General features: G+C 52.8%; 8 protein-coding genes and 1 long non-coding RNA gene across 17 annotated transcripts; 6 read left to right on the top strand and 3 right to left on the bottom strand.

Annotated features, from left to right (window-relative positions):
* Positions 1-19,993: 19,993 nt before the first annotated feature.
* On the top strand, positions 19,994-63,812 carry PEMT (phosphatidylethanolamine N-methyltransferase). 4 transcript variants are annotated; one of them, XM_069870429.1, is made up of 8 exons: positions 19,994-20,063; positions 23,839-23,946; positions 44,489-44,604; positions 52,889-53,034; positions 57,341-57,452; positions 61,778-61,852; positions 62,644-62,704; positions 63,418-63,812. In XM_069870429.1, exons 2-7 carry the CDS (start codon positions 23,854-23,856, stop codon positions 62,696-62,698), a joined length of 597 nt encoding a protein of 198 aa, XP_069726530.1. In that variant the 5' UTR covers positions 19,994-20,063; positions 23,839-23,853; the 3' UTR covers positions 62,699-62,704; positions 63,418-63,812. The 4 variants fall into 4 exon arrangements, with proteins under 4 accessions (XP_069726530.1, XP_069726526.1, XP_069726528.1 ...); XM_069870425.1 differs by lacking the exon at positions 19,994-20,063 and adding an exon at positions 20,305-20,366; XM_069870427.1 differs by lacking the exon at positions 19,994-20,063 and adding an exon at positions 20,305-20,366 and having other exon boundaries at positions 63,415-63,812.
* Positions 63,813-74,826: 11,014 nt separating this feature from the next.
* RASD1 (ras related dexamethasone induced 1) lies at positions 74,827-76,800 on the top strand. The gene is made up of 2 exons (XM_069869770.1): positions 74,827-75,218; positions 75,471-76,800. Exons 1-2 carry the CDS (start codon positions 74,933-74,935, stop codon positions 76,019-76,021), a joined length of 837 nt encoding a protein of 278 aa, XP_069725871.1. The 5' UTR covers positions 74,827-74,932; the 3' UTR covers positions 76,022-76,800.
* Positions 76,801-77,711: 911 nt separating this feature from the next.
* MED9 (mediator complex subunit 9) lies at positions 77,712-82,929 on the bottom strand. The gene is made up of 2 exons (XM_069869771.1): positions 82,763-82,929; positions 77,712-79,430 (listed from the first exon to the last, which is right to left on the bottom strand). Exons 1-2 carry the CDS (start codon positions 82,909-82,911, stop codon positions 79,214-79,216), a joined length of 366 nt encoding a protein of 121 aa, XP_069725872.1. The 5' UTR covers positions 82,912-82,929; the 3' UTR covers positions 77,712-79,213.
* Positions 82,930-107,196: 24,267 nt separating this feature from the next.
* On the bottom strand, positions 107,197-113,147 carry NT5M (5',3'-nucleotidase, mitochondrial). The gene is made up of 5 exons (XM_069869861.1): positions 112,751-113,147; positions 110,970-111,070; positions 110,432-110,492; positions 109,924-110,038; positions 107,197-109,723 (listed from the first exon to the last, which is right to left on the bottom strand). Exons 1-5 carry the CDS (start codon positions 113,015-113,017, stop codon positions 109,566-109,568), a joined length of 702 nt encoding a protein of 233 aa, XP_069725962.1. The 5' UTR covers positions 113,018-113,147; the 3' UTR covers positions 107,197-109,565.
* On the top strand, positions 112,906-113,355 carry LOC138727446 (uncharacterized). The gene is made up of 3 exons (XR_011338559.1): positions 112,906-113,018; positions 113,120-113,221; positions 113,324-113,355. It is a non-coding gene; the product is annotated as an uncharacterized lncRNA (long non-coding RNA).
* A 3,088-nt stretch (positions 113,356-116,443) lies between these two features.
* On the top strand, positions 116,444-130,675 carry COPS3 (COP9 signalosome subunit 3). The gene is made up of 12 exons (XM_069869726.1): positions 116,444-116,565; positions 119,000-119,129; positions 120,824-120,936; positions 121,036-121,085; positions 121,921-122,013; positions 122,702-122,881; positions 123,651-123,791; positions 124,942-125,115; positions 125,997-126,083; positions 126,422-126,535; positions 127,115-127,195; positions 127,446-130,675. Exons 1-12 carry the CDS (start codon positions 116,511-116,513, stop codon positions 127,497-127,499), a joined length of 1,272 nt encoding a protein of 423 aa, XP_069725827.1. The 5' UTR covers positions 116,444-116,510; the 3' UTR covers positions 127,500-130,675.
* Positions 130,676-132,043: 1,368 nt separating this feature from the next.
* FLCN (folliculin) lies at positions 132,044-143,751 on the top strand. Its single transcript, XM_069869749.1, has 12 exons — positions 132,044-132,114; positions 132,717-132,994; positions 133,821-133,967; positions 134,616-134,837; positions 135,322-135,482; positions 136,755-136,846; positions 137,587-137,777; positions 138,953-139,066; positions 139,446-139,569; positions 139,932-140,063; positions 141,343-141,448; positions 142,200-143,751. The coding sequence occupies exons 2-12, from the start codon at positions 132,746-132,748 to the stop codon at positions 142,399-142,401; spliced, it is 1,740 nt and encodes a 579-aa protein (XP_069725850.1). The 5' UTR covers positions 132,044-132,114; positions 132,717-132,745; the 3' UTR covers positions 142,402-143,751.
* A 2,209-nt stretch (positions 143,752-145,960) lies between these two features.
* On the top strand, positions 145,961-149,235 carry PLD6 (phospholipase D family member 6). Its single transcript, XM_069870307.1, has 2 exons — positions 145,961-146,342; positions 147,441-149,235. The coding sequence occupies exons 1-2, from the start codon at positions 145,961-145,963 to the stop codon at positions 147,680-147,682; spliced, it is 624 nt and encodes a 207-aa protein (XP_069726408.1). The 3' UTR covers positions 147,683-149,235.
* Positions 149,236-152,139: 2,904 nt separating this feature from the next.
* On the bottom strand, positions 152,140-232,283 carry MPRIP (myosin phosphatase Rho interacting protein). 6 transcript variants are annotated; one of them, XM_069870304.1, is made up of 26 exons: positions 231,904-232,283; positions 220,474-220,551; positions 218,289-218,354; positions 196,986-197,137; positions 194,607-194,691; positions 189,974-190,184; positions 188,810-188,969; positions 188,453-188,722; positions 182,367-182,508; positions 181,703-181,819; positions 179,528-179,584; positions 178,088-178,156; positions 177,774-177,863; positions 177,225-177,334; positions 176,239-176,277; positions 172,349-172,934; positions 171,307-171,423; positions 164,256-168,110; positions 161,330-161,477; positions 160,651-160,768; positions 159,528-159,687; positions 159,291-159,410; positions 158,700-158,786; positions 157,875-158,037; positions 157,090-157,175; positions 152,140-153,291 (listed from the first exon to the last, which is right to left on the bottom strand). In XM_069870304.1, the coding sequence occupies exons 1-26, from the start codon at positions 232,021-232,023 to the stop codon at positions 153,220-153,222; spliced, it is 7,278 nt and encodes a 2,425-aa protein (XP_069726405.1). In that variant the 5' UTR covers positions 232,024-232,283; the 3' UTR covers positions 152,140-153,219. The 6 variants fall into 6 exon arrangements, with proteins under 6 accessions (XP_069726405.1, XP_069726406.1, XP_069726403.1 ...); XM_069870305.1 differs by having other exon boundaries at positions 188,453-188,689; XM_069870302.1 differs by lacking the exon at positions 176,239-176,277 and adding an exon at positions 155,939-156,004 and having other exon boundaries at positions 188,453-188,969; positions 231,904-232,281.
* Positions 232,284-232,618: the final 335 nt, after the last annotated feature.

Here is a 232,618-nt window from a genome sequence, read left to right as displayed (position 1 = left end):
AGAAGAGAAGAGAAGAGAAGAGAAGAGAAGAGAAGAGAAGAGAAGAGAAGGTGCTGCTCTCTTTCTTGGCCTCTGTGCTTTGCCCTTTCTTAGGAACCAGCCAGATTGTTTCCATTAGGAGAGGCTGATGATCCAAGTATTTGTCAATGGGCAGGGGAAGATTTGCTGATCATAACTGCTGTTCCCTAGAATAATGTTGAGTGAGGTGCTTGGCGTGCAACCATCCTTTTATGGTAAAATTAGGGATAAATGCTCAGTGGATTTGCATTTGAAGTTGATTGATATGTGGCATTAATTCACACGCAGATCATTTTGTATTTTGAGATTGCTGAGCAAGGAATAATTTTTATTTTGGGTCAAAGATAAGGGCATTGTGTTGAGATGAAATATGCAGGGGGGTTTGATCTGTGTCACAGGCGGTGCATTTCTCTTTGCTGGGTAAGGTGATGGCAGGTCTGCATCAGCCATTCCTGCCCTTGCTTTTAAGTGCTCTGGGTCTGTGCCCAATGCAAGGACTAGCCCCCTGATTCTTCTGAACACCAGGACATGGCTCCAGCCTTCTGAGCTTTGGAGTTTCGCATTATAAAACAAAAGGAAGCAACCTGTTTTATTTTGTTTACTTATTTGTGTGCAGGTAGGAGGCTGTGCCGCTGAGAAACATTAACTAAGATCTCTACAAGAAAGGTACAGGCAGAGCATGGCCAAGATGGCAAAGCCTTTCAAACCCGCCTCTGGCAACCTGGACTGAAGCTGTCAACAGCATCTTGGCCTTCCCAGCTGCTCTGCACAGGTCCCCCTGCTCTTGCACCAGCCCTCGGAGCACATCCCAGGTTGGGCGGCACGACCACTGTTGCACCGGGAGGTGCATGGGACCGTTGGCTCCCTTGCATCGCTTGACCTCTCTGGGTTGCCGCTTGCTGAATGCAATCAGGCTTTCAGGAAGCTGGAGCCTGGGATATGTCTATCTCAGCCAGGCATCTGTTCCCTTTGCATTAAGGACATGGACTCAAGCTCCTTTGGGAGATCCCTTTCGCATCCCTGAGCCACAAGGGCCAAGGAGCTGGGGGTTACTTTGCTAAATGCATCAGCGCAGGGCAGCTCTGCATGCGAGAGGTCATCCACCCCCCCACCCATCCACCCACCCACCCATCCATCCATCCATCCATCCATCCACCCACCCATCCATCCATCTCTTGAGCTCCCAGAAGAATGTGTGTCCAGGTGGATGGCTTCCAGCTGGAGCACGTGGGCTGTTTCGGCAGGGGCAGGCAGCAGGAGGCAAGGCCATTCATGGGGTAAAGTGAGCTCTAATGAGAAGGAACCACGCAGACATTAATTAGGCAGGCAGTTAGATCCTCAGGTGCAGATAACTCAGCAAAAAGCGCCTGCCCATTTGCATGCAGGAGGTGTCAAGCAATCATGTCCCAGGGATACAAAGTCAACCCCTTGGCATCTCCTCACCCCTTTGGTCGGGTCCCAGAGCAGGTGGAGCAGGGGCTGGTGGAGGGGGGGATGCGTGGCAACCCCCTCCTCCTTCTCCAAAGCAGACAGAGGGAGGAAAATAGGAAAGGGAAGGAGGAGGGAGCAGAGCCAAGGAGCAAAATAATCTGCGCTACAAAGCGCCCCAAGCAGTCACTTGTGCTTGAGGCCATCCCTGCTGTGTGGCCGAGTGGCTTTTTCCAGGCTTGGCAGGAGAAGCCTGGAGGGGTGGGAAGGGAGAAAGGAGAGAAGGAAGGAGGGACACAGCTCTGGCCGAGCAAACGTGCATTTGAGCCTCAATAGGGTTTCAGAGGCTGTGGCATGTTTCGGGGATGAAAGCTGCCCTGGGGCCCCTCCCAGCGAGCAGCAGTGCTGCGAGTCAGCTGCGGGCATCGCGTTTGTCTGGCTGGCGGCTTCCTTGTTACACTGAAAATGGTATTAAAACCGGTATTAAAAAAAAAAGAAAGAAAAAAAGGCAAAACCTACAACAACAAAAAAATATAACACCAGCCCCCCTCCACCTCCCATCTCCACCACCCAACAACAACCAAGAAAGGCAAGATCTTTCATAAGCCCGGAAGATGTCACCATAGAAACAGAAATCAGACCCACTCCAAGGATCCTGCCGCCTGGGAAGGCGATAAAATGTTTTCTATCGATTGCTGTTGGGAAAGTCACTGCTGATAAGCCATCCGAGGAGAAACGGAGCAGGGATGCGGGGACGTGGGAGCTCTTCAAATGAGCCTCCAGATGGTCCCTTGGCTGCCCCTGAGTGGTGGTCGGGGGCCGAGGGACCCCGGGCTCGCTGGGGGCAGCTGCTCTGCCAGTGTGTGTGTGCAGAGGGGAGGTGGGAGTGTTTCGTGCCTTCGGTGTGGCGACGTGTGCGTGCCCTGGCTGTTATAAGCATGAAGTGGAAAGCCTGCTGTCTGCTTTCCCGTTTGCTTTTTGCAGCAGAGCAGCTGTTCCTGGCAAAACCGTGCCGTGTCGAAGCAGCTGGTGGAAGCAGCCAAACTTTCCCTTGGCTCCTGGCATGGCAGCGACAGGGTTTGGCATCCCCTACCTCCCCTTTAGCAGTGCTAAACCCCTTGGTGCAGGAGGTGCCCGCAAGCATCATGCCCTCCCGGGACTCAGGTTTGTGCACAGGCGGCTGCTCTGCGGCTGGGAGCATCCCTGTGGCTGCAGTGTTGGCCAGGAGGTGTGGGATCTTCCTGGTGGCTCGTCCCAGGGTGCCGCACAGTGCCGGGCCCTGGCTCGCACGCCCTTTGAAGAGACGGAAAATCCTATTATCTGCTCATTCTTCTCACAGTGTGAAGCCTCAGAGCATTCAGCAGCAGCTGAGTGTGGTCTGCCGCCCGCAGCCCTGCGCTACCTCCGCTCCCACCCGTGTGGGAAGGTCTCCAGGTCACCATGGATGGACATCACATCATTGGCCCCTGCTCTGTGCTAGAGCTTGGGATACAACTCTCCCTGCAACACTGTTTGCAGCATCCAGCTGAGGGGTGGGCAGGGAAGCAGGGTAGGGGGGCTGTGGGCTGATCCCCCCGCTCCACGGGGACCTGAAGCTGCTGCTGCAGCCTGCAAAGCTTTATGGCATTAGGTCTGGGAAGGTGGTAACCCATCTTGCACACTCCATCCCCGCGGCATCTTTACTGCCAGTAATTGGCAGCAATAAAAGAGGCAGTTAATCCAGGCCAGCGTGGGACGCAAGCACATTGGTGTCTGCGGCGAAAGGCACCCTGGCAAGGAGAAGCTGGGGAAGAATACGCTCCTGGGCACAATTTTCAGCCCTGGAGAGCTGGTTGGATGCCACAGGGAGCATTTGCTCGGGATTTTGTTAATGATGCAGGCACAGCCTTCCCAGCCTGGCCTGTGCTAAAGCCGTAGCTTGTGCAAGCTGAGGCTGTTTGGCTTGAACTTAGACCAGCTGCTTTCCACTGGCTGGTGGATTTTTGTCTTGTTGCTGGGTGGCTCCGGTCGGGAAATGAACAAAGGAGCAGTTAGTGGGTGATTTCAGCTTGGGGGGGTCTTTTAGAGGGGGAAGGAAGGGTTAATCCGGGTCTTGTTACTCAGTTATTTTAGGGTGGTAGTGCTGGGACCTTGAGAGGATTTCTCTGCCCACTGGAAGATGGAATTTAATCAATATTGACAAGAGCCATTCACCAAAACAGGCTCATTTGCTAATGAAAGCCAGACCTGGTGACTCCCTAGGGAAGGATGGCTTTGGGAAAGAGGGGAAGGAGGCACTGGGAAAGCCAGGGCTCTCTCTCCCATGCTGCTGGTTCTTATGAAACCAGGATACATTTGGGGTTGATTTTCCAGCGTGGCAAGGCTTTGATTGCTTGCCTCGTAAGTGCAGGATGCTCAGGACCAGCCCTCGTGGCAGCGATGCAGTGGTCCCATCCCTGCCCAGGCACCTGGGTTTGTGTCACCGCCCCAGGTACTGATGTCCCGGGGTCAGGCAGAGGCTGGGATGCATGTGGTGACAGTAAAGCCAGCGCCACATGGTGTGGGGTACAGCAGGGCAGGATAGAAGTGCAGATAGAAGCACCCTCCAGCTCGGACCACAGCCAGTCCCTGCACAAGGAATTCTTCTCTGAGTAGAGATGTTTCCATCCAAGCCATGTAATCTGTTGAGCTTTCCAGCACCTGCTTAACTCAAACACCCACCGAGGAGGTGGGAGAAGAATGCTTTGATCAGAGTTTTGTCTTTTGCCCTCTGTCCTTGCAGTTAAAAGTAGAAAATAACCAAGATGCCTATGAGACCAGCTCCTTCCGACAACATAGCACATGGAGAAGAAGCCTAATTGCTGTGGTTGGGAGCTGGTATTTCCTCATTGCTGTCAGCTCTGTGCCCTGGTGCTGAGCTGAGCTGCCGCACAGCACTAGGGTCTGTCCAACCCCCTGTGGGCACAGCCAGGGGCTCGGGCATCGCAACTGGGGCTGCCCAACCACGACCTGCCTGGCAATTTCCCTGGGCACACGGACCATCACCAGGCTGAGCCTGGCAAGTGTGACCTTGCAGGCAATCCAGTGCCTCCCGGCATCCAAAATCACTCGTCTGGGTTTGTTGGGCTGTGTTGGGCTGTAAGCTTGACTCACAGATTTAGGGTCTAACAAAAAGTCCAACTGTTTGCCCCTGTGCATCGCCAGCTTCCTGGAAAGCCATGGAACATGGTGAGCCCTGGAAAGTTCCATTGCAGCATCAATGCAGCACAGCGACCCATCCCTGCCATAGGGAGGGTTCAGCTTAATTTGTTGGGCACTTTTTTTTCCTTCTTAAAGGCAGCATCACATCCCCCAGCCTTCTGGTGTGGCCGCAGGGCTGGTCCCAGAGCAGGGGGGCTGAGTGGGATGCAATTGGAAAGAAGGAAGATTTTGATCCCCCGCCAAGTCTGCGCAATCCCGTTCAAGTTCACACTGGCAGATAATGAGCTTTAATGAGCAGGCCACACTAATTGGTAAGTGATCCCAGAACCGTCTGTGGCAGAGGCGAGGGAAGAGCAGTGGCAGCTCCGGGTGAAGAGGGGGGGCTGGGGTTGTGCAGCCCACAGCGCTCTGGAGGGCAGGGGCTGCCAGAGCAAGGGATGAGGTTGCTTGGGGTGAGGTCTGGGGGTGCTCAGGGCGAGGGCTGGGGGTGCTCAGAGAGAGGTCTGGGGGTGCGCAGAGTGAGGGCTCTGCCTGCCTTGCACAGGGAGCTGCCTGGTGAGGGTCGCAAGCAGGACCATGAGCGGAGTTTTTAAGCAGAGGTTGCAAGATCTCTTCTTTGGTGCCCAGCTGGCTTTGCAAATATCACCAGAGTGAGATGTGAAGGCTTAAAGAGCCACAGGAATAGCGAAGCCTCCTGCATCCTGAGCAATTTAGGCAGCAAAAAATGGGGCGCAGGGAACTGGAAGCTTTTGCACCGTGAGGCGACGAGCAGCCAGAGGCCAGTTTGCACCCATAGCCTTTGAACCCAGAGGTGAGCCGGGGTGTCTAGCCCATAAGCTGCTGCCAAGTCAGTCCTAATCGGAGATCCCCTCAAATGGAGTGGAAAAATGCTATTAAGCTAATATAACATCGCTGGGGAAGGATGTTCTATCGCCGCGGACTCCAGGGAATTAGGCTGTAATGAGGGGAAGGGGCAGGAGAGGACAGCAGCCAGCGTGCTCAGGGCAGTGGGAGCACAAACCAGCTCAAGGCTACCCAGCCCTGCCTTGCTGTGCCCTGCCTCAGTTTCCCCATGTGGCCAAGGGACAGCGAGCTCTCCTCCAGTGGCCGGGAGACCCCGGGAGCTGATTGAAGGGCTTATTTGCCATCAACCCTAGGAAAACTGTATATGTGGCACCTTGTTTAAATAGAAACATGTCCAGGAGGGCAGCTGGAGCTGGGGATTACCCAGACTGTGGGATGTGGTGAGCAGGAGCCTGGCGCCCCCCATCTCTCCCCCCACCCCGAGAAGCAGAGGGGTTGGGGGTCCCCGACCGCGGGTGCTCTGCCAGGTCCCTGCAGCAGCCGTGCTGCCTTCCTGACACTAAGGGGCAGCCTCTGCCCGGCTTTGGGGCAGCCCCTGGCAGCAGGGCCGGGGCAGCAGCATCCCCTAGGGGAGCTACAGCATCCTCGGGGGTGGTAGCAGCATCCCTGGGGCAGCATCATCCTCAGGAGTGGCTGCAGGATCCCTGGGGTGAGCAGCAGCATCCTCGTGGGTAGCAGCAGCATCCCTGGGGCAGCAGCATCCTCAGGGGTGGCTGCAGCATCCTTGGGGTGAGCAGCAGCATCCTTGGGGATAGCAGCAGCATCCTCAGGGGTGGCTGCAGCATCCCTGGGTTCAGCAGTAACATCCCTGGGGTCAACAGCATCATCATCCCAGAGGCACCATCAGCACCACTCAGGGCAGCTGCAGCATCCCTGGGGTCAGCAGCAGCATCGCCAGGAGCCCAGGCCTCCCAGCCTGGTTGATATCTGCCTGGGTGCAGCCCACGCTGCGGGTCCTGCCAGGGATGTCCTCACCCACACAGCTCTGGGTGTCAAGCTGAGCCCTGCTCAGGGTTAGATCGGGTCAACACTGCCTGCTAGGAAGGAGATAAGGAGTCGGGTTGGCAGCTGCTGGTACCATCTGCTGAATTAGAACCACAATGCACTGAACAAATAGCATCTTGGGATAAAAATGTGCTGCTTAAGGCAGGGAGGTGTTTCTGCTGCAGGTATTGCTATGACCTGGCAAGCCAGTCTGGGGATTTGCAGTGCTCTAAAGAAGCACAGGGATATAAATGAGTGCTGGGAGTTGTATCTTGCCCGGGTGCACATCTGTGTGCCGGTGCCTATGGAAGCACGTTGAGTCTTGTGCTGTATAAAATGCTGACACTTCTGGGGAAAGCTGCTCTGGATTTTCTGCGGCAAAGAAGGGGAAAGGAAATAAAAATAAATCAAATTTCTGTCGTGGGGGGGTTGGTGGAAGCTACCAGTTCAGCCCAGAGTGAGAGAGGAAGGAGATGGGCAAGTGTGACACCCCCCACTCCCTCCCAGGCATTGCCCTTGGCGTGACACCAAGTTTTATCCTTGGGAATTGTGCCCAGCCTGCCAAGATATTCCTGTGCAGAGCAGGAACCCTCAGTCCCACATCCAGCTGCTGCTGTTCCCACAGCCTGTCCTGCACCATCGGGGCATGAAATGCTATGTGGGAGGTCAGGATCTCCCAGCCCCGTTCTACCCCTGCACATGCAGGTAAAACAATCCCGTGTAGACTTCATAAAATAGCTACAGCAAGCTGTGTTGTACAGGCACCTCAACTTCAGAGTCATCTAGAGGGGTAAATGCAACCTGCAGGGCTGCGAATGGTTTTTCCCCTGGGCTAGGGACAGGTACAGCTGATGATCACCTGCGGGCACGGTGACTTTTTGCAGTGCATGGGTCCCAGCCAGCCCAGCTCCCCAGAGCCAGCGCTGCTGCTTTGCAGCTGCAAATGCCAATAAAGCACAACGCAGCTCGCCAGCCGCCAGCTCACATGCACATAAGCCCCTCGATGCCGATGCTTTGCCACAGCTAAGCATTCATGCTGGGTTTAACGCAGCCCAGGCGGCTGGCACGCATTCCACACTGCATTTATCCCTTCCAATTTTGGAGCAACCAGCCGCTCCTAACCATTCGCCCTACTGCAAACTGGCCGGGGCTGAGCTCAGTGCCTGCTCTCCCCGTCCTGCACAACCCGTGCCGGGGAAAGCTGCACCTCCCGCAAGCTGTGTGCCCAACCCTGCTCAAATCCTGGAGAAACCTGGTCTCCAGCAGGCCTGGGAGGTGTCCAGGGGGACATCTCCCTGGTAGACTGGACATTATGAAGCATTTCTTTACCGAGAGGGTGGTCAAATCCTGGAATAGGCTTCCTAGAGAGAGGATTGATGCTCTGAGCCTGTCAGTATTGAAAAGGGTTTTGGGCAGTGCCCTTGACAACATGCTTTAACTTTGGGTCAGCCCTGAAGTCGTCAGGCAGTGGGACTAGGTGGTCATTTTAGGTCCCTTCCAACTGGAATATCCTCTCCTCTCCTCTCCTCTCCTCTCCTCTCCTCTCCTCTCCTCTCCTCTCCTCTCCTCTCCTCTCCTCTCCTCTCCTCTCCTCTCCTCTCCTCTCCTCTCCTCTCCTCTCCTCTCCTCTCCTCTCCTCTCCTCTCCTCTCCTCTCCTCTCCTCTCCTCTCCTCTCCTCTCCTCTCCTCTCCTCTCCTCTCCTCTCCTCTCCTCTCCTCTCCTCTCCTCTCCTCTCCTCTCCTCTCCTCTCCTCTCCTCTCCTCTCCTCTCCTCTCCTCTCCTCTCCTCTCCTCTCCTCTCCTCTCCTCTCCTCTCCTCTCCTCTCCTCTCCTCTCCTCTCCTCTCCTCTCCTCTCCTCTCCTCTCCTCTCCTCTCCTCTCCTCTCCTCTCCTCTCCTCTCCTCTCCTCTCCTCTCCTCTCCTCTCCTCTCCTCTCCTCCAAGCTTTGGCTGCTGAGTTATTTCCATCGCCACCTGATGATTTGTGACCGCCTGCCACTGCTTGGAGGACAGGGATGCTCAGATGAACCATCCAGCATCTCCTCCTGCTCCCTGGTGTAAATCAGCACAACACAGCTGATTTCTGTGGGGCTGATTTACACCAGCAGAAGGATGCTCCGAAGTATGGCTGTGAATTAGCGATCCCATTAGGACCCTGCCACTTCTGCAGGAGAGGCACAGCATGTTGGTTTGTCTTCTCCTCCTGGAGAGAAAGATGCAGCGATGAGCAGTGATGGTGCTGTGCCACTGCTCCCTCGCCAGCTCCAGCAGAATCAGTGCTCTGAGAGCACAGCTTCATCCCAGGAAGGTAAAACCTCCTCTGTGATTCATAGCAGACAGGAGAAGCCGGTCCCATCTGCTACCCCAGGCATTTACTCTCTTTTTTTGTGGTTTTTTTTTTACAGCATGAAAGCTAACTGTGAGAAACAACAGAGCTGCAGGGAAAGTGTCTTTCATGGGGATGATTCTTGGGGAGGTGAAAGCTGCAAGGCAGTGGGAGATGAATTTACCTCCATGGGAGCCCTGGAGAAGATGAGCATCATTTTGCAAATGGGAGTGTGAGACAGACAAGCCAAAAGGGTCACCCAGAGAAAAAGAAAACCTCCTCTCAGTGTTCTCTCGCCCTCTTCTCATGATCCTTCCTCTGGTTCCTTGTACACACTAAGGGCCTTTTTACCCTGCGTGATGCTCTGCAGCTGGTGCTTGTGCACACAAGCAGAGCACGGCCGCACAAATCACCCCTCGCCCAGGCTAACAAATGACTAAACAACTGCAAAGGCACTTTGCAGCATCATTTTTCAACAGATTTAGCAGCAGACTGGCTTTTACGGTGCAGCTCTCCCTTCAGTCGCTTTATCCAACCTCCATAATGTACCACCCCCTCAAGAAAAAAAGAGGAGTGCAGTTAAAAAACCAGGCCATTTCAGGGAAACAGCACCCACATACAAAATGGCTCCTTGAGGGCTCCTGCAGCCCTCCCTGCTCTGATTTTAAGGCCAAGCAATTAGCCCAGCGAGCTGGGAAAGCACTTACAGAAGTGCTCAGGTAGGAGGTTTGCTGCTAGGTTGAGGTGATGAGGTTCGGGGCAGGAGCCGAGCAGCCAGCGCTCAGCTCATCGTGGGGGTCAGGGGGAGGTTGGCAGGGCCCAGAAGTGGGGAAGGGTTGTTGAAGATGAGGAAGACCTCTCTGGAGGATCCAGCTGGGGGAGAGGAGCGTTGGCTGGATGCTGAGTGGCCTGGTTGAAGGAGCACCTCGAAAAGGTCTGGGCGCAGGGTGGCTTAGGCTGAAACAATTAACACCAGCCCAGCGAGCTGTTAAAATTCTGGCAGGCAGAAACCTGTCCCTTATCTGGCTCAGCCAGCTTTGTGCCGGTGCCTTGTCCATCTCAGCAGTGGCCTCAGCTTTGTGGGCTTCTCCATGTGCCTGCGTGATAGCCCGTGGTGCGGTTTTGTGGGTTACCCATTCTCCCTTTCCCCTCACCTCCGCTGATGGCAGAATCAGGCTGAGCCACCAGCTCCTCTCCCTGGTGTCCCCAAGCTCAACACTGTCATCGGCTGCATTTTGAGGGATGAGGGGAGAGCTGGCAGGGAGAGGAGCTGCGAGCGCTGGGGAGGACGTGGAGCAGCCCAGGGACATCCCCCTCTTCCCAGGGCAGGGTTTGACCCCCACCAGCCGTTATCTTCCCCTTTCTCCATCTTCTTTATCCTTCACTTCCTCCACCAGGAAAACAAAACCTTGGCAGCTCGTCTTCTACAGACCCTGGGCTGGGGCGATGCCGTGCCAGCAGCTGCAGCCTTGGAGAGCCGGGACGCGCCGTGCCTCCGAGGAGAGTCCTTGAAAAGTCAAGGGCAGGCTGGCACTGCGTCCTGCACACTCGGAGGAGGCTGGATTGACTTCTGACTGTAATAATGGTGTAATGCCATAGCTTTGCTGCGTGCCCTTGGTCGCATCCCTCGTTCCCAGCGGTGATGATGCTGTTGGAGACCGTGGGTGAAAATGCAAACATGATAGAAAGACGGAGCATGAGGCTGCCGACCACCCGCTGTGCTCGTGGCAAGGCTGGGAGCTGCAGACGTGTAACACTGCTTCTCCCTCACAGTCTCTAGCATTAGTTTAATAGCACGGGGAAATAACAGGATGAAAAATTCGCTTCCCTCCAAGCACTAAAAGCCAAGTTTCAAGGTTAATTGTCTGCCCTGTAGGAATAGCTTTTGCACGCTGTGAGGGGCTTAATTAGTGTCATTTTAGCCAAGCAGAGAGATCGTGCCCTGAACTGGTACCGCATGCCCCCAAGCCTATTTTCCTCTCGGCGCGTCGGGCAGAGAGGTGATAGATTGCAGGCAGCTTCCCTCCACCAGCACCCAGCGGGGCTGGATTTGGGGCCGATTATGAAACCCCGAGACACTCCTTGGCAGCTCCAGCGCTGCTGTGGCCTCATGCCCTATCCCCACACCCACTGCACCCATCCGTTGCACTCATGGGTCCTGTGCCTGGTGCTTTGCAAACCTGCTGGGGTTGTTCCACCACACCGTAAGCTGATGGAGCAGGGGGAAAGTACCCAAATGCGACCCCTCATGAGGAATATCCAACATGGGGGGATGAAGGGCAGTGTTTAAGATACCAGGGAGGAGGAGAGGCAACTTCTTTGAGCCTTGCTTTGGAAACCAGGGCTGGTGTGAGCAGCAGAGTCTCAATGGCACAGGGGCAGCTCTTCTGCAGGGGTGAACCAGGGTAGCTGCGTCCCATCTCTGCATCCTCGGAAGGTGGAGGGGGACTGAGTCCCTTCGTGCTCCCACTGAAAGTCCCTGCACCATGGCATGGGGCACTAGCAGCCCCCAAACACAGTTTCCCATCACCTAGCATCTGTCCTCACTGAGCTCCAGCTCACAGAGCCCTCAGGGACAGCCGTGACCTCCTGTGCAATCCAGGCCAGGAGGCTCCCTGGGCCGCCTGCCTGTCTGGGCTGGACCAGACTTTGGAGAGAAGCAGCTTGTTGGGATCTGAAGTTTTCCCTGGACTGAAGTATTCACAGAGGCCCCCACTAAACCCATCTGCTGGCAAAGCCTCCTTATTCCTGCTCCGTCTGCGCTTCCAGCTGCTCTGTCCTCTTCCCATCACTTTCATGCCCACGTCTCATGTCCTGCCGTGGGGCTGCAGCTGGTGGGTCTGGGTCCACCCCATTCTCCCAGCCCCACTCCAGCCTTTCCTCCTTCCCTCTCTGCCCTTTGAATTCAATTTTTGCCCCTGCAGTCGGTGGCCAAATGGGGTCCCAGGGGCTCCCCACCAGCAACAATAAAACGAGGCAGCAAGCATCCATCCCAAGGGCCAGGGCTGGCATGTGGAGCATGCCCGGGGAGCGACCTGCAGCCCAGCCGGCTGCCCTTTTTATAGGGATCTGCAAAATTACTCAATAATTGGCAAGCGAGCCATGCCGCAGGCAGGCACTCTGGCAAAGGGAACGTCTGGGTTTGGGTTATTCCAGGCAGTTTTTGGCTTCTCTGGATGTGGGAAGAAGGAGAGATGTGTGGAGGAGGGAGCAGGGAGAGCCTCTTGTCTTTAATAAGGGGATTAAATACCTTAAACCTTAAACAAGGTAAACAGCCTGCTTTGGTTTAACTGGGGAAAACCCAGACCTTTTGTTTCAGGCCCTGTTTTCTACAATGCAAAGACCAGTTTGTGCTCAGTGTTCTTCACCTCACTGAAAAAAAGTGAAGGAAGAACGATAAGAAGTTGAATCCAGACACTTCTTTTTGCAGAAGCAACCAGACTCGGCCCCCAGCAAAGGCCCCCAGCTCCCAGTCTGCTTGCAAGGAGGGTGATAGCAGCAAAGACTGGTTGCTCAATATGAGGGGTGTCCAAGGCAGGAGCCCCCCAGACCCTATGGGAAAGGGGTCAGTGGAGTGGCTGGTGTGCACACTTACCCTCCCTTCTTGCTGCTGTGATTCAGGGCTTTGGGCTCGTGGTAGTGAGGAGTAATGTATTTTTAATTCATTTAAGGGAATTAAGCTCATCTCTGCCTGACTACTCGCATCACCTCCACTTTCATTAATTTCAGAGCCGCTTCCCTGCTTTCCTTTGGCTCCGACAGGGCTTTGGCATCGCAAGGAGACCAACTGCCTGCAAAGTCAACAAATGCTGGTGGCTGGGGAGCAGCAGGAGACCCCGTTAGCCCCGTCCCTGTGGTGGGTGGCACGATGTTCCCACCACATCAGTCCTACAGGGACGTTCCACCTTGTGACCAGCCACCGATTCAGGGATCTTGCAGGGAGTCAGGAGCCGGCAGAGCTTGGTGATAGGCTGCAGCCAAGCAGGAGCAGCTCATCCTGGCAGAGGAAAGTGGTCAAGGGCTAGATGGAAGTGGAGCAGAAAGCCCCTGGGGTGCACTGGGGAGAAGGTGGGTAAAGGCTCTGCTAGGTTTCTACATATTCTGTGAGGAAAGGGCTCTTGCCCGTTGTGTGTTGCTGGGAGGGCACCGTGCTGGGAGCTGGGGAGCTTGCTGGCCATGGGGATTCTGACATCCTGGGGTCCCTAACCTTCCTCCCAGTGCCCCCAGTCTTCCTTCCAGGGTCCCTGACCTTCTTCCCCTCTTCGTTTTTAGATGCTTCTGCGATGCAGCTCGTAAACAGCCTCAAAAGCAGAAGGGGAAAAGGAGAAGATAAAAATAACGGCAGCAGGAGTGGGTTTGAAGTAAATAACAGGAAAACATCAAAGAGGAGTGGGAGTGATGCTCTGAAGAGGTATTTATAGCTGGCTCTGGGGTTCCTCAGGATGAACCTGCACTGCCCCCTGGAAGCCTCTTCCTGGGCCCCCATGAGAGTGTGTTTGTGTCCAAGCCCTGTGTCCAAGCAGCATTTAGAGATTACTCGGGGAAGGGCTGATGCCCCAAAGAGGCTCTGAGCCCATATCTCAACAGCCCTGAGCACTGGGGCTGGGTGCTTGCTGCAGGGCCATCACATGTGGCACAAAGCAGCCTCTCCTTTTGGTTTTGCCTGCCACAGAGTCCTCGATGAGGGTATTTTTTCTCTCCGCAGCCCTCCTGGGTGTCACATCTGAGAGCAAGGCTGATTGCCTGGAAAAGGCAGCTGCCAGCAGAGCGAGGGATGAGAGATGGTTATGGAGGTGATGCTGGGCACTGTGACTAACCTCCCTTCATCTTCCCTGCTGCCATGAGCATTAGGCAAGCGTCTGGATGGCTCAGCATCCGAAACCTGGCTGCAATGCCCCATAACCCTGGGCTGATGATGTGCAGGCAAGATTTTTGGAGGCTGGTTCAGCCCCTCTATAGCTTGCACCATACAGGCAAACATGCTGGAGGTGTGCAGGGTGGTTTGCAGGTGCAGAGAGGACTGGGTGGTGCAGGCAGCGTTAGGGAAAGCTGCCCAGCCTACTCAGATGGGCTCAGGGACCAGTGGGGGCTGTTTCCCTGTGCTGACATGGGATGTGCTTTTAGCTGGGGGATGTGGTAGCAGTGATCTTTTCATCTGCTTCTCGTTTTGGGAAGCCTCATCTTCTCTTAAAGCATCTATCACCATGAAAGGTACTTTGGAGGGATTTAAAGGGTTTGGGGGATTTAGGGCTTTGAGAGAGAGAGCAGACCAGCAATAAACCCTCCAGCCAACGGTGCAGAATCAGGACCTTCTGGAGAAGAGAAAGCTGAGGGGATTGCCACTCTCCTGGAGCCTCAAAATGCCCTCCCTCCTTGCAGCTCCCAGGCTGGATGAGAAATTGCCTTTCTGCTGGGCTGAGGTAGCAAGGGCTTCTGCACACCCTCACTGCTGCTCTCTAATCAGACACGGGGTTTGCAATTAAGCGACACAGAGTACCCTGGGGACAGAGCCTGCTGTTTGAGCTGAGCTCAGATGAGTTTGGGAGGGAGAGACCTGATTTCCCACTTAGCAGACAGGTCACGATCGGTGGATTCATTGATCCCAGAAAGTAAAGCCTCTGCTTCATTAGAGACACTCTGGTGATGAACGTGGCCTCGGGGAGCAGAGAAGCTGCTGTGAATCCTTCTCCAAATGTTGTCTTCACCAGGCTCAGAGCACAGATACCAGGAAGCTCCTCCAGCAGCGTGGCTGCCTTCAGAGAGAGCCTGTTCCTTCCTGCGGTACCCGTCGCGCGTGGCTCCATGGGGCACCAGAGCTCCCTGGAAACAGGCTGACATGGGGAGGATGCTCCTTAGTAGAAACACCTCTGTGTCCATCCTTTCCCTGTGTGGCTGTTTGCACCAATGTGAGATGGGGGGTGAAAACAATGCAAGCTGTGGCTTTTGCCAGGGCAGAGCACCGAAGCAAGACCCATAGGGCTGCTCCCCAGCTCTAAGCTGGGTGTTTCTGGGCTCAGATGGAGTGTTCCCAGAGCCCGAGGTGTTTGGAGGGTTGACCACCCAGCAGCATGGACAGAGCGAGGTCTTGGAGAGCTGGTTTGGGAGCAGACAGTGCAGACAAGAGGCAGCCCCAGGCGATCAGGGCACACTGATGCTCGGCAAGACCTTTGTGCAAAGTCCTGCCTGCTCTGCCCCTGAGCCAGGAACTTGTGTATGCAAAATGTTTTGACTGTAAAGGCAAAGGGGCTGCTTCCCCTTTGCCTGCAGGAAGGACAGATCCTGATCTGTCCTCTGCTGCGTTTCTGATCTGCCCTGCCTGGAGCAGCACTCCCCAGAGGAAGGTTTCCTCGCTGGCTCCTGCCAAGAGTTACTGGCAATAACTTCTCAGTGCCCTTCACTGCAGCTGCTCAAGACAGCAGATGGAGACGTGGGCTGTAGCTGTGCCAGACCGGTTGCTCTGCAGGCCTGGTTCTGGATGAGCCGTGCTTATGCATGTAGCTCCATCTACACCCATAGCTCCCATTCCCTCCTGTAAATCATGGAATCATGGAATGGTTTGGGCCAGAAGGGACTTTTAAGATCTCCCAGTTTCATGGGTACCTGGGCCCCATCTAAGCCCCATCCAGCCTGGCCTTGAACCCCTCCAGGGATGGGGCAACCACCACTTCACTGGGCAATCTGTGCCAGGGCCTCCCCACCCTCACAGGAAAACATTTCTTCCTAAGATCTCATCTCAATCTTCCCTTCTTTCAGTTTAAAATCATTCCCTCTTGTCCTATCCCTGCACTCCCCAATCAAGAGCCCCTCTCCAGCTTTCCTGGAGGAGCTGCTCTCGGGTTCCCCTCGAGTCTTCTCTTCTCCAAGCTGAACAATGCTGACTCTTTCAGCCTGTCCTCATATGAGAGGTACTCCAGCCCTCCGATCACCTCCGTGGCCTCCTCTGGACTCACTCCAACAGCTCCGTGTCCTTCCTGTGCTGAGGATTCCAGAACTGGACACAGGGCTCCAGGTTTGGTCTCACCAAGGCAGAGCAGAGGGGCAGGATCACCTCCCTCACCCTGCTGGTCCCACTGCTCTGGGTGCAGCCCAGGACACCGTTGGTTTCTGGGCTATAATTATAACTATTTGTTGAGACCTTAGTGTAGTTGCTTCATCAGGGGTGAGCATTGCCCAGGAGATGGAGCTGGGCCCTGTACCCTCCGCTCTGCTGCATCACGACTGCACAGAAGCCAGCACAGGAACAACACCCACAGGCAAAAAATAAAAAAAGCGACGGAAGGACTGTGAGCCCTCAACGTGGAGATTTTGGAGACTTTCCTGGTTCTCTGTGTGAAGGGAGCCACACAAGGCACGTGTTCTTTAAGGAGGTTTCTGCTCCAGGGAATCACGCTCTGCTGCTGGCTTGGGGCAGGGATGTGTCATCCTGCTCCTTCGGGTGTTAGGACTTCTTGTTGATAATTCTTTCTTCCAAGAAAGCATCTCCTGTGGGCAAACCTGCCTGGCAGGATGCCCTGACGCCGACACAGGCATCTTCATGTTTCAGCAGCAAGAAGCCTCCCACACCGTGGCACGTCCCCTTTGCAGGGGCTGTTGTTCAACAACTGCTCTAGGGGCAGATCTCCAGCTCCCAAGTATTTAGCTCTGGTTTCTGACTCACGATGATACATGGAGGACCTGGAAGCAAAGCATCTTCTTCCCAGCCCAGCTTTCAGTCCGGGAGCATCTCAGACTTTTGGAGAATTTAGGTATGTGGAGTTGATCTTGGCTTCTCTCTGCATCCCTGGGCATTTAAGGGAATGCAAGGAGCACTCGGGGCATGGAAAGAAGGAAAAAGCAGCTGCCTCTCTGGATTTACAGGGATCAGCAGCCGAGCGAGTCCCCAGCAGTAACTGGTTACCAGGGTGTAACTGGGAGCAGAGTCTGACTCACATACCATATGTTCCCAATCCACTGCATTCAATCAAGCCTAATAAAATTGATAGGGGAGCATTGAAAATCTCGTGATTAATTCTTTATGATCTGTAATAGGGGAGCTGTGTGCCAATTACTCAAGTAAATCATTCATCAGAATATAAATAGAGCTAACCTCCAGCACAAACACTAGAGGATTTCCACTAGGACTGCAGGTCTGGATTGCAGCATTGCACCTCTGGTGACAACGTGTTATCTGATGGAGGACAGAAGAGGATCTGCAGTTTCACTGCTTCTGCCCAAGGTTTCAGCTCTGTGCTCCAGCGTTCTTTGCTCCTCTCTAGGCTTGCAATGCCATCCCTTACTGTGTGTTCTGATGCTCTGTCCTTGATCTCCATGACCTGTCAGTCCAAGCCCTTGCAGGTTTGCAAGGGTTGGACCCCAAGGCTTTATTTCAGGGCAGGTTGGAACATCTGGACCATGACACAGCCCTCAGGGAAGGGGACGCAAAGGATTGGGAATACATCCCCAGCCCCACACTGCACCTATGGGGCCTCTATCCGCAAGGGATGTAGCTGGGGTGGGACCAGGGGGATTGGAAGCTCAGGCGTGAGCGATGAAGGTTGCTGGCAGAAAGCAGCTCTTCCTGATGACTACCAAGCCTTGCTGGAGACAGTCATAAAGTCCGGTTTGCTTGGCTGGAGTGATGGGTGAGAGGGGCCTTACAGGAGCTGCAGGCAAACAAGCGAGTTCAGGAGCTTGTCCTGCTTTGCAGAGAATGACAGCAAGAGTCACCTGAGAAAAGTGGAAGCTGTGGGTGCTTTTCTCTGGGTTTTTTTTTCATTTTCTCAGCAAGGAAACCAATCCTTTGGCCTGGAAGCCTTCTATTAGACTTATAAGGAGAGGGAACCATCTGTGCTGAAGTCGACCTGACTGATGTCCCATTTCTAAGGGAAACCCACCCGACAGCACTCCCTGCCCTGGATTTCCATGAGTCAGGAGTCCCGTGGGTCTCCTTGCATTTTTAATGCTCCAGAGTGACCTGCAGCTAGCTGAGCTGCAGCACCCTGCTAACTCACAGCCAGTGAGCAACCTTCACCGGCCCGATGCACGCGTGCATTGATGAGTCGCACGCAATGAACATGCCAAACGCATGGAAGCTGCTCCGTGCCACTGCAGCAGGTGCCAGCAGAAGCACTGGTGGCTCCACGATCCCTGTGTGCCATTAACAGCTGCCAACTGGTGAGCTCCCAGGCCTCCCTCCAACAGGGCAGCTCAAAAATGCCTCCTGCCCACATGGGAATTTGCAACTCCATATTCATTGGTGACCTCTCCGAGCCTTGGTGGGATTCAAAGGGTGCTGGGGGTAGTTCAAGCTGAGAAGGGACTTTGGAAAGGCGAGGGCAACGTCTTTTTCCTTGCTTGGGGCTTGGAAACACAGTGCTGGATAAAAGGCACACCATGGGGAGAAGGGGAGGGACAGGGACACAAAGGAAAATCCAGCCCTGCAGAAAGGCCTCTTTGTCTCCTTCACAGCTGCCAGGATGTTTCGGAGGTGGGATGGAGGCCGGCAAGGAGGGGCTCTGCCACTGCAATCATCCTCTGTCCCTCTTATGTAGAAAAACGTTCCCTGGACAGAGTGTTTGATGGTGGGAATGGTGTGAGAGCTCCAGCGTGATTCCCAGCCCCAAACACAGCCGAGCTGGTGGCAGCGCAGAGGGTCTGGCAGTGAATGCCTTTGCTGGGTGCCCCTCAATGCAGGGGGACAGACGTGCCCATGACAGCCCAGCTCTGCTGGCCTTGAGCAAGGAGCCAGCGAGACAGCTCACCCCTCTGCACCTCCTCACCATCCCTCCCTCCATCCATCCCTCAGCCAGACCCATTCCTGGCAGCACTGGGATGTCCTCCCCTTCCAGCAGGGAGGATGGTTTGGAGGACGTTTTTCCCTGCTAATTCCCTCCCAGGAGGGTGCGTTTCCTCCTCTCTGAACACAGCCCCGATCGGTTTCCCCTCTGCATCCCCTTCGCCCTCCCCGCTGCCCCAAGCACCCAGCTGGTGGGACTTGCAATATAAACATCCTCCCATCTGCTCCCGCACCCCAGCCGGGGAGATGACAGAGGCGATAATTACACACTCGGCACAGCAGAATTATCCCACGCAAGGGAGAAGAGGCCGGAAGCAGCTGGAAATCATCCATGAGGAACGCGGCTCCCACCCACGGTGCCTTCGTGCGTCCCTCACCCCAAACCAGCCCAGCGCCGCGGTTTGTGCCCAGGCGGGACGCAGGCACCCTAAGTGCAGGAGCTGATGCTGCAGGGAGGTGAAGATTGCATCACATCCCATCGCATCCCATCCCACCCCATGGCATCCCTGCAACACCTGCAGAAGGAACGCTTGTGGCTCATTCATGAGTTTTCCTTCGTACCAAACCCCTTTTTGAAGAAAATTTGGTCTGTGCAGAGACCCTCATAGGTCTGCAGGGATGAAACCACCCCATTTCCCATGCAGAGGCAGGACAAGACTGCAGCCCATGAGGTGCATCAACCCGAAACAGCCTGGAGAGGAGAGAAGAGCAATAATATCAGTAGGAATAATAACAGCAATAAACAAAAAATATTACAGCTACTGAAGGGAGTAGGCTGCAATGAATTGTCCTTAAAATACATCCAGCCTCAATGGCTTTACATTTTGCCCCGCAATGAGTAACACCAGGCGCACAGCAGTTAATTCCTACAGACATTCCAGCAGCAGAACAACAGCGGAGCCACTGCCCTGGCCCTGCTGGGAGGGCTGAGAGGGGCAGGGGATGGCAGAGCATGGCAGGGGACAGGCAGGGGATGGCAGGGGATGGCAGGGGACGGCAGGGGACAGGCAGGGGACAGGCAGGGGATGGCAGGGGATGGCAGGGGACAGGCAGGGGATGGCAGGGGACAGGCAGGGGACGGCAGGGGATGGCAGGGGATGGCAGGGGACAGGCAGGGGACAGGCAGGGGATGGCAGGGGATGGCAGGGGACAGCAGGGGACAGCAGGGGACTGGCAAGGGATGGCATGGGATGGCCAGGGAGGGGGAAGGAAAGGCAGGAGGTGGCACAGGGTGACAGGAGGCGGCAGGAGACGGGCAGGGGATGGCAAGGGCCAGCAGGGGATGCCCGAGGATGGCAGGGGGTGGGCACGGGACAGGCAGGAGATGGCAGGGGTGGCCAGGAGACCTCCCTCTCCCGGCCCCGCGGGGTCACAGCCCCATCCCGGAGCTGGGGGGGTGGGTGCGGCGGGGGGGCTGCTGGCCGGTCGCTGCCCCGGGTGGGGTCGAAGTCCGCGGCCGCACAGGCGATCGCAGCCGCGGCGGAGACAGGTCGGTGCTGCCGGGAGGACGGGCCCGGTGCCTGTGCCCGGTCGGTGCAGCCCCCCCCATCCCCGGTGTACAGTGGGTGCATCCCCCCCCAACCCCGGTGCACGGTCGGTGCATCCCCAACCCCCTCCGGTGCCCGGTCGGTGCATCATCCCCCCCTCCCCATCCCGGTGCCCGGTCGGTGCATTCCCCCCACCCCCTCCCGGTGCCGGGGCGGAGCCGGGCTGTCCCCGGGGCCGGTGGGATGGAGCACAGACCGGCCGTGCCCCGGGAATGCTGCGAGGGGCTGGGCGCGCTGGAGTACCGGCAGGTACCGGGGGGGCAGCGCCGGGAGGGACCCGCCCGGGACGCGCAGGGGCCCCGCAGAGCCAACCCGGGGCCGCGGCGCTAACCGGGGCCCCGGAGCTCGGATCCAGCTGCCCCTGCGGCTCCTCCCCGGGGACCCGTGCAGCTCTCAGCCCGCTGCCTGTGCAGCTCTTTTCCTAGGGCCCGTGCAGCTCCTTCTCGGGGCCTGTGCAGCTCTTTCCCAGCTACTCCTGCAGCTCTTTCCGGGGAGGGTGGAGGGCAGTGCAGCTCTTTCCCAGCTGCCCCCACAGCTCCTTCTAGAGGCCCGTGCAGCTCTTCTCCAGCTACCCCTGCAGCTCGTCTGCAGCTCCCCGTGCAGCTCTCTCCCAGGGACCCGGGCAGCCCCTTCCTGAGGGCCCGGGAGCTCTTATCCAGCTGCCCCCACAGCTCCTTCCAGGAGCCCCATGCAGCTCTTTCCCAGCTCCCCCTGCAGCTCTCGCCCAGGGCCTCGGGCAGCTCGCATCCCAGTGTGCGCACAACTCTTATCCGGGGGCCTGCACAGCTCCACCCGGGTGCCTCCGCAGCTCTGGCCTGGGTGCTTGCAGCTCTTATCCAGGTGCCCATGCAGCTCCCACCCTGGTACCTGCACAGCTCCCACCTGGGTGCCTGCACAGCTCTTATCCAGGTGCCCGTGCAGCTCCCACCCTGGTACCTGCACATCTCCCACCTGGGGTGCCCATGTGCCTCTTATCCAGGTGCCCGTGCAGCTCCCACCCTGGTACCTGCACATCTCCCACCTGGGTGCCCATGCGCCTCTTATCCAGGTGCCTGTGTAGCTCCCACCCTGGTACCGGCACAGCTCTTATCCAGGTGCCCGTGCAGCTCCCACCCTGGTACCTGCACATCTCCCACCTGGGTGCCCATGCGCCTCTTATCCAGGTGCCTGTGTAGCTCCCACCCTGGTACCGGCACAGCTCTTATCCAGGTGCCCGTGCAGCTCCCACCCTGGTACCTGCATATCTCCCACCTCGGGTGCCCATGCAGCTCTTATCCAGGTGCCCGTGCAGCTCCCACCCTGGTACCTGCACATCTCCCACCTGGGGTGCCCATGCGCCTCTTATCCAGGTGCCCATGCAGCTCCCGCCCTGGTACCTGCACATCTCCCACCTGGGTGCCCATGCGCCTCTTATCCAGGTGCCTGTGCAGCTCCCACCCTGGTACCTGCATGTCTCCCACCTGGGGTGCCCATGCAGCTCTTATCCAGGTGCCCGTGCAGCTCCCACCCTGGTACCTGCACATCTCCCACCTGGGTGCCCATGCGCCTCTTATCCAGGTGCCTGTGTAGCTCCCACCCTGGTACCTGCACATCTCCCACCTGGGTGCCTGCACAGCTCTCATCCAGGGGCCTGCACAGCTCCACCGGGGCGCCTGTGCAGCTCTCACCTGAGTGCTTGCAGCTCTTGTCCAGGGGCCCGTGGAGCTCCCGTGAGGGTGCCCACACAGCTCCCACCTGGCCGCCCAAACAGCTCCTGCACAGGTGCGGTTCCTGTCTGGGTATCCGTGCAGCTCCCACCCCAGTGCCCACACACAGCTTTTGCCCAGGTACCTGTGCAGCTCACACCTGTGCCCATGCTCCCACCCAGGTATCTGTACAGACCCCCACCTGGTGCTCCTGCAGTTCCCCCCGTAGGTGCCCATGCAGCTCCTGCGCCCCTGACTTTGGGGCTGTGGGCAAGTTGGCAGCATTTGCCACTGTTCTTTATCACCGTGAGGATGAGGAGGCAAAGTTGGATGTTCTGTGCCTGTTACGTGGCTGTCCCAGCGGCGCGCAGAGACAGCTCATCCTAATGGGCTCCCCTTTTATCCCTAAAAGCACACGCTGGGCACAGGCCAATCTGCCTCCCGCTGCCAGCGGCGCGTTTGCTTGTTGAGGAGAAGAAAAGAAGGTGAGTGCAACGTTAACGATGTTGCCAGCCTGGAGTTAGTAGGTCAAGGAGCTTTTGTTCAGCCCGTGCTGGCGGTGTGCTCGGTGCCGTACGAAATGAGAGGAAAGAAGCTGTCCTGGTCCCACGGGTTGGCAATTGAAGTGGGACCAGACAGTTCGGCCCCAGTGGCAGCGGCTGCCTGGCGCTTGGGTTATGGCTTGACAGCGCTCGGTTTGTAGGGATGAGGTCTGACCACAAAGGGCTCGGGGAACGAAGGGAGAGAGAAGCCAGGGAGGATGGGAATAGAGCCAGGATCAGGACCTGGAGGCTATTCCATCCGAGCACCGGGGCTCAGATGGAGGAGCCCGAGGAGCTGTGGTGGTTTGGAGGTAGCGTGGACCCCAATGAGATCCCCCCATCTCACCGGGGCGGTTCAGCCTTTGCTCCTGCACTTTGCACCGCGGGCTGTGCAGGAGGCACCCGAGCAGCTGGACGTGCCCTGGGATGGCACGGGAGCCGTTCCCAGAGCCTTTGGTCTCGGCTGCGAGAGGTGCCAGGTTTAGCCGCTCCTCTCCATCCCACTGCAGCTGTGGTTCCTTCGAAGAACCCGGGAGGAGCCGGTGAGAATTTCTCTCCCGAACGGACAGGCTGATGCCTTTTCAAGCCTTTCCTGTCCCCTGGCATCTGAAGGACTTGCAAACACAGCTGTGTTTGGGAAGCAGAAACCTTCCACGTCTCACTGTTGTCTTGATTTTGATTCAAGCGAGGGAAAGGCTCGGGCTGGGCTATTTTGTCTTTTGTTTGCAAAGTTTTGGGCCAAAAAAAAAAAAAAAGACACTGGCTGTTTTTCATCCAAATACCAGTGCAGGGAGAGGGGGCGGGAGGGAGAAACAGCAGGGCTTACAGCATGTAAAAATGCTGACAATGTCAAGGAGCCGTCCTGGGAAAAACATCTCTGTCTTAAAAGGAGAAAGGGGGAAAACCAGCAAGCTTTAAGGGCTTGTTGTTGTTCTTGTCACTAGGAAGTCTTTTGCAGCCTCTTACAATGCAAATTCATCCTCCCTAACCGTGGAGTGGGTTTGCATCCCTCTTGCTTTATGGAAGGCAAGTTTGAGGCTGACACAGTTCATTACTTGGAGCTTCTACGCACACCAGCATCTCTGGGACATCCTCCGTCCCTGGGGACACCGAAGCCCTGTGAAATGGTGCTCCCTTTCTTCTGGCGTTTAAATATGCCTGGGTTGGCAGCTGCCCCGTGGGGCTGGTGCTTGTCCCCGAAGCAGCAGGGTCCTCGTGGTGCTCGTGTCCTCAAACACGGGGCTCCCCGAGAGCCCGGTGCCTCTGGGGGGGAGGGGGAGATAGCTTGGAGGAGACCCATCCCTCCTCTTGGCTTTGCACCCTGATGTAGTGCTTCGCAAGCTCTAACAGTGCCTTGCTTGGGGCCATTAAAAGATTTGTCCACTCTCACAGGGCAGCTGGTGTGTTTGATTTGAGATGGAGTGATGGATTCCATCCTAGGAGCCCCTGCGGGAACCTGCACCCCCAGTAACTGGCTTTCCCCCCTCCAGGTGGATGTGACAGCCATGGTGCAGCTCTTCGGCTACGTAGATGTGACTGACTCTGGCTTCATTGCAGCCGTTCTCTCCATCGCCTTCAACCCGCTCTTCTGGAACGTGGTAAGAGCCACCTGCGCGCTGGCCACCCTCTTCTTTTTAGCCTCCCTTTTCCAGCTACAGGGGGATCTCCTTTAGGCTGCACTGGTGGAAAATCCTCTTCTGGGGAAGTCTGCTGGGCCAGGTGAAGCAAGCAGCACTCAGTTATAGGTCGCTGGAGGTGGGTGAGCAGGGACCCGTGCTGCAGAGAGAGCCCCTGAGGCTGAGGGTGGCTGTGACGGGTGTCACAGAGGAGATGAAGGCATGGGGTGCAGAAGGAACTAGGAGACAAGCTCAGGAGAGAGGACAGAGCATTCAAACCCATCCTTCAGCCATCTCCTCCCCCAGCAGCCAGGCACTGGTCACCAGTGGAACAGCATAAATGACATTAACCCGCGGTGGGGGGCTGCAGTGGACACACTACCTGCTGCTTTCCATTCAGATATTGAGGCAGCTGGTTATGTGGATGACAGAAAGCAAAACCAGTCAGCCAAAAGTTAACCTGAAGACGTGCTCCCTCTCTTGTGCTGCAAAGTCTGGCAAAGAGCTGCAGAGCTGGCAGCAAGTCCGCCCTAGGCAGGAGCAGGGATACCCGCGCAGGGGTGATGCTAGCTCGCTGCCTCTGTAGCACTTCAGGAGCCAGGAGTCTCTGCTGCCCTTTACCACTGCGGTTTGCTGTGAGAATCATTGCCAGCCCCATTTTGGAGCTTTGCAGAGCCAACGTGCCAAGTGGGGAGCCCGGGCTGGCTGCAGCACGAGGTGACTCCCACCCCGCAGCAACCTCGGCAGCGCAGCCGAGGTGCAGGGTGAAACCACCTCCCCAGGAGTGCGTATAGGAATGGGATGTCATCTCAGCCAAAATTCCCAAAACCGCCCGTCAAACCTCCCTGCGGGGTTTCTCACCCTGGGAAAGCCTCCTTAAAAAGGCCTTATTTTCCAGAGGGGGAGGACTCAGCTCCCTCTGAGCGTGGGGGCTCTTGAGCTTGTCTCACGCTGGGCTTTGGAAAAGTGAGGCTCTCCTGGCTGTGAGTCACTTTGGAAACCTCTGTCGGAGCTCTTTGTTGCAGCCTCCCTAATTTTTCATGCAACTCGTTATTAAAAAGTCTCACGGTGTCTGAAATGTGAACTAGAATATGCCACATTATTTCAACTGTGGAGTCATCATTTAGCATAAAGAATCAATGAACAAGAAGATTCAGGATGTGGTCTCTGGGGGGAGAGACTGGCTCCAGCGAGAAACTGCATAAAAGGGAGAGAAGAAAGTACTTTATTAGCATCTGCGGTGACGCCTGTGACTCGTGGGATGCCTGCAGCTTGGGAAATAGCGTTGCTTTTTGGATCTGGAGTTTGGCTGCTGTTAAAGGACAGAGAAAGCTGATGTAACGGCAGGAAGTTCATTGCTCTGCGCTGCTGCTGTCCCCTTCCAGTGTTTAAAGAGCATTTCTGTGTGCGGCAGGTGGCACTGCAAGCAAGAGGCGCAGGGCCTGCGCTGGGGAGTTGAAGGCATCTCTGCATGGGTTTGCAGTCAGCAGCCTTAGCTGGGGTGTTGGTGGAAGGCTCCAGGGAGCTGAGCGTGGCACTGGGTGTTTCTGTGGCTGCGACGGGCTGGGTGGCTCTCACGGTCCGTGTGTCTCCATCCATACCCTTGCTCTGCCCAGGCCCCTGAGCATCTCCTTAGCATTTTCCAGCTTTCAGTCGAGGGGTATGGCTCACACCAGGCATTGCTCAGCTTTTTCCAGGGAGGCTGTGTGACCTGCAGCCCTGAGCAAGCCCCTGCTGTCAGGTGCATTTGGGCCATACCTGAATTTTCCTTGACCTGCTTCCTTCACCTCCTCCCCATCTTTTTTTTTTTCTGTATAATCAGCATCCCTGCCTGCACCTAGCCAGCAGCTCCTCTTTCTTTCTATGCATCCCTGCACAGGCTCTCTTTGTCTTTTGCTATTTGAGTTCCTTCCCAGCAGCTGAGGTTGCTTCTGCATCTGAATTACTTTGGGCTTGCAAGAGCTTTAGTGCAAAGCTTGGATTTCTGTGCAGTGCCAAGCACTCTCTGCTCTTTGTGCTTACTAAGTAATGTGGGACCCTGGTCAAAACTCCTCCTGTGCATGAAATTCCTGATTTGGGTAGAAATGGGGTGGGGATGCATTGATTTAGTTCAGTGTCTTAATTCCCTGTTTCTGCTGAACTCCGGCCAGGTCTGCCTCTTGCAAAGTTTGGTGCCGGGTTGTCCTTGCTGTGTAGCGTCTCTGAATAAATATGTGGTGGGGAAACCCTCGCTCCGTGCGTGCTCGGCTGATCGAGAGGCGCATCTTGAGGCCTCGGGTGTCACAAGCTCTCAGCAGTCATGGGGTGTTCACCCTGCTAAGCACCAGGTGTGTTTCTTTGGGACAAAACCAGCCAGGTTTGGGTTTGAAGCACAAGCTCTGGAGGCAGTGGGAGAGTGTGGCTCCTGAAAAAACCCTGATGCTCATCCAGTCGATTTATCTGCTTCAGTTAAGAGAGCAATTTAGAGGACCAGAGCCTGAGTGAGGCAATTTGCACAACTCCAGCCGGGCTGTGCTGATGCTCCCTCCTGTTCTCCACAGGGAAGAAAAGCTCCCTGAAAAAAGCCTCAGTACTTCCAGTTCCTCCCCTCCTCCCTGCAGGGATGTGTCGGGGGGTACCATGACTGTCCCCCTTGGGGTTGCTTGCTGCATTTCCCCACTAGACCCAGGGCTCGCGCTCCTTTTCTGCTTCCCCTACTCCATGCCAATTAAAATCCCACCTGTTCCCCACGTGGCTCCCACGTTATATTATCTGTGGCACAGCTTGGATATGTTCCTGCACTGTTCTATGTTTTCCCTTTTCTTTTTTTCCCCTCTTTCCTCCCCATGCTGTCTCTGCTTTCCCACCTGCCGTGGCTGTTATGAAAGGAGCTACTGGGAGCCGTGGTCCCGCGTGGGGCAGGGTGCAGGCAGAGCCCCACAAAGCAGCAGCAAAACTGTTTTGGGGATGATAGCACTTAAAGCTCCTAAAGGATGTTCAGCACAGCTGGGAGACCTGAGCCAGTGTAGGGCTGTTGAAGACACCCAGCAAGGAGTAGGCACGTTGCTGGAGCTGTGCGGTAAAACGTTAATGAGGTCAGAGCGGTAGTAACTTCAATAAATCCCATCTGTGTTTGGAAAGCCGCAGGACGATGGGAGAAACTTCCCATCCCTTAGTAACTAAGGAAGGTATTAAATAACAGCTCCTTGGGGACAAACATTTTCAAGCCGGGAGAGGCAGATAACCTGCATGCGGCAGGCTTTAAAGAGCTCGCTGAGCCTTGGCGTACGGGGAGTTTCTAGAAAGCTGGAAGGTTTCTGACACTCTCTCAACTGCACACAAGCAAGTGGCATAGCTGTGAGCCAGGTATTCTGACGTCTGTCACCACGCAAGTGAGTTTCAAGTGGGGAGGGCATCCATCAGCAGTCCTTTTCTTGATTTGAGCCTCTTAAAAATTTACGGCTGGCGTCACAGACCGATTTAGAAATGGCACATCTTCAGCTGCCACCCGAGACCCTGCTCCTCCCATCGCCTCCTGTGACCCCCTCGAGACACCCGTGCGTCTCACGGGAGTGTGCAGGGCGAAACCTCCGGTGTCACGTGCCGGTTTAGCATAATTTAATGTGATTTTAAAGGAAACAGTCCAAAAATCAGACAAACCTGATTTTATTCTTCAAGGTTGCAGCCTTTCGTGTTTGGGGTAACAAGATCTCTGTTCTAGGCTTCTGTCGAGTGTTTAAACTGCGTGAGGTTTTGATTAAAGAAGGAGTTGCACAGGGACTTGAGCTGACAACGCCTGGCTCCTGATGGATGCGTATCTCTTGGTTCGTTTATTTTTAATTTCCCATGCTTTTCTCCTTTGGAGACTAGAGGAGTCTGCCAAGTGGATAAGAAGTGCTCGTGCTGTTGGGAAGGGGGAGTTTTTAGGCACTGACAGCCCGATTTTGCCTAGCTCTGACCACTTCTTCCTAAGCTCAGCGGAAGGAGCCTGGCCCAAAACCTCCCCACGCTGCTGGGAAGCAGCCTGGAGCTCAGGAGCTGTTGGGATTTGGACCTCAGTGAGCCACACTCTGAGAAACCTCCTGGGGGCAGGAGGAAAATGCCTGATGCTGGGGAATTTCAGCAGCTCTCACTGTCTGTTTTACAGAAGGGAAGGATTGAGCAGTGGCTTGATGGAGTGTGTTAGCATCTCGCTGGGGAAAGGAAATTGGAGGGTGTGAAATGGCTGTGAGAGGACTAGGGCTGGGGCAGCAGGCAGGGCTACACCCTGGGTAGCTGACGTTTACAGGATTAGGAGATGAACAAATCCAAGCAGGTGATTTACTAGTCTTTTCTAGCCTTAAAACTCTGCAAACACACAAGAGTTGGGATAGTTCAGCCTGGAGAAAAGAAAGTTCTGGGGAGACCTTAGAGAAGCTTTCCAGTACTGAAAGGGGAGATAGAAAAGCTGGGGAGGGGCTCTTGATCAGGGAGTGCAGGGAGAGGACGAGAGGGAACGGTTTTAAGCTGAAAGAGGGGAGATTGACATGAGATCTTAGGAAGAAATTATTTGCAGTGAGGGTGGGGAGGCCCTGGCCCAGGTTGCCCAGAGCAGTGGTGGCTGCCCCATCCCTGGAGGGGTTCAAGGCCAGGCTGGATGGACTTTGGAGCCCCTGATCCTGTGGGAGGGGGCTAGAACTGGATGGGCTTTGAGGTCCCTTCCAACCCAAACCATTCCCTGACTCTACGTTTCTCCCCCACAAACCTCTGCCTGCCTGCAGCTGTGGGTGAGAGCAGCAAAACAGCCCTCAACCATCATCTGGAAAGTGCTTTTAGATCCCATCATAGAAGCCACGGCACAGCGACGATAATTATCTGCTTATAACAGATGCTAGATCAATAGCGGGGCTTCAAGCTACGCTGCAAGGCAATTGACTGCAGAAAGCGTTTCTTTATTGGGGTAAAGCTGGGCATGCAGCGAGGCTCGGATTCGCTCTTACATCTCCGGCCTTAAAATGTCACCACAGCTCTGATGCCTTTCATCCTTTGTGCAGGGAGAGAACGCACATTATTCGTAATTGGACTCTCTACCAGGCAGCAATCGCCGTTTTCATTTCCTACAATGCCTGAGAAAGAGCGAGGATTTGCTTTTTTTCCTTTTTTCCCCCTTTCCTCCCCCAAACAACATTTATTGGCAATTTTATTCTGAGTGACTTGGTAACGCTTCCCACTCAGGCAGCGAGGGCTTTGCAGCGATGCTGTAACGTGTGCCGTGAGCGGACGGCATCGATCCTCCAGCCATCTCATAACAGAGTCCTGGCCGGGTGTGTAACACTGCTCCCATTTGCCTCCTAAATTTAGCTTTTCCAGCGTGTCGGCACTGCTGCGAGCCACATAACAGGCACCAAAATTGGGTCGCATCCTCGACACAATTAGGAGCGCTGTCACCTTGAGGAAGAGCCACATCCTTCATCCCTGCGCTGCTTCCCTGTAGCCTCCCAGCTAGGGGTGGTGGTGGCTTCATCTATAATAAATCCTCCTCAAGAAGCCGTGCAATATCCTTTTACGATGTCTTTGCAGGCTGAGCTGCCTGCAGCAAGGGAGATCGTGGAGCCCAGCCTGGCCGGGCAGCTGTGAGCTGGGATGTTTCATCCGTGTATGAAGCCAGAGAGGGTCTCAGCCCTCAGGGCTCCAATCATTCAGGACACCGTGCTGGTACCTGCCAAGACAGGGTGTGCTTGGGCAGCTGAGCTTTTTCCGTGGCCATTCCTAGCGTGAATCCGAGATGCAGCTGGTGTGCGACGTGCCTGCTCAGCGTTTCTCTAAACCGAGGTCGGAATCTGACTCTCACCTCGCGGTCCCCTATGGATCACGGCCAAGCTGACCCAAAAAGCAACCTACTTTTTTTAGTTTCTGCAGAATGCTTCTCTAGAAACCCAGGGTGTTTGTTGTATATACTGGACTTTTCTTGTTTAGTGTTTTAAAAATAAACCGTGGGCTGCTGGCAGCGCTGCTGGAAAAAGTCAGCACACACACAAAAGATGAGAGAATACATTTAAGCCAGGAGTCTTGTTTCCAGGTGCATCGGAGGATTATCTACAGACTCTAGAAGTTGGGAGAGACCCTTTCCTCTTTGTCCTGCTCCATCCCTGTCCTGTTATGCTGCTGTTAAACACTTCCTCCCACTGCTGAGTTCCTGTGCAGAGATGTGTGTTGGTGAAACAGTAAGTTCATGACCACCTGCATCCCATGAGACAGGGTGAAAATTGAAGCTGGAGGAAAAAAAAGAAGTAGTAGGATCTACCCAGATTGGGAGGCATGGAAGATGGCAGGAGCTCCTGGGTGGCCCTGGGGTTTGACAGTGTTTGTGCGCAGCCAGGGCTGGGAGCTGCTGGAGCTCCTTCTGGGGAAACCCATTGCCTCCCCTGGGACATTGGCTGTCCAGATGGGTTGCCTTCCTGCTGCAATTGTAGATGTGAGCTGGGTGTTTTCTAGCTATGTCGTGGCGCAGAGCATTTAATAGAAGCCTGCCCGTTTCCCAGAAGGATGGGATCTCCCAAAATAGGCTGCTTTTAGGAAGAAATGCAGAAACATGCAATCTGCTGGGTGCTCTTGGGAGGTTACTTCCAAATAACCCACTGCATGGCTTCTGTCACGAAGCAATTGCATCTCCTGCACGCCTGGAGACTCATGATGGGGAGGGGAGCCATGGTGTTTCGTGGTGGATCCAGCTTAAGGCAGGCTGGTGGCAGAGACTCCCCCAATCTCCCAGGGTCAGGAAGAGGAAAGCTGGTGGGAGCTCTTGATTTTCTCATGTGTCACTGAAATCACGAACCCGGGTGGTGTATTACCTAGTCGCCTGGATTTAACAATATCGTGCTGAGCTTATTCCCTTGCAAACCCTTTTTTGTTTCCTGCCTTTCCTCCTCCAGACCAGGGATGATGCAGCCGTGGGCTGGTTCCACAGGTCGGGACGTGCGAGCTGCCGCTTTGTCTGGCTGAAGGGTTTTCACTTGCTGTCTGTGTAGGCACAATCATTTTTGGTGTGATCCTTTTTGTGCTTTGGGGAAGAAAAAGCAGCTGTGAGCAGCTCACACCCCTGAAGTGGGTGAAATGGAGATGGGTTTTAGCTATTTCCTCTGCCTTCGGCTGTCGCGGGGAAGCCTGACCGTCAGGGCTCACAGAACACCTTTGTCACCTCCTTTGTGCAGTGGGAGGTTTGCTCATTATCTCTTTTGCGCTTTGCTTATAAAAGAAGCTGTAATTGTAGCAGCTCCTTGCCATAAATGCACAAAGACATTTTCAGGGAAGGAAAATGTACATGCAACTTTTATGATCCTTTACAGTACTCCTTCTGCCTACTTTATTCACCTCCTGCCCTTTCTCTAGCATCAGCTCTGTGCCCGCCTGCTGCTCAGCGTGACTGCCTCGGGCTCGGTATTTGCAATAGAAATAACCCTTTTAGAAAGAAAGAGTTGAGCCTCCTCCTTATCAATCTTATTGGGTGAAGAGAAGAGGGTCCCCCAAACCCCACCATGGAGTTGGAAGTTCCTGTTCCTGCCTTTTCCCTCAGAGGTGGGTTTTCTGCAGGGAGTCCAACTCAGATATTATTATATCCTGGGAAGGCTTTGGACTGGGAAAAAAAGCCTTGTCCATCTGTCTGTGACTGCAGTGTACAACAAGTAGATACCAAATCCGATCACCTTGGGGCATTTGTGGCTGTGCTTCTTAAAAGCTGACTGGCCTCAGACAAGATACAATATTTTTAGCTGCAAAGCATTCCTATTAAGTACTCATTCCTGTTTATTTTTACCAGGACATTGTTTTGATGACTGCCGAGTTACTCATTTTGATTCCCAAGGCTGGAGAGCAGCAATGAATTAGTTTCATTTCAAGACTTTGTCGTACAATCATTTTCCAGAGATTAATGTACTCGGAAGCCAAAGCGAACGCGTTGCCCAGCTGAGGAACATTGCTTTCCTGCCTGTACCCGTCAGGCTTCGTTCCCTGGTGTGGATGTGCGGCGATCCTTAGCTGGAAGGACTTGTTCAGCCTCCCCCATCCACCTCCATGCAGGGCTCCGGTACAAATGCATGGAGCAAAAGTCCCCTAAGAGGGTTTGAACATTGCGTGAAGGGCTCGTACGTGCATCTCAGCGCTGGGCTTTGAGGCTGCAAAAGGGGGAAGGGGCTCCCCTGGGGTGCAGGTCTAAGGATGCTCAATTGTTCGCTTGGCTTTTGGGTTACATTTCTTGCATTGAACAACTACCGTGGGGCACGTGGTTCCACCCACCAACACCCACAGGACCCCTGGTGATAACACCAGCAAGACCGAGGGGTTTGATCGTTGTGTTTAACCCTTCAGATTGTTGTTAGTTGTTGTGCCGCCCCATTTGAACATCTCATCCCCGAAGAGAGGAGAACAGAGCGCGCGGCTGCCCGTGTTACATAAAGATCAAATTGTCCCTCTCTGTTGTTGGCCACCGGGACGACAGCAGCATCGCAAACATGCGTGTCCTCGGTGCCGTGGGAAATGTTCCCAGGGGAGGCTTAACACTGAGCGTGGAACGTGATATGTCGGGCAGCGAGAGGACAGGAGGCCCTCCAGCCAAAATCCGCGCTCCTCCAAGCACGGCTGGTGCATCCAGTACCTCTTTCCAACGAACTCTCACTCCTCTGCGAAGGGGTATTAGATTTCTCTTGCATTTTGTGCTCTGCAAGGTGGATTTATTCTTTTCTGTCCCCGTCCCCCCTCCCGTCGCAGCCCCTGGGGGAGCAGTGAGTGAGTACATGCTGTCCAGAGGATGGGTGTGTTGGGAGTCCTTATTAGCAGACTTATTCCAGGGAATTAAACCCTAATTTCACAAAAGGGCAGCAAGAGAGCGGCTGTGGCTCTGGGAGAAGCTGAGCCAGCTTTGTGTGTTGTTTGTAAACGGCACAAAAAGTCCTGGTCCGAGACTGCTGGTCCTGGTCAGCAGGGTATTACGACCGAAAGAATAATTGTTGTGTTTCTTTTCTACTTAAAACAAAAATTACAAAGTAGAGTACAAGGAAACCGGCTACGTCTCCTCTACTGTTCTGTCACTTGTGTCTCCATTCGGTTTGTTTTCATTTTTAGGCAGGTCTTTAGAATGTTCCTAATCATCTTCCACTTCACCTTCTAGCAACCCCGCTGCAAAATGTGCCTCTGCGACACCCGTCATTGTTTCTCCCTGAATTAATTGTTGTGTGTAATTGCGACCTGCCGCAGGATGCTGTCTTGCTCTATTAAAAAGAGAGATGCTAATGAAGAACATTGGGTACCATATTATGGGAAAGCAAGGCTGGACTCGCTGGGATGTGTACTTGGCGTTCTGTTATTGCCAACTCAGGCAGGAATGGTGGTTCTGTCTCTCATCAGTCACTGGCTAATGATTGTAATTTTTACTTGCTGAGATACTCTGGGTATAATGGACTTCATTAACGGATACATGAGATGCTACCAGACCTGCAGTAGGGGAAGGGAGGAAGAAAACAGCTCCTGTGTGGAGGCAATTTTATTATTTATTTGTAGCAATAGGAGTGATCCAGAATTAGTGTCGGATTCGGCGGTGCGGCTAATGAGCTGGGCTGAGCTGGAATCTAAGTAAACCTATTAATGAGAGCAAATGGCAAATGTGATGCCCAGGTCTGAAAACCTCACACCAAACACGAGATCCCAGGCAGTGCTGGGATGGCATGACCGCTTTTGCTTCCTCCACATGGGGCATTGTGTTTGTGTGTCGATGTGTTTGTGTCTTGCTAAGCACCCCCAGACTTTCTCCATCCCCTTGTCTCCTGCCAGCTCCTTCTTACTCTTGTATGTTGTGTGAGCCAGAGCTTCTGATTTAATCTTTTAAGGCAACAGAGCCAAAGTATTTCCACTCCCATGGGCCACATCTGCTTGAAGAATTGCCTGACTTGAAATACTGCAGCATCCTGCCCCGGTTTTCAGTCGCAGCCAGTGGCACATCTCTGGGTCCAGGTGGCTGGGGACATGGTGACAGAGCTGGGTGCTCACACAGCCCCTACTACCTCAACTAAATACAGGTCATATGGTAGAGCAAAAAGGGACTTGAATTAGCTGACATCTCTGGTGTAGCTTTGTAAATTCTCTTTGCAGTGAATCAGGGGCTGCAAGAAGCGTCAGAGTCGTTAGGTGACCTCAATCTCTTTTTACGTGGAGCCAGCAAAGGCTTATCTCAGTTCAGTAAGAGGATATTTTTTACATAGGATGCACTTACTGAAGACTGTTAATTTTTATCCCAGCTAGAATAACTATTTTTTAATCAGGCTGACCTTATTTGCAACAGCGATAGCGATTGGAACTAGAGGTTTGCAGCAACCGTCGGGAAGCTTTGAAGAGCAGGAGAGATGCTTTGTGATGAAGATAGAAAACTCAGTCCCCGCATTTAAAACCAAACCCAAGGTGTTGAAGTCTGCAGCGAAGTCAGAGGGCCTTGACCTCGGAACTGTGAATCCGCTGGGATACAGGGCCTGATTTGGAACGAACGCAACGGGAGCGGAGGTGTGAAAATAGAAGGGAAGTCTTAAAAACAAGAGGCGTTTGTCTTGTAACGTGGCATTTGTACTGAGCGCTTGCTGACAGTGTGGTGCAGCAAAGAGCTTGTCTTTCTAAATTGATGCCAGTTCAAACATCATGAGTGCTATTGTTGGATCGCTTTGTTTGGAAATGGGTCTTTTGGGTAGACGGCCTGTTTCAGCGAAGTGGCTCTGCGGATTCCACTTCAGATACTTTCCGCAGCTTTGCTTTTTTTAGTGGTGTGTGAGTATGAGCAATAGGAAAAAAATAAAAGGCAAACACAGGATGTGAGATGGACAGAACATTCTCCACCACCCGAGAGACCGACGCACACCTTTGCCTCTGGCTGGTTTGGGAAGGTGCCTGCTATGGACTGCCCAAGTGAAGTCAGAGCCGTTTTGCTCATAGAAGATGCTCCAAGTTTCAGAAAATTGTATGAAAATCTGAGGTTTGTGGTTTTCGGGATGGGAACTGTGAGCAGCGGGGAGCTGAGTGCGGGCCAAGTCATCTGGGCATGAAAGATGAGGAAAAAAATCTGGCAAAATCCATCCCCATCCTGCACACAAGGTGCTCATCCAGTAGTACTCGCCTTCCCCCTGGGCTCCAGCAGAGCCCCAGATACTTGTGCAGAGGCAGTCTCTGCCTTTCCCTGCTCGTGGGGAATTATTTTATTAGATTTATTGGATTAGAGGAGCTGGGTGGGTCCCGGCTGCTCCTCATTCCACCATGCAGCCCATGTCCCTCCCAGTGCTTGGCCATCCCCACTGTGTTCCAGACTGGGACTGGAACGGTCCTTCCCCATCCCATGCTGTGCTCTGGAGAAATCATTATTTCAAAAATACTTTTTCCATGGGTTTTGTTGGCTGAGAGAGTAGGTTTGGGCCATGCAGACTGATTCCCTGCAGCTGGAGCACATCACCCTTCCCCTTCACTCTCGGGAAGCTGCTCGTAAGGGCTCCCTATACCTACTCTTAAAATTAATTAACACAGCTTGTTCTGGGTTGCTTGAAATCACCTGCCTTCAGCTTCCAGCTCTTTAGACATAAATCATGAGCTCCTTGCCTTGAGGAGAAACTGTTCAGATTTTGTGTTGGAAATTGCTGGCAGATACAGCTCATATTCCATGTCATTTTTGTTTTTATTGAAGAGAAGAGGATGTGGCTCATGGAACACCAACAGACCCAGGCTGCCTTGGCGTACGTTAAGCAGGGGCTTGTTTTTATTGCAACCAGCTAATGAGATGGTAGTTTGACAAATCACATAAACACTGTTAGAGAAATGAAATTTATTATCTACCTGTTTTATCAAGAGTGGATTCAAGGTAAAGACTAGTGTGGAGGTAATCTCAAGGGATGGCTTTGAGGTAAAGCGTACTTAGTCCTTACGAAACCCTTATCTGTTTACCTGCCGGCTTATTTTGTTTCCTCAACTCAAGGCTGTTAGCTGAGGTGACCTGTGCCATTTAAGTCCAATTACTTTCAGTGGGAATGGATGCGAGGGGTTGTTATTTTTTAGGCTCAACTAATACATGGTGGAGGCAGGTTGGGTTTTTTTAAGTCATCTTTCCAGCTCTAAAGAGTGGAGTCACTCTGCTCTTCTCCTTGTGTCAAAGTGCTCAGACTGGACCCCGTTGACCCCCTTGGCGGCAGCGTGCCGGCTGTGTCGGGAAAAAGTCGCTAGAAGAGGCACTCCAGCTTGCATTTCATCCTCTTGACTCGCTCGTTTGGGTGATGGGCATTGCAGGCAGCAAGGGTTTTTAACACCAGCTCGTCTCAATGCTGCAGCTCTACAAGCAGCCCCTTGGTTTTGGAGAGCAGCTCGCCCTGCTTTCCACTTGTAAATGGTTCTTTTCTTAAGCCCTTTGGATGTTCTCATTGGTTTTGCAGCCTTTTGTGCTTTCCAAGCCTCTGATTGCATTGCGAGAGCCTGCAATCGTGCGGTTTTACCCTCTGTGAAGTTCTCTGTCACCTGGCTCTACAGCCCGGTCGTTCCAGCTGGCTGTTCCACGCCGCGGGATCGCTGCACAGCCAGTCCACGCACCGCCTCGTCTCTCTGAAACCCCACTGCTGTTTGGTTTGGCTGGAATAAACAACAGCCCCCCCCGCCATCCAGAGCCCATAAGAGGCAATGGAAAAGTCTTCTTTGAGTCAAATCGACGCCTTCCTTTCCAAACTGAAAGCCCTCAGCAGACAGGGATGAGCTAAGCCGTCCTGTTCAGTTGCAGCTCGCTGACAGCTGTTATTGCCATCCTACCAGTCGGGTATGGGAATGGGGGAAAACTAACTGGTGTAGCCTCTTGGGGAGACCTTTCGTGGTTCTTGGAGCCTCTAGGTTCTGATAGGAGTCGCTGCCCTGCTCCAGCTCCACGAGCATGGACTTGTCACCCACTGGCCCCGGTGTCTGTTGCTCATCAGCAGTCATAGAATGCTTTGGGTTAGAAGGGATCTTAAAGCCTGTCCAGTTCCAGCCCTGCCATGGGCAGGGACACCTCCCACTAGATCAGGGGCTCCAAGCCCCATCCAGCCTGGCCTTGAACACCTCCAGGGATGGGGCAGCCACCACTTCTCCAGGCAACCTGTGCCAGGGCCTCCCCGCCCTCACAGAAAAAACATTTCTTCTTAAGATCTCATCTCAATCTCCTCTCTTTCAGCTGAAAACTGTTCTCCCTCATCCTACCCCTGCACTCCCCAGTCAAGAGCCCCTCCCCAGCTCTCCTGGAGTTCTTTTCAATACTAGAAGCCGCTCTATGGTCTCCCTGGAACCTTCTCTTCTCCAGGCTAAACAACCCCAACTCTCTCAGCCTGTCCTCATATGAGAGGTGCTCCAGCCCTCAGATCATCTTCACGGCTTCCTCTGGACTTGCTCCAAGAGATCCATGTCCTTCCTGTGCTGAGGACTCCAGAGCTGAACACAGGGCTCCAGGTGGGGTCTCACCAGAGCAGAGGGGCAGAATCCCCTCCCTCACCCTGCTGGTCCCACTGCTTTGGATGCAGCCCAGAATATGGTTGTTCCCTCTCTAGGTACATCTTTTCTTGGTGCGTTACCATAGAAAAGAGCTTAACAAGCAAAGTCTTTGGCCTGCATTGCCTTACGGCTCACATGAAACCATTAAGATGGTGCCTGTCTCTTCCAATATTGCTTCAGTGTTTTAATTGCATGAACTGGAAGCTGCTGCTCCAGTATTTAGTGGGAGAACTACGCAGGGCTTTAATAATCTGCTGAAAAGCTTTCGGGCTCCATTACCATCTCATGGCTCTTTGTAATTGAGCGCCTGCGAGTTGGGAAGCCTTCAGAGTAATAACTTGGTCACTCGATCTTGTAGTCCAGAGCCACGGTGGCTTCCCCCAGTGCAGGCAGGAAGCAATTAAACAACGTGGAGGCCATCAGGGTGCTGGCACAGGGACAGAAGGTGGTCTCACAGTCACCTCTGAGCACTGGCTTTGCCTGCCTCTGGAAAGTATCCAGCCAGGGACAGCTCAGCCTGCTCTCTCCAGGCAGATCTGCGATTCCTCCTTTCCATAGCTGCCTGGCAGCATCTGCTCCCAGCCAGCCCTGGAGCCAGCGTCCACCCCAGCTGCACCCTGCGGATGGGTCCTGTGCCACAGTCTGTGCCAGGAAGGATGGAGGGGAGCAGCAAGCGTCCCCAGGCAGTGAGGGGAGGAGGATGGAGGGGCTGCTGCAGGCAAGGCTGGGTGGGATGAGGGCTTGGGGAATCCTTGGGGATGGCTTGGATGGGCAGAGATGGGGGCGATGCTCCAACCTTGCCAAAGGGGCGGGACGCGATGGCACGTAGGGTTAAAGCTGAGCGATCAGCCAGCCCCGGTAGCTGAGAACTGGTGGCTCATAGCATACCAGAGATGAGGGATGCGCAAGGCACTTGGCTGGGAGAGGGAAGACATCGTTGTCTGCCTCATGTTGGGAGTCACAGCGGATACACGTGTACCGACTGGTGATGGGCACTACGACGGGTGTGAGGGAGTCCCAAGCCCTGCATGCCGCTGCCTGCCCACCGAGCCCTGGCCACAGGCTAAACCTTGTGGCTTTAGGGCACCTTCCCAGGGCCGTGTGCCCACCTGGGGCTCACGGGCAGCGCAGGGAGGGCAGTTGTGCTGACAGGCGCCTCGTATCGCCGCTGCTGTGCAGGGAACGTGACTGTGGGGAGGTGACAGCTAATTGCTGCAGCGAGTCAAGGACTGTTTAAGCAGCTAATTAATTCCTCCTAATCAGCCCTTGATCTGTTGAAAACTGCATGGCATTATCTCCTCTGCTGCAACACCTTGATAATTCCTGTCTGAATGGCCTTCACGGAGAACATATTTAAATAAACTCAATAGAGATTTCAGACAGATAGCAACTATAATTACCAGCTTGTACAAATTAAACCGTGGTTTGTTCTGTTCTTTTTCTCCTGCCTTCGCTGCCCAGAGCTCCTGCTAATCATGTTCTCGCTGCCAGTGGCACACCAGTCCCTGGGGCGTTTTCAGCACGTGCCTTCGGAAAGCCTGAGCCTGTGCCTGGTGCCGGGGTGAGCGCTCAGAGGGCTGGTGTTTGGGATGAGGCTGCACATGGACACACACACCAGCCTTGGCCGGTGCTGTTCCTGTGCCAGGGGGTCAGCGCTGTTCTGGGCAGCTGCAAGTACCACCCTGCACACCCCTGGTCCTCTCCAGGACCAGCCCTGCTCAGTTCTCTCTTCCATCTGTCCTGAGGTTTGCAGTGTCCTAGAAAAGCAAAGTTTTTCTCACCTAGAAGCAGCACGATCACTCAGACATTTCCCTTGAGCAGCCACAGGAGCCCAGGCTGGACTTTCAGCCTGGCCGCAATGTTCAACCAGCTCTTCCCGATAAGTTTGTGGGCAATCAACCATCTGCACTAAGCACTGCTGACTGCAAAGGGGCTCCTATGCGGTTCGTTAGGAGGGATAAGGTCAGGCCACGCTCATTTCCTTTGCAGTCACTTGGGACAGCCAGAAAGGCTGGTTCCTCTGGCATTCGGCAAAGGTCAGCCAGCCCCGCGCTCGCAGGCAGGCGGTGGATGTGCATTTGCACTGCAGCTGCTCTGCGTCAGCTCTGCTTCACCGCTGGCTCCTGGGAGCATCGCAATCAGAGTTTGGGTGCTCAGGTGTATCTTTTTCCTTCCTCTCTTTTCGATAAACATAGTAGCTGCAAGCAGGGTTGTTTTCCAGCGTCCAAGCAGTGACAGCGTGGAGAATGTCACTGGAGTGTTATTCCAGGGAATCAGAAAGAAAATGTTACAGTTTAATGAAGGATTCCGGGGAATCAGAAAGGGTGAGTGGATTTCTCATAACGGGAAAGGATCAGTGCCTTTGGTTCTTGTAGGTGAAATAAGGGTAACATCAGGTTTCCTGCCCTTTCATCAGGTTATGAGCTCGACAGGGCACCTCTCCTGCCATGAGAGATGCTCCCATGGAGCCACCTAAGTCCAGAGTTGGGCTTTCTCCTTCCCCAGTGCCCGCAGGAGGATGCACCCTTGCAGCTGGCCTAGGAGAGTCAGCTTGAAGGAGAAAGTTTAAGTATTTGCTCAGGTTGGTTTTGTCTTAAGGTCCTTTTGAGTTTGGGCTGGATTATCCATGCATCCGGGGCTCATCCTGTGGATGCTTATCCTCTTGGGACGAGGATGCAGACACACCTTGAGGAGCTGATCCCTCTTCCTATGGCCTTTTAGTGGAATTTCTGAGTTTTAAGTCTCTAGGTGAGTTGTTTCCTAGACCCCACACGATGGGGCAAAATCCTGTTCACTGTCATCTTTTCTCCAGCCCAAACTTTGTCATTGAGCATGATTATCGCAGCAGTTTGGCCAGGGCAAGAGCATCCCCAGAAGCGGGGAGAGCATTTCCTGAGTGGGTGATAAGTGTGAAGCGTCCTCGAACGTGGTCACAGCCCTGTCACCCGGCTCCCCAGACTGCTAGGAAGCAAGTGCTCACCTCAGCCCTCCAGTGCCTCAGTTTGCCTTGGGTTGAAGGGAGGAGCGGATGAAGTCGCTTGGTCTGTTCAGCCTGGAGAAGGCTGAGGGGAAACTTCATCGCAATTTACTGCCTCCTCACAAAGGAAGGAGAGGGAGCAGGCGCTGATCTCTTCTCCAATGACAGGACCCAAGGGAATGGCAGGAGAATGTACCAGGGGAGGGTTAGGTTGGACATTAAGAAGGTTCTTCCCTCAGAGGGTGGTGGAGCACGGGACCAGCTCCCCAGGGCAGCAGTCACCGTGCCAAGCCTGAAAGTATTCCAGCCGTATTTAAGCAACACTCGTAGCGACACGGTGTGAGTGTTTTGCTTCTCCTGTGCAGGGGCAGGAGTTGGACTCGATCCTTGTGGGTCCCTTCCAGCTCAGAACATTCTATGATTCCATGATCCCAGCCTCCCCGGCGTGCCACAAGGCTAAATTCACTGGTGCCACACGGTCTTTCGATACTGTGGTGATGAGGTGATGTGGGGACATAGACTGGCTGATTAGCATTGAGATTCAAAACGTCCCTTAGACCCGAGGCTTTGGGCTATCTGGTTTCGTTCCCCATCTCTGGAGCAAGCCAGATATAGAAATAGAGTCATGTAAAACTGAACAAAGTCTATATCTCAGAGCTGGGCTTGAGCAAATTAAAATGTATTGTGTTCAAAAGGCAGCTACTCTGGCAGACTAAAATAATCCATTTCCTTGAAACAAATACTAAATATTAATGAGAAGCGATGGTCTGCCCTGCACACAGAGCTGGAAAGAGCATTTCCCGTTGATCAGCCGCAGAGGCAGGTTGGTGAGATGAAACTGCTTTTCAGATGGATATTTGTGGCCCTTCTAGAGGTGGCTTGGGAAGGTTTTCCTGCCTGAAGAAAGAAAAGAAAACCCAGAGCATTTCCATTTTGCATCAGAGTGGCCGCTGGGGATGCGTGCTGGTGCGTTCGTTTTCGTTTACGCACTTGCCCGAGCAGTTGGCAAGATAGGTTGGTTCAGTTAGTTAGAAATCAGCCCCAAATTTCCATTTGAGAAAAGAGGCAATTCCCAGCGAACAGCAGCCAGCTCTGCCTGCCCCCAGTGAGCGTTGGAACGGCGTGCCAGAGGCAGAACGTGGGACCCAGGAGCACTCCCCAACTTTGCAGCCACATCCGCTCCTTGATTTATTTCAATAACAAGCATTGGGGGAAACATTAAAAAAATTACTTACAGCCCTCACCAAGTATCCTAAAGTGAAAGCAGAGGGCTGGGAGCTTTGGAAAAGGAACGTTGAATTTTTCTATTGCTTTGACCCTGGGGTAAGTCAGGAAACTTTGTGTAAACTCGATTTCCAAATTCAGAGGTTGGAATTATAATAAAAATGCTTCCTTTCCTCCCTCACCTGGACACACATTCATGGCACGGGGCTTTTTCCCCCTGATGCTGTGCTCACCTGTGAGTAGAACGGTGTTGTCCTCTGCTGGGAGGGCGTATTTCACACCAGGAATAGCCACAGCCCTTCCCAGGAGGCCACTGGTCTCAGCCCTGCCGCATCCCGCATGCCGCCGGGGAGGATGCCGATGGCATTTTGCACCCATCATGCAGTAAATAATAACACATCAACTCTTGATTTTATAAAAGCATTAAGCCAGCTGCGTAGCCATGAGACGAATGAGAGCTAATATTGGCCAGAAACGACTAAAATTAGAACCGAGCCAGAACTAATTAGCTGTTCAAGGAATGGAACCAGAACCGGAACAAATTAATTGTTACTGAAATATCGCCGCGGGGCCTGGAGGGTGCCACTGCTTCCAGCCCCACGCAGGCTCCCGCTCCGCTTTGCTTGTGATGACTCCCGCACGGGCTCGGAAAGGAGCCCAGGGTCCCATCTGAAGGCTGTGACAGCTAAATAAAAGTTGGTGTCTTGGCCCCAGCTGGGGAGTCAGCAGCGGTGCGATACAGTGTGAGCTGGGAGTGATCCCAGCACAGTTGAATCGGCTCTGAAGGGCTGAGAAATGCATCCCCTCGCCCCACCGCGCTCCATCGCTGCCCAGATGTGCCTTTCTAAAGGCGAAGGTAATTACGAGGCTGCCTCGATGGCTCCAAGCAGAGTGGGGGCTCTCCCCTCTGACCCCGGCAGCGCTGTCTTCTCTTTCAGCTTCAGCTCTGCCACCACATGAGGTGCTTTGCGAAGCTCTCAAAGCGAGCCAGGAGCTGCCATCCATGTAAATGCTGCCAGGATAATTTCCAGGGAATTAGGGACTCGGTACAGATCACTGGCACGTGGCTGCATTTTCCCATATGTGACTCAGTCACCTGTGTGGTCACTTCTTTTTACCTTCCAAAGGTGGTAAGCTCACCCTATATTTCTTTTTCCACTCTCTCAGCACTCCTAACCATAGCTCCCATTTTAGCAGCAGTGTGACGCATGGTGTTTTAAATTCAATTTAGAATACAAACTATTTATACCAGCCAGAAAAAGGCAGTGAAGCAGCTTTTTCTGTCATAAGTGGATTTGTAATTTCAGAGCAATCATTGCATAACTAATTGAATCAGCTCTCAGCATGTGAAATCAGTGCCCTGCTTATCAGAGGTTTGCATCGTTCTCCCCTCCTGAAGCCAGCAGGTCCCCCCTCTGCCAGCAGCACTTTGTGCTTCTGCATCAGCCTGGGAAGAAAGCGAGACCTGCAAAGCTGCCTTTCTCTGCTCAAATAGAGCCAATAAATTACCAAATACATTCAGAGCAGATGAATGGCTCTTGCAGGTGCCCCCAGAAGCTGCCCAGGCTCCGTGCGAGGGAGGGAAGTGCATTTGAAACTAATGAAGTGCCAGCCGTGTCTGAGAAGCAAATTGCTGCTGAGATGTTCTGCTGATTCCCACCTCCCGCTTCACTGCCCTGATGTCCTCTGCTTAGCTTGAATTTAGGGTCTGATCCAAAGCCCAGGCTTGGTGCCTGGAAATGGAGCCTAAAAGAGGTGATAAATACAGCGACAGCTTCCCGAGGGATACAGGGAAGGTAGAAAACAGAGTAGCTGAAAAGATTTTCATCAGCTTGGGAGTGAAGGTCCTGTATTTGGTGACTGGGGTGGATCCAGTCCCACAGGTTTTGGGAGCAGCTCCAGCCACCTGCGTGCTGCAGCTGCCCAGGGTGAGAGGGCACCTCGTCAGCTGCGAGGCGCCTGGGGAAGGGGCCCATCAGCATCTGTGGAACGTGGAGCTTAAATCTGCGGCCAGAGAAAAGCATCCTGTAAAGGATGCTAATGCATCCCCAGAGATGCTGCCTGCATATGTGTGGGTCTGGGGCTGTCACTGATGGGCTGCTTGGGTTGCGGGTGTGGGTGAGGAGTGCAGGGGAGCCCTTAATGGCTACAAGTGCTAATGAAGGCCAGCTGGTTCAGCCTGTACAAGTGGAAGCTGCTCTCCAGGCAGATCTGGCAGGTCTTGGCTAGGGATGAGCTTGTAAAGGCACTTGAGAACTTCTAGATGTGAACATAGGGAAGCACTTGAGACCTTTTCTGGATATACACAAGGAGAGGCTGGTCCTGCCAGGTAAGATCCCTAAAGCTGGATGTAGGACATGACAGAGCCCAGAAAATGAGAGCTAGGTGGTCCATTTCCTATTCAGGGATCTATTTTCCTAGTGGGTGAGCAATACTAGGCTCTTCGGCAGGAGGCTGTTGGCTTTGGTGGCCTGGGGACAGCCTTAACAATGCTCTCAGTGTTGCTGGAGATGTGTTGTCCCAGCTATATGTTCCCCAAAAATGATGTGTAGGGGATTTGGTTTCTTCCATGATCCTATGCCTCGGTGCCACAAGCTGGTCTGTTGTGCAGGGGCATGAGCAGTGCGAGCACTAGCAGGGGCTGGCCTGGGCAGGAGGAGCTTTTGTCCCCACGCTTGGTTTAAGCTGTGTCCCATCAGTGGGCTCTGCTTCCTTCTTGCACACAGCCACGCAGAGGGTCTGTCCCTTCCTGTGGGGCTGAGGCTGTGGGATTCGCGCTCCTGGCGCAGCGTGAGCCCAGGCATCTCCAACCACCCCCTTTGTTTTCTGTTGTCTCTTCAGGTAGCCAGATGGGAGCACAAAACACGAGCGCTAAGCCGAGTCTTTGGCTCTCCACGTGCTGCCTGCTACTCCCTGGGTGCTGTTATCCTGATGCTGAACTGTGTGCGGAGCCATTGGTAAGGAACCAACCCTACTGCTATGTATTGATGCAAAGAAATGCCCCTGCGGGGTCGGGGGATGAGGGATATTTGCTCTGCAGTGCTGGCTCCAGCCCAGCTTTTGTGTGGTTGGATACTTCCAGCCAGGAGCAGATTTATTCCAGGATTTGTAATACAGACAAGGGATATGGCAGTGTGGCCAAAACCATCAGTGTCAACAGTCGCTGGGCGTTGCAGGTTTCCTTGCTCCGCTCTCTGCGGTGGTTTCTCTGCCTTGCAAGCAGCCCAGGCGATGGGAGGGCTGTTTGCACACAACGGATCAGATGTAACAGCAGAGTTCTTTGATTTTGTTTATCATTTTTAAGAGAAAATTAAACCTGTTTTTAAGAAGCCCCAGTTTCCTGTATAGAAGAGCAGGATTATCTGTGCACTTAGCGAGCAGCCTCTTTAAACTCTTATCTGCGATCTCTTTAACTACCACCTGTGCCTGGTAATAGTGCTGTGTGACTGATGCACCATCCACCATGGGAATACGTCCTTTGACGTCCTGAGTGCAGCAGAGAGGTTTACTGCAGAAGATTTCCTCAATGCCAGCAATTTATCTGCGATCTGGTAGGCTTTATCTTCAACACTGTTAGGAGAGACAGACTCTCTTCCTAAATTCCCAGATTCGATTATACCAGGGTCAGAGATAATGGGTTCTTTAGTACTTTGGGTAACTTCCCAAGCGAAGAGATCTCAGGTTGGAATTTGCACATGTCTTTAAGAGCGTTGCCTTCCTGGAAGCAACACTGAGACCTGCCCTTGCCTTTCTGTGTTTGTCCCAGCTACTGATTATTGTGGAAAACATAACAAAGCTTGCAATGAATAGGGCTGTACCTGAATGCAGGCAATGCAGAGGGCATGTGTGTGTTCTGCTGATGTCTCAGTGACACGACAGGCTTGGATTTCACTGGGGAATGTCTCAGCAGCCTCTTGCGCAGATGACATAGTCGCTTCTTGTTTGAGAAGCAAAGCCTTGTGCTGCCTTTAATTAAAAACGCAGCTGATGGAGGGGCAGGCTTTGTTCCCAGTGGTCCTGCTGGCTGCTGGGTCAGTGAGGCTTGCCGGGTCCCAGCAAGGCGCTGATGGGGAACTGCTGGGAGAGCCAAAGGGACCTCATCCGTCCCAGCACTACATCACACTTTCCCCCTGCAGACCCCTCTGTGTCCTACTAGGGCTGGCACTGCTGGCTCTGTTCTGTGTGATGAGTTTGTGAGTGCTGTGGGGCTCACCAGAGGCAGCTCAGCCTGTGCAGCTCAGGAGCCGGGTCCTGAAGGAGACAACAAAGCTCAACCCATAGGGCTAAAAAAGCCCCACTTAGACCTTGTTTTTGGAGCAGGGTCCTTGGAAGAGAGAGCAGCTCCTGCTCAGTAGGACACAGATGAGACAGTAGCGAAGTGTGATTGCCTGCCCACCTGATGGGCCAAGGCCATTTCAAATGATTGCAGTATGCATTTTATTTCACCCAGGTGTTTCAACATGATTGGGTTATTCCCTTGCCTGTCCTTGGCACTGAGGTTGGCCTGAGTGATGGTTAGCAGGCTTTGGAGGCTGTTCAAGCAAGGCAAGTCCTTAATTGTGGGAGTGATGGGATGGTTTCAGGGAAGTCATCAGAGCAGCAGCTGCTGGAGATGCCCTGAAATACACCCCCAGTGCTGAAAGGGGCTACAGAAAAGCTGGGGAGGGGCTGTTGATCAGGGAGTGACTGAAAAGGGGAGATTTAATTTGAAAAAGGGGAGATTTAGATGAAGTAGTAGGAAGAAATTACTTACTCTGAGGGTGGGGAGACTCTGGCCCAGGTTGCCCAGAGCAGTGGTGGCTGCCCCATCCCTGGAGGTGTCCAAGACCAGGTTGAATGGGGCTTGGAGCCCCTGATCCAGTGGGAGGTGTCCCTGCCCATGGCAGGGAGGTGGAACTGCATGGGCTTTAAGGTTCCTTCCAACCCAAACCATTCTGTGATTCTGGTCTATGAGTTAAAAACAGCTCAGTGAGCCCTCCAGGTCTCTTGGGGCTTGTTGCTCAGGCCTGGAGAGGTTGTGCCATTTGGGAAGGACTCAGCCTGTCCTTCCGTGCATGAAGATTTCCCCTGACCCTGGGCTCCACTGGCCAGAGAGGGGCTCACGAGTTGCATGACAGCGGCACTGCCATCTCAGCGGCCGGTGATGCTGGGAGGGATGAGTCTCCCTGCTCTTGTTATTTTGCTTTTCCCTTTATTTTATATTCTGAGTCACTCGTATTCGAGCGCACTGATGAAAGCCTGTTTTCCGCTTCTCAGCCCCACAGAGGCAATCCAGCCTGCAAAGTGCAGACTGTGCCTCACACTTCAGCTGCGTGTGGCAGAGGTGGTTGTGCAGAACAAAACTGGCTGCTGATAGCGAGCAAAAAGGCGGCCTGGGGGGGGGTCCCTCCACCCCCAGTGCTGTAATCCAGCCTTTAAACATCCTCATTGTGTGCTTTAGGGGCTTTTTGTGTGGGTGGGGGCTGCCAGGGAGCGATTGAGGAGCCCACGGGATGTCTCTTTTTTTTTTTTGTTTTTAAGAACCTGCTTCCTTTTTGTAGCTGAATTTTTGAAAAGCTCCAAGCTGGGGGGGGAGGAAGGGAGGGCAGAGCAGACAGAGTTTGCAGATGGGTTGGCATCGCGGCTAAAAGCGCCCGGGAGCTGGGCTGGGAGGCTGCTTCCACTGCCCACTCCACGCTGGCGTCTCTGCCATGGTCCTATCTGCTGTTCGGTGTTGTGATGCTCTTGTGCAAGCTGTGCTCTGAAGGGATACCTGGGGTGTAAAAAGAGGAATGTTTTGTGCTCAATTAAGCAATTAGGTGGTTCTCAGCTCTGAGCTTCATTATCAGCCTTGCCTTGCTTCTGAGAAGCAATCCAGAATGACCTGTGACCAGGGAAGACCTGCTTAGTCAACTGCACAAGACAGGCGTCCTTAATTGCTTTGGTGCAATGATTATTTTCATTACTGCCATGCTCTTTCTGCAAGAAGCAGGGAACTTCCATCACTGAGGCTCTTATCTGTGAAAACAATTCCTGAACTTTTGAACTACCTGCCCTGCGTGAGCTCCCCCAGCAGTTTGACTGCTGTCTGTGTGACAAGGGACGTGACAACCTTCGTTGTCCTCCAGACTTGCATCCAGAGTTGCGCTTTCCTTCCTGCCTTACCACATTGTTGATATCGTACCCTGCGTCAGCTCTACAATCAGCTGCTGGTGCTGCCTCCGAGTCCTCCTGCACTCCCTTTTTCACACCCTGATAATCTCTCCCAGAGCAAGCACATGCAGGTGAGGCTTGTATGCAGAAAGTTGGGAACTTCCCACCATGTGGATCTTGAGGGGTTTGTCTGAGCTGTAAAGGCAACACCAATGTGCACATCCTGAGCTGGGGGAATTTGTAGATGCAAAGGTCTTGGGGTACCAAGGGCTGTGATGTGACTGGTTGGAGCGAGCCCTACAGATGAAGGGCAGCGCCTTTGGCAATGTGCTCGCTGGGTACCACCCTGCTGGTTGACATCAAGTTCTCCGTTAGTGCCACCCGCTGGGGATTGCTTCCTGCATGGACGGGCTTCTCGCTTGGAGCTGATGCTTCCAAGAAAATGAGTCCACCAGGTGGAATCTTGCACAGGGGAAGGATTGTCATTGCCTGGTAGAACCTCTCACCTTTATACTCAGAACTACTTAATTTTGTGAGTGGTACCACGAATGAGCATGGTGTGAACGGTATCGATCTGAGCACCACGTGGCCTTTGGTGGAGAAATGACCAAGTTCGATGATGGGAATCGGATGTGGCCTGAAGGAGTCGATGTCCCCTCCAAGCCCCATTGCCAGCAATCTCTGGCTGTCCAGGAAAAGCCCCAGGTGACCAACAGCACCTCCTGCTCACGGCTGCCAGGCAGCTGGTGGATAGAGTTGGGAAGCGAAGGTGTGAGGTGGGGGCAGAAGCTGCTGTAGCCTTCAACTAACCTAAATAACACACGCAGGGGTGCTGTCAGAAAAGCAAAGTCATTATTGGCAAAAGAAGCTGTGAAGATGATGACCGGGCTGACAATTGTCGGTAGTATCAGCAGGATGATTTTAGTGCTGTCGGGGGTATTTTTTTTCAAATCAACAAGATCTTTTGTTGCAGTGTGTGCAGCTGGGCACCACTGGATGGTTTTACCCCTGTTGCCTCCTTTTGCCAAAAGAAACAAAACCTCAGGCATGGGGGATAGATTGATGCCCCCGCACGGTGGATGCGGAACATCTGAAAACCTGGCTGCCTGCAGCACCGCTGCTTCCTTGCTGCCTGCCGCTCCCTGGCCCAGTTCTGCCCCAACTGCATTTGCCAGCCCCGGTTTCCAGGCTGATTTTGGGGATTAGGCAAAAGGAACACTGCTGGGCTGTTCCCAGCAGCGACCCAGTTTGCTGGAGGAGGTCTTTGCCCTCCTTTGCGGGAAAGGGATTGCAAAATACGTTCACTGTGAGCCACTAAGAGAGAGCCCCAGAGACCTCAAAAACTCAGCTTCTGTCTTTATACAGTGTTTCCAGGTTTGCTTCTTGCTGCGTGCAGCCTTTGGGGATGTATTTTGGGCTGCAGGTGTGATAAGTTTTCTGGTGTCATAATTGCCATTCTCTGGTTAAATAAGCCTGTTTGTGCAAACCTGGCTGCACGTCCTCTTTGTGTCCCACGGAAGGGACCTGCAGCCAATTTCCCTCATTCCTACTTTCATCCTGCAAACCCACCCACATGACATGTCTGGCCCCAGGCTTCAGTACCATTCTGAGTGTTTTTCCTGTTTGTGTGGTATATTTTGTGGCAAACTAAAAGAAGAGAGATGCAGATTAGATAAAAAGAAGAATTTTTTTCCAGTGAGGATGGTGAAACGCTGGCCCAGGTTGCCCAGAAAGGTGGTATGAGCCCCATCCCTGGAAATACTCAGGTTGGATGGAGCTCTGAGCAACCCGATTGAGTGGAGGACTGGATGGGTTTGACTGGATGGGTTTTAAAGGTTCCCTCCAACCCAAATCATTCTATGATTCCCACAGAACAGTGGCACGCGTGCAGGGTCAGGTGAGTGTCTGAGCAAATGCCTCTCTGATTTGGGAAGGCCAAGCAATGCCTGCTGCCTTGGCTTCCCCGTGCGAAGCAGCAGTCGTGCAGCCCACCCGCAGCCACCACGGCTGATCTTACTCTGCCAGGAACTGGCCAAATCTGCCAGTTTGGCCAGAACGGAGCTGATGGATTTGGGTTTTTTCCCCACTGAGATGGAGATGGAGTGCCTCCGGTGTCATGCTTCACGCCAACAAGCACGCAGAGATGTCAGGGGAAGCCCCATTTCCACTTGCCAAAGCTAGCGGTGCGTTCCAGGTCCCCCCTCGATGGCAGATGTCCTTACGATAACAGCTGGGTACGCGATTAAAGTAGGTTGGAGCCCACCCAGCCCCTCCCGTGTGCTGGTTAGAGGGATGCTCCTCACCATGGCAATCGCTCCGCTCGGCACACGAAGCATTTCCAGGTACTGGGACAAAGCGTAGCTGTAATTGATGTCCTCTTGGGTGCCGAGCCGAGCCGCTGCCTTGTCGTGCAGCCAGAAATAAATGCTCTAACAAACGTGACTCAGAGGCACGTGGTGCAAGGGACTGGTTTAGTGACAAATCGGCTGCGTGCCTAGCTCCTCTAGCAAGGGAGATGGCCAACACCTTGTCCTCCCCCTGCCAGCGAGGATGCTGTGAGTCTCCCCTGCCAGCAAGGAGCAGACGTGGATGCCAGAATAATTGACGACTCCGTGTTGCTTGTTGTGGCCCAGCATCATAAATGCTTAAAAGGTTTATTTACCAATTCTGAAAATTCCTGTGCGCATCATGTTTAATGCAAATAGAGAGTGTGTTTAGGAAGATATAAAACATTACTAGAGGGAAAGGCAGTCTATTATCTTGGTGCAAACACCTCTGTCTCTAGCCGTAAGCCAAACGGCAGGGGACTGAGCAAGACATGCCGATGAGAGTAACTAATGCAGGGCTATCCGACCGTGAAAGGGAAGGATGGAATCATCTGGAGCAGGGGAGACTGCTTTGCCAAAATAAACCACGTCACGTGCTGGTTGCAAAGCCTCCAAGGCTGATTCATAATCATCCAGTTCACACTCTTGAAGCCACCTTTGTTCTTCTGCTCCAAGGCCAAGTCGGGACACTAGCATAGGGTAGAGGAGCTTCAAGAATGTAAGGCAGCGTGAATCCATATCCTCCAGTGTGAGAAGCAGCCTCTGAATACTGTGCTCCAGCTGTACCTCTCTCTACTCTGCACTTTCTTTGCTGGGGGCTGGGATCCAGGTGGGCACCAGCTCCGTGCTGGTCTCCCAGACCTGCCTCCCCAGGGATCCTTAGCAGCTTTGATTGGTGGAAAATGCCTTCTTAGCACTGGTGTCCTGGCTGAATGCAGAGTCAAACCCTGAACACTGCGAAAAGGTGTTAGCATCTTTCTCTGTGGGAGTCAAGAGCTCCAGAGCATCCCTGGGGGTGTCATGCTGTGCTTCATGAGCACGACCAGGCCAGGATTCTTCAGACAGACGTGTGTATCCCTCAAGGGGGATCGCTTTCCACCCAAACCCAGTCAGCACTGGTAGCAGGGGTGTGGATTTGGGCTTCCTCATAGAGGACATTTGTGTCATTTCAAAATAAACAGCAGGGAGGTGATGCAAAGGGTTGTGCAGCTGCTGCTGCTTCACGCTGCAGCTGCGTTTGTGTGTTCCCATCAGCACTGATTTTGAGTTAAACGAATGTGAGCCTGATGAGCACAGGGAGATGTGCTGGGTGCTGGATGTATGAGTTACATCGCCAGGGGCCAAGCTTTCATTCCTCTGGCTGTGCTTGGCTCCCTGGAAAAAAGGAATTTCCCTGTGATTTCTAGCATGGGGAACAGAGTGTAAATCACCAAGATGCTGTGTTCTTGCTCACTCCCAAGGATGTCACATTTATTCTGTGTTTTGTTTCCCTGCTCCAGTCCAAAGCCAGGATTAAATAGCTTGCTCTGGGTCATAAAAACTCCCCAAGAGTAGAAAGCGTAGTAGGAATGAGCTCCAAGGAAAACAAAATATATCTCCGTGGCCCTAAAATCATCCTGGACTTTGCTTGGTGCATATACCTTGTCATCTGGTGTTCAAGCCTTCCAAAGGTGTTTCCAGCTGCTTGTCCATCAGCCAGCCAGGCAGGATTGTTTCTCTCAGCTTTCATTTAGGCAACAGAAAAAATCCAGGGGTTTGCAGGGATTGAGGAAACTGGACATCAGGGGGAAAAAAACCTATCCCAAGCTCTGCAGGTAGCGTCATGGAAGTGTTTTCCAGCTGAGGAGCCCAGGAGCAGCTCTTGTGGCTTGGCCCTGGCAGCAGCAGTGGCTGAAGGCGCGGGAGAGCTGTTTTTCCACTTGTATTTCAGCCTCCAGGGTGCTTGTTAAAAAAAGGCTCAAAGTTTCCTACCTCATGTGTCAGCAACATGTAGAGAAACACTGTGTACAGCTCTGTGGGTCTGTTATCTCCTCTCACTCTTATTAATGGATGTTTTTTTAATCACATTGTCTCCTTTGTAGGCATGTGTCAGAGCTATGTGAGATGCTGAGCCTTCCAAGCCCTGCTCCGAGCAAAGTTCGGGGGTTGAAGGGGGGTCACAACTATTCCACTCACAAACAAGTATTTGGAAGGTCAGGCCTGAAGTGTCTGAACAAGCCTGGAGCCGAGAAGCTGTGTTCTCACTTGAAAATACGCATCTCTAGTATTTTCCTTTCGCCGTTCCAATCCTCCCCCTGGCTGTCAGGCTTCTGCCGTGAATCACTGCTGGGCACGTGGCTAACACATGAACGCTGCAAAATATTTTGATGGAGAGGAACGGGGGTGGGAGCGTGAGGTAACCCAGCCAATTGTTCCCAGCCCTTCAAGTCCTGCACCGAGGCATCACAGCCTCCAGCATTTGGAAGGGCGTCTCCCAGGGCTCCCACTCATGATGAAGCCTGAGGTTTGGTGAGCAAGGCAAAGCTTTTTATATTGCAGTTCAGGGGGGGTCGGTGAGTGAGGGTTGCAAATAGAAATAGCTGCCCCAGGTCAAGCCCTGGCTGCTCACAAGGCTTCGGTTCCTTGCTTCTCCCATTGGGAGGTTGAGTACATCCAGGTGGAAGAAGCAACACAGTGAAGGATCCTCCTCAGCAGCATCCTCTCCCAAAGCTCCGTGTCTCCCGGGTGGATAATGTTGGTAATGAGTTATCACTATTAACAGCCCTTGTTGTCTCTCCGACAGCTTCACAGAAGCCATGAAGAGGCAGCCGAAGCTGGAGAGCTTGGACTGCCACTGGGCCTATTACTTGGGCTTGGCCATCTTGGCTGTAGGGACCTTGTTTGTCATCTCCAGCTTCTTAGCACTGGGATTCACCGGAACATTCCTAGGTAAGCACCAAAAATTCAACAGTTTAACCAGAAAGTGCATTTAGTCCTTGCAAGGTTCTTTGGCTAGGGCAGAGGGTGTAATCATCTCCTCGTCCTTGTCTTCAGGGCTGTTAGATCTGCTCTTGGCTTTATGATGCTAGAGCGTGGTGGATCTACCCATGCCAGTACCTCACGCAGAGAAGATCATGCGGTGATGTTACGTAACAAGTCCCATCACCTTCAGTGTCAAGCCTGAGATAACCTGACAGTCCAAACACCTTCCAGAAAAGGGACCCCCGGTGCAGACCGCACGAGCAGCTCGGTGCCGGCATGAGCGGGTGCGAGTGTCCGGCAGCCTTGCTCTGAGCCCCTGCCTGCTCGCCACGTGCGTCGAGGCAAGATCTCGTTTGCTTTCCCTCTGCAATAAACCCGGTGCTCGTTGACAGATTCTTTTATCTGCCGCTTTATGGCAGAAGGCATTTTCCACTGTGCCTGCTTTCACATTTAGAGAGTAATTCTATTAGCTTTGTTGACTTTAAAAACATGCCAGTATGCGTGGAATTCATAAAAATAAAATAGAGACAGGAACAATAAATATCTAAGGAAAGGGGCAGCTCCCGCTGGCTGAAACAATCACAGCCCCAGCTCTGACACTGCGTTTAGGCTGTGCTTTTGCAAGTGCTTTAGAAACCAAATTCAATTAACTCCTGCAGCGTCGCCAGGAAGGAGAGAGGGAGGTAATAAGCCTTTCTGGTTTCAAGTGGAGTTGCAAAGAAATGTGTTGAGTTGCCTGCTGCCAGAAATAGAGCTCAGCACTCCTGAGTGTGTGCCCTCACCTTCCATCGGTGCAGCCCCACTCCTGGCCCCGTGTTACACCCCTGGCCCCCAGCTACTGGGCACTGGCATCCTCCAAAATCACCTACTCCCCCCAAGAAGGATACTGTCCCTGTGGAGACACATCCAGGGAGGTTGGGCCGAGGAGTACGCGCTAGCGAGAACTGCTTGAATGCTCCTGAAGTTCAGCCAGGTCTGGGGTTGTTTACGTAAAGCCTGATTCATCCAACCAGGAGGATCCACTGGACATGAACTGCTGGGGAAAGCAAACAAGTGAGTCAGGCTCAGCGTAAGTGGTGAGCGTGGTCCTGTCCCTTTCTGCTCTGCATAGCTGGTGGTTCTTGTATCCCTGGGGGCTGAAAGGCAGCAGGCATTAGTGGCCCATGTCAGGCACTTCTGCTCCATCCTCTCCGCCCATGAAGGTTCTCCCTGTCGCCTGGTCGTCAGATTGAGTCTGCGTGGCTCTGAACCTTGTGTGATGCAGCAGGGAGCAAGGCCAGCTCCCTCTGCTAGCTGGGGCACAATGGGTGATGGGGCAGAGATGAGTCAGGGTGGGAAAATGCCAAGAACATGTGGTGGTGCAGCTGGACTGGCTCAGTACCCGTGTTCTACAGAGACATGGTCCAGCTGGAGCCCTACGGAGCATCCATCCTTGGGACCAGTAGCTGCTTCTCAGCACACAAGCCCCTACAAATCCAAGTCAACAAACTCTTAATGGAGATGTTGTTCTATGTGGTTCCTTATCCAGTCATGGGGAACACAAGGGATCTGCAGGCAGGTCTACGAGGATCTCACGTGGGATGTTCCATTGCTGGGGACTCACTTGGAACTGGTACTTCCAATGTCCTCCTGCATGCAGGGGTTTAGTGACATTCTGGTGCTGAGGGACAAGCAGGGTCCCCAGCAGTGACAGCGCTTCTGACTGCAGGTAGGAAAGGGCTGCACTGCTTTGTCGAGAAGGGGACATCCAGCTGCTTCTCACAGTCAGTATCTAAGCTCAAGGGAAGTCTTGAGAGAGCCTCTTGATGACAGAACACCTCAAAAACTGACTGGAACATTTGACCCTTCCCTTTTTGGGTTTTCATGTAGCAGGCAGGGCAAAGAGACTACGTGAAGGCTGCCTATTAGATTCCTCTTTAACAGCACATTTGAGCTTTGGAGCCGCTGCAGAGCACTTTGTCTTTTAAGTGTGGGCTAAACAGCATAGCAGGAGCTGTGTGAGTCACCCTTCTGCAGCGAGTCTTTCTGTGCCACCCCCCCTCCTGTACAGCACCGACCTCCGCAATGGCTGGATGGGGCTCCTTGCCCCAGGGCCTCCTCCTGGTGCCCTCTCTCTGCTCCATGCCCTCGCGGGGATTCGGGTGTCTGTTCAGCACCATCCATCTCACCATTTGTCCTGTTTCCCCATGAACAGAGTAACCAGGGCTTTGCTTCCCAGAGGCTGCGGGCACCAAGAGGCAGCTCTGCTTGCCTGAGTCCATCTGTCTCACACCCCATTGTGGTTCCTCCTAGTGCTGACCAAGATTTCAAGTAAATCTGGCTTGACTGAAGTCTGTTACCGGGCTGTGGTGAAGCTGGTGGCTCTCCAGAGAGGAGCAGAGGTGGTGCTTCAGCCCAGGTTGGGCTCCAGGGACCGTGGGAGACCTTGCGGGGTGCATCAAATGGCTTTTTGCTGCCACGAGCCACAGTGTCTGCCCTGTGCAGTGAGATGGTTGCACTGACCTCCAGCAAAAAGCAACCCAAACTAGGTGCCAAAGGCTCCCAGCCTGATGAGGAGCTGATTCCTGATTTGAGGGCTTTACGGAGGCACAGGAGATGCCCAGGCTGGTGTGATGGCATGGTTCTTTCCCTTAGCACCTGCCTGGATAGAAAAAAAATTTCAGGTCCTCTCTGGTGGTCATCTTCTTTTAACTGTGTGGGTCTAGAGGCAGGATGTACATTGCAAAAGCTTTTGTCCTGGGGGAGCTGCCTGCTCCCCCCGCTGCTGTTTGCTCCAGCTTGTAAGGAACCTACCTGGAGGGTCCCGGAGCCTTGCTGGTGCTGGGCAAAAATAAAGCCCTACCAGCCCCACAGACCCAGGGCTTTGTGTGAACCTTCCCGGTGCCAGCACCAATTGGGGAGCGAGATGTTCAGCCCAAAGGCGAGGGCGTGCAGGGTATAATGAAGCATTTTGACACATAAGAAAGCACAGAAATGGGCTATAGCAGGGGGTGATGTGTTCTTTCTACCAGAACGATCCCGGAGATGCATTGCCAAGTAACTGCGAGAACATATATTATGAATACCAGGCAATTATCTCACTTAGTGGCCTGTAGTTAAAGCCCAAAAGCATTGTCTAATTGGGCAGGTGCTGTTTATCCCTAGAAATAAATGTTTTTGCACTATGTGAGGTCAAAGAAATTACATTACGATCCAGGTAATAATAATAACCTTGAATAGTTTGCACTCTCGTAATGCTTTTTATCTGGAATTCCAAGCTCTTTCTCACCATACATTAATCCTCACCACCCTCAGCGCTATAAGAAAGACTGATATTATGATCGGTGCACAATAGCATTGAGAGGGATGGAGGAGACTTGCCCAAGGTCAGGGAACAGGCTGGCAGCAAAGCTGGAAACATGACCCAGGGCTGTGGCAGCTCCCTGAGCTGATGGACTGGCACTGCTCCTTGTTGACTGATGCTGTGTCTTGTACAGAGGACACGGTGCAAAATCCCTGCTGGGCATTGTGGTCTGGTTTATAAGACCAGCAGAAACCAGAGCTCGGCATCCTGGCCGCTTCTCCCCCTTGAAATGCCACTTGCAAGCTGCACAGCATCTCCTTGCTTGTCATTTCTCTTCGAGGCTCCTTTCAGGAGGGTGGAAAGATTACTCCATGGTAGATTGGAAGCTGGTTGGATGCCGACAGTTCTGAAAGCTTTCCTTGTTACAGATGACAATCACCTATTATCATCATCATCGTGTCAATAATTGAGTGTTTTGTAGGCAGAGGTGCTATTTTCTGAAATTCTGAGAAATCCTCTGAACCACGAGATAAGGGTGAGAGTGAATGAGGGCATTTGGTGGTGGCAGTCATGATTATAACATCTCAAAACACCATTACAGGGCACTGGGCTTATTTCCCCATTAAATGGATGTGATCCTATGCACTTGCTTCTTTGTCAAGTGGCATCAGATGAGCAGTTTTCAAATGAGAAAGCCAGAATCAGCCAGTTGGGACCTCGAGAACTGCTTCCCAATGAGGGCCGTGGCTGCCGTAGCCTCGCTGCAATGCACAAACCTTCCTTATGGGCAAAGAGCCATTCGCAGAAAAGCTGATAGACACGGAGTAAACAGCCAAGCCTATTTCAGCCTGGAAGTCAGCAGTGAAACCCCTCATTCCCCTTCAGTCTGCATCCCTGGCAGGATCGCCTCGTGGCACAGGGAAGGTATCAGTGTGCCAAGGCCCCCCAACTACATGGAGCCTAACCAGAAACCCTCTGTTTGCTCCGTAGGTGATTATTTTGGCATCCTGATGGAGGCAAAAGTGACCAGTTTCCCCTTCAGCATCCTGGATAATCCCATGTACTGGGGCAGCACGGCCGTCTACCTGGGCTGGTCCCTCATGTGAGTACACGTCCTTGCAAACGGTGCCGGTTGTAGGGTCTGCGCTCAGCAGGGCGTAAGGTGTTGGGCTGCATCAAGGGTCAAAGAAACTCTTGGTGATGGCAGGCAGCAAAAAAAAAAAAAAAAAAATCCAGCAGGGAAAGTGCAACATGCCCTGACTTCTCACTTCCTGACTATTTTCGTGCGTGTAAAATCTTTTGCTGTCATAAAAGACTTGCAAGTATTAATTGTAGAAAAATAAAGAAGTGCTGAGGAGAGGAAGCATCAGCAAATGCTCTGCAGCTGAATAAGGTCCTTGGCAGGCTCTGCGTGTGGAAAAAACAACAGTCAAGGCCGGATTCACGCCGGGTGTCGCTCGGCAGGGGGAGGGCACCGATACCAGGGATCAGTGTGACCCTGTAATTACTTCTGAATAAAGCAAAACAAGCCAACGAACCCTTTCCCCCACTGCACGGTGATAACACTTCCGAAACACTCCTCATGTGATACAACACAGCTTAATAGCCCGCTTAGGAGGAAATGAATAGGCTGTAATTTAGCAGTAAATGAGCAATATACTCTATTCTGTGTAACAAGTTTTTATGTGGGTTTCATTTAATATCACATTTTATTGATTATCCCAGGAGAAAAAAAACCCGGCTGTGTTACACAGGGAGCCTGTAGAGCATTGCACACCTTCATCACTAGGCATTTTGTACCATGTTCCTGAGTGTGACCACCTCTCTTCTACTTCAGTGGAAAGAATAAAGTGCTTTCCTCCTTTCTGCTCACTTTTTCAGCCACGTGAGCAGCGCTTTCTGGCCCCTGGTAATATGTAAAGCTGATGGTTTCTCTCCTGTCTCCACTGAGCCTTGCTACTCTTCGTTCTGCACTTGAAATCCCTTTCCCGGTGCTGTCAGGGCTGGTTGCACAAGGCTATTTGCCTTCCTGGGAGACCAATGGCAGTGCCAGGCAGGAGAGACGATCCTGGGGGCAGCAGCGGCGCGAAGGCAGCTTGGAGGTTGCTGGCGAGAACGGGGCAGAGCTGGGGATGAGCCCCCCGGTACCAGACCTCAGCCGGAGACAACCAGCAGCACCCCCACCACAGCACAGCAGGAAGAATTTTACCAGGGGGAATTATAAGGAGATTTTTATTTGTTGAAGATCAGCATCACACTGTTTCCTAGAACCTTCACAGAACCAGCTGAACCCTCCTGAGCTGTTTCTGTCACAGAAAGCCCTTCTTCACCCCTGTGAGAGAGAGACCTCGCACCGGGTGCAGGTTGCGTGGTCTTCCAGGGTAATCCTGGGCAACAGCAGCTTGAAGCAGACAAGACAACAGTGGGATTGCCTTCTTTTTCTCGTTAAAAGGCTGCCACCATAAAGGGCAGTGAGGCATGACAAATAATTGCTCTTAACAAATTGCTGGAGCTGTACAAAGTGGCACCAGGACAGCGCCTGCTTGCCCTGGGGAAGCTCTGCACAACCCTTCACGTGGTGGTTTTGACTGTTTGTCTTCTCTGAGATCTTGGCTTGGAGTGCTGAGGTTTTGGGGGGTCCCAGGGCTTTCAGAAGATGTTAGGCTTCTGCCCTTGGAAGCCAGAGCTAACATCCTGGCTCCTAGGCAGTAGGAGGGATGCTGGAAGAATCTGTCTGCTTTCTGGCTTTGGACAGGCCTAAAACGTAGAGCATATTTTTCCTCCCTCGGTGATGTGTCATGCTCCATATCATGGCTTCAGAGCCCAAAGGACTGATTCATTTTATTTTGTAAGGGCACACACACCACATAACGTAAGCGAGCCTGGCAGCACACCAGGCAGCCTGTCTTCTGACTCCAGTCCAACCTTAAAAGCATCGCATGGGGCGAGAGCCGCTGTTTCCTCCCTCACAGGCTATTGCAGCTATTCCTGGCTCAACTAATGGTGGCTCTGCAGCCAAAATAAGCGTGTCCACCAAAGATGATGGAGAAGGCATAGGGTCATTAAGGTTGGAAAAGACCTCTAAGCTTATCCAGTCCAACCGTCAGCCAAACATATACAGTTTTTTAACACGTCGAGGAATGGAGACTCTACCACTTCTCTGGATGGCCTCTTCCAATGCTTCACCACTCTTAGAGTAAAGTAATTTTCCATAATATCCAGTCTAAACCTACCCTGGTGCAACTTGAGGCCGTTTCCTCTCATTCTACCACTTGTTACTTGGGAGAAAAGACCAGCACCCACCTCACTACAGCCTCTTTTCAGGGAGGTGCAGAGAGCAGTGTAGTCTCCCCTCAGCCTCCTCTTCCCCAGCTCCATTCTCCTTCTCTGGACACGCTCCAGACCCTCAATGTCTGTCTTGTACGGAGGAGCCCAAAACTGGCGTCTCCACCAGCTGCCATGAAATCAAGAGCCCCAGGAGGAAAGGACAAAGTGGCTTCCCCGTGTCTAACATCCCAGACCAGCGAGGCCAGTGGGGAAGGATGCGAGCCCACACCATTGCTCTTGCAGACAACAACCCACAGCCATGGGGAGCTGCAGCAAGAGTTGGGGATGGACAGATTTCCTACCCAAAAAAATCCTACGAAGACCACAAAATCTTCCTTTCTGACTCATAATGAACCCTGCTACTACTCAAGCCATTGCCCAATAAGTAGGTCAAGCTTGTAAGATGCAACAACTCAAACACTTCTCATCACCCGCGTCGAGCAGCTTCGTTCTTCCCGAAAGACAAATGGAGCGTTAGCTGTTTGGGGACAGCTTTGTGTATTTCTGGTAGGGAAGTGTTCTAACTTGTGGCAACAGGCTGGGTAAATCAGAGCTGGAGCTGCAGCCAAATGATGCAATTAGAGGTCTTGCTGTCAACAAACAATCATGCAAATTTGTTCTCTCTGATAGGAATCAAGGAGGAGACATGACTAAGCAATGTAATAGCAGGGGGTTGGGAGAGGAAGAAGTTGCCTGATTGCCTCCTAATGAGGGAAAAACTTATTGCAAAATGGAAACAGTGAAAAGGTGAAGACTTATGTGCATCTTTCCAGGAACTGGTGTGGCCAGGCAGTACCTGACGGCAAGTCGGTACAAGGTTTAGGTAGTTGTGTCCTTCCTCTGGAGGCACGTTTTCCCAACAAGACTTGCACAAGGCTTGTGTGATGTTTATCCTCACCAAGGACCAGCTAAGTACTATTTTTGCTGACAGCCAGCTCTTGCCCCCCTCAGAGCTGAGTTGTGACCAGCAATTAAAGGCAATCAGCAGTGTCCTAATTAAAAGCAATACAGCCCTTTGCTGGAGGCACGGGATGCAGAAGGGGTGTTTAGGGGCCTTGGTGCCTGCAGTGAGCCAGATGCAACCGCGCTGGGGAGATGGGGCCGGGACCTCATGGGTGCTGGTGTGGCCGCTCTGACCTGGGGGAATTTACACACCACAGGGGGAGTCTCAGCACCTGGTTTGAGGACTGTAACCCACCAGGTGAAATCCTGGCACCTTAGCAAAGCCCCTTCTGCCTTTTCCAGCGTCTCCCTTTGAGGCCAAGCATTGAAGAAGTGTCCTCATGTGGGTGGTGCAGGTTTGCAAGCTATGTTGACATCTCTCTTTATAATAGGAGGTGATGGGGATTGTTTAGTCCCCATTCTTTGGCCTCAGTGCTAAAAGGAACAGCTGTCCATGTTGCATCTGCAGCTCTTGAGCACCTCTGCCCATAACAGATCAGCATCATCGGTCCCCTGCGCTGTGCCTGATGACCCCTTGCTGACGGACAGCATTCAGCTGAGCCTCATGGAGATGAAAGATCCTGTTCTAAAACATCCTGAAACGGGTTTATGTGTGAACTGACACCCCCCCCACCACCACCTCTGGCACAGCACCCGCCCTTCATGGGGCAGTCATGGACCGTTCCTCCCCTCTCCATCCCCAGCCCTGGTTCAGCCAATGTATAGGGAACCATACGCTGCTCCGTCTGCCGGGTGTCTCCTGCGCCCTGGGTGGCCCATCTCTCTGTGCACATCAGGCATTTCCCTTATAGCGCTGGCTCGCAGCCACAGCCGTACGTAAGCAGCTCCTTAGCTATTAAACAGCCTTATAATCTCAGGATTTAGCATCAAAGCAGAAGCTCTCTTAGCAGAGGCGTGCGGGGATAAGACTTAAAAGAAGTCTCCGAAGTAGGCTGAGGAAGAGTCTTTGCCAAGTAACATCTGTCTAAGACAGTTAACATTAAATTAAAAGAAAAAACAACCAAAAGCCTTTTGTTCGCTTCTGGTTAATGAGAAAGAGAGCGCTCTCCTGGAGCCCAGCATCTCATTTCACTTTCTAAGCCAGGTCTTGCATAAGCCCATGTACTTACCTGATCCTTTCCTTCTCTTTCAAAACAGGCATGCAAGCCCAGCTGGCCTTTTCCTGACAGCTGTAGTGGCAATTTCCTACACAATCGCAATGCTGTATGAGGGGTGAGTGGCTCTGCAAAACCAGAGAGCTTCTAATTGTTTCCACCAGCTTTAACTCCCGAGGTTTCGGGGAACTGCAGAATTAGTTTTTTCCAATGAATTCAGCAGGGAAGAAGGAAAGCAGAGGATTGTTTTTCAGTTGTTTCGGGTAATGGGCAGATTCCTCTCTGAAACTATTTGCTGAGTTCTAGGAACGTTTGTGCATTTATTTATTTTTATCAATTTGAGATCTTTCTTTCTGTCGGGTACCTGACCCTGTCTGTACAAGAGCAATAAGGAAGGCAGGGAGAGGATTTATTGTGTCATGTGAAGAGACCCTGCAAAAAGCGCTTTCATTTTGTAGTTCCTTGGATGGGCTTCTCTGATATTTAGGGCCACAATAGCCTGGAAGACCAGAACAGAGCAGCCCAGAATTGTTCCCAGAAGCAGCAGTTGTACTTGAGCAGCGAAAGGTCGTTTGTGATTGCAAGGGAGGAGGAGATGCAAAGAGAGCCGAGGTCAGCCTGCATGCAAGGAGAGTCCGAGCATGTGCTGAGCCCTGTGCTCATTGCGCTCTGCACAGGGATAATCCTGGGTAAGAGCATCTTGGAGCTGCTCCACCATCCAGTGAAACCGAGCTGAGAATTGCCACGGCACGGGAACAGTCAGGCTGTGCCAGCCTGTGAAGGGCAGAGTTTCTAGGCCCAAAGGAGAGCTCACAGTAGCCTCGATTTTAATTCTTTCCCCCTTCTTTTGCCTCTCTTTTGTGTCTTTGCCCTCTCTCTCTCCCCAAACTCTCATCCTCCCAATCACAGGCCTTTCACAGAGGAAATATATCGGCAGAGACAGAAGGGAGTGAAGAACAAGTAGCAACAGGTACGTTCAGGGATTGGTGTTTCAGCAAGAGGGACTCCTTTTCCAGGCTCCCCCACCTACAAGCTTGCTAGATGAGGATGGGAGCACCACCTCCCCTCCCAGCATGTCCTTGCCCAGCCCTGCCTTCCCCAGCTCCCCCAGAGCCCTTCCTGTACTTGTCAAGAGATCTGAGCTTCAAACCTCCACAAAATCTAGGTGGGAAGGCTTTGGACAGCAGAGGTTGTCCGCACCCATCCAGCAACCCCCAGAGCGATTTGATCATATGCTTGAGAGTCAGTGTGGGGAAGAACTGCTGGGGACCTTCAAGGCTTCTGGCTTAGTCTAAATCAGCCAGAAAAAAAGCAGCTATTGGCCATGGCAGGTGCTCCAGTGAGCAGCAGGGATGGTGCAAGAGGGCAGGAAAATGAGGCATCCCTGCTCCAGGCTGCTTCGTGCGTGAGTCGGGAGCATTCGGTACACGGGCTTGCACTGGTTCACCCCAGAAACTCATCCTGCGCTTGCTTTTAGGGGGCCAAAGGCTTCTACGGAAGCTTAAATTCCTGCCCAGGCCCCTCTCCCTGGGGTTAAATTCCACCCTGGAGCATCTTCCCACTGGCTGGGTGAGCGTGTGGCTCTGCTGGGGTTTTGGCAGCCTGGTAGCCCCTGCCCCAAAGATGCTGTCGCAGCCGTGAGGTCCCTAACAGACTCTTGTGTCTCTGCCTTTTGCGAAGCAGTGTCTCGGATACCTCGTCACAGAGTGCCTCTCTGGTCCCCACACTGTCTGATTTGCCCATTTTCCTACTGAGATGGATCCTACTAATTAGCCCAGCGACCCTTAATGAGCCAACTGAGCACCCTGTGTTATTTGAAGCAATCAGAGGAACAGCCCAAGCGTGGCCCCACCTCCTCGCTGCAGCCCACGGGAGCTGGAAGTCCTTGTCCCTTGTGTCTCTGTCTCCATTGCTGGGTCACTGCAGCTCCTGCCATGAAGGAGATGCTCTTCTAGGAGCCACACAGCTTGGGACCTCCTGATCTCTTCTCCTGCACTGATTATTGGAGATTTGCAAGGGAAAAAGCAGTTCAGCGCCAGCCCCAGACTGGAGGACAAGCAGAGTAATGAGGGAGACGTGGAGAGCCTTTTGTCAGCGCCCTCTGAGCCACTAATCCTGAAAATCATCTGAAGATTCTGCCAAAGAGCCACAAGAAGCAAACAGAAGCTTGTGCAAAGCAATGAGGAGGGCTCCGGAGCCCCTGAGGCGTTCAAACACGGCTGGGGAAGGAAGAGGGGAAAGCACTGGAAACTCAACAACAACAAAACCTGCCACAAACCCAATAACACCCCCCTCTTTTCTGGGAGAGGGACACCTCCCCATCCAGAGCTGTAGTTCCCTGCCTGCGCAGAGCCCTGTAGCATCTCTGCTGTATTTGCTCTAAGAAAAGTGACCGAAAAAACACGTAGATGTGAATGTACAACCTAAACCGTGGGGGATGGAGGGCTGGCGGGCATCCCACGGGGAAGCCAAACTGGGAGAAGACCAAGGGGAAGAGTCAATTCCCATCCATACCCTACTGATACCCCATCCCTGGCCGTGTCGGTGCCCCAGCCCCCTCCAGACCCACCCAGCCCCAGAGGCCACATGAGGGTCCTTCTTGCCTTCCCCACCACCCAGTGCCTTCCAGCTATTTTTCACTGCCTTGCAGAGATGGTGGGTGGCATGAAGGAAAAGGCTGCTTCTGCCTTCCACGTTGTGCAGCCGATGGGTATGGATCCCACTTCCACCGCTGCCACCAGCCTCGGAGAGTCCCTGAGAACCCTGAATGGGAAGGGACCCGGGGCGATGCTCCAGACCCAGGCTCAGTGTTTACAGATTCCCAGAATGGTTTGAGAAATAAGCTGTAAATAACCAAAACCAAGCTGTGTGAAGCCTGGGGAAAGGAGCTGCACTTCTGGCTCCCGCACAGGCACCAGGATGTGGTGCCACATCTCATCATCACATCCTCCCTTTTCTCAGTGTTGCCTCCACAAACTGTTGCTTCCAGTTGCTTTTGCATGTTGTAATTCACCCTTTGGACATTGAGCGGCAGGAATTAAATGTGTTGGTTTCTTTTCGATCCAGCCTCTGTTTCCTTCAGCCAGGCTCACGGGTGCTGTGCTTGTGTTTCACCACTTCAGAGCCATTAAACAAGGATTTTTATTTTATTGCTGGCTCAACAACCTTCCCCTTAAAGAGTTGGGCATAGTATTTTATTTTTAGATAAGTTTCCACATCCCCTTCATGGTTAATGTTTATAGATGGAGGCTAAAACAGCCCAGTACCCATAGCAACCAGCAAGGAGAGGATACATTGCATTATTCAGACAGTTTATGTCAGAGTTGCCAGTCCTGGCTCAAAGTCTCTGATGTCAATAAATTCAGATTTGTTGATAGGTGAAATCAGTACTTACCGAAGAGACGCGTGCTTGTTCGGGAAGAATTATTCTTAATGAGAACACAGCCAGAGCTGTATTTGTGCTGTCTTGTTCCTATTCTGGGGACCGTGTACGCCTTTCCTGTCCCTGAACACGAGGCCAGAGGGACAGTTGTACCATTCCCATCCCCAGCCAGGCTCAGCAACCCCTGATAGGTGTCTGTCACCATAAACACCAGTGACCGCTACTTTCTCTCCTGGTCTCTCAGCATCCTGAAAGCACAGAGGTTTGGTGCTGCGCTGAGACCAGCTTTGTGGACTTCTACTCCCTTCATCTGCCATTTTAAACCCAACCTTCCTACTTTCCTGCTTCTCTGTGTCGTCTTTGCATTGCACAAGGGTTTTTTCTGGAGCTCTGCCAGATGTAGCCCTGGTTTTAGTAGCTTTCCCTGCAGCAGCCAGCGCGGATTAATGTGTCGCTGCCTTCACAGAACCGGTTCTGGCTGCTGTAAAGCTGGCGTTTGATGTTTCAGAGGCATCTGCTTTGTTCCCTGAAGTAAACCTGAGGAGCTGGTGATGGAAGGTGATGCTCAAAGCTCATCTCGGAGAGTCCAAGCTTCCTTTCTGCCTTGGGTGGGGGGTTTGGCCCTGGCTGGGGACAGTTCCTGGCTGTGCCATGCAGTTCACTGGTGCTGCTGCGAGGACAAGAGACCATTATTTATATTGTTTTATGGTGTTTAACAGGAAGGGATTAAGAAAAAAAAAATTTGATTCTTCTCAAGTTACCTAATAGTTCTAAGAATTTGAGATTACAGAGGGTGGGGATGTAACCTTCAGGCTGAGCGCAAAGCATTAGTAGTGTCAGAGCTATTTTCATTCCCATTTCCAGTGTTCGGCTGCAGCTGGGCCGTATCCTGCATTGATGCAGGGATGGACCTCGTGGCCTCCAGGTCAGGATGAGGGATTCCTGCTGCTTCCAAAGCAGTGACCTGCACCGTCGCAGCCCCAGGACTGGCTGGTTGCAGCCCTGGCACCATACTGGTAGGGAGGGATGCGTCCCTCTGGCTCTCAGGAAGGTGTTGAGCACCAAGTGGAGACCCTGGAGATGCGGCCACGGGTCTGTTTTCATAACTTTGCATCTTCAAAATCCAGTGTGGGGCTTGCTGGGCTCATCTGAGCTTGGCATGGGGGTTGTTTGTGGCCTTGGGAAACACCACGCTTGAGGCTGTGGGCAGATGCCACAGAAAACGCCTCCCTTGATGTTTGGGACATTTCTGCAGAGCAAACACTGGGAAGGGAGAAATTAGTTAAATCACAACTCCTGCTTGGCAGGGAAGGTCAGGTCACCGAGTCCATCGCACCACGCTGCCCGGGGTCACTCTGTCCGGCCGTGGAGCTCTCAGCAGCAACTCTGCCCACCCTCGTGCTCCACCCAGGTTTTCTCTGCGTGGCTGCTTGCGTGGCTCCCTGGGACATGTCTCCCCTCCCTGAAACTGCATGTGGGGTTTCTTTAGGGGTAGGGGAACCACCTGTACAAACCCAAATGGCCCAAGCGATGGGCACGTGATGTGGGGCCAGCTCCATGCTGGTGGGATGCTTCATCCAGCGACACTTTGGGAGATGGAGGCCACATCCTCAGGTCCATTCTCCGAGGGCAACCTGAGGTTGGGGACATCTGGAACTGGGAACACATCCCCAGAGTCCCTGCCCTCCATTGTGACCACCTGTAACCCCGTGCCCATGTTTGGTTTTGCCCAGAAAAGCTGCACTGCCAGCCCTTAGGTGGTAACACACACGATCAGCCAGGAATGGAGAATAAACACATGGTGCAATCAAGGCAGCTCGTGGCACGTTGGTGGAACGATGGAGAAGTCACGATTCCCGCTGGGCTCCTGCCAGGGCTGACTTGCTGAGTCTGTGCTTTTGGGAGGAGGGAGGGAACCAGGGGGCTCAGGGCTCTGGTGGTGGCACCCTTCTTGATGCCAGCACTGGACCTCAGCACGGCCAGTCGGTGGGCAGGGCAGGTGGGCTTTGCAAAAGCAAAGATGAGCTTGGAGCGCAGGCAACGCAGCTTCTTTCAGAGGCAGTTTGGGCACCGATTGCTTTATCGGGCACCCTTAATCCAGAGAAGACAGACAGGGATGTGGTGGGACTCATCTTTACAGGACAATAAAGCAGTCTTCTCTGTCTGCTGGGATAAAGCAGTATGGGCTTTACATGGTCGCAAAGAAATTCAATGGGAAAAATACTGTTTCCAGGTGGGAAAGCACCAGTGTTGGAGCCCAAACCAGTGCGGGGGCAGGACCAGGATGCCTCTTGCTTCAGCAGATCCGCGTGAACACCGCTGGCAGGCTCCTGCCTTGGGGTTTGTGGATGCAGGCAGCCCCCATCTCCTGAGTGCCCCGGGGATGCTTCAAAGTGACCCCCAGTGCCAGGCGAGCGGCGGCGCCCCAAGCCTGTCATTCCCCCTGCCCTTTCCAACATCCCTGCCAGAGACAGCACGGAAACACCAACCCACCCCAGCCCACCTCTGCCCTCCGCGCCAGGGGCCGTTACGCACGGAGCTCCTGCCATGCACCAGAGGACAAGTTACGAGGCTGTTTGCTTTAGTTTGCACACTGAAAAGCCACACCAGGACAGCCTGGTGAGCTGGCCACGCTGCACCACATCCTCCTTGGATCTTATTTCCAAAAAAAGAATCATAGGAATGTGCTGCTTTTTCCATGTTGCGTTTTCTTCGGAGGGGAACTGTTTACCGAGCGCTGCTCCTTTCCGAATCGGGGTCGCGGGAGGGAGGCAGAGCTGCCAGAACCTCCCAGGAAGAAGCAGTTGGGGCTGGACTCAGCCTGCAGTTCTGCTTTGCTGCTGCACCAGGGCTGAGCATCTGCGGGAGCCTTGAGGGTCCTCGATTTGGGCACCGAGCGGGGCTCAGCCCTCGCCCAGCTCAACCCCAACACCTCACAGAATCACAGAATCACAGAATAACCAGGTTGGAAGAGACCCACCGGATCATCGAGTCCAACCATTCCTATCAAACACTAAACCATGTCCCTCAGCACCTCGTCCACCCGTGCCTTAAACACCTCCAGGGAAGGCGACTCAACCACCTCCCTGGGCAGCCTGTTCCAGTGCCCAATGACCCTTTCTGTAAAGAATTTTTTCCTAACGTCTAGCCTAAACCTCCCCTGGCGGAGCTTGAGGCCATTCCCTCTTGTCCTGTCCCCTGTCACTTGGGAGAAGAGCCCAGCACTCTCCTCTCCACAACCTCCTTTCAGGTAGTTGTAGAGAGCAATGAGGTCTCCCCTCAGCCTCCTCTTCTCCAGGCTAAACACCCCCAGCTCCCTCAGCCGCTCCTCATAAGGCCTGTTCTCCAGCCCTCTCACCAGCTTTGTTGCTCTTCTCTGGACTCTCTCCAGAGCCTCAACATCCTTCTTGTGGTGAGGGGCCCAGAACTGAACACAGGATTCGAGGAGCAGTCTCACCAGTGCCAAGTACAGAGGGAGGATAACCTCCCTGGACCTGCTGGTCACACCTCCACCCGCAGCCTCAAACCCTGTGCTGGCTTCAGCCCCCTCCAGACCCCACAGCAGCGAGGGCAGATGCAGGACCCAGACACAAAACATGCTCCGAGCCCTCAGCACCAACTGCGCATCCCTCTGCCAGCTCCACCCTGTCACTGCCCAGCCAGCTCCCTGCCTCCTCCTGGGCTTTTCTTTTTGTCCTCTAACCCCTGCAGCTGTCACTATTTCCATGGGAACCCTCCTGAAATCTCCAGCAAGGCTTCTGTCGGGGTCACCGAGCCTCCCTCTCCTCCTTGCCCCATATTCCAAGCCTTGTCACCGCCCGTCTCTGGTTACAGGTGACATTTCTCTCTAATCCCAAGGACATTGCCGCTCTTTGGAAGGGAGCAGAAGGTGCCGGAGTTTGAGATCATGTCCAGGACATGCAAACACCTTTGTCCATGCCAGATGCTGGCAGGATGCTGCAGCCTCCAGGCAAACTGCGGGAGAAAGAATGTTGAGAGATGGGATGAAAACTGGGAGCAGGGGACTCCTAGGGGGCTCTTGCCTTGAGGAACAAGGAGCACCCTAGTTCACCTTGAGGAATGGGGGCGTTCAGCCCTATCCCTGGGTTTTCAGCAATTTTATTGCAGCAAATGCACACCAAAGATGGGAAAAGGGGAGAGGGTGCAGGAGGTCTGGAGACCCTGGCACGCCACGAGCCGGCTCCAGGAGCTGCATCGCACCAGGCACAAGGATGGCATCTCCAATGGAGTTCTCACCACCCCTTGCCTGGATGACTCAAGAAACTGGGGATTTGAAACATGTCTCAGGCTTTCAAATTCTCTGTTAATCAAATCCCAAATGCTAAAAGGAATCAGGAGACGCCAAAGGGATTGCAAAAGGAGTAGGGTGTGGGGGAAGGAAGCAAATAAACCCACTCCCCTGGTCCCCAGCAACAGAGCAGCCCACTTCTGCATCATATCTCATCTGGGAAAAATTATATGTTGTGAATTACGTGCTTCTTTTGAAAAACCTTAAAGGAGATGTAATAAAATGAGACAAGCTAATAATATAGGGATTGAATAGCAACTCTGGATGCTGCATCTTAATTTAATCAGATGCTTTTCCCCAGGGGGACGAGGAAAAGCTATAGCTAAAGCCTCCCTTCCCTACCCAGCTGCTCACCCCTTCCTCTTGCCCCTCGCTCCTTCTCCTGTCCCAGAGGAGCAACCAGGGCAGGATTTGGGGTCCCACAAGACCCCACAGTTCACCAGCAGCTGCTGGGAAACTCGTAGCCCGTGCTGGTTATTTGGAGCGGGCTAACAAGCAGCACACCGGGGGGCTGAACACCAACCAGGGAGAGGGTCTCTATCTGAAGATTCAGGTCCTTGTCCTGGGAGAGAAAAGCAGGAACTGAGGAGCCAGGAAAGCCAGGCTGGGAAGTGGGTCTGGCTCTCTGTGTGTCTGGAGCCAGGGGATACCGTGTGCTGCTGCACAGAGGACAAACCTTTGTAGGGTGTAAAGCATCTTAACAGCAAAGATGATCTCATGTCAGATGTGCTCCTCTCTGGCCTAGGAGAGGCCGTCGGGTCAGCATGTGAGAAAGGCTGTTCCAGTCTTGCCTTTTTCACCTCTCGGACACGTAGGACCCAGCTGTGAACGAGGCCAGCTCGACCCTGGGATAACGATATTTCCCGGCTCTTCAACATGCTCAAAATCAAAGTCATGTTCTGATGTAATTGTTCTTTTCTGTGTATCCTGCACTCGCCTGTCCCTGTCCAAGGCACCACGATGCGTGATGCCTCCTGGTACATTTTGCTTCCTACATTTTTGCCGAGGCTGTCGCTGCTGCGATCTTTATTTTGCTGCTTGCACAGTTCGTCCAAGCCAGACCCTGGGGATCTGCATGTTCTGTCGCTGGGATGTTTGTGTGACTTTCGTGGAATTTCCTCTCCTCAGCCACTTGCTTGTGGCTGCTGGATGGGTTTTGTTCCTTGGAAGGGGGCTGGTAAACCTGGGAGGGTGCAAGGAGGGAGGGGAACAGTGAGAAACTTGGGAATGATCTGTACTGACGATGTTCAATTCCATTAAAGGTGTCTGCAGTCGCTGGGTTTCGTGCACAGCAGCCTGCCTGAGGATCTTGCTGTACAAAGCAGCTGCGTGAAAGAGTCTGTATCCACCAAAAGTGGGTGACGAGCGGAACACCCAGCAAGTGGCAGGGTCAAGCTCGCGCAGGCAGTGCAGCAGCCGTGGGGGAATACGCTGTTTTATGTGCTCCTGCTTAAGGCTCAGGCTCTTTGCAGTCAGATCAGAAACAGGTGGCGATTTCTAAGAGAGTCGTAACAGCAGGAAGGCTTTGCCTTGCACTGAGGTGGATTCTTTATCATCCACCGCTGGCAGCTGGCTCCCAGCAAACATGCTCTGCTTCAACTGGTAAACGAGTTTCTCGGTGATCTCGGGGGGGACTCAGCCGAACGCTTTGTAACGCTGCTCTGCTTCGGTTCCCAGGAGCTCCCACAGCCACCAGCTCTCCAGCACCCACCCAGGGGCCCTGCCCATGCTCCTGGGGTCCTTGTCCTTGCATCTGGGGTCCCTGTCCTTGTTCCCAAGGGGTCCCTGGCAGAGTGGCTCCTGTCGCATCCTGCACCCTTGATCCGAGTCCACACGAGCCCAGCAGCACGGTCTCAGGGTCTGCTCTGCCTTTGCTGTTTCCAGCAAGCCTTTTGGAGGGTGCAAATGGATTTTCTGCTGCTGAAGCCTGTTAAACCAGGAGTGGGTTTCGAGCAAGTTATTTTTACCCATTCCTGGAACTATTAATAGTTTTACAGTTAACAACAAGCGCCAATCGAGATGTTCGATTCGTCTGTCCCCCAGAGGTCAGCGCTTCCTATTCCCCCTGTTGTATTCCATTAACTGCTTCAATTAAATGATCTTTTTGTTATTTTGGGGTGAAACATTTGTGCTTTGTAATGGGCTATTAAACCTCTTCACTGTCTTGTACACGGATCAATAAACAAGGGGAACTGTCCCACTTTCTCTCCCTAAAGCATCCTTGTGCCTCTGCTGCTGGGCAGGAGGTTTCCCTGCGGGCAGGGATGGGGCTGCAAGGGGCTGTAGAAACCCCCACTCCCTTCCACTCCAGAGACAACAGCAATTTCTCCGTAAACCTTTGAACGGGGTTTAAATTAATGTCCAAGTGTGAGACCACACTCAGAGGAGATGAAAAGCTCAGCAGCATCCGTTTCTCAAGCGGTGCTGATGAAAGGCACTGTGCTTCACAAACCTGTGTGTTCTGGCTGTCCCTGAGGTCCCTCTTGGTGTTGTAGGTGAGGCTTCTGTTATCCTGACCCTTATTTAAACATCACCTTTTGCCAAGTTGGTTTATTTTTTTCCTAATAGATGCTCACAGGTGGTTTTAATTCAGACTTTCTCCTCAGCCTGATCTGAAAGAGGAGCTTGGCTTTCCCTGGGCTTTCTCACTCCCTTACTGATAGCACAGAGATCCCTCAGCGCAGCATCACGCTTGTTTCCCGGAGGACTATTGTCCAGGTGTTGCTGGCTCAGGGAGGTGCTGGTTCAGCCCAGCTCCTCTGTAAGTGTGACGCAGCCTGGGCTGGCCCTCGCTTCCAGCTCCAGTGAGATCCCACAACTCAGCCCCCAACAAGATAGAATCGTACAATCATTAAGGTTGAAAAAGACCTCTAAAATCATCCAGTCTAGCTGTCAGCCCAACACCACCATGCCTACTAAACCACGCCCTGAAGTGTCGTGTCTGCACATTTTTTGAACCTCTCCAGGGGTGGTGACTCCACCACTGCCCTGGGCAGCCTCTGCCAGGGCTTCACCACTCTCAGTAAAGAAATTTTTCCTAATATCTAATCTAAACCTCCTCTGGTGCAACTTTACGCCATTTCTTCTCGTCCTATCACTTGTTACTTGGGAGAAGAGATCAGCACCCACCTTGCTACAACCTCCTTTCAGGCAGTTCTAGAGAGCGATGAGGTCTCCCCTCAGCTTCCTCTTCTCCAGGCTGAACAGCCCCGATGCCCTCAGCTGCTCCTCGTGAGACTTGTGCTCCAGGTCAAGCAGCACAGCTCCAGTTGCACACCCTGCCTGCCCTGGGAGCAGCCTTGCTGCGAGCATCCCTGCTAGCATCCTGCATCCCCTGAGCATCCTGCATCCCCCCAAGCATCCTGCATCCCTTGAGCATCTTGCATCTCTGTAAGCATCCTGCACCCCTGCTAGTATCCTGCATCCCTGCTAGCACCCCATGTTTCTGTGAGCATCCTGCATCCCTCAAGCATCTTGCATCCCTGCGAGTATCCTGCACCCCTGCTAGCATCCTATGTCCCTTCGAGCATTCTTCTAGAATCCTGATAGGAACCTGCATCCCCCCCCTAGAACCCTGCATCTCTCTGAGCATCCTACATGCCTGTGAGCATCCTGTATCCCCGCGAGCATCTGGCATCCCTGCTACTATCCTGTGTCCCTTCGAACATCCTTCTAGCAACTTGCATCCCTGCTAGGACCCTGTGTCTCTGCGAGCATCCTGCATCTCTGCTAGCACCCTGCATCCCTGCTAGCACCCTGCATCCCTTCGAGCATCCTACTAGCACCCTCCATCCCTTCGAGCATTCTACTAGCACCCTGCATCCCTGCTAGCACCCTGAGTCTCTGTGAGCAACCTGCATCCCCCTCCCCGAGCATCCTGCAACCCCCTCGAGCATTCTGCATCCCTGTGAGCATCCTGCATCCCTGCTAGCAAACTAAGTCTCTGTGAGCATCCTGCATCCCCCCTGAGCATCCTGCAATCCCCTCAAGCATCCTGCATCCCTGTGAGCATCCTGCATCCCTGCTAGCAAACTAAGTCTCTGTGAGCATCCTGCATCCCTGCTAGCAAACTCTCTGTGAGCATCCTGCATCCCTGTGAGCATCCTGCACCTCTGCTAGCATCCTGCATCCCTGTGAGCATTCTGCACCCCTGCTAGCAAACTAAGTCTCTGTGAGCATCCTGCATCCCCCCTGAGCATCCTGCATCCCTGTGAGCATCCCGCATCCCCGTGAGCATCCTGCCTCCCTCCTCCTCCTCCTCCCCATGGGCTGCGGGGTCCTGCGACTCCTGGCCCCGCTCGCCCCCCGCCGGCCGTGCCCTCTCCCGCCCCCTAGCGGCGCCGCCGCGGCTCCGCGCTCCGAGCCGGCTCCGGGGCTGCGGGTTGGAAGCCCCCGTTGAGGGGCCGCGCGGAGCCCCATCCCCGGTGCGGTGCCCGGTGGGACAGACCCTTCCCTCCGCTCCTGCGGGCGGGAGCGCGCTCCGATCGGGATCTCGTCCCGGGGGTGTCGCTGCGCTCCGGCTCCTGCACCGAGAGAGAGCGTAAACCGGGGGAAAAGCACAGGGACCACCCGGTGCGGGGCGAGCGGAGCCCCCGGAGCCCCAGCCGGGCTGCGAACGGGACCGCTCAGCGAACGGGACCGGGAGCCCGGACTGCGCTGCGAACGGGGCTGGGCTGCGCAGCACCGGGAGCCCCAAACGGGACGGGTTTGTGCATCCCCCAGAGTCCCAAACAGGCTGCAAAGGGGACCCGTTTGCGCAGCCCCGGGAGCCCCGAACGGGGCGAGTTCGTGCAGCACCGGGAGCCCCAAGCAGGCTGCGAACGGGACCGGTTTGCGCACCCCCGGGAGCCCCAAACGGGACGGGTTTGCGCATCCCCGGGAGCCCCAACAGGACGAGTTTGCGCATCCCCAAACGGGACGGGTTTGTGCATCCCCGGGAGCCCCAAACGGGATGAGATTGTGCAGTCCCGGGATCCCCGAACGGGACGAGTTTGCGCATCCCCGGGAGCCCCAAACGAGACCCGTTTGTGCAGTCCCGAGAGCCCCAAACAGGACGAGTTTGCGCATCCCCGGGAGCCCCAAACGGGATGAGAACGGGACCCGTCTGCGCACCGCCGGGAGCCCCGAACGGGACGAGTTTGCGCATCCCCAGGAGCCCCGAACGGGACGAGTTTGCGCACCCCCGGGAACCCCGAACGGGACGGGCTTGCGCATCCCCGAACGCGCCCCGTTTGCGCAGCCCCGGGAGCCCCGTCCGGGCTGCGGGGGCCGAGGGGCCGGCAGCCCCGGGGCTGCGGGGCCGGCGCTGTCTCCGCCGCCGCCCCGGGCCGTGACGCGCGGAGGGGCGGGCGCTGCCTCCTCCATATAAGGCGGCGGCGGCCGGGCAGAGCTCACACCGAGCTTTCCTGCGAGGGGAGCGGGGCTGAGCACCGGCCACGCGTCGCCTTCATCCTCCTCCTTCTCCTCCTTCTTCTCCTCGGAGCAAAGCTGCCTCTTCACCGGCTTCAATGAAACTGGCAGCGATGATCAAGAAGATGTGTCCCGGCGAGGCCGAGCTGAGCATCCCCGCCAAGAACTGCTACCGCATGGTCATCCTGGGCTCCTCCAAGGTGGGCAAGACGGCCATCGTCTCGCGCTTCCTCACGGGCCGCTTCGAGGAGCAATACACACCCACCATCGAGGATTTCCACCGCAAGTTCTACAGCATCCGCGGCGAAGTCTACCAGCTCGACATCCTCGACACGTCGGGCAACCACCCCTTCCCGGCCATGCGTCGCCTCTCCATCCTCACAGGTACTTTGCCCGGGAGCGCCAGGAGGATGGGGGCTTCCCATGCTGGATTTCAGGCTTTCTTGCCTGGTTTGGGGGTGTCTCTCCAGTCCTGGGAGGAGGGAGGCGCGTGTGGGTGACTTTGGTCGGGCACGGGGCACTTAGGATAATTCAGGACCTAGGTCTTTCCTTCCCTGGGTCTCTGTGTGGCTTAGGCAGCGGGTTTCTGTGTGTTCCCGTCCCTGCAGCCATCTCACGTTCCCTCTTTGTCCCCAGGAGATGTGTTCATCCTTGTGTTCAGCCTGGACAACCGAGACTCCTTTGAGGAGGTGCAGCGCCTGAAGCAGCAGATCCTGGAGACCAAGTCATGCCTGAAGAACAAAACCAAGGAGAACATAGAGGTGCCCCTGGTCATCTGCGGCAACAAGGGCGACCGGGACTTTTACCGAGAGGTGGAACCCCGGGAGATTGAGCAGCTGGTGGGAGGGGACCCCAAAAAATGTGCCTACTTTGAGATCTCAGCCAAGAAGAACAGCAGCCTAGACCAGATGTTCCAGGCGCTCTTTGCCATGGCCAAGCTGCCCAGCGAGATGAGTCCTGACCTGCACCGCAAGGTCTCGGTCCAGTACTGCGACATCCTGCATAAGAAGGCGCTGAAAGGCAAAAAGCTGCTGAAAGAGGGGGGCCAGGGCGGCACCGAGGAGGCGTACGGTATCGTGGCCCCCTTCGCTCGGCGACCCAGTGTCCACAGCGACCTCATGTACATCCGGGAGAAAGCCATCGGTGGCAGACACGGCAAGGAGAAGGACCGCTGCGTCATCAGCTAGGAGCCCCCGCTCGCCCCACGACCAGAAGGAAGGAAGGACGGGAGGAAGGAAGGGATGGGGGAGAAGATGCTCGTTTCTGAAGTGACTTTGGGCAGGTGCCCACCAGGGCAGAGACGAGGTTGCCTCTTCCCAGCCTCCCTCCTTCCCGAGGGATTCGCTTTCATCGGCTGCCTCCCCCAGGAGTGAATTTTGGGAGCGAGGGATGCAAAGGGGGAGGCTTTGGAGGGCAGGAGGGGGGTGCCGCTGGGACCAGCCTCCTCTGGGCAGAGAAACAGGGAAAGGGTGAGCTGCTGGGCGGCTAGGTGGGAGGATGAGTGTGGCGGGCACAGACCTTGGCGTTTCTTTCCCTCCCAAAACACCCAGCCTCAGGTGCCGCCTTCAGGAGGGAGGGCAGAGGCCTGCCTGGGGCTTTGGAGTTGGGTTTTTTTGTTGTTTTATTTTTAACTTGCAAAGCTGTGCACGGACTCTGGCTCAGTGTCGTGTGTTAGTCTGTGTCTGCAAAACACGTGCAGAAGACACTCCTAAGCTGTTGCAAAGACATCACAGAGTTACAGCCCCGATGGACCAAAAAAATGACTCTTGTTTACATTTGTCTTGTCTGATTTGCAAGATTTGGGGAGGGGGGAGGGAGAGGAAAGGGTTTTTTAAATAAGAAAATAATAGGCACTTTATGTAGGTATTGTTTGTCATTGACATGAACAAAAAATCTTCAAGTGTTTCTACCGTGGGTGAAACTTGATGTTTTATTTTTTCTACAAATAAAATCTTTTGAAAAATGACACCTGCGTGTTTGCCTTTGCTTCATCACCTTGCCCTGTACCAAAACCAAATCCCATTAAACTGAGACCTAAGCCCAGCTCTGAGGTGCTAAGAACAGCCTCTCATCCCAATCCCTGTATTACCCCATTTTCTCAGACTTTCAGTGCAAAGGTTTCTGTCTCTGCAAGCAGCCAATTTCTTGCCACACAGGATAACGAAAGGCCACGCACAGTTAGTTACTCAAACCGGTCCCCAAGCCAGGACTCTTTCTTCACTCCACTAATGTCGAGTGACGATCCTGCGAGCCCCGTGACACGCTGGGCATTGGCATGTCATTCACTGCAGGAACCGAGCGAACTGACATCACTTCGTTATAAAGAGGTGATTGTGTTTCATGTTTTCTCGATTAACTAAGCACACTTTAATGATGTCAACAGAGAGTGACTCATTTGCAACTGTCTGAGATTTTGTTTTTAGTTTGCAATCTGAGTAAAGGAAGTACTTTGCTCGAAAGGTCACCTTTGCATTAATGGTTTTTGATCTCTTTCTACAAGGAAGCCGCAATAACCATTGCTAGAAGTCAAAGGGAAAGGGAAAAGCTCTTCAAAGAACAGCTCTCCCTGGCTCTCCAGCTTCTGTTTCAGTTCATGCTCAGCCCATTCCTCCTCCAAGCACTAGAACAAATCGATGTTTAACACATATTAACAGTAAAAAAACTCTATGGAAGCCACAAAACAAAGATGGGTGAGAGAGGCTGCAAACCAAACCGCTTCAGTTTTGAAACTTGGATTCAAAATGACAGAGTTAACTTGTTCCTGTGCTAAGTGCCAGGCATTTCTTTGGAAACACGCTGTTTCTTCCAGCTCCACATATGCCCTGATTTCACAGGAACAGCAGCTGGCAGAAAAAAAGAGAAACCACCATCCAGGCATGAGATACAAGAATTTATTGAACTGAGCAGGCAACGGCTGGCAGGTAATCTCGATAATAAAACGAGTGTACACCGTGCTATGTTTGTCTTGGTGTTCTGTTTTACTCAGAGTTTACACGCTGGCACCTTCCCAAAGAAAGTACTAGCAAAGTATTCCGTCAGGGACAGAGTGATCTCAAGGCTATAGGTGAGTCGCTATCATCCCAGCTCCCGAGAATTACTTGCCTCTTGGTTTACAAAAGGAAAATCCAACCCAAATAGACCTCACTTCTCTTCTTTTGAAGGCAGAACTGCTACCTTCCCTTGGATGCTGGTTCTCAACAGATACTGTATTTCACTAGCTGTTTTTTTCACCTCTTCCACTACTGACCTGCACAATTTAGAGAACAGTGAAAGCTGAGGTCCCATCACGTCTCTGTTAGCGAGACGTTGCGCTGCTTACCAGGTTGTCATCAGCCACCACAACCGGAGGATAGAGGTTAGGGAGCTCCGGGATCCATTTGAAGGCAATAACATTCAAGAGCTTTCCATCAGCCACTGGCAAATGCTCAAGCCACTCAAATGTTTGTGTTCGTGGGAAGCCCCTGGAGCACTTTGGATGTGGAACTGACCCATCCTGTTGAGCCTGCCTTCTGTTAAGTATGAAATAACTAAAAGCTCGTCATCCATGCCCTTTGTTTTGATTCCGCTTTCCCTTCCTCTGTTTTAAGAGCCAGATGCCCAGTGTATTGCCTATAAACTTCACTGGCCCAGGGAGATTTACACACCCAAAGCCTACCAAAATCCACTCCCTTGGCAGTCCCTGCTTTGCTCTTCTGAGTATTCCTGCTTCCAAAAAAGCAGGAGCCAGGCCCAGGAGACACACATCTTCTGTGCTGCTGAAGTCCTTCCCCTGCTCAGCTCACATCCACTCAGGGAATACACAATAGGGGCAGTCTGGAATTTCTAAATCCTTACTCGACTTATTTCAGACACAACCATCGCTTGTTTAAAAAGCAACAAAGAAATACAGAAGTAATTGAAAGCAATCATTCCTCTTTCAACACACACAGATTGGAAAGTGCCCCAGAGACCCTTTCCAGGAGCAGGGCCAAACAGCTCATACTTCCCTCTTGGCTCCCTTTTGATGTTGGGCCACTTTTAAATGAAAATGTTCCCTTTTTCTTGTTGAAGTCAACCAGCAGGTACTTTGACCTTTAGTGAGGAGAAAACATAATGTCTCCTGTTTGATTGTATGTAAGAATAAAACCTCACCCCGCCCAGAGAGAAAACAGAAGAGGTGCATACATGGATCAAAGCGATTGTGCCACTGTAATCATCATACGTGAAGCACACAGTGTCCTGGTTCAGTGCCACATGCCTGTGATCCACACAGACAAGACTTCAGAGCAATGCCACCAAAAAAGCAGAAAAGAAATTAAACCTCTGCGACCTTTTGCCACCTTTTCCTCTCCTGTTCAGCCAGGAAACGACATATCCCAGACCCGGACAGTGGAGCTCTCCTACTCCTTAGGGATTTCAAACATGCACAGGCTCTTGTACTTCTGCAGCAGTTCATTTTTGGTCCGGACCTGCTCCCGCAGGTTCTGCAGCTGCTGCTGCTGCTGCTCTGGGCTCACACTGATGCCAGGCATGGAGCTGATCAGCTTCCTCATCTCCTGGAACTTGTTCTTGAGCTCATTCAGCACCTGGTGAACATCCTGGCTGTCCTTGTCCATGCTGCAAAGGAGAGAAAATGAAAGCACTGTTCAATTCTCCTGTTTGAAAGCAAAGTATCTGCTGGGGTGACTGTCATTTCCAGTGCAACCAGAGCTTAAACTGGAATTCAGTGTGAAACTTTTGTTCTTGGTGTTTAACTACACACACCTAATTCACCTATCCCCAATAAAATGGACACAGATAGACATACAGGCTGGGTAGCCTCTGCATCAAATTAGTTTCCTGCTAATTTCCAGCACACAATCCAGTTATCTCAGGACCCACCAATCCAGTTAGGAGCTGGACTGCAGCTTTAAAACATTACCATGGAACAGGCTAAATTCTCCCTCTCTTTGAACTTCCATATCTCCCTTCAGGGAAGGTAAGATAATGTATGTGCGTTGTGTGTAGGCACCTGGAAAAACAGATCTCAGTCTCACCCGTGACCTGTTACTGCCGTAATACAAAAAATCAATGCAGTCAAACAGCTTGACAGCAGAAAATAGAAACTGTTCCCCAAAGTCTCCGAGTATCCAATGGCAGAGAAAATGGTACTTTGGAGCTTTAAAACGACTCTCCGGGGATGTATACCTAATAAAAGAGAAGTGGCAGCACAATTGGTTCTGCAGCCAAATCTGTGCTTTTCAAGGATCAGTGCTGTCTGAGGCAGCGTCTGCCCTCAAACCCTCATTAGTATCTGCCGCAGCTTTGTTAGCACCAGAGAGAAGTTTCACTGATTCCAGGCAAAAGCAAGTCCTTGCTTCCAGGGTGCCCGTTAATAACAAGAGCGGGATTCTAATGATCATTGAAAACTGGGAGCCCGTTCAATAGCCAGGCCTAAAAATAAATCTGCTTGGCATGACCAGGGCAGAGAGTTGCTCGATTATAACTTTGGGGAATCGTGACACGACTGAGAGGAAAACTTTTAACCAGATGGTCACTGTTCGTTTCAAAAGCCTGCTGGAACAAAATATTCATTACTCCCTTCTAAACAAAACTGCAGCTGGTACTATAATGTATCCCCATTATGCAGGCATTCACAGTCGGGTCGGCAGCGGAAAAATACAAGCGCACACACAACCCCACGGCACGTCTGGGGAAGGATGGATTGGCTCTGCCTTTAATCCATCATAGCTGCAAGCTGGCTTTGAAAAGGATGTCCTCCCTGCTCTAGGTCTCCTTGGGGCTTTATTCCCTTCCCCACACACAGAACTGACGGCTGCCTGTCTGGCTGGTTGATCCAAAGTATCAGGTTTTGTGGGTTTTTTGTTCTGAAGGGTGGTTTTCCCGCTGGATCAAGCCACTGAAGTAATTCTCTTTGAGGGCACGGGCAGGCAAGGTGAGGAGGTGTGAGTAGAGCCTGCAACTCCTGCAGTAACTTGGGATTCAACGCAATATCCAGCCTATGAAAGACCTCCCTTAAGGCACAATGAACCCGCACAACCCACCAGAGAAGGAGCCAAGCGCTGGGACCTCAGCAGCGATGCGACCTGACTGTACTAGGGTGAAAATATCAACAAGCCCTATCTAAGAAAACTTTATCGAGACTCAAACAACAGGAAAGAGCACGTGTCCTTGAATGTAAGCAAATTTACACGATACATCCTCACTCCCAAGCAGAGTCACCTTGGAGATGTGTCTTCGTGGCTGAGTCAGTGTCAAAACAGCAAGGCTGGGCTCTGCAGATAGCAGCAGTGTCAAAGGATAACGCATTTGCCATCTGCCATGAGGCAACACATCCCACTGCTTGCTGCTGTGGTCCTGTGCAGCCTACCTACATCTGCTAAATCCATCCAGGAAATGCCACGTGGGAAGCTGAGGGAGGTAGCTGGGCAGTAGGGGTGGATGGTTCAGTGGGACCAGGCACAGGATATCTTAGCGACTGTCACCTGCAGGTCACCACGCTCAGTGGCACATAGGACTCTGGCAGGTCTCAGGCCATGGCTACTGCCCATTTTGCTTTTGTACGTGCATGCACCTGGCCATGGGCTTAGCGTCACTTCTGTGATCTGATCAGATCAGGAAGAATCAAGGCTCAGAGCGACTCCCCACCTCCAGCACAACAACAAGACTGAGCGAAATGAAGAGGGTTTGTGTTCTCATGCCCATTCTGACGAGTGTGTCAGGAGGTATTCAGTCCTTCCTTGCCACTGTAGAGTCGTTAAGGGTGAACCTCTCACCTTTCAGACATGCTTGGTACAAGTGAAACATCACAGGACACAAACCAAGCTCAGCTCCTGAATAATTGGGGAAAGGGGAGCCAGGCCCACAACCAGTAACAAAGGAATTCATGCATGCCATGCCCTCTGCCTCACCCCGTAGCGTGCCCAGGTGAGGGTGTGGAGCTGTCCTGGATGGATTTTCATGTCAGAGCCATGCCCCTACGAGGACCTCAGAGAAGCATCCCTGAAGGGTTTACCCTGGGCAAGAAACATTCCAGTTCTCAGGACCCTTGTACAAGTACCTTTTATCCCTACAGAACTGACCTTGAACCGGGAAGAGATGGGTTTAACCTGTACCACTGCTGAAGCCATCCTCCTTTTTACAACTCCCCCAAAGGTGCAGCATTCCTGCCCTGGCACTGCTTGTACTTTCTGAGGTTGTTATCAGCCAAACAGCGCAGTTATCTGGAGCAATAACCCAGCGGAGGCACAATGCTCCTGCTCCTGGGTGTAAACGGTGGGGCAGTGCACCTGGCAGCGAAAGCACCTGGACTGCCCTGTGACCCAAACACCAGTGAGGTACTGGTGTGACTTGGAGCGGAGACGTACTTGAGCCTGTGCTGTCTTCCCTGACACTCTTCCCAGGAGCTATTTATTGCTGGGAGAAAAAGGGCAAAGGAGATGGTGGAGCGTTAGAGAGCATCACTAGAGGGATGAACCCCTTGCCCTGCTCCCCATCTGGGGCACCCCAAGGATGCTGGGGGCTGGAGAACATCACCAGAGAGGGATCCTATTGCCCTACTCCCTGTCTAGAGAAGCCTGGTGATGCTGAGGGTGGGAAAGCATCATTAACAGGGGGGTCACGCAGCAGCGCTCTCCATCCAGGGCGTGCCTGAGGATGCTCAGGGTGTAAGAGCATCATGTAAGTGGGGACCCCATTGCCCTGCTGCCTATCCAGGACACCCTGGGGATGTTGGGAGAGCTGGAGAGCATCACCAGAGGGGAATGCCATGGCCCCAGTGCCTGTCCAGAGCACCCCAGGGATGCTGGGGCCCGAGAGCACCCCCAGAGGGGGGTCCTACTGCCCTACTCCCTGTGCTGAGCACCCCGGCGATGCTGAGGCTGGGAAAGCATCGCCAAAGGGGGACACTCGGCCGCGCTCCGCGCCCCGGGCCCAGCCAGCCCCGTTACCATTTGATGATGTCGTGGACGAGCGGCAGGAAGGAGAACTCCTCCTGCGCGGGGGGCTCGGGCAGCGGCGGCGGCTTCTGCTCGGCGGGCGGCTCGCTTGGCGGCGGCTCCTCGGCGGCTCCGCGGGCGGCGGCGGCCCCGGAGGCCATGGCGGAGCCGGGCGGGGCCGGGCGGAGCCGCCTCCAGCGCCTGCGCCGCGGGGCTCCGGGCCGGGGCCGGGAACGGGGCCTTCCCCGGGTGCGGGCCGGGCCCGAGCCTGGCCGGGGGCTTCCTCCGAGCTTAGGCCCGGGCTGCGCCGGCGCTGGGCATGCGCCAGGGTCCGCTCCGGGCCCTCCCCGGCTGGGACTGGGCCTGCGCGGCAGCCCGGCCTGGGGAGCCCTGTGAGCTTGGGCCGGGCTTTTGCCTTCCCCCGAGCTCGGGGCTGCGCCGGCGCCAGGGTCTGGGCTGGTCATAGAGTCACAGAATCACCAGGTTGGAGGAGACCCACCGGATCATCGAGTCCAACCATTCCATCAATCACTAAACCATGTCCCTCAGCACCTCATCCACCCATCCCTTAAACCCCTCCAGGGAAAGCGGCTCAACCCCCTCCCTGGGCAGCCTCTGCCAGCGACCAGTGACCCTTTCCGTGAAATTTTTTTTCCTGATGTCCAGCCTCAACCTCCCTTGGCGGAGCTTGAGGCCATTCCCTCTCGTCCTTTCAGGTAGTTGTAGAGAGCAATGAGGTCTCCCCTCAGCCTCCTCTTTTCCAGCCTAAACACCCCCAGCTCTCTCAGCCGTTCCTCCTAAGACCTGCTCTCCAGCCCCCTCACCAGCTTTGTTGCTCTTCTCTGGACTCGCTCCAGAGCCTCAACATCCTCCTTCCACATGATTCCACATCCTTCATCCACAGGATTTGAGGAGCAGTCTGGTCATTCCCCAGAACTTGGGCCTGGGTTTGAGCAGGGGTCTTTCTTTTTTGTAATTTCAGGGTAATGGCTCCTCCCGAGCACAGAGTGAGGAGACAAGGTCCCATCCTGTGTTGGCCTGGCGGTAGCCCCCAACCCCTCAGACTGCTCTGCAAAGGGATCTGAACAGGCTGGACCGCTGGGCAGAGTCCAACGGCATGAGGTTTCACAAGGCCAAATGCCGGGTCCTGCACTTGGGGCACAACAACCCTGTGCAGCTACAGACTAGGAGAAGTCTGTCTAGAAAGATGCCTGGAGGAGAGGGACCTGGGGGTGTTGGTTGACAGCGACTGAACATGAGCCAGCAGTGGCCCAGGTGGCCAAGAAGGCCAATGGCATCTTGGCTTGGATCAGAAACGGCGTGACCAGCAGGTCCAGGGAGGTTCTTCTCCCTCTGTACTCGGCACTGGTGAGACCGCTCCTCGAATCCTGTGTTCAGTTCTGGGCCCCTCACCACAAGAAGGATGTTGAGGCTCTGGAGCGAGTCCAGAGAAAAGCAACGAAGCTGGTGAAGGGGCTGGAGAACAGGCCTTATGAGGAGCGGCTGAGAGAGCTGGGGGTGTTTAGCCTGGAGAAGAGGAGGCTGAGGGGAGACCTCATTGCTCTCTACAACTACCTGAAAGGAGGTTGTGGAGAGGAGGGAGCTGGCCTCTTCTCCCAAGTGACAGGGGACAGGACAAGAGGGAATGGCCTCAGGCTCCACCAGGGGAGATTTAGGCTGGACATTAGGAAAAAATTCTTCACAGAAAGGGTCACTGGGCACTGGAACAGGCTGCCCAGGGAGGTGGTTGAGTCACCTTCCCTGGAGGTGTTTAAGGCCAGGGTGGACGAGGTGCTGAGGGTCATGGGTTAGTGTTTGATAGGAATGGTTGGACTCGATGATCCGGTGGGTCTCTTCCAACCTGGTTATTCTATGATTCTATGATTCTATGATCAAGTTCCGTGCCTGTGTGCATCCCTCTCTTTTGAGCCAGATCTTCAGGGGAAAATTGCATTATTCAGTGTTAAATCACTAACCACAACAGGGGGTTGCTGCCTGTTTTAGATCCCAGCTTTCTGCTGTGGTTTTTGATCAGTTGGTGTCCTCAGTTTGGCTTTAATGCAACTGGGGATAATGGTGGAGGGGGCTGAGTGAGGGGGATCTGGTCTTTGAAATGCCTTAAAGGTGGGTGCTTACGCAGGACCAGGCTTTCTTCCCGAGGGAGGAAGCACAGCTGACATTAGTCAGAGGGAAACAAGCTGGAGCACTGGCTGAGAGCCTGGGCTGGAAATTGGAGGAATCCAGAGGAAATCAGACAGAAGTCTGGTGTCAGGGCTGGGACCTGGGCAAGGAGGAAGGAATGGGGCTCTCATCTTGCTGCTCTGTGGGTGAAAGGCGGCTTGAGACAGTGCATGGTCAAGCTTGGGAGGTGGAGGATGGTGTCCCTCTGCACCAAACAGCCTCAGAGTTTGCTTCAGTGAACTGCTGCTGTCGTATTTAAACCCCTGTTTCATCATGAAGGATCGCAGTGCTAATAATACAGCCACAGTCATGAGGTTTTTGTCCTGGTGTAGAGAAAATGCATGATTTAATTTTTCATTTTAAATAGCCCCCCTCCCATTCCGCAGTTACGGGCTGAGGATGACAGGGAAGGCAATTTTCCTTTTTAAACCAATTTCTTTTGAAAAGCAGTCAGAGGCTATTTATATATCAAATGGGAACGCTGGTGACCGTTTAGAGACGTGGAATATTGACTATTTGCTCTAAATATAGCAGATGCAATTGCTCACTTTGTTGCTACAGTCAGGAATAGATCCCAGCTCCGGTGCTGATGCTGGAATGTGCGAAGGACCCCGGGGGAGCTCAGGACCCACTGAGCAGCTCCTTGTGTGGAGGCTGGTGGTATTTATGGTCCTTGACTGAGCCAAGCAGGAGGTACAGGATGCTGTGTCCTTTGTGTGGGGCTGAGTCCAGGGGTTCGTTCCTGTCGCTTTTTATGGGCGGTTTCTAAAGAAAGACTCGATTCAGACTCCATGGGGGACACTTTGCTCTGTACTGTGCTGGTTTTAACTCTCCCTTTGACTTCATGGAGGAGAGTGGCTAATTGCTAGGCTGCTGGATGCCTGCCTGTGGCGGGTGAGTCAGGCGGTCATTAGAGCAGGTGACGATACACAGATACCATTCAGCTGTACCTAAAGCACTGTCAATCAGCATCTCTTTGTGCCATTCCATTCCCATTTGGGTCATGTGTTTCCACAGGAGCTGGAACACACAGCTTTATCTAGTTGGCATTCCTCCCTGTCCCTGCCTCTCACCTTCCCTTTCTTGTGGGAACAGCTTCTCCAGCTCCTGCAGGTAACCTTTCTCTGTCCATTGGGGCTTGTCATGTCTCATGGCAGGTCCAGGGGAGAGCATAGACATTTCACAGGAGGGTTCATCACTGAAGATGGTGGTGAATTGGTCAGATGAGACTGTGTGCTCATCATTGGAGCATCCGCCTGTGCAAGGGGCAAAGTGGAGCTGTTGTCTATACCATGACAGTGCGTTCATATCCCTGGTGAGGATGATGAGGGGACAAAAACATCTTTCTTATGAGGAAAGGTTGAGACACCTGGTCCATTCAGCCTGGAGAAGAGCAGGCTGAGAGGGGATCTCATCAGTGCTGATCAATATCTCAAGGGCAGGGGTCAGGAGGACAGGGCCAGACTGCTCAGTCGTGCCCAGTGACAGGACAAGGGGCGATGGGCACAAAATGGAGCATGGGAAGATCCACCTGAACATGAGGAAAAACTTCTTTCCTGTGAGGCTGATGGCACTGGAACAGGCTGCCCAGGGAGGGTGTGGAGTCTCCTCCTCTGGAGATAATCAAACCCACCAGGATGTGTTCCTGTGCAACATACTTGAGGTGGCCCTATGTTAGCAGGGGTGGTTGGACTCGATGAACTCCAGAGGACCCTTCCAACCGAAATCACTCTCAGATTCTGTTGCTGTGGAGAGAGCTGAGACCCTGTGGACAGGCCAGGGAGGGAAGAGGGCATGTGCTTTTGAGCACACAGTGTTGACCTCAGCCGAGGAGCAGTGCTAGTGTGCCCCAACCTTACGGCCCTTGTGAAGCTCCAGGCTGTGAGACCCTTTTCCTGTGGGGTCACTGATGACCTGGGTTACATCCATGTAACACAGTGCCTAAAAGACCTCCCCAACAATGCAGTCTTCCCCCTCCACACCACTGCACTCCTATCTGAGTCTCCATTTTGGGTGGAAGGGCTGTGACTGACCATCACCGCTCTCATGTGGAGCTGGTGTTGATCTGCACTTCTTCCTAATTTTCTATCTGGCTTTTTTCACCTACTGTCAGATCCTCAGCAGAAGGACTTGAATGAGTAACCTACGAAAACTCCTACTGAAGCAGCTGAAGCATGAAAAAAGATGCTTAGTGTTGAATGAAGAGAATAATTTTCCCCTGGAGTTGGTAATAAACCTGAAGTGGAAATGATCGACCTCTTTTTCCTCAGTATAAATCTGACTGTGGCTCTTTGTATAATTTGCTTGCTGGACAGCCAGTTTCTGAAATGTGCAAATGTCTCTGAACCACCTGATCCCCCACATCTTAAAGCCACGGTGTACACTCATTGCTTGGGCAAATGTCTAGTTAACCCATTATCCTAAAAAACAGCTGATCAAATATCCCATACGCAGAACCCTTGTTATCGCCTGCTTCTTTATGATACCAATGTTATTCTTTTTTCCCTGTCATTTCTATACAAATTGCACCTCTTGTCTGCTTCCAAGGGTAATTTTTGAGGGATTTATCACATAATTTAGTTCAGCACCAGGTGACTCTCTGCCTTTCACCATTTCCTTACAATGACTTGACGTTTTTGTATTGATGGTCTGGCATTTCACCAGGCTCTGCTTCTCACTGCCGGACCATCTGGAGCTGCTTGTGCTGTTGTCACCAGCTCTGTTATTTTTTACTGTGTGGCTATCACCACATTGAACTTAATCTCTTCCTCCTGCCCCCACACTGCATCATCAGCCTGAATTTCCTATTTCAGTCTTGCTAAGCTGCCATGGTGGGATAAGTCAGCATTGCTATGTTGGGAAGGTGTTGTCAGGGTTGTGGCCACCTGGGATGGGGGCGATAGAATCATAGAATCACCATGTTGGAAAAGACCCATCGGATCATCGAGTACAACCATTCCTATCAAATACTAAACCATGCCCCTCAGCACCTCATCCACCCGTCCCTTAAATATCTCCAGGGAGGGTGACTCATCCCCCTCCCTGGGCAGTCTGTTCCTGTGCCCAATGACCCTTTCTGTGAATTTTTTTTTTCCTAATGGTCAGCCTGAACCTCCCCTGGCGGAGTTTGAGGCCATTGACGGCATTCGAGGCCATTAATATGAATGAGCAGAGCTCTCACTTTGGTGGTGGTCAGCTGCACAGAAATTTTGACCCTTTTTGTTAGGTCATGGCTGTGATGCTGTGTCTGCTCAGGATCCCCCTAATTTTGACCAGATGGGAATTTGGTTTCAGGCTCTGCCTCATCTTAACTCCTGGCTTCATTCAGGGCTTTGGTGTCCCTGGCTCCTCACAGTTGCTCACGGGAATAGGGGGATGGTCAGCCAAGCTTCATCCTTTGGAGGAATGTTTTAGCCAGAGAGATTTAGGTCCTGGAGGTCTGGCTGCCCACAGACATGCAGCCCTGCACCAGCATACGTTCCCAGAGCTGCTAGTGCCCTGGGTGCCGTTAGGACTGAAGATCCAGCTGGTGTGAAGAAGCAGCACCAAACGTGTCCAAGGCACTCTGGTACTTCCCGGAGCTCACCTTGCTTTGGCAGAGCTGCTGGGAAACTCTGCAGTGCCCCATTCCAGGGATGCCATGGGGAGGAGAGACATTGTCCCCTGGCCCAGGAGATGCTGTCCTCAAGGAGGGTGGCTGCCTCCCCTGGCAAACTGGGCAGAGCTTGGGACAAGAGGTGGCACAGGAGGTTTGACCAAACCGCTTGTAGCTCTGAGTTGAGTGTCAGAGCCACAGGGCAGTGACCGAGCCGTGAAGGCCAGTGCTTCCGTAGACCAAGGCAAGGGGGGTAGAAGGGGGAAGATCCAAGGGCACAGGGAGTGTCCACAAATCTCATGATGCTTACTGATGCCACCACACCGCTGAGCAAACACGGGGGATGATCTGGGCCGTGTGCCACCTGGGGGAGGCACCCAAGCCAGTGCGTGGGCAAGGAGAGCACAGGGCTTCTTGCGCAAGGTCAGCTACGCAGGAACATGGATCCAGGAAAACACGCAGCCGGATCACCTGCTCACAGCCTGACCCATCTTTGCGTGCAAGCAGTTCTGAAGCTCTCTGTCTCCATCAGGCAGCACTGTGACCACGGGCATCCAAGGGTGGTCGATCCAGGGGGCTGCTGGTCCCCACAGGGTCCCACCAGGTCATCCTGGAGCCGGGCTCAAGCACTCCCAGCCTCAGTTTCCAGCCAGTGCAAAGGGGCTGAACTTGCCTTGCAGGAGTGTGAATTTTTTTGATGTCCTTGAGGAAACCTGCCCCTGCAGAGGGAATTGCTCTTCTTACCATGGCACAAAAACAGTCCTGGATCGCCACTGGCTCTGCCCCGCAGCGTGGGGACTCAGCAACATCCCTGCCGTTATTTACAAATAGCAAGTTACACACAAAACATGTGCCGTGAACCACATGAGGCAACGGTGTTTGCGTTCTCGATATGCAATCGTGGGCTTGAAGCAATGCTGCTGAATAGTCTGCTGCTCTGCCCAGCACCCAGGCAAGGACTAATTTCCCAACCCCCTGGATGCAACCCTGTGCGTTGGGAAGGTGGTGGAGTGGGGCAGCACGTATGTGTGGATGACTGGGCGCATGCATCCCTGCGTGCATCCCTATGCTCGTGGATCATTTAAGCTGAAAGAGCAGACATTTAGATCATGTATCAAGAAGAAATGTTCTGCTGTGAGGCTGGGGAGGCTCTGGCCCTGGCTGCCTAGAGCAGCAGTGGCTGCCCCATCCCTGGGGGTGTTCAAAGCCAAGTTGGATGGAGCTTGGAGCCCCTGATCCAGTGGGAGGTGTCCCTGCCTGTGGCAGGGGGTGGAATTGCATGGGCTTTGAGGTCCTTTCCAACCCAAAGCAGTCCAGGATTCTCTGATCCCTGTGAGCATCCCTGTACTCATGTATCCATGGGTCCCAGAGCAGCACTGCCCAGCGCGTGGTGTGGGTTTCACAGCTCGCTCTGTTCAGAGCACAGACTTGTTGAGACAAATTTATCTGGACGCGTGTTCCAGAGACTTGCTAATGGGGCCGCATTAAGGACTTTATTGAAGTCTCTGCTCCCTTTCTTGGTGTAGTTTTTATTCTGCTAAAGTGGGTCAGGCTTTGTTTGTGTGTTTGTCAGGTTCCCTTCAAGTGTGGCAGGAAAAGCCATTACCTGATGTCTAAGCGCTTCAAAATGTTGCTCTTGTTACCTAACACAGGGGGAGAGAAAAGGGGCTTTGTTTGGACTTTGTTTTGGCACCACTGAAAAGACATCAGGTTAAGATTTTAGCCTGTCCTTTGCTCAAATTGCAAATACCATTTTGCTATAATTGGCCTAATTACCGAAAACAGACAAATTTTACGTAGGCTTTGCAGGATGAATCAGATGTCCTTGAAGAATACAGTTTTATATGCCAGAGCAGTAGGTTTCTGGGGCAGTGCTGGTGTGGTGGGTAACACATCTCTCTTGAAAATCAAGGTGCTGGGAGATGGAGAAATGTCATCTAGCTCTGGCAAGAAAACATTGAATCCTTCTCCTTACCGGGGGAAAGGAGCATTTCTGCAGGACCATGGCAAGAGCAGCAGTTTGTGAGCCTTCCTCCTCGCCGTCCTGGGCTCCCTGTGGCACCCACAGCCCAGCCCCTGCCGTGCTGCTGTCGCCCTGCCTGGAGCAGCAGGTTCTCCTCCTCAGGTACCAGCAGGTCTTGCTCATATTTGAGGCTGGCAGCCTGTGGGCTGGCTTGACTCGGTCATGCATCCCCAGCCCCAGCGAGCGCTGTTTGACAGGGGTTTAATGTTTAGCCACTAATAAACAAAGCGTATCAGAGAGGTTTTGCTGACCAGGTAGCAAACAAATTCCTGGGAATTTTACTGGCTCTTGCAGCACAAACAAGGCCAGGATGTGGTGACACACTTCCCTCAGATAAAGTTTTTGGCAGAAAATGAGCTGGGTTTTCCTAGAGCTGGCTCCCCGCATCCCTCCAGCTCCCACCCTTTGCTCCCAGCCACCCCTCAGGCATCAACTGGTGACCCCGTGCTCAGCCACATCCCATCCCATCCAAAAGCTTTCTCATCATCCCAGCCACATCTCTGCTTTATTCAAGGAGGCCTTGTTTGCTGGACTGGGGTTGGTTTGGGATTTTGGCTCTGAGCAGCTGTTGGGGATCAGGGCTTTCTTCGTTCTAACAGCATCAAATTAAGGTTTCCAAACAATGTCAAGGGAGAAAAGAAAATCCCTCCTTGTTGTTCTGACTCGAGAAATATTCAGTTGTCATTTACGCATTTCCTCCATGGGTATTTCTCAGCCAGAAGCCTGGAATGTGTCCTAAAGCCCAGCTCAGCAGCTGCTGCCCAACGCGGTGCCCATTGGGTGCCCATGGCTCAATCCAGCCTAAATCCAGCTTTTGCCTATTTCTGACTTGCAGATAAAGCTGAGTCCAGCCTGGCTTCTCCTGCAATGACAGTGGGCAGAGAGCAGGGCTGGAGCATCATGAGAAGCATTTCAGTCCCTAACACCACCTTCTAAACCCAGCATGACTCAGCCCACTTCATCATTAATCTGAGTGCAAACAAATGTCATTAGAGACAGGCATTCGACTCTCAGATAGACTTTCCTGTCCTTGCTCTTTCTCCCAGAGCTGCCCCTCCTGGCACTGCAGGAGGCTCTTCAGATGCTCCTGCTGTGTTTTGCTCTTCTTCTTCTTCCACAGTGACGGCAGCTCCTGGCAAAGCTGGGCACCACATCTCTTGTCTCTCCCACCCAGGGATTACACCGGGAGCTGGTTGTTGGCCAGCCTGTTCCAGCATCTCTCAGCAACTGTAAAGATAATTGCCATAAGTCTAATTGTTCCTGCTGGATAATGAGGTTTTGCATCATCATCCCCAGCTGACGAGAGCATCATCTGAGTTGCTATTTCAGGGGTGAAAAGCAGCTCCTCTGGGCTGGGAAAGGCTGAACCAGGGTGGATCTGGTCACCCAAAGCAAAGCCCCCGCAACGAGTCCCTGCAAGTGTGCTGTGGGACAAGGCGTGGGTCAGGGACCACTCCCAAGAGGGTTTGCAAGCACGGGATTTTCAGTGTGTCTATGAAAACCCCCAGGGAGTCACGTCTCCAAAGGGGTTTCTCCACCCAGACACAACATTGTCCCTGCAAGACACAGGAGGCTGGAGATGCACACGGGTGGATGTGCACACATGTGGATGCACACAAGCATACGTGCGTGCAGGCAGGCACGCACATACATGCAAACACACACACGTATGTGCAGGTATGTGCATGCAGGGCTGCTCCCACGCTGGGGACCCAGAGACTCATTTCCCTGCCAAGTTGATGGTCTCCTGCTCCAGCCTTCCTGCAGTAAGGGCTGTGGTTTGAACCTCTCCCTCGCACAGGCGCTGGTGGTCATGACCTCTGGAAGATGTGGGATGTCTGAGGTCCTTCTTTTTCTCACGTTGATAAATTTTATGATGTTTTAATCTAACAGGCTCACAAACAGGGCGGTTGCAGGAGGGAGCTTGCAGATGAGCAAACAGAAACCCTTAGAAACCAAGCTAGGAAGGAGTCACCTTTACAGTGGCCTGTGCTGCTTGGTGTAACGAGCTGTCTGTGTTCTCAAACAAACCACGGTGCTCTTGGTCCAGTTGTGCCCCTTGTTTTGAGTGATGCCGTTGCCAACAGCAGGGCTTGTGGCAGCCTCCTTGTGCCATTGTACTAGGCAGACCTGCTCTGTGCTGGCAAGAAACACAACCTGGGCTGGGACCGCAGCAAATGTCACCGTGTTCCCCTGGACAACGAGGCAGATGAACAAGCCGTGCAGCAGGAACCCCTGCCCGGGTGTTGATTTCTCCATTGCCAACAAGCGCTCTGCAAGATCTGGAACCCACCACCTCCCCAGCAGGGCCCACCGCAGCCGAGGCTGCTCTGATGTGCAAGGCTCTCTTGGCAGTGGGAGCGAGCATTTGAGCAAACTGAGTGCTCAGCTTTGCCCCCTGCACCTCCTCAAGCTCCTGGCAGGGCTTCAAGCGATTACTTGGTGCTGCAGGATCTATTGAGTAGCCAGCTGCATGATCACTGCTCCACTTGTGGTCACAGTGTGGTTTTGGGGCAGCAGCAGCAGAGGCTGTCCATCCCATCCCATCCCATCCCATCCCATCCCATCCCATCCCATCCCATCCCATCCCATCCCATCCCATCCCATCCCATGGCTCCCAGCCTGGCCTTGGGCTCCGCATCTCGCTTGCTCTTTGTTTATTCCCCCCAAAACCAGAAGACTGCTGCCAACTGTCAAGTACAAACCTTATTCTCAGAGCCGCACACATCAAAATTAACTCTCTGGCCTCCTTGGGCTTGCAGAAGCTTTCAAACACCCTTGTGATGGAGGTCACACGGCCACAGCCCTGCAGCGAGGAGGCCACGCTGAGCTTTGGGGTCCATGCTCTCGTGCCTGTGTCCTGTGCCTGCAGCCAAGCTGCCTTCGCCGTACCCTGCCTTGGCTGCTGGAGGGGGTTTGTGGACATCAGTGTGGTGTAAAGATGTAAGGCAAGAAGGGTTTCGCTGCCAGGTTGCCACTTGTGCTCCTAATGCCGTGCACAAGCCTCAGGAGATGTGTTTGCAAAGGATGCTGCTGAGCACGCCTTGGGAAGGGGTGAGCCACAGCTTGAGATGAGAGTCCCTCAAGCCGGTTGGCAAAGGAAAGAGAGGAAAAGAATGCGTCAGGGCAAGAAAGGGGAGAGATAAGCAGCATATCTAGGCTTGGAGGACAGAGCTGTCAGCCTCCCTGGCGCCATGGGGTTGCAGGGTGGCCGGATCTGGGCCGTGACAGCCTTGGATGGAGCCAGTGATGGGACAGAGCCTGCTGGCAGGGCTTGGGGAGAGCCGCGGGGAGCCCTCTGCCAAAACCCTTTGGCTGCAGAGGGCAGGGAGGAGGCAGCCCTGCCTGGGGACCCGCTCTGGCTCCCATGGGCTGCAGGAGGAAGGGTTGGCAGGGATGGTTCCCTGTTTGTGGCGTGCCAGGGCACGGGCCACGCTCGAGGGGGGAAGACGGTAATTTAGCACAATCAGCTTGTTCCGTATGTTACACCTATGGGAATTGCAACACCCTGTCTTTCCTATCAGCTTGAACATTTGGGGATGAGGGTAGTTTTCTTCTGAAACAGCCTCTGTCACTGCCCAGAGAAGAGTTTTGGGGGGACGAGAGGGAAAGCTCCATCCTTGGGAGCCAGCTGGGCGCTCGTGGCTGATTTTGCATGTTGTCTCCTAATTGCAGTTCTCCATGTTCTGTGAAAACAAAAGGCGTAATTAGCCGGAGGACGGGAAACATGGGGAGGTGGGAGCAGCCTCTGGAGCTGGTGGAGAGGGGGCGGTTGCTCGAGGGCTGAGCTGCAGCTCCTGCTTTTGTAGGATCCCTTCTCCCCACCAGCTGCTGGCATTTCTCCTGCCAGCCCCACCATCCTTCTCGCTGGGTGTTCCACATCCGCTTGGGCATCCTGGGAGGAAAACCAAGCACTGGCAACAACTCCTCGCTTTCATCCCACCACCTCCACACCCCCCTACATGAACACAAACACACTTCTCTTCTGCCAGCTGTGGATTTGCAGCCACTGTATATACAGTATAATCCACCCACAGGGTATCCAGGCTGTGCTTGGCCAGGAAGGACAGAACATCCTTGTGATTCGAAAGGTCAAAGCGAATGTCAATACGCTGTCGGCTTGATTCAGCAAGAATGCCAGAGCTGCCTTGGGGACACAGGGTGCTCGGAGGAAGAGTCACTGCCGGCTACGCTGCTCCCTGCACAGCAGGCACAGGGTCCCTGAAAATGCTCTGCAGGCTGCACGATCGGGCAGGGCAGCTGTCCCTGATGATAATATCACGGTGTGCAACAGCTTTGCCTACTCAGCCTGGAGGTCCCTGTACCCTCTCTCCACTCCTGGATAGAGAGGAGGGAAGCAGGTCGTGATGCCCCTCCACAAAATCCTCCCAGCCTCCTCCAGTGTCTGGTCTCAAAGCCCAGCCCTGCCTCCTCTCCAGGGCTCTGGTGCAGGATTTTGCTCCTAGGGCTTGGCCAGCGCCTGGCTGTGAGGGCTGGTCCCAGTATGTGGGCAAAATGCAGCCATGTGCTTTGGGATCTGGACGGCAGAAAGTCCTGCAGAGCTCCAGGCTGGGAGCAGTCGCCCAGCGCTCAAGGCTGGAGTAGAACCAGCATCCACTCTGGACAGACCTCATCCTCCCGATGGAAAGACACTGCCACCACTTCTAGTGGAGCTGAAGGAAATTTGGCTTGTGTGGATGGCTGGGATTGATTTCCAAGTGACAGAGGTGCTTGTGTGTCCCTTGAGCTTCTGACCCTGTGCCTAATGATTTTCTCTGCTAATAATCTCTACTAAGCAGGCAGCAACATACGCAGGCACCGAGCACAGGGACGGGGGAGGACAGGGGGATTGTTCAGAGCCTGACACGGCGATGGCAGAGCCACACAGCTGTTCCTGCTGTAGGGACCCTTTGAATTTCTCCCCAGCCTGTCCTAGTGGGAGGGCTTTCCACAAAGCCAACTGGCCCCTCTAACAGTGGCCCCATCTAATGAGAATGAAGCCTTCTTGGGACTTGGGGGATTTGGAGATGGATTAGGAAGTCCCTTCATGGTGGCAAGGCAGAGCCTGGGAGCTGATGGTGTTTTGCAGCAGGGCTTTGGCAGCTCTGGGGACGTGCCGGGTGCAGGGGGTCCATGGTGTGGTCCCCCCAGATGCAGCATTCCCACACCTCTCCCTTCCCCCTGGCACACCTGGGCAGTGCAAGGAGTGGGAACGACAGCGTGAATGCAGGTGCAAGATTCTCTGAACATGTGTTTTCAGGGAGTTCCTCCAGCTCTTACCAGCCCGGCGCTGGGCAGGAGCAGCGGCACACGTCGGTCCCGCATGGGCCGAGGTCGGGGCGGCCAGCGGGGGCTGGCAGTGCAGCCCAGCCTGGCAGGGCTCTCGCAGCCCCGACCTTTCTGGCTCTGAAAACAGAACGGGAACAAGACGCACTTTTGTTTTCAGTTCGGGACCTGGAACGGGACCTTCGGGCTGTTCCTGGGCTATTACGGCATTCTGGCTGCTGCAGGAGGGGGACTGCGCTCTGACACCCTCGGCGGCCTCGCTGCACCCTTGCACTATTCCTGTTTTGTCCTTCGGCGGCAGAGCCCAAAGCTCTCATCGTCCTGTCCTGCAGCCAGGCTGGCTGAGGGGGCTCCCCCAGGGCCACCAGCGGGGACGAGCGGCTCTCTTGAAGGGGCAGCCTTCAACTCCACTGGCTCTCGCCATGGCTCACATGCCTGGCGAGCCCTGGGGAGGTCAGGGAGTTTGTGCCACTGCTCAGTGCAAAACGTGACTGTTGCCCTTGGTGGCACAGGGCACTGAACTAGAAAACCAGCATTGGAGGAATGCAGGTGCCCCCACCTTCTTTCACCCCTAAAACCCAGCTCGTGGCCACCAAGCAGCCCCTGGCCAGTGACCCCGGACCGTGCTGCAGGAATGCAGCTGGGAAGAGGAGGACAGGGAGCAGCTGTGGCTTGCAGCAAGGCCGTGCTTGTGTCCATCACATGGGGCTGAGCCCTGCATCCAGCCACGAGTAGTATCGGCTTGTCCTTACCTGGGGACCTGGGGACCTTGGGACCTTCAGGTCACAGAAATTAGGGACAATATGACCCTGCATCACTAAAATCAAGACTATGCCCTTGGGGAGCCTCTCTCTGCACAGGGCCGGCATTGATTTGCTGTTTGATGTATTGACCACGAGGCAAGCAGGCAGCAGATAATGAGGATATTTTTTCCTCTGGTGTGGAAAGGGCTATTTCTATAAGAAAAGCCAATCATCACATCCCACTGATAGCTAGTGGGTACCTGGCACCTCGCTGTAACCCACTGCCTGCCCCGGAGCAGCCCCAAGGACAGAAAACCAAGCAGTTTTCCGCTTCCCGCTCCTTATCAATCTCTCACACCCACAAACGGAGAAATAATCTACTGGGTTCCTGTAGGAGAGATTGCAGAGCCGGCCAGTGATGAGAAATGAAAAGGGCCCTGCCACGTGAGTGTGCGTGGAGATCTCTGTTGGTGCGGAGGCTCCTCCAACGCTTCCCGGCAAGTCCCTTGATGTGCCCAGTGACTCCTCAGGAGCTGCTCACGCTTCCCACCAGGGTCGCCTGCCCTTCCTGTGTCCTGAGAAATGATTTAATCTCATTGAGTGGCAAATCCATGCCACCCTCTGCAGGCTCAGGCTTTCTGCAGCAGCCGTCATGGCAAGGAAACATGTTTTTTTGAAAGAAAATCAAGGTTCCCAGGTATTCTTAGCAGCAGAGACCTTAGGAGTTCTCTAGGAAAAAATAAAGCCTGTTTTCACCTGCCTGTGCTCTAGAAAGCTGGTGTGAGGCTTCTTGTGTGTTCTGTAGGGTTTGGTTCAGAATCTCCTCAAATCTCCCCAAATCCTTCTACTGAGAGGGTTCAGCCAGGGCTGGGTGGAGACAGGACCCGGGAGCCACTGTGAGGCTGGGGACAGGAGGGTTTTCAAAACATGAGGCTGAGAAAGGGGCTGAGAAGGGAAGGAGCAGGAACCCTCCTGGGGCAGATTATAGAATAATAAAATCATTAGGTTGGAAAAGACCTTGGAGATCATCAAGTCCAACCGTATCTGTCCACTACTAAACCATATCCCTGAGCACTTTATCTACTCAGCTGTTAAACACCTCCAGGGACAGGGAGTCCATCACCTCCCTGGGCAGCGATCACAGTGCCGGAGAACTCTTTCTGTGAAGAAATTTTTGCCGATGTCCAACCTTATCTGATGCAGCTTGAGGCCATTCCCTCTTGTCCTATCCCCTATCACTTGGGCAAAAAGACCAACAGCCACCTCTCTAAAACCTCCATTTTAGGTAGTACTAGAGAGTGATACGGTCTCCCCTCAGCTTCCTCTGTCCCTGTCCCTTTGGCCACTGTCCCCCCAGCACAGTAACACTCAGCATCACCTTGGAGCACCCAAAGCTGAGTATTTTTGCTCTGCGCCCCTGTTGCCCTAATCAGTCCATTTTCCTCACGCAGACATGAGGGTTCAAGCAGGAACCAGGTCAGGGATCGGATCCTTTTGGAAGCATCAGCTCAGCTGAAGTTCTGTGCCCTGAACTGTCCCCGCACACGTGCAGCTGGATCAGTGCCACCCTGAGTTGCCAGCACCCCCTGCTCCAGGCTCTTGTTTGTGCCACTGGGTAACGTCTTCCCTGTGAAAAACATGATCTTTGGGTTTGCTGCCTCAGGGCTGAACCGTTGCCCTCCCCAGGGACGGGGCCCTGAAGGCTGGCGGGGATTTATAGCTTGGCGTGATTTATGCTGGAGGTGGAGCGGGACGCAGCCGTCACAGCAGGCACCGAAGGAACCCAACGGCAGGACTATCCCAGCATGACCTTACCTGTCCATGGAGGACAAAGCCCTGGGGACAGACACGTGTACCTGGAGGGCAGAGGTGGCGTGCAGAGATGGACCACAGCGTGCACATGTTCAGACCCACACGTCCCCCTCTTGGAAAAAAACAGATGGGAGATTTTAAAACGCACATTTTGGCTTCTTGTTCAGCAGTTTGGTCCTCTGTCCCATCCAGGGGGGATGTGGTGGGAGCTGGCACTGCCAGGAGGAACTCACTGTGACCTGAAGACAACATAGAACAGGGCGAGTGGTGGTGGATGTGGCGATGGACTTGGGGAAATCAGCTGAGAAATGAAGCAAAGCAGAGAGGCTGTGGAAATAAGGGGCTACCGAGTAACTGAGACCTGGGGACACCCCACAGACACCCCTCCTTGCCCCATTGTTCTCCTCTGCCGAGGCTGCTGAGGGGAGCGGGGAGCGGAGAGGGCAAAGCAAGCCCTGAGAGCCAACCCCAAACCCCAAACCCCAAATTCCAACCACTGCTGCTTTTCAGGTGCTGCCTCTCCCTTCCCATCTATCTCCTCCTTACCGTGGGGCTCTGCAGCCAGACCAAAGAGCCACCCTCGCCGCTGCTGCACGTGGGGCAGCACGGGGAGAGCTGGGACCCAGACAATTAAATAAAAGCGTCTTGTCTTCAGCAGGGTGTCGAAATCCAACCCTGGGTGCCTCAGGCAGCTCCGCTTTCCCTGCCCTCCTCCTCTCCTAGGTGAGAGGTCTGTGGTTGCTCAGCTCTGTTTACTAACCAAGGATTTTTCCCCTCCAGCTGTTTCTTTATTTTTCTCTGCAAAGCGATGCAGAACCACCTTAGCCGAAAGCAGGTGAAAGCCCAGTGCCAATGCCTGCACCAGTTCAGACCAGCAAAGTGCTGGGTGTCCTGCCAGGGGGGGCGGCGGAACACGGTGAGGTGGGAGCTGTGGTGAGCTGGGGGACACTGGGGTGCTGGGGCACACAGGATCACATCGAAGCCATCACTGGCTGGGGGACTGCTGTCCTCCAGGGCATCTTCAGAGGGTCCTGGGGCCATCAGGACAGGGCTGCCCCTGTTCGTAACCTGGGGCTGAGGTGTCCCCCACCTTCCACGTCACCACCATCCCTCCCGGGACAGCGGGTGGCCTTCCAGACAAAGAGCCTTTGGTGATGAAATGCCTCTTGGGCAGCTCCACTGGCCACCAGTGTGGCCAGACACACGACCAGCCTGCGCCGAGGTCACACTCCTCCTGCTAGGTTTCTACCAGCCATTGAGTTATTGCAGGAAGAAGATGATTTGGCCTTAATTTAACCCTGCTGCAACGAGCCGGCTCTCTTTGCCCATGGCCTTGAGCCTGTGCGTGTCCAGGGCAGTGGGACCCACACCTCTCTGTCCCTGTGGCCCCCGTGCATCCCTTGTTGTCCATGGAGATCCCTTGCATGATGCAAACTTTTTCCAACACACCTTCCATTCACTAGAGCCTTTTAGGGACCTGGGTAGACCCCGGATCAGCCCTGGTTTGGGTCCTCCCCAAGTCCCCAGCCTGGGCAGGCAGAGGGAAGGCAAAGATCTCCTGCACACATGAGCTATGCCAGCCTCTTCCCAGACACTGGCACTGGGAAACACCCTGGTGAACCTTTTACGGCTCTTACCCAGGCTTCACAGGAAAGGTGAGTAAGTTCAGCCTCCCACAGCCCTAAGGAGAGGGGAGGGAGGTGCAAAGAGTTAAAAATTAGTTCAGGGAGAGCCAGGACCAGGCTATGGCAAGTTCTTCTGCCTTCTCAGTGGGTACCAAGGCAGGCATCGCACCCTGGGAGAGCCCATTTACCTGCCACTCACCCCCTGCTAATATTTTCCAACTCCGGTGTTCATTTTCACCCAAATTGCACACAGAGGTGGAAGTCAAAAGGCTATTTCTATGCGCATCAAGATAATTGCTCGGGGAGAGGAGAAACAGCTCCTGCTGAGAAAAATGCTGCAGCGTGAGCCCAGCCCTTTACTAGACATTGGAGCAGCCTCTGAGCAGCAAAACTTGATGGGAAATCTGGCTTCCTTGAGCTGGCCGCCTGTGGCATTGCTGGGTTTGTTTTGTTCCAGGCTTGAGATACTGGTCAGGCAAAAAAAAAAATGCTTTGTAAGTATTGAATTAAAAGGATGATGCAAAAGCAGCAGGGTGCTTTGACTAGCAAACGTGAGCGGTTTGCAGTCAGGCCCAGTGAGGCGCAAGTTGTTTGGAGAACATGGGGTTCTTGCAATTCGCCTGCTCATATGACTCAATATATAACCACCAGTTACACACTAGATTTAATCTTGGGTCAAAAGTCATGGATAACTCAAACCTCGCAGAAAATGTCGACCGCATGCTTGCTGGAGTTGTTTTTTCTGCTACTCTTTGTTTGGCCCAAACAACCTCCGTGAAGCAAATGCACCCTGGCTCAGAGCTGCGGTGGGTTGGTGTCACCTGTGCCAGCTCCTGCCGTGGCCGGAGCGAGCTCTGCTCCTGCTCTGCCGGCATCCCACATCCAGCTTTCTGAGCTACATTTCATCTCACTCACTTGCTCTGGGGCAAAAAAAAAAGGATGATTCATGCCCTAAACCTCCCATCTAAAGCAGCGCTGGTCCTCAGCCCAGTTATTTTGCTGTTTGTGCAGGTGACTGCAGTGAAGGTGCCCTCCTTACCCCAAAATAGCATCTGTCCCTGTGACAGATTGGGTACCCGGCTCAGCGCATCCTCTATTTCTGTTGATCCCTCTCGGGTGCTGCTCCAGTTTCTTGTCTTGGGCAGTTTCTTTCTCGATCGAATAATGAAAGCCACTCTGATATCAAGAAGATGTCACGGGGATGCTGACAATTGTCCTGTCTGGTTAGGTTAATTGAGTGAAAGATTTCGAAGCAGCATCTTGGAAACATTGATCAGGGTAAAGATCTCGGGCTCTGATGTTTTGACGTGGGCTACAGAGAGTGCTGGCTGCTCTGTGCACCCACGAGTGGATCTTTGCTCTCTCCCTGCTTTCCAGAGGCAGCAGCTGGAGTTTCTTGTGAGCTGCTTCTCTGATGAAGGCTTCACCAAAAAGAGAAGCTGTCCTGCAGTTTTGAAGAATTTTGGCCTTGCAAGGACGGTTATTTGTAGGGGAAGCATTGTCCCATCTGTCAGAGGCAGCAGACATCGCTGCCTGGTTGTTACACGGGGACAAGGGCCTGTCATGGACCACAGCGAAGCTCATCCATCACTGAACCTCCTCTGCGCCTCCATCTCCTCTTAGGTCATTAGGAAGGATGAGTGATCCCTCCCTTCTCTTGCAAAACCCTTTGCCATGCAGCAAGAGAGAGAAGGATGCAAATACGCCCTGTGAGCACAAGAAAGCTTTTCCCTATGGGAACATGAAGGAGACAGGGAAGCAGCATCAGGTCCGTTTTGCAGCCAGGAGATGCAGCAAGACAATGAACCTGCCCCTGGCTGAGTGTGATGATGCTAAACCCCATCTCCGGGCAGACCCTCCTGGTCCCCACTGCCCTCAGCAAGGAGCTGGTGTCTCCAGCCCGGTGGTGCTGGCACAAACGAAGGGTTTTACCAGCAAACCGAGGATCTGAGCCTGGGATAAAGCCAACCCAAGCCTGGGAGGGCTCATTCCTCCTCCCAGCCCCAGTACATCTGCACAGGGAAGTCCAAAAGCCCTTTGGGACAAGGAAGAGAAAGCACTGGAACAGGCATAAATAGCTTAGTAATAATACTAATGATAGCACTTAGCACGTAGGCAGCAGTTTGCAGAGCAGAGCGCTTTACAAACATTAATTAGTGCTGGTAGACAGTTCAACGATATGGTTCCCATTTTGCCAACTACAAAGAGCAGAGAACCGACCATCTGCTTAAATCCTTTTTAATTTAATCCTGGGGCATTCGCAGGAAAATCCTGAGCCCGTTTCAGCATCAGATGTAAGCACCCCAGCACACGGGCCCCTCTGTCCCTCTCGGAGGGTGGCAGATGCCGAGCATCTTGGAAAAAAGGGATGTTTTGAAGGATGTTGGTGGCTGCGGGTTGTGCCCAGGGCGTGGAAGTAGAAAACACGAGGCGGTTGTTTTCCATGTCAATAAATACACGTGCTGTGGGCAGAGCACTGGTGGTTTTCCTAAAGCTGTGATGCTGGAGCTGTTGGGGTTTGCCAGCTGGGGTTGGAGGGTTTGGTGGGCTCCTCTTGACTCGTGGCAGTTTTGATGACCTCTCAGGACACCCAGTTCATGAAAAAAACATCTGCCAAGAACAACTGGGGCCAGTTGGTTAAAGCTGCACCTGGGACTCAGCCCTGTCCTGGCCCTGGGGACAAGTCTGGCTGACACTGTGGGCACTGGACACAGCAGCTGAGGATGCCTGGTACTGGGATAGGTTAAAACTGCTTAATTTAGGGTATCCAGTGTTTGGTTTTTCTTTAAAGATATCTGCTTTGTATTGCACAGCAGGCAACATCCCTGCAATAGGTGCTGCAGTGGGACTTTGCTAAGGATGGGGGTCAGGACTGGGGGCTCAGCTGAGGGACTGGAAACAAATTGGAACCAGATGCAGGAGCCTGTCCAAATTATTTCTCAACCTGGTCACATTTTGGGTCCAGGATGGTACAAACAGTCCAGAAAAGGCTGATTTCAGCAAGATCCTCTGAGCTCAGGCTCAAGCTCACCCCGCAGAGCCCCGGCTCTCGCTCAGTTTTGCATTGCAGATGGTTTCCTCGGGCAGCTCCCATGTCCCATCCCCACACCAGGTTGCCTTTTTAAGTGTCTGATTTTAATTTCTCTCAATCAGGAGCTGGGCCCAAGCAATTACATAATAACGAGCTATTCATCCAGAGGGAGAGCGCGGATCTAGGTTAATTGGTCTGACAATTGAACCCAATCCTTTCCGGTTTTGCCCAGTTTTCCTTATTTTTCTCTCCTTCTGCACAATATCTGCAAAGCTCAGTCTTGTTAATTAAGAAGGTAACTTCACCCCGAGGGCTGTGTTGTTCTTCCCTCCCTCCTCCAAAAGCAAGAATAGAAAAAGCAGCAAGAATTAGCTAGTTGGAGATGAAGCAACTGCCTTGGAGCAGGATGGAGCTGGCTGGGTCTGACGAGGGTCAGGCTGTGTTGAGCTGCTACTGTTCTCCAGGGCTTTGGGGAAACAATGCTGCACGGTGAAAGCAGGTGCTGTACCAGAAATGCTCCTCCCAGCACGTTCGACATGCTCGATAGACACATCATGAAGCTGCGCAGTGCAGAAAACTACAGGGTCCTTGGGTCTGGCTGGGTGCTGGGTCATCATCAGAGCTGCAAAGCTTCATATTAAGGGGGAGATATCACCAAATCATGGAATGGTTTGGGTTGGAAAGGACCTCAAAACCCATCCAGTTCCATCCCCTGCCACAGGCAGGGACACCTCCCACTGGATCAGGGGCTCCAAGCCCCATCCAACCTGGCCTTAAGCACCTCCAGGGATGGGGCAGCCACCACCACTCTGAGGGTGCGTGACGCTCACCAGCACTGTGGAGGCTCCTGCACCAGTGCCCATCCTGGGAGTCAACCCAGGAACACTTTGCTCGTGATAAAAAAGGATATGTACAAGAAGTGTGAGCAGGAAGCACAGACGTGAGACTGTGCTACTGAGCTACAAAGGGAATTTCTGCTATAAAACGGGCATCCAAGGCATGAGTTTGCTTTTCCAGGGACTGTGGGGAGCCAGGGGATTTGGGATTGAGAGCAAAGGCAATGCCTGCAAGAGGAGGGGGTGGTAACACCTGAGAAGCTTCAGGGAGCTGCACCCTGTGATGCTTCCTCAGGGCTGATGGAGTCATCAGCTGGCTCGGTTGTAACTGGAAGGGAAGCAAGCTGAGCCCTCCGGCAGGGTTGGGGTGATGAGCCAGGTGGTTCCCAGCTGGTGCCCAGCCAAAAGCCTTGTGCACAGCGTAACAGAGGTGCCAGCGACCCCTGGGTGGAGAGCTGCCTGGTGCGTTTAGCAGTGATATGGTGGTGATGGCATTGAGTCTTGCTTGGGTGGCACCAGCACAGCGTGCAGGAGGCTTTGTAGCACCAAGTGCTGCATCTTTGCCTGGGAAGAACACACCCTGCATAGCACGAGCTGTCTCCTGTCCTGGTTCATCCTCCAGCACACGTGGCGGGGGGAGCCTTGCCCTCCCCGTTACTAAAAAAGAGACCAATTCCCAGCATCCACAGCTGCCTCCACTGCATGTCCTGGTATCTTTGGGAGTTTTCTGAGCCTGCCGGCATTTTGGAGCTGTTTGGAGCTGTTCTGGGAGCTACTGGATGACTCATTGCCACCGCTGCCATCACCGGCTGGTGTGCCAGGGCTGAAGGAAATGCAAGTGCTGCCCAGCCAGGGCATAGCAAACGCACCACAGGTACTGAGCAGGTCACAAGGGACCTGTGGGGCTCGGGGAGAGCCGGCTGTGTTTCCACAGACCTCCAACGCTCTCTACCGACATCTCACTAACAGCCTTTTGGTTGCTGCTCTTACTCTCCCTTTTCTGGATCTCAAGAGAACAACACAGCTCCAGTCCTAGCCACCTGGGGATGCTGAACGCAGGCTCTGGGACGTGGGGTATTGGGCTGGGTTTGCACCAGACGCAGTCAAAGCAACTTCCCCCGAAGTCTGCCAAGTTAGAGTTTAAAACTGTATATTCAGGGTGAGTTTGTTCTGCAAGAGGAGCAGCACCATGTCCCCAAGGCACCCTCTGTATCCAGGGATGAATGGGTAAAGAGGGAGTTGGGGGTGGGGACAGGCTCAAACCTATTGGGGTGGCCATGGGAGTGGGGTTTGCAAGCTCAGCTCCGGAGGTGTCTGCCTTTGAGGTGGCCTGAGACCAGTGTCCTCCCCAGTGAGGTGTATTTATGGAGCTGGATAGGATCCCTGGAGATCACGGTCAAACCCTTCCCTCCACTGCATCCCTGCTCCAGGACAGTGAGCTGGGACCCTCCAGGAAGGAGCTGGGCTGCTGGTGGGGTGTTGCTGGCAAGGTTTGGTAGTTGGTGGGAATGGCAGGCAAGGTGGCCTCATGCTTGGGGTTGCCGGTTGCGGCGTGTGGGCACAGCGTCAGCTGGTTTTCAGTAGCCGTGAGCCTCAGCCTCACATTGCCCATGGGCTCAGCCCTGGGGAGGCACGGAGAGGGTGGCACGTTCACGTCTAAACACAACATGTTCCACAAGAGTGTTTGCTAACACAGTCACGAACAAACATTTTTGCAGGATCTTTGCCAGGAGCCCCAGAGGACACAGGAAAGTTGATGCAGCCCGTTACCGTGGGCTCTGATCTGGGCTCCTCAGCACTGCTGGGGCAAGGGAAGCCTTATTCCTCTCTGGGGAGTGCGTTGCTTAAGCCCTTGTGTATTGTGTATTGTGTATCCCAGCGTATTTCCCGGTGCCTGCAGCTCCCACTGCCTTCCCAGTACCCCCTGGTGCTCCAGTTGGCCCTGGGTAAGCTGTGCCCCCAGGCTGCAGCGCCCGGTGGGAGGGATGCAGAGGGCATTGGGAGCCCAGGCTGGGATAACCAGGATTGCTGAGGGCTGGAGGAGCCGCATTCTGCTCTGCTGCTGGGCTGGCAGCTGCACGCTCGCACACACGATCGCACAGTCCCCTCTAGTGGATATTTCTCCTGCATCGACACGTCTGTCGATGGGCAGTGCTGGGCTCTGGACCTTGGCCCTGAGCAGTGACCCTGGGCACCATCCCACTTCTCTCCCGGCATCGGGCACGGTGGCCCTGCAGAAGCAAAGCCCTGTCCGGCTGAGCCATCGCTGCCTCCACTTCTTCCCCTCCTGCGTATTTGGTGACTCATCCCCTGCCCCCTGCCCTGGCTTTGTCCCACACCACCCACTGCCCCTGTGGTCCTCAGTCTCCCCCTTCATAGAATCATAGAATCACCAAGTTGGAAAAGACCCACCAGATCATCAAGTCCAACCATTCCCATCAATCACTAAACCATGTCCCTCAGCAACTCATCCACCCGTCCCTTACACAACTCCAGGGAAGGGGACTTAATGCCCTCCCTGGGCAGCCTGTTCCAGTGCCCAATGACCCTTTCCATGAAAATTTTGTTCCTAATGTCCAGCCTAAACCTCCCCTGGTGGAGCTTGAGGCCATTCCCTCTCGTCCTGTCCCCTGTCACTTGGGAGAAGAGCCCAGCTCCCTCCTCTCCACAACCTCCTTTCAGGTAGTTGCGCCAGGCTTCGCACTGTCTCTGAGTTATTTGGACACCAGGTGTGAATGTGGAGCAACATGCAGTGATGGACGAGGTACAAAACCCCAGAGAAACAGCCTATAAGAATTCCAGCCTCTTTTATAGCTTCTGCTCTGTGGCCCAAAAGGAGAGACGCTTTACAGCTTTATTCATCATAAAAGATCTTTAGGAAGCTAATCACTACCCAAGACGACCCCTTGGCTTCTTCTGCCCACGGGGACTTGGCCTCACAGGGCAATGACACTGCTGGGGGCTGGTTTTAGGCTTTTTGAACGCTGAGACCTGCCAAAGCCCAAGGGTGGAACCCTCCAGCCCCACACAGAGGGCAGAGCTGCAGGTGGGAAAGTGCAAAACCCAAGGTGGATGCCAATAAAACCCAGTGTTTATTGCAGTGCTCCTCACTGGCCTCGGTTTTATAGATATACACTTAAAAATAAAAGCTCTGTGCTTCTTAACTGCCCAAGAAAGGCTTGGATATTGAAAGGGCCAGTCTGTCGGGTGATGGAGCTGCCTCCTGATCCCGAGCTTGGCAGGTGCAAACAGGCCAGCTCGCCTGCACAGGATTTCTATGCGTTAAATCAGTCTCACACATGAGAAACACCAGCTTTGCTTTCAAGTATATTTGGCATAAACTGATACGGTGTCTCCAGCATCACAGGTCCCACCAAGGGGGAAAGACCCACTGGCCCCCAGAAAGCCGCATCCCTCAGGTCCACCCCAGTCTCAGGCTGGTTTGGGCAGCTGCTGTAACAATGTGCCAGCTCCAGTTTTGGCTCGAGGATGGGCAGCATGAAGGCTCTGGAAAGCTTGGGCAACTCATATTTAAATGGTGTTGCTGGGAAAAAAAACCCAAAAAACCAGCTTCAGCACCACAAGGCCACCCCAGCTGCACAGAGGGGCTGGCAGTGAGCAGGGCTCCAGCAGAGCCAAGGGGTACGGGATGCTCAGCAGCCGTAAAGGCTGCCCACAGCGCTCATCACCTGCAGTCCCAGATCCCTGTCTGCAACGCCTCCGGCCGACGCAGCTCTTGGCCAGGGCACGGCCTCTCAGGTGGCTGCACATTGCAAACAACCCTCGCAAATACACCTCCCAAACCAAACTCACCACCCAGAGAAGCACACAAGTGGTTTAAACAGAAAAAGATTAAAAAAAAAAAATCCTTGTGGTATGTAACTCCCACTGCCAAGGGCCAACTGTGCCATCTTTACAGACTCGCCCCATCCCAAGAGACAGGGCAGCTTTCAGAAAGACCCACGACAATGCAGGCTTTATCCCTGGCATCGCAGCACCTGGGGAAGGCACAGACTTGGAAGCACTGACTTCAGCAGCCTTTCCTGCTCCCAGATACAGCGGGGGCTAGCAGCTGCTGAAATAGGTTATGTGTTGGCTATGTGACTTTGAGCTCTCACAGGTTTTTGCTGATGGGGGCCCATAGGAGAGAGGAGAGGCAAGACAAAAGTGTGAGCAAGCAGTGCAGGGTGGCTAACCCTGGCCAAGCCCTGGCTACTGCCCCTGCTCATCGGGCTATGTGTCCCAGTGGGGAATTTACTCTCTCAGTCAACAAGTCCTTGGGCCAGCAGAGCGGGAGCACGGACTGGGATGCCGGACAGCATGATGGACAGCGAGGGCCACGTGGCCTCTGCCATGTCAGTGATGACACACAGCAGCCCTGACGTGCCCAGCACATCCCTAGGACTTTGCCTGGAGCAGCCCAGCACCAGCTCCCATAGCTGGACACCCAGCTCTCCCCAGCAGCTGGGATGGCTTTTCTCCACAGCCGGCTGGAAAAGCTGCAGCCGCTGCTTTTTAGCGCTGCTGCTGGCACCAGCTGAATCCCTGCTGTTCAAGGTCAGGCTGGTACAGGAACAAGCTGGGCAGGGAATGAAGAGGTTGTGAGCAAAGCTATGCCAAAAGCATCCCTCTTGGAGCTACCCCTTGGTCCAAACGTTCCCTGTTCAATGCCCAGGTGCAGCTTCCCAGCAGTGTTGGCTGCTCCCAGAGCTCAGCAGTTCCAGCAGAGTCATCTGTCAGTGGTGGTGGGCACAGCTGCATAGGACACAGCACCCTTGCACCAGCCCAGTCCTAGGAAGGGCTGGTACCGACGCTGCCATAGCCTGCTCGCTGCCCCAGCGATGTCCCGGGTTAGCAGCCCACAAGCAATGAGTGTGAGAAAAGTCCCTCTCTTCAGCCCAAATCAGCTCTAAAGCCCCAGCTCCAAAGCTGTGGCAGCTCCTCAGGGACGAGGGTGAGCAGGGAGCCCTCCTGCCAGCTGGAAGACGGCTACATCTCAGGTGTGACAGTGCCTCAGGGCTCCCTCCCCACCGCCAGATCCACAGAATGAGTGGTACTGTCCCATATCCTGCTGCAGGGACTCTTCCCACAGGAAAGTCTGTAGCTGTCCTGTTGTATTGGCTGCAAGGAAGAGCACAGCAGAGCAGGCAGCCTGGGCAGCGTTTACCAGCTCCTGCTGCCCTTCCAGCTGCTCCTCTCCCCGAATGCAGGTGCTGGCCTGGAGGGAAAAGCCCCCAAGGCAGCCCCTTGGTTTGCAAACCTGTGAGGACACAACAAGCCACCTGCACAATCCCTGACTGCAACACAGAGAAGAGGATGGCAAGCCAGTGTGTGCCACGTGGTGCACCTTTCAAGGGCAGCAACACGCTGAGGGTGACCAGATCCATCAGAAACACTGGGCTGGCATCATCAGGGGTGTAGATGCAGCACAGAGACCCCCAGAGCTGCTGGGAAATGCCCCCCAGCTGGGCTGCCAGGCCCACAGGGCCAATGCTGCTGCTGGTCCCTTGTGGAACAGCCGGGATGGGATCCACTCCCTGGGTCCAGGTGGCTTTGGCACTTCAGGTCCCCCCTCTCTTCCTCTCCACAGCAGGGACAGCATCCCTTTGTCTGTCCATCTGGGGTTTCAGTCTTCAGCAGGCCTCCACGGGGACACAAGCGGGTGGCTGCAGGAGGCCAGGGTTTAGGTGGTCCGGCAGGGTGGTAGGCGTTTGCTGTCCAGAATGGCCTTCCAGTCGTCGGTCCAGGACTCCAGCCTGCGGCTGGGGGGCTTCAGCTGCAAGTGCTTGTTGTGACAGGCTGTGAAGAGCACGTGCTCCCAGCTGGGGTTCAGCTCAGCCCCTGCAAAGCAAGGTGAGGTCAGCTCTCTGGACAACTCCTCTGCAAGATGCAGAGCTCAACTTTGCTCCACCATAAAGAGTGTTCACAAACCCCTATGGAGAGTCTAAGTAGCCAGAAGGGACCAGCACCTACCACCCCCCAATGTCATCTGGCCCTTGGGGTTACCTCCAGTCACTCCCACCATCCCACACCTCCCTCACCTGTTATATCAGGTCTGTCGTCTATAAGCAGATCAGCAGAAACCACCGTCTTATCTCGCGTCAAAACGATCCGCTCGAGAAATTCGGGGCCAAAGTGCTTCTCCACCCAGGCGTACTGGAAGGTGAGGGGCGAGTGGTGAGCACAGGCATGGGAAGGCTGATGGACAAGGCAGGGGCAGCTCAGCAGAGCCCGACAAGAGCCCTGGCCTCCATGCAAGGAGGATATTTTGCTTAATAAGTTCATTAATGTGAAGGATTCAGATGCTGCTGCAGGACAAGTTCTTTTAAAACCAAGCAGCTTTTTATATCATATTAAGACCAAGCAACTCAGTACATGCAAATGGCAGAGCTCGGCCAACAGTGGACCTGCCACTCTGCAAAGATGCTCAGGAACAGAACTGATAGAGCAAGGAAATATTGCTGCTGTTTTACAAGCAGAGGCACGCAGGGGTCACCTTCCTTTCACCCGGCAATACAGGATAGGGAGCTGGGATTCAGACCTCCTCACCTTCTCGTAAGGGCAGTAGAAGTACTTCTTGATTGGGCTTGTGCAGATGAACACATCAGTGCTGCCACAAGGAAAGAAACAGGGGCAGGGTGTCACTCCATGGCCAAGTATGTCAACAAGACCCTGCTCCCCCTTGAAGTGCACCCAGCTGCCTCTGCAGACCCCTCTCAGTGCCCGAGCAGGCAGGAACCCAAAGCAGACCCCCTGCAACAGATCAAGCAGGGGTGAATTAAGGCAATAATCCCCCATCTCACAGGGCCCCATTCCCAGGACGTGTACCCACACCTGCAGCACAAGCACGTTCCTCTTTTCACCATCCTTGCTGGGAGCAGAAAGCTGAAGGAAAGAGGCTGCACATGGCTGATTGTCTTGGCAGCTACACCAGGACTCAAAGCTTTCTTTCCTGCCATGCTTGGTGGGCCAGGAGGTATTTATAATGCTGATATTGTACTCGGTGCTTCTGCCAGAAGGCAGATGAGCCTAAGCCAATGCTGCTCCCTGGTCCATCCCCAAATACCACAGGCAAGTTCCTACTCACTCTGCCAAATTTGCCATTTGCTTCACAGCTTCCACAGCCCCAGGAAGCGGGTCCAGCTCCAAGAAGAAGTTCTTGGATTCCCAGATGCTGATCGCTTTCTCCTGCGAGGGGAAAGAGAGGTTACTTGCAGGGCTTCTTGCAACCCTTCTCCTGGCATGTGCATCTTCCCCACCCTTTGCTAGGACTGTAGCTGCACAAGAGCCATCTGAGAAACACGGCCTGATACAGCAAAGCACTTCAAACCTTCTGAAGTGTTTTCTTACAGCAAGGACTTCCGTAGCTATTCTACTTCCACTTATGTCAAAAAGCATTTTGCAATCAAGCTCGATGGGGGAAGAACTAAGCTCATCTTGAAGAAAAGACTAGCTCGGCTCTCAGAGTCAGAATAACTCCCTGTGGCACCATTGCCAGGATGCTGCCCAGCAGATGGAAAAATTCCCCAAGCCTGGAATCCCACCATGTGCCAGGCAGAACAGAACCTTGATTTCCTTCTTCTTATCTCTCCCCACAAGCAACTTCCCTGCCTATTCAGAGCTCCCCATCTTTCCAGGTCTGTGTGCTCAGTGCATTGCTGAGCTGCTGTTTTTCTTTCAGAGCTGGGAGTTTCAGCTAACTGAACTCTGGCTCCTGTTTTCTGGTCTCCTCTGCCAGGTTGATAGTGTTCTCTGATGAAGGAACACTGGAATGATCCATGCGCCTGTAGCCACAGAGCAGCTCCTGTTCTCTTTATCCCTAGTCGGAAAGCACGGGTGAAATCAGGACTGCCCTGAGGTTGGTCTGCAGAAGTTTTGCTAGTTGTTCAGCCCAAGGCTTTGGTTGTTTTACGTGATCACAACAGGCACAAGATGAGCTCGCTTCATTTAACACATCCAAAGTAGTTAAGATCAAGGGGAAAAAAGAATTATCATGCATTAGCCCTGCCAAACTTTTAGCATCTGCCTTACTGCATGAATGATGTCCTCCATTTCCCTTTCATCAACCCCAACTAGAGAAGACACGTTATTCCTTCAGCTCATCAAGCAGTTTAAGACTTTGCTAATGCGAGAGCCCAGGACCTTATTGAGGCTCCTCTCCTTGTAGCCATCATACCATGAGGACAAGGGTAATTCTGTTGGCTGTGACACGTTTCAATGAGGGCAACTGCAATCCGTAGATGAGAGCACAGACATCCCATCGAGATGGGAAACTTGTAGAGGCTGAAACTGCAGCACTTGGCCCTTCACTGAATGATAAAGTACAGCATAAAGACAGCTTCTGCTTTTAGGCTTTAATTATTAAAATTAATACTTTTCAGGCATGGGAGGGCTTAGGGTTGTTTCAATTGTAAATAAGCCCTCACACAAAGCATCAATAGCATGATTTGCTCTCAACTTTTCTGCTGTGTTCCACCCCTCACATTGCTGTTGAACAACTAAATAATCCATTTAGGAACAGTATCAATGCATGCAGCTTAGCCAAATCAGACCTAGGAAAAAAAAAACAACTATGCAATTTGCAGAATTTTAAAACAATCAGATGTTCAAAGACCTCTTTTCCTTGCATCTACCTCCATCCATGTATGCAGGGAAAAGAGGTGGGTGTGCATGAAAAATGCTGCATTTCTGGGTAAAGAAGCACTGCTGGAAGCCCTCCTGTACCTGTGTTTTGGTGGGAGCTCCAGCCAGCACCCACAGCCCTCCCCAGACCCGCATCCATGAGCTGGGGGCCACTGGGTCCCACAGGGCAGGACAGAATCGAGGACACAAGAGCCACGCGCAGAGCCAGGGGATGCAGAGACTCACGCTCAGTTCGGGTCCCAGGCGCCCGTATTGCTCCGACACCCAGAAGCCTCTCCGGTCCTCCAGGGCAATGTAAGGCTCGTCGGGGTATCTGGCCCTGAACTTCTTGAGGAAGCCTCCCTCGAAGTCGGCCAGCACCCCATCCATGTCCACCAGCACCCGCAGAGTCCTGCGGGACCCCGCTATGGGGCCGAGCCCCCTGCCCAGCCCTGCAAATGGGGCAACGCAGCACCGAGGCCGAAGGTGCAAGAAGCTGCTGAGCAAAATCATGGTGGAGGGGGCTTGGGGCAGGGGATAAGGGGATGTCCAGGTGGGGTGGGCTCAGGGCAGGGGATAGAGGACCTCCAGGTGGAGAGGGGAGGCTCAGGACAGGGTATGGGGGGCTTGGGGCAGGGGATGGGGGGGTCTGCAGGTGGGGTGGGCTCAGGGCAGGGGATGGAGGAGCTCCAGGTGGAGAGGGGAGGCTCAGATAGGGTATGGGGGGCTTGGGGCACGGGACGGAGGGGTTCTGCAGGTGGGGGGGGGCTCAGGACAGGGGATGGGGGTCCTCCAGGTGGGGAGGAGGGATCGAAAGAGGGAATGGGGGACTTAGGGCAGGGGATGGGGGGATCTCTAGTCGGGGAGGGCGCTTTATTTCAAGCACGCACCCCGCAAGCAGGCAGCCCTGGCAAGCCCGTCCCCTTGCAGCAGGAGGAAGGAGCCGGGGGGGATGCAGGGGGGGATGCAGGGGGGATGCAAGGAGCCGAGCTGTCCCCCCGCCCGCCCCATCCCGCCCGACCCGGCAGTGCAAAGCCCAGTTCCTCTTCCCGGTGCCCGAGCGAGCGGCGGCACCGCCTTAAAGCGGCACCGGCGGCGGCGGAACGGCCCCCCCGGCCCCGCTCAGCCCCTGCAGCTCCATCCCAATTCACCTGCTGCATCTCCCATCGCCTGCTCCATTCCCCTTCGCCTGCTCCATCTCCCTTCACCCCTCCATCCCCCTTCACCTGCGCCATCCATCTCCCATCCCTTGCTCCATCCCGATTCACCTGCTGCATCTCCCTTCACCCCTCCATCCCCATTGCCTGCTCCATCCCCCTTCACCTGCGCAGTCCATCTCCCATCCCCTGCTCCATCCCGATTCACCTGCTGCATCTCCCTTCACCCACTCCATCCCCATTGCCTGCTTCATCCCCCTTCGCCGCCTCCATCCCAATTCACCTGCTGTGTCTCCCATCGCATGCTCCATCTCCCATCACCTCCTCCATCCCCCTTCACCTGCTCCATCTCCCTTCGCCTCCTCCATCCCAATTCACCTGCTCCATCCCCCTTTGCCTCCTCCATCCCAATTCACCTGCTCCATCCCAATTCACCTGCTCCATCTCCCTTCACCTGCTCCATCTCCCTTCACCTCCTCCATCCCAATTCACCTGCTCCATCCCCCTTCACCCACTCCATCCCCATTGCCTGCTCCATCCCCCTTTGCTTCCTTCATCCCAATTCACCTGCTGCATCTCCCATGGCCCTCTCTGTCCTCCTACACCTCCTCCACCCCCCTTCTGCTGCTGCATCCACCTTCTGCTGCTCCATCTCCCTTTGCCTCCTCCATCCCAATTCACCTGCTCCATCCCCCTTCGCCTCCTCCATCCCAATTCACCTGCTCCATCCCCCTTCGCCTCCTCCATCCCAATTCACCTGCTCCATCCCCCTTCACCTGCTCCATCTCCCTTCACCTCCTCCATCCCAATTCACCTGTTCCATCCCCCTTCACTCACTCCATCCCCATTGCCTGCTCCATCCCCCTTTGCTTCCTTCATCCCAATTCACCTGCTGCATCTCCCATGGCCCTCTCTGTCCTCCTACACCTCCTCCATCCCCCTTCTGCTGCTGCATCCACCTTCTGCTGCTCCATCTCCCTTTGCCTCCTCCATCCCAATTCACCTGCTCCATCCCCCTTCGCCTCCTCCATCCCAATTCACCTGCTCCATCCCCCTTCGCCTCCTCCATCCCAATTCACCTGCTCCATCCCCCTTCACCTGCTCCATCTCCCTTCACCTCCTCCATCCCAATTCACCTGCTCCATCCCCCTTCACTCACTCCATCCCCATTGCCTGCTCCATCCCCCTTTGCTTCCTTCATCCCAATTCACCTGCTGCATCTCCCATGGCCCTCTCTGTCCTCCTACACCTCCTCCATCCCCCTTCTGCTGCTGCATCCACCTTCTGCTGCTCCATTTCCCTTTGCCTCCTCCATCCCCCCTTCATCTATCTACTCCGCTCCCTTCATTTGCTCCATGTCCCTTCTGCTGCTCCATCCCACTTCTGCTGCTCCATTTGCCCTCTGCTGCTGCATCTCTCCTCTGCTGCTCCATCCCCCTTCTCCTCCTCTACCCTCCTTCTTCTGCTCCATCTCCCTTCTCCCCCTCTACCCTCCTTCTTCTGCTCCATCTCCCATCGCCAGCTACATTACCCTTCACCTCCTCTGTCTCCATTCAGCTGCTCCACCCTACTTCACCCGCTCCATACCCTCCTGACATCCCGTCTGTCCCCCATGCCCATCCCTGCCTGGAGCAGGGGCTGGGTACGTGGTTGGGGCACATGGATGTGGTTTGGGGCATACAGAATGCAGTGATTTTTGCAGCTAAGCCTTGACTTAAAATCATGGAATCATATAATGGATTTAGTTGGAAGGGGCCTTAGGATCATTAACGTCAGAAAAGACCTCTAAGCTCATTCAGTCCAACCACCAGCCCACATCTAAATGGATTTTTTTAACACCTCCAGGGATGGAGACTCTACCTCTTCCAATACTCCACCACTCTTCCAGTAAATAATATATCCAATCTAAACCTCCCCAGCACAATTTGAGGCCACCACTCCCTATAACCCCTGTGCTCCAGACCCTTTCCCACCTCCATTGCTTTGCTGATCATCCAGTTCCACCTTCTGATGTGGGCAGGGACACCTCCCATTGCATCAGGGGCTCCAAGCCCCATCCAACCTGGCCTTGGAAAACCTCCAGGGATGGAGCAGCCACGACTTCTCCCCAAGCTGGGGAGGAGCTCGTGATGGGTGAGTGCAGGGACAGGATGAGGGGGATCGGTTTTAAGCTGAAAGATGAGATCTTGGGGAGAAATGTTTTGCTGTGAGGGTGGGAAGGCTCAAGGCCAGGTTGGATGGGGCTTGGAGCCCCTGATCCAGTGGGAGGTGTCCCTGCCCATGGCAGAGGTGTTACTGGATGGGCTTTGAGGTCCCTTCCAACGCGTTTGCCATGATTCTACGACCTCAAACCACACTGGGGGCAGACAGGGGGGTGCAGCCTCACTGGGGAACGAGGGAAAACCCCATGAGAGCGAGAAGCAGAGTGACACGGGCCCGGGGTGTGACGCCATCGCGACGTCACCAGCCCGCCCCCCCGCGCTGCTGAGTCACAGCTTCTCGCTCGCGTTTGACGCCGCTTCCGGGTGGGAGGAGGGCGGGAAGGCGGCCGTTACCATAGCGCCCGTAGTTCTCGCGAGAGTTGAGGGCGCAGCAGCCGGTTGGCTGGCTGGCTGCGGCGGCGCTGTCCGTATCGGCCGCTGATTGGCTGGCTGGCTGCGGTGGTGCTGCCCGTAGCGCCCGCTGATTGGTTGCCCGGCGGTGACACCGCCCGCCTCGGCCGCTGATTGGCTGGCTGGCGGCAGCGCCCGTAGCGGTCGCTTCCCCCTTCCTCTCCCCTCCCTCCCGCCCCGTCGCGCGCCGCTCGCGCCCCGCCCGCAGCGCGCGCGGCCGCGCCGCCAGCCGCCAAGATGGCGTCGGCCCTGGAGCAGTTCGTGAACAGCGTTCGGCAGCTCTCGGCCCAAGGTGACCGGCAGCGGGGCTCGGCGGGGCCTGAGGGGGGTGGCGGCGGCCGGGGGAGCCCGCCAGGCCCCGTGCGGCTACGGTGGGGGGCGGGCCGGGGCCCGGGGCGACTCGGTCAGGCGGGGCTCGCGGTCCCTCGGGGCTCCCCGGGGCGCTGGGTCGGGCCGGGCCTGGCGCCCCTCGGGCTCCCTCGCGGCTGGCAGGGGCGGCCTCAGGGGTGCTGGTGGCGTTTGACAGGCGCAGGGGGGCTCTGCCCTCTCCCAGGGCGGCGGCAGGGAAAGGAGTTGGGTCGTTTTAGCTCCCCGGTGAGCGGAGCCGAGTCGGCCTCGGCGGTCGAACCGAAATGGGAGCCGTGAAAATCCAGAGAGGAGGAGCGGGCGTCCCAGGGACCGTAGCTGGGATTGCCTGGCCTAGACTGGGGCCGGACTGGTGAGCGGGCGAGCTGCAGCCCGAGTGGTTTAAATTCATTCTGGAAGTGCTGGCTCCCAAGGACACGGTAGAAGCCTGGGAGGTCCGAGACTCCGCCTCAGAGCTGCCATGGCCAAATGTTCAGACTGGGTTTTAATAACCGTAGCTAGAATTCCTCAGTTTCTTTGCCAAACTCCTAATTTTCCTGTGTAGGGGCGCAGCGTTTCCCAGTTCTTGAACTTTCTGTCTGTGTTGATGCTATTTAAAATGTGTTCCGAGTGTTTCTCAGGGTTGGATGCTATTTAAAATGTGTTCCGAGTGTTTCTCAGGGTTGTTTGCTCCCTGTGCTGGTCAAAAATTGATGCTTTCCTCTGTGGCCCCAGGCTTCATCCCTGGTTGTTACCTTTGGGTGGAGCTCAAACTACCTCTGACTTTGGTTTTACTTGTTAACTGTATAGTGTTTTTACTGCAGATACCAGATAGAAGAGACAAACTGTACCTGCACAAGGCGGGTACAAACCAGACAAAAGGCGATTGTCCATCAACGTGTAGCTGGAGAACTTTTTTACATGGTTTTGGGGATGCAGAAGGTTCAAGGGGAAAAAAAGTTGACTTTATGGAAGTTCTCCTGTTAGGGACAAGTCAAATAGACATACTCCCTGGGAAAGTAAATTCAGGCTGCTGGAGGTCAGGAGGTTGTACAGAAGTACATGCACTTGCAGTGGTGGTCTTGACATTTGGTTGGACCTGGTGTGAGTGTTTCTGCTTATGCTGTGTGAATTGTTCAGTGGGTGTTTTTGTTAGAGGGTGGTTTGTGGCTTTTTGCCCTATTCTTTAGGGGAATGCTAGATGATAGATGTGGAGTGGGTGGGTTTCTCTGCTAGGGAGGACACCAGAATTGGGATTTTTGCAGGACTCAACTATCGTTACCAAAGCACAGACTGTTTTAGAAGACCTGTTCCTCTCCATGTGTAAGCTTGGAGTCCTAGTTCTTTCTAGACAGAGCTGTTTTGGGGATGGATTTCTGGAGTTCCTGGGCTCTGGTTCTACATTTGGAACTTTTCATCCTGCTGCTGCTTTTCATTGCTAGGATTTCCTAGGTTTTCTTTTCCAAATGAAAAGGCCAGAGAGTTGAGAACCGTGTTAATCTCTCTGAATGGAGCCACTATTCCTCGTTTCGTGAAGGTTTTTGTAAGGGTGAGGGAGCCTCTGTTTTTTTCTCTCTAATCTGCAAGGATTGAACATTAGAATGATACTCTGCTTCAGAAAGGTGCAGTTTTAATTCAAGTAGTTGTGGGAAGGAAACTTTTAAAGAAGTTAATGATGATCAGTCTGCTTTCTTTGTAAGGATTTTTGGTCTTACCTTACCTTCGTAGTTCAAAATAGTGGTCTTCCATGCTGTTTTACATAGCTCACCACAAGTAGGTTAACACTATAGTTCTAATTGTACAAAGCAAATTTAAGAACAGGTCTTTAAATCCTTTTTTTTGTAGGTACTTAGTTGTAATTTTAATGTCTTCATCAAAAAAATGCTTATGAGTGGATCTGAAGAGAGGATAGGTCACATGAGAAGCAGCAAGGGACAAGCTCTGATATTGTGTTTGTTTAGAAAGGGGAGGGAACTGTTTCCCCCCCTTACAACACCTACAAGGTACAAGTTTGCATAAACCATATACATATGAGGCAAAACTTTGCATCATAGCACACTGGACAAAGTCTTGGAGACTTGGCCGAGGTGCACACGGTGTTGGTAGAAGGCCCTGAAGCCCCTTGTTAATGAGGTGAGCTGATGCAGTGTTTCTATTCCAAGGGCTTCCACTGTGATCCCAAAGTCCAGAAGCCTGGCTGTCGCCATATAAGAAGCATACGATGGGTACCTCGCTTGTTGAAAAATTAGAGCTTGTCATCTTACAGCAAGATCCGTTCTCAGTGTGATGTTTCTTCAGGCCACACGGTGCAGCAGGGTGCCGAGGTGGGGATGCAGGAGTGTTCTGCAATTGGAGCCTGACAACCATGTTTTATGTTTCAGGGCAAATGACCCAGCTTTGTGAACTGATCAATAAAAGTGGAGAACTGCTAGCAAAAAATCTTTCCCATCTGGATACAGTGCTTGGTGCCCTGGATGTGCAAGAACACTCGTTGGGCGTTCTTGCTGTCTTGTAAGTGTTGCTTTTTTTTTAATTAAATATCTTGCTATTGAGACAATGTGCTGAATTGTCAGCCTAATGTTTTTTCTTTTGGACATAAATGTTTTCCATCTGCATTTCTTAGCTTGATGCTTGGTTTCCTTTGGTGATGCACATTTTATTAATAAAAATACCAAGGCAAATTTGTATTTCCAAAAGAATAAAACCTCTGGAGCTTGTAAATGCCGTTACTGTCAAATGCTGGTAGTGGGGGGTTGTTTTCCTTAAGGCTGTATCAATATATCTTGTTTACACATTTATTTTTCCATACGTGTTCAGCAGAAAGGTACCAAACTAGCTTTCAAAGCTTGATTATCATGGCACTAGTGACCTGAACTGTAAGCATGAAGGAACGCACTTTATTTTTCCCAGTGAAGCACAGGTTCTTATCACAGCCCTTGGGTATTTGTCTGTAGACAGCACCGAGGCTCTGGCTGCTGTCTGCAGTTTAAGATAATACTTGAATTGCCTCAGTGTTGTTGAGGCCAGGTATGGATGTTGGCTCTGAAGGTCAAACGGGGGTGTCTAGCTGTACCTAACCGCAAGTGAAGCGTCTGTGGGTTCCACCATTGTTTTAAAATTCCCTTTTAGAGAAAAAATCAGAATTCTAGTACTTGTTCTCTTACCCTTTTGAAACAAAATGGCAGTAATACAGAGAGGTGGTACACTTGATATTACAGTTCACTAGCATCTTGTAAACATGAATTATGGCATTTACCAGAAGCTGGGCATCGGTACTGCATTAGCAGAAGAATCGTGTCATGGGTACATGAAAATGGTCATTAAGACGGGTGGAGGAAAGGAATCATATGTAAAATGTATTTGAACATATCCACATATCCAATCTCTTCAAAAAATAGAGAGAGCATATAGGAAAGCTCTCCTGGCAGAAACTGGCAAGGCAAACTCCTATGCTGGTGGAATAGGGCTGGAGGGATGGGGAAAGGGAGCAGCACACAACCTGGAGAATCATGAGCTTTGTGGGGAAGGACAGCTCATGATCCAAGAGGGTCTGAACTGCATGTTACAATGTACAGCTACTGAGGTGCAGTTATGGTTAGGCACCTGCCAGCAGTGTTAAACAGTGTTTTCTGTATAGTTTTGTGACGTCCGCAAGATGCGTGGCTAGGGCTTTCATTGCACTCAGGAGAGCGCACTCACACGTAGCGATGCGCCTGCATTTAGTCTATTGCCTGTAGGGTGCTAAGGGACCACCAGAGATGGAGAGAAACTGGAAGGGAAGAGAGAGAGCTCCTATCGAGGGATAAAATCTAATGATTTAGTAGCTGAGAAATCTTGAGTGCATTCATGCAGGAGACGGCTGCAGAACAGACGAAAGTGTCCAGAGGAGTTGTGTGTCCCAAGTATTAAAATGGTTAGCCAGTGTTTCTTTTATGATTATAACTATCGTACCACATAAATGATCTTTGTTGGCCATAATTTGTTCTAAATTGTAGCTTGCACTAGACTGAGAATGGGGGTGTGCACAGAAAGTGTGTTTTCAGATGCTGTACAGCTCTGGGGAGATTGCACATCATCTGTCGTGAATGCTTTGGATTTGTCTGCAAGCACCTACAAGGATCTGCAGGGACTTAGCGATGAAGCTAGACTTCTTGCTAATCTCTAAATATTAAGTGTTAAACCTTTTGTTGTTGTTTTTGTTTTAGGTTTGTGAAGTTTTCTATGCCCAGCATCCCTGACTTCGAAACATTATTCTCACAGGTGCAGCTTTTTATCAGCACTTGTAATGGAGAACACATTAGATATGCAACAGACACTTGTAAGTTCAGCTTTACTGTCAGACTTTATATTGTGGTTGATAGTTTGGTATTGCTGATGTTTCATTGTGTTGTTTGTTTGTTTTGTTTGTTGTATTTAGTTGCTGGCCTGTGCCACCAGTTAACAAATGCCCTTGTGGAGAGAAAACAGGTGAGCAAATATCTAATACAAATAAGCTACTACCCAAGCTCTTAAAGGGGATGTTACCAGTCTCTCAGTTCATAAAGATTTGCCGCTAACTTCACACAAAGAATTTTTGTGCAGCTCTTCACTTGTTAAATTTACTGAGAGGTTGTGAACCTCAACCAAAATATTAAGATTTCCTTAAGGAAAATATAAGGAAGGTAATTTTGGGGAAAGTCACCTGAAAACAGGGTCTCTTGCACAAACCCAGGAAAGTTCTAGTACTAAGAATGTTCTTCTGTGTTTGTGCAAGTAGGAGGGAGCTGCAGAAGTTATTAGCACTGGTGAATCAATGATACTGTGTTGTTCTCACCAGTGTTTTACAATAGTCTTTGTGAAATGCCTTAACATGTAAAGGAAACTTGATTAGGAAATACTTGACTGATGTTTTTGTTGCTAAGATATTGACTTTCTTGGGCCATTCTAATGAAATCTAGTAGAGATCAAGTCTGTTCCAAGTGGAGCAAGGTGAGAACCTTGCTGTTGCTGTTTGGTGGGAGTTGAGATGGTGTCATGGAGTCAAGAAAGATTTCTTATTGATACAAATTACTGTGTTCCCAATGAGGTTGGCTTTGTGGAGCAGGATTGATGGCTTTGTTTAGTTTATCAAGAGAAATTGTGTAGCCAAAGTTAATTTTATGTTCTGAGAGGCTGCAGTATCCTACAAAAAGGGAACCTCAAGTTAACTATTACTTAATGGAATCTGTCAATTAGTGTTATTTTTCATTTGTAAGTGTCAACATAAGATCCAATGTGCTGCCATCTATGAGAAATTGTCTGAAAGAGATGTAATTTCTGACAGCCCCTGCGAGGAATTAGCATTCTCAGACAAGCCATAGACAAGATGCAGATGAACACAAACCAGTTGACCTCAATACACGCAGATCTTTGCCAGGTAAGGGGAGCATAAGGGCTTTTTATGAGAGTAAAAGCTTATAAAATAGCCATCACACTTCGAGGTGTGCATGTTCACATATTGCAGAGTAAAAATGGTTTTTAACTGTTCTTTTTTCCCAGTAATTATAATGTGATATACTGAAATAAAATCCCCTTCTAGTTCGGTGGGTGTCCCCAAATCTTTGCTTCTGTCAATAACGTCTGAAAGTCCTTTGACATTCCTTCTCTCTGGGCTAAAAGACACACTTAGGCAGTGTAAGTGTAATATCTGGATACTCTTTGCTCCGCTTTGACAAAAGGCATGTTTGTCTCGGTGTCTGTGGCCTGAATTTGCACTTCTGTCTCCCTGGCTCCTGGGATTTAGGGTTGGACAGGAATGTTTAGTGCAATATTCAGTGCTGCCAGTGCGGTAGTCCAGAAGGCCTGGAGTTTCAAGCAGCTTTGTCAGAGTCTGTTTTCTTTAGGATTCAGATAATTTATTACAGTTCACAATCTGTATTAAGGGTTTTCTAAATATGATACAATGAATAATTGATGTTAGAGCATTCTGGACATGCACGGGTTTTTCACTCTTGGAGGAGTGAGGTTTATTAAGTAGCCCTAGATGAATTTAGTTGCAGCTTCTTCCTCACGGAAATTTGAATGGCAACGGCTAATTTATGAAAACTTGATTTATTTTCTTGTAGCTCTGTTTGTTAGCAAAATGCTTTAAACCTGCCCTCCCGTATCTAGATGTGGACATGATGGATATTTGTAAAGAGAATGGGGCATATGATGCGAAGCACTTTTTATGCTACTACTACTATGGTGGGATGATATACACTGGGCTAAAGAACTTTGAAAGAGCACTCTACTTCTATGAACAGGTAATTTTAAATATAAAATTGTAAATCTAAAGTGTAATGAGTTGAAAGGCAAAAGTAGCATGTGTAATAATGCTGAGAGAACGCATCATCTCTGAATTGCCAACAAGGACAGCAGTTAAAGCTGTGAACCCAGTATAAAGCACAAGCAGTCTCCAAGTATTTTAATTCTTAACCTTAGAGATATAATTCTACTAATAGATCCACACTGCTCTTCGTTGCTCACCTAGGTTTTTGATTTAGCATGTGTTTCCATTACAGTAACCCATAAAAACTGATGTGGGTTGGTGTTCACTGTGAGCTCTTTTGAGGGGTACAGCCCGAGTGGTTCTCCTTAGTGTATAAAGTGAGGTAGTACAATAATAGTTGCTAGAGGTGTTTTCCTTTAAGGAGATCTCTTACAGTCAAGTAACTATTGCACCAGAAAACTATGCCACTCAAAGGTTGATGTTAAATTTATCTCACTATAAATATTTTTCAAATGCCTGCTTCTTACTGCGCACATTGAAACAGTTTACAGGCTGACATTCCCAATTGGATATGCTTAAAGAAAAAACAGTCAGTGGTTTTGCTAAGGCCCTTGCTGATTTTATGAGGGAATTTACACTTTGTCAACGCCGTTGCAGTATTTGCTGCTTTTGCTTTCTCTCTGAAAGTCATTGTGTCCTTTCTGCATGCAGTTTTAAACTGAGATTTTTGCTAATGCAGTAGTACCCAGGATCTACCAGTAAGTATACTAAATTCCTATTCCATTTCTTTCTCACTTGCTTAGGCAATAACTACTCCAGCCATGGCAGTCAGTCATATTATGTTGGAATCATATAAAAAGTATATCCTTGTTTCTTTGATACTACTTGGCAAAGTTCAGCAGCTACCAAAATACACTTCCCAGATAGTTGGTAGATTCATTAAGGTAAGTCTTGCAAATCCAGCTAAATAATAAAACAATAAATCTGAATTTGTAAATGGCTTATTTTCTACCCTCATTTGATGGTACTGTTTAACATCGCAGGTCATGGGAAATAAAGCACAATGTGCCAGTGTGCAACCTCTTGCTGCCTTTCTCGTGTCCAATAGCTAAAGGTTGTCTGGCAGCTTCTGCTTCTGTTATGAACAAACTATATTGTTCATATGCATGGTACAGGTTTTCCAACTTAAATTGGCAAAAACTTTAGAGTTAAACAGTGTGATCCAATATTCTCACATCCCTTGATAGCGTGGTATGTTAGAACTGAAACAAGACTCAGATTTCACTTGATTTTGTGTCCTTGTAAAAACTATCAACCCGTAAAAAATTCTTTACAGAAAGGGTCATTGGGCACTGGAACAGGCTGCCCAGGGAGGTGGTTGATTCACCTTCCCTGGAGGTGTTTAAGGCACAGGTGGATGAGGTGCTGAGGGATATGGTTTAGTGTTTGATAGGAACGGTTGGACTCGATGATCCGGTGGGTCTCTTCCAACCTGGTTATTCTGTGATTCTGTATGAAATGCTAAATAGTTGGTTCCAAAACTCCAGCTTTATAAAGAGTAAAAGCTGCTGAAAAAGCTGCAGGTTTGGAGTCCCTGCACATTTTGATTAGGAGTTGTGGGGTGGAACACAAAACTGCTAACGAGATATTTCTAGGGAAATAATGTGCTTTCAGAAGTTAGTTGTTCTTTGACACTGAGTTTGTTGGGTTGTGACCAAAATTTTAGAGAGTCACAAAAATCTTCTTACTTCAGACATTATAAACAAGCTTAAACAATTACCTTTTAATTCAAGTGAACTAGAGTTCACCCTCTGATTCCTTGTTGTCTATGCTGTGCTGCTTTGTGGTTGAGGATGACAGTCCTTGGATAATGTTTACTAAATCTGATATTGCAGTAATACACATTTAGTGTAGGAGGATGTATCATTGCCATAAAGCCACTTATGGGCATTGCCTATTTTTGATGAGATGCTTGAGCTACTTAAATTTACTTTTATGTCTGCATGGCTTCTAATGTTGAAGTAGTGAATAGATTTTGTGAAGCTGGTTGAGCGCTGTTTTCTTTAAAAAGGGCTCTCGTTTTTCTAATTGCAGCCCCTTAGCAATGCTTACCATGAATTAGCACAAGTTTATTCAACCAATAAACCCTCGGAGCTTCGAAATCTGGTGAACAAACACAGTGAAACATTCACAAGGGATAACAATATGGGGCTGGTTAAGCAATGCTTGTCGTCTCTCTACAAAAAGAATATTCAGCGGCTAACCAAGGTAAGGGGGGTATTTCACTGAGAAATTGTGATTTGTTTTTTTTTTAGAGTGTATCTCTGAAAATTACTTAGTCCAGAGCAAAATGATAACGTAGTAATGTCATGGAGAAATAGCTAAAACTGAGGTTTGGGTCTCTGAAACAAATGAGACTAAAATGATCTATATAGAAAACCAATTCAGTTGGCTGTATGCATTCAGTATGCATTATTCAAAAGGAGACTCAATATCTCTTGTCTATCAGACGGGTTTGCCCATGAGATTTTCATGCACGATGAAAAAAAGCTCAGAGCTGGTGCCCAGTGACCTTCATCACTATCTGCAAAATAGGAAAACTGAATGTTACAGTCTACTTCATTAGAGAAAAATGAGTGAATCAGATTTTGGGAGGTTTTGAAGTAAAAGGAAAAGCAGAAGCTGTGAAGTGATGTGCTCTTTCAGCTGAGAGATCAAATTAATCCTTGAAGGTGATCAAGGGAAGGCTTTCTTTTGGAAAGCTCAAATGATGTTTGTTGCAGTAGAATGAACCTCAGAAGCAACGCAATAAACGCATCCATTGAAGGAAATTCAAGGGATGGACAGTCACTTTATTCATGTAGAAAAGGGAAGGAAGAGGTCACGGTCAGGACTGTCTGGCTAAAAAAGGATTTTAGATGTGGAGTAATGGCTCTGTTGGCTTGATCTGCGTACGTGCATTGTATGACTAGTTAATGTCACTGGAAGAAGAACCAACTCTACTCTCATGGTGCTTTTATTAGTAATAACTGTGTTCCACCTGTTTCTTTCCACTGGACTTCAAAAATAAGATTGCATAGGCCATGAAGATTTGACAGGGAAAGTTCTTAGCATCTTATTTTAATGGTTTGGTACTTTCTAAATTTCAGACATTTCTAACATTGTCGTTACAAGACATGGCAAGTCGAGTGCAGTTGTCGGGGCCCCAAGAAGCAGAAAAATATGTCCTCCACATGGTAAGACTTGTGGCTTGGCTAAACTATCCTAATTTAAAAACTGATCCAATGTAAGACTTAAGTGTTTGGATTGGCAGTGCGTGTTCTGAGTGGCTGAAGAGGGATGCTTTTTCAGGGTGAATGAAATACTGTCAGTCTACAGTGGTGTGTAAATTGTTCTCTCAAAATCCTAAAAGATATTTTCTGCCTAAGATAAGGCATGCATCGTTTGTCTTCAGGAAGCTGTTGAGAAATAAAAAGCAAACAAGCTAAAGATTCCACAAGGAGTCTGTGTTGTAGTTACTCAAAAATCCTGTTCTTAATGATGATACCTTACTTTAAACCCTCTCTCATTTCAGATAGAAGACGGTGAAATCTTTGCAAGTATTAATCAGAAAGATGGTATGGTCTGTTTCCATGATAATCCTGAAAAATACAACAATCCAGCAATGCTTCATAACATTGATCAGGAGGTAAATCTTTTAATATCTTAACTGCTTTTGGAATTCCTACCAAAAAAACATAGTCTTTAAACAGAGAGCTGCTGGGAGAAGCCACTGTAGGCGATTTAAGTGAAGAGATTGATTTAATGATTTCACGATGCCAGTAATTAAAGGCTTTAATAGTCAGTTGCTGTCAGTGCGCTCTCTGTTGTGTCTTTGTGCAGTTTGAGTTGTTTCAGTAGACTGACTACTTGTTGTTGGCAATGTGAAGTTCCTTGAATTGAATGGATTAGGAAGATTGTTTTTAGAATTTTAGACTTTGAGGGTCACTTCTGCTGGCTGTCGGTAACCTGCCTGTAGGTTGAGGTGGTTGATGCTCATGAGACTGTCTATCAGTGGCCTTAAAAATGATAATTAGGAAGACGTGGATCAAGATTAGAGAGTACAAAGTGGTCAGACACTTTTGTGTGGGAGATGAGGGATGAGAACATTTTTATGTGGAACTTATGTGATGGCAAAAGTTGCTGGTTCTGCATAGCACAGCCGTGAAATATCTTGAAGCTCATGTGCAAGCTGGAAAAAGTAATCAACTTAATATGTGTTTTTAAGATGCTGAAATGTATAGAGCTTGATGAACGACTGAAAGCCATGGATCAAGAGATCACTGTGAACCCTCAGTTTGTGCAGAAGGTAATTGATAGGATGTCTTGTACAAGTATGTAGGAGATTTAATGCTGTGAGTATGTGCGATACTAAATGTCAGTCTTTACAGTTAATTACGTATTAATAATAATATGTGGATAAACATGTTTTTTTAAAAAAAGGAAGTGCATGTTATTTCATATGTGCTTTATTTTGCTACCTCTTAACTTCGAAGCACTGTCTCCAAAGGTAAACCTTCAGACCTGTTTCTGAAAGGAAATAACTCTCTCCCTTCCAGAGTATGGGCTCTCAAGAAGATGACTCAGGGACCAAACCATCCAGTTATTCCTGAAATTAGTGTTGCTCACCACTCCGCTTTCAAGTAAAAGCTTATGAAAGAATCACGCCTGGAATAGGGCATGGAGGAGTTCCATGAAGAGAGCAGAGAGAACTGAGCTTTGATTTTTTCACCTGGACATTAAGAAAATAAAAGAACACCCTCTCAGTACTGTATAATATCAGAAATATTCTCTGCAAAGAAAAAGGAAATCTCAAAAGAAACTTAAAAGTCTGTTGTGGATTTATTTATCTTCAGATTAACATCGTTAATGCATTAAATAATCTACCTTTTGTTTTAAAGGGTTTGAATGTTGCTGTGTTTCTGTAGCAGTCCTTTTTTCTCTTCTGCAAAAAAAGGAGGTGTTATTCAGGGAAGAATACAAACTAGTGTTGGTTCACTTCCAAGATAATTACTGGTTCGTTATGCTGTATTTAAAGTTGGCTCAAAGTGCGGATTTATCGTATGTATGGTGGGGAGAGAGGGCTGGAGTTCAAGTAAATTCTCTACGTTATGATTTGCGTATGGCCGGTGTAGCTGCCTGCTGTTTGTTAAATGACGAAATAAGAGCTGTGTTCTTCCAACAGGATGAGCTTATTGACGAGTCCTTTTGAGGAGGCTTTGCTGAAAAGGAGAAATAGCTGTGGGGGATCCATACATGAGAGCTATTTATGGTTTTAAGTTTCTGGTACAAAATATCTCCTAATAACATATGCTCTTGGATCAGACAGATTAGACCTCAACGAATGGATATTTGGGAGGCCTCGGTGTGGAGGATTCTGGATGTGAAGTTGCTTGAGATTTAAATTTTTCTTCCTGTACAGTTGGCCTGAAGGTGTTCAACAGGCTGTGGGAGAAATCCGTTTAAGTGAAGGCAATGCTATAGAACTTTGTTTCCAAAGAAAATTGGTCAACATGGAACATAAACAGAATTCCATACAGCTCTCAAAAATGCAGGATTGTATTTGGAGTGAACATGCTGGAATGCTGTCTGGTTCTTAATTAACTGTTTTGAAGAACTTTGTTGTTGGATTCTTTAAGTGTTCCACCCCTTAAATCAACAGGCTCTTTAATTTTCTATAGCTCTCATGTATCTACAGATTCTCACTGTTCAAACACCTTTGAAACACTTCATGTCAGTGCCAATCTCCTGCTATTTGGCATAAATAAACTTGTCAACAAGTCAGAATGTGAGAAGCTCAGCATCCAGTGCTTCCTGCTTAAACACCTGACTAGGAGCTGCTTGCTATTGCTAACCTGCCAGCTTTCTTTCAGGAGCCGAAGAGGGAGCTAAGCTCTTGTGGCTCTTGCCATGTGAAGCTTATGTGTTACCCGTGACTGAAAACAATCCGTTTGTGCTTCCAACGCTGATACAGAACTGGTGGGGTTTTCACTTAAAATTGCTCTTAATTCCAGCAGACCCTCTGTGACAGCAGAATGCTTGCTGCCAGCAGAGATCTGTCCCCAGCTTGTTCTCTAGGTGGTAAATGACGTTTTTAAGTCTGAAATAGCAGTTTAGTGTCAAACACAGAATAGGTGCATAGTGTTAGTAGCTCACTATTGAGTCCTTGTGCTTCCTATCACAGAGACTTCCGTCTTTGAAGGTGACTTACACATGGTTTTAAAGCAGAATCTTAGAGGTTTTTTTCATAACTTGCCTTACCAGTCTGGTTATTAAAGATATTTATGATTTTTGAAGGTTTCTTCCTAGTTAATCCTGCAGTGATTTCAATGCTGAACATTCTTGTATGCAATTTTCCGCTCTGGTACTGTGGAAGTGTTAAATTAGATGAGTGATGCTGCAGGCTTGAGCACAAAGCTGGGTTATTGGAGTGATGACAGTCATGTGCGGCAGTCGGAAGGGACCATGAATGGCTGAGCCCAGCCTGCTGGTCATGCAGGCATGGGGATGGCTCCCTTTGCATCGATGAGGGCTCTCCTGTGGGGGAGGAATGTATGCAAGGTGCTTTTGTGAAGCTGGAGAACCAGAAATGTCCACAGTAGCTGAGCTTTTACACCGCTGGTTCCTGCTGGTGAGCGTGAGCTTGCCTGCTGAGAGTCTCAGGATGGCTTTCCAGCAGTGGAATTAAAAGCAAATTGATATGTGCGGCTGGAAAATAGCAGCTCTATTTTCTTCTCTTCTTTTTTTGCCTAAAGTAGATGAAATAAATCCATTCTACACATCAAAAGAATGGTAAAAATCCCTATCTAACAGTGTAATGTATCACTTGAAACTATTTTTCTTCATCTGATTTAGAGGGCAAATGCTTTTACAGTTAAGAGACCTGCTAAGGTTCCTTTTCTGACGTGCGTAGTTGGGCTGTTAAACTCTGATTGCTGTTGGAAATTCAAAGTCAGGTCCCACCTGTAGAATCAGTAGATAAAGCATTCACCGAAAGTGCTTCAGGGAAGGGCTTTTAAGTAACAGTTTTATAAACAGCTACGGTCTGGCATCTGCAAATCTTGATACTGTTGAAATTAAGTCAGATTTTTAATGAAGTAGCTCCTTCAAGTCTTTGAACTAATTGCATGGCCCATGGTCAGCTGAGACGCTTTGACAGCACTTGAGCTTTCTGGGTTTAATTTGTATTTATTGCAGGGGAGGACCTTTGATCAAATTTAAGAACAGTGTGCTATGTGCCTCCAAGCTGGGACTCTCAGAGGTCCTATGCTGATTCTTCCCATCATACATGGCCACCAGATGTGCTCACAGAATACTGAGTGCTTGCTTTGATACCTAACTCTGGTTTTCATGCATCTTAATTAGGAAGGATCTAAAAAGCAGTTCTGAGGGTAGCACTAGACATGCAACTGCACTTGGTAGCCACAGGAGGGGTCTCTAGTTCAGTCGTTATTAGTTATTAAGGTGTTTTGGTCAGAAGCTGTTGGTGTACGACATCCCCTCCTGTTTCTGTGCCCCTGAGGAGCCCCAGTCGGTGACCTCTGCTAACACCGCTGCAGCACTGTCATTGCGCCACATGCTTCTACGTAGCTCCAGCTGCCTCCTCCTCCACAGCCTCCTTCTCTCTTCTACAGGACAACCGCCACCCGGTCTATGTGCTGTCACAGGCAATCTGTGTAACGTAGGAAATGTTTTCTGCATGGCCACACTGGCCAAGGAGGTTAGTCCTGAGAAGTTGTTTAAATGTACTATTGGAAAATAAAGATAACAAATGAGTCCTTCTTCTTTAGTTTGTCTTGAATGAGATAGTAGGTCTTTTGTATTTGACTTTTCCTTATTTTTTGGGGGGGTCTTTTGTTCTTCACGCTTCTCAGGATGTGATTCTGGCTGGTGGGAAGCTGCTGGTTGTTGGATATGTGTGGCAGTGCCCTTGGCTCAGGAGTTGTCCAAGCTCTGCTGGTGGCTGTTCAGAGTGCCCCTGAACTATTTGGAGTAGAAATAGTTATTGTGCAATCGGTGTCTCTTCCTTACTGGTCCTTGGCCAAGATGGGCTCCAGGATTAGATGGACGCTAATCAAACAGTTCTATTTGCAGAGGGTAGATTTAGATAAGATCTTAGGAAGAAATTGTTTACTATGAGGGTGGGGAGGCCCTGGCTCAGGTTGCCCAGAGCAGTGGTGGCTGCCCCATCCCTGGAGGTGTTCAGGGCCAGGTTGGATGGGGCTTGGAGCCCCTGATCCAGTGGGAGGTGTCCCTGCCCATGGCAGGGGTGGGACTGGATGGGCTTTAAGGTCCCTTCCAACCCAAACCGTTCTGTGAATAATTATCTGTCTTGCTAACTCTCGGAGTATCGTTTTCTTCAGGGGCATCATTAGTCCACGTGTGGCTGCTTGGATCCAGAGGTGGTGGTAGCGCTGATAGCTCATTTTTGGGGGGATTTAAGCGCAAGTTGCTCAGAAGAGCGAGCCCCTGGGAGGTTCCTACCCTTACGTTCGAACTGGCTTAAGGCCTTAAAGCGCGGGCTGGGCAGGGCCGGCGCTCGCACCGAGGCGTGGCCCGAGAGCGAAGCCGCCTGCGCGCAGCCCGCCCCGCGTCCCCTTCCGGGTGCGCGGCTCACATGATCCTCCCGTCACGTGATCCCCGCGCGGCCCGTACCACTTCGCAGGGAGGCGGGGGAGGAAGCGGAGCAGAGCCCACCGCGAGGGCAGCGCTTGTGTGGTCGCAGGGGAAGGTCGGCTCCGCTCGGCTACCGAAGTTAGTTTCTGGTGTCCTCTCTCCACAGCGCGGAGGGGGCAACGAAAGAAATGAGGAGGCGTCTTCCCCATCTGCTCATATTCCCCCCGTCGCTCTGCGGTAATGGTTGTGCCCAGCGCGCGTAGACAGGGCGGCCGAGGGCTGAACCACTGCCGCAGGCGGAAGGGAGGGTGCGGCCTCCGCGGGAGCGCGGCGGGACGGAGCGGCTCGGTGCTGCGGCACGAACGGCTTCCGCACCCCGCTCCCCCGCTTCTTTCTCCCTCTCTTCGTTGCTTCCTGGCGGCGGGGGTGCAGCCGGGGAGCTGGGTGACCCTCTTCCCCGACCCCCCTCCGGTGCCGCGTAGGCGTGGTACGGTCCGCGTCGGGGCCGGGAGGGGCCGCGGTGAGTGGGGCGCGGGGGGAGGCCGCGGTGGGGCCGGGAGTGTCCGGGACGGGGCTGCGCTGTCAGCCCCCGCCTGGCCTGCAGCGCCGGAGGTGACCGGGAACGGGGGGCGAGGCGTGGGGGCAGCGGGTCTCCCGTCCTGTGGAGTTTTGGGGGTCAGGGACGCGGTCGCGGGGCGGTCGCTCTGCCCCGATCCCCTCAGGCCTTGTCCTACGAGGAGCGGCTGAGGGTTTGTTCAGCCTGGAGAGAAGGAGGCTGAGGGAGGCCCCATCCCTGCCTGCAGCTGCCTGAAAGGAGGGTGCAGCCAGGCGGGTGCTGGGCTCTTCTCCCGAGTGACAGGCGATAGGACGAGAGGGAACGGCCTCTCAGGAAGTATTTCTTCACCAAAAGGTTTATCGGGCACTGGCACCGCTGCCCGAGGGGTGATGGAGTCCCCATCCCTGGAGAGGTTTAAAAGCCAGGCAGACAGGGTGCTCAGGGTTGGTTTAATAGTGAACAGGGACAGCTGGACACGATCTCAAAGGTTTTTTCCAACCAAACGATTCTGTGTTCTGATCACTCGGGTGCAGTTGTGCTGGTCCCTTCCGCTGAGCTCCTGAAGGGAGGGTACAGAGCAGGACTTGGGCCAGTGAGGCCCAGGCGATGCTTCCCTGTCGGTTGTGCTGACGCTGTGTGCTTTCTCCCTTGCCTGCAGGAGGCCGGTGCAGGTGCTGAGCTCTCACTATGAATGCGATTGTCGCCCTCTGCCACTTCTGTGAGCTCCACGGGCCTCGCACCCTCTTCTGTACCGAGGTTCTACATTCACCGCTTCCCCAAGGCGCGAGCAGCGGGGACATCTCTGGACAGAATGAGCAAGTGGAAGAGGAGGAAGGCGGCATTCAGATGAGCAGTCGGATCCGCTCGCACAGCCCAGCGGAAGGTGCCAGCGCTGACTCCAGCAGCCCAGGGCCAAAGAAGTCAGACATGTGCGAGGCAAGTGTGAATACGTATGTGGACGTTAGTGGCCCTTGGCTTAACTAAAGGGCTCTCGGATGCTCTGATGTAAGTTGTGGTGTTTGAGAGGGGAAAAACACGTAAACTGCACTTGTTTTGTATGTACTGCTTGTACCAGAAGATCTCCAAGTGCTTATAAGCTGTAATGATCCATGACAGGAGGATGAAGGAGCTGTTGTTGAGTACACAGACCTTGACAAGATGCTGTTGTGAGGTCTTCTTAAGCTCTGTGATCTGTGGTTCTCTTGTGGGTGAGAGATACTTTCCTCGTCCTTGAAGGGCATTTACTTTATTAGATTAGGTCTGGTCATTAATAGTGATTTTAAGAGGAGTATTGATTAGGAATCAGAACAAAAAAATGCAAAAGCAATTAAACAGTAGAGGAAATGTATGTTCTTTGTTGTTCTTGTGGCTTTCTGCTATTAGTATTTGTTGTGAGGTATTTGTTATTTACTTCTCTGTAGGTTGTGGCCGGTTTTGTTAGGCCAGTTGGTTTCACTGCTGCTATTAAATGAAGTTTACCACTTGTAGAGTCAGCACTGAGTTCACAATCAAATTAAGTAGTAGGAAATGAGCATAAGCACAGAGGAAGTACGCCACAGAGGAAGTACGTCACAGAGTTCTGTGTGCAGAGCCGGGTTCACGTCCTGACCCTGACTCATATTTCTTCAATTCTAGTATTTGTGTTGTTATTTATATGTGTAAGTAATGTTTCTCAATGTTTTGAAGGGAATGAGGAGAGGTGTTTGGAAACCTTAGGTAACTGCACACTTATTTATGGCTCAATTTGCTTTTCTGCCGTCAGGGTTGCCGCTCTCTTGCAGGAGGACATCCTGGATATGTCAGCCATGACAAAGAAACTTCAATCAAGTACGTCAGTCACCAGCACCCGAACCACCCCCAGCTGTTCAGCATCGTGCGCCAGGCCTGCGTCCGCAGCCTGAGCTGTGAGGTAACTGCCGTGGCCTCATGGATCCTTTCAATTCCATGATAGTGCTTTGCTGACCCTGGCTGCTCTGTGCAGCCTGAAACAAGTAGGGAATGCAGGTGGAATGCCACACACACAAACTTCTGTTCATTCCAGGATTGGTGGTAATTTTTAAGGCTATTCTTTGATAGCCTTGAGGATTCTTTCCTCTCACCTTGGGAGAACAAAGCTTTCCCATTCCTGGTTTTGCTTTTGTGGTTATTGTTTTCCTTTGTAAGATAAACTGGTTTTGTAAAGACTTTGGAATCTTGTTAGTGCCAAGAAGTATTTGATCTTTGTAGAGAGTTAACGTTCAGCATCTCACAGGAGCGAAGGGATGACCTTGCAGCTTAATGAGCATTTGTTTGTCAGGATCAGCAAAATCCCTGTGGATTCTCAGCAGTATCATAAATGAATAGAGCTGAATTCTTAAAATACAATTAAAGTGAAAGTTTTGTAGTGTTCGTAGGATACATCTGGAGGTGCTTTTGACCCTGCGCTTTGGGTAGTAACCTAAATAAGGCTTGTTTTATTCACCAAGTGTGTGTTAAAGAGTAGGCAGTTTCATTTGGTTTCTTAGTGTTTCGTGATGTGATGTGCTTAACTGCTGTGGTGTGTGTCCTGCCCCTCCAGGTCTGCCCAGGACGTGAAGGCCCTATTTTCTTTGGAGATGAACAACATGGTTTTGTGTTCAGCCACACCTTCTTTATCAAAGACAGCCTGGCTCGAGGTTTCCAGCGCTGGTACAGCATCATCACTATCATGATGGACCGGATTTACCTCATCAACTCCTGGCCTTTCTTGCTGGGAAAAATCAGGGGCATCATTGATGAACTTCAAGGCAAAGCACTTAAGGTTAGTTCACAGAGTCAGTATTGGTAAAACATGATGATAGTTAATTTACAGCGGAGTCAAAAAGCTCATTGAGCTCATGGCAGCCAGAGCGGTCACCAAGGTTGACCCGAGGAACAAGAGGACGGTGTGTATCAGGGGCTGTAGGGGAGAAGGAGCAGGGCACCTCTCATTTTAAGCCTATTGTTACACTTTTCACAGACCTAACTGCTACACTATAGCTCTGTTAGAAATTTAGGAAACTGAAGTTGTGAAGGACAGTGGTGTGGAGCACAAGTGTTACTTGATGATAATTTTAATTAATCTAAGAATAAGATGTCTCTTATTGAGAGATGTTCTCTCTTCCCATAATTTATAACGTATTTTGGATGATTGTGTGTAACACACCTTTTTCACTTTGTATTTTTGCTGGGGTTTATTGGCTCAGCTTTATGTAAGCATTTTATCCTTTTGTGGTCTCTTACACTGCCTTTCCCCTGTGGTGCAGGTGTTTGAAGCGGAGCAGTACGGGTGCCCTCAGCGTGCCCAGCGGATGAACACGGCCTTCACTCCCTTCCTGCACCAGCGGAACGGCAATGCAGCCCGCTCCTTAACGTCACTGACCAACGATGAAAACCTGTGGGCGTGTTTGCATACTTCCTTTGCTTGGTAATGCCACTTACCTTTCTAGCTCCTAGAACTCCTGCGTAAAGAGAATATTGCCATATTCTGAAAGGGTGGAAATGTGAGTGTTTGGGTATTTTTTCTTGAGGTGGTAAGTTGGACTTTGTTAAGTAGTCTCTGAATTGGAAGGGACCAAGGACAGCAAGGCAGCAGCTGGTTTGTGCCTTTAGGACAAAAGTGAAGTAAACCTGCTCATGGCTGCTAATGGAACCCATGTCTATCCAGATGGAAAGGCATAAGTGTAAAACTGTATTCACCACTGGTGAGGCCGCACCTTGAATCCTGTGTTCAGTTTTGGGCCCCTCGGTACAAGAAGGATGTTGAGGGGCTGGAGCGTGTCCAGAGGAGGGGAATGGAGCTGGGGAAGGGTCTGGAGCACAGGGTTTATGGGGAGAGGCTGAGAGAAGTGGGATTGTTTAGTTTGGAGAAGAGGAGGCTGAGGGGAGACTTTATCATGCTCTACAGCTCCCTGACAGGAGGTTGTAGCAAAGCAGGTGTTAGTATCTTGTCCCCAGTAACAAGTGATAAGAGAAGAATAAACGACCTCAAGTTGCATCAGGGGAGATTTAGATTGAATATTAGGAAAAAGTTTCTTTACTGAAAGAGTGGTGAAGCATTGGTGGAGTCATCATCCCTGGAAGGGTTCAAAAAACATTAGACGTGGCTCTCCAGGACATGGTTTAGCAGTCCTGGTGGGGTTAGGCTGACAGTGAGACTGGATAATCTTAGAGCTCTTTTCCAACCTGAATGATTCTATGATTCTATAGAAGCAAGTATGGGAGAAAGCAAGGAAAGATGCCAACTCCAGTGTGTTATACCTTGGATTCACACAGGAAAATACAGTGGTTGTTCACCTGGAGGTACCTATGTATTATGATGGGCAGTGTGGGCTTTGCAGCCATTTGGCACAGTAACCTCTGTGTGAGTCCAGCTCCACTGCTTGACTTGCTCATCCAGCTTCCCTGGAAAGATGCCACGGAGAGGATGCAACACTGGCATGTGACTTGGGTTGGGGAGCAGTACGTTGCAGAAAGTAATCACAAAATGACAGGCCTTAGGGTGATTTGGGCAGTGGTTGTAAAATGGCGCTGGTAGTTTCCACACTGAGGAAAGCACAGAGATGGGTTGAAAAGAAATACAAAGTGGTTAGTGGTTGGGTTTTTTTGTTGGGCTCATTACACTAGGTTTCTTACTGGGTTTTTGCACCTAGCAATCAGGCTCAATGAATGCTACTTCTGTTCCTTTCAATGTCTCCAGGCTTTTGAAAGCTTGTGGTAGCCGGCTTACAGAGAAGCTTCTGGAGGGAGCACCGACAGAAGACACCCTCGTTCAGATGGAAAAACTTGCAGGTGAGAGAGAAATTGCCAGAGCTGGAATACTCTCTGAGAGTGCTTGAGGTAGTAAACACCGAGTCCTTTCATCAGCATCATAAGCACAGCCAGCTGTCATCAACTTCGCCTTAGTGGTAGTCTCTGCAGTAGCTGGAACGCTCTCCTGTATGGAGATGACTGAAAGGAATGTGAAATTAAGGTCCTTGGCCTCGTAGGCTCCCTGCACACACACGTGGTGTTTGTTACGTGAGCAGCAGTGTTGCATCATTGTGATCATTGTCCACTCTGGCTGGCTTGGCCTTCCCAATGAATCTCAGCAGCCAGAAGAATTTGCAGTCACAACAATACGGACTTTCTGCTCCTTTTTCTACTAAATTTCCAAAATTAATGACTTGAATTATTTTTATTATCCATTTAGACTAGAATCTACAAAACCTGCCTCAAAACTTTGGCCATGACCTTTAAAGCAAGAATAGAGAGCATGGAGCTCATTAAAAGGTGTGACTTTGTGTCTTGTAGGACATGAAAATTCCTTCTTGACCTGTCAGTGGCTATTGTATACCTGAACTGTGGAACTTCCTTACCCCTCAGGCATGTCTGTGACAGGAACCTCTAGTTCCTGCATTCTGAACTCTGTCTCCCCACAGGCGGCCAACATACGCTGCGCAGCGTGTGCGTAGGCACTTCTGGGGCAGTTCCCATGCCTAGAGAGCAGCAGTTTCTATGATCGCTCTACTTTTTTTTCCTTTTTTTGCTAGACTTGAAAGAAGAGTCAGAAGGCTGGGATGGTTCCGAGGAGGGAGAGAAGCCTTCTTCCCAGCCAGATGTTGTGGAAGGGCAGGAGCTATCTAAATGCTCACCTGAAACGTCTCTGATGCCAGATTGCAACAGCTGGAACGTAGCTCACAGAAGGTTGTCTGTCTTCCGCTCTCTCAGGCACATGAGGCAGGTAAGAGGAGCACAGTTACTCTGCTGAATTCACAAGCTAACAACTTGTTTTCTACTGATAATGCCTTTTTGGTTTTGTTGTTTTTAAGAAAATATCTTTATTTCCTGCAGTCTGTGCTTCTTTCCTGGTTCTGTGTTGAACACAGTGCCCACACAGCATGTAACACGGTGTTGTCTGTGTCTCTGAGGGCACTCCCCTCCTCTGAGATCATGTGGGCCTCTGGTGATCATTGCTCATGTGGGATGGGATCATATGATTTCTCTCAAATTGTGCACTTTCCTGCTTTCCAAGAGCAGTGACAGTAATTTAATACAGAGGTCACACAGCATCTTCAAAGCCAAGTATTATTGCTTAAAACGAATGTATTTCAGAGGGAAAAAATAATCATTTACAAATAAAAGGAATGGATCCATATAGATGTAGCTTTTATCCAGTGCTTCCAGGTACCTGGCTGAGTGAAAGGCTCGGTGCGTTTGACCCACAGTCTCTTTCACACCAGTTTTTCCTGAACACTCCTGACAAATGCCTGCTTTATGTCCTCAGCCTCCTTTTGTTCTACTGTCTCCTAATTTAGAATGCTTGAAGCTATTGAACTACAACACTGTATTGTGTGCCCTTGGAGGGTTGTCTAAGAACTCTGTTTCACCTTTCATGCCTGAATCGCTGTCGTGAGCATAACCCGAATTGGAGAAATCCCTGAAAGTTACCATCACCTATTAGAAATTGTTCAGTCCCATTCCAAACAGGCCTGTGTCCATCTTAACAAAACCAGTAATGTGGCCAGCAAGTGGGCTGACTGATGCTGTCCAGCCAGAGCACCAAAGAATTTGGAGCAACCTGGAAATGAAATGGTTGCCCTCTTAATGTGTTTGATCTTGAATTGGGTCATTGATGAGGCGTGTTGGCAAAGTGGTACTTTGGTGCTGTTTGCTCTTGAAACCGTACATGGGGGCAAATACTGCTTCGTGTGACAGTCTAATGCCTTTTGTACCTGTCAAAGAAATACGTGATCTTGGTGCTGTGATTTAGAGCTGTTCCTCTGTCATAAGACCTGCTAAACTGTCATGGTCATTTCTGATGTTCAGTTCTAGCCATTTTCTTATGTGGTGGCATAGGTTTTGACAGGGCTTTTCACTGATTTTCATAACTAATGCTCCATAGTTGTTGTTTTTCAGGTTCTTGGGGCATCGTCGTTCCGCATGCTGGCTTGGCATGTTTTGATGGGGAACCAGGTCATCTGGAAAGCTCGAGATATGGATCTCGTCCAGTCTGCTTTTGATGTGCTACGGGTAGAAAGTTTTCCCTTGTTTTTTATTATTTTATGTCTATCTTTCTGGTAGTCCAGCCTTCATAACAACCTGTCTCTGACCTGTAATCTTGTGGAGAACGTGTTCTAAATTACATGGGCTTGGGAAAAAAAAAACCAAACCTGAAAACCCTCCAAAAACACCCACCAAACAAACAAACCCCTCAACCTTTGTATGCCTTGGTTGTCCCCAGCAACTGCATAGTCTTTCAAGCTGAGCAGGGTATTTCCAATCCCTTAAATCAGAATGATCTGCATGAGCATTGCTCCCGAGTCCTGGCTGGCCCTGGAAGTCAGGGAAAATTGTACTTTTACTGGTTTAGCTCCAGTGTTTCTCTTGACGTGTTTCCTTCTTTCTTTAGACCATGCTGCCTGTTGGTTGTGTGCGGATCATCCCCTACAGTGACCAGTACGAAGAGGCATATCGGTGTAACTTCCTAGGACTTAGCCCGCACGTCCAAATCCCATCCCACATATTATCATCTGGTAAGAACCTGTTGCAGAACCCTCTCCTTTCCCTGTTGCCTTATGTTAAAGGACACAAGATGGTTTGTTTTTTTTTAATTATTAAGCATGGGCATGTGGACTAATAATGCTGTTTGAGCTAAAGCCTCTACCACAGCATTTTTTCTCCATGCCCCTGCCTGATCAGTAGTTGGATGGTGTCACACCTTCTTTAAGCACTGATCCTACTATAGCTGGCTGTCCTGGTTCCTACAGAGAAAAAATTAACGCTGGGTGAAACCTAGTAAGTGGCAGAGCTGTGCTTCCTCGGAGTGGAGTATGTAACTGTGTGTTAGAACTGGGGCTAGTGCAGTTAATGTTATTTTGGGCTCTTGTTGCTCCAGAGTTCGCGGTCCTTGTGGAAGTTCGCTCTGCCACCCGATCCAGTCTCTACCCAACTCTGTTTGACGACGAGCAGTCCCTCAACAAGTACGAGTTCGTTGTCACCAGCGGTAGCCCTGTTGCAGCAGACCGAGGTGGGTGATGTGAAAGCGGAAAGAGCTTATATCGCTGAGGTTACAAGAGCCCTTTAGCTTTTTTTTGTGCTCTTTATGTGCTGGCCCTTAAGGAAGTCTGAGTAGAAGCCAGGTCAGTACACAACTGGGATGCTGCTGTTGGAGGTGAGGTTTAGTACAGTCTGTTCAATTATAAAGGGTTTCTGTTACCTGATCAGCATTTTGCTTATTAATTGTCAGAAGTGAGAAATGAATTCTGTAACAGGTATAGCAGCAATTGTAGGGAAACTCTTCTGTAACCCACAGTAAATGTTTTCTATCCTGGAAAACCTTTGTGTTTATACTGAGTAAGTCTAGCTTATAAGGACCACGATGTTACTCACCTCCCATGTTCCACTGAATGGACAGATATGACCAATACAGAATGGCCCAGGTAGATCCCACATGTATAATCCCAACAGTCTGCTTTGCATCCAGCTAGTGGTGTGTCCTGAATCTTCTGGACAAAAATAGTCACTGAAAGGTCTTTTCTCCATCACAGCATCAAACTTTTTAGGCCACAGACTGCTGAGAGAATAGCCTTTAACAGGAGGGACATTAAATCAAGAGTAAGTGGAGACTTTGAAATGGAGGGTTTATTTTTTTTATATGGATGGATGGATGTTTGTACAGAGTGTGAAGATTTTTCATAACTCTGCATTTTTTTTAATGAGCTTTTGCTATGGGACTAGAAACAACAAAATCTACACAGCTTCAGTTTCAAAGTTGTTTTGAAGAAAACCACAGCCCCTGAATCTGTGTGCCTGTCCCAGGATCCTTCACAAAATTCCATATTCCTTCTTGGATCAGATGTTTTTCTGGTGGGTTGATCTTTAGCTCCTCTTCCGTGGAAATTAAATCGAGGCAGGCCACTGCGGGGTATGTTTTTCCACCTTGTAGAACAGGTAGTTTTCTTCCTGACTCGAGGGGAGATTATTATCTGTGAACTAATCAAACCAAACTCTGTGTCGAAACAGGCTGTGTTGTTATTAATAGTGCAGCTTCCTGCGTGCAGAGGAAGCTGTATTAACACACTAGACCAAAGTACTGGTGCAAAATGAGTGTAGGCTGGTGCTCTCAAACAGGACAAGAGGTGGAACAAATGCGTATTCTTATCTGCAGTTTCCACAGGTGTTCAGGCCCCGCTCACAGAATAAATGGACCAATCCTCGTTAACAATTACTAGTAAAGGTGTAAGCTGGTGACCCGTAGCTTGTGTCTTCTTTTCTCTTCCCTTTCCCCCTCTGGTCTGGTCCTGTAGTTGGCCCTACAATCTTGAACAAGATCGAAGCTGCTCTGACCAACCAGAACCTCTCTGTGGATGTTGTGGATCAGTGCCTTGTTTGCCTGAAGGAGGAGTGGATGAAGTAAGTATGACTGCATTGCTTTCAAAGAAACAGCTTTGGCACTAATGCTGGAACAGTGACAGCCGAGTATAGGACAAACTTTTAGTCAGGTAACTTCTGCTTTAGTATTGCGAGCAGTTGGCTTTCCGGTTGAGAGCTAAGGGTGTCGGCGTTGTTCTGCTCTGGTCCCAGCTGTCTTTTTGGCTTTCAGCAGTTCTTAACCTTTCTGCTTCAGTTCACAACTGTAGGTTACCTACAGGACAATACTTGTCTGCCTTCGTGCATTATGAGGATTAAGTATGCAGATATATATATGCCTGTCAATAGCATTATATTCCAGTGCAGGTAACACACCAAACAGATGTCGTGATTGCACCTTGAGGCGCTGCATTTCAAAGGTACAAGTAGTGATGAAGGAAGACTGGACGGTCATGTGAAATGATTCATGGAACTTCATGGTTAGGTGAATTTCCCTGAAGGCCAGATGGGCACTTGATACGTCTTGCAGGGAGATTCCCGGTTGTCACAATTAATTGTTGCACTTCTCACTAGAATGAAGAGACAGACTAGAATTGTGCATGTTAGTACTGAAAATGAGTAATCCCCCTAACTTAACCCCCTTTTCTTCCTCTACCTTCATTCAAAATGTGAAAACAGTTGCCCTGGGATGTTGTTTGAAGCTTTTATTAACATTCAGTTGCAGTAGGTACCAGGAGAAGTCTGATCCATCCAAGTCCATTGTAACAGTGACAGGAGTTTCTTGTTTCTGCAGTAAAGTCAAGGTCCTCTTTAAATTCACAAAAGTGGACAGCAGACCCAAGGAGGACACCCAAAAACTGCTGAGCATTCTGGGAGCGGCAGAGGAGGACAACGTCAAGCTTCTCAAGTTCTGGATGACTGGCCTGAGCAAGACATACAAGTCCCACCTGATGTCAACAGTCCGCAGCCCAACATCCTCGGAGTCCCGGAATTAAAGGGTGCCCAACCTCACTTGCTGCCTTCGGATAATTGCAGGGAGCCCTGAGTTACCACTGCTGAGCCTGCAGCACGTGCATTAGGTGGATAGTGAAACTTCATCACTATTCTTCCAGTCCTCAAACTAACTTGAAGGGTGACTCGAGTCTTTTCTAATTGCTGTGAGACCGGACTAATAAGTGCTAATGAATAATGCTGCTGTCTGTCCTGAAACTCAGCTCTAAATCTAGACCTCCACACTCGAGACTAAAATACAGCAAAGCTCAACCAGGGTGAACTAATTACAATTCCATGCTGTCCTCATTAAGCGTTATGGTGTGGCAGTAGACCTCGGTTTTAGGTTTTATTGACAAGACTTGGATACCTGTGACAACATCCAGAACTCCTGGGAATGGATATAGTTAATCTCTCCGAATCCCACATAAATCTCTTAAATGCCTGGGAGAGAACAAGAACCAAAAATTAGTGACACGTCACAGGGTATGGATCACATGTAAATGATTTCAAACCACTTTATGCTTGGAATTAAGAGACTTTTCTGCTGTAGCATAAGTCAGGATATCCTCTTGAAGTCCTGTCGCTCCACTTTATTTATTTTTATCTTAATTTGAGACAGTTTTTCAGCATTTGCTTTGGAACTATTGGCCAGGAGGCAGAATTGTGATAGAAGTCTCAGATGCAGCCTGCTTGCCTCTCTGGAGGGTGAATTAGTCTCCTTGTGTTGCCTGTGATTGCAAAACTTCCAGGTAATGAAGATAACCTCGCCAGGATAAGGCTGCTGGTGTTCTGTCTTCAGAAGAGTTTTCTAGCTTCCTAATTAAGCAGAAAAAATGGAACCTGTAGGTGCTCCCTTATATAACTCTATAGTAGCCATTCTGAATATTTAATCATTCATGGAAACATTGGTGCATTTTTTAATTACCTAAATGGATGCTCCTTACCTGCACTGTAAGGAACTACTGTTTCTGTTGTGAATTTGGGGTTTTTTCCTGGATCGTTATTGGGAAAACTTGACGTTATCGTAGACGTTTTTAACAAGCTAGAGGCAGGTTTTACCCAGGTGACCTTCTACACTCATTCAAACAAGACTAAAGCTCAGAGGAGATGTTCCAACTTGTCTCGAGTTCTGTTCTTATGTATAAAATATGCAGAATGATTTTTGTCTGGAACATCTGTAAAATGGAGACAGGCATTAAATCTCATTAAGAGCTATTTTTGTAAAATGGACAAAGCCTGGTTTTGTGTTGATTTTCAGCGTGCGTCGGGGTGGGGGAAGCAGCAGTCAATCCGCAAGACAATTCTGCATCTGCGCCTTGGTCTAATTTACAGAACGTAACAGGCCTTTTAGCTTTGTATGTTTTAGTTTCTCGTACCTATGGAGCAAGATGTGCTCAGGCATATTAACTGAAAATGCTTGACTGGAGATGAAACGACCACAGGATATTCTAACAGCAAGCAGATGCTTGGAAAAAAGTGTTACTGTGTTATTTCAAAAACCAACCAATTATTTAATTTCAGGGTTCACAAAAAGGCTTGCGTTTCCCAGCTGTCAGTAAGAAAATGAGACAAAAGTAGTGATCCAGCTCTATCCACAGAAAAGGAAGCTTTGAGTAATAAGTGTGTCTGGCTTCCCGCATGCTTTGTCCTAGTCAGGAGGGAAAAACAGAGCAACAGAAGTAATTAGACAAGTGTGCACTAATGAGTCAGAATTTCTCGTACGAGGTCAGTGCTTGCCCTTGTGGCTACCTTTTATGTGATCTAGTACTCTTTCATTTTTCTCCTTGAAAATTATTCTGGTCCAGTTCAGAGCTGCGTAACACAGCAGCCAAGATATTATTTGGCATTTAGACCTTCTTGCGTGCTGGACTGTTCCTGGATTTTCAGGAATAACTCTTCCAAGCCATCCATTATTAGAACTTTGTCTCCCCAGCAAAGCCTGTGGTTCTGAACAGGGGTGTAGCTTCCTCCGAAATACCAGGTCAAGCCTAGGGCTTAATCTTCTTCTTCCTTGCTTTTGTGTACGGTGTCACAGTGTCCATCTCTGGATCAGGATGGGGAAACTGGGGCTGTGTCAGGGAGGAGGCTCTGGATAGCGTACCGTTTCTGAGCCTGGGACTGGAAAGCATGGCCTTAACTCTTATAAAATACCCCAGGGAAAGAAGCGGGGGGCGGAATTGAAGTCTGTGAACCCAGGGCTCCTGTGTAGCATGAAGCCAGATGTGCTGCCTGCCAGAACAGATCCAGGGGTTGGAATATCAAGCTAATGGTCTGGGCAAGTTCCTGCAGCTCAGGAACTTAGCACGACTTTGATAACGAAATGTCTGCAGCCTGCTTTCACTGCCCTTAAAGACACGCTGATTAAAGCAGGACCTTCCTTGTTCCAGTGTGGTTCGCCTTCCTGCAGTGGGGTGGTGGTGGGAACTCAGTGTGGTGAGGCAGGGCAGAGGTTGCCCGGAGAGGTGGTGGGTGCTCCATCCCTGGAAACATTCAAGACCAGGTTGGATGGGGCTTGGAGCAACCTGATCTGATTGGGGATGTCCTTGCAAACCATTTTATGAGTCCCCAACATAAGAAGGATATGGAACTGTTGGAAGAGGTCCAGAGGAGGCCATGAAAATAATCGGAGGGCTGCAGCATCTCTGCTATGAGGACAGGCTCAGAGAGTGGAGGTTGTTCAGCCTGGAAAAGAGAAGGCTTGGGGGAGACTTTAGAGCAGCTTCCAGTAGTGAAAGGTGCTCCAGGAAAGCTGGGGAGGACTTTTTACAATGACACGGAGTGATAGGATGAGGGGGAATGTCTTTAAATTGGAAGGAGAAAGATTTAGATGAGACATTTAGAAGAAATTCTTCATGATGAGGGTGAGGAGGCCCTGGCCTAGCTTGCCCAGGGAAGTTGCAGCTGCCCCATCCCTGAAGGGGTTCAAGGCCAGGCTGGATGGGGCTTGGAGCCCCTGATCCAGAGGGAGGTGTCCCTGCCCATGGCAGGGGTGGGACTGGATGGGCTTTGAGGTCCCTCCCAACCCAAATTTTATGTGCACAGGGACAGAGCCCGGTGGAGGGGACCTGCTGAGTGCACCCTGAGCCCCTGCTGCTATCTGGGGCAGGGCGAGGGGAGGGGGAAAAGGGGAGAGGGGGAAGAGGGGAGAGGAGAGGGAGAGGGGGAAGAGGGGAGAGGGAGAGGGGGAAGAGGGGAGGGGAGAGGGAGAGGGGGAAGAGAGGAGAGGAGAGGGAGAAGAGAGGAGAAGAGGAGGAGAGGGGAAGAGAGGAGAGGGAGAGGAGAGGGGGAAGAGGGGAGAGGAGAGGGAGAGGAGAGGAGGAGGAGAGGGGAGGGGAAGAGAGGAGAGGAGGAGAAGGGGAAGAGAGGAGAGGGGAAGAGAGGAGAGGGAGAGGAGAGGAGGAGAAGGGGAAGAGAGGAGAGGGGAAGAGAGGAGAGGGAGAGGAGAGGAGGGGGGAAGAGAGGGGAGGGGAGAGGAGGGAGAAGGGGGAGAGGGGAGTGAGGAGGGGAGGAGGGGCTCGGCGCCCGGCGGGGCAGGGCTGGGGGCGGTCTCTCCCCCGCGGGATGCGGGGGCTGCGGGCGGCGGCGGCGGCCGCGGGGCTGTCTCTGTGGCTGCTGGCGCTGCTGCTGCTGCGGGGCCGGCGGCGGCGGCGGCGGGAGGTGCTGTTCTTCCCCGCGGCTCCGCGCTGCCCCGAGGCGCTGCTGTCGGGGCCGGGGCCGCCGTGCCGCTGCCCGCTGCCGCCGGGCGACAGCGAGTTGCTGCGGCTGCTGCGCCTGCTGCTCGGCGCCCGCCGCTCGCTCGACGTCTGCGTCTTCACCTTCTCCAGCCCCGAGCTGGGCCGGGCGCTGCGCCGCCTGCACCAGCGCGGGGTCCGCGTCCGCGTCCTCACCGACTCGCGGTACATGGGGGTCTCCGGCTCGCAGATCGGGGCCCTGCGGAGCCACGGTGAGCGGCCTGCGGGGCCGGGGATGGGGCAACATCGCTGGCGGCCCCATCGTGCGAGAGGCCCCGGGGGGCGGCCTCGCTGGGCTAACGGCCCGACCGAGCCGGTAGCTTCTCTGGGCTAACAGCCGGCCTGCGCCGGTGGCCTCTCTGGCCTAGAAGCTTCCTCAAGCCTGTGGCCTCGCTGGGCTAGCAGCCTGCTCCTGTGAGTGGCCCAAGGGGGCAGCCTCACGGGGCTAGCAGTTGGCCCAGGCCTGTGGCCTCTCTGGGCTAATAGCCTGCTCCTGTGAGTGGCCCAGGGTGGGGGACTTCACTGGGCTAGCAGTCAGCCCAGGCCAGTGGCCAAGTGAGGTGGCCTCGCTGGGCTAGCAGCCTGCTCAAGCCAGTGGCCTCGCTGGGCTAACAGCCCACCCAAGCCAGTAGCTTCTCTGGGCTAGCAGCCGGGCTGGGCCGGTGGCCTCGCTGGCCTAGAAGCTTCCTCAAGCCTGTGGCCTCGCTGGGCTAGCAGCCTGCTCCTGTGAGCGGCCCAAGGGGGCAGCCTCACAGGGCTAGCAGTTGGCCCAGGCCTGTGGCCTCTCTGGGCTAGCAGCCTCCTCGTTTGAGTGGCCCAAGGGGGCAGCCTCACAGGGCTAGCAGTTGGCCCAGGCCCGTGGCCTCTCTGGGCTAGCAGCCTGCCCAAGCCAGTGGCCTCGCTGGGCTAATAGCCTCCTCCTGTGAGTGGCCCAGGGTGGGGGACTTCACTGGGCTAGCAGCCAGCCCAGGCCAGTGGCCAAGTGAGGTGGCCTCGCTGGGCTAGCAGCCTGCTCAAGCCAGTGGCCTTGCTGGGCTAGCAGCCTGCCCCTGTGAGTGGCCAGGTGAGGGGGCCAACAGCCAGCCTGGGCCAATGGCCTCACTGGGCTAGCAGCCTGCCGAGACCACTAGCCTAACAGCTGGCCCAGGCTGCCGGCTAAGTGAGGTGGCCTCACTGGACTAGCAGCCTCTCAATGAGGTGGCCTGCCTGGGCCAGTGGCCTTGCTGGGCTAGCAGCCTGCTCAGGCCAGCGGCCACCGTGGGCACAGCACCTGGGCAGCAGGCTCTGAAGAGGCTCTTGTGTCGTTGTAGGGATCCAGGTGCGCCACGACCAGGAGAGCGGCTTCATGCACCACAAGTTCGCTGTCGTGGACAGGCAGCTGCTCATCACGGGCTCCCTCAACTGGACCAACCAAGCTATCCAGAACAACCGGGAGAACGTACTGGTCACGGAAGACACTGAGTTTGTGAAGCCTTTTCTGGATGAGTTTGAAAGGATTTGGGAAGAGTTCAATCCCACCAAGTACAGGTTTTTTTCCAAAGACAATAAATGACTGAGCTGCCTTGCAAGGCCATGGAGTACTTGGATGTTGTCCCTGGACTTTATTATAGTCATCTGGATGAGCTCCTCAGGAGAAGTAAAGTGCTCCCTGCCTTAAAGTGCCACAGGTCCTTTCCTGTGGGTCATTCCCATGGTAGAGGGAATGATTCAACTGTTTGATAAGTTGTTTTTCGAGGGTAGCTGCAATGGGAATGCATTCCTACAGCTTAAAATTCCAGGCAGGCTTGTTGCCATGCTCTGGCACAGGTAAGGGGTGCTCGTATGGTGCCGGCTAGGTGTTTCAATGCTAAAATGATCATTTTTCCAGCTTGGAATACTGCAAAATGGAATTGTAGCCTGATGGTTCCGTACGTCAGTAACCAGGGGAAGAGTGAAGAGGGCTACAACAAAGCTGGAGTTTGTGTAGAGAGATTAAGTACCTAAGTTACATTTCTTGTTGGCATTAATTGTTGAAAGTTTGTAAAAGGAAATTTGTGGGAAATACGACGGCAGAAATGAGAAGTACGCTTTGGTTGTATATGTGTTTCCTTTGGTTTAAGAACAGCGGAGTTTCAGCAGCTCGTCTTCCAGCAAGTGTAGGTATGTCTGGAAGGACATGAGAGCAGCTGGGTTTTGGGTTTAGTTGGTCTTGTCTGGAGTTGGGTCCCCAGCTGCAGCGTCGAGCAGTGGGAGGAACCCCTGCTTGTTCAGGGGCTGGGACACTGCGCACTGATCTGGTTCGGTGACTTCGAGCTCTGGTGTCGCAGCAGCAGGACAGGCAGCAGTGAGTGGACAGGAGGGAAGGAGGGGACAGCTCTGTCCCTGCAGTTCAGAATGGAACAAAGAGGGGTGTAAATTTAGGGATGTCAAAGCTCTAAATAGAGTCTGTGTAAGAGCTGCTTTATACTGAACATGAAGTGCCTCCGAATCGCTCGGAATGAAAAATGGGCTTAACGTTCTGTTACCAGTTTTGCTTGAGGCAGTAGTGCTGCGACTGGCACTACTAAATAAAGCGTTTTCACAGCAAAGCCCACCGTCATCTTCTGGTTTTTGCACTCCAGACTGTCCTTGTGGGCTGGTTGTTCCGAAGATCCAAATCATTAAAAATTCCTGTTGATCCTTGGGTATTATTTAGGATACGTGGAAGTAAGGTGAACAGATTGCTGATTTGTTCTATTCCATTTGAGAAAGCTGGCATGGGTCTGGGGGAAAAGCATCATCTGTGCCATAGCAACTATGGAAGAAGCTGTGGAAGGTCATTCTTTTGTGAATCCTGTTCTGCAGCATTTGATTTACACAACTTTCAAAATGTTATTGCTATTTAACTGCTACCTGTTGCCTTTTCTTTGCGCAGCGTGACTATAAAGCAAGCAGCTCACTTGTTTTCAGGTCCTGGCCTCTGCTCTGTTCTCTCTGTAGCAGTGGCCTTGAAAGAAACGCCTCACTGCGCAGCATGCAGAGGGTGGTGCAAAAATAGTTTATTACGATATAGTTAATGTAAAGTTAGGTAATTGTATTTACAAAATAAAAATGATCAGCTACATCCACGGGAACCTAGCAAGTCACACGAGATTTTGTAAGGAATAAATACTGTGAGAAAAAGCGATGTTTCTGTTACAGTGAGCAGTTGATCGGGAACAGTGGCTCTTAAAAATCACTGAAGTGACCTGGAGTGGAAGGGAAACAGGAAAGAGAAAGGAACCCCCACACAGAGAGAAACAGAAGCCTCGAACATCCATTCCCCTTTGCAGAGGGCAAGTATCACGTGTGAGACATCATTTTCTAGACTAATCTGTCTGTAAAATGCCCCTTCAAAGTGGCCACTCTGCCCTTGGATGGACAAGGCTCAAGGAAAACTGTGATTCCACCTCTTCCCACCACCCCTTTGTGATTGTTGCTGGGTTTGAGCCACAGGGATATCCAGGAGCCGTGAGGCTGCAGCATCCTAGAACTCCCCCGGTACCGCTGTCCCTGCCCCGCTGCCCCTTTCCCCCTTGGCCACGTCACGGGGTGGAGGTGGAGAGCTGGCTGCCGCATCGCATTGGCACAGAAACTGGAAAATGACTCTTGCATCCTCATAACTCACAATTCCTTTGGGTGGTGGCTGGAGTCGAAGGGGTAGAGTGTGGTGCAAATGTGGTTTTAACTCGGAGCGAGTCCCTTTCGGGTGCGGGTTGGCCACGGGTGAAAGGTTGTGCTCCAACAGAAGTAAGGCTACCTGCCTGTTCTCTGGATGCTGGAGGAAGACTGGCTGTCAGTAGCCAGCCGGTGCCACCACAGCCTTGCAGAGCTTCCTTCTCTCTCCCCGAAACGTCATCCTTTCAAGAAACGATTCTTGAAAATCTCAAGTCATCCAGAACTCCAGGTCCCAGGAGGGTGGACACAGGCGAACCGCCAGGGGCTGATGGATGCCGCATTTCCAACCCACACCCTGCTCCCACTGCAGCGCGTGGGATCCTCTCCTGAGTGGTTTGCACCACAGGATCACGTAAGTTCAACTCAGTAGTAACTCTGTTGTACGGAAAGCTGCGTTCAAATAGCCACTGGTTATTCTGAAAGACGGATGAAGCCTGGAGAAGAAGCAATAGGATAGCTAAGGACCACTGCTCTCAGTAAAAAGCCTTCATGGGGCTTTTTCTTTCCTTGTTTGTTTTTTCTTTTTTAAAGCACTGCTCGCTGCAGAACTATTTCAGTTTTCGGCTCTTTATTGGTGCCGCAGGTCCTCTCTTTGATGTCGAGGCAGGTAATGCCCTGCCTCTTGCTTAGACAGTTGCCAGCTGGAAGCGGAGCTGAGCCAGAAGCCCACCCCACCGCGGTAGCGCAGAACAGCTCCACGTGCCACCGCATCTGCCCTCCTCCTCCTCCTCCCTTTCTTTGTGACCTCCAGAACTCAGAGCTATCACCATAAGGTATTGTACACAACATTCCTTCCTGGGAAAGTGATGCCCCAAAGGGTGCAGGGGACGCTGACGATGCTGCTTCCCAGCCCCTACTTGGCAGTTGTTGGTGACCCTGCTTTAACTTAAAGCCTGCCTTTAACTGCTCATAGGAGCCACTGAAGAATCACGTCTCCAGCTGCTGTGAGCACGGGGACTCAAAAAAGCACCCTCCACCCAACCACGAGGACAAACCGGAGACCCGGACCTCTCACCGCAGTCAAGTGCCAGATGCCAGCAGGGGGAGAAAACACATGCACAGAACTAGTGACAAAGGACTCTCTTCCAGAAGTGGGTTTTTAAGTACAACACACACTTGACCTGGAGAAGGTTGAATTTGGGAAGGGCTACAATCAGGGAGAACTGCATCTGGATCTCCTCAGCCAGGTGGGAAGCAGGACCCCGTGCCATGGCTACAAGAAGCCACTGCTAAACGTTACCAAGACACGTGGCTTTATCAACAACCCCCTATGCTCTAGATGAACATCAGCTACCTCAGCGCAGTGAGAGGCGTTATTTCCACAGTCCTGGGACCATTTCCATTTTGAGGCTCCCCAGTCTGGATTTTCATCACGCAGAGGAGAAGCTCGTGGTGAGCAGCGTCGGGTACACAGGTCACATTTCTCCATGGTGGGATGGGAGGAGGATCAAGGCTGCTGACTGATGAGTGAAAGCAAACGCAATGCAAAGAGCAGCACCAAGAATCCTGGGAGCAGCTGGTGGCTGATTGGAGAAGCGATCCATGTGAGTCAGGGCTGGGAAGGCTCCTGGGTCCCCTAATGCTTGGACTGAAAGTGCTACGGTGAGCTCAGATTAGGGCGAGTGGCTGCACATCAAAACATCTTGGAGGGAAAAGCCTTTGTATTGAAGTGGTTGAGCATGTTTCCTACGCTGCTTCTATGTCCAGGACTCCACGGATGGCACCATCTCCTGCTGAAGGGCTGGCGGCTGCAGGACTCACTGCTCCGAGCCAGAGGATGAGGGTGAACGCTGCGCTCCAACTTGGCAGGATTGGAGAAGGCTGACACCAGCCCACGGTGCCAGGGCTGCAGGAAGAGTTTGCTCTGAGGGCGTAATGGACCCAAGATCAGCTGCTTCAACCACGTTAAGCACCCAAAAGACAGGAGGAAGCTTTGCTCGACGTGAAGGTTCGGGTGCATTTTTAACAGCCCAGCCCCACAGGGTAGGAATTGCTTGGTGGCTGAATGAGGCCGAGTAGCCAACGTGCCAGAGCTTCAGCCCTGCTCCTGGCCAGGGCGATCAGCAAGGCAGGACCTGGGGTCTTTATAGGTGGCATCTTCAAATGCTCTCATTAGCTCAGGGTGAAGCCATGGTGCCTGGGCACCCCTGATGCTGCAAAGCAGCGCAGGCTTCTTGAAGGAAGACGACATCCGCTCGGCTGGCCATGAGCTGCACCTAGTGCTACCAGCTCCCTCAACTCACTTTAGTTTGTATCGGTTTGTCAGCCTCACGGTGCTAAACCGTATGCTTTCAATACAAAAGCTATTAGGACTGAGAAGGTCTGAAGCATATAGTGGTTTTGAGATCTTTATTTCAGGAAAAGATTAAAGAATTAAAATAGGAGCTGCCCTGCTGACAAGAAGAGTTGAGTTCAAGAAGCTGATAAAAAAGGAGCATTATATGCATCGAGCACTGTGCATTTTCAGTCAATATTGGCTCTACTTTCTACTCTACTTTCCTTTGACTAGGAAAAGGGAGTTTCACATGCGCACAGACCCTGGGATACATGGGACTCAATGAGAGGAAGGGAGTAACAGCAAAAAAAAAAAGAGAGTGCTGGGCTTGATCTAACAGAGGCAAGAAAGTGATCTTACAGCGTGGCCCCGAAACATCGACTCCGACCACCAGCGAGACGGGAGGCAAAGACAGGCCGATGGGGCGGACTCGACGGCGCACGTGAGTATCTGCAGCTCCCTATCCAAAACCACCCGGGCAGCCACCAAAGCTCGCCGGGCTTCAGTGTCGCCTACATTCAGGATACAGCACAGTCCCGGGGCAGGAGAATCATTTCTTGCATCCTTCTCCAGTGAGATGTCAGCGTTGTACCCCCAGGCTGCGTCCGCCGGCATGGACTTGCGCTCCCCGACAGCTTCCCCCAGGCTTTCCTCCCTTGTAGGTGCAAGTAACACAATCAAGATCAAGGGTTAGATTAGGCTCCTGGCGGGCTCTGAGCACTGGGGCTCTTGACAGCAGTAAGAGCTGGGTATGGCCGCTACCACCCAGGCCCTGCTTGCATACCAAACGGCTGGTACGACAGAGCTAGCTTATTAACAGGCTACTGAGCCTTAATACTGACACTTAGTGTAATGGTTTACAGTAAAGGAAGGATTCTCCTACAAAGCGCTGAAGAGAGGGGGAGAAAAAACCCCACCCTGATCCCTTCCTCTCCCTCTCAGAGTCTCTGGAGCATCTCACAAGCAGGGAAAGGTGCAGGGGAGGCGAAGGGGCGGCACCACCACCGCGGCGCCCGGGCCCGTCGGGAGCGTCAAGATGAACGACAGCGAGGACAGTCGTAAGGAACGAGAGACAAACGGTGCTGGTGCTGTGCTGCCTCAAGCTGGGAGGTGCGCGTGGTCAAGCGGAGCGGGGAGAACTAGTCTTTCTTCAAGTCCCTGGATTCAAAAAGCTTCAGGCGTTCTTGCACAGTCAGGCCTTCCTTCAGACTCTGGCAGAGACAAAAGACAGACAGCGTGGGACATGGCTCGGGGGAAGCGGCGGCGGGCGGCTGGCACACAGAAAGGGTGCGATGCTGAGGCAAAGGAGACGTGGGCAGCGAGAGAATGGCCTCCTGGGCGGAGAGATTAGTGGGACATGCTAAGAGAAAACACACGGTTATGGAGGGCGGTTACTGGCGAATGGCGCCTAGAGAGAGGGTGAGATTGCAAACGAACCAGGCGACGTACCAGAAGCAAATGAGAGGCACATCATGCTGCAAGCGGGATTAGCTCCACTCGGAAAATCACCCCCGGAGCCTGAGGTGCAGTGGTGCCTGGGGCAAACTCAGTGGAGCACTGGGCAGACCAGCTGCGATCCACTGAGCTAAAGTGTCGCATTGCTGGAGCGGGACCTGTGCGCCGGTCCTCCCCACACCACTGACCAAATGTGCATCCGTCTGGGATGGTCCTGGCTGCAGCCAATGTACAGACTTTCCTCTAGCAGCCTGGAAACTGGTTTTTGTTGCCAGCGACAATCCCACCCTTTCTCTAACCCCAATGTGGGGGCTCTCCCAAGCCAAAGCTGCCTCTAGTGTGCAGGGTTAGACAAGAGGACTTGCTAAACATTTGCTTCGGGTCTAGCAGGAGCTGATGGCCGATCCAGTTTGGATGCAGCATCCAGATTTTAAGGCACGACACTCAGCTAGCCAAGAGAAAAGCCTTCCCTGCTAGCCCCTGGCATTTGGATTTGTGAAATCCCTCACCTACATGTGCGGACTCAGGAAAACAGCAATGCGCAGGGGAGAAACCCAGAAGCAAATTGCTTGCTCCCCTGAACAACAGCTTTAACCTGAGGAGATGCACAAGACTAAAGGCAGCTTGCTCTCCTTCCTGCAGCCCAAAGCTGTGGTAGAAAAGCTTCAGGGGAGAAGAACACCAGAGTTTCCCTGCTTGCTGCTGCTGAGGAGGGACAGATGTCTCCCTAGCCGAGAGTCAGGCCCCGGTGTGCTGTGAAGGCTTTCACTGCTGGGCTGCTCTGTTTTGGTGACCTGCATGCACCCTGCAGGTCACTGCTGCCTGCGAACCGAATCCTTGCAGCTTGCAAGGAATTCACTCTGCAGCTGGAACATGATTTGCTTGACAGAACAAGACACCTCAGCTTCAAAAGGCACAGATCTGAATGCAAAGCCCCCTCCATTAATGGGCAGCCATCTCCCTGCTTTGCTTTTCCTTCCCTGATCATGGTGCCAGAGGACTGCACAACCATCACAGCAGGGCTCTGTTTTGGGCTGGGTTTCCTTCCACGTGTGTTTATCGAGGCAGGGCTCCACGATAAACTCACCCGAGGCTGCGCACATAACTGTATTTCTTCAACTGCTTCTCCTCCCACAGGCCCACAAATACAGAGCAGCTTTGCGAAGCAGCATGGGAACAAAAACACTAAAAAGGATTAGTTTGAGTTTACAGATGCTGTCTGCTTTCTTTACAACAGGCAGCACAGTCTCTTGGGATGCGAGCCTCTAAGCACACGCTTGCTAAAGGAAGTTTACATTTGGCCTCTTTAAATAGGCAGCAACCCAGGCATTCCCATTTGTACATCTCATTAGATGGAAGGAGACAGTGGATACCCTTAGACTATTCTGCCTGATGGTGCAAATTCACTCCTTAGACAGTCTTAAAACCCATCTGAGTTGCCGAGGAGGGGAGCCTGCTGGGGAGAGACTCGTAGGACGAGATCAGTTATAAAGGGATCCTCCATCAGATCTCCTGGGGCTCTCCAGCCCCCTCTTTTCTCTAACCTCCCTCTGCAGGCGCTCCAACCTCAGCCTTTACCACAGGCCAGTGAATTAACTATTGCTCCAGTTGCATGAGATATCTGGGTCTTTAGGATTGGCCTCACTTCTCATCAGCTCCCTCCTTTGGCTGATAAGCTCGGAAGCCTCAGGCCAGTGTGTGGGACCGAGGCGCAGTGCCAAGGGATGGAGAGCAGCAGGGTGGATACAGGGGAGCTGGAGGAAGCCTGGAGAACAGGAGGAGGTGGTTACTGGGCAAGGAAGACTCTTTTGCTCTGGCACTGATCGAACTAAAGAAGCAGCAGCTACGGCTAAAGGAAATTTAGGACAGCCCAGGACATCCCCTTCACCAGCTGAGATGGGGGCCACAACTTTACATGCTACGGCCTTCATGGGAAATGCATCTGTAGGCATCACTGCCCCACTCCTCCACCTGGCTAATGGCAAAACAGTTCTTTTTTCTACAAGACCTGGACATTGCTGAAGTTTAGTCTGCGGCATGCAGAGTCATTCAAGCATGCACACTCAGTGTCCCACACTCCCAACACAGCAAACAGGAAAATGTGCCCCACCGTGTCCAAATCCTCTCCGTGCTGGTTAGCTGTGTTGGCGAGGGTGGGAGAAACAGGAAGACGAGAAAGCCATATTCCCCAGGGAAGAGCCAGAGAGGCTGCATTTTATATGGATCTTGGGTACACTGACTTCTCCCCTCCCCGTTTCCCAGCAAAATAATTAGCCGTGAATAAACCAGTCAGTCATTAAGAGAAGAAGGGCTCTTGTTTGCCATGGAGGTGTGAGCAGTGCATGCAAAAGTGGGCTGCTCCAGTGGGCAGCGGCGTCGCTTGGTGGGTGCCGGTTTGTTTACCTACGTGGCAGGGAACCTGGACTCGGGTTCATTTCAGTTATCCCATGAGACCTGCTCAATAACGGACTGTTGAAGGAAGAAGCAAAATAAAGAAAAAAAACAAAACAAGACAAGAAGCTCATAAATCCTAAATGCATCGGCGTTCACACACCCCAGCCCCCCGCCCCGGCAGCTACGCGAGCGGGCAGCGCGTCCAGCCAGAGCCCGTGCTTGCTCTCCTCTCTTTCCCCCTCCAAGCAACACACACAAGGGGACCACAAGATAAGTGGTCGGAGTTGAAGTGGTGAAGGGAAACCCATCATCAGACCCGGTCCAGAAGGTCTGCGCTGTCCCTGGCATGGGCAGAGATACTCTCTGTCTTTACTTGGTGCAGCGCAGACACCCCGAGCTGATGGGCTGTTTCCCCAGCAGGGACACTGAGCTAGAAGCCTTCTGCCTGCCCGACTTCTGGCTCTGCCCAAGTTCCCAACCACTTCAAAGATCAGCATGAGACACCAGGTATCCAGTGCTGAGAGGCAAAGCAGGTTTTGCCCATGTTGATCTTCCTTCCAACTGACCTACATTTAATGATGCCTTCTGAGCAGCTTTATTTGCCCTTTTTATCCCTGTGGTCCCACAGGAACAACCAGTGTGGAACGTGTGACTCTGACAGTCAGCAGGCCAAGCAGGTGAGCTTGGCACAGCATCACTGGGCTTTGGGACCAACAGCAAGTACAGAATGGCCAGCAAACACAGGGCCTTCTGCATCATGTTAACACACGAGCAAAGCGTGTGTTAAATACGCCCAGGACATCATTGTGCCATGTAAAGACCAAGAATCTTACAGAGATGACTACTGTAAAACATTTCCACCTGTTGACACCACCTATATTTCAATTGAAAATGGGGAGCAAATACTGTGAGAGTCCTCCTGTGAAAGACCAAAGAACAGGGTGAACTTCATCCTTTTCTAGGCAGGGAGCACCTCGATCTTAGCAGGGTCAGGAGTGTATGTGCAGTCGGAAGATTGCTTCCCCCCAGCACCATCCAGGCTAGCACCACTGACCAGGAAATTCTGTTTTCTTCCCCTACCAATTTCTTCCCACCTGGGATCCCCACCGGAGAGTAACACTGGGCATTTTCATCACACATGGAAGGAGATCCGAACTCACCTTTGACCTGATATTCCTTAGTTGCCGGCTAACACTGGATCTGTCTTTCTTCAAGAAATCAGGGTTGCTTTTTGATTTCATAATATCTGGGGAGAAGCAAAAGAAACGGTGTTAGCACTGTGCCCAAGGGGTTCCTGCGCAGAGCAGGGCTGGGGCTCTCCTGCCCTCCCAGCCCGGGCCAAGCACCCCAGTGAGCCCAACTCAAGCAGCGCTGCTGGGAGGGCAGAGGGGACTCTAGGGGGTCCCCACTCCCCTGCACTGTGTGTAGCTCTATGTTTTTCCAGTGCAAAATGTCAGAAGATATTCAAAGCCCGCCAGCTTCCCACAGAATCATGGAACGGTTTGGGTTGGAAGGGACCTTAAAGCCCACCCAGTTCCAACCCCCTGCCATGGGCAGGGACACCTCCCTCTAGGTCAGGTTGCTCAAAGCCGCGTCCAACCTGGCCTGGAACACCTCCAGGGATTTGACACCTCTAGGCTACCACTTCTCTGGGCAACCTGGGCCGGTGTCTTCCCACCCTCACAGGAAAACATTTCTTCCTAAGATCTCATCTACATCTCCCCTCTTTCACCCATGGGGAAACGCCTAATGGGAGGGAAATTCAGGTCCGTCTGGTCCCTGCCTTCTCCAGTGAGTCTGTTTGCAAGGAGCAAGGGATGGGAAGCAACATGAAACAGTAAAAAAGCCCCTCTAAGCCCCGTTACTGCACAAGGGCTCGTATGCGAGGACGCATATGCAAGCTCAGGAACCCCACAATGCTTAGAGCTGCTGGAGGAGGACTGACCATATCCCGATACAGTGGTGTTCACAGGGGATTTCTCTCCCTGAGCTTCTGTGGCAGCTTTCAACTGTTCTTTCAACCTGCTGATATCACAGTCTGCCTTGGCCTTCACGATGCTCAGCTCTGTGTAGATGTCTTTGTATTTGTCGCTGGCGTATTTCTTATCCTGGCAAAGGAACAAGAAGCCAGTGGAGTCAGACACACAGCTGGAGCCAAGCGGGTTGGGAATGCACTGAAGAGGAGCTTGGCAAATGCTGGTGGAAGAAGAACTGGCAGCGGAGAGAAATGTTTGGCTGAGGCAACGCACACACCTCACACACGCTCTCTTAGCGATATGGGAGTTGAGACTGACAGAAAGCTGTGAGCCCAGCGGTGAGCGTACAGCGTCGCCTGCGCGTGCAGCCCCTTCGCTACACAATTACCCGTTTGTGGGTTCTAATTTTAGCAAAGACATAGAATTCAAGCAGAATTCCCAGAAACAGCCTTGGCAAGGAGGCCATCCAGAGCAAGCCGGATCCAGTACTGAGAGGCTGGGCAAATCTCTAACAGTGACTATTTCTGCCATTTAAATCTGATCTGACGTGACAGGAAATGGGGAAAGAACACTGAAGGGGATTTTTTCCCACACAGCCTCCCTTGTGGGGTAAGTCCTAAACTGATGCAGTTGTGGAGTGCTTTACTGACAACACCAAAATGGGTATTTGATTTCCTTCAAGGGAAACCTTAAATATAGTTTCAAATCTGGGTATGAGTGAGCTGAAATCTAAGCACACACAGGAGGAGAGCACAGCCTGTAAGAGGATTTGCAGGAACATCCCTGGGCATTACCCTCAGTGCCGTCTGCAGCTCATCTTTGAGGGAGCTGATCTCCTGCTTCAGGTACTGGATTTCTGATTCTTTGACCCGCAGCAGGACCTGTGGAAACAAACGCAGAGCACGTTCACACCTGAACAGATACAGCATGATCCCAAGATGCGCGCACACTGTGCAGAATGACAACTGAGCCAGGGCTGGACGCTCAGCCCCATGCCTGCTCCACCCCAAGACCATAAAGCTGCTGGTTCACCTATCTGGTTCATGCAAGGAAATCGCTCCTGGGGCTCTTGGTAACTTGCCCAAGCTCACACTTCTGATGTGCTCCCTGCATACCCCTCGGTTTACGCCAGTTCCCACTGCTCTGTGTGGACTCAATCCTAGGGGACAAACAGGGCTGGAGAAGGAAGAGCAGGTGTCTGGCTTGGCACGGGGAGAAGGGAAGACTAGGACTCCAGGGGCTTCTGGGCTTGTTGCACCCGATGCATGGTGCTGAGCAGCCATGCAGACCTGAGGTGCAGAGGGGTGGATGGCCACAGCACTGCCCTGGGGGTCTGCAGGCACTCGTCCCTGCCAGCACTGCCTCGCTGGCGCAGCAGAGCTCACCTCCAGCTCGTAGGCGTCCTTGCCCTGCGTGAGAGGCGATCCAGCAGCCTCTCCCCCGCCCTCCCCGGTCAGCAGGGTCCGCAATCGCGTGATCTCCGCAGCCAGGCGGTTATTCAGCTCCTGGGAAAAGGGGAGAGCAGCTGTGGGAAGGGCACGGCCAGGGCTCGGTGCCCGCTGGGTGCTTTGCCCATCACCCCTGCCCAGGCCGTCTGCCCCACGCATGGTGGGGACCCTCACCTGGTTGTGGGCGTTGAGCTCCTGGTTCTCCCGCTGGCACTGGCGGAGGGCCTGCCTCTCAGCCTCCAGCGCCTGCGCCAGGTGGGCGTTCTCCAAACACTTCTGCGAATACTGCTCTGAAAGCACCTCCAGCTCCCGCTGCACCGACTGCAGCTCCTCCCTGGTGAAACACACACTGGGTAGCGACCTACACACACACACTGATCCACAGCCACTCTTCCTCCAGCATCCCACGACAACCCAAGAGGGATCTAAGCACTGAGGAGGACTTGCATAGTGTCTTTGGGAAGAACAAAAGCTGAGAGCAAGCCAGCCCTTCCCTCTCCCTAGCACAGCAGTGCTTGGGCAATGAAAGGGATGGGAGGTCTTTCTCTAGGAAGTTTAATGGAAGGACTTCCTCACAGTTTCCAAAAAATGAACTGAGCTCTATCAAGATTTAGATGAGATCTTATGAAGAAATGTTTTGCTGTGAGGGTGGTGAGGCATTGGCCCACGTTGCCCATAAAAGTCGTGGCTCCCCCATCCCTGGAGGTGTTCAAGGCCAGGTTGGATGGGGCTTGAGCAACCTGATCCAGTAGGAGGTGTCCCTTCCCATGGCAGGGGTTGGAATTGTATAGGCTTTGAGGTCCTTTCCAATCCAAACCATTCCACGATTGTATGATTTTAAGTTTGCTCTGGGCACTCGGGACAGGGTGTATTTGCACACCTACCCGTCTTACGTAGCTGCATCAAGGTTAATAGAGTCGCTTGGCTGTGTTGCTCAGCTCCCACACGAGGACAGCCTTGCCACAAAAAGCTAAGTGCTTTCTCTTTGCCTGGTTAATTTGGCTGAGCAATCCTTCTCCTGCAGCTACATGAAAAGCAGCACTGTGCCTACACATCTGCCACTTCTGGTGACCACAAAGCAGCCGAATTTTGGAAGTGTGGGAAAAGTTGTCCTGGAATTCCAAAGACTATGGACAACCAGGAGTAGGCAATGGGTACAGCTGGGACAGGAACAAGGGAAGTTTCCTATGACAACAGGTCTGCCACTAACTCATTGCAGAAGTCAAAGGGGAGAAAGAAGTCTCCCACACGTAAGGTCTCCCCGTAAGACATGGCGACAGATGGAGGATGGTCTTACAGGTATTGCCTTCGGAGAGCCTCGATGTCGGCATTGACGCTGCTGATCTGGGAGCGCTGGGACTTCTCCAGCTCTCGCTCCAGCTCCTCCCGGTGTGCGTTCTTCATGGCTTCGATGGCTGTGAGAGACAGCACAGCACTAGCACCTGGCACCACTTCACCCAAGCGCACTTTTCTGTTGGCTTTCTTTGGTTTTTTTAAAGGAATAAAACCCAAGTCATCCCAGAAAACCTCTCACTGCTTCATGACCCTGTCAGTCTGTGCCCCTGGCTGCAAAGCAGCCAAGGGGCTTCTGCAAATCCCACTTCTTAAGAGTTCAAATGATTGCCCAATTCACACGTTGCTTCCCGGACTGTGGGACTCCTGATGCAGAGATCTAGGGCTCCAGCACTTTAAAATCCCCTGGGGCACTGAATTCAGTGTGGAATCAGCAATAAATGAACAACAGGAATGACTAACACCTCTCTGAGACGGAACAGAAAACATATCAGACCATGTTACAGCCAAGGAGACGGGTATCGAGCCTGAAGACTGGGAGATGGGCCTCCATCAGCCTCTCCCCATCCAGCTTTCATCCTACCCCACGCTCTGCTCCTCCACACTGGAACTAACACCATCCCCATGTCCCCATCAACATGGAGCTGCCCCACCCTGAGGGACCCTCGGGCACGTCCCCATACCTGAAATGGTGGCAGCCGTTTCTTCTGCCAGCAGGCGGTCTTTCTCCTCCCGCAGCTTCTCCAGCTCCCGCTGGTGTTGCCGCTGCAGGTCCTCGATCTTCTTCTGGTGTGTCTCCTCCATGGCTGCAAAGCCCCTTTCACATGTTGCCTGCAAAAGGGACGAGGTGAAGGGGTTGGCCTAGCAGCAGGGAGCCTGCACACCAGCGGGTTGGTCAGCACCCCAGGTCCATCATAGAGACCTTCTCCTTCAACACCATGGAGGAGGAGGTCAAACATAGACGACGCGAGGTCAAAACTTGTACCGTCAGCTAGACCCAAGAGCTCCAGGGAAAGCGAAGGACTGGGCAGGTCTAGGGTCAGACCCGATTGGGGAACATAAATATATGTTAAAAACAACCTTAAAAAGCTGACTGGGCCCCTTCTGCAGTGCTTATTTTACGCGACCACCTGGAGGGTGGAAAGCAAATGACTCCTGACAGCAAAAGGACCTTAATTCCCAACTGTGTATCGCTTCAAATGCTACGCAGGCAATTATTTGCTAATTGAATTACTAGGAGTGAACTTAGGCCAGGGCATGGGAGTAGCGTTATCCTCAATTCCAGCTTGGTCCTTCTGCCCCGGCACAGCCCCGACTCCTGCCTCTGCAGGGGGACAAACGCAAAAACCTGTTCCCAGTTCAGCCACCAGCCCAGTTGCCCCATCAAACGCATCGGGATCCTGGACAGACACACGGCTGCAGGACAGAGGCAGGACAGCAAAGCCACCGCACGCTCAAGCCACAAAGCAGCATGCATCAGGAATGGGGGACACGGGGCCCACCAGGCACTGGGGGCAAACCTGATGCCAAGCACTGCACAGGGACCTTCTCCTGTGTAAAGGCCGGCTTTATTTCCTGATTTCAGCAGATTTTGTCTTGATTCACAGCCACGTTTTCCAGGGGAAGTCAGAACTGTCACCCAGCGAGCCACTGGGACTCCTTGGAATATTTAAGGGGGACGAATTTAACCCCCCAGTGACAGAAACACCCGTGGCAGTCTAACACCCACTGACCCGCACTAACATACACCCCTCGGCATCACTTTGTGTCTAATGCTCTGTGACCTGTGCCACTCAGTCCAAATTTTCAGCTTTTTTCCTTCCCTTTAAGTCTGAATCCTAAGGCATTCTTATTTTCTCAACCTTTTTTTTTTTTAGTCGAACTCATAACTCATTATCAGAACCTGTCTGGGCTTGGCTGACTACGGAGGGGCATGAAGCAGAGCAGTGCTCTCCCTTGCATCCCTAATGCTGCAGTAAACCAGTTCTGGCCATGGATTTGGTGGTTGATGTATTGTAAATGCATTGCTATAAACCCTGGACCTTTGAACACGTACAAACCGGTATCTCATGCTACTGATGCTGCGTTCTCCATCAGGTTCAGAAGAGAAGAATCGAGCACGTTTGAACCTGTAAATCAAACAGGCTACCTTTCTAACCAAGGGAAGTTTTGATTTTGCTGTCTGCCCCCCTGCTTCCTACAGAGGTGTGGGGAGAGGTGGGTTTGCTCCACTCTCCTCCTGGACCGCTCTGCCCAGAAGACGCTGCCAAACTCCAAGTATGGCAGAGCAAAGCTGAAAACAGAGGTGGGAAGTCAGGTTCATCGCTTGCTGTTATTTTTCACCCTCTGTTTTGGTTCTGGCCATTTTGCTTCTTCCAAAGCAAAAGCATCCCTGGGTACAAGTGCCCCTGTTTGGTCCCTGGCCAGCAAGACAAGGTGTTACCTGTGTGTCCCGCTGACCCGAGCTGGGGTTCAAGAAGGGTTTTTCCTTCCTAAGGGTTAAGATGGAGGAAACGGCATTCAGGGAACACCACTGCTTCCCTTCCACCTCCTCAGCAGCTCTCCCTCCCCTGCACACTCGACTCACCCCTGACGGATCCAGCAGAACTACTGCTCTCCCCAGGCTACAACAGCTTTTGGCTACAGCTGAGCTAGGCTTTACCCCAGCCCAAACGCGTGCTGAAGATCTCACAGCTTGAAGCAAGCTCTCCCACATTTTTGCCAACTCTAAAGAACTGCTGCTCCACGAAAGCCTCACCGGGATGGCCTCTGCGCACAGCCTGTGTCGCTGCCCTTTAGACTTTTCTTCAACCTGAAAGCCTCCCTGCTGCCGGGAGTCCTCTACTGCCCTAAACCCACTTCCTAACTGGAAATGCTCTCTGACCAAAAGCACAACATCAAACCCAAGAGGTTTTTTCAGACGCCGTACTGGTTTCACAGCCAGTCCTGACTGGTGGAACAATCTGGGCGCAGGCACTTCATTGGCACTGGGGTTTTCTACACCCGGGCTCCCCGTAACTGTGCACTGTTTGTTGTGTAAAGAATCACTGGTGTACATCACCGGTGTGGTTCTCCTCACAGCCTCGTGCAGAGGAGCTTTGCTTTGTTAAAGAATCTGGCTTCCGTTTGCAGCTACTTTCCCCAGGAAGATAGGTTTGGAGAGCAATAAGTTCCCATTTCATTGCAGATTTTTGAGGGCAGTAGAGACAGATAGGAGATTTGATCAGACTGGGAAAGATAGAGTTGAAGAATGCTTTTAAAGGGAAGTCACGAACAAAACATACGCCTCAGGTATGAGAAGGAACACTCTGGGCTTCATAGTGAAGAAGAGCATGATGTTATCAAGCTACTCCAAATCCCTCCCTCTCCGTGCAGAGACCCCCCCACCTCCAATGATCAACCCTCCCTCAGCAATGCATTTAGAATACCCCAGCATGGAGAAAAGGGAGATGCCATGCTTTACAGAGGCCTTTCTAACCCTTTAGGCTTGTTTTAGTGTGCTGGCTCTTTCAGGGGATGCCCCCCAGTACGGCAAGCGAAACCCAGGACCGAACGCACCCTCCCATATACTCAGCAGCACAAAGCAGAAAGCGATAAATGGACCAAGACCTTTAAGTTTTCAAAGTCTTTCTGGTATTTTTCCCTCAAGGTGGAAGCGTTCCCCTCCAGATGCTTGTTCTCCAGCTCATCCCTCATGACATTCATCTGGGCCTCCAGCTCCTGGATGCGTTCCCTCAGACCGTGCATGGAGTCCAAGTCACCACCGGGGCCCTGCCCAGTGTCACCCGCCTCACCGGCCACCCAGGCATCCCCACCACCCGCGGCCACCGCGGGAGATGCCTCCGGGTGCTGCCTCTGGTACTCATCCAGGGTCTCCTGCAGGCGCTGCAGGTTCTGGCTGTAGTGCTCCTGCAACGCCTGCAGCTCCTCGCCATGGATGACCTGCAGCTCCTTGATCTTGGCCTGGAATTTGTCCTCCAGCATTTGCATCTGCTCCAGGTGATACTGCTCCATGTTCTGCTTGTCACGGATGATGGCATCCAGCTGGTTGAGGCCCTCTGTCCTCTCAGCCTTCAGAGCATCCTCTGTCCTGTTTAGTTGCTCTATCACATTTCGAATCTCCTCTTCATACCGTCCCTGCAATTCACTCAAGCTCTTGCTGTGTTTTTGCTCTTCTTCCTCTAAGAGCCTTCGCTGACTGTCCAGCTGGGACACCTTTGCTTTGAGATCAGCGTTCTCCTGTTCAAGCATGGTGATCAGCTCACCATACTCACCCTGCTGCTTTCTAAGCAAGTCTTCGTACTCATCCCGAAGGAGAGAGACCGTCTTCACACGCTCTTGGCAGAGCGCGTCCATGCTCTGCAAGGACTCCTTGAAGGACTTCAGCTCCCTCTCGTACTCCAGGCGGACCTTGCAAGCAGCATAACAAACCTGAGCCTGAACAATTGCATCCTGGACTAACAAGGAGGAATACCGTTCAAGGTCTCCCATGCATGAATGATATGAAAGACTCTGAGACATCTTCAGCAGCTTCTGACAGTCTCTCATTGCCTCCTCAGGAGGCAGAGAGAGTAAGGCAACAGATATTTCCTTCAGAACATTTGATTTGTCCTGTAGTTGTTGGGCGAGATCTTCCTGAATGGAAACAAGAGCTTCACTACTATGGTCTGACAGGCTGCCAGTCTCCTCTGCCTTGCCTAATTCCTGACATGGCACCATTTGGAGACGGCTCCCATCCCAGGAGATTTGGGTTCTTTCTGAAGCATCTTTTTGAATTTCAAGTGCTTCAGAAATCTGGTGCACAACTCTGTCAAAATCAGGAGTCCTGTACGCTCTGATGATCTCCTCCAACATGCATTTATGCTGCTGGAGAGCTGTTTTGGTATTATGGAGGTCTTCTTCAATTGTTTTTAATCTCTGATGAAAAGATTCTCTCATTTTCTGTGCAACAAACCCAAGTTCTGCCTTGATCAGCGTAGCATCTGCTACAGCACTAAGAAAACATGGAGAAAAGCCCAAACCTGTTGTTTCTGTTCTGCCCTCGGCTTCTCCTTCTCTAGTGCTCAAGTGCACTCTCAGCTCCTCCACCTGGCTCCAGAATTCCCCTTCCAGCAGCAGCTTCTTAGATAGGATGCTGGCCAAGTCAACTGTTGTATGAGAAACACTTGCTGGCTCCATCAAAACAACTTCAGCCGTTCCCTGGATCTCTCTCAGGAGCTGAGATATCTCAGAGCTTGCATTTTTCAAAGACTCCGCTATTTGGCTGATGAGAGAGGCCTCAAATGCCACTCTCTCAGAAAGCCATCTCAGCTGGCCAGCGTCAAACATCTCCACTTGCTGCTGCCTGGAGACATTCTCCTCTTCTCCTGCTTCTGGAGCAGGGCTTTCTGTGATAAGGCTTTCACTTTGCTGATACTCCGACGGGACTGGCACCCCTCTCAAGGCTTGGATTGCGTTTGATAAGGTTGTTTCCATGCTGGACAGAGTAACAAGGAACAAATCCTCCTTTTGTTCCTTGTCTGATTTGGGCAAAGATCTTAGTTGTTCTCTGCACTTCTCTAAGCAAGTCAGCGCTTGATCATTTTTCATTTGGAAACTTCCCAGCTCGCTAACGTGATTTTCTATGAGCTTCAACTTTTCCTGCCTCTCACTCTCCAGCTGTGAGATCAAAGCGCTGACTTGGGATAAGCTGGTCTGAAGTTGTTCCCGCAGCTGAGTCTCAGTGCTGGCCCACTGATGGTGGAGGGCGATGAGAGTCTCCTGATTATGGCCGTGCTGGCTCTCAAGCTTCATGGTTACATCTTTGAGCTTTTCCTCTGTAATATAAAGCTTGGTTTCCAGGGAATGGATGATTGAAAGATAGGTCTCAGAGTCACTTGTCCCCGATGACGGGTAACCAAGAGCTGGCTCTGATGACATGCTTTCTTCAGATAGTGATCTGTCTTGGCTCGTGTCTGAAGAGGTGCTGCTTGTCCAATTTTTCTCCGATCCATCTGGATGGATGTATTTTTGGCACTGGATGCTTGAGAAACGGATTCTTTGCCTCTTGGCCCCCATGATTCCTACATCAGCCTTTGCTAAGGCTTTCTGAACTAACTCTTGGTCCTGGAGCTCTACAGCTTTGGATGGGGAGCTGAATTCCTCTGCTTGCCTCTGGCTTGTCTCAAAAATCTCATCCTCTTCCTTCAGTGCATAAGTCAGAGCTGGAAGGACATCCTGAGTTTGCAGAGGCTGCCCCAGTTGGCATGGATGACTTCCGTCAGCCTCGAGACCGGGGCCAAGCTCTTCCACCTCTTCAGCACACGGACCTGTGCCTACACCTGCTAATTTCTTTAAAGCCTCCTCCTTGGCCTTTAGCTTTACCTTAGTCTCCTCTAAACTGCTATCTAAAGCAACCATTTTAACCAAAGCCTCACTGAGATCTTGATCTTTCTTCTCCACGATTCTCAAGTGCATTTCCTTAACATGTCTCAGCTCTTCTTCTTTTTCTTTCAGCACCTTCTGCACACCCTTGAACTGATCCGACACCTCCTCGAATGATTGCTCTAGATTGCGGTAGTTGGTCTCTTCCATTTTCAACTTTGCTTGCAGCTTTGCAACTTCATTATCTGACTCGGTGACCTGATTCATGAGCTCGTGGAATCGACATTTGATCTGATCTCTCTCTCTTTCAAGCTCCCTGATGTGCTCTGCGAGTTTCTGGATGCTGGCCTCCTTCATCACCAGCTGCTCCTCCAGCTGGTGGACAAGCTCACTGCCTTCAAACTTTGCACTCAGCTTCTCCTTCTGCAGAATCTCCATTTGCTGCTCGGTATTTTGCAGCTGGTTCTCATACTCGTTGGCCTTATCCTCCACCTCCTTCAGACTCCGTATCAAAACCTGCTTTTCCCTCTCACAGCTCTCCAGCAAGGCCTCATAATTCTTCTGCAGCTTCTCCTCCATGAGGATCCGTGCTTGCTCACTAGCATTCAGCTGCCTGCTCAGGTCTGCAATCCTGTCTTGGAGCCGCTGCACCTCCTTCTGATGGTCCCTCTGCAAAGCCTGCTGCATCTCCAGGTCCCGCAGCTCCTGGGTCTTCTCCAGGAGCAGAGCCTCTGCGCTCTTCAGCTTCTGCTCGCTGGCCTTCAGCTGGGAGCTGAGTGCAGCTTCGCTGTGCTGCCACTCCTCCAGCTGCTCTTTGGCTTTCTCTTTTTCGCTCCTCAGGTCGCTCCTGAGCTTGGCCAGGGTTTGCTCCTTGATGGAGAGCTCGGCTGCTGCATTACTGAGCCTTGCCTGCAGGCTCTGAATCTCGGCTTCGTGGTGCCGGATCACGTCCTTGGCCTCGGCATAGCTGCGCTTCAGCGACTGAATCTGCTGATTGATCAGCTCTTGACGCTGACATTGGGCTTCCAGCTCGCTTTGGAGGTCTTGGTTGACTTTGTGGAGCCTCTGCCAGGCACCTGATGGCGAGGCGGCCACCTCGGTCTTAAAAAAATTGATTAAATACTAGATTAGTAACACTCTTGGCTCTCCCTTCTGAGTGTCACACCTCTGGCCAGGCAGGCCATGGAAAAGCTCCTCACAGCGATTTGGCTGCTACCCACGTGCTCCAATTGGGATGATTTGTTCTTGGCACAATTTTTTTTGTTTGTTTTAACGAACTTTTTTGGTATTTTTTATTTTTTTGAATGAGCGACAACTGCTTTCCAGTAACAGAAAACATGGACCACAACATCAAAACAGCTGTACAGTAACAGGCTAAAAGGAAAAAAATAACCAAAATTGAATAGAACCAAAAAACAATGAAAAAGAAACACCAGCAGTAAAACAGAGACGGACAGACGAGAGAAAAACGGGAAAGATGAGAAGGAGAAGAGGATGGGAACAAGTTGAGAAGAAAGGAACTGCTTTTTTAGCATGTTTGTTCATTTTGTTGTGAAACAAAAAGTGCACAGTTCAGGTAACACAGTCCTACCGACCAAAAGCAACAACAGAAAGTGAGGTGACAGCAAATGACATCACATCCCACCCAAATGCAGGGAGACACGAGAGCCGGCGTGGCGATGTCATTTCTGTAACTATCAAACAGGACTTAGTGGCTGCTCATCGCGTTATGAGACATGAGAGATGATGTTGTTATGCTAAAGTTTAAGACAAAGGAGGATCTAATTCCTCTAACCTGCAAAAAGAAAAAAAAAAGAAAAAAGAAACCAAAGGACAAAATAAAAAGCCCAACAAGTGACGGGAGAGAAAAGGTGTGATGAGAATGTAAAATGAAAGAAACCAACCTTTGCGAGATTCAAACCAAAGCAATGTAGCATGCAAAGAGAAAACTCACAGAGAGAGGCATGCAAAAGGCGACAGGAATGATGTATCTTTAAAAAAATACACAGACAGGAAAAGGCGAGAGAAGCACAGCGTTAAGCCTAGGAATTTGGCCTGCCTTGCTGTACTCTGATTGCTGATAAGGAAAGCCCACAGATGTGACACTCAGTTATGTTAAGTTAAATTTCATGCTTTACACCAAAAACATGCAAGAACATCTGCCCGGGACATGTTAGTACGTGACCCCTCCCTCCCACCGTGACCAGAGCCCAGGGACATCTCCGGTTCGTTTGCAAGGAGCAGGAGCCCCTGTTTTTTCTCCCAGTAGGGTTCAAAGTTGGGCTGCCCCATTGCGAGGAAGTTCAGAGCACAAGAGGGGTTACACGAGGCTTCGGTGCACGGCACATGCATCACAGGGCTGTATCTCAGCAGCTGCCTTAGAAACATGCAGCATCTTTTATGTCGAGGCAGTGCTTGGGGGTTCATAGGGGGCTGGTCATGCTGCCAAGGAGGGGCTGGTGCCCCCCGGGCAGCTCAGGAGGGACCAGCGGGCAAGTAGTCAAGCTCCTCTGTCATCCCTACCCTTAGACAACATAGGAGCCTCTAATATCAGCCATGAGGGGAGCAGGGGCATATGAAATTCAGATGTGTATCCAAAAAAAAAGGCTGTGATATTTGCCCATAGTTTGGGGCTGCAGAACTCCCCCCACCCAGTGATTTCGCTCCCTTCGAGGAGTGAAATTCCCTGCAGGGTTTGGTGGGGTTACTCCCTTCTGCACAGGACTTTAATCCCTCTGGTCCCAGGGAAACATAAGAGAAATCCCCAGAACAATTAAGACTGGAGCAAGCAAAAACCTCCAACCCTTCCAAACATCCTCTCCAACTACTAGGTCAAAGTTTGGATCACTTCTTACTGCAGACTTGCCCTCTTTTGCCCTCTTCTCATATTGAGGTGCTACAGCCAACTTCAACACGGTCAGTCTGACAGTGGATTCAGCATCCAGCTTTTAGTCCCATTCCCTGATTTTTCTGAGCTCCAGGCAAAGTGAGGTCAGATTCCTCTGGCCCAGAGAAGAGGGAATTAGTTACTCCTCCAACACTGCCAAGTGAAAATAATGGAACGCCTCCAAGCAAGCACTGTCAGCTCAGGGGCTCCAGAAATAAATGCATTAGTAAGTAACTCATTCAAGGAGATCACCAGCAAGGAAGGCAAGATGCCTCTCCTGCCTAGGTGGCCTCCACTGCCTGTGCAACTTCGAGCATACAATGGTTTGGGTTGGAAGGGACCTTAAAGTCCATCCAGTCCCAGCCGCCTGCCATGGGCAGGGACACCTCCCGCTGGATCAGGCTGCTCAAATCCTCATCCAACCTGGCCTTGGACACCTCCAAGGATGGGGCAGCCATGACTTCTCTGGGCAACCTGGGCTAATGCTCTCTCCAACTTCTTCAAGGAAAATTTCTCCCACAAAAAAGAAGGATGCAAGGTTCAGCCTCGACATTGGGTTTGCTGCCATGGAAGCACAGCACGCAGCCACGCACGGCCACCTTGGTCCAGAGCCAGTTTGGCCAGCTAGATTTGAGCAGGTCAAATGTTGCCCCCTGCACAAAAGAGGAGTACGGACTCACAAGAACAGCCAGAAGCTGCCCTGCAGGCTCCTCTGGGCACGGACACTTCCCAGGAAAGGCTGGAAAAAGTCCACTTCGTTTAGAGGAAGGGAGGAAAGGCTTCCCAAGAGACTCTCACCTCTCTTTTCCCAGAACCTCTAAAACACACGTCTGCGCTTTGCTATAACAGAAGAAACCACAGAAGTGACCCAAGACAACAGGTTGTCCTGGCGTGAATCCCACTCTGGCTGCAGGGAATGGGCCCAGGAGAGACACCTGCGTGTGCTGTGTTTGCCCATGTAACCACCACGCAAATTGCCCAGCCAGGAGCAACTGCTGGGCTACAAGATGCTTAGAAAGGCTTATGTGCACCTTGAGGGGAATATCTGGGGCACAGAAAGGGGGCAACAGCTGCTGCATAGGCAAACACAGTACAGGATGGATCATGGGTGGACTCTGTTGAGGTCCCATCAGTCTCCTGCAGCTGGGTTGTGTTTTCCTTCCGGGACGCCGGCAGGTAACGCTCTTTTCTACTACATCCCAGACCAGAGGTTTTGCTAAGCAGATGATCCTGGCAAGGATTACTACAGAACTAGCAGTATTTGCAAGAGGTCACACTTCTTGGAGCCCACTCAGTGGTGCACATCTCTGCGTCAACCAAGATGCCCCCCAAACACCCTGGATCAAAGCCTACCAGGGTTCCCCCCGGACACACAGAAGATGGATTTCTCTCTCCTTCCTGCTCTCCTACCTGCAACACGTAGCCCTCCCGGGCGCTCTGCTCCCGGCCCAGTGCCACTTTCAGCTGGTCCTGCAGGTGCCGGTTCTGCTCCAGGAGCTCCAGGGCCTCCTTCTGCTTCTGCTCCAGCTGGAGAGACATGAACAGAGACAGCGTCCAGAGGGTGGGCAGGGGATCAGCCATAAGGAGCAAGCGGCTCAGAGGGGACGCAGAGCAGAATGAACAGGGCTTTTGATGGCACCGCTGGTTTGCTCTCTGCTCTGGGATCTGGATTTCATTTTTCTAGCCAAAATCCCTCCTCTCTGAAAGAACTAAGTTGTGCAGTAGTTTAATTCGTAAAGCTCACTGCAGTGAAGGATGAACAGCACCAGGTCGTGCCAGGCATGACCCAGGCAAATCCCAGCCTGGTTCAGATCAGCAATATTCCTGGTTACTCCACGCCTGCACCCCTTTCATTCCTGCTAATACACCTTAATTCCAAATAACAACAGCCTTTGTTATCCCAGGCGTGGATCTCTTCCAAGAGAGCTGTATCCACCTTCCCTTTCCTAAAATCATACGATTGCTTGATGTAGGCTCCACAAAAAGGGAACCTTTGTGGCATGGGCTATATTTCAAGCTAGTTTATAGTTTTGTAGACATAATTGCAGACACAAATCTCTGCAGCTGCAGAGGCACACAGAATTATGAGCTTGAATTAAGAGATTGGTTAATACACATCAATCGGACCCATCTCATCAGAGGCAGGCTGGCTATCAACCAACACAAGTGTAGGCAGCATTAAATGGAAGGGGGTAATAAAATACCACCCTTGTAAGAACAGCCCTTTCTGCAGCCATGGGAACATGAAAGCTGCCGGCAGAGCCGTTTGGGAATGAACACGGATCTGTGCCCTGCCAACTTCCCAGTGGACCCTACAGCATCTTCACCTGTTGCTATTACGAAGTAGAAATAAATGCAGCTTTTCAAAGCCTTGCTCAGGCTTCCTACGGTTCCTGCTGTGGCCTGAAGGCCATTTTGGCAGGGAGCCTGTATCCCACACACCCAGCTTTACCTCCTTCTCCAGCAGCGTGGTCAAGTGCTGCTTCGTCAGCCCCTCGTCCCGGTCCTCAGTGTGGGCAAGGTGCAACGGTGTGATGGGGATCTGCTTCTCCTCCCGCAGCGGGGTGGTCTCCACCTGGTGCCAGCGCTGCTCGATCTCCACATGGACATTCTGCGGTTTGATGTCCGCTGGGATGGGCAGGATCCGGTCCACCTCCATCCTTAGCGCCTCTTCTGACCCTGCCCCATCCACAGCATCGATCATCTCGAAGCGCTTGCGCCGCTCCTCCCGCCGCCGGGCCCGCTCCCGCTCCAGCTCTCCCGGGTCAGTGTCAGTGGCACCAGAATCCCTGGGGAAGGCGGCAGAGCCGCTCTTGGAGGAGTCTGCAGCGTTTGCGCGCTCCTGCGCCAGGGCTTGCTGGATGGGGCGAAATTCAGCCCAGTCAAAGGTCTTGGACCGTCCCTCTCGCCGGCGCTCCCGGGCACGGCTCCGCTTCTGCTCTGGGTCCAGCTCAGCTTGTTCCGCATCCGGCTTCTCGCTTGGCTTTGGACCAGTCTCAAAGGAAGAGCTCGTCTTGCTTTTCTCTTCCGGCAGGGAGCTGTAAGGACAGAGAGAGGGTGAAGGAAAGCGTCAGTGGGTGCTCAAGACAGCCAGGCACTCCCACACATGCCTCAAAGAGCCAGGTGGAAAGGGGCTGCTGGAAGCCCAAGCCAATGCCATGTGGATGCCCCCTCTGTCTCCCGCAGCCTCTTGGGCACAGGAGCCACCACTGCCCATCCCCGGGGTCACGCTGGCGTGCAAAGCCTTGGTGCAAGCGGCCCCGGCTGCTCTTGGGCACCCCCAGCTCCTGGAGAGCAGCCGATCCTAGCCTTGCTTCTCCTTAGCAGCCACCCCAGGGCCAGTGACCACGACCCAGCAGCAGCCCGTGGCCAAGGCAGCGACCCCGAATCATCCTGCTAGGCAGGGAAGAGGCTTCGAAAGCTCCCCCAGTGCCTGCTGGCTGGCTTGCCGCCCACCTCCCTGGCTGCGGGGCTCCATGCACGCACACCAGTTGATACAGCCACATTCACGTGCTCACGGGGAGGATGCCACTGGTCCCACCACAGTCAGTCTGGCTTCAGAGCTGCGGGCGGAGAAGCACAGAGCATCTCCCAGAGGTCTTGGGTAACAGGGGGAAGGTTCTCCTTGAGCTTGGCAAAGTTGGGGTACTAATGCGTCGAAAACTTCTCTGTGCCACTATCTGCACTGAAGTTAGAGATCTCCCCTGGGGAAACCAGCCCTGCGGACAGTGCGGGCAGCCACCCCGGCACAGGAGCTGCACGCCGTATGTGCAGTTGTCAGCGCAGCAAGGAGAGCAAGAGTTATTCAACACACTGTGGAAGTCACTGGAAATGTCGATTTCTCAAGCAAGGAATGACTTTTAGTGCTGAGTTAGAGGGTGGTGGGTTGAGGAGGGAGACATACTCGTCAAGCAGGGTAGGTTAATAGGGGAAGGTGATATCATTTCCAACCTACGGATAACCCATAATGCAGTACTAGCTCATTAAACGTAGACATGCCAGCCTTGTAACATGCAGATCAAAACTGAAAAAGAAAACAGGAGTATGCTAAGTTGGCAGAGGAAGCCTGTCCCGAGGGAGTGGCAGGCACGCCTGAACCTTCTCTGCTATCAGAAGCCTCAGAGATGCCCTGCAAGGCACAGCCCTGCTGCTCCAGCTGGCTCCTGGCTCCCCCCATTTCCAGTACAACCACAGCATTCCCCGGGCTCCAGCCTCCACAAGCACCGTGGGAAGAGCTGGAAAGCTGCTCCCCAGGCCCATCGCTGCAAGCAAACCACCACTAACGGGGCTCTGACCCACGGGACGGCATGCACCGAGGCTGCTGTGACCGGGAGAGAGCAGCAGCAACACGGCTTCTCTTGCCACCTGAGTAGCACAGCCCAGTGCCCGCAGCCAACCACCTCATGTGTGTGCAAATGCCCAAAACAAAGGATGGAGCAGAAGAGATGACTCTGCATGGGCCAGGGCTAGTATCTTCCGATGCGCTTTCATCCACGATCAAACCACAGGCTCAGTAGAGCTGGGTTTCAAGAAACTCCGGAAGTTGCAGGCTAAAACCAGCTTGGAGATAATTTATTCCTCAGATAATAAAATAAATCCACACGGCACCATGATGAAAGCCCCTTGCTCCTCAACCATTAGAAGTTATTGCCTGACTCCAAAGCCAGGCGCTCAATCTGGAGTCCGTCAGTGATTACGGCTGCATTTTAAGTAAGTGAAGCTTACTTAAAGGGGATGAGATGGAGTCTTTAAATGGAGAAGGAAAAATGGGGATCCTGAGGCCTCACAGACATGTTAGGGTACATAATGCTGCTCTAAATACCACAGGGAAGAATCTCGGTGACATCTCGTGTAAGCTCATTTCTCCTCTGGTGCTGTCCAAAGGGCATGGAATGTGTGTCAGGGAGTGGAGGGACAGCTGCTGGGAACCGAGTTAAGAAACTCAGAAGAGGGACCCAAAGTTTCTCATTTCATCTCCTACAACTGGCTATTAATTCTGCTCAAGCACTTCATATCTCCTCCATCCCAGACAAATTAATTCACAGCACATGGGCAGGGGGTGCCTTTGCCTCATGATGGTATTTATAGGTCAAACCAAAAAGGTTTTTTTAAATAAGGATGACTGGGGGAACAGTGGAAGCTGCAAGCCGAGCATGCTGCCACAGCGGCCAAGAAGGGACAACGGGCAACTCAGCCTCCCGAGGGCTGGGAGCTGAACAAGGACCCAGCGCTGAAGCAGCCACCTTCCTTCTTGTGGGTGTTTTATAGCTGCCCGGTCATCGTTAGCAGAGTATAATTAGTGCCTCCGCACATCGCAGGGCACTGCTGAGGGCAGTGCCTGCCTCCACTGCAGGTGCTGACACACACAGCAATATAAACAGTAATTAGGACTTGAGTAACCAAGAAAATGCATGTTTGGCTTGGTAGAGACATGGCATCAGGTTAATGAGACGCGGTGGAGGGCTGCAGGGGCACATGGAGTCAGACTAGCCCCAAGGACAGGGCAAACACTGCCACCCTCATGCATCCAGATTAACACCCCTCCAACACCCCGGCTGCAGACGTTTGCCCCCTCTCCATCATGACCCTTTCTGTCCTTTGCCTTTCCCGCAGCCCCATCCACAAGCTGTTCCTCGGGCACAGATGTTAGAGACGTGCCTGACACCAGGCGGGATGGGCTGGGACAAGCCACACTCCTCACGCCACAGCCAAGGGCTTGTGAGCAGGCATCGTGTGAACACAGTCCTGCTTCACGTGCGGCACAGTGACAACTTCTCAGCAACATGACTAATCCACGCCCAAGCCTACCTCATTTGAAACCAGCTTGGTGGAAAACAACAGAAGTGCATCTACAAATCCCTTTTCCCCAGTTCAGGACTGAGATTCCCAGTCTATTCATGCAGCGTAACAAGTTACTGCCCGACTGGTACCTGTGTTGGACCCTCTCACTGGGGTTTAAGCCAAGCCAAACCACTTCACGTGGACTCAGAGCAGACGCAGAGCACAGAACCACTGTGCTGCAGTAACCTGTTAGGCTATAAATACATCCAGCTTTTTAAAGGCTGAGAGTTCCCCTCAAATTTCCTTGGTCTTCATCTTCGTATCTAGTCACATCGGAAGATACCAGTGTGGGGAAATCAACTGCCAAGATGGGGTTGCTTCGTCCCTTCTCTCTGGCTTTTATTTCAAGAAAAAAAAAGGGGGGGAAAAAATAAAAGGAAGAAAAACAAATGGAAACTGCAGGACTTCTCATCAGAGGTGCAGAGTAGGAGGAGCATGCAGTGAATCACGAGATATACAAACCACAAAATGTTAATACAGGAGAGAACACAGTTTTCCAACCTGGGCTTCAGCACGGATAGTTTCAAAGAGAAGTTTTTCCTGGGATTGCATGGAAATCAAACATACACAGGAGTGAGGAGAGAGGTGGCTTCCCCGAGACCCCCGTGAGATCCACCAGAGCTCGGGCAGGGCTGGGAAATGGTGGCCAAGTGCCAAGCAGGATGGGGAAGGAGAGGCTGGAGCATCTCCAGGGCAACAGCACCGGGTGAGAAGAGTCATTCCATCAATGTGGGGACAAACCTGGCAAAAACCTGCTTGTTGCAGCTACGATAAGGACAGGAGACGGAGTTAATGGTGCGGCTGTGTCCACGAAGCCTGTAAGAGGTGGCCCGCACAAGTGTGGCTGGCGTGGTTAGCTGTGAGGCGGTCAAACACCCTTTACCCACAGCAGCAAGTGCTCACAGAAGGTACTCTGTGAAGAAGGGGTCCCTTCCTCTGGCACTGACGGCAGGAGGAGACGCGATCATTACTAACGCGTAAGGGAAATGAGCTGCAGCAGCTGTCTGGAAGATCAAAAGAGGAGGGAAGACAATTTGCTCTTTGGAGTTTAAAATATATAAGAGCCAAACAGCTTCGAAACTGAACCCTGGGCTCGTGCTGCCGTGACCCATGGAGGGGATGGGCAGCTCATGCTGAACAGTAGCCAGAGGAAAGGAGGAACCCAACACAACTGAATCCAAGTGGTTTCACAATACCTGATGGGAATCCAGAGGAGCCTTGATATAGGAACAGTATTTCATATTCCTATACACAAATTAAAGCCACATTTTCAACCCTCTTTGAAATCTGCACGCATAAGAGTAACTTGGCATATCAGCATCCCCACAAAGTGTATCCAAATTAAGCCCAGAGAGAGGGACGTGAGAAAGAGCTGCAGCTTCCAGGAATGGGCAGGCTCAGAAAGGGGAAAGAAAGGGGATAAAGGGAGATTCACTCCTGCATAGCAAACCAGACAACTGCAGAGGCCGTTAAACTCCACCCTTTACCTTGTTACATCAGGGGCAGTGGTGGGGCGAACGTGCTTCATGATGGTCTGGATCCAGTTGCGGCGAATGCCTGATGTCATGGCAGAGAGAGTGAATTCCCCTTCCTTCGTCTAGAGAGAGAGCACCGTCTCAGAACAGCAGATTGCACCCACAGGCATCTTCCTCCCCACCCCAGCACCAGCCTGCACCCAGCCCCAAGCACGAGGGGACTGCTCGATGGCTGTGGAGAGGTTGCACCCAGCCCCTCCATCCCCCAGAACACTCATGGTGGGAATTCAGTGTTTCCCAGCAATCAGGCTGGTTTTGCTGTCGTTGAGACCCTAAGGCTGAGACAAAAACCTTCCCTTTCCCCTTCCATCGGTAACAAAAAAAACTGCCTCTCAAACCCAAGGCCATAGCTCTCTGGAGCATGGCCAGGGATGCAGGGTGGCCTCTCTTAGGTGTTTGGGGGAGATGTTTCCCTTTTTACGAATGAGCAGCAGCACACTATGCGCAAATCCAACAGCCCCACCACAGCCAGACTCTTTCTCCTCCCCACATTTTCCTCACATGGATCTGGAAGCCATAGTTTCGCTGAACCGGGTATTCAGTAACATCGTAACATGTTGATAGATCGATTTCTCCATCCAGGTCAGCTGCCTGGAGAGGGAATAGACAAAATAAGCCGTAATACTTTGCAACTCCAGATCGTGGTGGGCTCACGGGGAGGCACGCAGCACGTTCTTGAGAAACACAAACTCCTGAGGAGTGATTGATGCTCCAGGATCAAGTGGGAAGACAATCTGCCCAGAGTCAGTTAGGAGCACCTGGGGCTCCCCAGGTCACAAAGCGATGGGTTGAACACTGATGGGGAAGACATTTACCTCCTCTGCCACTGAATCCCGGTAGTATCTCAGGCTCTGGTCAGTCAGCACAAACCAGTGCTTCTTCCACTAGGCAAAAACCAAGACAAAGCAGTTACAATCCCGCTCATTCCTCGTCAGCAGAGCCTGGGCTGTTCCTCGCAGGTCACCCAACAGAGGAAAGGCAGAGACAACGCAGCTCCACACCCAGCTTTGCTGAGAGGCTTTCCCAGGCGAAAGGAGAGACCTGAGCAGGCAGCAGCGCAAGGGACATTGTGACAGTGTGCAGTCCCACAACCCCCATTTCCCCAGTGCACTGGCAGAGTGACAGAGCCCAGCCACACCAACCCTGTGTGTGACAGTGAAACGCCAGCAGAGCCTTCCCTTTAGCTCTGCTGACATGAGAATGCTTTTAGTGACTGCATTTAAAGCCTTGGAGGGACTTTTTTTTAGAAAAAAGCAGTAAGCAAAAAATTCATGTTTTATCTGCAGTACCTAAAAAATTGAATTGGAGTCTATTCCTGGCCTTTGTTCTACACAAATACGCCTTCTGCATGCTCCCAGCGAGGTACAGGCAGCTTTCAGTTAATAAAGCACTTGCTCCAGCAGCCAATTCCCACTCTGGCTGCCTATAGATGAGCCCTTGGCCCCACGGCCAACATGGCAGTGGTACCTGCAGCAGAGCCCTCGCCACAGCCACGGGCGAGCTGTCCTCACTTTCCCTCAATGGGCTGAAGAGGAGGGAAGGAAATCCAGGGAAGGGGAAGGAAATCGAGGGACGGGGCAGTCTGCAAACAGCAAGGGCACCCGTGCCGCGTCAGCTTCCAGTGCCTGTCTCAAAGGCTCTGGCAGAGCAGCACATCCCACTTCCCTCTGGGAACAGACACATGGAAAGTAGCAGTGACTGCTTCCCTCAGCGCCAGCTCAGAGGCATTTATTTGTTTGCTGGCCTTACCATTTCCCCGGCGCTCAGGAGACCTTATCTGAGCATCGTTAACTGACGGCAAAGAGGTTGCTGGGTCACAAGGGAGATGAGACTAATGGAGAACGGGAACATGAAACCAGTGCTGCTATCCAAGCTGCTCCAGCTCCCCAGAAACCCACGACACAGTATCTAGCTATGGGACTGTGAAACCTCCCCAGGACAGAGCACCAGCTATTCCTGCTCCAAGACAAGTACTGTTTGCAAAGGTCTTGCACACAACCACTGCTGCCTGGCTCCAGATTTTTACACATTTTCTGTTCCTGCTCTGACCAAAAGCCTACATTGGTTTCTCCTATCTGGAGCATGGCCCAATGCTGCTTTACCCTGCAAGGACATTGGGGCTGCATCAGGGCTGAGAGCAGCCCCACACGCAGCCTGGAAAGCAGGGACGTTGGAGTGAGCGTCAGCTGCCAGAAACCAGGACTGACCACAGCACCGAAGACTGATACGAGGGGCAGAGCTTCCCCTGGACTCACCTGCCCGTCCTCGTACTGCTTGGTCAACCAGCCCTTCTTGAAGTTCAGCAGGTCGGGCTGCAAGAAGGGAGAGTGGTGATAAGAAGGGAGGGTGGAAGCAACTGCACCCAGCAGGTAACAGCAGCAGCTTGATAAAACACAGCACAGCAATAAAAGAGACCAGCAACAGTTAACCTGGATCATTACACTGTGCGGTGGCTAAACGCCTGCTCCAGGAGCAGAGACCTGCTGTACAGTTTGTTCAGGCTGTCCCCTTCTTAGTCCTTCTCTTGCAATTTCCTACAGTTACACCAGCATTACAGAGGATGGAGAAGTAAGGAATTAAAATGACTGCAGGTGGGTTTGTCCTTCTATTATATATTACAAAGACAAACTACGTGCTATTGATGCAAGGCTGCAGGGTTCAAAACAAGACTGTGTTCCCAAGGCTGGAAATACCGGGAATCCCAGTACTGCATCACCCAAACGACAGCTGCTCTTCCCTCCAAAGTGGGTGCATCGGGATGTTGAAGCTCTGAGAAAAGCAACCAAGACAGCGTGGGATAACTCCCGCCAGCCCTTCCCTCCCAGCCCTGCCTGTGTGCAGGGAAGGATGTGGTGGAAATACTTTGGCTCCCTTGAGGTTGAGCTCCTCCAGCTGCTCCACATGCTGCAGAGTGGAGGAGGAAAAGAGAGCAGCGCGTGAAATGCAGCTGTAGTGTCTGAAACAGGGGAACAACAGAAAACTGGGGACCAGAAGCCAATTCAACCAAACTTGTGCTATGGAGAGGGACATCCCACATTTAAGTGTTCCCACATTGCTGAGAATCCACAAAAACACAGGGAAAGTAAATGCCACCTTGCCCTTCCTGAATCCCTAAAGATTCAGAGGAGGGAGCGGACAGACGCCAGCCAGCACAGCCCTGGCTGTGATGTGGCTGCAGACAAGAAACCTGCTGAGCCCCACCAGGCCCTGCTGACGAGGCAGCGATAAGCCACGAATGAACTATAGAGAAAATTGCATTTGTAATGACTACATCCAACCCTGAAGTAGGCTATGAGAGATGGGCATTCTGATTTCAGCCTTAATTTACCCTGAGAGAGTGATACAACCACATTACAGGAGCACCTGGAGCAGGAAGATTCCTCCTGCAGGTCCCGCTCCTCCACAGAAACCCCTTTGCTTTCCTCTGAGTGCTCGGGCAGGCAGGAGAGTGCAGGCTTTGCCTGAAGCTGCAAAGCTACTGAAGCATGAAGGTTTGGATCACCTGCCGCTGACAGGCGAAGACATTAGAAACCAAAACCAGATACCAATGCAGCACAAGCCATGGCTCTGCTGTAATCCACTAAGCCTAACAAGGGATGAACTCTTCCTCAGCTTTTATCCTGATGGATAACTGATCTGATTTGACACAGTGAATCTGAAGGACAGGGGAGAGTCTCACAATTGTGGCTGCGAGCCAGCAGGAGTGCAGGTTTTTCTTATGTTGCTATTTTACAGCAGGAGTGGCACCAGAAGCCATATTCATTATAAGGAAAAGGTTTTCTTCCCACTGACTGCATGATTTTCTTGCCTCCATCAGACAACGTGTATTGCCACTTAACACGCTCTTTGTATGCCTTTCTATTACCACCAAGAATTTAAAAATCACTCTTGTGGCTGTACAAGTCTATGTGAAAAGCTACCCCAGAAATGCTAAGCTACTGCATTTTTCTGAGATGCCCTTGAATAGAAGTTGTCCATCCACAAAAAATGCAGCTCATATTTACAATGGCTGTGTAATCTTTTTGAGAGATTAGCAAGTGTATTTATTTTGTTTCTACAGAAGGGTGGTGAGAGAGAAGAGAGCACTTTGTGTTTGTTCTGTACTGTTTGCTTCCAGGTCTGGTGAGCATTTGAAATATGCAAAGGGAGGAAAGCTCAAGAGGGCAGGCTCAGCCCTTCCTCACAGCCTTCCTCCCACTTACACCCTCTTGCAACTGCATAAACATCAAGGAAGCCAGGACACGTGTCGGTTCTCTTTAACACACCAAGTGTGAAGCCAAGTCACTGAAACTTGCTCCAAACCCGAGCAGATCCTATGTTCTATGTGCTGGCTACGGGGAATGCGGCAGGCAGTGCAGGCTTCACTGGACCTGCCTGGGTAGGGCCTCATGTCCTCCCCCAGGGCAGAGGACAGGTCTCTGGTGGCTCACCGTCATCGAGGACTCCGTGGACCTTCTGTCCAGCGACTTTGCTCTACGATGTGGGGACAGAGGAGATGCAGACACATCCAATATGGAGCCTACAGCTGCACCTTCGCAAGTGAAATCCTGTGTAAACAGCATTAGCCCAGATCAGTGCAGGAACTAGGACAGTAAGTCCCACTCTCTTGGCTTGCGGCATAAAAATCCGTGTATTTAAGGGGCATCTCAGGCTCAGAACAAGTGTCATTTCACTGGCAACACATTTTTTCAGGCCTCACAGGTATTAATTTGTTCCCAATATATATCTAAGTGTATCTAGGACTCTCAAGATTGCCCGTTTCTTTTGTTACTTCAGCCACCCTGATGTATCCTGCCATGTCAGATCTAAAGTTTCCCTCTTTCTGTTTTGGAGGAAAGAGAAAAGACAGTCTGATTTTCAACTCCGATCTGCAGCTGGGCCAAGGCAACAGAGCAGCAAGCAGCAAACCTGCGTGGAGTAAACACAGAGCAGTTTGCCTCCTACATGAGCCTGCCTGCAGCTCCAGATCCCCTCCTCCAACCAGGGACAAACCCTATAGCCAAACCCTGCAGCTAAAACCCCTCTATCCTGGGCTGCCAGATCCCAGGTGCCACCCTCCAGACCTCACCATGAGACCTCAACTAAGCAGCTTACCCGTTTCCGTGGGAAAACCCTCTTCTCACTCCTGCCCTGCCGTGTGTCACTGGAAAGGGCAGCACCAGCCGACACGTTCGTTTCCATGTGCTCCGCGTTCTCAATATCTAATGCCTCAAATTTTTCAATGACCTGCGATCGCCTGGAAAACAGACAGAAAGGGGAAACCAGAGCCAGTTTAAACATGGGAACAGCAACTGCGCTGAGCTGTACAATCTCATAAAGTTCGAGTTGCCCAGGGTCAGGGCAGCAAGGTGGCTGCAGAACTGCTTGACCCAGTGTTCGTGCACACCTGGTGACAGCTCCACAAGCCCTAGCGTGCACAAATCCAGGGCAAACCACCCTCATCTGATGTGCACCTGCAGCCAAAGTGGGAAAAAACCTGACACTACTCTGTTCCACAAACAGCACCCTCTTAAATATCTAGGAAACACTTGCAAAACCAGCAGCAGCTTTTTATTTGTCAATTTTAGACCTTTGAGAAGCAGGGATTATTGAACAGCTCTGGCTTAAGCTTTGTCCTTACTCTCTAGCACTGCAGCTATCAAGGGAGGGCCCCCCAGGCCACAGACCAAACTGGGGTGCAGAGGTATTGGGTTCCTGTGGGTCACCCTGCATGTTTGCTGCAGTAGATACCCTGCAAAAACTCAGCCGCACACAGGTAACTCCCACAGGACTGCACTGAGTGAGCAGTGGCTGTAGGTGCCTCCAGGTAATGGGTCTAGCTCGCAGGGTGAGCCAGCTGAGGAGGCACAAGGAGATGAGGAACATGCTGTGCAGGCACAGCCGAGCATCCCCTGCAAAACCCTGGGGCTCTGCCCTCCTCTCTAACTGGTCTGCAAATCCAGAACAGACAGCAGAGAGCACAGTGTGAGGTCTCAGACACCACCTTGGTGGCCCATCACACTGAGGCACCCTCATCTCCAAGGACAGAAGAGAACTATGAAGAAATGTGGATGGAGACAGAGCCAACGCCGGACCGAACCCAAACGGGACTCTCCTAAGAATGAGCAAACAAGCATTTACAGGTGTAATTGAAAGAACTATTCCAGCATGAAAAGCTGTTCACTGACCCACAGGAGAGGAAACACTGGAATTTTGAATGGACCTGCTGCTGTCTAAGTTTACATACCCGGGGTTTGGGAAAGTATCAACCTCAGGTCTTTAATTACAGCCTGGGAATGTGAAGGAATAACCCACCATGAACACAGATACCAGCTGAGCTCCAAGCTTTGTGGCTTAAAGCTCAGTTTTGAACCTCTCAAAAACCTCAGTCCTTGACACAAAATCTGGGCCCATGTGTGCCACATCTAAACTCAGGGCTGCTTGCTCTCTGTGAACCTCTAACATGCATGAAAATCACAACGGCAATCTCATTAGGGAAAACAGGTTATTCAAAAAGACATTTTTAACACTTCCTACAAAAAGGAACAGCAGGTTAAGGACTCCATAAACATGTTCAGTTTTCAACCAATATTTGCACCAAATTCCATAAATGAGATGAACAGTTTCAGCACATCACATCCCCAGGGGGCTGGGGACCCCCCACTGCTACTCAGAGCCAGGCTTCCAGGACCAGGCATTGAGCCCATAACCAAAGAGTAAGGGACAAAATCGGTGGGGAGGACTTTGCTTTGTAAATTCGAATCTCCCAGATGTTTTTATGGGACACCTGTTCAGGCCCTGCTGCCTCCCAGTTTGCAGACTGAGAGCAGGCAGATCCTGGGCTTGCACAGAGCTTCCAGGCTCATGCAATGTTCTGCTCATGGGATGTCCGCTCACATAAGCCAGCCCACAGAGCATAAATCCACATCCTCTGTTCACTGACAGACAGGGAATTGTTTTGAAGTCACAGTTTTTTAACCCTTTTTACACCGGCCCAGCCTCCTCTGAGTCTCAGTTTAGGAGGGAGTAAGAAGTCCATGAATTAACATTATCTGTGCCCTATTAGGTGAAGGTCTGAAGGAAAATAAATCAGGAGAAAAAATAAAACCCAACTAAAAAAAAAAGAACATAAACCAAAATCAAAAGCAGGTTGATTTCTCATGAAAGGGGCTGCACCACCAGGTTGTTCTACGGCTTGAGATTGAGATGAGATGGTAGCGAAGCAGGCGAAGTAAAGGCGGACACGTCACACAGCAACACAGCAGGAGAAGGTGGAGAGCAACAAGACCTGGAAGAAAACAAGGCTGGAAAATGAATGAACAGAAGAGGAAAATTATATATCTGCATCTACATACACAACAAAATCAAAACCATTCCAGTAATTCGTTATTGAAAAAGGGAGGAGTAAAATAAATCACTGCAACCAAATCACAACCCCAAGGGTTAATATCATCCAGATTACAGGACAGAATAATTTTTTGTTCCCATCAGCTCAACATTTCAGAGAAGTTACTGCTTGGGATCCTAGGGGGATGAAGAGGGGGAGGACTCTCCTCCCCACCGCACTGAGGAGAGAGCTGCTCCCACTGAACAGCAGCTCTGTGTTGACAAAACAAAGCTGCAGACAGGTACGAAGAAGCGTTTTAAAAACTGCAGCGCCATTTAGTGCTTTCTCAACTACAAAGCTCGTCCCAAGGACTCCCTCAGCCATGCAGGCAGTTAATCTTTCCCAGGCCACTAAACCTGGGCTGCAGATCTTGGCTGTTAGGCAGAGGGGTGTGTGCGGTGGGAAGGAAAGCTATAAAGACCAGCACGAGCTATTGTTAAAGTGATTTGCTTTGATTGGAAGAAAGGGTTTGTTTTTAGTGGATTCAGTCATTATTTAGCAGCAAGAAAGACAGCGAACATCAGGAAAAGGAAGAGGAATTTCCCCCAAAGGCCCACAAAAATGAAGAGGATAGTTGTACACGGAAAAAAAAAAACCCATACTTGGGACAGCAGACACTCCTCTCTATGAGGTAGCAGCACCATTCAGAGCAGACCCTTAGAGTCCAAGAAGCTCCAGAGAAGGAATTTGAGAAAGAAAAGTCATTTAAGCAGTTCTGCTATTTATTGAGGCTAGAAACACTCCTCAGCCTTCTGAGCACACTCCTACAGCAGGTCCAGCAGATGCCACAGCACATTCTTGCCAATGTGAGCAGAATGTGGGATCAACCGGGAAAACCGCGGGTTCAGAGCCTGTGTCCCTGGAAGTGTGTGAGAAACGCCAAGTCTGCCAACCAGAGAGCCCAGAGCTCCCTGAGGAGCTGCAGGAGGTGGGTAAGCCTGCAAGCCGCACACCAGGAAGAAGGGGCTCCTGGCCTCTGCACCCCAAGCACTCCCCACCCAGGGGTGGTCACCTTCCCAAAGCTGTTGGCACCTTCCTGAGATGTGCCAGGATTTATCCCTGCAGCTGCACAGCTCTGACAGGACAAGCGGCCAGCACCCAAGGCTGTCCTTGTAGCCTCTTCTGCTGTGATTTTGCTGTGATTTGTGTGCAGCACAGGCTTGAAGATTCATCCATGGGTTTTCCAAAGAGCTGTCCCTGCTCTTTCACTCTAGGGGTGAGTCTGAGATGGGAGATGGAAGACACAGCTCAACCTCTCTGGACACAGACCCTCCCCTGGCCTGGCTGGGCCCCCTTGCATGGTGCTGGCGATGCGGTGCTGGCAGCCCCATCCTGCCACATGCCAGCAGAGGGAACTCGTACTCTGCCGCTCTCCAAAATCACAGAGATTATCTCTCATTTTCTGATTCATGTTTCTGAGAGGCTGATAGCTCAGACATCTGCATGGGGCGTGGAGTCAGCATCAGGTATAAATGGTCACCATGGGCAATTTCCAGCACAGTCATGGACATAAATCACGTAAGGAAACAGGACAAGAAGCCTGAAAAACAGCTTTATCTGGAACTAAGCCTACAGGTGTGTCACTCAGGATGCAGTACTGGGTACCTAAAATATTCTTTTTCATCCATAGCTCCGCCACTCGCACTGATTTATGGTGGGTCAACAAAAAAAAATGGGGGGCAGAGCCAAAAATACCAACAAAATCAGCACAAGTTTGTTTGGCTGCACTGGGAGATGAAAGGCAGATCTCAGCGATGGGTGGCTGGCACCTATGAGGTTGGCATGTGGGCAAGCGATTTCAAGCAAGCGTTCCCAGACGTGTTAGTGGGTTACTGAGGAGGATTATTAGAAATGGTGCTAAACCCAGGGGGAAAAGCTGACCCCACAGCATGGAAGTGAGTTATTGTGTTTGCTGAACCTTGAAGAGCACAGCTTGAGGTTGGAGGAGAAAAATGAGAGGGATATGTGGACTAAGTAAACTCAAATTTAAAAAGCAGCCAAGCCAAGCTGAGCAGGGTGCTGGCGAATGTTAATTCTCTGGGGTGACACTGGACTGCCTCTCTGTCTTGCCGAGTCCACCTGAACTTTGGGACGCACGGCCTTTCCACCCATACCATCCACACAGGCCAGATTCCCAGGTTACCAGAGGAGAAAGGAAATGTAACCATCCCTAAATACTGCCCGCTGAGCCACCCCTGCTCGTGGCACATTCCTACAAACCCAAGCCAAACTCTCCGGCAGGTGGGGACCCCTTACACTGCTCTCTGCCATCACCCAAACACCGGACTGGGCTCAGCCCCATGGGCAGCAAGACCTCTGTGCCTGGTGCAGCACCCGCTCCGCTCCCTGAACCCATCCTGCTCTGATAATTGCCCTGAGCTGACAGAGAGCAATTTTTGCCAATACTGATAAAGCAAAAAAAGACTCTTAACAGCCTCAGGAGTCCAGCTGGGCTAGGAAAAACAGACTTGCTCTGGGAAAAGACAGCTGCCAGCAGGCAATGAGCGGGGCTGACATTAAAAAAGGACAGTCTGGCAGCAGCATCCTCTCCTGGCCCCTGTTTATCTGCCTGTAAACCTGCTCCTCCCTGCCCTCAGCTGGCACATCCCAGCTCTGTGCTGGATCCCAGTGCTGCGCGACACCTCCAGGGCTGTCAGCAGGGAGGAATGTGCCGCCCTCTTGCACCGGGGCAGGTGTTGGCTGGGACATCCTGTACAAGCAAACCCAGCAGAGACACAACCTCACCCACACCTGAGCCAACAGGCTGCACCAGTTCAGCCTGCGAACCAGCAGTCACCAGCCTCTCCCCAGCCCTGACCGCAGTTGGAGTGGCCAAGGGGCCCACATGTGCCATCCTTCTCCATCCTGGGGAAGACACAGTTCCCGAGGCAGAGAAAGTAAAATCGGTGCTCTTCTCCTTTATTCCCAGGCCAGCATTTACTGTGAACACTGCCAGGGCTGGGCTGGGTTTGGGATTCTCCTGCCAACCGGCAGCACCGACACAAAGTTGTGCCGTGCTTCCCAGCTCCAGTCCCAGCTCTCGGAAGCCAGGCTGGAAAACAGTCCTTTAGGGGCCGGGAAGAAACAGAGGAGAGGCGCCTGCTGAAACCGTGCAAGAGAGAACATGCCCGGAGGAAAACTCAAGCGAGAAAAATCAGACTGGCAGGCAGCCCTCTCGCCCGGGGCCCATCTCCTGGTTTGCTCTGCTGCCCTCACTGCACAAACGCGTTTCTCCCAGGGCAAGTCGAGCCCATCCTTCGCCTCGCCCAGAGAGCACCAAACACATCGGTGCGCGGTGCTGGCGCGTGTGCGGACACCCTCCCCGTCCTCCTCCGCACTAAAGCTGTTTTACAGCCTCTGCGCCCTGCCTCGGCACTGCACCCGCCTCTCCTCTCCCAGATTAATGCTGTGACATTTTGAAACCTCTCTCAGCTCATTAGGCAGTTGCGTAATGAAGCCGGCTCTAACACCGTTTAGAGAGCTAACCTAATTAATGGTGCCAGCTGCCAGCGTGTGCCGTGCTGGGGAGGAGACAGGGAGAGTGGGCCTGCTTGTAAATACGGCCACCGAACATCACCCAACTCAGCTGGCTGTCCCCAAAGCAGCTGGGCAGGGTGACACCCGCCTGCTGGCACTACTAAGGACATTCACACTGCTTAGTTGGTGTAGATGGGTGTCCTTAAACCCAGGAGCAGCGTAATACAAAGAGGCTTCACCCAGCAAATACTGCCTGCTCCATATGGGGCTGCGGCAGGGACACCGCCTCACTGCCATTGCAAGCATGCAAGGAGGAGATTAGCCACTCATCCCTTACCTTCTCTCATTGCCAAAGAGCCGGGCCACTTCTTCTCTCCCAGGGCTACGGGCCCGGGTTCTCCGCTCTAGTCGCTTCCTCTCCACCTGGAAGGCCTCACGATTACTGATCCTAACGGCCTTGGGAACGTCGGCCAGGGTGGTGTACTGCCGGCTGGCTTTAAAAGAAAGGGGACGCCCCGATTTTTCAGCTCCCCTTCCTACATCTCTGCTGCTGGAGTCCTTGTGCATGGGGCAACTGCTCTTCGAGTCCAAGGAGTTCAGAGAGAAGCTGGGAATCATTCGGTCGCCTGATCGGGTACCTGGGGAAGGAAAGGGCTGGGCATGCTCCTGTGAGGGCGATTTGGGATAACTGTACCTGTTGTTCGGGGTGCTGGGGCTGGGTGGGCTCGGTGGGGGTGGCAGCTGCTGCTCTTCCAGCTTCGAGTCTTGCTTGGTCTTCTCCAAGGAAAAGTACCCGCTCTCAACACGTGTCTTCCGCCCACAGTCTATCCGGTCTCCATTCATGGAGCTCTCATCTAAGGGACAGGAAAGTCACGCTTGGTTTCATGCTCAAGTTCTGCTTATAACAACAGCACCCCAATTCCACCCATGAAGGGTACAGGAAATGAGAGGAGAGGCACTCTTGAGCCCTAGCCTCGTGCTGTGCCACCTCATGCACCCTTGGCTTTTCCACCCTGACTGCCTGTCACGCCCATGGGGATGGTGGGATGGTCAGCAGGGAACTGAGGACGCCAGTCCAACATTTGGGTTGAGCTTGCACGGTTGAAAGACCTCAACCTTCAAACTGAGAAATGGATGGCCATAGTAACCACTCCATACCCATTTCCATCCCCAACCTTCCCAGCCCAGCATCAACCACAGCTCTGCAGGCGCAAGGTGATGATCACCTTGTCCCTGCAGGAGGGAGCAGGCAGGAAGCATCCCCCATCCGAAGGGGCAGATAAAGGAAATGGCCACGGCATGTGGGACCTGTCCATAGCCCTGGCAGGAAGAGTCCCCAACCCTTATTGTTCCAGGGAGAACAATGCCGCAGCCCTGGCGCCTTCCAGGGACTCATCAAGGAGACCAAATGTAAACAGGGCCCTGACGCAGGGCTGGAGGAGGAAGCAGTGCTCAGGGCTTGGCAGCCCTGACAGCCAGGCTGAGCGCAGCGTGGCCCCACACCCTCCGGGTGCCCCAGAAGTGGGTGTGGAAGCACTGGAAAAGGTGGTTTTCCCCTTATTTTTCCAGCATTAGGGCAGTACCACCTGCGAAGTGAGGCAGCCCCATCTCCCTGTCAGGGCAGGATTGGGCTCCATAAAGTATGGTTACCCAGCAGGTGATGCAAATTTGTTCCTTCCTGAACTCCAGCCTGCAAAGTCTCACTCTGGTTCCTGCACGATACAGCAGGGATGGAGGCTGCCTTCCACTCCTCAGTGGGACAATCTGGGAGCCAAGCCCATTGTAACCTTTTCCTTCATCGTGTTTCTTTTTGCCAGGCCCCTGCAGCATCACCCAGTGCCGGCACTTCCATCCTCACCTTCCTTGCTGTCCAGCATGGGATCTTTCAGGGAGCTGGCAGCCCCAGCCTGACCTTGCACCGGGCTCGGCGCTGGGCTGATGCCACTGCTCCCATCTGCTTGGTCTTTGCCCCTCATTTCTTCCTGCCAAAGCGTGGACTTGGTGGCAGGGACCTTCTCTGCACTGGGGATGTTGCTGCTGGTCACGGCCATCTTCGCAGGACCGGGCTCCTAAGGAGAAGAGAGGAGACAGCAGGGTTAGGGGGTTTGCCCCAGCTCCATACCCAGCGTGCCCATGGGGCTGTCCCTGGAGGCGTGGGTTCCATGATGCTCGTGTGCTGCTTCACGACACATGCCACAAGGATGGGGACAGGGACAGGGCTGCTCAGCCGTGCGCCACCACCGCATTTGGAAGGTGACAAACTCGTAGGTGGAAATCCTGCCCCAGGACAGTGTGGTTGGGCAGCAGGTCAGGACTTCCTCGTCCAAAAGGATCAGTGCCACTATCACAGCGAGAAAGTAAACATTCCTTACTATCCTTTCACAGAGAGGACTCCCAAAATCAGCTGCACCTCCCCATGCATCCAGCTGGGAAAAGATCCAGGGCAAAGGCGAGCTGACAAAGGAAGGAGACCTTCAGCCAGGCGCTGTGGGAGTGGAGGGGATCACTTTGTTTTTTGGATAGGAACTGCCCCTCCCGGTGCATTGTACGTGATGCTGTGGCCAGCAACACGTAACTCCTTGGGAAAAAGTCATCTCATGCTCACACAGCCTGGCCCTGAGCAGAGCAAAGCCCTGGCCTTTCCCTGGTGTTCAGGGCCCCGTGTGGCTCTGCTTACGCTCCAGCAGAACAACTCTTCCCAAAAGCTGTCCAGTGCACACATGGGGCTCCGTGCTCCAATCAAAGTGCAATGCTGAGAACCCACAGAGAAACAGTTCTGTAAGGTCCTGAACCACAGAGAACCTGGAAATGTCCCCTCTGCCAAAACCCAGTTAGGGGGGACAGTGCACCCTTGTTATTAAAGCAATTAAACACAGTGTTGTCCCTCATTCTCCTCTGCGTGTTTGCAGTCCTTCTGTGCATCCCCGATCCCTCTGCAGGCTCTCTTGTGGGCAACCACTGCCACTCACAAATACAGACCAACATCAGGCTTCTCTCCCAGCTCTGTTTGCCAGCACTGAATTTTCTCAGTATTATAACCAATGTCCAAAAAAAACCATAAAAAAAACAAGCTAAAAGACAAGGGATGGAGGAGAAAATTTCCTGGCCCCAGCAGCTGTGTTGTTTGTTTGTCACAGCTGGTTTGCTACAGGCCACTGATAAAAAGAATAAAACCCAACCAGCTCCTCCCGGGTGCTTTGGTTACTGAACACGCTGCTTCTTTTACAAAGGAAATACAATATCACATTGAGCTTTATGCTATTTTAAAACAATACTCATCATCTGAAATGCTTCTCTCGCTCATGAGGGGCTCTGGAGTCCATGAGATGACGATGCCGTTTGGTGGCCGCAGCCCGGGCAGCTCTGGCTCCGGGCACGCCCCAGAAGAGGCAGCAGCTCTCACAACCTGTTTAGGGCTTGGCTTTGTTTGCTAGCAGATGTTTTGCTGTTGTCATATTAAGCTTCTACATTAGCAGATTATTTTCCTTAAAGCCACCAATAAATCAATGACAATTAACCCCCCTCCAAAGTCTCCGGATTGTGGGAAGTTTTCTGGCTGCATGTTCCCTTTCCATGAAGCAGGGGGAATCCAGGAGCAGCCACAGGGTGGGGACACGGGCTATGAAGAGCATCCCCTCCTTCATCAGCACCATGGGTTTTAGCCCTGCTCCTCCAAATTGACACTCACAGGGCTGCGCCGGAGCTGCCGGGTCCTGCCTCCACACAGAGCCACAACAAGCAGCAAATGACCTCAATCTTAAAAAAAATCCCCTTGGAAATTTCACTTTAAAGGAATGCAGTGTTGAAGGTAAATGATCCAGAGTTCACAGACATCCTGCTCCAGAGTTCACAGGCATCCTGCTCCAGGGGTTGCTGCTTGAGCAGGGGTCAGATCAGACCATCTCCCACGGCCCTTTCAACCTCAACCCCTCTCCCATTCATTGATCGAAAAGCCCCAAGCAAATTGCCAGCTCAGGATACAGACTTTTATATATTCCTTGCACCTCCCCCCATATAATTATTTGTAGATACATATTTAATTAGACACACACACCAGGGCCAAAAAGCAGTCTATAAGCAAGTAGAGAACTTAACTCTTTGCTACCCAGTGCTATGAACAGCTCCACAAAGGAGCGTACACCAAAATCAGCAAAACCAGCCTCCAGTTGCATTCAGTGTGCCTGGGCACGCTCTGCTTCCCCGAGCCTGCCGCACCCCTCTGCAAACCTGTCCTGCAACAGAGCGCAGTGCCTCAAACCCCACATTTCAGCCCCAAATCCTGTCTCGATTTCCCAGGGAGAGCAGGCAGGCACAGGCAACAAGCCCAGACTCTCCTGCTGCCTGCACAGCAAAAGCTGCAAGAGAAACCTATCCTTTAGTCCCTAAGACTGCAACCTGCTTGCAAGGCAAATGTGAAAACACCTCAAGGATTGCACCCAACACCTCCTGTCCAAGAATGTGCAGCTGGAGCAATATTCCCAGCTTTGCCTGCATTTCTGATGGAGGGAATTGAAAATGGCCTGATATCCCAGGAGCACCTGGCTACAGCCGAGCTCTGCTGTAGCACAGACAAGGAAAAACTATGTGGGAGTGAGAAAAAACAGAAATCTCCTTTGCTTAAATTTTTTTTCCAATCACAAAGGTGTCCATCCCTCCTTTAGCAGCTCTCAGACATGATCCGCTGCTGGATTAGTGGGCGGCCGTCTTTAGAAAGGAATCAGGCTTTCTCTGCCGGCACACGGAGAGTGAGCTGAATGGCAGCCAACTTCAGAAGAAGCCATTTCACAGAGGGGGATTTGGTGTTGATTTTCTCCCCAGCATCCTCTCTCCTTCCCTAGACCAGCTGCCTGCATCAGTACGATTCAGGAGACAGAGGGAAGATGTTTCTTCTGCTGTTGCAGGTTGCTCATGTGTGTCTGACAGCACAGCATCCATCTGGCAGCAGACACCCCATGAAGGTTGGTTTTGAAAAAGTGAATTTGGATCTTTCTCTGGTGCCACAGGACCAGGAGTGATGGGATGAAGAGAATGGAAGGAGGGTAGCAAGCAGGATGGGGCTTGGGGTGGACCACCGCAAACCAAGGGTGGGGAAAAGTGCCACCAGGCTCACCCCATCCCCAAGCACCTGGGGAGCCCGTCCACCCAGAGGGAGCCAGCATCCTTCCCGCAGCCGCTTCCCTTATTTGGTGCTCAGGAGCTCAGATCCTGTACGGTTTCCAAGAAGTTGCCATGGTGATGAAATGTAACCCAGAATGATGTTTTCCTGGCTCTGTGCCCCTTCTCCTCTCCGCCCTGTCCCCCTCCTGAACCCAGCCTGGGTTTAGTGTTGCGCCAGCGATGGGGTGAGCATCCCTGCCCAGCTACATCAGCTCACTGGGGTGCCCCAAATGTGGCAGCCCCCTCCCTGGGGCTTGATGACAGGTAACAAACATGTAGCACGACATCTCTTGGCCATGGAAGGTGAAAGCATCTTCCCTAGAGCATCACCAGAGCCAGCACTCAAGGGGCTGTGACAACCCCAGTCCTTGGCAGGGGGTGGCTCAGACTTCCAGCTTCGTGGGCAAAAAAAGGCCATCTTCCCCCCAGTTTTCTGTCTCATTGCCCAGAACCTCTTTATCCAGTGGAGTGGTAGAAACTTGATTCAAACAAACGCCATACAAAATCCATCCATGGCCTGGTTTGCACCAGGACCATCCTGGGGACTCCATCGAAGGGGACCTGAAAACCAGGGCTCAGGGGAGCCCCGATGCTGCTTCTAGCCCCCCAGCACCGCAGCACAGCTCAGCTGGAGAAGCCCTCCCAGCTGGTTCCCCATGGTGGTGGGATGTGAGCCTGGAGGTCAGGCGGCCTCAGGGACGCGGCTGTTCTCAGCCCCACAAGGGATGAGGGTGGCCTTGGGGTCACGTTCCCCATCTGTGGGATTCTCCCCAACTCTGGCCACGTGGGAGCCCAGCAGGAACGAGTGAGTCACGGCCGGCACCGCTTTTTACCATTTATAGTCAAAGTGAGCACGAAGCCACCGCTGGGTCCCTAGAGAGCCCGGCTCCGGCCCCCGGAGCTCCCAGCCTGGCCCTGGCCTTTAGTATTTTCCTTTCATTCCCATTATCTCTGGGGTCATCTCGAAGGGGGTAATCGGAGCCCGATGGAATTTCATCCTGTTTCTGCAAAAATGGCCCACAAACAGCCAGCACCTCTCCCCGGTCCCCCACGAGGACCAAGTGACTTTGCAGCTGCTCCTGGGACAGCGTGTGCAGGGTTGGTGCCACAAGACAGCACCCAGGAGGTGAAATAGGCCCCCCGGCAGCAAAGAAAGCAGCAGTAGCTGTGTGTGACCCTGAGAAGTGATGGCCAGGAATTAATTCACGCTGTACTGCTGCCCTGGCTCGCCCTGGACCAGCTGGTTTGGGAGACCTTCCCGGGGGAGGAGCAGTGCCGTGGCCCTGAGAGGGAGGCAAAGGAGCAGATGACAATGTGTGTCCCCCTGGGGTTACCTGTGGAGTTGGGGGCTCTACCTTCCTCTTCTTCTTCTGATTCTGCTTGTTTGTCCTCGGATAGACTATCAGCATCTCCAGCCACCTGCAGGCAGAGAAAACAAAAGGTGAGGCCTGTATCGAAGGGCAGAGCACAAGGATGAGAGCCATGCCCACACTTAACCATGGAGCATAACACAGCTTCCCACAGGAGGCCCCAAAGCTGTTCCCCTTGCAACAGATGGCTGTGACCAGTCATCCCACCTCCAGGATCCCATCTCCCCTACGGGAGACACAGCCCCATCCCACCTCCAAGGCAGGGTGCTTGCAAGCAAATCACTCCCTCCATCCTGAGAGGGAACACTCGCGCTTCACCCCTAACCCCATCCTTCTGGGCTCTGCAACTTGGCTATAAGCACAAACCCCAGCTGGAACTGGACACACAGAGGGGCTCAGTCTCTCCAGCCCGGTCAGGGTCAACATGGTACACGGTACCCAGAAATCATCCCAACCAGCTCCTGGTGGAAAAATGAGGCAAGACAAGAGGAGAGAAGGAATGACCCCAGGCTGCTTTGGTTCAAACCCCACTCACTGCAGGAGCAAAGCCACAGCCAAGGCTGACATGGGACAGGGATTCGAGGATCTTGAAAGACAGTCGAGAGGGACAGAGCCTCCAGCAGGACCTTCCCCTTTGTGTGATGCCAACGCCTGCACACTAGACACAAAGTACTTTTGTCCAAGAAAGAGCAGCGTGAACTTGGCTTTGTGAAGTCCATTCCCTGCACAAGTCAATTCTTTGGGGGAACCTCCCGTGCCCTCCTGCCGCAGCCTGACGACCTGCCCTTCCATCCCTCTGAACTCCATGGGGATTCATGGACTGCTGGGAAACATTCCTGCTTCAGATGTCCCTGCTTCCCTCTCCTGTTCCCCCTACTTCACACACTGCTGCTGCAAAGCGTTTAGAGATGACCACATCAAGTGGGGTTTGGTTAAGCAATAAACACCAGAAGCATGCAACGAACGTAAAACAAATTCTCCCCCGGCCGGGGAGATCTTCCCGTCGTGCTGCAACTGCAAATGAAACCCGTCTGGCACAGACCCAGAGTGGGACTGTTTCGGGATGATTAATGCTTGCAGTCAGGAGCAAACGCGCTGCTTCAAAATCCATCGCCAGGCCAATGAACAGTAAATCAGCCCCACCTTGCTCTGCAATGCCTCTCCCCTCCCGCACAGCTGGCAGGACCGGCAACAAAAGGCTGAGCTGCAAACTGAAGCATGAGGAGAGGGAGAACAGAGCAGGGCATGGGGATCAGTCATGTTTTGGGGCACAGCCATCACTCCCACCTTGGTTCAGGGAGGGGAGAGGGCTCCCCCATGCCACACTCCCTCTGTGCCTCGACATCCCAGCTCTGCAGCAGCTGCCTGCTTGTGAACAGGGCTGGGGAAGGAGTCGTGCTGCTACAGGACAGATCTGCTGGCCTGACACGGTGCACAGAGGGGGAATCACCTGCACTCCCATGTCTCAGTAGAGCAGGGAAGTTTCAATACATATATTCAATCATAAATCTGATCAAAATCCCAAGCTTTTGCAGGAAAATGCTTATTTCAACCAGTATTTACTAAGACAGGGGAGTCACAACCGAAGAGAACACTTGGAAATAAAATCATCCCAATGGAAAAGAGCACTGACTCTGCTCCTGTCATGCCTTGGGCAAGCAGGAGGCACCATGCTGCAGATGCTTTGGGAAGAGCAGGAAACAGCGAGTATCTTACCCTTTCAACTTTCTGCTCTAGTTTAACATATCAACAACTACTGGCAGGAAGGCAGCAAGCGCCAGACATCCCACATGGGCAATGCCTGCAGGTGAGCAGCTGCCCCGCAGCAGCTGGTTGCTGTGTGCCAGCAGCTCGGCTCTCCCGCGGCTCTGCACTTTCGCTGTTACTGGCTTCAATGCAGGCCAGCACACAAGTGAGGGATGAGCATGTTTCTAGGTCACCATCCAACACCTGGAGCCACAAAAATCTGCCGTGATTTGTTCTTTTTAGTGGTCTAATCGTCAGTGTTGCTGAGCAACCGCATCCCAGCAGCAGGTGCTCTTACAAGTGATATTTTAATCATCCTCAGAGGTCACATGCTCCACTGGGACCAGGGGGGTGGGCTGCATCCAGCCCTTCTCCCAGTTTGCCCGTAGGGAGTGACCAGGGCAAGGCGGGCACTGCAATGGTGAGTCCAAATGGGGATGGGGTAAACGGAAAGCAAGCAGCTCCAGGAGGCCACATCTGCCCAGGAAAAGACTGGAGGGTGTTTGGCACTTGTGGTCCTCGGGCAAGATCCACCCTCCTCTTCCTCCCAGGTAAGGGGATAGCTCTGCGCTGGCTTGGCCCCAGACTTGCACTCACCCACTGATGATCTCCTTGTTCTCAGCCCGGATGAAGTGCTCCTTCTCTGGCGTCAGGATGCACAAGGAGAATTTCTGCCCTGTCCGGCTCTCCCCGTCCACCACATCCGTGCACTGGTTCATGTTGATGGTGCCCTGTGGGAGGGTTGTTGGCTGCAAGGGGAAAGAGAAAGGAGGAAAGTTTAAGGACAGAAGAGCAGATAAGCGCAGAGTTAAGCCCTAAAACCAATCCTGGTGCACAACCGGATCCTACACACCGAGACGCTCTGTCCCAGTACCTGGACCCATCTATGTGTCACACAGCAAGGCCATGGACACAGATTAGGAGAAACAGAGCAGCAGGTACAACTCCTGCTAGCCCAGTCCAGCCCAGTCCAGCCCTGTCCAGTCCACTGCTGCCAGCAAGATATTATTCCTACACCAGATGCCCAGGGAAGGACGGCTGCCCCACCGCCAGCACAGGGACAGCAAGGCAAGGCGCTGAGTGGCCAGCTTTGAGTTTGCAACCACAAACTATCTGGGGCGATGGGGTGGCACCAGGGGACAGAGGGTGGCAAAGCGCAAGGCCCCACCGCCCTCAGCACAGGATGGCTCAGGCAATATAGACAGATGGACAGACAGACACGTGTGCCAGGTTTTTCCCATTAAAGTTAACAAACCAGGGAGTTTGCCAGGGAGGGACCACAGCATGGAAGGGACGTTGTTTGTCTGGCAGGCTCTGCAAAAACGGTGTCACCTTCCAGTCCCCTTGCTCTACGCAGACACAGCAAAGCGGGAAGAGTGGTGGCGCCGCTGGCCAGAGGGGATGTTGAGGGACCCAGAGGGGTGTAAGCACTGACAAGAGCTGACGGGTCCATCTGGAGCAACGTTGGCTCATCCGATTACAGCGCGGCCATCCACTCCCAGTGCAAGGTGCCTGTAGCCCTCCCTCCTCAAGCAGCGATGCCCTGCCTCCCCCATCCCCACCCCACCTGTGCCCTGCCAGGCTTGGTGACACTGAGATTCCCTTGCATCCCAGAATGAACCTGCACCTGAGGCACAAATGACTGGACATGGGGACCCTTCTGAGCTGCCAAGGGCACTGAAGGAGCAGCCAGAGCAGCCCCTGTCCAACTCCTTGCCCCAGCAAAGCCTCCTTGTGCCCTCCAGATGGCCAGACCAACAGGGAGATGGATTTTTGGCACATTGTTAAGGTTTTTGCCATGGAAACGGGCTCCCCTGCCAGCAAAACCCCTCCAAACACAGCCTGCACCATGCAAAGGAGAGGTGACCGGGGAGAGCTTGATGGCCCCAGCCTAGACCCCAGGAAATTCAGTGCATCTCCCCAAGTCCACTCACTAACTCATCTGCAGGCCGTGAGAAATAGCCCCCTTCCCCAGAAAAAGGGTGTTCCCTGTGGCTGTGGCCCCAGGTGGCAGCATCCCATGACAATGCAGGGCTGGCATGGAGCCATCACGGGCGCTGTGGCATCGGTGTCCCCACGCTGATGGGACCAGACACCAAACCCCCTTTCTCCCATTGTGTAAACGGGCATCAGTGTCCACAAACCCTGTGGGATGGACGGAAAGCAAAGTCAAGCCCAGATCCTCGGCACGGAGCACACACAGCTGCCCACCCTGCAGCGCTGCGGGAAGTCGGCTCCTAAGAGGATTTTTTCTCTTAGACAACAAAAATAAAACCCCGCTTTCCGGGAGCTATAAAAACTCAACGGAAAAACTTTCTCCCGCTCCAAGTGGAGTCTTGAAAACCTTTTTGTCTCGTGGGGCCGCAGCACAGCCAAGGCCTCCAGGACCTGAATCTGGATTGTTGTGGGGGTCTGATCATCTCCCCAGCTCTGAGCACGTTTTGCACCAGGGAATGCAACTGAGACCAGGGAATAATGGGCCGAGGGCAACTCCAAGAGGGATCTCCAGCCTCTTGTGAGGACCCTGAGACACTCAGTCGCTTTTGCCACGGGCACCCCACGACTCTCTGGGAGGCCCCACAGGGATTTGGCAGGGATCTGGCACAGGAGGAGAAGAGGAGAGGGCTGCCTGCAGAACCTGCCTGCTCTCCTCCCTCTTGAACAACACGGCAGCGTTCAGGGCAGCTTCTCCTGCTGCTCACACCCAGCCCCGACCCAAGCGTGCCTGGAGCGGAGGAGCCGGTTTGGGCCCCCCCATCACTGGGCCAGCCCTATGAAGTGGTTTTGCTGCATGCCCCTCCTTGTAAGAGTGAACACTGGCATCTCACACAGCCTGATGCATCAGTGCCCAGCCAGCACCGCACATCCAAGCTGGGACACCAGGACAGGGGCTGTGAGCAAAGCCAGCGCTGTCCCCTCTTGCACCAGCGGCTGGGGAGAGGATGGGCACCTGGAATGAACCCTCCAACCCACTGCAGCCCTCCTGCACCTCTTGGAAGCAGATGAAACCTGACAGACTAGCAGCCTCACTCACTCATGATGTAAATTCCTTTACTCCATTTATTTCCTTCCTTGGAGGCAGTGCAGGCACCTCAAAGCAACACAAAACAGGTTGCCCAGAAGTCAGAGAAGGTCAGGTTGGAAGCGGCTCTGAGCAACCTGATCCAGTTGGAGGTGTTCCTTCCCATGGAGGCGGGGTGGAACTGGATGGACTCTAAGGTTCCTTCCAACCCAAACGATTCCTAGATCCTATGATTCTATGTAATGCAGATGGTGCCAGGGGTAAGCACACGCGCACACCCAATTCCACCAAGGAAAAGGTCAGAGCTTGTGCAGTACTGCACCCCAGGAATGCCTCAAAACAGGCCAGGGACCCCGAGAGAGGAGCTGGTGATGGTGCATGGCTGCTCCTCTAAGGAACCAGAACAGGGACAGCCTTCAAGTGCCAAAGCCACTGGAATGGCAGGGAAGCAGGGAAGACAGCAGAGATTCAGCAGCAGGGGATGAGAACACACAGACCCTTTCCTCACCTCTGAGCACCCATTTCTGTGCTGGGGGCTTCCTCAGGACTGGGGATCCCCAGGGAAGGACAAGCAGAGCTGGGCCCCAGGCTGGTCCCAGGTCAGGTGAGGACAGTATGGCTCCGGCAATTGGAAGGGAATAACTAAATGCAAAAGCAGGGAGGTGTAACACAGCAGAGACGCCAAAATAATAACAAGGCCAAGACTACAACCAGCCCTTTGAAGAGCAGATGTCTTGATACAAGGTCAAACCCAGCGTTGGACCCCAAGGCCACGGGAAAGCTTTGCATCTGGATGAAGCAGGAGTGAAGGCTCAGGCTCAGCTCCAGCTGCTGGCTTCTGCTGGTCCCTGCCTTGGGGACAGCCCTGTCCCCAGGCGCTGGCTCTGCCTTTGCCATTTCCCATGCTGCTGTCAATGGGATGGAGCACACAGCTACCCCGCAACTGGATGTGGTGCCTGGGTGTGTCTTTTAGCAGGGGAGAGGAGTGGAGGTACAAGAGGGTGCACCCAAAGAGAACACTACTATGGACACCAACAGGAGCATCAGCTCTCCACGGTGCCACCTCCAGCCTGGCGAGTGGAGCAGCCCCCCACCGCTCACCGGCACAAGGAAGGCAGCACCCACACCATACGAGCAGCTACAGCTCTCTACACTGCCAGTATCAGCAGAGGAACCAGAGCCAAGAAACAATAGTGTTGCTGTTTCCCTCTGGTATGACAGATCTGTATTTACACACACACGTGCTCACAACATCCCCCTCCACACTACACAAAGCCTATAGTACGCTCTACTCCTCCTCCTCTCCCCTCCCGGGTGCCCAAGACGTGAGTCACGCTGTGCTCACACATCCACAACCCCAGCAGCCTCCAGACAAGATGCCAGGACCTTTGGATGGATGCTCTTAGGATGCAGAGCCCTGCAACCACAGCACACCCACCTTGTACAGTGGAAAGGAGAGAAAGAAAGAATGAGGACCTCTTACAAGCCCAGAGGAAGAAGTCCCAAGCAGGGCATTACTGGGGAGATCCAGGTGCTGTGGCAGGAGGATGCACAGCGCTGGATACTCCATGAGTGAGGAACTCGCAGGTGCAGAGGCTGATGCTCTAAGTCTACAGGGGTTATCTGCAAAAGTCCCTCATTCCATATGGTTTTGCGGTATGGCTGAGGTAGAAATATAGGATTATCTAGATTCACCAATTCCTAAATTTTCTCCAAGCACCTTCCCTGTAATTTCTAACACATGTGCATCATAGCAGCTTGATCCAAAATACAAGACAGTTCACCCAGCAACTGTACACAAGATGTTTTCTGAGCCTGTAACCCCGCGGTCAAGCTCCTGAGGAGCAGCTCTGCCACGGCCTCGGTGGGACACAGCCAATGCCCACGCCATTCTCCAGGGCTATTACACAACGTGGGCTGATGAAAACTGGAACACAACCTTTAAAGAAAGGCAATGGGGCAGGGGGAGGAGGAAGCCGAACAAAAGGGACATTTTACTTTCTGCCAAGAACCAGGAGGGGAAGAGAAAGAAAAAAATCCCACAACCATTTGTCTATCTCGCATGGCGGGCTGGTTGCCTTGGCACCGGGGCCCAGCCATCCCCAGGGGGGAGATCGTGGCTCTGCAGCCCTGCTCAGCCGCAACGCTGCACGGGAAGGGCATGGGCCCTGTCTGGCTCTGCCCTGGCTCCCAACGCTGCTCCAGAGCAGCAGCGAGGCTGCGGCACCCGGGGAAGAGACATCCACGCCGCCTCCATAAATGCTTCCTGACAAATGTTAGTTCTCCAAGCTAAAATATTCATAAGGGTGCCTGCCGAGGAGCGCGTTGCTCATTTACAGCACTCTAGAGTACTCTGCAAAGGCAGCTGCCGTGTTTGCTAAAAGCTTCACCCATCCTCGGTGCCCGGGCTCAGCTGATCACGGCGCTCGAGGCGGGATGCAAGCGGGAGCTTGGCTGGGCTGCAGCGTGGCAGGGAGCAAGACTCCACTGCCCCAGTGCCACAGGCACATCCGAGCAACATGAAGACAACTGTGCCTTGGGCAAGAGCAGCACCGCAGCTTGCACAGGCAGCTCCTGGCACCCAGCATGGTGCGCCCTGAGCTGCCCAGGCACCAGAGGAGCAGGGCTTTAATGAGTGTTTTAGGCTTCCTGCCACTAGGCATGAGGCTATTGATACGGCCACAACACGAGCAGAGCCCTGCGGTGGGCAGATTTTATTACACTTCCAGATCATCTAACAGGCTGAGCATCCTGGATTTATTAAATTAGACAAAGGCTCTTGAAAATAACGTGTATGAGCTCTGCAAAAGGATGGACTGGAGCAGTCACCCATCAAAGGCAAGCAGAAAGTTGTGCTCCTCCATCCCACACTTCCCTGCAAGCAGGAGTGCTCCCTCATCCCTGCTGTCCCCACGGCACCTCTCTGCTCTCCCTGTGCCATCCAAGCAGGAGGCGGCTACCTTTTCTTGGCCATCTGAGCACACCTTTCACACCTGCAGCCTACCTGTATCAGCACCTACTGCTCAATGAAGCCACTGAGAAACCTCCAGCTTGCTCGGGCCATGCACCAGGCAATAGAAAAGCAGTTTTCTACCTTGGACAAGGGAACACAATGGAGGTATCAAGCAACACACATCCCACTGCACCTCTGCATGCAAACCTCATGTCCCTGTATAAGAAATAGGGGAAGGTGGACCCTAATCTCACTGCTGTCGGGACTCTCCACCAGCCAGAAGCCATTGCCCCCTCTCACAAGGAATGCTCTGCAGATGTGGCCTTGGCGCATGCGGTGGCTCTGCACTGGCAGCAAACCTGGCTTGCAATGCCACCAGCAACTGCCCTGTACTGGCACAAGGAGGCACAGGACAGGACACCTGCCCTGGTGTGCAGCCAGCAATGCAGAAACACCCTCCTGGCTGGATAAATGCTCCAACGCTTCCCCCGGCTCTTATCACGCGCTTCCCCACCATTGGCCCCTGCCTGTTCATCATGGGCACCGGCAGCTGGATCCTAACATTTGTCCGGCCAGCGGAGCTCCCCACAGCCCCACATCATCCATCCCAAGGAACCAGCTCGGGGAGGTGGGCTGGAAGGATGGGTTAGCAAGGCCCATGCATGCCTGTCCCTGCACGCCGGGCCCTTGTAGAGCCCTCCTAAGCCTCAACCAGGAGATAAAACAACATCAGCTCCACTCTCACCAGGGGGAAGGAATTTTGTTCCCAGGGAGCAATTTGGGGAGGGGGTGAAGCACAGGGGCTGGGCAGGAGAGTTCAGCCAGGGGCCGCTTTTAAGCAGAGTCGGTGTTTATGTCCACAGACAGCGAGTCTAAACACTGAGTGAGGCTGCGAGCTGGCTACAAGCACCCTTGGGCTCCTCTCCCACCCAGTGCCACCCCACTGAGGAATGGGCAGCACCCATCCTGGGGGCACCTGGGCAGCAATTTTGGGGCCAAGAATCCCACCCGCAGCGCTGTCCCCATGGGTGTCCATCCGGAGAGCGCGCGTTGGAGCAGAGGGAGCCCGACTGGGGCTGCGCGGGAGGCTGGAGCCCGCTCGACTTGGCCTTATATGGCCATTTTCGCACCGCTCCTGCAGCTCCCAGCTGCTCCCCACCCCAAAGCAGGGTCGGGAGCTGGCAGCCAGCGCCTAGCCTGCCTCCTTCCTGTTAACCTCTTTCCTGCTGAACAACCTTTATGGGGTCCATGCACGATGGGGATGGTCATACCCTGTCCCGACACAACCGCCTGCACAGGGCAGGGAGGGCCAGCAAACCTGGTGGTGGTCACCAAGTAGGTGCAACCTCCTTCAGCGCTGGGGTTCGACCCTCTGGGTCCTTGGTAGCATCCCTAGGTCCAGGGAACCCTTCGGGGAGCTTGCACCCATGCACACATACACTCCATGTCCAATGCTGCTGGAGAGGAAGAGGGACAGAAATGCAGAGAACATCGGCACTGTGATGGGAACAAGAGCAAGGTCCCATTGGGATGAGGGTGGAGGGGCTGCCCTGAGCTGCTATCCCAGCTCTTTGAAGACCAAAGCAAAAGCTCAGCATTGCACAAAGAGCCTGGAGCAGCCACTCAACACATATCCTGGCTCTTCAGGAACCAAAGCAAAGGCCTACCATTGCATAAAGAGCTTGGAGCAGCTGCCCAACACTTACCCCAGCTTTTTGGGGACAAAACCAAAAGGCCAGCATTGCATGGGCACTTGCTGGCCCTACCATGCTAAAGACACCATCTCACAGCCTGGGAAACCCAAGAGTTACTCTTCCCTCTTGCTCTCGGGATTTAAATGCATTTAAAATGCAAAACGCCCTCCTCTCCTCCTAGAAGGGGGGTGGGAGGAACACATGATAGCAGATCCGACCCCATCTGCTTGCAGCTGCCAGCGTGGCATCTTCCCTGCTCCCCAACACGCAGGCACAACAGCCACCCAGTCAAAGGGAAAGCAAATATCCGTGGCGCTCAAGCAAGTTGTTATGGTTACGAGCCCAACAGCAAAAGCCCAGTGAGACCACGCGCTGGGACCATACACACAGTAAGGGACCAGAGCTTGGTGCACAGACCACGGTAAGTGAGTCGCCTGGAGGTGGAAACATGGTCGTTTGGGGGTGGGAAGGAAAGGCGGGCTTCATTTACATCTTGATATTTGAATTTTAAATTGCACTGTTCCAAATCGTCCTTGTCAACTTTACTCTCCACCCCCTCAGTGTAGGAGACAAGTCCCAGGTGGTCCCTGCACTGCGCGCTGCCAGGCACACGTGTAGCTGCTCACCACCACCTCTGTGTGCGCTGGCTCACGCATCCCTCGAGCTGGGTAGAAAAACTGGTGATAGGGGCAATGCCCTCGCTCGGGATCCTTACAGCAGCTACAGAAAGGTGTGAAAGACATTTAAAAGAAAAGCGCTTCACGCTTTGAGAAAAACCTTAGGAAAGGAGACCAGGGCAAAGCTCACTTGCTGCTTGATTTTGGAGCAAACCATCTTGCAAAGTGGGACAATAAGGGCGGTTGATGTAGGCTTTGATGTTATTTACAGCACCAAATGTTGCTGGACCACACTGTTCCAACCTAGGGCAACTCCCATCATGGCCAAGGACTACACGGAAATGTGCTGCAGAGCACACGGAAACTGGATTCTGGTCAAGCCAAATGAGGCTGACCTGCTGCATGTGGCACCCAAAGAGGACTTCGTGGAGAGACTTGGGAAGATCAAGACTAGAAATACAAGAGGACAGAAGGGGCTGTGGAAGGAGCTGCTTCCATCAAAGACAGGCAAGGCCAAGGTAAGAGCCATCCAAAGAAAGCAGCAAATGAAGCCAATCAAAGCCCTGTACCTCCCTAAGTGAATCTATCTCCCCTCCAGACTAGAGGGGAAGGAGGGATGGGTCTCCTGGTCTCCAGCTATCCTACAAGCTCTCCTACAAAACACACCTGAACAGAGGAATCAGAGCAAACACACAACAAGAGACCAAGCCATTAGCACTGTCACAGCCATGTGAAGTCATCTCCAACAGCCATCTTTCTGAGCTCTGGATAATTTAAGACCCTATATTACGCTGGCCCAGGAAGCACCATGAACTGCACACAGAGTGAGGTGAACACTAGCAGGTGCCTCCCACAACAAAAGAGAAAATAAAATGACAAGACATTTCCTGATGTCTCAGTACAAGAAAAAGAAAAAACATTCAGATTCATATGAACTAGAAATTTTCATTTTTTTCACTAAACCACAAAAATAAAAGAAGGAAAGCACCGCTTCACAATGGACAAAGTTAGCAGAAGCCCTTCAACAAAGCTCGGCCACAACACATAGGGCTGGACCCACTCAAGCCAATCCCATTTGACCAGTTGACCCAATGCTCTACCCCAGGGCCATGGGTTTTTTTACCCACCTGGCTTCTTTTAGGCTCAGCCAACCTGAAAATTTGCTCAGCAGATTTTGCTTTGCAGTGGGTAAAGGCAATTTAATCATGGTCATCGTTCTTCCCAACCCACTATGCGTATGCAGTGCACCCACCTGCTTCCCCTTCTACGGAGAAATAACGGGCTCTGGTCTGACTGCAGGAAAGCAAATGCCGATTACGTCCCACGCTGCACATCTCCTGCAGGAACCATGACCTGCGGCACTGCCACTGCGGCGGGTTTCCCCCAAGCTCCCACCTCTGTCCCCGAGGACTGTTAGTACAGGGGATGCAGGGATAGGTTTTAAGCTGAAAGAGGGGAGATTGTGATATCAGGAAGAAATGTTTTGCTGTGAGGGTGGGGAGGCCCTGGCCCAGGTTGTCCAGAGCTGTGGTGGCTGCCCCATCCCTGGAGGTGTTCAAGGCCAGGTTGGAAGGGGCTTTGAGCAACCTGATCCAGTGGGAGGTGTCTCTACCCGTGGCAGGGGATGGAACTGGATGGGCTTTAAGGTCCCACCCAACCCAAACCATTCTATGATCTTGCACCATCACTTACTGTCTTCAAACAGGGCAAGTAGGACAGCCCTGGGGATCAGCAGCACAGGATCTGCCAGAGGCCTGGGCAACTCCCATGGGTGCAGATGCTTCAGTGGAAGTTCTTGAATCCGGCCAAATTAGCCTGGAAATCTCATTACTCCCCAGTGCTGCTCTTAAGGGCTTTGCAGAGCTTCCTGCCGGGCTGAGAATACCACACAGCTGGGCTCCCAGAGCACCTGAGGGTCTACAGCGGGGGGTGCAAGGGCCAACCCAAGCAGAAGAGGTTCCGTTAGGTTGGTGAGCCAAGCAGCAGCCATGTCTTGCACCCCATACCTCACCCCTATAGAAAACCCCACACCTGCTCGATCCTGCATCGCTTCCAGCAGCTTCCCGACAAGCTTGGACTCTGCAGACATTCACAACAGTGGAGATGGCTGCCAGGCAGCGTTCTCCAATCTTTGACCATCCCACTGAACAGCACCAAATGGGAGGCTTTTTGCCCAAGGCAGGCAGCTCCAAGGAGAAAAGCTCCCAGTAGGCAAACTCGGCGGCTGTGGGCCAAGAGGACCACCCAGCAACAATTTGAGCCAGGCTGCTGCGTGCAAAGTGCAGTGGAGACACCCGTGGAGATGGGAAAGAGCCATCCTAGCTGGGCACCACTGGGCTGTGACAGGCTAAAAGGCAGGTGGCGCATGGGGAAAGAGCACTCTGAGTACCTACGACAGCCTGGGACAAGAGTTGGGAATTACACAGTGAGCTGCCAAAGCTTTCCCCGTGTCCCGGGTAAGCAGCATTTTCTCCCTAAACCTGCTGCTTCCATCTGGCTCCTGCACTCGCACCGGAGTTCAGAGGAGCAAGTTCATGGCCGTAAGCTGCTCCCACGAGCACTCCCCACAACCTCTCCTTCATGAGCAGCTGTTCGGCACTGGTGGAGAGGAGCAATCCGGGGCTGGTGCACCCGAGGGGAATGAGCCCAAGGAGGTTGTCCATCCTCCCTGTCTGGGACAATGGACTTCACCCCGCCAGCAGCAGCCTGTGCGTGGCATTAACCACCATGCAAGTGAAACTTCCCCTTCCTCCACACATCTGTTCCATCCATAATCCTCCCTGTCCCTCCCCTAATGGGAAAGCAGCCAGGAAAGTGAACCAAAATCCTAATTATATCCCAGCAGCTCCCCAGTGCCCTGGTGATCTGCTGGGACTTTATCAATGTGGTTGCAGCAAGGCTGATGAGACAAGGAGGAAAGGGCCAAGACTGGGCGTGCTCCAAAAACCTACCCTTCCCCGCAACCGCAGCATCACAGCCAGTGGAAATCCCGTGCGAGCTCAGGATGCTGCTGGGACATGTCTAAACAGAACCTGTGCTCCCCTGCCCTCTACCTCCTCTCCCCAGGGACCCTGGCACCCACAGCAAGGGAAATACTGCCAGCATCACCGTACAGAGACCAGGAGGAGCAAGAGAACAGCCCACGACCTCACTGCGTGTCCCCAGGGCACTGTTGGGGCATAAAATCATGGAGAGTCACAGTTACGGCACCTGGAGCCACACACCCATGGCACAGGGCACGCAAGAACAGGGACCCCCAGAGCTGTGTCCCCACAGCCCCGTGGCGAGGGGTGCAGTAGCAGCAGAGAGATGGGGAACAGCTCTGGGGTGCAGGCCAGGAAAACACAGGGAAAAAACCCTCCTGGGTAGGAGGGAGCCTTCCCAGCTCCCTCCAGCCCCCAGAGCTGCCCAAGCCCCACATGCAGACCCTCTGGCCCAGGCATCTGCTCTCCTTTAAAAGCAGAAGGGGTAGTAGAGGAGGAGCTGCGGGTGGCAGGGTACAAGCCATGTTAATGCCGACATCAGAGAAACCAGTTCCTGGATCCTGTGGGAAGGAGGTGAAGGGTAAAGTTAAGCTGCTGCACACGTGATTTACCTATGGTAATTTTAACTTTCAGCAAGACTGTCTGGCTGTTTTATCTTGTTGCCTACTTGCAGTCAGACTCGAAGGACTGCAGGGAAGAGTGTCTTCCGCAGCTTTCGAGGCACAAAGTAGAGTAAAAAGTTTTACATAATATGGATTACCAAAAGCACATTCATGCACTGTTAATGCATCCAGCATGAGGGAAAACCAGTATTATTCTGGTATTTTTTTTTTCTACCTTATGTATCTTGCAGCCCATGATAACTCAGTGACCAAGAGCAATAGCAAAACCTGCCTGGGAATTCTCATTTTTCTCCAGAAATCTCTCAAACCAGCGCTGACAAAAGGTGGGAGACTTCAACAAAAACGCTGCATCTGAGAAAAGTCATTTAGAAAACCTCACTGAAGACCTCAGCTTGTCTCCATGCAGGTTTTAACCTGAAAATGTCCCTTTTACTGACTCCAAATCTCATGAATAATGCATGCCCAGGATAAACCAGAAATATAATATTCACTAATGTTTCCTTAACAGAGAAGCAAGGACTGCAAATCAGTAATTTATTAACCCTGAACCATGTTACTGCTTGAACAGAGTGCACATCTCAGCCTTCTGCCCCAAAAACACCAACAGAAAGTTTGCTCTTGAGCTACGGCAAGAGCTGCCGAGGGCTGGCTGAGACCCCCCACTTCCATCACACCTCCAGCACAAACATGGCTTGTCCTGAATGCTGCAAGATGCTGAGATCCTGAAAGCAAGACTGGGAGCTGCCACCCTCCTGCCTCCTCCTTGGGGGCCATTCCTTCTCTGCCAAGAGGAAAGCGGTGGTGGGAAGCCCACAACCCCACACTCGCTCGCGGCTCCGGCCGCTTTCTCAGGCATTCCAAAATTTGGCCAGAGCCTCTTTTCGCAGCGCCCCCCGCCCCCCATGGCTGGACGCCTGCCTAATTGTCTATTTATTTATTTCTGCATTTTCCCAGCTCCCCGCACACTCTGGCGCGGGGCGGGGGGAAGCCAAGGCCAGCTCCCAAGGCAGACCCAAAAAAACTGGGGGAGGGTGCAGCTCCCTCTATTCCCTGGAGGCCAGGAGGAAGCGTGGGGCTGGCCGGGAAGCAGTGGGAATGGGGGGCGGGAAGGGGGGACGCCAGCAGCATCGCCCACCCCCTTTCTTTGCTTTGTGTGCACGCTTGGGGAAATTAAAAATAGCTGCGTCCAAAGAGTGGCTGCAAGCACCACAAAGAGCGTGTTGAGCGGAGGCAGCTGCAAGCTATTTGCTGCCCCTGGTAATCAGCATCTCAGCTTGCAGAGCTCCCCCCAGCCCCTTCCTCCCCTGCCAGAAGCCGCCGCTGCCTTTCTCCAACCCACATATGTCATGTCAACAATCGATGTATACAGGATCTCTGCCGGAAAAAAAAAAGAGGGAACACACTTTGATTTTTGGAGCAGCTTTGTTGCCTTGTTTGATTTAAGTCCTCGTCCTCCTCTCCAAGCTACCACCGAAAGCTTTGGAGCACTGAATCCCCCAGGCGAGGCCAGGATACTCCCCTGCCACCCAGCAGAGATGAGAGCCTCGGGATGTGCCAACCACCGAAAAACTGCTGCTTCCAGGAATTCTTTCACACAACGGGAAAAGGGGAGCTATTGCTCAGCATTACCCAACCCGTAGCCCACAGACCACCACCAGTGGTCCCTACCAGCCTCACCCAGTGGCCCGCAATAGGGCTGGAAACAATTAAAACAACCCCCATCCCCACGTGCTGCAGCCAGCAGGTATGGGGCTGTGCCACAGGCAGCTCATTTCACACCCCCTCCCTGGCACCAAGTGACAGCAGGACAAAATAACTACGGTTTTGTTGGTTCCTCGGGCGAGCTGGTCATTCCTATCTCTGCAGATGGGCACGGCCACCCAGGGACCGGGGGATGCTCGGGAGCCCAGTGCTACCCTAGCTCATGGGGAGCTGGGATCAGGCACCCACCAAAGGCAACCACTGCTGTAGCCCATTCCTCAGCGACTGGTGGGGACTGCAAAACAGCTCCTGCTGCCTCCACTGTAACCGCTCCACCAGAAAGAAAAAGGGGAAAAACAAGGAAAAGGCAACCGATGCAACTGCTTACAGTTAATACCAGTGCCACCATATGCTGCTTGCCACTGCGATATTGGAGCTGTTGCTCGAGTGCTGTTTTGTTGGACATTTATGGCATGGTGGGATGTAAGGAAAGCCAGGTCTGAGGCCACCAAGCGAGGCGGAGGGTGGGAACAGCAGCTGGGGCCCAAAGGGCTCACGTGTGCTCAGCAATTAGCTCTGTCATTTCACTACCAGCTCTGACATCCTCACTGCTGATGGCCCTTAGAGCTGGGTTTGATTTCTGCATTAACGTTTTACAGCAGATCAGAATTTTCCTTTCTCTGAGCCTGGAGCCAGGCTGGAGGCCATGGGTACTGAGCCCAGGATTCCAGAAGTCATGAAGAAGAAACTCCAGCTGCTGCAGGTGCCTGTATCCCTCTGCCTCCCATAAACCAGATGAATGCCATTTAAAACCGAGCTCATTTCCCTTGCTCCTCTTGCACGCGTCTCCTACACAAATGTCTTTGCTAGCTCTCAAGGCATGGAGGAGAAGGAGAAAAAGCAGAAAGGACAGAGCCACTTGAACTTGTTCTTGTTGCTCAGAGTAAGAGCAATTCCAGCTTTGCAGCTCGCCCAGCAGAAGACAATAGGGGCTGTGTTGTTTCCAGGAAGGAAGCACCTGGGCCAGGTCATCAAAGCTGCTCCTTCATTAGGAGGTCATTGGCTGCATTGAGCTCTCCCAACTCTGCTTTCATCCTCTCGCCTACTGTTAACTCCCAAATCTCCCAACACAGACTCCTTCACGTCAGGGCCTCTCCTAGGTGAGTCCTGCAGGCACCAAACACCCTTCTTGAGGTGCTTGGACATGGACATCAGCTTTCTCCACGTGAACAGAAACAGCCAGCGTTATCCACTTAAGCTCACAGTAAACGCAGGCACTTTTGGGCCACCTCGATGGTCCCTGGCCACAGACCCAGGTGCCAGGACTGGTACTGGAGCTATCTGTGGAGGAGCTCTTCCCTGTTCCTTCATCCCCCACAAACCACCTTTCTGCAGCTCAGCAGTTTCACTATACTTCCCCAAACACCACACTAAACCAAACTAAAAGAGGTAAAATAGAAGAGGGTAAGGACAGGGATAAGGGTAGGGAGCCCTTCATGGAGGTGCCCACAGGTATCCTGACAGCAGAACCCACCTCCAGCAGAAACTGGGGTCAGACACTTTGAGCAGACAGGAAAGGAAAGACATGAACCCCCATGAAGCCACTGTTATGGGATCCCCACATACCCAAACCTAGTGAACAAAATTACACTGGATCAGCATCAAGCGAGACATCAGCATCAGAAAGAACACATCCATCCATCCATCTATCTATCTAGTCCCTTCAAGGCTGCCTGGTCCCAGCTTCAGCAATGTCCTTGGGAATGAGCTCCCAGGGCTCCTTATAGGTTCATGAATTTTTTCTCCCCCCCCAAGAGCTGTATTGAAAATTAAACAGAAATCCATCAAAGACCTCCGAGCTCTGTCAGGAACCACCGGCACTTGTTCTGTCCCTATGTCTCCTGTAGAGCAATCACAAGGATGTACTTTGTCTCCTCTCCCTTGCACTCTGCAAGGTATACATCTCCTGGGGGAGAAAGGATCGCTCCTCCCCAGTTGTTCCCAACATTTCCTTATTTCTACTGCACCAGCTCCGAGACAGCCACTGAACGTCCCAGGGGAAATCTCCCCATGGATCATCTTCTACTCCGCTCCCTGCCAAACCAGTTATTCCCCTAGCTCTGCTGCCCACCACCACCATCACTCCCATCCTGCATGATTTTCCATCCACACCACAACCATGAATCCAGGAGCTCCTGGATGGAGACATTTCACCCCCCTACACACTGCTTAAACTGGTGGGACTGGCAGGGCGCTACCACCACCATTTGCCGAGGTGGCGCAGCACCTCTGGACCATCTCAGGATGCAGCCACACAGGGGATACTTTCCCCTTCCATTGGGGTTGAATCAAAAACCTGAGGAGCTGGGAAAAAACTCCTCCTGCTGCACGACCAAGTCAGACCCATACCCTGGAAAAAAAAAAAAATATGTGATGAGGGTCCCTGCCACCCTCCGAGTCTCACACAGCTGCTCCTCTCCAGCCCTTCTGTTTCAGTTCACTTTAAATTTGAAACATACTTTGATTCAAGCCCAAAGCTTTTTAAACAGAAACTGAAAGTCTTGAAGAGCTGGCAGAGGCACTGGCAGAATTGTGCCCATGGAGGGGAAACATCGGGGACAGAAGAACAGGGGTTTGTACAGCTTGGTGTGCCGTGGAGGAGGGGGCAGGGAGAGCTTGGAAACACTTAAATGGTGAAACGTGTGGAAAAAGTAAAGGACAGAGAGGCCAAGATGTTTAAGGTTCGTTTTTAATCCCTGCCAATGAATTTCCACTCCGTGCCAAGACTGAAGTAAACTGCTTTGATCTGAAAACGAGGAGAAAAACACACACACAGATTCTTGGCTTCTTAAAACAATATAGATGACAAAGGAGGGAACTACGATGGAAATCAGCACGGCACAGCTCTGCTGACAGTGACATTTTAAAACGCCCCCTTCTTCCAAATAAAGAGAATTTTGGAAGGGGGTTGATTAGGAAACAATAATTATATGTGTCTATGCATCACAGCATCATTGGGCATGCATCCCTCCCTCCCTCTGATCCCCCACCAGCAGCCACCGAGGCTTACACCGTTCTCCTTTTACCCATTTATCAATTCATTCGGTTTCCGTGGCCGGGAGCGGGGTCTGGGGCCGCTCAGGGCTCCAGATGTGACCCGGCAGCCCCCTGCGCAGTGCCAGACCTCCCACCTCCGAACTGGCCTCTCCTCTCCTATTTACACACCCGGTTCAGGGATCCTGGTGCTCCCCTAACCATTGCCAGACGCTGGGCTGGCCTTGTTCTTCATCCCACCTAGGTCCCACCAGCTCCTGGCTCCCTCCTGATCTCCCTCGAAGCCATCACTGGAGCGGGGATGCCCGCTCTGCCGTAGTGAGGTTAACACTATCATGATCCACCTCAGTTCCTGACTTAGGAGCAGGACTATCCCACTGTGAGCTCAGGAAGGGTCTGCAATGCCACATGGAGGATGCAACCACCCAACTCCTTTCAACAGTGAGCAAACTCTGTCATGGAGGCAGCTGACTCTGGTGTGAGCATCCCCTTAGATCCTCCCCAAACAGCAGTGTTACTGCCTTCTCCCATCTTAGAAAGCAACTCGACTCCGGAACGTAAGGGGTAGGTTAGAGGCAAGGCTCACAGCCCATCCTCATACTTCACCCTGTCACACTGGAAGGCATCAGGCATGGAGCGAGGACAGTTTGTTGGGACAAGGACACGTTGTGCCCAGGGATGATCCTCCTGATCTCCTGCAGGGGAGCTGGGAAAGCTCATCCAGCAGATGCTCTCACCTTGGGGTTCATTATCCACAACAGCAGCAAGTCTGAGAGGCTCCCAGGGGAGCCTGAATTTTGTCCTGCTTTCAAATTAGCATATCCACAAAGGAAAAAACCAACAAATAAACAGACTCGAGCAGCCACCAAAAGGAGGCTTGGTGTGATGGATCCAGGGAGGATGTAATTCTCGCTGGGGGCAAAGCACTGGCACAAATGCCAGCATAGGATAAATCCCAGCTCAGGGGAAGCAGCAAAGGGATAAACTGAGGCACAGAGACCTATGGACACGTAATGAGCCATTAGAAGCTGGGCTGGAGAGGCAGACCCTCTTCTCACCTGCTCTAGCCGTGGCACTGGACCCATTCCCAGCCAGCGCTGAGGCCACTGCCCACCTGCAGGGCCAGAGAGGGATGGGACAAAGCTCTCCACCCCTGTAAAGCCCCTCCTGCGCCCCCACTGCCTCTCCACTACGTTCCCACGCAGCAGGGCTCTATTTATAGAATCGCTAATTATAGATCGCAGCAATCAAAACAAAAGGAGGCAAACGCTCTGCACCCGCCAATCTCTGGCTCCATCCTCTTACTCCAACGCTACTTTTGTGGCAGCTCCCATACCTCAACCAAATCTTTGGAACCACCTCAGTCATGGTGGCAGGCTGCTCTCTCACCGCAGCAGCAGTGCTGGTTTTGCTGGGGACTGCAGGGTATTTGGCCATGAGGACTGAGACCTCGCACAGCGTGAGGCGACGTCAGAGAGTGCTGTCTTCGGCACCAGTTTGGGCATCTTCCCTGGGATGGAGTGTGCTGGGATGCAGCCGCCGGGGAAGCAGCAGCCAGGGGAGGTTTTGCTCACTGTACTGGCACAGGTCCCACCTCGTCCCCTCCAGTGACTGAGTACAATCCCTCCCAGCCCCGGCAGGGCTGTTTTCCCACAGGCTGAGAACTTTATCCTCTCTAGCTTCAAATATCCTCAAGTACCAAAGGTCTAAGCTCTTTGGGTGAGTCTTCCACTTCCAAAACAAGTCGCTGGACACATTTGACTTAGCTTCGGTTTTTTTGGCAGGCTTTAATCTCACACTCCGTGCAACAAGGAATCAGGGAACGTGTCTCCTGGGAAAACCAAGGAAGTGCCACAGGACTGGGGAGTACACAGGGGCAAACATCCTTGGACACTCATAATGCAGCAGCTCATCCCCCAGCTCATCCCCAGCTCCCCGTCCCCTTCCTTCCTGCCCTTCCTCAGCTCAGCGAGAGTTGTTTTGCCATCCTCCAGCTGCTGCTGAAAACTATCAACCCCTGCACATCATCCAGCCCAGCACAGAGGTTTATCAACCAGCAGGAGCAAGCCAGCACTGAGGGGTAATCACAGTGGTTCAGCATGGGAAGGCAACCCCAAGCAATCACACAACCTCCACATCTACCCGCGGCTGGGAGGGAGGAATTTCTGCACGTCTGAGCAGGCTCGGCTTAGCCGGGGCTCGACAGAGCTGGGAACGGCCGCAGGCATGCTCTCTGCAGAGGGGAAGGGGATGCACTCTGCTTGGTGTTCCCAGAGGCCAGAGTGCTCTGCGTGCTGGCACAAGGCTGGGGCTGCTCTAGCAACCAGTATGAAAGAAGAAGTGTCTGGAGAGGGAGTCTGGCAGCTCAGCCCTGGTCTGAGGGGGCAGACGTCCCCAGCCTGTGCACATCCTCCCCAGCGCAGCCAATGGGCAGAACTGGTTTCAGTTTTCAGACACAAAACATGGCACAGAAAGGACAGACAGATGGAAAGATACATATACAGAAGGAAGGCAGCTGAGCAGGAGCACAGACTCTGGATCGGCATCGGGGACATGTGGGCAGGTCTTGCGAGGGGGGTGGATGCCAACAGGGCAGCTGGTGTCCACTTGTTCCATCTTCTGCTAAGGGCTTTCCATGCTCAAAATGCTCCAAGCAAACACCCAATGACTCTCCCCATGGCAAAAGGCTCCTGCACCCAAGGCTGGCCCGTCCCACGGCTTCTGTGTACCACAGCACCAACGCTTTTGGGGACAATCAGAGGTCTCCCAGGTAAGTAGCTAGGCTTCAAGCTTCCTCTCCACACCCTACTGCTCTAACCCACCAGGAGCACTAAGTGGGGTCTTCCTGGCTGGGCATAGGAGCATCTCTGCTGCCATTGTCAGCCTGGGGGTCTCCTCCAGAGCCCACCTCTCCTTCCCCTTCAGTTTTTTGTAAGAGGAGAAATTGCCAAATGCATAAAATTAATGTCTAACAGGTTCAAGGCACAGCAATCCAATCCCTGCGTGCAACAGCCTGGGAGGTCTCTGGCCAGCTGCCGTCCAGCTCCCGGCACACTGTGGAGGTTGCCCTGTGGGACCCCCACCCCCTGCAAACGCAGCCTTCAGGCACACAGGGAGTGAGCTCAGCCCTGCCACAGAGGACGGGGCGAGGGCAGGACTGTGGGGGGGCACAGCCAGCTGCTAGAGGGGGCCCTGGTCCTGCCAGCCGAGCCACGCTGGTGCCTAATGCAGACGGGTCAGGGACTGGTGGTTTAGCAGAAAAACAAACTTCCCCCAAGGTTAAGCAGAGGACACAACAGAGGACGCGTTCCCACATGTGGAAAATGATGGTCCCTGTCTGTCGTTCCTCAGCCTGCTGGCCCTGCTCCTGTGTGGGCTGAGAAAGCAGTGACAAACCCCCCTGTTTCCTCCTGCTCTGGGGCTGTTCCTCCAGCCCAGTCACCGTGGCAGGGGATGCTCCAGAGCCGTGGGCTGGGAGGGTCTGGGGGAGGTTGTGCCCAACTACGGCCAGCTGACACCTTTGGCAGAGCCGGTGCAAACAGCAGCGTGGATCCCACACAGCGTCGTGCTCCGCTGAAAGGTCAGGAAGGTATTTTTACACCATGTGTCAGATCCCCATGAGGAACACGGACCCACGACCATTGTCTCCATCTATGGCCACGGCAAGGCAGGACCAAGCCCTCCTGCCATCCTCCAGTGGGACCCATCGTACCACCAAGGCCCACAGGGGCAGCGATTCCCAGAGCTCCATCCCAGCAGTGTCTGCTCAAACCACAACAGACAGATGACCCACAGGGCAAATGGGGCTGAAGGGGTGCTGGGATCTAGCAGTGGCCAAGGACGGGGTCCAGCGTGGAGAGGTGCCAGCACAGTGGTCCATCACGTTCCCCAGAACGCCAACCCATGTTGCACATCTGCACACACCCTTTGAGTTCATTTTTTTTTTTTTCACTTTTGCCTTCTTCTCAAAGGAAAAAAGCCCAGAAGGAGCCTGAAGAACTACGAGATGCTCCCCTATCCTCTGCACACTCTCCAGCAATGGTCCCCACAGTGCCACAAGTCCAGAGGGCAGCGGGTGCTGCCCGTCTGCTCCTGCCCAGATGCAGGCTGGCCAACCTCCCTGGGATTCAAAACAGCAAAACACCGTTAAAAAATGGGTTTCTCAACATCCTTCTACCTCTCCTTGGATCAGGGCATCTCTCCACCATGCTCTGCCACTCTGTAGGACATGAAACACTAGACCAGTGTGGAGCCAGGCTGCTGAGACACTAAAAATATATTAAAAGCCACCACCGCTCCTCCACAAAACATTTAAATTATTTAGGGCACTTGGATCAACCCCAAGAAAAAATACAAACAAACAAGGCATGAAACGTGAGCAATGCAGGCTGTGCTACCGTGCCCCCCTGGCCACAGTGCCCTCGCAGAAGATATCGGCTCAGGACCAGGGCACACTGCCCACCTCCCCACTGCAGATGCAGGTCCCCACATGTCCCAGTCCCACACGTGCACACACGCTGCCCCACATCCCCGGCATGCCCAGCTTTGCAGGCCTCCCACCCAGGTGGATCCAGCACGCTCAGCCACAGGCACCCTCTCAGGGCCTCACTGCAGCCAGGAGGATGAATCAGTAGCCCCGGTGGTCACAGCAGGGCTAATCCTGCTGGGCTCAACAGTCCCACATCACAGCTCACAGCAGATGGGAGGGTTTCCCTTCCATTTGTGCCCCCCTCTCTCTTCTACTGAGGGAAGCAGTGCTGGCAGCGCACAGCAGCTCCGGGGCGGGCAAGCAGCAGGAAGGCATTCCAGCTGACCTATTTTCCATGGGCATCACTGGGCAGGGCCTTCCTGGGCTCTGCCAAGGTGATTCACCACCACCAAACCACAACTGGCACTGAGGAACAAAGCAGAAAGAGCGGAAGACCCTGAAGACCCCCCAGCACTTCTCACCAGCATAGGATCTGTTGGCATTCAATCATCCCCGTGCCAGGTGGGATCCCCACTCTCCAAAACAGCCACCATCCTCCACAGACTCTCTGCCACGCTCCCATGCAAGTCCAGCCTAGCACTAAGTCAAACCCAGAGAACAAAACTCTTCACGAGTTCAGCAGAGATCTTCCCACCCTGTGGACCAGGAGCACCACACCTCAGGCTCCTCCCAAGGACAGCAAAGGTAGCCCTGGCTCCTCAGCACAAACAGCCCAATCCCCACAGCCTGAACACAGCCACATGCTCCACTGGGCAGCACTTACCATCTCGTCGAGGGCGTAGCGCAGCAGCCCGTGCTCGTAGAGGATGAAGAACCGACGCTGCCATTTCTGCAAGAGGACAGCAAGGCAGGTTAAGGCAGTGCTCATCGGCCCCTGGGTTTCACCAGGGGCACCAGAGCTGCACCAGCATGAAGCCAGGGCAGAGAAAAGGCACTAAAACCCCTTTGCAATGGAGGACTCATGACAAAAGGGCGCATGCTCAAACCACACCAAGCTCTGGACCACAGCTTCCAAAAAGTAGGTGGGGACCTCCTCAGCACTGTAGGGATCATTCCTAAATGGTGAATGGTGCACAAGTATTTCTGCTCAGCCCCTCACGCCCCTAACACAGGCGCGCAGAGTGGTGTCAGCTTTGCAAAGCAAGGTCTTGCCAGGCCATCAAGAGGGGTTCTGATGATGTCCGCTCACATCAGTCCACACTGCTTAATGCTGATGTACTGCCTGGCTTTGTGGTCACCCAAAAAGAGTCTAGTTTGGGGTTGCTTCCTCACCCTACTTGTCTCTTCATTCAGCCTAAGCTGGCCTTGTTTAACCATGCAGGGGACAACACCAGCCAGAGACAAAAGACTCCAGCTATAAGCTGGAAGCAGGACATTTCTCCTCTTCTCCTGAAGAATGCCCAGAAGTCCCATCACAGCTCTTCAAGAGACCCAAGTCCTACAGAACACCAGAAGGATCCCCTAACTTAGTGCTCACAGATGCTCAGCTTCATCCTGCACGTTCTATTCCAGCACCCAGTGCTGCAGGGCGACAGGCTGTCATGCTGGATATGTCCCAGCAGTACCTCATCTGGATCTGGAGGATGACTGCTCCTGCCTAGGCGATTCCACCTTCCTTGGCACCAGGCTGGCACTGCTGCTTCTGCAGCTGCACAGCAAACCAGATTGGAGAACTGATCTGGCTGGAAAACTCTTTTTTTTTTTTTTGTGTGTGCCAGGCTGATTTCAGCCAAGAGCAAAAACTGGTTGAGCAGGCTGAAATAAAAAAGGTCCTAGATTCATAGCCCCAGTGCAGCAATTCTTATCTCACTTTTCTCAGCCCTTCGGGCAAAGTCCAAGGTGCTCAGGGACAAGCAAAACCAAGGACCTGTGGACCTCCGCATGCCCCAGCTTAGCATGCAGCCTCCGTGCCGGGAGGAACAGAGTCCCACATCCCCATAATGTTGGGCAAGCAAGCCTGCAACTAGTTGTGACTCCAAATAATGACCCATATACCCCAGGCTGAACTCCGAATCCAATTCTTGTTCACTCAGGAGAGGTTTTTTTATTACTAGCAGCTCTGAGAGCATTTTGGCTGCAGGACAGAGGGTTCACGGACCATTGCCATCCCTCCCACGCACGAGACAGCCCTGTCCTGGCAGCCTCAGCAGCAAGTTCCCTGGAAGAACAGCCTGGGAGTTCTCCTCACAAGTCAGAAGTGAAAGGGCATCGGTCTGGCCACGTCCCTCTGGGCCTCGCACCCCACAGGGCAGGGAAGTAGGGGATGCTCCAACCCCACACAATACTGCTGTTTCAGCAAGGAACGAGCAAACCCCTTTGGGCAGAAGCTGCGTGCCCTGCTCTGCCTATGGGTCTCTGCTGCCAACACACTTGGCTTCAGAGCTTTGCAGGGTTATAGCAAACGAAAATCATCTCTCAGCCACTTCCTTGCTGCAGGACCTGTCTGACAAATAGGTATCTGTGTTAGGGGATGGGATGTAGCCTCCCACCAGGGCTCCAGGCATGCCCATGATGAGCTGCAGAAAATAAAGTAGCTGTTTCCAAGCACCAAAGGTAAACTTTGTGCCTTTGCTGACAGTCCCAGCACAGCTCAGAGCCACACAGCCCACATCCAGTCAGCTTCAGAGCCTTCCCATCAGCGTGGCACATGTCAGGCCACTCAGACTCCAACCATCAAGGCACCAAAAAGCAAGAGAAGCAAGCAATAAAACTGCTCAGACTGAGCCTGACGAGCACCCAGTCTGCTGTCCAGCATAAAGACCTCACATCCCAGAGAAGGCATTTGAGTCCTGCTGCAGAAAACATCTCCTGGTTTCCTGGTTTGCACAAGAGGATGGGTGCATGGAAGCACCCGCGGCAGCCGCCTCTGCCGGCAGGAACAGGCCCTTGCCACTCCTGCTGTCACCCCCAACCGTAGCATGAGAAGAGGACATCACTGCTTCACCTACCCGGGAGCGATGGACGGGGTTGTCAAAGTCCGTTCCTTCTGGGGCCAGCAGCAGCCAGCCACCATAAATGGGTTTGGCCTGCAAAGAAACAGCAGAGAAACACATCAGACACAGAGAAAACCAGCTCACCCTGAACCAGTGCCACAGGAGATCAATGGTCAGGGACCATGGGAAACTGCATCAGCTCCCAGTGTAAAGGCAGCTGCACGATTTCAGGCTCCTGCACATGGGCAAACGCAGCCCTGCCAGCACAGGGAACACTATGCTTTGGCAACCCATGGTGTTATATACACTGTGTGCAAACAGGACTGAGATGAGAACTTGGGAGTAGGTCAAACCCCAGCCACAACCACCAAACTCAGCTGCTTCTGCATGGCATCGCGCCAAGAGTGTCACCCCACAGGTACAGCCAAGCTGCAGAGCCTGTCCTCACCGGCAGCTCTTCCCCTCGCCATCAGCAGCGTGCCTCTACTCCAAAACAAAAACATCCTCCAAAGGAGAGCTCGATGTTTTCCTTTTGTTAATTGAGAGAGGAAAAACTACCCAGCGTTGGCAGTTCTCCCGCTTGCAGCCGCTTCCCATGCCATGCACATCCAACACCCGTTTCCCCGCAGGGGTGGCCCCTGCCAGCTCGCTCCTCCCCGCTAGCAGCTTCCAGCAGCCCACGGCCGCGCACGCAGGAAGGTCAGAGCCAGGCAGAGGGAAAACAGCTCATTCAGCCAGCCAGGAAGAGAAAGAATACTCAGAAAGAAATGCCTTACAGCATTGCCATTTATCAGCATTTATATATCCAGGCTCTTTCCAACAGCAGTTTGGGTGCAGAAGTGGTTGGTGTGAAACAGACTCATGGCAAGCGGTGGGATGGGCACCAGGCACGTTTTCCCCGACAAAGTCCTAGAGGCACCACTCCTGCTGCTTGTCAAGCTGCAAACTATTAGCCAATCCCATTCCTGGCAAGGGCCGGGGCCAAATCCTGGTGCAAGAGTGGTGAGGAATTGCCACACCGGCAAGGCGGTTCTGTGGAGGTAACAGGATGGACCAGGAGGGAGGAAATCCAGGGCAGATCCAGTTTCAGGAACCCATGGGTCTAGGGACGCCGCTTTCACCAAGAAACCTCTGTGTATGCCCAGCCTGGTCCAGCTGCACAGTGACAAGGACACACACTCCCAGCTCCTCTCAAAATTATTTGATTAATCTTACTGCTCTCATGTTTTTCTTCCCCCTCCCTTAAGCTTAAAACTGTTTCCAATTCCATACCTCCCCTAGATTCTTCCTGCCAGTTTCTGTGGTTTTGTAATGTCAAAAAAAAAAAGTTTCCCCTCTGGAAAAATCCCTGTGAACAATAGAAGAAACTGCCTATGCACCAAAAACTGTCAAATCCATGAAGCACTGAGTAAGCAAACTGGAAACAAGCTGGAGGAGTCCCTTTACTGTTTATAAAGTGAAAAAAAAAAACCACCAAAATCTCTTATCTTCCCCCCCCACCCCCAACATGACGTATCAGCTCTTGGTGTTGCTCTCCCACCAGCTGGGAAAACACAATTTAAAACCTTTCTTCCTTCCTTCCCTTGCTCTTTAAATGGGATTAAAACCAAATGGAGTGCTGAGAATGGGATCATAGAATGGGTTGGGTTGGAAGAGACCTTAAAGATCATCCAGTTCCAACCCTCTGCCATAGGCTGGGACACCTCCGACTGATCAGCTTGCTAAATTTGAGATCTAATTTAGAAGAATCGCTTCCCTCCCTCCTAGGGGCTGGGCACCCCTGCACCCACCTGTTCCCAGGACCAGCGTGAGCCTCACCCACACCTCGCTGGCACAGCCAGGCACCCCGCAGGCACCGCAGCCCCCAGCCCTCCCCAGGCTCAGTAAGGAGCCCCCCACCAGCCCTGTCCTGCTCACCTGGATGCTGGCACCCTGCTCTCCTGTGGCCCCCATGCTGCCCCCCAGCCGCCGCGGGACCTGCTCTGCACCCGGTTATGCCGCCCACACTGGCGACGCCTGGCAGGGCGAGTCGTGCTCCGCCACTCCCCCGGCGCACCCCACCGCCAGCCCGCCCCGCGCCCCCACCCAAGGGCGCCCATGACGCATCCGTGCCCACACACGGAGAGGACTTTGGAGCAGGGACTCCCATCGCCCCTCATTACGCGGGGATGTGGCCATGGCCACTCATGTGAGGGCCTTGCCCAGATTTCTTTTCTGTTTTATGGGGGAAAAGCAAAATTGCAAATAAATAATTGAAGATGACCCACCAGAGAGCTGCGAAGTGCCTTCAATGGGTCACTGTGGCAGGGGAGTCCCCAAACTCCCACGAGAGGCACTCACAGTGAGGCCTGAGCCACCAGCTCTGGTGCTTGAGAAGATATCGCAAGCAACCTCCACCACCCGGGAACAAGAAAGAGGGTGACATCAAAGGCAGGACGCAGCATCCTCAGTGCTTAGCACCATCTCCAATGCTTTGCACCACCACGCTAAGACGGCACCCCGAGGAGCCCTTGGCAGTGATGCTACAGGCAGCAAAGTTGCTTGGAGGGCTCAGCCCTTCTCCATCCTTTGAGTTTCCCCTCCACGCCCCAGCACAGCCCTTGGGAACGGCCAAGTGTTCAACCCAGCGAAGCCCCATGAGCAAAACCTCTCCCCGGCACAAGCCACAGCTCTCCCAGCTCCAAGAACCCCAGTGCACCTCAGCAGCGCTCAGCCCCACACAGCCCACAGCACGACGGGCAGCGGGCTCATCTGAGCGTCACTCAGGGGATGAAGTCACCATGAAACCCAAACAGGGGACACCATCACCAAGCGTCACACAGGGGATGAAGCAACCATGAAACCCAAACAGGGAACACCATCACCAGGGTCAGCAGCAAGCAGCCTTAACCCAGTACTGCAGGCGGGAAGCCCTGCCCTACCTCAGCCTGGCTCGCACCCCACACCAGACATTTTGCGCTCAACCACTCCAATTTTGGCTCAGCTGGCTGCATCTAAATCACTGAGCACCTGAAATATATATCCCTAACATAGAGCATGGTCATTTCTTTACCAGTGTCATAAAAAAGCACCAGTGGGCTATACTTATTTTGGCAGAAGCGTCCAATTTCAGATATTGAAACCAAAATAGCTGAAAGGTATGAATTAGAGCCAGTTGGTGCAGGCAGCCTGCTTCCACCCACCAAGACAAGAACACTCAGCAGTGCTTTTTAAAGCCAAACCAAAACAAGATACTGCTAAAACCAAGCAAATGCCCAAAGAGGTATGAGCCTAAATAAAAAGGCTATGAATTAGCATGCCAAGTGTCTGAAGTAAACCCATCGCACCTGCATCAGAACAGCCCTGCTGAAGTGAGGTTTATTTTAAACCCACTCGATGCTGCCGTGAGAGGCAGGTCCAGGGGAGCGTTATTGCACCAGGATGGAGCCGGAGTTGCACGTCACTTTGCACAGCTTAGCTTCCTCTAGAGAGCTCAGGAAGAGGAGGAAAATGCAGTGCCCAGCACTAAGCTAGAGCTCAGAGCAAAAAACTTCTCCTGTCCAAGTAGATCTGTCCAACCTCACTTAAGGGATCCTGTTTGAGCAGCCCTGGAGTTCCCAGGATGCCTGTGACCATGCAAAGCCTCATCTGCCTCCCATGAGCTCCAGTAATGTCCAAAGAGCAGCTCCAGGAGGTTCCCCAGCAGGTAGCAGACACACAGGATGCTCAGGCGCTGGATGGCTTTGCTTGTATCCAGACAGTACCCGGCCGAAGGGTGAGCCACAAAACGATGTCAAAAGCAGAGTGGAGGGCAGCTGCCGGCAGTGCGATGCATCCACATCTGAGTGGGGTGGGTGACGCTCACAGGAAGAGGAGAGCCGGTTCCTCCAGCATGGCTCGTAGTGACCAAGCCAACCACCTACCACAATCTCAGCCAGGAGCTGCCAAAGCCACTGCCTCATCAACCTAGGAGAGAGCTACAGGCGCCTCACCACTCATAAAAAGTGATAGAGCCAACAAAGCCTTCCTGGGACATCACGGCATGGGAGGTGCGGCCAGCCTGCAGCCCCACAGTGCCTGGCTCTGTTCTATCCCGTGGGACCAGCAGATGCTGACTCAGGCAGAAATGTCCTTGCGTCACTGTTTGCTTCCTGTCACACCTCTGGGAACGCCCAGGTATTACATCCCGCTTCTGATCCCACCTGGCTTTGCTCAGCTTCCCAGCTCACCAAGGGAGCTGCGCTGCAGGTGGCTACAGCCCCTCACCTGCCTCTCGGGCATCAATCCCTTCACCCCGCAGGTCTGCATCGCACCAGGGCGCAGGATGCTGCCTCCAGCCTAGGCGGGAAGCGCGGCGGGTGGGAGGAAACAGCGAAGGAACTGGATCCAGCTCAGTTTACACGAAGCTGTCAGGCTGCTGCACTGATGCTGCCCAGGCATCGACAAACCACGCCACCCTAAGCAGCTCCACCAGCACTGGGAATGCAACTCCCAGCAGCTGGGAGACTGGGCTCAAAGGACGTGTAGAGCCCCTCAGCCATTCCCAAAGTCCAGGGTGATCCAGAAGCCCTCGCACATCCTCAGGGCTGCAGGGCAGAGAGGGGACTGTCACCTGCTTCCAGCAAGCAGGATAGGTCACAGGATCCTGACAAGCGCAGAGAGCACCAGGTCACAGGGCTGGAGGTGGGCTGTGACACCAAGCAGCGTGCCTGTTGGATAGATTTTCATGTCGGCAGCAAGTGTTAGTGGTACCTTCATCTTTTTCCTCCCCTGTGCAAACCAGCCAGCCAAGCAGGGTACCAGCAGCACCAAGCCGAGCCACACGGTGTTGGTCATACAGCATCTGCAGGAGCTCATTGCTCACTAGAGAGCTTTGCTGACATCCACAATCTCCTCTTAGGGTCCAGACTCAGCCCCATGGAAGAACAACCACATCCCCACTGGGATACTGGGATGCCCATCCCACCCCAACATGCTCCAAGGGAAGTCCAAATCCATCGCCGGGAGAGACTCCTGGCTCCGAGCGCGTGGCAGGAGGGATAATCTGTTTAGGCTGCCGGCAGACGTAATCAGCCTGTCTCGGGTGGAGGCAGGGCTTGTTTTGTTCAGGCTTGGCAACTGAGCGGGAAGGGGAAAACAAATGGACCGTTGCAGCAGAGCTTTAGCCTCTGCCTCCAATGCCGAACGCAGAGAGCCCTGTGCACCAGGGAAGTTGTGCCGGGGCTTCCAGCAGCCCTGCTAGAAAACAACAGCCCCAGCCTGACCCAGACTGTAGGTGAAACCACAGTAACTGCCATCCCACCACGTTTACGGGTTTAGTCCCAGTATCACCAAAGGGGCCTCTCTGAAAGCGGCGCCAGCAGCGCCTGCTGCTCACTGCACACTCCTCTGGGTATTCAGTAACAGGGTCACAGCTCTCAGCTGGACCCGCAGCAGACAGCAAGGTCACCGTCCCCGGTGCACCAGCTTCTAAACCGGTCAGGGCTCCTGGGAGACAGGGATCAGTTTCTGGCACAGCTCAAGGGGAAAGCAACCACAAACACTGTGGTTGCAACCTCAAAAGAGGAAATCTGGGTGGTTTCAGCTCCGCTTTGCTCTCAGATTTGCACATCTTGGAGCCCATGAGAACAGCACTGATGGGTGAGTTGGAGAAGCCGTCACCTGGCAGGAATGGGAAGGGTGACATGGTGTTTGGGCAGAGAATGGGATGCGATACATAAGCAAGGCTCCCTGCCCACAGCATGGTTTCTGGTAAATGAGAAACAGGCATCACTTAACATTTTGCGTGCTCTCAGTGGGATGCCACAGGGACCACCCGAGACCCGCGAACCCAGCCAGAAACTCTGTTAATGCCACAAACCCGCACGCCAGCAGCAATCCCAGGGACATAGCCCTTTGATGTGGTGGTTAAGCCACTCACATCTCAGCTTCCCTGCCCGTACAGTGTTTCTCTCTGCTGTATGACACTGGGTGATGGGCAGCGGAGTGGGGCAAAATGCCAGCGTGGGAGGCTGCGTGCTGCCAGTGGATGTCCACGACTGCTCCCAGCATGAAAGCACCCTCCATCCCCCAGCTCTACACGCAGGCAGCCACTCACTGCCCCCAGGTTTGGTCCAAGCTCAACTTTCTCCAGCTCGAGACCTGGGCAGCTCCTGGAGACAGCACCCTCTCCATCCACCTCCCACTCTCCCATAAAAACACATTTATACAGCACAGGAGCAGGCACAAGCCAGCTGCTGCCAAAGCTGCACATCGCCCAGGCCAGGCTTTCACCACCAACACGTCTCACCATACAGGGAGAGTCCAAACCAGCCCAGAGCTGGGGCACCAGGAGCGCGAGGTGCCACTACCACGGGGCAGCTCGTGGGCACAAGGTGCAGCACAACCCTCCCAGCGTGTGGGCAGCCCTGTTCCAGCCACCCACACACCCCAAAGGAGGGAGCTGCCTAGGCAGCTTGCTGCGTGGGCAGTGGGAGTGACCGACCAACACGAGGAACAGGAAGGGGAAAGGTTGAATTCACCCTTCGTGCAAACAGCCAGTCTCCTCCACGTACGCTGGCTCTGGCCCCAGGGCTCTGGCCCCACGCTTGGGTCCGAGCGCTGCTATGGGCTTGGGCAGTTGGAGCAAGAGCTGGAAGGGGTTGGCTGAGCACGCACAGGCAATTTGTCAATCAGCAGCAAAATATCAGTGGGAAGGAACAGGCTTCGCAATCCCAGCTCCCCCCTCCTCGAGCAGCCCCGGAGCCCGGTGTGCCCCGCAGGGAGCAGGCCTATCTAACCAACAGGCTCCCTCTGCGCCTGGGAGAAGCTGCAACATCTCTCTGGAGCGCTGGAGAGGGGATTTATCACTTCCTCGGGTGCCAGAGCAGATAAGGTGTGGCGCCATGCAAAAAACCAGCAGCAAATAAGTGTGCAAAGGGGATGGTTCTCTGGCACTCAAAGGCAACACCGTGCCCCTTCCCCTGGGCCACGCAGAGGGTTAAGTGCACCCAAACATGATTTTGGCACCAAACTTCACATCTCCATGGAACACCCACTGCCTGCACACCGCTCACCAAGGGCGAGATGCAACCTGTGGGGGACAGTCACGGCGATCCTGCCCACCCCAGTGCCTCTGGCCAGGCCTCCCAGGCCCCTGCCGGCTGCTGCTGCTGATGGGGCAGGTCTGACATTTACAGAGAATCTCCCCCTGTTCGGTCCTAATCGTTAGTCCAGTAGAGGCGGATTTTTACAGCATGATACAAGCAGCCAAGAGCAGGGAACGCAAGCGCAGGGGCTGCTTTCCAGGAAAGAGGGTGATTTTCCTTCCCCAAACAGCAAGGGGTGAAGGTGAAAGTGTATCAAGGACATGACCTCTCACCCTGCTGCACTTTGGACAATGCAGAGCCAGGATAAGACCCCAGTCCAGGGAATCACAACCCAATCGATGCAGTGCCCAGAGCAAAGCCAAGCCTGCAACCCTACGCTGACACTCTGGCCCTGGGGCTGCTGGTAGCCAGCTGTTCAGCATCCAGAACAGTAGGAAAAAATAATGTCCAAAAGAGGAGAGATGGAAATAACCACCCCCCCCAGCCCCGGCCACTAGGCAAGGGTGTCACAGGCTGAGGCAGGAGGAGGCAGTGGGAAAAGTCTGTGAGCAGAGTTTTCCAACTGGGTGGTCCTCTGGGCATCCATGCCACAGTCTCAAAAACAAAACAAAACAAAAAAAAGACCCTGGTAGCTGGAAAACTGTCCTCAAATTCCTATTTCTGTGCCAGTCCCCATGCCCCGAGAGAGCACACGCATGGAGAAAATTAAAAGCAACTGCTTTACACTCTGCTCTTCCAATTCAGGCCAAGCTTTGAGGTTAATTCCCAGCCTGTTCCTCTTGGGGCTGGGGGGCGGGTGGTGTTCACCTTCTTTAGGAACCAAAGGCATGTGTGCAGGCACAGCTCGGTCCGGGCCAGCCAGCATGGAGAGCAGGGACCCCGCGGGGACACCCCACCACCCTGCAGAGCCCTGGGTGGCTTCCTTACGAAAAAGGTCCTGCTGGCCAGGCTGGTTCCTCCTGGACCCCAGAAACCATCCACCCACTCGGGGCAGGCTCTGGAAATCTGACCTTGAGATTCACAGGAGGTTAAAAGGGACTGTGTGGTGCCAGGGCAGGCAAGTCTTGCCAGGAAAGAGGGAATTCCCACGAAAAGGGAATTTCTCCCTTGCCAGGAAAGGGGCAGCACAAGGGGAGCTGGCGACGGGTGGGTGGAGGAGACAGGACATCAACAGCGCTGCGTCTGCCAGGGACCAGGGGCCAGATCCTGCCGCTGTACAGGATCACTGGGCTCAGGTTCATCGGGGCAGACCCACAGCAACAGGTTTTTCCAAAAGAGGAACAGACTCAGTGACTGACCCCGTTTTTTCCATGCCATGTGGGCATCCCAGTAAGTCCAACACAGGCTCGGGGTTGGGGGGTCAAGGGCACATCGTCCCCCACTCAGAGCCCTGGGGTGGGAAAGCTCCAAAGGGTGGTGGGACCACACGTATCCAACCCCAGTCACACTGACCCCCATCTGGCAGCACAGCCACACACAAAAACAACTCCTGAACACAGCGCTCCTGGGATTAGGGACTTAGCGTCCATGCAGCCCTTTGAAGTTGGAAGTGCTAAGTCTGATAATATCAAGAGAGCTCCAGCTCATTAATACTGATGTTTGGGGCTGGCCTCCCTCCTCCCAGCCCTGTTCCTAATTCAGTTCCTGAGTACTATGGAAATCCACTACTACCACTGAGTATTTGTGACTCTTTGCAAACATGCACTGATCTCTGCCCCAAGCAGCTCCGATGGCCTGGAGCACCCCGGGAAACAGGCGGGGCAGCGCTGAACACCCACACAGGTATTTTTATATAATAAAAATCCAAAAGAGACACAAGTGCGTAAGCGTGAAGTACCTTCACCTTTCCTGCAAGCCAAGTAGAAAGGTCAGATGACTCAAAAGGACTTTTCTAGCCTGACTCTAGGTAATCACCAACACAGTCCCTGTCCACGGGACGCGCTGGACGCGCTGAGCCCCAGAGCTGCAGCCTGGGACCCTCCTACCCCACCAAAGCTTAAAAAACCAAAACTAAACAGGCAAAAGAATTCAGACCTGTTAAATGAACCGTTATTCCTGGGTGTGCTTTGGAGCGAGCACACTCCCACACCCAGCCAAGCTGCCTCCTCCTCCAACGAGGGGCACGGACTCGGAGGCGAGGTGGCAGGGTGGTTGGGAAGCGCTGGGCTGGCCACAGCCAGGGGCTTCTGGGCGCAGGGATGGCTGCACGGCAGGGCAGGAGGGATGCGTGCGTGCATCACACGCTACCAGAGCCACCATCTTATCTGGGAAGCGGGATTACTTCACCCTGGCTGCAAGGGAGAAAGGAGAGCAGGATCGTGCCGTTTTCCCAAGCGGAGCCCCCCGCGTGGGGCCTGGGTCTGGCCACGGGGCTTGACCCCGTCCCCACGGGAGCCGGCCGAGGTGGCAGCCCTCCAGGACCACCCGCCACCCTGACGGGAACAAAGCAAACAAGGGGCTGCCCGAAACACGGTGCTGGGTCCCCAGGGCCCACTCCATGACGGGGGCAGGCAGAGGGGGCGATGGGAGCAGCATGCAACGCTTTGAACCCCCCCCCAGTGAAAACAAACCAGCATCGCACTCATGAAGCGGCAGAACCCTAGTTGGGGCAGCGGGAAGGGGCCAGCTGGGAGTGGGGGGCGCTTCCCGAGCCCCCCTCCGGGATGTCTCCTTTGTCTGGGCACAGCTGCGATGCTCCCCGCTGCCCGCCCCTTCCCGCACACACCACGGCATTTTTTCCAGTTACATTTTTTCCATATTAGCCCTCAGATTTCATTGTGCCCCCCCGCCCCCAGCGAGCACAGCAATATGTCTGATCTCATTGCCATAATAGGATTGGGAGCGGGGATGGCAGCCCCGGCACAGAAAGGTGCGAGAGGATGGAGGGGGGCCCTGTTCCCCACACCCTGACACCACACACTGGGTTCTGCACCCCAAAAGCCCCCCCTGATGCACGCATGCCGGCCTCCGGGCCTGCGTCAGGCCTGGGAGGAAGAGGAGGAGGAAGGCCCAGCCCTGGCAGCCCCCCAGCCCGTTTGTGCAACGCCCTGGCTGGGAAAGGGTCTCGTCCCCCCAGCAAAGCCAGGGGGCTACTGGGGTGCCGGTCATGGCTGGCACATCCAAAGGGGACGTTGTGTTTACAACCCAGTTTTTCCCAGGATCTCCCATTGGTGGCCACAGGATCCCCCCCACCTACTGCCCTGCACCCCAAGAGGGGTTGGGGTCACCTCAGGAGCAAGTGCCAGTCCCCACATGGCCCCAGGCAAGGAGGGGGGCCACGTCTAAGGGACCCACAGGCACTGCAGGGACGCTGGGTGTCCTGTGGGACACCTGGGTACCTGCAGGATCAGCAGCACCCCGTGAGACCCAATCCCACACCACCCCTGGGGTCCACGGGCACCCTACAGAACACTCTGGACACCCCACAGAATCAGAGAGCACCCACGGGGCTCTCGAACATCCCATAGGATTCATAGATACCTGTGGGTCCCTGTGCTGTCTGGGGGTCAGCAGGCACCCTACAACACTCCAGGGGTCACCAGGCACTCCACAGGAGCCCTGGAAAACCTGTGGAACTAGAGGGCGCCCATGGGGTTCCTCAACACCCCATGAGATTCATGGATACCTGTGGGTCCCTGTGCTAGCGGGCAACCAGCACCCCATGGGACCCCGTGAGATGCCAGGGGATTCACAGATACCTGCAGGTTCCTGTGCTACACCCTGGGATCAGCACCCACGGGGCCCCTGGACACCCTACGGGACCAGGGAACACCCATGGGACCTTGTGCTATCCGTGGGACCCTAGGACATACGTGGGACCCTATACTATCCATAGGACCCTGGACTACCCACGGGGCCACCCATGGGACCCTATACTAGCCAGAGGATCCTAGGCAATACACTGGGGCTCCTGTGGGACCATATACTACCAGGGGATGCTGGACTATCCACGGGACCCTATATCATCCAGGGGATCCTGATACCCATGGGAGCATTTATGGGACCCTACGCTATGCCTAGGATCCTGGGCTATCCGCAGGGGCACCCACAGGACCCTATCCTACACACTGGACCCTGAGCACCAGGCACCCAAGGGACTCTCCATCACCTGGGGGAACCCCGCAATGGGGCCACCAGACACCCCACGGACATCCTGTGTTGGCCATGGGGCTACCAGACACCCCTTGGACCCCGGGCTAGCCAGGGGGCCACCACACACCCCTTGGACCCTGGGCTAGCCAGGGGGCCACCACACACCCCTTGGACCCTGGGCTAGCCAGGGGGCCACCGTATATCAGCTGAGACCCCACGACCTCACGCCTGGGGGGGGTGTTGGGGGGGGAAGGGGGGTGTCTCCCGCTTTGGGGTCAGCTCCCACCTGGTTGAGGTCCTCGTCGTTGAGCAGGTGCGACTCGCGCGGCTTGAAGCAGTTCTGGCACTTGCTTTTGTTGAAGATGTTGGCCTGGAACTTCCTGCAGGGGTTGTCCTTGGCGGCCATCGCGTGTCCCCCCCGGCCCCGCTCAGCGCCCCGCGGAGCGCCCGCCCGCCGCGCCCATCGCCGGGGGCACCGACACCGCCAACGGGCGGGGGAGAAACAACCACCGCCGCCAAAAAAACCAACCAACAAACAAACAAACCCCAAAAAATACAAAAAAAAACCCAAAAACCCAAAGCAAACCGAGCAAGCGAGGCTGGCAGCGGGCGGAGGCGGCTCAGCGCATGCTGCGGGCGCTGCGGGAGCCGCTGCCGAACGCGCCGCCCGCGAAGTTTGCGGCGGGCGGGAAGGGGGCGGGGCCTCGCGCCGACGGGCGGGGCCGGCGGCCAATGGGAGCGCGCGCCCGCCGCCGGGCCTGGGGAAACCGGCCAATGGGGAGCGAGGGGAGGGGAGGGCGCGGGGGCGGGGCGGATCGGAGGCGTTCGGAGGCGTTCGGGTGCCTTCGGCTGCGCTCGGCGGGGCTCGGCTGCGTTCGGCTGCAGTCGGGTGGGCTCGGCTGGGCTCGGCTCGGCTGCGTTCGGCTGCAGTCGGCTGGGCTCGGCTCGGCTGCGTTCGGCGGCAGTCGGCTGGGCTCGGCTGGGCTCGGCTCACCCTGGCT

The sequence above is a fragment of the Phaenicophaeus curvirostris genome, chromosome 16 (assembly GCF_032191515.1).
Source record: "Phaenicophaeus curvirostris isolate KB17595 chromosome 16, BPBGC_Pcur_1.0, whole genome shotgun sequence".
NCBI lineage: Eukaryota > Metazoa > Chordata > Aves > Cuculiformes > Cuculidae > Phaenicophaeus > Phaenicophaeus curvirostris.
This window is presented reverse-complemented; position numbering and strand designations above follow the sequence as displayed.

Coding starts and splice junctions, on each gene's coding strand:
- PEMT (XM_069870425.1), top strand. CDS start 20,334: ATGCTGCGAGGGGCTGGGCGCGCTGGAGTACCG. Junction 20,367..23,838: donor CTGGGCGCGCTGGAGTACCG/GCAGGTACCGGG, acceptor TCCCCCCTCCAG/GTGGATGTGACAGCCATGGT. Junction 61,853..62,643: donor ATCGCAATGCTGTATGAGGG/GTGAGTGGCTCT, acceptor TCCCAATCACAG/GCCTTTCACAGAGGAAATAT.
- FLCN (XM_069869749.1), top strand. CDS start 132,746: ATGAATGCGATTGTCGCCCTCTGCCACTTCTGTGAGCTCCACGGGCCT. Junction 135,483..136,754: donor TTGCATACTTCCTTTGCTTG/GTAATGCCACTT, acceptor CAATGTCTCCAG/GCTTTTGAAAGCTTGTGGTA. Junction 141,449..142,199: donor CTGAAGGAGGAGTGGATGAA/GTAAGTATGACT, acceptor TTGTTTCTGCAG/TAAAGTCAAGGTCCTCTTTA.
- NT5M (XM_069869861.1), bottom strand. CDS start 113,017: ATGATTTTGCTCAGCAGCTTCTTGCACCTTCGGCCTCGGTGCTGCGTT. Junction 111,071..112,750: donor GCCTGGGACCCGAACTGAGC/GTGAGTCTCTGC, acceptor TTCCCCTCGCAG/GAGAAAGCGATCAGCATCTG. Junction 109,724..109,923: donor CGACAGACCTGATATAACAG/GTGAGGGAGGTG, acceptor CTTGCTTTGCAG/GGGCTGAGCTGAACCCCAGC.
- RASD1 (XM_069869770.1), top strand. CDS start 74,933: ATGAAACTGGCAGCGATGATCAAGAAGATGTGTCCCGGCGAGGCCGAG. Junction 75,219..75,470: donor TCGCCTCTCCATCCTCACAG/GTACTTTGCCCG, acceptor CTTTGTCCCCAG/GAGATGTGTTCATCCTTGTG.
- PLD6 (XM_069870307.1), top strand. CDS start 145,961: ATGCGGGGGCTGCGGGCGGCGGCGGCGGCCGCGGGGCTGTCTCTGTGG. Junction 146,343..147,440: donor CGGGGCCCTGCGGAGCCACG/GTGAGCGGCCTG, acceptor GTGTCGTTGTAG/GGATCCAGGTGCGCCACGAC.
- COPS3 (XM_069869726.1), top strand. CDS start 116,511: ATGGCGTCGGCCCTGGAGCAGTTCGTGAACAGCGTTCGGCAGCTCTCG. Junction 116,566..118,999: donor TCGGCAGCTCTCGGCCCAAG/GTGACCGGCAGC, acceptor TTTATGTTTCAG/GGCAAATGACCCAGCTTTGT. Junction 123,792..124,941: donor TAGTTGGTAGATTCATTAAG/GTAAGTCTTGCA, acceptor TTCTAATTGCAG/CCCCTTAGCAATGCTTACCA.
- MPRIP (XM_069870301.1), bottom strand. CDS start 232,023: ATGGCCGCCAAGGACAACCCCTGCAGGAAGTTCCAGGCCAACATCTTC. Junction 218,355..220,473: donor ACCCCGTCCATCGCTCCCGG/GTAGGTGAAGCA, acceptor GTCCTCTTGCAG/AAATGGCAGCGTCGGTTCTT. Junction 197,138..218,288: donor GCTACGCCCTCGACGAGATG/GTAAGTGCTGCC, acceptor TTCCCCTTGCAG/CCAACAACCCTCCCACAGGG.
- MED9 (XM_069869771.1), bottom strand. CDS start 82,911: ATGGCCTCCGGGGCCGCCGCCGCCCGCGGAGCCGCCGAGGAGCCGCCG. Junction 79,431..82,762: donor GTCCACGACATCATCAAATG/GTAACGGGGCTG, acceptor TCTCCTTTGCAG/CATGGACAAGGACAGCCAGG.